This window comes from Equus caballus, chromosome 10, assembly GCF_041296265.1.
Source record: "Equus caballus isolate H_3958 breed thoroughbred chromosome 10, TB-T2T, whole genome shotgun sequence".
NCBI lineage: Eukaryota > Metazoa > Chordata > Mammalia > Perissodactyla > Equidae > Equus > Equus caballus.
The window spans coordinates 5,222,852-5,439,735 of NC_091693.1; the positions used below are offsets into that span (position 1 = coordinate 5,222,852).

General features: G+C 42.3%; 2 protein-coding genes and 2 long non-coding RNA genes across 13 annotated transcripts; 3 read left to right on the forward strand and 1 right to left on the reverse strand.

The window, feature by feature from the left end:
• Nucleotides 1-15,161: 15,161 nt before the first annotated feature.
• LOC111775180 (uncharacterized) lies at nucleotides 15,162-21,419 on the forward strand. Its single transcript, XR_002810671.2, has 2 exons — nucleotides 15,162-17,003; nucleotides 18,982-21,419. It is a non-coding gene; the product is annotated as an uncharacterized lncRNA (long non-coding RNA).
• A 25,151-nt stretch (nucleotides 21,420-46,570) lies between these two features.
• LOC138915877 (uncharacterized) lies at nucleotides 46,571-67,553 on the reverse strand. Its single transcript, XR_011422287.1, has 3 exons — nucleotides 67,324-67,553; nucleotides 53,531-53,690; nucleotides 46,571-47,964 (listed from the first exon to the last, which is right to left on the reverse strand). It is a non-coding gene; the product is annotated as an uncharacterized lncRNA (long non-coding RNA).
• LSM14A (LSM14A mRNA processing body assembly factor) lies at nucleotides 66,328-164,467 on the forward strand. Of its 7 annotated transcripts, XM_023649508.2 has the most exons (11): nucleotides 66,340-66,803; nucleotides 87,642-87,805; nucleotides 89,738-89,867; nucleotides 98,636-98,758; nucleotides 102,984-103,160; nucleotides 103,430-103,495; nucleotides 106,334-106,516; nucleotides 106,622-106,793; nucleotides 107,858-108,089; nucleotides 113,188-113,244; nucleotides 114,157-114,892. In XM_023649508.2, exons 1-10 carry the CDS (start codon nucleotides 66,683-66,685, stop codon nucleotides 113,209-113,211), a joined length of 1,392 nt encoding a protein of 463 aa, XP_023505276.1. In that variant the 5' UTR covers nucleotides 66,340-66,682; the 3' UTR covers nucleotides 113,212-113,244; nucleotides 114,157-114,892. The 7 variants fall into 7 exon arrangements, with proteins under 7 accessions (XP_023505275.1, XP_023505276.1, XP_070080113.1 ...); XM_023649507.2 differs by lacking the exon at nucleotides 113,188-113,244 and having other exon boundaries at nucleotides 66,328-66,803; XM_070224012.1 differs by lacking the exons at nucleotides 113,188-113,244; nucleotides 114,157-114,892 and adding an exon at nucleotides 164,340-164,467 and having other exon boundaries at nucleotides 66,465-66,803.
• On the forward strand, nucleotides 164,440-215,122 carry GARRE1 (granule associated Rac and RHOG effector 1). Of its 4 annotated transcripts, XM_023649503.2 has the most exons (14): nucleotides 164,440-164,577; nucleotides 165,039-165,636; nucleotides 189,303-189,512; nucleotides 193,420-193,560; nucleotides 193,775-193,870; nucleotides 193,980-194,141; nucleotides 195,593-195,751; nucleotides 196,893-196,990; nucleotides 202,717-202,842; nucleotides 203,989-205,022; nucleotides 208,521-208,686; nucleotides 209,469-209,606; nucleotides 211,941-212,019; nucleotides 212,495-215,122. In XM_023649503.2, exons 2-14 carry the CDS (start codon nucleotides 165,142-165,144, stop codon nucleotides 212,801-212,803), a joined length of 3,213 nt encoding a protein of 1,070 aa, XP_023505271.1. In that variant the 5' UTR covers nucleotides 164,440-164,577; nucleotides 165,039-165,141; the 3' UTR covers nucleotides 212,804-215,122. The 4 variants fall into 4 exon arrangements, 3 of the variants coding, with proteins under 3 accessions (XP_023505271.1, XP_023505273.1, XP_014589099.1); XR_011422286.1 differs by lacking the exon at nucleotides 164,440-164,577 and having other exon boundaries at nucleotides 164,690-165,636; nucleotides 211,207-212,019; nucleotides 212,495-213,358; XM_023649505.2 differs by lacking the exon at nucleotides 164,440-164,577 and having other exon boundaries at nucleotides 164,690-165,636.
• The last annotated feature ends 1,762 nt before the right edge of the window (nucleotides 215,123-216,884 follow it).

A 216,884-nucleotide genomic window follows, 5' to 3' on the forward strand; every position in this document is an offset into this window, starting at 1 on the left:
TGAGGAGTCCTAATTTGGTATTTTGTAGAGTGTCCTTCTGCTGGCATTTGTCTGATGTTTTTCTCATGAATTCACTGGGGTTCTGGAAGGAAGACAACAGGTAAAGTGCCATTTTCATCCCATCATATCAAGGGTACATACACAGCATCACTTTCGATGTTAACTTGATCACCAGGCTTGAGGTCGTGTGAAGTTTCTCTCGCCCCCTGCCTGCCACCTGCCTTTCTCCACCGTGGTCTTCGGAAGGCAGTCGTCCTGCGCAGCCCACACGTAAGGAGTGGGAAGTTATGCTCCACCTCGTTAAGGATGGAGTGGCTACATAAAATTATTTGGACTCCTGCTGGGAGATTGGTCTCTTCTCTTCCATTTGTTTATTCAACCATTTTATATGTATCAGTATGGACTCATGGATATTTATTGTATACTTTTGGTACAATCAAATGCAATTTATTTTATTGCTTCAATTGTTCCATTTTTGGCCATTGGGAGCTCTTTCCTTTGGCTCCTGTATCCCTTTGACATACCCCTATCATTTGAAGTTCTGGTTTGGTTTCTATCTTTTGTATTTATTTGTACTCCTTTCTTCATTTCTGGCTCCAGGTTCATTTTGCCTGTGTCCTACCCCATTCCTAGAATCTTGCATTTCTCTAGGGAGCCCTGGTTCCTTTTATTGGAGAGTGGTATTAGAAACCAAGATCTGGGCTCTAGGTGTTCCTGCTACTGGGGTCTTGTTGTTTCCAGGCCCTCTCAGCTGACGGAGCAAGGAAATATATGTGTGTATACTAACCTGTGTATGTACACATAGCTATAAATATTTCTATGTGTAACGTCTGTATTTTTATTAAGCTAAACATGAATTCATTCTGATGTCCCCAAATCCAACACATTGTCACATAGATCATTCTATCTTCCTCACCTTGCTTATTTATAAACTCTTACTCCAACAGTGAGAAATCTGATTCATACCATTTGCCATTCATTCAGTTAATTGTTTAATTACAGTGTCCATTCACAGTAGCATCAGTATTGTGAATCTGTCCCCGTGGGAAACAGCTTTATCAACTAGAGTGCAGTGCTTATGTGCAGATTCTTTCGCCTTTCGTTTTACAGACTCCACTCATTTCTGAGTTTACATTGGTCAACAACTTTCCCCCCAGCTCTCTCATTGAGATGTTTCATATATTTGTAATACAATTACTGTATATTGTTATGTCACATTCTGCATTCCATCTTGGGAGTCCCCTGACCTCCTAAATGATTTTTTTGTTGATTAGCATGCATTAAGATTCACTCTTTATGCTGTGAAGTTCATTGGGTTTGACAAATGCATAGTATCTCGTATCCATAATTGCAGCACCATACAGAGCAGTTTTACCACCATAAGTGTTGGCTGTGCTTCATCTACTCAACCCTTTCTCTCTCTCCAAACCTTTGGCAACCACTAATCTTTTTACTTTGTTTTTTTCAATTTTGCCTTTTTCAAAATGTCATATAATTGGAGTCATACAGTATGTAGCCTTTTCAGACTGGTTGCTTTTATTTAAAAATATGCATTTAAGCTTTATCTGTGTCTTTGTGGCTTAATAGCTCCTTTTAATTACTGAATAATGTTCCATTAGATGGATACACTACAGATTGTTTATCCATTCACCTGTTGAAGGACATGATTGCTTCCAGTTTTTAGAGATTCTAAATGAAGCTGCTATAAACATTTGTGTACAAGTTTTTGTGTGGACATAAATTTTCAAATCACTTGGGTATACACCTAGGAGAATGATTGCTAGATCACATGGTAAGACTATGATTAGATTTGTAAGAAATGCCAAACTGACTTCCAAAATGTCTGCACCGTTTTATATTCTCACCAGCAATGAATGACAGTTCCTGTTGCTCTGTGTCCCCAGCAGTAATTAAAATTTTCAGTTTGGGGATTTTTGCCTTTTTTTGCTGGGAAAGATTCACCCTTGCTAACATCTGTTGCCAATCTTCCTCCTACTTTTCTTTTTTTTCCTCCCCAAAGCCCCAGTACTTGATACAAAGCCCCAGTACAACAATCCTAGTTGTAAATCATTCTAGCTTCTTCTGTTAACCACCGCCACAGGATAGCAACTAACAGACGGGTGGTGTGGTTCCGCGACCGGGAAGCAAACCCGGGCCTCCGAAGCATTGAGCGCTGAACTTTAACCACTAGGCCATCAGGGCTGGCTTGATTTTTACTGTATTAATAGATGTATAATAGTAGCTCACTGTTTTCATTTGCAGTTACCTAAAGACAAATCATTTTGAGCGTGTCTTCATATGTTTATTTGCCATCCGTGGATCTTCTTTGCTGAGGTGGCTGCTCAGATCTTCTTCCCTTTTTCAGATTGAGAAGCTGTCTTACTGTTGAGTTTTAAGTATTCCTGGTATGTTTGGCGTAGAAGTTCTTTAACAGATAGGTGTTTCGCAAATATTTTCTCCCATTCTGTGGCTTGTCTTTTTATTCTCTTACTTGTGTCTTTTTCAGAGCAGAAGTTTTAAATTTTAATGTGAAATCCAACGCATCAATGTTTTCTTTCATGGTCGTACTTTTGGTGGTGTGTCTAAAACCTCATCACCAAACCGGAAGTCCCCTAGATTTTCTCCTCTGTGTTCTTCTAGAATGTTTATAGTCTTCTGTTTTACCTTTAGGTCTGTGATTCACTTTGAGTTGATTTTTGTGCAAGGTGTAAGATCTGTGTCTGGACTCCTTTTTTTTGCATATGGATGTCAGATTATTCCAGCACGTTTGCTGAAAAGCTTATCCTTCTACATTTAATTGTCTTTGTTCCTTCGTCAAAGCACGGTTGACTCTGTGCTCTCTATTATGTTCCATTGATCTATGTGTCTATATTTTCACCAACACCTAGCTGTATGGATAGCTTTGTAGCTTTGTAATATAAATCTTTGTAGCTTCATAATAAGTCTTGACATTGGGAAGTGTGAGTCCTCCAACTTTTTCTTCAGTGTTGTGTTGGCTGTTCCAGGTGTTCTGCCTTTCCACGTAAACTTCAGAGTCGTTATGTCGAGATCTACAATATAGCTTGCTGAGTATTCGGGAGTGTGCTGAATCTACAGATCAAATTGGAAACAATTAACATCTTAACAATCTTGTGACTTTCAATCTATTAACATAGAATATCTCTCCGTTTATTTAGATCTTCTTTGATTTATTTCATCAGAGGTTTGTAGTTTTCTTCATATGTATTTTCTACATATTTTGTTACATTAACCTGTATTTCATTTCTTTGGTACTATTGTAAGTGATACTGTGCTTTTCATTCCAAATTCCAATCGTTCTTTGCTGGCAGAGAGGAAAACAATTAACTTTTGTACCTTGTATTTGCTATTGTCACTCTCTCATTTTAGTTGTCCTAATAGGTTTGTAGTGATATCTTATTGTGGCATTAATTTGCATTTCTCTGATGGCTAATAATATGGAATATCTTCTCAAGTGTTTATTTTCTATCTATATATCCTTTTCAGTGAAATATCTGTTCATATCTTTTGCCTATTTTCTAATTAGATTGTTTGTTTTATTACTGTTGAGTTTTGATGTCTTCGTGTATATAGTAGATAAGAGTTCTGTATATCTGTGGTTTGCACATGTGTTCTCCCAGTCTTTCACTTTTCTTTCCATCCTTTTAGTGGTCTTTCACAGATGAAAAGTTTTTAATTTTGATGGAGTTCAATTTATTGATGTTTTTCTGTTAGGAATCTCATTCTATGCATTATCATTGATATGCTTCCATAGTTTCAAAAATCAAATATGTTTAGATGATAACAAAATCCCTGTAGCCCTGTCTGACAACTCCGTTGACTCCTCTTCCTCTCTCACACCCCACATTCAATCCAGCATAAACTGTCAAAGACACACCCACGCACACATATGTACACGTACACAAATATATACAAAACCAAACCATCTTTCACGCCCACCGCCCTGTCCAAGCCGCTGTGGACTCCCACCTGGACCTGCTGCCCTGCTCACTCTTGCGTTCTCTTCCCGTCCCGCAGCCAGGATGGTCCTGTTAAAACCCAAGTCAGATTAGGTCTCACTTTACTCTTTGCTCAGACTCCCCCAGTCCATGTTTAGCTCACTCACAGCAAAATTCGAAGCTCTTACCATGGCCTACGAGGCCTTCCACAACCTGTGCCCTCCTCTCCACTCTCTCCTCGTCTCCGGTGCTCCCCTTGCTGACTCCATTCCAGGGGCATTAGCTTAAGAGCTGTTCTCTGAAGACTCTGGACATCCTGCATCGCATGTAGCCGTTCCTTCTGTCCAGATGCTCTTCCCTCGGCTATCTGCATCGCTCTCTCCATCACCTCTTTCAGGCTTTTGCTCATACGCCACCTTCAGATGAGGCCCACCCTTCCCACCCAGGTAAATCGAACTCATGCTGCTTTCAAGCCCCATATCCTGCTTTTGTCTCCATAGCATTGTTACCTTCTAACATACTAGAAAATTTACTTATTATGTTTGTTGCTTATTTTCTTCCCCCACAAAAGAACATAGGTTCTGTATAGGTCTGAATCTTGCCTGATGTTTTCTCTTGGTTCTGGCACATAGAACAGTGCCTTAACAAGGCCTCAGTAAATACGGTCAGTGAAAAACTGACTGAATCAACTGCCTGTGACACAGGTGTCTCATAGTATTCGGAGTTGAACTTAATGTTTTTCCAAGATTTTTAAGAATTCATATCTTTAAGTCAGAAAGTTAGGATGGGCCTCATCGTGCTGCAGTTACGTCCTCGCCACCCCACGTTTAACTCCACTAGAGCAGAGCTCAGTGGGCAGTGTTTGCATGATCCTGCTGAGGCTCCTCCGTCTCTGGCTGGACCCCGTTCAGTTCTTTCTTTACACAACAGCCACGGAGACTAGAAATATCTCTATAGCTACATATCACTGTCACTTTTTTGCTTCGAATCTTCTCATGGCTCTCCGTTATTTTCAAGCTAATGTCTAAATGCCGCACGGTGTGTAGGTTGACATTCCTTGTTTACACTCCATCCACACCTTGGATGTCACTGTTCCACTGACTCACACCCTCTCCCTTGCCTGCCTGTCGCGTGCTATTTCTTTGGCCTAAAATAGTCCTTTGCCACCTGGTGCTTCTCCTCCTTCTTCAGGTCTCAGCTGCAGTCTCGTATCCCTAGCTGTAGCTAGATGCCCCTCTTACCTTCTCTGCAACCTTAACACTTACTCCTTAGGATGTAATTGTTCCGTCTTCATCTGTCTTTCCTACTGTATTGTAAACTCCTCCAGAAAGAATGTCTTTCACCTCCACATGCCCACGGCCTAGTGCGGGGTCCAGCGTGGAGTCGTCATTCACTAAATGTTTTAGTAAAATATTATGTGAAGAGCAGAGGTCAGTGCCTACTGCCGGCCTCTTTCCTCCATCTGTAAGATGACTCTCCTGGCTAGTGAAATGCTTTAAGAGGATTACATTTTCAGCGACTTGGGGGTGGGAGAGACACAGCATGGACTTTGGGGTCAGCTCAGCTTGAATGGAATTGGAACTCTTGTGGTTTGGTATCTGCAGTGGTGTAGACTAGAGCCATCTGTCTCCGGTATCTGGCATTGGTCACTAATTTGGTGACTTCAGGCAAATTAGTTGCGATCTTTGTGCCTATTTCCCGTCTGTAAATGTGAATATAATAAATATACATGCATCCTAGAGCAGTTGTCAGATTTTTAGTTTTCTTTATAGTTAACTAATTTTAGCTTTTTTCTCCCAAATAGTACCCCTCCATCCTTATTCTGAAAAAGGAAGACATGTACTCAGGGGTCCTTGTGCTTTTTTAAAACAGAATGACAAGAATTGCTCAGTCATATGTCACATCCTAGGTCTGTAATTGTCCTTGGTGTATGTGCAGATGTGTGCCCTCTTCCCTCACTTGCCCCGGCTCAGGAACCTGGATGCTGCTGGCTCCATACTCTCCAGTGAGTGTGAGTGTGAGTAAGTAATTTGCCTAGGTCTAAATTAAAAGAAAAAAGTCAAAGAAGAACTTGCCACATTAAAAAAGACTCAGCGTGTAGAGTCTGGATTCCTAGTGTGCACCAGGGATGAGCCAGCAACTCCGAGGTCAGAGAGGCGGGTGAGAAGCGGCAGCTCCACCAGGCAGGGCCGCGTCACCTGCCCTCCCTCCCCCCACCAGCCAACTGCATCCTGGGCCACCGTTCCCTACACTCAGGATGCAGTTTGAATGGTCGCTTGTGGCCATCAAGTTGAGCTACTTTCCAGACCCCATTAGGTGGCACACAGGACCTTTAAACAGTTAATTCTCTCTTCGCATGTTACCGTTCATACAAGTCAATATTTTCTCCACACATGATTTACAGAACAAAGACACATGAGAATTATGTAAAGAAACAATGACAAGGCTTTACTTATGAGACCGTGGAAGACAGACAAGGGTTTCAGGAGGAAAATGGGGAAGGGGAGGAGGCAAATGTAGGCAGCAGTGGGCATCGCAGCTGCTGTGACTGGTGGGAAATGGGCCGAGGGCCTCCTCCTCCTGGGGTGAGGCCTCTCTGACTGCGAGTCTGCCGGGCTAACAGCCTCCAGCCACCCAAGCGTGGGGGCAGGTCTTCTGGGAAGGGGATGGGAATAGAATGCTGTCCCTCTGGAGAGAGAGCTGACTGACTTGGTGGGGGGAGTGGGTCCCTGAGTGTATCCTCCCTCAGGGGCAGTTCCCCAGGGAAGGCTGGTTGCGCGATCTCCCACAGTCCTCAAAGGTACCAGTGAGGAACACGCGCCAAAACCTGAGGGCCCCAGGAATGCAACCTCCTCTTACAACCAGACCGGGCAAGACAAAGGATTAGGGAGGCTGATCCCCCAGCCCCTTGCAAAGATGCCAGGGGGAGAATGATGTCTTACCTGCCCTCCAGTAGGTCACCTCCAGGGAAAGGCACGAGGCAAGCTCTACCTGGGCTTGCACTGGAAACAGATCAGTGCAGGGTAGGCAGGTTGGCGATGTGTGCATGCCTCTCTCCAGGCCCCACAGTGGAACTCTTTCATGGCCGCGAGCGGACTTTCATCTGGTCTCATTCTGCCTTTTTGCCCCAGTGCTTAGAGGTCTTGGAGCTCCAGCTTGCTAGGGGAATGCAGAGATCCGGGACAGATTCGCATGACCAATCAGGTGGGCCTGGTGGACAAGTGGACGTGGCTGTTTCTAGAGGCAGCTGTTCTCTCAGACCAGCGTTCATTTCCCAGAGCCTGGGAACTTGGATCCTGATCCAGAGGAAAGTGGACTGGTTGACGGCCCAACAGTTCTGCCCCAACAAAGCCCTGATGAGGTGATGAGGGAACCCCAGAGGCAAGGCGGCTGCTTGCTTTGCCTGCGCCAGAGCCAGGGTTCTGGGCGTAAAGGCTGCCATGGATGCGCATCTAAGCACAGCCTCGCTCTCCGTGGTGCAGGGCCTTCCACTGGCAGCAAGAGGCTCCGCTGGATGGGCCCTGGGCTCTGACTGAAGGTAGGGACGTTAGTGCTTTCAGACACAGGATTCTCCTTGGGGGGCTGGGCTTCCTGATCAACATAGAGGGAGTCTGGCTTGGGCGCCCCAGGTGTTCAGGCCCAGACTTCCCCCATGATTGTGGCACTGGAGGCCTCTATCGTTTCCGCTCCAAAGCTGAGTGCTCCAGTGGTGGAGCTCAGACGTGGGGCAGCCTCTCTGCTCCCCAAGCCCATCGGTGCTGCTGAATCTCCCAGCCTGAGGGGTGGAACTGTGCTGCCAGATGCTGAGCAGTGCTGCCAAATGTTAGGCCTAACATTGCTCACACCACCAGGTGTGTAGGTGGCAGCTGTAAAGCCAGCGGCACTGTCCATCGTGTCAGAGGGGAAAACAGTTTGAGGGCCACTAAAGGCTAGCTGTCTGCTGGCATGGGTGCCCTAGGTGGAAGTTGCGGGGAATGAACCCTCAAAAGCTGACTGTGTGGTGCTGGCCAAACTGGCTGGCCTGGAGTAGAGGTGGAGGCTGGGACTAGAGCTGGAGCTGCAAGGTCTCCAAACTGGGAGGAGCTGTCCAAGGTGGTAGCTTGGTGCTACTGCCCATCAGGGGCTCCAACTGTGGGCTGAGTGGGGTGCGGCTCCAGAGCCCAGGGAAAGCTGAAATGTTGGGATGGGGCCTGAGACGCTCCATGCAGGGTGGTGGTTTCTGTGGCTGAGGCAGCATGGCCACTAGAGGGTGTCTGTCGGGCCTGGTCAGATGGAAAGAAGCTCACACTGGAGCCAGCGGGAAGCCCCAAGAGGAGAGTGTGGGAAGGTGGATGGATGGCCCTAGGTGTGGCCTGAAGGTCACAAGCAGGCTGGGAGCCGAGCCTGCAGATTTGCTCGCTGAGGGGCTGGAACTAACTTCAGAAACAGCAGCTAGCAGGCCGGTGGGGAGAGGAACACTAGGATCAGTAGCTGGAGAGGGAGGGGTCTGTGAGAAGGAGACAGGAGAATCCACGCACGTGCTTATAGAGGACTCTGCTCTGTGTAACAAGATTCACAGGAGGATTGAGGTGCCGGGGACAGGGGGAAGGTGGAACTGGAATCTGCTGCAGCTGTGCCTGAGGCGTTGGGGTACAAAGGGCCTCCTTCCTTCCCCTTCAGAGGGCACCCCCAGATGGGCTTGGACAGAAAGCGAGGAAGATACTCAGCAGCAGCTGTAGGAGTGGGCGACTCAGGAATTGAGCTGCTCATTTCACAGTTCATCAGTGGGATGGAGGAGGAATCAGGGACGGGAGGGTCTGGGGCCTAGCAGGCAGGCCAGCGAGATCGTGTCTGAATAATGCAGGAGGAGCAGGGGTCAGCAAGGGGAAAAGAGCTGAGGGCCTAAGTGTGAGGAGATGCCTGGAAGGGGCTCTGACAGTGAGGAGAAGACGGGGTCTGGTGAGCTCCAGTCTGAGACAGACGACCCATAGAGGTGGCTGCTCCAGCAGGTTCCAGGATGGCCACTGAGCCTCAGGAGTCCTGCTGCTGCTTGCGTCTCTTTAGCTGAGGGCTAGAGGGGAAGCTGACGGAGGAGCGGTCCTCCATCAACAGACAGGGAAAGAAAAAGCTGCGAGACACTGCAGTCCAGACGGCCTCAGTCTCGTCCCCAGGCCATTGCTGATGCGCTGGCACGCAGCTTCCTTCTCCATGTCCAGGTCCACCTAGCTGGGGCGGACGGGGAGGGGTCAGATTAGGAGGTTCCCCTCACCTTGGTGGCAGCAGAGGAATTTTGCATTTATTGGATATAGAACTGTCGGGTCTACAGCTCCTGGTGTTTGTTTCTGCCCTGAGGTGGCATCTGAAACCTTTACACTCTGGATCTCCTCTGTGATCCCACTGAATCTGAGGAGCTGGACCCATGGCCCTCCTTCCTGTGTGGACCCCTCAGGCAGCAGGGGGTGTGAGGTGGCTGGACCCTTCTCCTCTGCAGTGGCGGGAAACCGCGAGTGGAGCTGTATGAGTTCGTAATAGCCTTTCATTTGATGCATGAGGTCCTAAGAAAGATATGGGATTTCTTAATGGAAGTGTCTGCTGAGCTCCTGGAATAGAGGTGTCTCTTCAATGGCCTAGGCCTGGGCTCAAAGCCAGAGAGGCCTGCACTGACCACGGGGGGCCTAAATACGGACTGTAGACTCCCAGCGCTGTGGGGGGGCCCCTTCTCGGATTGTCCCGCTTCTCCCTGTCTGCGGGGTATTCCTCCTGTTTCACTATTCCTCTCCCACTCTCTCTGAGGTCCCTCAATATCGTCTCCTCTGCGCAAGGGTCTAGGGGATGACTGGATGTTCCAGGGGGCATCGAGGGGACTACCTCCTCCTATTCCAAACAGAGAGTCAGTTTGCCCCCTAGGTAACTGAGCTGCAGGACGTTGTGGAGTTTTGAGCAGACAGCACCCACTTCCTTTGATTTCTGTGTCAGGACACTGAAGCAAAGACCCCAGAAAGGAACACGGGGTCTGCAGCATCCAACGGGATGTAGTTACTGGATGCTGGCAGCACCGTCTGACAGTGTTCTGGGGCAGAGGCAGACAGATGAACTCAGTGGACAGGGGCAGAGCCCAGGCCCCTGTGTGGGACCTGTGTGTCCCAGGGGGTGGAGCGGTGGCAAGGACAGAAGCTTGCCCAGGTAAGGTCTCATGAGGAGCAGTTCTATAATGTCACAGGGCAGGAGAGTTCTTCCTGAGCTTCCCACTGGGCCAGAGGCAAAGCTTGCTCTGCTTGGCGTGTTGCTAAAGATGCATATTTGGAACGTGCGAGCAAAGACAGTAAGGGTGATCAAAGTGCATGAGGGGAAGGGTGCACATGCGCAGAATGCTCAGGGAAATACCCCCCAAAGCGGGGCTCAGCTTCCCTGTGCCCTCTGACTCTTCTGTGGCTCCTGCTGCTGAAGGGAGATGGGCTTATTGGGAGGGCCAGTGGCTCCTCCTCCACTCGGTCCCAGTGCCCCAGGGGGATTGTGCAGGACAGGGATTCTTGAGGCTGCAGAGCGGGGACCACTGGGGAGTCGGGCTCAGGATCTTTAGTGCTGGCCAGAGGTGGCAGCTCTGAGGTCAGCAATTGTGTGTCTATCTGTCCTTTCCCCTGGGGATACTGGAGGAGAGAGCTGCTCAGAACAGGAGTAAGGATGCCACTCATGCGTGGGGGCCATGGGGGCAGGCTGTGAAAGACATACTTAACACTGTGACCCAACAATCCTACTAGGTATTTACTCAGGAGAAATGAAAATCTGTGCTTGTACAAAATCTGCCTGTGAAAGATTTTAGCTGCTTTATTCATGTTTCTTAGATAAAAGACTATTCAGGTTATACATATTTTATTGAGTGAGTATATATGCGTGAGAGTATGTTTATTAGTGGTACCCCAAGGATAACAAATTGTTTATCAAACTTTTCAAAGTCCAATTAGAGTTAGTATTTTACCATTTCAGGTAAAACGTAGAAACCTTAAAACCATATAGATTGTTTACCCTTCCCTCTTTATATTATGGTTGTCTTATGTTTTACATCTATATGCATTGAACCCTCCCCCACACACAGTGGTATAATTTTTGCTTTCAAAGTCATATTAACATTCAAAGAATTTAAGAGGACAAAAATACGCTAACATATTTATGCAAATATTTACATTTCCATTGCTCTTCCTTTATTCTTGAAGTTTCAAGCTTTCTTCTCGCATCATTTGCCTTCAGTCTGAAAAAGTTCCTTTCTCATCTTTTTAGAGGTTGGCTGATAATGAATTCTCTTAGTTTTCCTTTATGTGCATCTGCGTTTATTTTTCTTTCATTCATTAAGGATATTTTTGCTGGATATAGAACTCTAAGGTTGATAATTCTTCTGTTTCAGGATTTTAATGATGTTGCCCCATTGCTGGCCTCTGTGGATTCTGACGAGTAATCCTAAATTGTTCAAATTGGCTGTCTGTGTATGTATGTATTTTTTTTCTCTGACTGCCTTCAAGAATTTTTCTTCATCTTTTTTTTCAGCAGTTTGAATATGATGTGTTAGAGTGAGGTTTTCTAAGCTTCTTGAATCTTTCACCAAATTTGGGAGGTTTTCAAATATTTTTCTCTACACTGAACATTTCCCCCTCTTTCTGGAACTCCAATGAGATGAATCCTAAAGCTTCTGATAACGTCCCACAGGTCTTGGACACTTTATTAAGTATGTGTATGTGAATAAACACTTTATTTTGGAACAGTTTTAGATCTAAAGAACTATTGTAAAGATTGTACAGAGAGTTCCCATATACCCCCAGCCTAGCTTCACCTGTTATAAATGTCTTACATTGGTGTGATACGTTTGTCACAATTAATGAATCAATATTGACATATTGTTATTAACTAAAGCCAAGACTTTATTCAGATTTCTTCATTTTTCCCCTGACGTCCTTTTTGTGTTCCAGACTCCCACCCACAATGCCACATTACATTTAAGAGTCTTGTGTCCTTACGCTCCTCTTGGTATGACACTTGTCTCGTTTGTAGTGACCTAGAAACTTGTGAGGATTACTGTCAGACATTTTGTGGAATGTCTCTATTGGAATTTCTCTGAGGCCTTTCTCATAAGACTTGAATAATATGTTTTTGGGAGGAAGACCACAGAGGTAAAATGCCATTATCATCACACTGTGTCAGGAGTACACTATTAACATGACATCACTGTTGACATTGACCTTAATCGCCTCGCTCGAGGTAGATTTTATAAATATCCTCCACTGGAAAGTTACACCTTTTTTGACTATTTCCTTACTGTACTCTTTAAAAGAATGTCTTTATGCACAATTAAAGAGTGGGGAAATATGCTCCACCTCTCTAAGGGCATGGTATTTACATTCATCTGCATGGTAGGTTTGTCTTTTTTCCTCATTTATTTGTTCAATCATTCATGTCAGTATGGGCTCATGGATATTTATTTTATACTTTGGGTTATAGTCCAATAATACTTTATTAATTTTGTTACTAAAATTGTTGCACCTTTGGCAACTGGGAGGTCTTTTAGTTTGCTCTGTATCTCTTTGATATATCCCCATCATTGAAAGTTGTTTGTTTTGAGTCCTTCTCAGACCTAAAAGTTGCTCCAGCCTCCTCTTGTGTATTTCCTGCCCCATTCCTGGAATCAGCCACTTATCCAAGGAGCCCTGGTTCCTTTCATTGGAAAGCACTATTAGGAACCAAAGTCTGGTTGCTGGGGTGCTCACTGTGCCGTGTTGCTTCCAGACCCACTCAGTGGACAGAGCAAGGAGATATATATGTGTATACTAACACATGTATATACACATAACTATACATATTTTTATATCTAACCATCTCTATCTATATTAAGATAAACGTGAGTTCACAATTATGTGGTTCTGTTCACTTTTGTTGAATATATTTTTCTATCTGTTCTTCAAATTGTATCATTTATATTGATCTATCTTCAAGTTCAGTGACTTCTCCCTTCTCCATCCTGTTATTGAGCTCATCAGTGAATATTTCAAGTATTGTATTTTTATTTATAAAGTTTCCATTTGCTTCTTTTTCACAATTTCTATTTCTCTGCTGAGAACCTCCATCTTTCCATTCATTTCAAGAATATTTACCTTTACTGCATTGAGCATGGTCTTAATAGCTGCTTTGCTTGATAATTCCGTATCTGGGTCATTTTGAACTTGGATCTGTTGATTGTCTTGTCCTTTGAGAATTGATTAGACTTCCCTAGTTCCTGGTATGTTATTTTGAGTAGTTTGGGGTGGTATCCTAGACATTTTGCGTGTAATGTTGTGAAACTGTGCAGAATGATATTTTATTTGATTGTTTTAGGAAGCAGTCGACGCCGTTATGCTTAGACTGTGTGTTTTGCTTGCCTTCTGTTGGCGGTTGCTCCAGTCTCGGTGCAGTTTTCAAGACTTGGCTCTGCTGTTTGTGTCCACATCTTGCGCACATCACTCAGGGGTTAATCTGGGGCTCGAGTGGAGGTTTATGTTGTGGTTCACTTCTCAGAGACTTGGCTCTGCTTGTGTGGATCTCTTCTGTGCATGTGCTGCTCCCCGTGAGCCTGGGACTCTGGTTAGTTCATACGCAGGTGTAAGTGATGCCCTTTTCCAGTTCTCGCCTCTTCAGGATTTATCTCCATTCTCAAACTTGCAAGGGCCTCTTTCACATGTTCCTCTCAGTATTTAACCCTTTGTGCTGTCATGCGGTTGTGACCAGGTCAGCCTTTGAGGTGACAGAGCTAGCCAGAGCAGAGAGGCAAAATCACTGGGGATTTCCCCCACACTCTTCAGACAGCGAGAGGCCCTTCACCTCTTCCTTGGCCAGAGACCCACGTAATCACTCAGGTGCCTGTGCCCCTGCTGAAACTGCAGTCCCCGTCATAACCGGCATGGTCTTTGGGGTGGGCCAAGAGAGTAAAACAAAACGAAATGAAACAGGGGTAGGCCCCACTCCCCAACACACAGAGGCACCCCCTCCCTGCCGTCTGGCTAGAAATGGGGGGGTTCTCCCAGTGGTTTGCTTCCAGTGCCTGCTGTGCAGTCGCAGGATTCCACCTGCCCTCGGGTGACAGCAAGGAGATGAAGGCGGAAAAGCAGCCACTGTAATCGCCCCTTACAGGTAGTTATTCACATTTTTACTTCGGTCCCCATTTGTCTAGTATTATTTGCTTTTTCACTTCTCTGCAGTGTTTTATTTGTAATCTGCAAGAGAAATCATTCGTAAGGATCTTGCTCTACTTTGGCTGGAAACAGATGTTTGTAATCGCTTCAAAAATAAAATTTTTTATAAATACACATGTAAGAAATGTTCTACAGTTATATGTAAATATTTTAAATGCTACCATTGTACACCAAAATGTTATTAGTGCTTGCCTATAAATAAGTCATTCATTTTGTAATTTTCTGTATTTTTCTGTATTTTTGTGATTATCTGTTTTAATTGTATCATTAAAAAAAAACCTCAAAGCAATTTTGACTTCAGATCTCCAACAATTCCTATGTAACCACAATTTAAGTGTTTTGACCTGAGCAAATAGAATACTTGAAAAAGGGAAAATGTGGATTTCAGATGGTGGCAGGGATTAAGTCCAGCAAGAGATGTCCTTGCAAAAGTTAGCAGTAGCTCAAGACTCTCCAGGGCATTCATGGCAGGAAATCAAAGAGAATCAGCACATTCAACTCTAGAAAAATACAGCAGGCTCACCCCAATATGGATAGTTGAAACCAGGACAACTAGATATACTTAAGAGAAAATAGTGCTTTACAAGGTTGAGAAAGGCAGAAATGTAAAAAAATATTGAATTATGTGCAGTATGCACAATGCACCCTCCTACTCTTAATACAGGAAGAAATAGAATGAAGATGTGTCCTCAAGGCTAGTGCTTGTGTGCCAATATTTATCAAAATAAGGTCTTTAACTCCACACGTAGTTCATTTTAGGCATTTTCCATTCTTCTCAAAATAGTTGGAGATAGTTATTCTAAGGGTGTTTCAACTTCTAGAAATAGAGATCATTGAAAAAGTGAAAAGAAAGATAAAATAATTTTTTCCTGTCTTGACAAATAGTCTCCAATATAAGATATACCCATAAAGATAGGACTGGGAACTTCAAGATATGGGTACTAACACGACCATAAACGGAACATCTTGTGTTGAAACACAGCACGTTGGATGAATAGGAGCACTTTATTTAGAATATAGGTTATGTGAGCACCTACAAACCCCGTCTGTAGTAGGAATTTCCTTCGTTGCTTTTGGATTCAGAAAGCGAAGGTGCTGATGTACCCTCCACAGGAGGAGATAAGTTGCCAGTGCTCTAAAGGAAACACTGTGAAGTTCAGAGACGTGGGCGTGTCGGGGCCTGGAGGGCAAAGGTCTATCTCTCTAGACACCTGCAGGGGCTTGACTTTCTCAACTTGTGTTTCCTAGCTCATTCTTTGTTGATAGCACCTTCCTAATCTTTGATTTCTGCTTTTAAGGATCTTTTAAAGCTGTATGTCCTTCCTTTTCAGCTTCACATTTGGCAGCCATTTTTACCTCCAGGTAAAGCTTGATTTACTTAAGTTAATGTTATATTATTCTCATTCTAGCAGAATGAAAAAATCTAGAGTTATTGTTAAGACACTTTTCATTTAGCATGACATCTTGAAAGTTGAATTACAAGTTGTATTTTCCCAGGAGAAACCATGGTATAAATAGGTGTTGAATTCCAATGTCAATCCTTAAAACCCATTTAGCCCATAAACTCCCCTCTGCTTTTACATAATCGCCAGGTAGTTTTAAACATAACCAGTAAATGCCATTTTAGAAGAAAAATGTAGGAGAATATCTTTATCACTTTGGAGGTAAAGAACTACTTATTAAACCAGATACAAAAAGCACAATTAGTACAAAGACCTGCTATTCATGTTCCACCAGACTTCTTGGGACTCAGAGAGCCAGATCCCAAATGATGACAATGACTATTTATCCCCCAATAGCAAGTTTTAAAGAGGAGTCTGGGGCTTAGAGAGTTGAAGCACCGCTTTGCCAAAGTTTCACATCCGCAAAGGGACATCCCCAGAGGATGCCCTGGGTCCCCGAGTGCTCACCTGCAGCACCTTCAGCACCCTAACTTCTTGGTCCAAAACCTGCTCATCACGGAAGCGCTGACCCTCCATGAGCTGGGGAATGCTCTGCCCGGTGTCCTCACTTCCCCCTTCCAGTCCCCCTGGGGCTGAAGGCTCTGCTCCAGGAGGGTGTCCAGCCTCTATGCAGGGGTCTCATCCAGGTCCTGGGAAGCTCCATCTCTGCAGGACCAAGCTGCCCTTAGAATAAACCTTCTTTTTTTGGAAGAGGGCACCTTCTAACCTTTCTCCAGAAAACTAACAGTCTAGAGAGGGGGAAGGAGAGGGAGAGAGGGATTTATCGTCCTCCCCACGGGATGAAGGGCTGGGGCGTCTTCCCTGCAGCACGTAGCTCCCTTGCCTGGGCTGCCTGCACTCAGTAGCCAGCCTCCTTACTGGTGCTCCCTGCTCTCTTGACATTTGGAGATTGAAATTGAATTTGTAGAGTTGGAATTTTCTCTTTCTATTCAAGGCTGCCAAGAAAAAAGCCCAGGAGTTGGAGGCCTCCCGCGGGCTTGCCCACAGGCTCTCAGCCCGGGGATTTTCAAGTGTCCTGGAGCTGGCCTCTCCCCTCTCCCCATTTCCTACTGCGTGAGGAGGAGACTTTGACCCCTAAGGCAGCTCTGGCAGCTGGAGAGCATCTGCTCCTGGGGTGGGAGCCGCTGGCTGCCTGGAGTGAGGGATGCGGAGGCTCCGCCTGAGCCTGGGGCCTGGGGCCTGAGACTGAATGATTTCTTTATATTTGAAAACAAGGCATCTACAACTATTATTGCTTGTTTTGTTCCTTATTATATGAGTAATCCATGTTCATGGTGGAAAAATTAGAAAGTGCACATGTACAGAATGGAGAAAATAAGAACCATCGGTATAATGCCTTCACCAAGGACCCTGACCATTTACATTTGGGCATGTTCTTCCATTCTTATTTCTAGGTGAGTCCTTCCCCTCCCCCCCAGCACTATCCCACAGTAAAGAGGGGGGAGCCTTACATGTGATCCTTAAAGGGTCTCTCATGGGGGGGCGGGGAGGGTGCAGTTATCTGAAGGAGTTCATTTTGAAGAACAAAGGACAGTTTGGAGAAGATTTGCTTGCTTTAAAGGGTCTCCATTAATTTAGCTTTGGAGGCCTAACGAGATCACCCTATGAAATCAGTCAAACAAATGGCAGAAAAGCTTAACTCAGATTTAGCAGTTATTCCCTGGAAGACGGCTACGCACTTGCGTGGAGTGGATGGTATTGCAAAAAAGTATTTTAACAGTTACTTAAAAGAGAAATCCTATATCGGTATTGTGGTAGTAAAAATTGTATACAAGACTGAATTTAGAAATACAGTAATGTCACATGAATTCATCATTGTAGTTTGTCAACAACATCCAGATTCCATGCCTCACTCTACTTAGAAGATGACAGGCCCTGGGAAACTGGCTTAGAAGCCTCAAAAATTGCTTTGGGGAGAATTTGTGTAAAAAAGTTTTTTCAAAACATGAAATTGGAAAAGATCAAAACATATATTAATCATATAACTTAAATATATCTGGGGCCAGCCCCGTGGCCGAGGGGTTAAGTTCGGGCGCTCAGCTTCGGTGGCCCAGGGTTTTGCCAGTTCGGATCCTGGGAGCAGACATGGCACCACTCATCAGGCCACACTGAGTCAGCGTCCCACATGCCACAACTAGAAGGACCCACAACTAAAAATACACAACTATGTAACGGGGCACTTTGGGGAGAAAAAGGAAAAGTAAAACCTTTAAAAAAAATTAAATATACAATTGCATCTAAACTAATAAATATTATAAGTACACATTTCATTTCCCTGAAAGTTCATATCAGGACAACCCAACAAAACTTTACTGGCTTCCTGTGAAATATTTTTTATTGTTGCATGGAAAAACTGCCTTAGATTTGGAGTCGGCTGGTATTTGGGCATTTGTGATGCACATATTCATACCTTTAAATTGTAATATCTTGTACATAACCTTCAGAAACCTACTTTTTAAAAATAAATATACTGTAGACATATTGCCACATCAATGTATATGCCCACCTGAGGCATCCTTTTTAAGACTTGCATAGTATAGTATTGTTTGTACTAAAAATTAGTGAACACTTGCCTTTTTCTTTTCCCTTTTTTTTTTTTTGCTCTTATAAACCACACACCTTGGGAAGCATTGACAGAGCCTACCAGACTAGAGTTTCAGCCGTTCCTCAGCTCTGCAGCGTCATCTCTCAAACCCACCCTTTTGTGTTAGGAGCCTTTCTACGTGGGTAGCCCCCACCTCCTCACTGGCTGATGCCTGTCCTGCTCTGTGTGACTGTCTCTTCTGCAGGGACACTCTCTGGCCCTCCAGACAGCTGTACCTGCACATCCCCTTTTCTGACTCTCCTGCTGTCTCTGCTTCCCCTGCAGGCTAGGGGATCCGAGGGGCAGGGAGCACGTCTGTCTTGTTCGTCACATTAGAAAGTGCACATGTACAGATGGAGAATTCCCAGCAACTGCAGCAGGGCCTGGCACCCAGTAGGTGCTCATTAAGTGTTCGTTGAGTGAATGTGTGTCAATGATGAGGCCTGAGAAAGAAAATCCCCTAACATTTGGAAACAGGTCTGATGTTCACTGCTGGGCCGTGTTCTCCTGTTGGACATAAACAATCTCACAAAACATCACATCAGCCGAGGTTACTCTGAGACCGCGGTAACGTAAAATAAAACAAGGGCCTTGTGCAGCCCACTGAACACCAAATATCCCTCTCTCTCAGGTGACAAATGGACTTATTTTTGTTTGTACTTTAGTAAAAATAGAGAAATAAAATTCACATTTGACACCAATACTGTAATGTTTTATGTCTTTAGAATTGACCATAAATAATAAGTATAACAATAGGATTTCTATAAATATACGATTTCTTTTTGCAGGAAAAGTGGGCTTTTTGCTTTTCCCGTTGACAATGATGGTATAATGCTTCCATTTCTTGGGCACTTACTGTGTGCCCGTTCCTGTGCTTCACGCTCTCCACGACTTCTCTCAGTCACCCCTCACAACTCCGTGACGTGGATCCTACTGGAATCTCCACTGCAGACAAGGACATGGGAGAAGACGGGTTTATTCTGAATTATTTTGGCAGAAGAGTGCTTTTGCTCAGGGGCGTGAGGAAAGGCAGAGGAGTGTGGAGAAGAGCAGAGGGAGGGCATGCTGTGTGTCCCTGCTGAGCCACATGCTCGGGAACTAGCCTCAGAGCAGAGGGTCAGACCTAGAAGTGCAAGGACTTGACGTCACAGAGACATGTGGGCCAAGCCCCTGCTGTGCGGCTCAGAGCTGGGGAGAGCGCCTTGTCTGTACCTGGCACCGAGCCCTCTACTGCCCTGGCATCCTGAGCACGGGTGGCTTGAGGGCAATGGGGGGCAGTGCTCTTAGCTGGACACAGAGACAGAAGGAGCAGAACATGGGAGATGTGCCTCCAAGTCCACAGGACCCAAAGATCACTAAGCACCTAGGGAGGCCTGGGGAGACGGAGGTGGTCATCCTCCATTAGCTGATAGGGATGTGGGCTCTTGGGTTTCTGGGTTCTTGTTAAGGGGACTTCAGCTGACCTCACCTGCTGGGAAGACCTAGCACATGTGCGTCATGTTCCTGGCCTCTCTCCCAACCTTTCTACAGCTTTTTAATACTGTCTTTTCCAAACTTCTCTGTGCTATTTTGTCAATTTACCCCTCTCTCTGCTAAGGGTTATTCTACATCCACCGGAAAAAAAAAAAAAAAAAAAAAAAAAAAGGAGAAGGAAGAAAAAACCCATTTCTAATTCCTCGAATTGTAGTATGGAAGAGATGCAGAGATGATCTGGTCAATCGTCTCCATTTCGCAGAAGGTGGAAACAGGAGGGTTTAGCGGGGTTACTTAGCATGTTGATAATAATCTGAATTCCAGTAGCTGTAACTTGTTGAGCACTCAACATGTGCCAGGCTCTTTTCATGGATTAGCTTCTTTAATCCTCGCAAGACCCAATGATGTAAATGTAAGTTCTCATCCTACATATGAGGAATGAGTCTCAGAGAGATGATGTGACCTACTCAGACTCACACAACACATAAGTGGCCTCACCGCTATTGACCCAGGATTTTTTTATTCCAAACGTCAGAGACCTAACCACTACACTGTCCCACTGCCCATAGTTGTTGCTGTTTCTTGAGTTCCTACTACATGCTAGTCACTGGGAAAAGCCCACAGAGACGAATAAGACAGACTCATTGGTGGAATTTATTTGTTCAATTAATAGATTCTTAATGAATTCCTACTGTGTGCCGTGAACTCTGCTAAGAGCTGAAGATACGAGAGAGAACAATTGCCGGCATCAGGAGACATTTCCAGGGGGCTCTGGGGCAGCAGAGTCTGCTCAGCTGCCACCCAGCTGTCAGACCACACTTGCTGCCTAGGCTCAGGTGGTTCACACCTCCCCAGTGAGCCTGCATTTTTTTCTCCCTCTGAACCTTTCTCTTTAAAGCCCTATGTAGGTTTTTCCAAGGGAAAGGTGGATAATCCTGAGTAGTTTTGACATGTAGCCACACTCTTTAGCACTTATGTTTCCCAGGAGTATCCCAAGGATGTGCAAAATAACAATGAAATCCCACTTCACACCCAGTAGGATGGCTGTCATTAAAAAAATAACAAATGTTGGGGAGGCTGTGAAGAAATGAGAGCCTTCGTGCACTAATGGTGCGGATGGAAAGTGGGGCAGCTGCTGTGGAGGAGTTTGGTGGTTCCCCAAAAAGTTAAACATAGAATTACCACATGATAAAATAATCTCACTCCTAGGTATGTACCCAAAAGAACCGAAAACAAGGACTCAAACAGATACTCATACCCCAATGTTCATAGCAGCATTATTCACAAGAGCCAAAAGGTGAAAACAACCCAAGTGTCCATCAAGAGACAAATGGATGAACAAAATGCAGTACATACATACAATGGCATGCTATTTGGCTGTAAAAGAGAATGAAATTCTGATCCATGCTACAACATGAATGAACCTTGAAAACATTATGCTAAGTGAAATAAGACAGACACAAAACAACAGATATTGTATGATTCCACTTATCCGAATGATCTAGGGAAATTTTGCAGAGATAGAAAGTAGAATAGCAATTACCAGGGGCTGCAGGGAGGAGGAAAAGGAAAGTTAATGTTTACTGGGTCAGAGTTTCTGTTTGGGATGATGAAAAAGTCCTGGAAATGGATAGTGGTGATGGTTGCACAACATTGTGAATGTACTTAATGCCTCTGAACTGTACACTAAAAATGGCTAAAGTGGTAAATTCTATGTATGTTTTACCACAATTAAAAAATAATTTAAGAAAAATAAGATTTTTCCATTTATTGGCACATATGTGTTGGGCACTGGAAATATGGGATGAACGAAGTTGTGTATCTGGAAACAGGAATGGATGAGGTGTGGTGAGAGGGCAGGATAAGATTATAGCTGGTTGCAAAGGTGAATACATGTTTTGTGTGGTCTAAAGCTAGTACAATTAAGGAAAAGAATATAAGATTGTGAAAATAAATTTTAATGCAAAAGTAAATATTTATTTACAATGAGAAAAAAACACAACAAACTACTAACTTAAGAAAGCTGCAAAATATCAATGACATCACCAAATCCAGAAATTAACATGATTTTATTAACTACATGACACCATTCTGTAATATTTTCTTTTTGTTTTGTGGGAGGAGGGCAGGGGGCTGCTGCATACTCATGGATCAGAGCTACATATGACAGCAATTTTATAATATCACTTTCTATAGAAAGAGTAAAAAACATAGCAATCCTTACTCCAACACGAAGGATAAACATTTTTTCTTTACTAATGATAGCATCATATATCATTATGGGTAACGCCATGTAAATATTTGGGATTGTTGTCAAATTTAGGAAAGTATCAAGTTTTCTTTCATCTTAGAGGTTGTCAAATTTCTGGACATTTTGAGTTTTCTTTGTGCAGTACTAAACTTAAATACTGACTAATGACATTCATTAATTTTGTTATCTTCATTTTGTGTCAAATCAGTAAAAACTTCAAACATTATTCTATATGTTCACCTGATTTACTCCTCTCCATTAATTTTATTATCAAACAATCCAAGAGTCCATTCTTTGAGCCTATTTGAAATTTATCTCTTCCTCTTAAGCAATTACTGCTTTTGGTATGAAATGACAAATTTTGGTTATCATTTTTATTGTTTGATGCATTTGTAATTACATATGCTGCATTATCAAGCATATTCAGTGAAGAGAGCTTCCATTTTGATGCAACATCAGTGAGATTGAAACCTGTGTCTTATGATTTTATATATCATATGATGGGAACAAAAACAGACGCTCTGCCACTGTATGTTTCAAACTTCATTTCTCCTCCACTTTCTACTTACTTCTGGTACTGGGAACCACAGGATATGTTCATGTCGTGACACAGCCTCTGGCCCTGTACCTTCATGTCACAATATCATGAATCAGCTCAAGGAGTGGAAGCAGTATTCCTGGAAGCCATTCCTGCGTCAGGATAATGAGCAATAATTTAACTGTACATAGAAGTGAGTATTAACCACATTAACATAGCCCATCAAACCCTAGTGAACCGTAATCTTAATTCAGCTTCCTCTTAGTCACGTAACATGGAGGGGCATATCCCAGGGGAAAGTCAGAGTGGAAGAAAAGAAAGCTGAATCCAGTTAAAATATGTTACATTTTTTAAAATGTTTTTAAATCATTTGGCCATGCTTTTCATTAAATGCTACTAGATCAAGTATCCATTTTGGAAAAAGATCTTTAATCCAACCTCACACTCCTATATAAAATTCAGTTCCAGGGGCCAGTCTGGTAGCATAGTGGTTAAGTTTGTGTGTTCCACTTCAGCAGCCCAGGGCTCACAGGTTCAGATCCTGGGCACAGACCTATGTACCACTCATCAAGCCATGCTGTGGTGGCATCCCACATACAAAACAGAGGAAGATTGGCACAGATGTTAACTCAGCAACAATCTTCCTCAAGCAAAAAGAGGAAGATTTGCCACAGATGTTAGTTCAGAGCCAATCTTCCTCACACACACACACACACACACAAAAACTCAATTCCAGATAGTTGTGAACCTAAATATGCAAAGTAAAGCAACAAAGCTTTTAGAAGAAAAACAACATTTTCATCACCTTGGGGATAGGCAAAACACTAATTTAAATTGAAGAACTTCTGTTTACCAAAAGACACTCTTGAGAGAGGGAAAAAATAAGCCATAGAATGGAAAGTCTTTCTATAATACATATATACAACCAAGAACTTATACCTAGAATATATAGCAACAAAACTCAATAGAAATATAGGGAAAAGATATGAATAAGCAATACAAAAAAGTGTGTATCCAAGACAACTAAGCAAAAATCAGGAAAATGATATATGAACAAAATGAGACTATCAACAAAGAGATAGAAGTTATATATATATATATATATATATAAAACAAATTCTGGAGCTGAAAAACACAATAAATGAATTGAAAAATTCATTAGAGGTGTTCAACAACAGACTTGAACAGGGAGAAGAAAGAATCAGTGAACTTGGTGATAGGTCATTTGAAATTATTGTGTCTCAGGAAAACAAAAGTGAATGAAGAAAAGTACACACAGGTGAAGGGATTTATGGGACACCATCATGCTGATCAATATATGCATTGTGGAGATACCAGAAGAAGAGAGAGAGAGAAAGGCAGAGAGATTATTTGAATAAATAATGGATGAAACTTCCCAAATTTGAGGAAAGATATGGATCTACAAATCCAAGACCCCAAGTAGGATAAACTCAAAGAGAGCCACACTGAGACACGTTTGACTCAAACTATCAAAGCCAAAGATAAAGAGAGAATCTTGAGAAAGGCAAAAGTGACTCATCACACACAAGGGATCCTCAATAAGGTTATCAGAGGATTTCTCAGCATAAATCTTAGAGGCTAGTAGGCATTGGGACAATATGTTTAAAGTGCTGAAAGATAAAAATAAAAAAAATTTTTTTAAAATACCCTCAACCAAAAATATTTTATCTGGTAAAATTGTCCTTCAGAAATGAGGGAGAAATTAAGACATTCTCAGGTAAATAAAAGCTGTGGGATTTCATTACTGCTAGACCTGCCCTACAAGCACTGCTAAAGGGAGTTCTTCAAGTTGAAATGAAAGGACACTAGACAGTAACTTGGGCCATACAAAAAAATAAAGTTCTCCAGTAAAGGTAAATATACAGATGAATATAAAAAACAAATATTATTGTAATTTTGGTTTATAACTCCCATTTTTTATTCTTTAATAGGATTTAAAAGACAAAAGCATAAAGATAGTTATAAATTTATGTTGACAGGTGAATAATATGTAAAAATTTAATTTGTGACATGAATAACATAAAGCTCTGGGAAACAGAGCTGTAAAGAAGTAGATTTTGAATGTGGTTTAAGTTCACTTGTTATCAATTTAAAATAGATTGTCATAACTGTAGGGTGTTTTGTGTAATCCCCATGGTACCTATAAAGAAAATATCTATAAAATATACACAAAAGGAAATTAGGATGGGAATCAAAACATGTCAGTAAAAAATTCAACTAAACTCAAAGGAAGGAAGGAACGGAGGCAATGTGAGATTAAAAAAAAAATTAAAGACATATAGAAAACAAATAACAAAGTGGCAAAACAAGTCCTGCCCTGTCAATAATTACTTTAAATATAAATGGTTTAAACTCCCAATCAAAATACATAGATCGACAGAATGGATTAAAAAAATCAAAATTCAACTATATGCTCTCTAAAAGAAACTCACTTAAGATCTAAAGACATCCATAGATTGAAAGTAAAAGTATGGAAAAAGATATTCCATTCAAATGGTAGCCAAAAGAGAGCAGGAGTGGCTATACTAATATGACAAGAAATAGACTTTAAGGCAAAAACTGTTACAAGAGACAAAGAAGGATGTTATACAATGATTAAAAAAGGGTCAATTAGGGGCTGGCCCCGTGGCTGAGTGGTTAAGTGCACATATTCTGCTTCGGTGGCCCAGGGTTTCACTGGTTTGGATCCTGGGCGTGGACATGGCACCACTCATCAGGCCACATTGAGGAGGCATCCCACATACCACAAGTAGAAGGACCCACAACTAAAATATACAGCTACGTACTGGGGGGATTTGGGCAGAAAAATCAGGAAGAAAAAAAAAGAAGATTGGCAACAGTTGTTAGCTCAGCTGCCAATCTTTTAAAAAAAGGGTCAATTAAGCAAGAATACATACAGTTATGAACATATATGTAACAAACATCAGAGGTCCTAAATAAAGCAAACGTTGATAGAACTGAAGAAATCGACACCTATACAATGATAGCAGGAGACTTCAACACCTCACTTCCAATAATGATAGAATAACCAGACATAAGATCAAGAAGAAAATAGAGGACTTGAACAACACTATAGACCAATTGTACCTAAGAGACATATACAGAACACTCCACCCGACAACAGAATACACATTCTTCTCAAGTGCACAAGAAGCATTCTCCAAGATAGACCGTATTTTAGATCACAAAACAAATAATAAATTTAAGAAGATTGAAATCATACAAGCCATCTTTTCCAATTACAGTGTAATGAAACTACTATAGAAATAAATGGCAAGAGGAAAATCAGAAAATCCACAAATATGTAGAAATTAAACAACATACTCTTAAATAATCAATAGGTCAAAAAGAAATCACAGGGGAAATTAGAAAATATCCTGAGGCAAATGAAAATGAAAACACAAGAGATCAAAACTTGTGGCATGCAGTGAAAGCAGGGCTAAGAGGGACATTTAAAGCTGTGAAAATCCTTACATTAAGAAAGAGGAGGGCCAGCCCCAGTGGCCTACTAGCTAGGTTCAGTGTACTCCACTTCAGCCGGCTGAGTTCGCTTCCCAGGCACAGACCTACACCACTTGTCCGTCAGTGGCCATGCTACGACAGCAGCTCGCATACAAAAAAGAGGAAGATTGGCAGCGGATGTCAGGTCAGGGCAAATCTTCCCCCAGCAAGACTAAAAAAATAATAAAAATCTCAAATTGACAACAGAACTTTGCATTTTAAGGTACTAGAAAAAGAACAAACTAAACCCAAGGCTAACAGAAGGAAGGAAATAATAAAGATTAGAGCAGAGATAAACAAGACAACAGAAAAACAACAGAGAAAATCAACAAAGCCAAGAGTTGGTTCTTCAAAAAGATCAACAATAATGGTAAACCTATTAAGAAAAAAAGAGAAGCGACTCAACTAAGATCAGAAATGAAAATGGGGACATTACTACTGATTTTGTAGAAATAAAAATGATTGTAAGAAAATACTTTGAACAATTGTAAACCAACTAATTAAATAACTTAGATTAAATGGATACATTCTTAGAGAAACACACCACTTACCAAGACTGAAACACACAGATATAGAAAATCTGAACAGATCTATAACTACTAAGGAGGTTGAATAAGTAATCAGAACCCTCCCAACAATAAAAAGCCCAGGACCATATGGCTTTACTGGTGATTTCTACAAAATATTTAAAGAAAAACGAGAAGCAATCCTCCTCAAACTCTTCCAAAAAATTGAAGAGGAGGGAACACTTGCAAACTCATTCTATGGGCCAGCATTACCCTGATACTAAGGCCAGATGAACACACTACAGGAAAAGAAAACTATAGACCAACATCCCTGATGAACACTTATGCTAAAATCCCCAACAAAATACTAGCAAACACAATTCAAGAGCACATTAAAAGGATTATATACCATGACCTAGTGAGATTCTTTCTGAAATGTAAGGATGTTTCAACATACCAAAAACAGCAATGCAATACACCACATTAACAGAATGAAGGTAAAAAACAGACACGATCATCTCAATTGATGGAAAAAAAAAAAGGGCACTTGATAAAATTCAATACCCTTTCATGGTAAAAAAAAAAAAAACCTCAATAATTAGGAATAGAAGGAAACTACCTCAACATAATAAAGGCTATATATGAAAAGTCCACAGCTAGCATCATGCTCAATGGTGAAAGTTTGAAAGCTTTTCCTCTAAGATCAGGAACAAGACAAGGACACCCGTTACCAAACCTGAAGTGAGTTCGCTCACCCGTTGCACAGCAAGCCAATCTCTGACACCGGGTATGGTGGAAGAAAGTAGGAATTTTATTTTTGCACAGCGCTGAGCAAGGAGAGAGGGCAGCTAACGCTCAAATCCCAAACTCCCTGAAAAGCTAAAAGGAAGGGTTTTTATTTGGGGCTTTAGGTAGGGGAGGGGGAGCATATGGCCTTGCTGGCTGGAGCTTTCTCACCAGCCTGTCTTTGGCCCTGAGACTACTTGCAGACAGGAGGGAGCCCATGACCTTGCTGGTCAGCAGCTTTCCCACCAGCCTGTATCTCTTTGCGGGAGGATATAGTCCAGGTGCTTGTCCTTCACGGTGTCTGTCTCCATGGAGGATAGTGGATTCTGGAGCCAGGAAGCCAGAGACTAAGCAGGGAATGAGTGTTTTGGTTTTAACCCCATATATGCTGGGTTTAATGTGGGGAATCTGATATCAGGGTCGATATCACACCTGCTTTTGCCGCTTCTATTCACCATAGTACTAGAAGTCCTAGCCAGAGCTATTAGCAAGAAAAAGAAATAAAAAACATTTATGTTGGAAAGGAAGAAGCAAAATTATTTCTGTTCACAGATGGAAGAAGCAAAATTATTTCTGTTCACAGATGATACGATCTTATATGTAGAAAATGTTAAAGATTCCACAAAAAACCTGATAGAATTAATAAACAAATTCAGCAAAGTTGCAAGATACAAAAATTGACAGAGAAAAATCAGTTGCATTTCTATAGGCTCACAAAGAACAATTCAAAAAGGAATTTAAGAAAACAATTTCATTTACAATATCATCAAAAAAGAATAAAGTACTTAGGAATAAACTTAACCTAGGAGGAGACAGACTTGTACACTGAAAACTGCAAAACATTGCTGGAGGAAGTTAAAAAGGCACACATAAAGGGAATGACATTCTGTATACACGGATTTGAAGATTTAATATTGCTAAGGTATCAATACCACCAAAAGCCATCTACAGATTCAATGCAATCACTATCAAAATCCCAATGACATTTTTTTGTAGAAATAGCAAACTCTATCCTAAAATCCATATAGGAATCTCAAGGAACACTGAATGGTCAAGACAAACTTGAAAAAGAAAAGCAAAGCTGGAGGTCTCACACTTCCTGCTTTCAAAACTCACTGCAAAGCTACAGTAATCAAAACAGTGTGGTACTGGCATAAGACAGACATATAGACCAGAGACAGAATAGAAAGCACGGAAATTAACCCCCATCTACATGGTTAATTGATTTTTGCCAAGCCCATTCCATGGGGAAAGGACAATCTTTTCAACAAACGATATTGGGAAAATTAAATATCCACACATAAAAGAATGAAGTTAGAGTCTTACCTTATATATCTAAGAGCTAAAACTACAAAATTCTTAGAAGACAACATAGGGGGAAAGTTCATAACATTGAATTTGGCAATAATTTCTTGGATATGACACCAAAAGCACAGACGAGAAAGGAAGAAATATATTAGACTATATTAAAATTAAAAACTTTTGTGCACTAAAGAATACAATCAGAGTGAAAAGGCAGCCCACAAAAAGGGAAAAAATATTTGCAAATCATATACCTGATAAGAGGTTAATATCCAGAATATAAAAAGAACTACCACTCAACAACAAAAAACTCCAACAATCCAATTTAAAAATAAGTAAAGGACTTGAATAGACATTTCTCTAAAGAAGATATACAAATGGCCAATAAGCACATGAAAATACGTTCAACATCACTGATCATTAGGGAAATGCAAATCAAAATAACAATGAAATACTACCTTACACCTATTAGGATGGCTACTATCAAAAAGAGAAAAGGAAAAGAAAAACAGAAAAGAAGAGGGCCAGTCTTCCTTAGCAAAAAAAATAAGGAGGAAGATTGGAGGCGGATGTTAGCTCAGGGCCAATATTCCTCAAAAAAATAAATAAATAAAAATTTTAAAAAAGAATAATTTAAAAAAAAAACAGAAAAGAACAATTGTTGGTGAGGATGTGGATTGGGAGCCCTTGTGCACTGTTGGGAATGTAAAGTGGTACAGCTACTATGGAAAACAGTACGGTGGTTCCTCAAAAAATCAAAAATAGAATTACCATATGATCCAGCAATTCCACATCTGGGTATATATTCAAAATAATTGAAGACAGGGTCTCAAAGAAATTTTTGAACACCCATTTTCATAGCAGCATTATTAACAATAGCCAAAAGTGGAAGCAGCCCAAGTGTCCATCACAGGGTGAATGGATAAACACAATGTGGTATATACTTGCAATGGAATATTATTCACCCTTAAAAAGGGAGAACATTCTAACACATGCTACAACATGGAGGAAACTTAAGTACCTTATGCTATGTGAAATAAGACAGTCAAAAAAAAGACAAATATTGTATGATTCCACTTACATGAGGTACCTATAGGGTCAGATTTATAGAGACAGAAAGTAGAATGATGGTTGCCAGAGCCTAGAGGGAGGGAAGCATGAGAAGCTGCTGGTTAACGGGTACAGAATTTCAGTTTTGCAAGATAAAAGGAGTTCTGCAGATTGGTTGCACAACATGAATGTATTTAATACTATTGAACCACACATAAAAAATGGCTAAGATGGGGCCAGCCCCATGACCTAATGGTTAAGTTTGGCACGCTCCACTTAGACAGCCTGGGTTCAGTTCCCAGACACAGACCCACACCACTCATCAGTGGTCGTCATGCTGTGGCAGCGACTCACAAAGTGGAGGAAGATTGGCACAGATGTTAGCTCAGGGCAAATCTTCCTCAAGCAAAAAGGGGAGGATTGGCAACAGATGTTAGCTCAAGGCAAATCTTCCTCAGGAAAAAAAAAAGGTTAAGATGGTAAATTTTATGTTATGTGTATTTTACCATAATTTAAGATATATATAGCAACAGAATTTTTGGTAAGAAAAAAAAGGTGAAATAAAAAACATGTTCAGACTTTTTTAAAAGTAGGTCTTCAAGTCACTAATAAACAAATGAAAACGTACTCATTAGTCGTAAGCAAAATTCAATCTCACAGCATAATTTGATACCACTGCACACCCACCAGCGTGGCTAAAATAAAAAAAAATATGTAGTGTTACTGAGGATTCCAGTCGGACTCCATTCATTGCCTAAGGTAGCACAAGTCAGTACAACCTCTCTAGAACACTAGGTGTTAATATCTACTAAAGCTGAACATTCATACCCTGTGACCCAGCCGTTTCCCCAGGAATATTCCCAACAGGAATGTGTAAATATGTTCACCAAAACGCATCTACTGGAATGTTCATAGCGGTGCTATTCAGAACAGCTGTAGATTGGAAAACACCTAAACGCCCCATTAATAGAATGGATGCATGCAGTGTGGTATATTCACACAGTGGAGTACTACACAGCAGTGACAATGAGCAAACCACAACTGCATGCAGTAATGTGCACAACTCTCACAAGCAGCGAGGGAAGTCAGACTCAAGAGCATTGACTGTGTGCCAGATACCGTGCAAAGCAAGTTACACACGTTATCTCATTCAGTTCAACAACACCCTGAGGTACTGTAATTATCCCCATCTGACTGATGAAGAAACTAAGGAACAGAGAGGTTAAGCCCCTTGTCTGTATTCACAGCTAGTATGTAGTAGACACACTCAGTTGCATGTCCCTGAGACCCAGATGCAACTAATTCCCACCAAAAGGGAGAAGTGGTGCCCAGCGCCTTCCCACTGAGGTCCTCAGCCCAGGGCTGGGAGACATCAGCAGCCTGTTGGCTCCACATTTCCTCCTGTCTAAAGCAGAGGGACTCCACTCTCCCAGGGACCAGAACAGAAACGGGATTATCTGTGGGAAAGGGCACATTTGTTTTTGACAAAAGAACAGCATACTTCCCACCAAGCTGGAGAGAAAATTCTGTCTGCTTTCTCCTTGACTTCTACCACTCTAAGAAACTCGGACTTGGACGTGGTGTGGTGTGACGTCTGATGAGAGGGATCTCGTTCGGAACGGGCGGGTGCAGCTGCAGTCCACACTTGCAGTTTTCCATCAGTGCATTGTTGATACTGAAGGCTCGCAGGTTCCGGAGGAGAGTTCAAAGAGTCACAGTCCATCTCGCTCTCTTACTTGTCTCTTCTCGTGCTTTGGCCCCCATCTCCCCATCTTCATCGTCTCTTCTTGTCCTTTGGCCTCCAAACCCCTACTACAGCATCGTCCAATGGAAAAACGTGAGCAATTGCAAAGTACAAATCATATGTAATTTAAAATTTTCTAATAGCCATATTTTAAAAACCAGGTGAAATTAATTTTAATAATATATCTTATTTTACTTTACATATTCGAAATACTAAGTGTATATTCAATATAAAATTAAAAAGGAAATTTTTTTTCTTACTGAATTTTCCAAGCGTATTTCACACTTACGGTGCCTCTCATTTCAGACTTGCCACATTTCAAGTGCTCATTAACCACATGCGGCTGGTGGTTCCTGGACAGTGCAGCTCGAGTATAATCGATTCCATGCAATTGGCTCTTTAAGATGCCTAAACCCATAACTAAAGCTGTTTATTGGGTACTTACTGTATGCCACATGAAGTACCCAGCACTTGGCATGCTTTCTCTCACCACAACCTTAAGAGTAAATGTTGTTATCTCTAGGTTATATACAAGGAAACTGAGGCACAGAGAAGGCAAGAAATAAGCCAGAGGACACAGAGCTTATAGACATAGGGCCAGAATTTGAACTCAGATTGTATGGCATTCCAGCTCAAGCATGTGACCACAGGCTTTGCCTAGTATGATTTCTTTCCATATAAGTGCTTTTTTACATTAAAATTTAAGATTCCATATATAAGCATGACGTAAATATTAATCAGAATAACATTCCAATTCCTCAGTTTAGAGAAAAGCCAATTGGTAATATAAATTAACTTGATTATAAAACTTCTTAGCCCAGACACTACACTGTGAATGTAGTTTAATCACTACTACAGGGCATGGTAAAGGCTACATCTCAAGTTAAGCTCGTTAAGGTTGCCTGGTACATTTTAATAAAATGACAAACAGAGCAAAATGCAGGTGTGCCCTGATTTACACATCAGACACGGTGGTGAAATTACGGTGACTACCTCAGTTTGCCACCAAGGGAGGAGTCTCTTGGAACATGAGACTTTCAAGTGCTATAATTAAGAATTTTCCAGACCGACTAGGACATCGGGTCGGCTCCTCTACCTGAAATATTGTGGTGGGTCAGGTCTTTGAAAACTGCACCGTCTCGCTCACCTGCCTACCTGAGTCCTGCACAGTAAGAGCTGATTCTTTCCCATTCTGGATGATCTTCCTCCGGCCAGGGCCCTAATTCATTTGCCTTCTCTTCCACCGTTGGTCCTAGTCCATGTGACTCTCAGGTGGGTACCATCCAGTGGACTCCCAATGCGTCTCCCCTCTGGCCTCTTCTCCATACTGCAGCCAAGGGGATCTTCAAAAATGCAAATCTGATCAAATGACTCTCTTCTCCAGTGCCTGGGGTTTACAACCCTTCAATGACTCCCCAGAGATCTTGGAATGAAAAGTAAAACCCTTCACAAGCCCCACAAGGCAAGGCTTGGCCCCGTCTGCTTCTTACACTCATGTGAACGCCATGTCCCCTCCACTCACCTCTCCTCCAGCCCCACCGGCTTTCTCTCTGCCCTCAGACTCATCGATCTCCTTGATGCGAAAGGGCCTTTGCCCATGCTCTTCCCTCCACCTGGAATGTTCTTCCTGCCCCTGTCCCACCAAGCTGACACTATTTTATCCTTTAGATCTTACCTCATGAGTGATGAAACCGGTAAACAGTTAGCCATTGATGGATTAGGTAGCTAGTCACAAATAAAAATGGCAAGCAATAGGATATATCAGAGTATATGAGGAAGCTGTTTGGCGTAAACCTACTTTGGCCTGACTTTATTTTTCCAAAAGGGCCTGAAGTGGCCATTGAACTTGCATTGTATATCTGTTTAAGCATATGCTATGTCCCAAAGACAAGAACAAATGGCCTTAAGATAAAGGTGCAACTTCTCCTACATTGGAATTTCCTTAAGGATAAGCCTCTCTCCCTAGGCCAGGAACTGATTGCTGTGACCACCCAGCTTGAGACAACAGACCTGCCACCATGCTGTGTCCACTGAGACAGCAGACCTGCTACCTGCTGTGTCCATCAATCGCTGTGCCAACACAGCAATCTCGTGACTATTGTAAAAGGGACATTTCAATCATATGTGAAACATGCCCTTTGAGGGGATATAACCACTCTGTACCCCCCACTTCTTTGGTGCCCTTCCTTCCTTGGGGAGGGAAGGCCCCAGGCTATACGGTCCTCACATTTGGCTCAGAATAAGCTCATCCCATTTTCAGTTACAGATTGGTTATGGATTATTTGCATCGACACTAATAACTAAAGTTTTTTTTCTTTTTCACAATTACTGATTATAGTTTTTAGTTGTTCATCCGTCCATTGTTAACTGTGCTGTTTAGGCAATATGCTATCAGACTCCCACTAGGTTCCTATAGGTAACATCTCCCTAGAGCCTGGGTCACCATGGTAATGCGTGTTCAAGCTGTTTGTCAGAAATTAGGACCCTCTTGTCCAATTCAGGCCGGTTGAGACCACCAACCCATCAAGTGGGCCCAGGAAGATGCCCAATAAGTGACTTTTGACATCAAGAGGCTGAAAACTCTATCCTCAGATCATGCTAATGCCGCCATTTTGTAAACATGGGTCCTATGAAGAGGCATGGAGCTTGGCTACGCTTGCGCAGACCATCAATTACCTCACCTCTCCTCACCTCCCATCATCTATCTCCGCACTTCAGACCACATTGCCCTCTGTGCCATAAATAACTCTGAGCCCTCCCTTTTTTTTTAAGATTGGCACCTGAGCTAAGGTCAGTTGCCAATCTTCTTTTTTTCTTCTTCTTCTCCCCAAAGCTCCCCAGTACATAGTTGTATATTCTAGTTGCAGGTCCTTCTAGTTGTGCTGTGTGGGACGCCACCTCAGCATGGCCTGATGAGCGGCGCCCAGGATCCGAACTGGTGAAACCCCGGGCTGCTGAAGCGGAGCGCACAAACTGAACCACTCGGCCACAGGGCCAGCCCCCTCTGAGCCCCCATTTTGGAGGAGGCAGATTTGAGACTCATTCTCCCCCTTTCTCGCTTGGCTGCCTTTTGATAAAAACCCTCTGTCTGCTGCAATCTTGTCATCTCGGTGATTGGCTTTCTAGGTGATGGGCAAAAACCAATCAGGCTCAATAACGACGACTTCTTGGAGAAGCCTTCCCTGAAGCCCCAGTGCAGATCACAGCCCCTGAAGCCGTCCCTGCGTCTCCTCCAGAGCTCACAACTCCACATTTGCATGTGTGTGTCTGTGACTCATTCCTGGCTCCCCCAGTATACAGTTTGAGGGGGCAACTCTGTTTTGCTTTGATGCTTTATTCCCAGCACCCAGCACTGTTCCTGGCATAAAGCAGATGCTGAATAAATATTTATTATTGGAATGAATGAATGAATGAGTGAATGAATGAGTATAAAATGTTCGATAAAATTTGGGATTTTTTTTAAATGGGCAAACCTTTGTAGTCAAGATTACCAGCACAATTTTTGTTGGCTCAGTAGGAATGTGAATTCCTCCTAACATTGCTTGGTAATTAGGAGAAGAGGTCCCAGATTTTGAATTTCATGGATCAGAAAATTGGGGGGGAAAAGGAAAAGGGGCAATTAATATAGGATAGCACTTTTAAATTTTTGCTAATTGAGGGCAAAGAAAAAAATACACCTTCTATGTGCTGGCTTCATCATTTCATAAAAGAAAGTCCGCTTTAACACCTAAAGAGTAGGAAAGACCTAACTTCAGAATTCACTATGTCCCTTCGCAGGCAGGGAGAATTCACCCCTGTCCATCATGGGAGATATGCCTTGAAACAAAAAAAGAGAAAACAAAAACTCAACTAGATTTGTAGAAAGCATGAAAACAGGAGGCAATAGCTTGTGGTGGTCACATACCCAGGCATTGAAGCCAGAGCGACCTGGCTTTGATTCAGGCTCTGACACGTGCGAGATGGATGTCCCTGCACCAGTCACAGCCCAAATTTCTTCACCTGCTCCATGGGGGTAATAACTACATCCACTTCAGAGAGTCAGGGGGGAGATGAAAGAAGACAATGTTTATAAAACACTTAGCATAGTGCCCAGCACGTGAAAATGTTAACGGCATTGGATCCTTGCTGTCCCCCAGGATGGAAATCAAGAGAGACAACAAACGGGAGTAGAAAGCAAAAGTTTATTAGCTTGTGCACTGCAGAGGCACAAAGGAGCCAGTGTAGAAAGGAAAGGGGCAGGTGACCAGCTCATTAGACAGTGGGATTGTGGGGCTTTTATTAGGCAGAGGCTGGAAGAGGGCCTTGTCGTGGCATGTAGAGGTGGGGTTTTCCTGGCACTTGCGCTGTTGTTCATCATGCCACCACATGCGATGCATGTATCAACAGCATGCTAGCTCTCCACCCTGAGTGTGATTTTTACCATGGTGATGGGGTTAGGGTCGCCTTCAGACAATTCCTGGGTGCTTGGGTGCATGCATAAGCCCAGGAAAGTCCCGAAGCTGCAGAACTGGATCTTGTTGGTCTCTATCTGATTCTCTTAGCTTGCTAATTGGTTAGGGACCTTATCTTGTTAGGCCAGGGGCCTGCTGGATGACCCTGTCTCCTTAGGCTGGTTCCTGTCTCAAAAAGGCATTCAGTGATGAGTGGCTTTGTTATCGGTTCCATTACCCAAATTTTTATCATCAGGATCTCTAACAAATGAGCAACTCAAAGACAGGGAATACCTGACCAAGGGGAGGAAATCAGGAAGTGCTTCAGAGAAGAGGTGATGTTTGAATGGAGTCTTTAAAAACATCACACCAGTAATATAATCCTTTCCACAAAAATCACAGAATAGAGAGCAGCATCAAGGAGAAAATAGCAATCTCTTAAGTATCAGCGAGAGCCCATTCAGGAGACAGCAAAGGCAGGACGTTTTAAGCAGGGGACATTTACTGCAAAGAATTACTAAGCTATGACACGGCCTAGGACTCAGAATGCCCAAGAGAGAAAACACCTGAAGGAGCCTCCCCCCAACACTTTGCTCTTTTCTCTCCTCAGGCCACACCCTCCGAAGCCCTCATCTCCTTCCTGCCGGAGGCCCCGGGGGCCCAGCTGAGGTTGCAGACTTGCCCCTGCACTTACCCAGGCTGCACCCTGTCTGAGGCCCCAGGGAGTCTGCTCACCGGTTTCTCCTGTGTTCCCGAGTTCTCGGCCTGTCCTCTCCCAGAGTCTAGAGTTTGGTGGCATCGCCCTTCTTTCCTCCTTGCCCACTTTCTCTGCCCTGGGCTGGATGGCATCATAACATTAGTAATAACTGCTGACGACTTTGTGCCACACTGGACAAGGTGGGCATTTTTCTCACCATTTTTCAGATAAAGAGACAGAGAGAAGGCAAATGCCTTGCCCAGGTGCCCAGACAGAAGGAAGACAGAATTCCAGAGCCACTCCTTCCAGGAAGCCTTCCTTGACATCTTCTCCAAACCCCAAATCTAGAATTGATGGCTATTTACTCTGAGCACCTCATGGGCAGGCCCATGACTTTCAGCTTCCTAAGGGCGGGGCCAGGTCAGGTTTGTTGTGGGACATCCTGAGCCTGATGTAGCAGGTACTCAATAAGTATTTGTTGAGTGAATAAAAGAATGAATGATGGAGCTGATCTCCTTCCCCGTCTTGGGCCACAAAAGTTTTGAGGGAGGCAGGCAGATCTGTCTGAATGTTTCTTTGCCCACTTACCGGCTCTGTGACCTTGGGCCAGTTACCTAAAATTTCTGAGACCCAGTTTCCCTCATATAAAGTAGAGGTGTGGTCTGTGGGGAGGATGAGAGATGACCTACAACGTCTGGCACACAGTTGGCGCTCCATGAACAGCACTACGGAGACAGGTGAGCCTCCAGAGCCAGGCTTCCTGGGTGAAATCTCAGTCCCCCTGACTAGCTATATAACCCTGGGAACTCACTTTGCTCTCTGGAGCTCATTTTACAGACACGTCATGTGGGACCAGTTACTTGGTTGTGGTAAGGCCTAAATCAACTCGGAGAGGGCCCGTTCAATGAAGGCTGGGAAGGAGGGAGAGAGAGCTGAGAAAGAGTAATGGAAATTCCTTTAAAGTTGGCCCAGTGCCCCTAGGGGACCAAACTCCTCAGACAGGAGAGCCCAACTGCTGGGTTTCATGACTACTTCTAGCTGTGTGACTGTGGACATGTCACTCTGCCTCTCTGAGCCTTGCTTTCTGTACAAGGGGGACGTTGGTAACACGAGTGGCTTCCTGGGGTTGTTGGGAAGCAGGTAAAGCATGGAGCATACAATAAGCGCTCCATAAATGTACTGTCATTGCTGGCCATCAGAGTTTTTGCAGTTACAGCATCTGACTTCCGCAGATGGGTAACTGATGCAGAGAGGAGCAGTAACCTGTTCAAGGTCATGGAGCCTGTATCTTGATAGTTCCTGCAGTAGCTTTAGCCATTCCCTCTGCTGAACCCCAAAGCAACCTGCAGGCTGGGCTTCTGGGTAGACCAGGCAGGTAGTCCCCCTGGGCAGGTGGGGTGAGGGCATCAACAGTAACAACCCCTTTGCAGAGGGCCTACTGTGTGCTAACCACTTGCTTTTTCATTAAATCCTAAAAACACTGCAAAAGTGGCATTATTATTATCCCTGTTTTTTTTTTAAATTGGCACCTGAGTTAACAACTGTTGCTAATCTTTTTTTTTATTCTTCTCCCCAAAGCCCCCCAGTACATAGTTGTACTGAACCTCAGCCCCAGCTCTGTTTATTAAATGAAAAAGGAAACAGTGCTCAGTCCAGACATATCCAGTGAGTTTGGGGTAGGGTGTGGGGCTCAGTCTACCTCCCTCCACCCTGGAACGTGGGCCCTGGCTTGAGGCTCTTTAGAAGCTTCTAAAGCATGGGAGAGAGGACAGCTCTGTCCCCTCAACGCATCCCATGCCATCCTCTGGGTTTCAGAAGCCTCACTGGTTCCCTCTCAGACCCTAGGGCAGCAGATGGGTCTCCAGAGGGCAGAAGGCCCAGGGGGCAGGGTGGGGCAGGCCAAATGTGGAGGCAGGGTGTGGGGGACTGGAATTGGCCACCCCAAGACATCTCTCTTTGGCATGAGGATTATTTTGGGCTGGTTACTTAAAAAAAACTGCAGACAGGAAAGCAACTCTGAAAAGCAGAGTTTACTTACCCTTTGTCAAGAAACATTTACATTGTAAAGGAAATCTCCATCTGTAAAGGTGTCTCCCTCTCTGTACCAGGAAGGAGGGGGATGACCTTATCTCTAGAAACTTTTATCAATGCAGAAGGCAAGGACTTAAATCTGCATAATAATCTTACTCTTGTTTACTGTACTTGTCTGGTAACCTCCTGTGACTGACTCCCCCACCCCCAACATCCTCCTTTGAGTTTAGCTGAAGATGATATTTAAGGTGGTAGCTTTGGCCATTTTGGCGAGTTGCTCAGGTTGCCTGAGCCTCTGCCATGTACACATGTTATAAAGCTTTGTTTAATTTTCTCCTGTTATTCTGTCTCATGTGAATTTAATTCATTCTCTGGCCAGAAGAACCCAGAGAGGGTAGAGGAAATGTCTTCCTCCCCTACAAGGGCATGGCCTCCCTCAGCTGCTCCCCAGGGCACCTGCCTGCCTTCCCTTCATGCTTTTACTTGCTCTGTTTTCTATCTTTTCTCTTTCATACCTTATTGTGGAGTTCATGTCCTAGGTTCCAGTTGGATAACTTTTTCTTCAGCTGTGTCTATCTGTTCTTCAACCAATCCGTTGATTCTTTCTCTCAGTTATTTTAAAGTGATGAAAATACAGTAACCTTGTGCCCTCCAGGACCAGTTCAACTGACCTCATCTCTTATCAACAGAGTGATTAAGAATTGCCTTTCAGAAAATTTGCAAAGTCACATAGCCAGAGCCTGCGCAGAAGAGGAAATCTTGACCTGAAAGGACCTCAGAACCAAAGATTCTCCTCCACATGGAACCAAAGGACTGCAAAACAGCCAGAACTTAAAAGCTGGACTCTTATCAGAAGTGAAGGGTCCCTCATTCAGGAAGATCTGGTGTTAAAATTCCTTCCCCACCTCCTCGTAAATGTTTAGAGCTCCATCATAGAAGTTTAGAACCTCACTGTAAATGTCTAGAACCCTGTCATAAATGTTTAGAAGCCCACCAATCCAAACCTGCCCCCCAGTGTTTCCACATGCCAGCCTTTTCTCCCTAACCTCTTAAATTTTGCCCCAAATCCTGAATCTGGGAGACAGATCTGAGGGTGCATGCCTCCTGTCTCCCTGCAGATCAATCTTGCAGAATAAAGCTGATTTCCCCGCCAAAAGCTGCAGCTGTAATTAATTGGGGTTTTTTTATGTGCATTCGGCAAGAGAACCTCAATTTTGTGTGGTAACAATTTGGCAACCACAAAAGGACAAGGTCCTGTGACCTCCCGCCTGAGGTTCTGGAACCCCTGGCAGGGTGTGGGGTCTTTTCATTGACCCTAAGTGGCCACCTAGACAGTTTTGTCTAGAGACTCAACTGATCAGATTCCTGTTTCCCCACTTCAGTGCTCCAGGCCCCAAGGCATGTTTTTCTTTGGGGAGAAGAAAAGCTTCTGGATCAAGACATCTCTGGGCTCTGGGTAACTTTAAGAAATCGACTATCCCTTACCTCATCTCTCTAGTTTGATTTCCTGGAAATTTAAGTTTGGCTTGTATCCTGGGGAATCCTGGTGGGCTGAGTCCTGAACCTTGGGCCTGAACCACCCAAGGTAAATAGAGGCAGGATAAAAGTTTCAGTCGTGTACTTGCTTCTGGATCTGGGCAACTCCTGGCGCCGGTTTCAAGTTGCCCCTGGCAATCTGGTTTTGGGTAGCTCCTAGCACTCATTCTGAGCTACTCCTGGAAAACTAGCTGGTATTCTGGTCTGTGTTATATGTCATATTGTATTGTGTGTTAATATTTGTGTGAATTGAATTGGCTGTTTTGGAGACTGAGTTTCTCAGTAACTGTAATAAACTCTTTTTAGAAATTACCCTGTTTGTTTCAGCCACCTTGGGAAAATCCTCCTAAAGTGGGGATAACTGTAAACAGCTGGCTAGATAAGCAGGATAATTTAAAATTACAGTGGCCATTTTGGGCTCTTTTTGAGCCTCCAAACCAAGGAACAAGTGATCAACATTTTGACCTAAAGTTTCCAGAAGCTATAAATATTTACAAAGAACTGCAGAATCCTACCAAGCTTGTTTTATGTCCTGAGGGCTGGACTTGATGATTGTCAGGTTGTGTGGGGGGGGGGGGTCCCAAAAAACAGTTAGACAAATATGTGGTTGCACCTCATTTTTCGGTCAGAGATGGGTAGACAGAAATGTGGGTTGCACTCTCTTTTGAGTTAAGGATCCTACCAAGCTGCCACTCACCTCAGGGGAATTACTTTGGTCATTTGAAGGAATGTTCTGATTACATAAGATCATTTAAAAGTGCGCTTAAAAGTAAAGACTTCAAAATTGCAAAATAACCTTATTGAAAGTTTTGTTGCAAAAAGCTAATAGAAAATTAAGTTATGAAAGGTATGTAAAAGAAAAGCCTATTGGGTCATGGCTTTACAGACACCCCATAATCTACCTTCAAAGGAGGACCCAAAATGAGCCCCTCCCAGGGTTAACGAGACTCAGAGATTTTCTGGGAAACTGCTGTTCAATACAGTCAGGTATAGTTACTGCTCATCCCAACTGAAACCTGACGAGATATTTGAAAGGAGTTAGCAACTAATGATCAGAAATTTGGCCACGCTGGAAGCTGATACTCAGAGCCTGATAGGAATTTTCTTTCCAAGCCTTCTTTGCTAAGTTAAAATAAAACTAAGCACCCAGAGGGAAAGAAGCAAATTAGAGATGATGTAATTGGACAAGTAGATCAACCTATGATGTCATTTAAGTTACAACCCAATTTCTGAGGTATTAAGAGAAATTCTCCTCAGAAAAAAATCCTTGCAAGACTGGAAATGCAGCTCTAGAGGGAGTTCAAATTCCACCCATTTCCCTTATCTGAAAAAGCTTGCAAAACTCACCAGGAACTATCTAGCACATCACCAGTTCCTAAAAATAAAGAAAAAAAGGAAAAAAAGGAAAGAAAAACAGCCATAAGAGCACCCTTACCCAAATCTAGCATCTTAAGTGTCTTGTCCAAAAATATTAGTAGAAAAAGTTTTTTAAAAAATTTGGATTCATAACTAGGGAACCTTTCATTACTATACCTGATTCATGGCAGTAATTTTAAAACAATAGCTGTGGAGTCTGTGTGTGTGTGTGTGTGTGTGTGTGTGTGTGTGTGTGAAATCTTACCTCTGAATGGTATAATTTCTTCAGAGCTCTATTCAATTTGCTTAAAGCAAGCAATTATATAAATTATTTCTAAATGTAATAGTAACTAACCCAAATACCTTTCAAGTTAACATGATATAAATTAATCTTTGGTAAATGAAAGCTTATTTAAGATTGTTGGTTTGACTAAAATGAACATGTCCTTAAAGTTATCAGCATTGGATATGATGCAGATATGTGGCCTTTATTCTACATTATTGGTCAAATGAGCTTGTGTTATCTCTCTTACAAAACTGGTTAGCAAAAATAACTTAAACTGATGGCTAATTTTGCCTAATGTTTATGAAGTTTTGTAGGCAATTATTGGGAATGAGTAAACTAAATAGATGTGAAAAAGATAAAAATTTGGTGGTAAACTTTTTAACAATAATTGTGTGCTACAAAGTATGTACTGTAAATAACTTCAAAACTTTTGGTAACCTAAAACCTTAGAGTTTTTCTAAATTTAGTTAAATGATTAAAAATTCATTGAATATCTGGGTTGTTTTCAAATAAGATAAAACACTGAAGCATTATCACTAACCCTAAGTTTATCTACTTTTGGCTTCCTATTACAGAGAAAACAAAAGATATTTGAGTCTATTAGTAAAGATGTTTTGTATTTTATTAAAAATTGTACTATGGAGGCTGGCCCTGTGGCATAATGATTAAAGTCCAGTGTGCTCTGCTTCAGTGGCCCAGGTTCACAGGTTTGGATCCCGAGTGCAGACCTACATCATTCATCAGCCATGCTGTGGCAGTGACCCACATATAAAGTGGAGGATTTTTGGCCCAGATGTTAGCTCAGGGCTAATCTGCCTCGAGCAAAATAAGAGGAAGATTGGCAACAGATGTTAGCTCAGAGTGAATCTTCCTCATCAAAAAAAATTGTACTATGAAGTAGCATGTTTCTAGAAATTATGAAAAGTATTTATAAATTTGTGAAGTCACAGAATAGCAATGTAAAAGACAGTTCATAATTGCTTACTTCTTAGTTTTCACTAAAAATAAAGGTCTGTAAGCATTAATAATTCTAATTAATATATGTGATTGAAGCTACTGAAAATTAATAAGGAAAGTATCTTTGTATTCAAGGAAAGTCAGACACATGTCTTCAGTAAAGGAGGTATAAGGTATGAAATATTTTTGTTTGTTTTGTTAAGAAGGCTAAGTTTGTCCTAAAGGACTAGAAGGGAAGAAAGAAGGCATGGGACAAATTCTGAATGTAAAAAGAAAGTGATAGAAGGTTTGTGGAAGAGGAACCCTGAAGAAAGAATTTTGTGCATGGTCAAGTTGGTTAAGATTAAAATGAATTCAGTTAAACAAATGAATTTTAATATAAAATGTAAGCTGTTGCAAAAGTTAAATGTTGGTTTTCTCTCTTAAAAGGATAATTTTCTTAAACTTTTAGTCTGCTCTTGACAAAGAGATTACGAAAGGTTTTTTTCTTTGTGTAGCCTACCAGAAGGGTGGGGATTTAATGTTTTATCAAAATTAATTCCTTTTATTGTTTTTACCAGGTCTTTAATCACAGGTACTAAGGTTTTTCTTACAGCTATTTAATTTTATGCATTTACCTGAAAATCTTTAATTGTCACCATGTTTAAATGGATAACTAAGCATTGTTTCATAGGGACCTACGACATTGTGTGGGTCAATGTCATTAATATAAGTGTTTTAAAAATCATATAACATTCCTAAAATTCTGATCTGTGCTGGTTGTCAGCCATAATTCTAGTTATTATCTTGAAGTGTTATATGTCACAGAAGTAGCCAAGTTTCTTTGTCAATTGCCCCTTTTGAGTCTTTTGTCATTTGCAGACAGTTGTTGTTTTACTCTGATGTTTTTACAGATGTATTTCATCTTCAGAGAGATTCATGGAAAGGACTCTGACACTTGCTCTAGAATGCAGCTTTCTAGTAAAATTTCAGATTATAAAATTGAGCTGGGTAAGAAATTACACAGCTCTAATGGAGAAACTGATGACCTCATCAAACTGCTAACAGAAGATTAAGATCAAGAATCAGTGGCTGGCTCTGTGATGTAGTGGTTAAAATTTGGTGTGCTCCACTTCAGCAGTCCAGGTTCATGGGTCTGGATCCTGGGTGTGGACCTACACCACTCATCAGCTATGCTGTGGCAGCAACCCACATATAAAGTGGAGGAAGACTGGCACAGATGTTAGCTCAGGGCTAATCTTCCTCACACACACACTCAAAAAGATCAAGAATCAGTTACATGGGACTGAATGAACTGATGAGGATGATCATAATTTTTATGACTTTTCATTTGAGATATTGCTGATTTTTAATGTTTTGTTTTTTCCAGATTTAAGGAGACCTTTTTCTCTGTTCTCCTGAGCTAAATATAACTTATAGCAATTTGGTAAATTGCACCTTTGTAAGTAGAATTGAAACATTTATCTTTTTTCTCCCTACCTGATCCTTCCAGAATTTGGAAACTCTTAGTGAGTGGCATTGTTTTCACGGCAATACAGTTATTTGCATAAGTTCAATAAGAATCTGTTCTCCTCATAACAGGACACAAGGGAAAACATTAGTTATATTGCTAGAGCTTTGACTGGAATGTCATACTTGAGAGAAACCAGCAGACTCAGATATAACAAGACAGCTAAGGGACAAAGATTGACTTCATGGAATAAAGTCACTTGGAAATATTGGCCTTGTACCTGGCTTACAGGTTCCCCTAAGTCTTACCAGGTGAGTAAAGAAGGTCACTTCATTGATAGGTGCACAGAATCTCAGGATATTTTGGAGAACCTCAAGAGAAGAAAGGAATTCACCCAAATCTATAGGTATTGCAGGCAGAGTCTGATAACAAGTCCTTGGCTTGGTTTTTCCTGGTCTCAAGAGGCCTTTAAAGTTCAATCTGAGATTCCTTGTGAAAAGTTCTAGCAAAGCAGATTTAAAAGAGCCTATATGATCAACTGCTATTTTTGCTGTACTTATGTGAATAATTGGGCCAAGTTTATTGAAACTAGACTTATTTTGGCAACCAATTAGTTCTAATTTGGCTATGTTTGGTAAAAATGATTTTGGAGAGAAAAATTATGTTTCAACAGAAACTATAGTACACATTCATGGATATTAAGTTCTAGTTCTGGTAATTGTCTTTGAGGTTTTTGTTTTCTATCTATAAACTGGACTGGATCCTGAATTCTAGTCTCTTGAAATATCTGGCTACAAATCTCCAAACTGATGTTTTCAAATTTTTCCATCACTTTCATTTGGAATCATTGAGAACTGAAACTACCCTTTTTCCTGAAGCCCTGAAAACTGAATCTGGACAACTTGACATAAACTTAAGAGCAATTCATGCCTGTTGCTGTGTAAGCCACTCAGAAAGATACCTGAACACTTGGTGACATCATCAAAGACATTTCAAACTGCAAAAGATGCTATGACCTTGACATTTGGAAACCTTTTGATTGGCTGGTCCCTGGGCTCAGAAACTGGTTTATAATTTGCTCCCACCATTAACTTTGTTTTCCTTTTTGTTTCTCTAGAAATACTCCTCATTAAATACCTGATTACTTTTTTACATGATATACGCCTAACTTTGGAAGCCCACCTGCATCACCATCTTACTAAGAGACTGGTTCAATGAGATGGAACAACCTATGCTCCTTGTTAGGAGAAAGAAGCTAGAGCAATCATCACCCTATATCCCTCAAGATTGAGAAATGAACACTAAAATGGGGGGACTTGTAACCACGGGCCCTCCAGGACCAGTTCAACAGGCCCCATCTCTTATCAACAGAGTGATTAAGAACTGCTTTTCAGAAAATTTGCAAAGTCATGTAGCCAGAGCATGCACAGAAGAAGAAATCTTGACCTGAAATAGCCTCGGAACCAAAGATTCTCCTCCACATGGAACCAAAGGACCAGGACATGACTGGTACTTAAAAGTCAGGCTCAGGGCTGGCCCGGTGGCATAGCAGTTAAGTTCACACGGTCTGCTTCTCAGTGGCCTGGGGTATGCCAGTTCGGATCCTGGGTGCAGACATGGCACCGCTTGGCAAAAGCCATGCTGTGGTAGGCACCCCACGTATAAAGTAGAGGAAGATGGGCATGGATGTTAGTTCAGGGCCAGTCTTCCTCAGCAAAAAGAGGAGGATTGGCAGCAGTTAGCTCAGGGTTAATCTTCCTCAAAAAAAAAAAAAAGTCCGGCTCTTATCAGAAGTGATGGGTCCCTCATTCAAGAAGACCCAGTGTTAATATTCCCTCCCCACCTCATCATAAGTGTATAGAACCCTATCATAAAAGTTTAGAACCTCATTGTAAATGTTTAGAACCCTGTCACAAACATTTAGAAGCCCACCTATCAAAACCTGCCCCACCAGTGTTTCCACATGCCAGCCTTTTCTCCCTAACCTCTTAAATTTTGCCCCAAATCCTGAATCTGGGAGACAGATCTGAGGGCACACACCCACCCCCCCCCCCATCTCCCTGCAGATCAACCTCGCAGAATAAAGCTGACTTATCCTCTAAAAGCTGATGCCATAATTAATTGGTTTTTAATAGGCTTCAGGCAAGAGAACCCTGATTTTTAGTAGTAACAATACCATTTGGATCTTTTTCCTTTTATAAGAGTTCCCATTCTTTGCCAAAACTGAAATCTCTTTGATGTCTTTCAATGTAATAATTGTAGTTATTTTTGTATCCATCCTGTATCTCTTAAATCAACTTTAGTGTGGTATAACTTACACAAAATAATGTGCACTGCTTTTAAGTATGAAGTTTCATGAGTTTTGACAAATGGAAGTGGGGTGCTGCCATAAAAACAAGAGAGTGGGCAAACCTGGAAAGCCTTTGAGGAAACTGTTAGTGAAAGCCAGAAGAGCCTCAGAGAAACTGATTATTCTTTATTCTGACAAATTATTGAATAGTTATACCAATTCCATTAATAGTTTAATGCAAAATTAGCTAACTGCCAGGTTAGGAACAGCTCACAAGAGTACCCTCACTTCTAATTTATTACGATGGCTGATGGTTGGCTAAATCCAGTTCTTCTTCTAAGTTAGAGGGTCCCCAAGACCACCCTTAGGTTCGATAATTTTCTAGAAGGACACAGAACTAAGTGAAAGTTTTTATACTCATGGTTATAGATTATTACAGCTAAAGGACACAAATTAAAATCAGCCAGGGGAAGAATTACATAGAGCAAAGACCAGGAAAGTTCCAAATGCAGAGCTTCGAGTTGTCCTCTCCTCATGGAATCAGGCTCAGTATTACTTTCCCGGCATTGCTGTGCAACAATATGCACTGAGTATTGTCAGGGAAACACCCATGCATTAGTGTCCAGAGTCTTTCCTGGGACTCCATGGTTGACTGTCCACATGGCTGACCTCAGGCTCCATCCCCTCCAGAGTTCAAATGATATGAAATCACCAAAAGTTCCCAAGTCCCCAGCCTAAATTACAGTTGGTCTAGCTCAAAACTCCCACCTTCAAACACTTGGTTACTCTCTGGATGGCCCCACACCTCCAGATAGACAAAGATGCTTTTATAGGGTAGGACATTCCAAAGGCTTAAAGATACTTTCCAGGAGCCAAGGGCAAATGCCAGACGTTCTTTTGGGTAAGGTTAAATTCTTTACTACACAGGCCACCTCCTGGCTTTTGGCTAAGACTCTCATAGCAAAACAATCATCTTTTGTCTTATATTCTGAGGAGCTAGTGTGAGGTAGGGATAGATTTAAGGAAATAACTAATCCATTCTATAAAGCCATTTTACATTTTCATATTTTTGTACTAATTTGATTACTCTTTTTCCCCCTTGATCAACCACTATTTGTACCTTATAATTAATTTATGCTGAACTGTTTAGCATAGAAATTAGTTGATGGTTGGCTAAATCCAGTTCTTCTTCAGGTCATTTTCCATCAGTAGTACATCCTAAGGAGGCTTTAGCTCAAGCTCCCAATACATTTGATCATCAACACCAGTCCCATCATAAGGCTTGTTTACATAAGGTAGTTTACTTTTATCAACAAGGCCAGTGTTATACCACATCACAGCAGATGCAATATGAAAAACAAAAGTCAAAAGATACTGGCAAATTATTAGAGTCCCATTTGGTCATTAACAATGTATCCAGTCCATCATCATATTGTATGACCAAAACATCTTCCAGAGTAATGTCACTGAGGTTTTCAGGCTTCAATTTGACTTTTCAGGTTCCAAAAGCATGAGTGGTCGTGGCAACATATGGCTTCACCCTTTCATGCATCTATTATAATTGACCTAAGAGACAATACCCTCTATTACTCTGAGTGTTTCTTGAGACACCAGTGTAATATTGAATTCACTCACTGCATAATCCACTTAGTCATTCTTTCCTTTACCCTCAGTTATTATTCCCCCTTCTCTCCCTCTATCATTTTACTAAAACTCTTCTACCTTTGTAAGAGATGTTAGGGTCAGGCATTGGGCTGGTCCAGATTTTTAGCAACAATACCAGTTATGCCCCTTAAAATTCATGTGTTGAAACTCTAACCTCCAACATGACTGTATTTTGAGATACAGCCTTTAAAGAGGTAATTAAGGTAAAATGAGGTCATAAGTGTGGGGACCTAATCCAAGACAACCACTGTCCTTATAAAAATAGGAAAAGACATCAGGGATATGCACACAAAGAGAAAAGGCCAGGTGAGGACACACTGAGAAGACACTGTCTGCAAAAGCAAGGAGAGAGGCCTCAGGAGAAACCAAACCTGATGACACCTTGATCTTGGACTTCCAGCCTCCAGAACTGTGAGAAAATGCATTTCTATCGTTTAAGCAACCTAGTCTGATATTTTGTTATGGCAGCCCTAGCAAACTAATACACTAGTCTAGAAAGTGCCTCCCCTTCAGTCCGCTCCTGTTATATGGGGAAAGCTTATATTGATACAGAGCTAATGGGATATCTGGATCACTAGGCAATACAGACACATTCCCCATCAAGCCCAGTTTTGCCAGATGGAGTGAAGGTACAACCCACTCTATCAGGCCCTTGGGAATTCTGACATAAAGGTTTAAAGGCCTAGTTACAGTTATTTGCTTAAGGATCATCCCTGCTTCCAGCACCCAGATTTGCACCCTGGTCCTGGACTGCTACATCAGGTAGGAAAAAAGAAAGTTGAGGTGATGTGGGGAAGGATTGTATAATCGTACCAGCATCCTCCCCCACACCCTGTTCCCCAGATTCCCCAGAAGAGCAGAGGAATCCATCCATTGGGGACCCTCCACTGGCCCTCCTAATTTTGAGTGTGAGCACACACTTCTGAAGGAATGTAAGCCAACCCTTCATGCCTTTATTCCCCACCCCCTGCTTTAGACAACAAGTGTTTCAATGGCCTGTCCCCATTCTCTATCAAACCATTGCTATTCATGATATGAAACATGATATGTCCACTTGATGTGATATCTCTTTTGGACATTATGGACTGAAAATGTATCCCTTGGTCTGAAGAAATGTAACTCAGTAGTCTAAATTGGTACAATATCTTCTGTTTCAGTCCTTTTATTGGATTTTAGGCATTTGCATCTACTCTCAGATATGAAAGGCCCAGTCCCAAGTAAGCATCTATTCCTGTCAGAACCCATTTGTAGCCTCCATGGACTACCAGCCTCAGTCCAATTTGCCAGCTATGTATGAGGTCTTCACTGCAGAGAGGCTGCCCACCAGCCCTCTACAGTCTCTTTCTTGCTGGCTGACAGAATAGTTGTTGTTAGCATTTTATGCCTCAGGTGGTGCAGGAGGAATATGTCCAGACTCAGCCCATCTCTGGATTGCTGGAGCACCCCATGTCCACTCATTCTATAGACTCAGTCGGCCACTTCGAGTGAGCACACCAGTATATCCACTTGCCAATCAACTTCCAATCCTAGAAGGAGGGTCTTCTGATGGGTACTCATATGTCCTACTTTAATGTACCCCTAAATTCCTACAGTGATTTTCATAGGGTCATGCCCCATTAGGGATCTTTTTAATAAGCCAGTTTTCCATTTGTCATCTACCTGACCATATGGGCACCTCACTGGCCACTGCCCATGTGTAAAAACCCAAACGCAGGGCAAATAGCATGTAATTCAGCCCACTGAGTTAGTTTGTTTTCAGCTTCTTCAATCAGAGTGGTGACCTTCCAAACAGGATGCTGTTGGTTCATCTTGGAACCAACATTCATAAACCAAGCAGCTCTGTGTTGATCAATACAAAGCTGTTCATAGGGCATTGCCCATGTGATCATAGGATCTGGCAGCTCCTCGCATATTTCCAAAGTCAGCCCGAGGGGAAAAGAAGCCCTGCTTATGAATACAGGAAGTATCTCTTAAGTGCATTGCCCCAGTGGCATGTTCCTGCACAAACCATTTCCATTTTACTATGAAATTCTTCTAGTCGCCACCTTCCTTGTTAAGAGTGTTTCTCCAACGTCACCCAAGACATTATGGGTATTTAAGGTTTCAGGATTCTTTTATGTCCTTCAGTCATAGGGGCAATCTCAAGGCACAACAGTCAGCTAGTTATCTCCTATATGGAAGTTTTCTGTTCCAAAATCCCAGTGGTCATCACTGGGTGGCACTCATTGGCTTTTATTGAAGCCCCAGTCTGTGATCCACACAGCACTATTGCACAGAATTTGTCAGTACCAACACTCCAACTCCTAACAGGGCATTCATTAAAGAGAATCTCTTTTTATCCACCAGACATTCTATACTGTTTCAAAATAATAACCTGGGTGGGCGTGGGCAATCTTACTGCTTACATGTTATGCTAACATGTGCAATCAACACTAGCAGAAGGGCAGATTTATATGCCTTCCGTTTTACAATACTAGGTAGAGGAAGCACTCCTGGTAAGACAACTACAAAATCACTATCTTAAAGATGACAAAAAAATTCCAAAAAGAGTTTAAGTAAATGGCCCAGGTGCCCACAGGTGGTAAATGACTGAGCTAGAATTAAGACCCAGGTGAGATCAAATTCCAGAATCAGACTATTAACCACCAAGGACTACTAAGGCTTGTAGAGTTTCACCTGACACAAAGTCACACAGGCAAATTCCAAGCCAACGCGGTTCTTACTACTGTATTCTCTTAATCTAAAACTCGCTGTTATAAAAATAGTCAATACCTAAGCCTGATATTCTCTTAATGGAAGTTCTCCTCACTTAGTCACCAGAACAAATAGCTTCTACTTTGCCTTTGTCAAAATTGACTTTAGCGGAGCCATTTTAAAATGGATTTGGAGGCCTTTCCAGAGAAACTGCTTCGCTCTCTTGAACCTTGGACTGGGCCAAAATGGCAATTGTTTTATAGGCAATTGTTTGAGAAGTCCACAGGAGAACAGACATCCTGATCATAAAGACTGAGGATTGTGGACTTTCTGAAGATAGAATCAATAGTCAATCAACGTTATCCAAGACTAGCTCCCTGCCTCCAACTCCAATTAAAATTCTTTATACAACCTCCCTTGTTTACCTTTAAAAGCGCCGGACTTTTACTCCCTAGTGGGACACTATTTAGGTTTCTACCCGAATCTGTGCTCCCCAAATTGCAATTCTTTGATTCCAAATAAATGCTTTGCCTCTTAAACTGGTTTCTGTTTTTGAAGGTTGACACCTTGTATTAAAAGTACATCTTTCAAGATCAGATATATATATATGGAATCTAATTCTATCAAGGCCTAATTCTTCTGTAGAAGATAATATGTAAAATAAAAGTCTTAATATTTCCTACAGAGAAAGAAACTCCACTAAACACACACTCTTAAGACTTGCCGAATGAATATGTAAGCAGTAGGTAGGAGAGAAACAGGCAGTGGGCAGGGTCTGGCATCACCAATCCCCCTTCACTGCCATCCACCCCTACAAATTAGTGAAATGAAAGGCATATGAACTCTACTAGGCAGCATGTGCATGGAAAAGGAAAGCACATGTCAGCGAGAAAAACAAGAAAGTCAGAGAAAACCAACAAGCATGTAGAATTTCCTTCATTTCAGGAGGAAATTCCAGCACCCTGGAATGTGCCCTTTATGTAGGTGGTACCCATTCTTTTTGACGCCAAGGGCATTTCTCATGGAGAAATTCTGAACAGCTAAGAGAGGGGTTGGGAGACTAGAGAGGTTGTAAGAACCATTAAGAGAAAGTCAGAACCTAGTCAACCCGTGATGTAAATACATGCAGGGAACAGGGACGTTAGTAACATCTGTCTTTTCTCCTTTTTAAAACAACACCCAGGGTTACAGCTACCTGAAGATAGACTCTAACAACAGCCAGTAATAGAAAAAGAGCCCTGGCTACGGAAGATTCTGGGAGGTAGAAGAGACCCTGAAAAATAAAGAAAGTGCCTGCCCAAACTGCTGCCCCTACTTAGGCAGCACCCCCCATGGCCAGGCTCAACTTGGTCAGGCCTACAGACATAAAGAGGAACTTCTAATGTTTCCAGAGAAGCACAGGAAGGGACAGACTCCCCTAAACTGTGCAGCCAGGAAGTGGCCTCCTCTACACACGTCAAAGGGAGGTATTCCATGGCCCTCTCCCCAAGGACACAGATGAAGGACAGAGAGGAGAATCATATGATTTGCCTGCTTTGTCAAAGGGAGTCTAGCAGTCCCCGCTAACTGGAGCAAGAACCTGTCAGGGGGACAACTATGGAGAAAAGAGCCCTGGAACGTGGCCTCTAGGAAATATCATCACTCCTGTCCAAGAAGGAGGGTGCCAGGTAACTGGTGTGCCCTACTTGGGAAGTAGTGCCCTTCACGGCCATGCCCAGGTACCCTAAGGATGGTAGGGGTGGTGGTGGGAGGAGTGAGGGGGACAAAGGTGGGGAAAGGGATGGAGGAGGAAGGGGTTTGCAACAGTTTCCTGGAAGGCCTTGGGAGAGGCAGGGTCCCCTGGAGTGTGGCACCAGGGCATGGGCCTCCTCTGCCCCTGTCTAGAGGAGGCACTGGTCTCATGGACATGGATTTTCAGTTGACATGACACTCACTACCAGCAAGTCTCAGGGATCTTTATGGACCCTGCTTCACCAGATTTTATCCCCCTCAATCTGACCCAATCCCCCAATCCCACCCCCCCAGGTCAGGATTCGGGTCTACAGAGGTGCCCAATGTATCTGCTTCTCGCCATCAAGTCCAGCCACCACCACAGGAACTGTGAGGGCGGCATCGAACCAGAGGTCAGGGATCTCAGGGAAACTCAGGAGAAGGCAGGCGAGCTCTCCCACCTGAACCCTCTCCCATCCTTCCTCCTCTCCCCATCCTCTGAGAGCCTAGCTTCCTGGAGTTGAAGCCTGCCCCCAACTACTCAGGCACGGGCAACCACTGCCTCTGGCCTCACAATGACCACCACTGTTGCTAAGCGATGTGTCCCCAGGTTCTGAGGGAGCAGGAGCGCCATCTGGTGGCGGGCAGGCACACATTGTGGTCTGTGCTCCAGGGGGGCTGTGGCCTGTGTCCTCCAGTGGGTGCTGCAGATGCATGGATAGATGGAAAGAAGGAGAGATGAAAAGACAGATGGCTGTGTGCTTGGGGCTCCCAAGAGTGAAGCAAGGCTGGGCAGGACCTGGCTGACTAAGCAGGGTCAGGAGCCTAGCAGGGGTCTCCTTTCCTCAAGTTGGCCTTGACGCTGTGCCTGGGACTGTCTCGAAAGAGCTCTGCCCTGTGAGCCCAAGAGGAGACTGCCTGTGTGCTTTTGGGTGGCTTTGCTCACCAGGGCCTTCAGCACCTGGAGCCACAGGCCGAGCCCAGGGAGCCACCCCTCCCGGAGGAGGGACGAGGCTTGCCTGCTGGGCCTGGGCACCCTGCCGTCCCCATTCCTCACAGTCACCTCGTGGCTATGTTGCTCTCTTTCAGTTGTGTGGCTGAGTGTGAACTGTTTTGTCCTTCCTCATTGAAGTCTCTCCTGGGTTTTCTTAAGGCGCGCCCCGCTTGGCGATGGTTTCGGACCGGCCATTGTCAAGGAAGCCCCTCTCCATCCTGAGACATACCTATCCAAACACAAGAACACGAGAAGAGCTGATCAGGAACTAACTTTACACTTGGAGGAAAAATGGCCAAAGAGCTCAGAGAAGGTGCTCAGGACTCCAGCGCCACCCTTCCACCTCCTTCCCCCAATCGCCAAAGTAACACGATCAAGAAGAGGAGAGTCACTTTGGGATGGCTAGGTGGACTCAACTGCTCACTTGATGGTGAAGACACAACTGACCCACCGCCGGTTGAGCTGTCTCTTTTGGCCGGCCAGCACCTCATCTCCTGGCAACCACTATTTCCTGAGAAGTCAGTCCCCAGAGGGTAGGGGTGGGGGTTCTTTAGGGCAAGGGTTGTTCCTTGGAAATGGCTCTTTCTCTCTCTCTCTGTATTTTCCCTTTTCTTTTTCTTTTTCACTTTGTCTGAAATCTTCTCAGACCTTGAGTTGGCACTCAGCACATTTCCTCTTGCGGTCCTGGATAGGATATTCTTGATTGCGACCCTGCAGGGTTCTTCCTGCAGTCCAAAGCATGGCTGGAGGTCATGGTCAGTCCGGGAATCTCCAAATATGGCCTGAGAAACAGGCTTTCTCTTCATCATTCCTTGCCGGGTCCCAAATCCACACATGTCTGACTTGATCTTTCTGTTGTCTGTGCTTGTGTTTTCTCTGTCTTTTCCACGATCCTCTCCTCCTAGCCTACAGCGCATGTGTTATATGGCACTGGGTTCACTTTACCTTCAGCTGTGCCTCACCTCCTCTTAATCCCTTCTGCTCAGGTCATTGCTTCTGCTCTTTGTAAGTCATGGTCTGGCCCCGTTCGCCACCTCTGGTCTGAGGAGGAGATCAAGGCTATCCCTCTGCCTGCTGGATCCACCCAGGTCTCATTTATTCCTCGACAAAACACAGTCTCACATCAAGACTTTCTCTTTCCTCCAGGAGGAAGAGAAACTTTGTCAAGACAGAAGGCCTAGAAAGACTCACCAAAGGAGTGTAGCCACAGTAGGCGGGCCACCTGGGGAACATGGAACCCACAGGGCATGCTCTTCCACCAGCAGGTCCCATCCTCTTCTCTGGAGTCAGTAAAGCCATGCTTTCCTGCTTCCTAGGGCACTTGTTTTGGGAGAAATATACATCTAATGGCCAAGAAAGGCCTGAATGCACAGATGCGGGGCAGAGAGAGAGGAACACCATTGGACTTGCCTGCTTTGTCAAAAGGGAGCTGGCCGTCCAAGCCTCCTGGGCCAAGACTCTTTCAAGGGGATAACTACTGAGTAAAGAGCCCTTAGTCCTAGAAGGCTTCTGGGAAGTGTTATTGTCCCTGTCAGAGGAGGAAGGTGCCGGGCAACTGGTGTGCCTGACCAGGGAGGTAGCACCCTCCCTGACCAGGTCCTTGAGGGTCATGTCCAGGTAGTATAGACAAGTAAATAGATAATTGCACTACAGTGTGATTGGTGGAAAGGCAGAGTTAGTACAGGTTAGATAGGATCATGTGGGAGGAGCAACTCTCTCAGATGACAGCTCTCAGGACAGCAGTGAGAAGGCTCCTGGACTGAAGTGACATCTAGACGGAGAGCTGCGGTGGGAAGGCTCAGAGGGAGAATCTGAGAGGAGGTTAATGTGGCTCCTGGAATGTAGATCAGAGGCTGAGGAGTGGAGAGAATGGGGGACAATACAGGGGAATGGCAAGAGGTGAGACGGAAGAGTTAAGCAGGAGCCAATTCACACAGGGTCTTGTGAACAACAGACCCAAGGTTATTCTAAGAACAGAGAGAGATGAGAGCCATTGAGGACTTTGAGGGGTGGGCTTAAGGGCCAGGTCTGGCATCATCAGATTAGCATTTTAGACATATTTTTCCACAAATAAATACATTATACATTAATTTCCATGATTTTTCTTACTTTCCAATCACATACACTTCTTACCTATTTCTATTGACAAATATTTGAGTTATGATAAGAATAATATAACTAATTATATAGTGCTATTTAGTTTACAAAGCACTTTACCATATGTACTCTCACTGCATTTACCAGGAGGCAGATGGTATAGATAGAGATTTGGAACTGGTTTCACCTCTCTTCCACCCTGTGTCCATTGAAGATGCTGATAATTGATCATTTTCACAAGGTCCTGATGGTCTCAGACTCAACATCAGAATTTTCAACACAAATCTCCAGGCAAGCAGTGCCATCTACTTGAATTGTCACTTGATGAAAAATTCTCTTTGCCATTCTAGAATAGTGTATAGCACATATATAATGAAATCATACAGACTTGGTTGAAATCCATGATTCTCATCTTAATCCTGGATCTAAGTTACTTGACTTCTCTAAGCCGCAGTTTCCTCATTTTAAATTTAGGAATGAAAACATGTAACTCAGAGGGCTACTGTTAATTAAAAGGCAGCAAACAATGACAGTGTATCATTTGTGCATTTAATAACGTAAATTCAATGATCATGCTCTGAAAAGAGCAAGCGGGAGAGAGAGAAGTCAGTAACAGTTCCACTCAATGTGCATGCACCCCCGAGCAAATATGATACAGGAGACATCCTCCAAAGCATCATTAATTTGTCTCAGTTTCAGTGTGTCTCTCATAAAATGAGTAAATAAAAATCTCACTGTACTGAGAGTGGTTCTGGCGTTTGAAGGGACATATTTTCCAAAAAACGTAATCCTTAAATGCAAGCCAACAATGTCATATGTCATTGAACTGAAGCACTAGCAGTCTATCCCAACTTTGGAGGAAAAACTGCCTGTGAGGTCCTCCCTAAGGGTATAATGGACATATCCCCAGTGGATATAAATATGGCCAAAAAATCTGCCAAATTCCACTTCCAGTTAGGCTGTAAAAGGTCATAACAGACCACCACTTCCACTGTAAAGACAGGGAAAAATGGATAAAGTAAAATATCCTATTTGTTTTTACAGATATCACAAATTAGTGTAAAGGAACCAAACTCTAGAGAAGGGAGACAAGACTTCAAAAGTGAGAAAAGATTAGTGGCTACTAGGGGCATTTGCCAAGTCTGGACATGGGCAGGTAGATAATAGGGCCTGCCCCAGTCAGAGGGCTCTGCTTGGCTAGAAACTACCAATACTTTAAACATCTCTGTGGGCTAGAGCAACAGGTGAGAATATATAATAACCCAAAACACAGAGCTAGTCCTCCTCCTCTTTGGTTAAATGAGTGGCAGTACAGGAGGCTAGGGCCTGGACTGAAAGGCAGAGAGCGCTCACCATCAACTCCTGATGTTTGAGTCCTCGTCCCCCTGGAAGGAGGGGCCCCTAAGACATGCAGATCATATCTTGCCCTTAAGACATTTGAAGCCCAGGTGAACTGAAACTAGCTAAAGCCGCAATCCAGCCCTAATTCAGCTCAAGTCTTAATTGGATCTGAATGATCAGCCACTCATCCTAGCACACTGACCAAGGAAAAGATTTGCTCTCTCTGTAGAAATATATTTGCTCCAGTCACTTTGGTTCTTTTAAATACAATGTTCAAATATACAATAAAAAATTTTGAGATGCAAAGAAGCAGAGAAATGTGACTCATAACCAAGAGAAAAACAATCAATACATGCAAATCCTCATATGACCCAGATTCTGGAATTAGCAGAAAAGGACTTTAAGATAACTCTTATAAATATGTTAAAGAAATCAGAGGATAAGATGGACAAAGTGGATGGGAAGATGCAGATTTTCAGCAGAAAAATAGATGGTCTTTAGAAATCCAAATGGACATTGCAGAACTAAAGAAAAACAATACTGGACAGGATGAGTCGCTGATTGGGAATAGCAGAAGAAATGAGCCATGAACTACAAAAAGTTCAATAGAAATTACTCAAAATGGGGGCTGGCCCCGTGGCCGAGTGGTTAAGTTCTTGCGCTCCACCGCAGGCAGCCCAGTGTTTTGTTGGTTCGAATCCTGGGCGCAATCATGGCACTGCTCATCAAACCAGGCTGAGGCAGCGTCCCACATGCCACAACAAGAAGGACCCACAACGAAGAATATACAACTATATACTGGGGTGCTTTGGGGAGAAAAAGAAAAAAAAAATAAAATCTTTAAAAAAAAAAAGAAATTACCCAAAATGAAGCAAAGAGAGGAAAAAAAAGAAAAGAAAAAGAACAGATCAAGAGAGACATATAGGACAACATCAAAAGGTCTAACATATGTGTAATTAGAGACCCAGAAGGGAAAAAGAGAGAGAGAGAGTGGGGCAGAAGAAATACAACAAGAAGAGTTAATTATTGAAATCTTTCCAAAATTGTTGAAAAATATCAATCCATGGATCCAATAAGTGCAGCAAATCTCAAGCCAGCAAGAAAAACATGAAGACCATACCTAAAGACATCACAGGCAAACTTCTGAAAACCACAGATAAAGAGAAAAACCCTAATTCAGCCAGAGAAAAAGACTCATCACATTCAGGAGAATGATAAAATGACTGAGTAGTCATTGAAAGAATAACTACGTGGGTAAACATAACAGGTTATTTTAAAAATTATATTAAAAATATATTGGGGACCAGCCCCGTGGCTGAATGGTTAAGTTTGCATGCTCTGCTTCGGCGGCCCAGGGTTTCCCCGGTTCGGAACCTGGGTGCAGACATGGCATGTTGAGGCAGTGTCCCACATAGCACAACCAGAGGCACTCACAACTAGAATATACAACTATGTACTGGGGGCCTGTGGGGAGAAGAAGAAGAAAAAAAAGAAGAAGATTGGCAACAGATGCTAGCTCAAGCGCCAATCTTTAAAAAAAATACATATATATATATATGCTCTTTAAAACAGAAAGCAGCAATGTCTTGTGGGGGCTTATAATATATGCAGAAGTAAAATACATGATAACACAGAGGGAGAATATAAACAGTACTATATTGTATTAAGTACTATATTGTATTAAGGTTCCTACTTGTTTGCAAAGTAGTAAAAAGCTAATTCTGTCTAGACTACTGTAAATTACAAATGCATTTTATAATCTCTAGGGCAACCACTAATATAATTGCAAAAAGTTAAAGCTAAAAATCCAATAGAGGAGGAAAAAAGAAATAAAAAATATTTGATTAATACAAAAGAAAGCAGAAAAGAAGGAATAAAGAAACAAAAAGAAGATAGAAGAAAGAAAACATATAGCAAGATGTTAAACTTAAACCTAACCATATCAGTGATTATATTAAATGTAAATGGACTAAATGCTGCAAGTAAAAGTTAGCACCTACCAAACTGAATAAAAACATTTAATTAGGGGCTGGCCCCGTGGCCGAGTGGTTAAGTTCGCGCACTCCGCTGCAGGCGGCCCAGGGTTTCGTTGGTTCGAATCCTGGGCGCGGACATGGCGCTGCTCATCAAACCACGCTGAGGCAGCGTCCCACATGCCACAACTAGAAGGATCCACAACGAAGAATATACAACTATGTACTGGGGGGCTTTGGGGAGAAAAAGGAAAAAAATAAAATCTTTTAAAAAAACATTTAATTATATGCTATTACAAAGCACATATTATAAAAAAACGATACAGATAGATGAAATTAAAAGAATTAAAAAGATATACCAAGCAGAAACTAGTCATAAGAGAGCAGTTATGGCTCTGTTAGTATCAGGCAAGGTAGACTTCAAGACAAGGACCAGCTAGAAAGACATTTCATAACTATAAGAGGGTTGATTCAACAGGAGAGAGTAACAGTCCAAACTACATGCACCTAATAACATAAATGAAGAAAAGTTGATATAAAAAACACATAAATCCACAATCATAGAGATTTTTAACATACCTCATTGAGTAACTGAAAGAATGAACACACAAAACAATTCAGAAGATTTGAAGAACACTATCAACCAACTTGACTTACCATTTAAAGAACTTTACACCCAATAAGTACAGAATACACATTCTTTTCGAGTGCACATGGAACATTCATCAAGATATTGAGCTATAAAGCAAGTCTCAATAAATTCAAAGGATTGCACGCAGAGCATACTTTCTGATCATGATGGAAATAAATGAGAAATTATTAACAAAAGAAAATTCCCCCAAATTTGGGAATTATGCCACAGACTTTGAAATAACTTATGAGTCAAAGAAGCAATTACAATAGGACATTAGGAAATATTTCTACCTGAACAATAATGGAAACAATACATAATAAATTGTGTGGGATGCAGCTAAAATAGTGCTTAGAAGGAAATAGATAGGTTTAAATGTTCATACTATAAAAGAAGAATGGTTTAATAACTATAATTTAAGCTTCCACCTTAAGAAGTTGGGGAAAGAAGAGCAAATTAAACCTAAAATAAGTAGAAGGAGGGAAATGAAGATAACAGAGGAAGTCAATGAAATGGAAAACAAACAATAGATAAAATTAACTAAACTAAATCTGGTTCTTTGAAAAGATAATAAAGTTGATAAATTCCTGGCAAGACTGATAAAGGGAAAAAAGAAAGAAGACCCAAATTACAGGGGAAGTGTCACTAGAGAGCCTACAGATGTTAAAAGGACATTAACAGGATATTATGAACAAGTTTATGCCAATACATTTCACAACTTAGATCAAGTGGACAAATTCCTTGAAAAACACAACTTAATGAAACTGATTTAAGAAGAAATAGAAAATCTCAAAAGCTCTCTAAGAATGTAAAGTCTCATAAAAGAGAAACTAATCTAGTGACCAAGTGCGCCAACTCTTGGTAAAGCAAGATGTGATCGCAGTCTAAGACTTTAGGGTACTGTTGACCCACTTCAAGAGAGAACTTCCTATGCTGCTGGAGTGCAATTAGCTGACAGCTTTCAATCCAAATCAACCCTCTTTCTGGGCAGTCCCAGCCAATGACAGAGCATAGCAGGTGTGCTAGGGCCTGACCATTTCTGCCTGATGTGGGTCTATTCTAGAGAGTAATTTTTGCTCCAGGACTCCCTGTTAGGTTGTCAGATCTGCAGTACAGTCTGGGGGTCTCCTTGCTCAATCCTGCTTCTTTTCTCTTTTCTCTTTCACAGGCATTACCTGCAATGGACCTCTTTCACTCCTGTCTCTGCATTTACTACTGAGAAGAACCAACTAATACACATGCAGGGTTTAGAACTCAACCCTATGTAAGATGTGGATCCTCTGATGTATGTAACATGACTGATCCAATAGCTGGCACAAAGTAGGCCTCCAGTAGATGTTAGTTGCTTCTCCTTTTGCATCATTTAGAACATGCATCTGGCTGCTAGTTAAGAGAGACTCAACACAAATAAGAGAACATTCGCACAAATAAGATAATTGACAGTTTAAAGTGGTAAGATGGCTTCACAGTGTCGTAGAAGTCCCAGCCTTCTAGCTGTTCCTGCCAAATAGTCATGTGCGCAAAGCCATCTTGTACCCTCTAGACCAGGTAAGCTGCCACCTAATGATCCCAGTTGACACTACGTGGAACAGAATTGCTCAGTCAAGCCTTGCTCAACTTCCTGATTCATAAAGTTGTGAGATATAATAAAATAATAGTTTTAAATTATTGAATTTTAGGGCAGTTTGTTACGCAGCAATAGATAACCAAACAAATCTAACGAACACAAAGAGAAAAAATTACCATAAAATCTTTTATCTAATACTTTGATACAACAGCAATTTGAAGTTATTACTTTCTTGCTTTATTTTCACATGCTGCCCATTTTTTTCTTTTAAAAAAGTCTCGGGGCCTGCCCGGTGGTGCAGCGGTTAAGTTCGCACATTCCGTGTCGGTGGCCCAGGGTTCGCCAGTTCAGATCCCAGGTGCAGACACGGCACCGCTTGGCACACCATGCTGTCTCAGGTGTCCCACATATAAAAAGTAGAGGAAGAACTACACTAAGATACCACCTTACACCCGTTAGATTGGCAAAAACATCCAAAACCAAGAGCAACAAATGTTGGAGAGGTTGTGGAGAAAAAGGAACCCTCATACACTGTTGGTGGGAATGCAAACTGGTACAGCCACTATGGAAAACAGTATGGAGATTTCTCAAAAAGTTAAAAATAGAAATACCCTATGACCCAGCCATCCCATTACTGGGTATCTATCCTAAGAACCTGAAATCAGAAATCCCAAGAGTCCCTTGCACCCCTATGTTCATTGCAGCATTATTTATAATAGCCAAGACGTGGAACCAGTCTACATGCCCAGAAACTGATGATTGGATAAAGAAGATATGGCATATATACACAATGGAATACTACTCAGCCATAAAAAAAGACAAAATTGGCCCATTCGCAGCAACGTGGATGGACCTCGAGGGTATTATGTTAAGCGAAATAAGCCAGTCAGAGAAAGACGAACTCTATATGACTCCACTCATAGTCGTGGAAGTTAACATATTGACAAGGAGATCTGATCGGTGGTTACCAGGGAAAAGGGGGGGTGGGGGGAGGGCACAAAGGGGGAAGAGGTGTACCCACAACATGACTAACAATAATGTACAACTGAAATCTCACAAGGTTGTAATCTATCATAACATTAATAAAAAAAAAAAGTAGAGGAAGATGGGCACGGATGTTAGCTCAGGGCCAGTCTTCCTCAGAAAAGAGAGGAGGATTGGTGGCAGATGTTAGTTCAGGGCTAATCTTCCTCAAAAAAATAAATAAAAAAGCAAAAAAAATAAAGAAAATAAAGAAAAAAAAAGTCTTTATGCTCACACAATTTTGTATTCAGCTTTTTAATTTAAACATCATCTTACAAACATGTGCCCATGTTGCCACATAACCTTAGTTTAATAGGGTCATATAGGATGAGACTGAATATTTTTTATTATGATACAACTCACATACCATAAAATTCATCCTTTTAAAGTGTATAATTTAGTGGGTTTTAACATATTTATAATGTAGTACAACCATCACTTCTATCTAATTCTAGACATTTTCATCACCCCAAAAAGAAACTCTGCACCCATTAGCAGTCACTCCCCATCCCTACCCCACACTTCTACCCTGCAGCCCCTGGTGACCCCTAATCTGCTAATCTATTTTATGTCTCTGTGGATTTTCCCATTCTGGATATTTCATATCAATGGAATCATACAATATGTGGCCTTTTATGTCCGATTTCTTTCACTAAGCACGACATTTTTAAGGTTCATCCATGTCGTAGCATGCATCAGTACCTCTTTTCTTCCTATGGCTAGATAACATCCCACTGAATGGATATGCCAGATTTTGTTTATCCATCCATCACTTAATAGCTATTGGGGTTGTTTCCACTCTGGTTATTATAAATAATGCTGCTATAAACATCTGTGAACAAGATTTTTTGTGAGGACGTGTTTTCAATTATCTTAAGTAAGTACCTAAGAATGGGACAGTTGTGTCATATGGTAATTCTATGTTTGACTTTTTGAGGAACTGTCAAACTATTTTCCAAAGAGGCTGCACTATTTCACATCCCCACCAGCAATATTTGAGGACTCCAATTTCTCCACATCCTCATTAACACTTATTATTGTCCGTATTTTTAATTACAGCCATCCAAGTAAGTATGAAGTAATATTTCATTGTGGTTTTGATTTGCATTTCCTGAATGATTAATGATGTTAAGCATCTTTTTCTGAGCTTATTTAGCCATTTGTATATCTTCTTTGGAGAAATGTCTATACAAATCCTTAGCTGATTTTTAAATTGGGCAATTTAATTTGTGTTTTTATTGTTGGTTGTAAGAGTTCTTTATATATTCTGGACACAAGTCTCTTATCATATCCTTGATTTGCAAATATTTCCTCCCATTCTGTGGGTTGTCTTTTTACTTTCTTGATAACGTCTTTGAAGTATAAAAGTTTTTAAATTTTTGTGAAGTCCAATTTATCTATTTTTTCTTTGGTTGCTTGAGCTTTTGGTGTCATATCTAAGAAACTAGTGCCTAATCCAGGTCACAAAGATTTACCCTAATGTTTTCTTCTAAGAGTTTTATAATTTTAGCTCTTACATTTAGGTCTTTGATCTATTCTGAGCTCATTTTTATCTATCATGTGAGGGTGACTTTGCATCTTGCCTGTCAGGTGGAGATGAGATTGAGAGCCTTAGATATCAATCAGGAGATGAAGGAATGATTAGAGGAGGGAGAGCTCGAAACACATGTTTTGGGAAGCAATTAATTCAGTGTGGCCAGAGCCTAAGACATGCAAAGTATGTTGGGAGTTGCAGTGAGTAACAGCAGCCACGCCAAAACACAGTGAGGGGCAGGAGACCTGTTCTTACACATTCTCCACCGCCATCTACCACTCCCCAGCTTCACTAAGCAAAGACAAATGTAAGTGAAACTAGCTAGAAACACAGCTTTGCATAAGCCTCCAATCTTCCCCATTTCTCCTTTCAACTAGATTCCCTGTCCTTAACCCCTCCAATGTAGAAATTCTAGAGCTTCTATTGCTGAAAATGTTCAGTGGAGCGTAAGTTTTTGGGTTTTTTTGTTTGTTTGTTTGTGAGGAAGATTGACCCTGAGCTAACATCTGTGCCAATCTTCCTCTATTTTATGTGGGATGCCACCTCAGCATGGCCTGAGGAGCAGTAATATGTTCAGGCCTGGAATCCGAACCTGTGAAGCCCAGCCGCCAAAGAATGCGAGAACTTAAGCACTACGCCACCAGGCTGGCCCAAGGGGAAGTAATTTTTTTCTGTAGGCTACCAGAAATCATCAATGGCTCTTAAGCAGGGGAGCAACATGGGATTTGGGTTTTTGGAAGCTATGGTAGTGATATATGTCACAGTTCTCAACTTTTTTCCAGAACATAAGTTGGAGATTCCCATGTATAATACACTCTGGGCTACCACACTGGTCAGGGGCATTTATGCATAGTTCTGGTGCCCTAGCGTACAGGAAACCATGAACCGCAAAACAGAAAGCAGAATCAGCAAGATTGGTGATTGATTGGGTGTAACTAGATATGGATTCTTGTTTTGAGGATTGGACACCTGGGTGAGTCCTGGGGCTGGTGATGGGGGCTGGAAGCATAGAGAAAGGGCAGGTTTATTTGGGGGGGAAGAGAGGAGTAGACGCAGATAGTTTCGAACATGTTGAGTTGGAAGTGCCTGTGGGACACCCAAATGATTGCATCTAGTAAGTATGTAGTTTGTGTGACCTGGAAGTTGGGAGACCTCGAAGGAAGATGCACATTTGGAAATTGTCAGTGTACAGATGGAAAAGGAAGCATGAGAAGATAAGCTGGGTTCCAGGCCTGGAACCGAGAGGAAAGAACAGAAATAAAAGCTCAACTCTCTGGCAGGAACCTTGCACTGAAGCAGGTATTTCCTAGCCTTCCTTTGAAGCCATTGTGCACCAGGCCCAACACAGCCTCTAGTCTTCTCCCCTGCTTTCCCCTCACTGTGTGGCCAGGCTTCTCCCCATTTGTTCACTCAGCTCACCAGACATCTTGCCTGTGCTCTGCCTTCATCCAGCTGTTCATTTATAGAGCAATTTACTGAGAAGTTGCCCTGGGCCAGCGCTGTACGAGGTTCTGACCATACAGCATACCAAAATGACATCCCTGCCTCAAAACGTTTACATTCTAGTGAGACAGACACATGCAAATAATTAGACAATTTGGGGAGAGATAAATAGTATGAAGAAGCAGCAAGCAGAGTAAGCATATGTAGTGTGATGCGGGTGATATTATTTTAAACAGGACAGTAAGGAAAGTCATCTCTGGTGACACTGGAGTGGAGATTTGAATGAAATGCAACAGTTCTGGGTGAAGAAGAGTGGCTAGAACAGAATGGTGAAGCCCCAACAAGGGGCTAAATCATGCATGTCTTTATAAGCCAAAGTAAGGAGTCTGGCTTTTCCTCTGTGTGACATGAGATCATTGGGGAGAGGGGTACTGAGTAGAGGAGGTACATGATCTGACTTAGATTTTAAAAGATCCCTCTGGCTGCTGTGTTGGGGGCAAGGGCATAGGTATGGGGACTTTTTAGGAGGCTATCGCAATAATCTTGGCCAGAGCAAGGGTGGCTTGTTGTGGAGTAGGGATGGAGATGGTGAGAAGCGATCAGATTCAGGGTACATTCTATAGGTGGAATGGACAGGGTTTGCAGTCCAAACACATGTGGGAGTGAGAGAGAAGTCAAGGATGACGCCATTGATGAGAAGTTGAGTAAACAGTACCAGTTTCCTCAATGGTGAACAGTGGGGAAAGGTTAGGTTTAGAGGGGAAACTGGGAGTACGGCTTTGGACAAAGTTGCCAGTTACACATACAACTAGAGAGGTTGAGGATGCAATGGCTTATGTGAATCCGGAGCTCACAGAACTGATCAAAGGTGCAGACAAATATTTGGGATTGGTTTGTGTACAATGGCATTGAAAATCAAGAACCCGGATGAGACCCTTTGAAAGTACTGGACTGAGTCCCAGCTCCAGGAGCCGCAAAGGGGAGTAGAAGGGGTACTCTGGGCGTTAGATGCTGTAATGCGGCCATGAGGGCCCCAGGAGAGGCGCAGATGCCTCAGAGGGGAAAGGACCGTGTCTTAAAGGGGCTCGCCAGGAGCTGGGGGGCGGGTGGGCAACTCTCCAGGCAGAGGGATTCCCATTTGCGAAGACAGGGGACTCAGGACAAGATACAACGGGTCTGGAAATGGCCGAGGCCGCAGCTGAGATCCAGAGAGCCGCGCGCGCCTCCAGGCCAGCCCACGGCGTCCTGGCGCCACGAGGCGCACGTCTCAGGCCGCGCGAGCACAGCTGTGCTACACCAGGCCAAGCGGCGCTGCGCGGCTCCGGGAGACCGCGGACCGGCGCGGAGCCGCCCGCAGCCGGCCGAGTCTCGCGAGAACGCAGCCTCGCCGGCCCAGCATACCCCGCGCCGCCGCCGCTGCAGCCGCCGCCGCCGCCGCGCCGCGGCTTGAGGGCGGGAGGCTGGGGGAGGGTAGCGGAGCCGGCGCCGCCGCCATGTTGGGTCTGAGGCGGCTGCTGTAGGCGCCGACGGAGCGAGCGGGCGTGCGGAGCGGCGACAGCGGCGCGGGATCTGCCTCTCTGCGAGCGGCCGGAGCGGCGGCGGCGGCGGCGCCATGAGCGGGGGCACCCCTTACATCGGCAGCAAGATCAGCCTTATCTCCAAGGCGGAGATCCGCTACGAGGGCATCCTCTACACCATCGACACCGAGAACTCCACCGTAGCCCTCGCCAAAGGTACGTCGGGGCGGGCTCGGGGCCGGGCCGGGCCGGGCGGCCGCTCGGGGCTGCGCCGTGCTCGCGGCCTTCTCGCCCCCCGCCCCCTCCGGCGTCCTCCGGAGGCCGCTCCCTTCCCTCCCTCCGGGCCCCGGCGTCGCGGGCCGGGCCGCGGCCTCCTCGCCGAAGGTCCGCGCCTCCACCCGGGCACGACGGGACCGAGAGCGGGGCGGGCGGGGCGGCCCGAAGCCCGAGGAGGGTCCGGAGAACACGGAGCCCCGTGTCTTCCAACTCCGAAATTCGGTGGTTCTGTCGTCCTCCCACGAAACAAAGCCTGAGTATCCAAAGAATTTTTCCGCCCAGCTTGAGTCCCTGCTGAGTTGCTGATTGTGCAGCACCCCTGGGAGAAATCCCGTCCTTAATTCCGGTTCGCGGCGGCGTTCCTCAGGTGAACCGTAAGTAAGGAGCCCAAACTTGGGGTTGGCGGTGGCCGCGGGCGCCGTCGAGCCGGGCCCATCCCCTCGGCGTCCGCGCTGTTTACCTGCTCAGCCGGAACCCTGCTCGGAGCTGTTGTGCAACCCCCGCTCTCAGAATGCTCGCTGCTCTCGCGTCCACCCCGCTTCTGGAAACCCGCCGGAGAGGGGGGTTCAAGCTGGATCCCGGATCCTTGTTCACAAGGCGGATGCGAGTGGTGGGCGGGCGCCCCGGGACGGGGGTGCGGGGCGTGGGGGCGAGGTCCCCCTGCCCGGGGTGTTCAGCTTCGCCACCGTCGCTGTGGGTTTTGTTTCCGTTCGCACGTGCTGAGCCTTCGCTCCGCCAGGAAGCCGGGAAGAAAATAAACTTTAGCTCCTCATCTTAAAGGAAATCTTACAAGTTTGGAGTACTTAGGAGAGGGAAGCGAGAGAACTAAGGGAATCTTCCCAGCACATCTGGTGGAGGTGTGGAAGGAGCGACATGGTGGGGACGGAGGTCCAGCGGTAGGAAGAAAATTTTCTGCATCTGCGAAAACGGTTTTAATCTTTAGCTGATAGGAGAGTCATTTCATAGTATCAAACGAGTATAGAATGACATTTTTTGGGTGCTCTGGTAGATCCTTTTTAATATCGCTCATGTTGGGACGAATCTTACGCGAGTAGGGAGTCTTAAGTTATTTTATCTTAGTTTCCTTCCTTTTTGTTTTTTCCCCCCCCAGGTGGATGTTTAACTGTATAATGTTTTAATTTTTATGGCTTTATGAAATTATGGAAAAGGCTCTCTTAAGGTTCTTGGTGAGAGCCGTATACAGGTTGAAAACAGCATTTCTCCTTAAAGAGGTTTAACCATTTTTTAAAAAGTATTGTTTTACCTAATCTGAGTTTTAAGGTGTCTTCCTAGCTTAGTGACTTATCAGTGAGTTGGTTGTGTTACCTATGCTCCTCACAAAGAAGATCCACACATTTTTAAGATTTCTAATGTAGTAAGTCTTTTAAAAAATGCATGAATATACTTTTTTATGGAAGAACCTAAAAATGTTTATATTTGTTAATGACCCACATTTTTGAAAAATTTGTCTTTTCAACAGCTTCTGGAGCCAATCAACCTATTATTAGTCTGTAATAGTTAAATTCATATGTCAAACATAACTTTGTTTCTTGTATCATGACTTGATAAGAATGTGAGTACAACAGTGAGAAGACTTTTTTAATCATTGAGTTTGTGTGTGTACTTACTGGCTTTGATATTTAATCCCACATGCATAATATATGCTTTTTCTTAAGCAATATGAGTTATTTAATGTTTAACAGAGGTTTGGGAATTTAATTGTGTTTTCAAAAACTGGACTTGCCAAATCTTGGTATTATTCTACTTATCAGTATCTAATCTAAACCTATTTTATAACTGTCCAGTCAACACTGGGCACTTATTTCAAATTTCAGAGCTAAAAGTTGGGTGTTTGGTCTTTGACTTGTTGAGTTATTTGATATCTGAAATTCTGCCTTTTTCAAAATTTGGATGAAGAGTGGCAGTCTAACAGATTAAAGTGAAAGTTTATTCATGAAGTTTAAAATACAGTATGTTTATTTTTTTAATTTTAATTTTAATTTTTTTGTTTCCGTAACATTGGTTTATAACATTATATAAATTTCAGGTATACCTAGTTATATATTTCATTTTTTGTGTGTAAAATACAGTATGTTTAGAATACCGTATATATTTAGATTTAGAGATCCCTGTTACTCTTTTTAAACTATGGATTAAGTTAATCTCTTTGAGTAACATTCTTGGAATTCTCTTTAGGATGTTAATTCCTCCTCGCGCACCCCCCCCCCCCCAGTTTCTTCCCTTTTTTTCTTGTGAAGTATAACACATGTTGAAAAGATACATAGATAAAAATGAAATATTTTGAAACAGACATCCTGTAACTACCACCCAGAGCAAGACAGACAACGCCAGCATCCCAGAAGCCTCCCACCCCCTGCATCTTCCCATCACAACTACTACCCTCTTAAACTAGATATATAAACGTTATTCTGGCGTTTATAGTTTTGTCACTTAAGTTTACATCTCTAAATAATAGAGTTTAGTTTTGTCCGTTTTTTAACTTTATCTAAATGGAATCATCTTGTATATATTTTATTTTGGCTTTTGTTGTGACATAGTATCATGAATATAACACAAGTTTATCCATTCTGCAGTTTTGGATAGTCTGCAGTTGATGTTTAAATTGTTTACAGTTTTTGGCTGTTATGAACAGTGCCTTTATGAACATTTATGTTCAAGTGCGCTGATGCATGTTTATGTAATTTTCTTGAGGGTATATACTTTGAATTACAGGATCATGGGGAATATGGGTCTTTATCTTTATTAGGTAATGCCAAGCAGTTTTCCAAAGTAGTTAACTAGTTTTTCTTTCAGTTAATGGTATATGTGAGTTCTAGTTGTTCCACATCCCTCACCAACAGTGGTACTTAGTATCAGATATTTTAATTCTATCTAATCTGGTAGGTATGTGGTTGTACCTCGTTTTAACCTGCCTGATAACTGAGACGAACACCTTTCCATATCTTGGTTGTTTGGATTTCATCTTTCATGAAGTGCCTTTGAAATCTTTTGCCCATTTTTTCTACTAAATGTGTATCTTTTTCTAGAGTTCAGTATTCTGAATATGAATCCTTTGCTGGATCTATCTGTTGCAAATATCTTTTCCCATTTAATGCTTTCTTTTGGTGAACAGAAGTTCTTCGTTTTAATGTGGACATGTTTTTGTTGTTTTTTTAAAGATTGACACCTGAGCTAACAACTGTTGGCAATCTTTTTTTTTCTTGCCCAAATCCCCCCAGTACATAGTTGTATATTTTAGTTGTGGGTCCTTCTAGTTGTGGCATGTGGGACGCCGCCTCAGCATGGCCTGATGAGCGGTGCCGTGTCTGTGCCCAGGATCTGAACCAGTGAAACCCTGGGCCATGAAAGCAGAGCGGGTGAACTTAACCACTCGGCCGCGGAGCCGGCCCCTAATGTAGACATGTCTATCACTCTTTTCCTTTATGGCTACTGTTTCTTTTCTTTTAAGGAATTTTTCCCTACCCTGAGGTCATGGAGATACTTTGATTATCTTTTCAAAACATTTTATTTTGCCTTTTCATATTTAGGTCTATAATACACTGAAATTGATTTTTTATATGATGTGACGTATTTAAATCTTTTTGTTTGTTTGTTTTGTGAGGAAGATTGGCCCTGAGCTAACATCTGTGCCAGTCTTCCTCTATTTTATGTGGGACATTGCCACAGCATGGCTTGATGAGTGGTGCTAGGTCTGCATCTGGGATCTGAACCTCCCAACCCCAAGCCACCAAAGCGGAGTGTACAAACTTAACCACTACATCATCGGGCCGACCCTTAAATCTTTAAATTTAGTGAGGGATTCACTTGGTTGTTATGGTCCAGATTATAATTTAGATCCTTTACTTGGATATTACCTATACTTTAAATCCATCTGGAACTATAAAATACTCTTGAAATTTTGGACTAGTTATGTTTGATGTGGTATGTAATTAGGGTGACCATATAACCTGGTTTGCCCTAGTGGAAAGTCCCTGTTTGTGCCTGTTGTTTGGGCATAATTAGGAAAACATCCCTTTTCTCTCTTGAAAATGTTCCAGTTTAGATAATAAATTACATAGTCACACTGTATACAATCAAAACCCAATCCCAGAGGTACTGCTAAATGGATGATGTCCTTTATTTTCTGCTAGAGACTTCACAGACTAGCTCTAGTTCTCTGAAAGTGAAATTGAGGTAAGTTTGATGGGATTTGATACCCAGAATCTTGTAAATGAATGTCAAGAAATCTTAAAGACAACCTAGAAAGACTTTTGGGTCAGTCTGTTAAGTATTTAAGTATGTTAATAGCTAATGTGGGGTGTTTGTTTCTTGTGGCCTTTGTCACAGCTGTTTGTTTTCTTCCTAGCACTGATTATGGCCTATGCATAATCTTCTTTGCTTATTTGCATGTGTTTATTGTCTGTCTTCACCTTTGCCACCGCCCCGCCACCCCAGCTCCTGGGATGAACGAATGTTTATTTAATGAATGAGTAAATGGAAATGATTTAGCATTTTAGTTTATTAATCTCGTAGAAATCTTTTGGGGATATCTCCAAATAATATTTTCCCATGTTCACAATTGTATTTCTCTTTAAAATTAAAATACCTAAGATCTGTTGCCTTCCCTAACAGTGAGAGATTTTTGGAGACTAGGGATACAGAGGATAAAGTCTTGTGACAAAATTGGCATTGTTGGGGAGACAGAGTTTTACCTTATGACTCAACCTCAATTATAATTTTCATTTAAAATTTAAGGGAAGAATCATTTCAGGATGTTTGAGGGAACTGCAAAGTGGTGATATGAACTAATAGTTTGTAGGATATTTCCAGCTGTATTTGCACCTTGTCTGAATGTGATGCCCAAGCACATGCTAGATCCTGGATACCAAGAGATTCCCCACGTAATGGAAGCACCATAAAGGCGTGCTTTTTTCCTCACTGGTTGCTCTATCCTCAGTGCCTAGAACAGGGCATGGCACATAGCAGACCCTCAGGAAATCTGTGGTAGAAGATGCCCTCTGGGAACGATTTACCTTTTGTTTTCTCTGTGATGCTTTAAAGTAATACTTCAGTTAACCATTTTAAAAACTGGATATCATTGAAGTAAATTTTTTTTTTAAGATTTTATTTTTCCTTTTTCTCCCCAAAGCCCCCCTGTACATAGTTGTATATTTTTAGTTATGTGTCCTTGTAGTTGTGGCATGCGGGATGCCACCCAGGATCTGAGCTGGCAAAACCCTGGGCCGCCGAAGCGGAGCATGCGACTTAACCGCTCGGCCACGGGGCCGGCCCCTGAAGTAAATTTTTTAATAGGTAAAGTGTTAATCTGTAAAATATTTTATTCACAAAAGTCTTATTCTAGTTTTATGGGATTTTTGTTTGTTTGTGGAAGAAAATGTGACCCAAAGGGCCAATTGGAATATTTAGTAGCTCTTTGACCTTGGACAAGTCATTTAACCTTAGCTTTAACTTTGTCTTTTAAATAAGGATAATAATGCCCATCTTTCAGAGTCTTTCTGGAAATTAAAAGAGGTAGTATCAAAAGTAACTAGTTTATTGTAGGTGCTTGATAGAGAGTAGGTATCTCATTGTTATTTCCAGCCACCATCTCTATCTCTGTCTAGGTACTCAGTCTCTAGTACCCCAACTCCATCAGTCGTTGAGGCCTGCTATAGTCTATACTCTGTGGATCTTACTACCTTTCATTGTCCCATGAAACTTTACTTCCCTCTTTATCCTGCTTAAATTCTACAAGCACTTGTTACAATCAGTACCAGCATATACTCTCAACCCTTCTTCCTCTCCTGCTTTCTTGCACAAGCTTGGAGAAACCACAACCCTGATTCTGTTAGCACAGACATGCTGACCAGTTTCACTTTAGATTTATGTTCTCTAACCCTTGCAGTCATGGTTACTTCCCAGTAGTCATACTATTTTCCCATAGTCCATTCATTTTGTTTTTCTGCATGACTATATTTCATTCCTTCTGTTTTCCTCAGACCTCCAGCCCCTACTCCCTGATCTTCACTTTCAGCCTGTGAACCTTTCTTCTTATTTAATTAAGAAAAGAGTAGCGAACAGAAGATAATTTTTGATCAACTCATCCCACATGTACCCAGTTACCTGCATCTGTGCCCCAAACCTCTACCCTTTCTCCGGTCAATATAGATAAACTGTTCTACTCTCTAAGGCCATCTTCCACTTGTGTAATAGGTTTCATTCCCCTCTCGATGATTCAAGGACAGTGCTCCAGCAATTCTCTACTCTCTCTCCTGTGTATTCAGTTTTTCCTTATCTACCAAATCCTCCTTGTCTCCTTACAGATATGCTGTTGCTTCACCCATCTTAACAACATCAGCAACAACAACAAAAGCTCTGCTACTCTTAACTGCATTTCCTCTTTTCTCTCTACTGCCCCATATTTATCCTTCCTTTTGCACTAAAAGTCCTTGAAGGAGTTGTCTGTACTACTTGTTTTTGTTATTTTTTGAACCCACTTTATTTAGGTTTTTCTTCCCACAGATGAGAAACTGTACTTATCTAGGTTACCAAAGACTTCCATGTTGTTAAATCTAGTGGTTGATTCTTATCCTCAGTCTGCTTGACTGATCAGCAGTACATGGCGCAATTGGTCTGTTCGTAAAACACATCACTTGACATTACCTTGGTTTTCTCATACCTCACTGGTTACATCTCAGTCTCCTTTATTCTTTCTTCAACTCCTAAACTTCCAAATGTTGGAGAGCTCCAGGGCTTAGTTCTCTCTTTTTTTCCCCTTTTAAAAATTATTTACTTATTTATTTTATCATCTGCACTCTTCTCTTGATGATATCATCCAGTTCATAGCTTCAAATACTGTTTATACATTACTGACTGCTATCTCCAGCCTGGACCTCTCCTGTGAACTCATAACTTGTATATCCAACTGCCCCTTTAACATCTCATCCTGGAGGGATATCTGCTAGGCGTCTCCCATTCAATATGCCCCAATCCTCTTTCTTAACAGCCTTCTCCATCTAATCAAATGACAACTCATTATTTTAGTTGGTAAGACCAAAAACCTTTGAGTTATCCTTAATTCCTCAGTTCCTCTCACACCTCATATGTGTTTCTGATCCTATCAACTCTACTTTCAAAATATATCTAGAATTTGACCTCTTACCACCTCTGCTGCTCTACTCTGGTCCATTAACTCTCACCAGTCTATGCAGAGGGGTTCCTGCTTCTTGCTTACGATGTTGATCTCTTACTTGCTTCTCTTTTTCCCCCAATATTGTTCAAGTGTATCTTTGTCATTTTAAAAGAAACTTGAATTTGTGGGTGGCAAATTTTCTTAGTGAACTTTTGTTTTTCTTGATTACTTGATTGATTGGTCAGTTATGTCACTCTAAATTCAGAATCTTTTTTCTGTAGAACTTTGAAGTTATTAATTTGTTGTCTTCTCACATTCTGGTGTTGCTGATGCCAATCTGATTCTCAGTCACTTTTTTCTCTGGAAGCTTTTATCCTTGGAGTTCAGAAATGTTACCCCACTGGTGTGTTTTTTTCCTTAGTGATTCTCTGTGGACCTTGTAAATCTGAAGACTCAAGTCTCTTTTACCTAATGAATTTACTCTCTCTGTCTCTCATATTAGTTTCTGTTCCTCCCCACCCCTGTTTGTTTTGTTTTGTTTCTGAATTCCTATTGGATGCATTTATCTTTTTTTTCTTCTGGTTTTATATTTTTATATCTCTGTCTCTTGTTTTTATAGTTTGAGAGATTAAAATATAAAACCAACCACAAGGAAGAATGCTCAACTGAAAGCAGCTTCAAGAGTCAAGATTAAATTTAGACTGCAGATTGGACATGCGTTTACTTTTCCTTCCTGTTGATAAATCATACTAAAACTACATGAGAGGGACTTTTTAGAAAAGACATAAACCAATAGAGAACAGAGTAGACTTGGAAAGGAGACAACAGCAACAAAATTTTGGAGGCTGAAAAGCAAATGGATGAGTTTAAATGACTTCTTAGCAGAATTGAGAAAGCTGCTACCTAAGTAGGGTCAGTGAGTAAAGCCAAGTAGTAACCGGATTTGCACCCAAACTCCTAAAAGGCTCAGGAATTGGCATCATCAGGCGCAATGGAAACTAGAAGACTATGAAGTAATTAGAGGTGAAGATAGAGCTAAATACTGGAAGATGAACGCAAAATTTATTTCAATAGTTGTCAGATTTCCAAGTCCCCTTTTCACGCAACTGGATAACTACTCTTCTCCAACCCTGGTATTCTATGGAGGAGTAGAGGTTCTGGAGAAACCTAAGCACAGTTGAAAGCAAAGGGACTTGCCACACTAAAGATGGCATGGAACAAATGGGGCATAGGGGAAGCTTGCATCTGCCTGGTGCTTATTATTTAATAAGCTGTTCATTTATGAGAATTACTGAGCGCTTAGTATGACAACATGCTAGACACTGTGCTAGATGCTAGGAATCAAAAGCGAACAATACAGATAACGTTCTTGAGGACACGACATCTAAGCTAGGGCCTGACAGATAAGTCGCGATTAGCCACATGAGGAGGATATCTAGGAAGAAGTATCTGGTCTCAGGCCTCAGGAAGTTTGCAGTCTAACAGGGAAGCAAACACAGAAACAACTACAAAGTCCAAAACTCTTATCCTGGCCCACAACACCTTGCAGCTCACTTAAGCTGGGACCACACTGGCTGTCATATTTAGGTCTTCAGGTCAATTGGGTTCCTTCAGATTTGGGGGCTTTTTACAAGATTCCCTTGAATTGGATGTTCTTCCCCCACTCTTCACGTGGCTGTTGAAGAAATGAACAGTGCAACAGATTGAGAAAGAAGTCACAAAGGAAAGAGAAGAACTAACAGCTCTGGAGGGCTCGAGTACCAATAAAAATGTGTCAAATAATAAACTCAGAGGCCCCCTCCCCTTTTATTTTGCTTCCACTGCTAAATTTATCTTAATTTATTCAGTTTGTCGTTTGAATGGTAGGCTGATAAGTCTGGGTTTTCTTGGTGGATTGTAGGGAGCCATTGAAAGTTTTTAGCCAATAAAGTGATATGTTAAAGTCTAGCTTTCGGAAGTTTATACTGACAGCATTGTGCAAAAATTGGTTGGGGGCGAGGGGAGACTCTGACAATGGTGAGGTCAGTTGGAATATTTTAAGAGTTTGGGAAAGAGGAACTATAAGCCTAAACTAGTAATACAGAGAGGAAGGAACGGATACATGAGAAATCAGGAGAGTGGATTGGACTTTAAAAAATTGACTAGACAAGGAACAGGGGGAAATTGAATGATGGTACCTATAGTGGTTCCTGTCAACCAGAATTGGGAATGAATCATGAGGGAATCAAGTCTATCTTTCTAGATTCTGCTTGAGCATCATCACCCCTGCAAAGCCTTGCCAGAGTCTCCTAATCAGGAAGTGTTAGGTATACCTTCTGTGTTCTCATTTTACTTTCTGTTTTCTTTTTGTGCTTATGAAGCTTTTCTTATATGTTTCACTAGTATCCATCAGCATCTTTTCCCCCTTGTGTCCTTTGTCCATGGCAAATTAACCACTTGTTGACCACATGAAGGGTTATTGTTTCTAAAGTTTTTTCCTTGGTCAGGTAATGTGTAGTTGAACAACTTGATATTTAATAGAAAAAGACTGTGATAAGTGAAGACAGTGTTGAGGATATATTATTTTCTCAGATTAGTGATAATGAGTATAGATCAATTTTCTTTTGCCATCCTGCGCTTTATAGAAATGTTTCGGGATCTCTTATCTACAATTTCAAAGAGATCCTTGTAAATGTGTTTTGCATTATTGCTCTTGTTTTGTTAGTGCATCACCATCTGAATTTTCAGATTGGTCTTTTGGTTTTACAATTCTCTCATCATGCCACTCTCTCTAAATTCTTATTCTCACTAGTCATTATTTCCTTAAACTCAGTCTGAAATTCTCATGGTCAGAGAAAGATATATCTGAGTAGATCTGCATATATTAGTAATCCAAGGGGAAGAATCTTGCATGGAGGAAGCAAGTGAAGTTGCAAATGAGAGGAGCTAATTAGGTCTCAAACCTAAGGTCTCAAACCCATAATTGTGGGCAGTGACTTTGGATTAAAAGAAATGTAAGGGTCTTACTTCCCGCCAAGATTGCAAGGAAGAGGGAGGAACATGAGTGAAGACAATGAAGTGTATTAATGAAAAGGACAAGATGGCTTTGGGTCTTTAAGTCAAACAGGAGGTTACTTTATCTTTTAGAGTTAAATCGTAAGGAGTTAGTTTTAAGAATATTTTGGAAAGGTGAGGGGAAAGTCATCTGGGTCATGAACTCTGGAGGTGGCAGTAGTTTTTTACCTTCCAGTCACCAGTGATTGGCATGTAATAAGCACTGAAGAGATTGAAAATATTGCAGAGAGGAGGTCAGTAGTAATGTGTCTATTAGGGGTGACTAGTCTGTAGTGGGTACAGGAAGAGATGATAAAGGCCGAGGACAGATGTTTCGCTCAGTGCAGTAACATTCCCTGACAGAAAGAAAGTAGTGTGGGTAAGGGTGAAGAGGGAGCTGAAGAAAAGAATGCAGGTGTGCAGAAAGTGGAGGTTTCTGGAGGCAGGCTGTGATCTGTTTCAAAGAGCAGGCCTGTGGAATCTTATTTCTTAAATCTTCCCTCCTGGGGCTGGCCCCGTGTTTGAGTGGTTAAGTTCACACACTCTGCTTTAGCCAGGGTTTCGCCGGTTCGGACCCTGGCAGACATGGCACCACTCATCAAAGCCATGCTGAGGCGGCGTCCCACATGCCGCAACTGGAAGGACCCACAACTAAACATACACAACTATGTACCCTGGGGCTTTGGGAGAAAAAAGGAAAAATAAAACCTTTAAATCTTCCCCCCAAGTAAAAGATCCAGAGCCTGCTTACTACCACCCTGCCATCAGGCTCTGTGCAAGGGTTCTACATCGTAGAAGAGAGAGCTTTAAAAATGGTGCTCTTTCAGTACTTAATTAAACCTTGTATTAAACCCATATATAACAGCTTCTTCCAAATGTGCAGTCTCTCAGATGGTTTCAGCAGGAGTTAGTGTATGTTACTGGATGTACAACCAGTACTGTGCTGATGGATAAATATCAGAAAGATGAAAAATACCAAGTTCGACTTTTTTTTCTTTTTGAGGAAGATTAGCCCTGAGCTAACATCTGCTGCCAATCCTCCTCTTTTTGCTGAGGAAGACTGGCCCTGAGCTAACATCCCATGCCCATCTTCCTCTACTTTATCTGTGGGACGCCTACCACAGCATGGCTTGTCAAGCGGTGCCATGTCTTCACCCGGGATCTGAACCAACAAACCCCGGGCCACCGAAGCGGAACGTGTGCACTTAACCGCTGCACCACCGGGCCGGCCCCCAAGTTCAACTTTTAACCACATTTTTTCCCCTGGTTTGATGCTTTTGCATATATACTGTTTTTTAAACATGCTGTTTTTTCTGTTTTTGTGTCCTGTTGATGTTCAGTTATTTCTTTTTGCTGTAAATAGTCATTCTCCCATTTTATTCTAAGTAGTTTTATTGTATAATAACTTTAAGACTGTATCATAAATCTTATTTTAGATTTCCATTTGAACTTAGCCTTAGTTTCCTAACTTACATTTGGGCATTTCTTGAATAATTCAACCTTTTGTTTATTGCTCTCACACTGTGGTATTCAACAGACTTATTTTTCTCGTCAATCAATATTAGAGCCTAATGTATAATTTTTAGCTTGTGTCAAAAAGTTTAGGCTTTTGGAAAATATTAGTGATGTCATTTTGGAGGTACAGACTATACTTAACTGTGATATGATATGATTATCATATTTGAACTTAGAAAGCTTTGGTATTTTATAATAAGATATTATGTTGGGGAGTTGGTGATTACAGCTCTTGCCTCTAGCCAGGTACAAGTTTTAATTAATACACTGGTAACCAAGTTTGGCATTAGTATGATGCTTGAACTTGTCTTGATTTAGACATAGAAATTTTTTTAGATAAATGATGTTTAGTCAGAACTCTGTTTCCATTAAAAAAAAAAAAAAGGACAATCATGGGATGGGATGCATTTCTACTAATAAATCTTTGCTATTGTTTATATCCAGAAATAGGGTCTTGATTGTACTCTTTAAGAATAACAGAGAAAACTGTTTTCCCTGTTTCCCACTCTCTTTTGTTAAACAACGGGCTAAAACTTAGGCTTTTCTAGTTTGAGGAATAAGAAAAACTAGAATATTTATTAAAGCAACGTAGCAACATAATGAAGTTTAGAATGTACAGGACAACCATTCATAGATTCAGCATTCTAATCCAACTATTGTTATCATTTGTGTATTCTCTTCCAGGCTATATTTGTAGGTGTGTATGTGTGTTTTATTGAGGTGAAATTCATGTAACATACAATTAACCATTATAAAGTGTATGATTCAGTGGCATTTAGTCTGGTCACAATGTTGTGCAAATACTGCCTCTTCTTATTTTCAGACATTTTTCATCGCCTTAGAAGAATACCGCTGCTCATTAAGTAATCCCTCCCCATTTGCCCTTTCCCCCAGTAACCACTAATCTGCTTTCTGTTGCTACGGCTTTTCCTATTCTGAATATATTGTAACAAGGGGGTCAGTATGTGATGTTTTGTGTCGGGCTTCTTCCATTTAGCATAATTGCTTTGGGGCTTCATTCTAGCTGTAACGTGTGTCAACGTTTCGTTCTTCTTTATGGCTGAATAATATCCATGTGTATGTGTATATGTAAATATAAAAAACAGAATTTGTTTATCCATTCATCTGTTGATGGGCATTTGGGTTGTTTCCACCCTTTGACTATTATGAATAATACTGGTTTAAACATTTGTGTACAAGTTTCTGTGTGGACATAGATTTTTACCCTTATGAGAGAAATTGCCGAGTCATATGGTAATTCTGTGTTTAATTTTTTGAGGAACCACCAAGCTGTTCTCCACAACATTCCCATTTTACATTTCCACCAGCATTGCACAGGGATTCCTATTTCTCCACATCCTCACAAATCTTTATTATTTTCTGCTTTTAGTATTAAAGCCCCATCCTAGGAGTTGTGAAGTGGTATTTCACGATGGTTTTGATTTGCATTTTCATAATGACCAATGATATTAAACATCTTTTCCTAAGCTTGTTGGCTGTTTGTATGTCTTTTTTTGAGAAGTACCTGTTCAAGTTTTTGCCCATTTTTAATTGGATTGTTTTTCTTTTTGTTGTTGAGTTGTTGAGTTCTTTATATATCCTACATATTAAACCCTTAGATATGATGTGCAAATATTTCTCCAATTCCAGAGCTTATCTTTTAATATTCTCAATATTGTTCTTTAATACATAGGTTTTAATTTTTGTGAAGTTCAATTTGTCTGTTTTCTCATTTGTTGCTTGTGCTTTTAGTGTCAAATCTAAGAATCCATTGTCAAATTCAAGGTCATAAGATTTACTCCTATGTTCTCTCTTAATGGTTTTATAGTTTTGGCTCTTAGATTTAGGTTGTTGACTCAGTAAAAGAAAAACTCTATTTCTCTTTTACTCTCAATACTTCTGGCCACCAAATGCTTGGGGTTTTTTCCCCCCACATCTACCAATTCTCCAACTCCTTGGACACCCATTGGGTGTCCTACAATTTAATTCAATTTTGACACTATCTGAGGGTAGTGTCATATCCCAAAGGTTAGGAGATCAGTCCCACAAGACTACCACACACACACTTCATCCGCCAGTCTCAAGTCCCAGGTTGTGACCTGTACTTCTGACTAACTGGCTATAAATTGGGGGTTCCCATGACCCCCTCCTTGCTTTGATCATTTGCTAAAATGGCTTGCGGAACTCAGAAAAACAATTTACGTATTAGATTACTGGTTTATTATAAAAGGATAAAACTCAGAACAGCCAGATGGGAGATATACATAGGGCAAGATGTGTGGGAGGGGAGTGCAGAGCTTCTGTGCCTTCTCCAGGCATGTCACTCTCCTGGCACCTGCACATGTTCACCAACCCAAAAGGTCTCCAGACCCTGTCGTTCAGGGATTCTTAGGCTTAATCATGTAGACATGATCAATTATCAACTCAGTCTCCAATCCTTCTCCCCACCCCAGTGGATAGGGGGTGAGGCTGAAAGTTCCAAGCTAAGAATCATAGCTTGGTCTTTCTGGTGACCAGCCCCTTTCCTGAATCTATCCAGGAGCCCACCAAGAGTCTCCTCATTAGAACAAAAGGTATATTCTTATCACCCAGGAAATTCCAGGAGATTTAGGAACTCTGTCAGGAATCAGGGCCAAAGACGAAATATTAGAACAAAAAATGCTCTTACTAGATTTATCTCTTAGGAAATTACAGAGTGTCAGGGAGCTCTGCCCAAAAGCTGCAAACAAAGACCAAAATATATATTTCTTATTATGGCAAAGTATCATACCCACTTTGAGTTAATTTTTGTATATGGAGTAAGGTAGGGTTCCAACCTCATTCTTTTGTATGTAGTTATCCAGTTGTCCCAGAACAATTTTTTGAAGAGACTGTTCTTTCCTCATTGAATGATCTTGGACCCTTGTCTAAAATCAGTTGGCCATGGATGTTTGGATTTATTTCTGGACTTTCTGTTTTGTTCCATAAATCTATATGTCTGTCCTTAGGCCAGTACCACGCTGTTATGACTGCTATAGCTTTGTAGTAAATTTTGAAATCAGAAAGTGCCCGGCTCAAGGCCCTAACCCCTCTAATCACATGACTGTTTTTTCTAGTGACCATTTATTTATTATATGAAAATATTCTCCCATAATTTACTAAAGTGTTTTCGTGGTTTTGTTTCTTAATCCATCTGGAGTTTCCTCTGGTGTAAGGTGTATCCCAAGACCATTGATTGAAGAGCCCTTTATTAGATACGGCACCTTGTCATCAGGTCCTGAGGCCACTTTGTGAAAAGCTCCCTCTGGGGTCAAACGCAGAACACCCGGATGGTCTGAGGGGCACAGGCACACCAGTCAGGACAGACTGACTGACTTGCTGTGTGGCAAGGAGGATGCAGCTTGGGGAAGGTGGTGGTGGTGGAGATGGAGAGAAGTAGAACATTCCAGAAATATTTAGGAGCCAAAATCAAGAGGATTGATAACGAATTAGGTTGGGGGCCTTAGGGAGAGGCAGGTGCTAGGGCTGACCTCCCGGTTTCCAGGTTGTGTAACAAGTGGTGATGGGCTTGCAGACATAAGACAGCTGGATGGTTATTAGGGATCCAGAGACCCCATAGCTGAGAAGGAAAGCAAGGTTGCATGGGGTCTGGAAGGCTCTGACCCACCCCTCTGTGGCTCCTTTGCTCTCACTGAGGTTATGTGGGACCCCACCCCACGGCTCCATTCTCTCTTCCTGCTGGCTCCTCATCAAGGCCCTTGGGTCTCACTCCCAACAACTGCATTGGCCCAGCCCAGCTTACTGACTGGTTCCTCTGAAATTGTGTCCCCTTCATTCCAGTCAGCTCGGCCAAGGGACTGGGCTCCGTGAGGTCACCACTTTTGCACTGTGGACTCAGTAGACACTAGTGGGAGGGGGAAATTATTACCGCTCTGCTTTTTCAGTTAGGAATTTCATTCAGCTTCTAGTAATACACACTAACAATAACAGTGGCTTAAACCTGGTGGAAATTGATTTTTCTCTTATAATAAAAGAAGGCCAAAAGTCGACAGTTCCACGCTGGTGTGGAAGCTCCATGAAGGTACCAGGATCTGGACTCCTGGGTTCTTGCTCAGCATCTGCTCTGTGCAGTTTTGTAATCTGCCTCATATACATAACATGTTTAATGTTATTGTATATTTACTTTTTGATGTTACAAATTGTATAGCAGTCTATTTTGAAAAAAAGTGGTCAGTTGTAGAATTCTAAGTAAAAATTGCATTTGATAAATCATGTTATTTTGGTGAGCTTAAGTGTTTTTAAGACTAACCCCTTTCTTTAAGTACCTTTTCACCATCGCTTGCCCAGTAACTTCCACACTGGTCATCTGCTTCCATTTTCATTTTATTTTCCGCAGTTGCAGAAGGACGAATACTGTAGAATGATGGTTGCCAGGTGCTAGGGGTAGGGAGAAATGGAGAGTTGTGGTTCAACAGGTATAAGGTTTCAGTTAAGCAAGATGATAAAGTTCTGGAGCTCTGCTATATAACGTTTTGCTTATAGTTAGCAATATTGTACTGTATACTTAAAAATTTAAGAGGGTTGGGGCTGGCCCTGTGGCCGAGTGGTTAACTTTGCGCGCTCCGCTGCAGGCGGCCCAGTGTTTCATTGGTTCGAATCCTGGGCGCGGACATGGCACTGCTCATCAAACTGCGGTGAGGCAGCATCCCACATGCCACAACTAGAAGGACCCACAATGAAGGATATACAACTATGTACCAGGGGTTTTGGGGAGAAAAAGGGAAAAAATAAAATCTTTAAAAAAGAAAAATTTAAGAGGGTAGATCTTATATGTTCTTACCACGGTTAAAAAAAAGAATTGAAATGATAACATTAACAAAAATGGTGGCGAAGTATACCCAACAATTAAGTTGTTTGTCAGCTTAAAAGAGAAGATTGAACCTAGCTTGATGGAAGAAGGTATAAAGAAGAGAGTTGAGGAGACAAGAAGACAGGGAAAGAGTTCCTAGAGTTCAGAGAGAATCTTGGCAATAAGCACTTCTAAGACTGAGTATGTAGCTGATAGCCAAGAACAAACTTGGGAAGGGTGGGCATCATATACTATTTTTCCATGGCTTGCTGTGTTTAGCTGCTGTTATCTACAAGTGCAAAAAATAAAAAGTTAGGAAAAATTGGAGATGTGCCATTGTGATTTCCGACTGTACTGACGTAATTCCCTTACCAATTGTACATGAACTACTTCATGTGTTGAAATGTGTTGTAGCAGAACAGTACTGGTAATTTTCTACCTTTTCTGTGCTTGTCATGCCCTCTTTCTCCTCTCAGTGCCCTGGTTTCAACCTTCACCACCTCTCATTTGTTCTGTTTCAGCCATATCTGCCCTTCTGATCTCTTCTAATTAATTTGTTCTTTATAAAGTTACAAGCCTTGTCTGTTGGAAACATTGAATCTGTTCAAACCAGCCTCTGTCATTAGAACATGTTTTTCAAATTCCTTGTATGTACAAATTATTCTTCATAGTCTCTACTTTCATACTTTTTCATTTTATCCTTTCTGCTGTATGGTAGAGGTTTTTTTCACACCATGTTTTGGAAAGTATGTTCTTAGTTTTAAACTGTTTTTGGTTACCTTTAGGACCTCAAATAACAAATTTTTAAGCCTACATATTTTAATTTATCAACATCCCCCAAAATTTTATCAAATGACTCTGTACTATAAAAGATGAGAGTATTAGGGCTGGTGGTGTAGTGGTTAAGTTCACGTGCTCCGCTTCAGCAGCCTGGCATTCACAGTTTTGGATCCTGTGTGTGGACCTATACACCGCTCTTCAGGTCATGCTGTGGCAGTGTCCTACCTACAAAAAAATAGAGGAATACTGGCACAGATGTTAGCTCAGTGACAATCTTCCTCACCCAAAAAAAGAGAAAAAAGATGAGAGTATTAATTTGTGTATTTCCTTTGTATTTTCCTCTTTTTCCAGCCATCTTTGTCTCCCAGTTTTTGTTAGAATACTTTGTGGTATAGATACTGTCTTGACTTATTTTGTTACACTTTGTAACTTTGTAGCCTTTTTCAGAACTATTAAATTTACATTCTATTCTAGGTCCATAGCAAATTGTCACATACATTTCTGTCCTTAAATGAATTTATTGTCCATCTCTTATGTCTTGATACCGCTGTTTCTGTGAGTTCTTTATTTTGATATAGCAAAGGATAAGTCTGTGTATGGCTTATAGTGCAGTAATTTATTTTCTGGAAATACAATGAATCCTTTTTGATCAAATTTGGGTCTTCATGTCAGGAAATTTATCTTTAATTATGTTTTTTTCTTATTTATTCTGTTTTTCTCGGAGACAGTCATTAACTAAATGATAGATCTACGTAATCATCATCTTCTCTCTAACCATTTTATTGCCATACTTTTCCTTTACATCTTATTTGCTTTTTCTCAAAATTGTTTTCTATTAATGACTCGGTTTTACTGCTTTGACTGTTCTGTCTGTTATTGATGTATTTATTAGTTCTGCTGTTATATTTGTCTTTTCTATTTTTCTTTTTTTAACTCTGTATGCTACCTTTCCTTTCAGTGTAATTTTGATCATATGAGTTTTATTTTTCTTGAGAATGTAAAGCAGTTTTTTCTGAATGGATTTTTCGTCTGTCTTTTGAATACATGGTCTAGTTTGAATGGTTTCCATTAGGCCTAGGGAAGCCTAATGCAGCTTTTCTGGTTTTGTAGAAGGAGGGCCTTTGACTTTCCCTGGTCTCTGCTTCAGGATGAACTTATCTGTTACTTTGGAGGCCTAGGGCTTCATGTGTTGTATGGTGGTGGTGGTGGTGGTGCTGAGGTTAGGAGTGAGATTGATTTATTTGTGATTTTCTTAGTCCTGCTTTTTCTAACTCTTCTTTAGCCTTCCTTTTGGATAAAGGACAAAATGTAGAACCTTGACACTTTTGCCCTGGTAAAGTACCATTTGACCACCAGGGGAAGGGGAGTTTCAGCTAGTGCATTCCACATCTTTTCCCTTATCGCATCTGTGCCTCTGTGTCTGCATCTGCCAAGTTGGCAATGCCAGTGCAAATTTCTCAGGGCATGCTACATAGGGATTCTGAGAGTGGTCTTTTAGTTTGAACTAACTTGTTTAGTATCTGAATTGATGCTTTTTAATAAAATTTCCTGGTATGAGTTTGAGGTCTTTTTCTGGTTTAGAGATATTTTAATTTTTTTATTTTCTTTAGTTTTGAGGAGGGATATTCTTCTGCAAACCTGTACCTATGCCACTATCTTTCCTGGAAGTCTCATAAGTACTAGAAAGAATTTTTAGGATTAAAAAAGACCATTATTTAAACTGAAATAACATTCATCTTCAATCTAGCTCTGAATCACTTCTGAGAGAAACGCCTACATTCAAAAGTTTGCACAGTGGAACAGTAAGGGGTTTACTTCCTCTGGGACACTCTTTAATTAACTTCTTATTTGGGACTTCTATATGGATGCAGACATTTTCAGCAGTTTCCTGAGACAGTGAACCTGAAACTTCAGTATTCAAAAGAAACTCTTCTGGGATTGGTTTAAAATGCAGATTTCTGGACCCTCTCCCCAGAAAGTCAAATCACTGGATTTGAATGGAATCCCAGAAATCTTTTTAGCTAGCTTACCCTGATGCAGGTGGTCCACAGTTTAATTTTCAATAATTCTATCTTAATGTTAAAATCTGATTTAAAGCCAGTCCTGATGGCCTGTTGGTTAAAGTTAGTCGCTCTCACTGCTTTGGCAGCCCAGATTTGGTTCCCCATGCGCAGAACCACACCACTCGTCTGTCAGTAGCCATGCTGTGGTGGCAGCTCACATAGAAGAACTAGAAGGACTTAGAACTAGAATATACCACTATGTACTGGGGCTTTGGGGAGGGGGAAAAAAGAGGAAAATTGGCAGCAAATGTTAGCTCAGGATGAATCTTTCCCAGCAAAAAGTAAAAAATACATTTTTAGAAAATCAGATTTAATTATGAGATAGATGTCTTAGTTAACTAAAGTGTTTCAGGCTGTCCCATGGGGCAGGATAGCTGACAGCTGCTTGGCTCGGCTTCTAGAAGACCTACTGTGTACTCACCAAGATAGATATTTTCTTAACCCTAAAGCTTAAGTTCCAAAACTTGGGGATTTTGTGAACTGGGAAAATCTTCACTCACTACCCCCCCCCCCAACAAGAAATATCACATAGGTTGCCAGTTTTTTATTCTGCTGAATGAGGGCATTAAAAATAAATCAACAGGGGCCGGCCAAGTGGTTAAGTTTGCACACTGCGCTTTGGTGGCTCAGGGTTTCGTGGGTTCGGATCCTGGGTGCGGACGTAGCACTGCTCATCAAGCCATGCTGAGGCGGCGTCCCACATAGCACAACCAGAAGGACCCAGCACTAGAATATATAACTATGTACTGGGAGGCTTTGGGGAGAAGAAGAAAAAATATTAAAAAAGAAGATTGGCAACAGATGATAGCTCAGGTGCCAAGCTTTAAAAAAATAAAATAAAATAAAAAAATCAACAATGAAAGAAAGGACGTTTTTAACACCTCCTCGCCACAACCACCAAAGATATAAATTTTTTTTTTAAATGTAAGAAGAACATAGCTTTATAATACAGATAGTCTTTTATTTTTATTTATTTTTTAGATTTGTTTTTCAATTTTTTCCTTTTTCTCCCCAAAGCCCCCCAGTACATAGTTGTATATTCTTCGTTGTGGGTCCTTCTAGTTGTGGCATGTGGGACGCTGCCTCAGTGTGGTTTGATGAGCAGTGCCATGTCCGCACCCAGAATTCGAACCAACGAAACAGTGGGCTGCCTGCAGCAGAGCGCGCAACCTTAACCACTTGGCCACGGGGCCAGCCCCATACAGATAGTCTTTTAAATTAACAACATTTAGCTCTAAGCAAACCCACTCTATTTTCCCCTTTTTAAAAAAAAAAAAAAATTTTTATTTAGTTATGTATTAATGAATACCTTCTCATGGACAATATTTAAGACCTGCTGCTTGGTATTTGGAACAGTACACTTATAAGAGGCACTACCTAAATGTGATGAGTAGATACATACCTCATATCCTCTGTTTTCTTCCCAGTTCGGTCCTTTGGTACAGAAGACAGACCAACAGATCGTCCAATACCACCTCGAGATGAAGTCTTTGAATACATTATATTCCGTGGAAGTGATATTAAAGACCTCACTGTTTGTGAGCCTCCAAAACCACAATGTTCTTTGCCTCAGGACCCAGCTATCGTTCAGGTAAATGGTAGTAACTTTGTCTTGGAGTGTAAGTAAACTTCATGTACGTGACTAGCCTTAGCTTTTGCCTCTTCTGGGTTTTTGGTGTTTTTAAATTTTCTCAATTGAATGGTCATGTAGCTCTAACTGTATGAGAAGCACTATCCAAAGCACTGCACGTAGAATGAGTCAATTCTCACAACACCTTCTGAGCTTGGCACTATAGTTATTCTCATTTAGACAAGTGAGGAATATGTATATATGATATTTATTTTTACTCAAGGGCATAGCTGATTAAACGCTTGTGGCCCTCATAGTTTTCTTCCTGAATGCATTTTCTTCTCAATCTTTTTTCTTGCCAGAGTCTTTGGTCATTTGCACTGAAATAATGCTTTTTGATTTTTTTTAGTAGTGTAATACTTTTAGATTCTTTTAAATTAACTTTCCCTTTTTTGTGCTGTGAGTGATAAATTCTTAGTTTTCCACAAAATAGATTCTTAAAATGTATGTTATCTTGCATAGGATTTGTTTTACTTCCAGCTATTAAAATACCTGGGGGGCTAGCCTGGTGACGTAGTGGTTGGGTTCATGTGCTTCACTTTGTCAGTTTGTAGGTTTGGATCCTGGGCGTGGACCTTCCACCACTCCTCAGGCCACACTGTGGTGGCATCTCATGTAAAATAGAGGAAGATTGGCAACCGATGTTAGCTCAGGGCCAATCTTCCTCATCAAAAAAACATACTTAAAAATAAAATTCCTAATAAACTCTTCTAAAGAAAATATAAATGGTATATAAAATTAGAATGGAAAAAAAGAAAGTGCCTTTTAACATTTATTTACTATTTATTTTTCCTGAATAGAATATAAGATAAGCTTTTTAATAAGAAATGGTAAATATGATTTCTTGCAATATAAACTGGAGAAATTCTCTGCTTTCATCTCTACCCTCGCTTTTTAGTCTTATTTTTGAGGAAGGAATCCTGAGAGAATTTAAACTGCTTAAATGGAGGGAGAGAAAACACATTCTAATAGAGATAGCTGCCTACACCAAAGAATAGTGTTATCTGACTGTCTCATATATATCTTTTGATAATTCTCCGGGGAACCAATTAATAAGTAATTAGCTTTATGAAATGAGAAAAGCCAAGAGAGCACAAATCAAAATGGTGTTGAATAACTTCTTCCACCCCCCGTAAATTTTGGCTTCTGATCTTTGGATTCATTAATTCAAGTGGTATTTGTTGAGCACCTGCCATGAGCCTAACACTAGCAGTGAATACACAGACAGGGTTGTGCCATCAGTGAGCTTATGTCCTGGTGGCTGTATACTTCATATTTATATTATGAAATATTTTATATTAAGATAAATTAGTGTATAAAGTGTGCATGTATACATATTAAAATATATTTTATGTTTTGTAAGTTAAGGATTTTATAAAATGTTCTTTAACTTGATAACCATATTTAAAAATGTAAATGGGTTTGTGTACAGGGTTTGTTTCTGCATCTCTTTCCTATAAATTTAATAGTACACCTTAAATTATTGAAAATAAGAGTAAAATCAAAGGTAGATGTCTTATGTTAGCACCAGACTAAAACTCAGAATAACCAAATGTGATTTTTCTCATGTTTTTTAAGCAAAGTTATTTCACTTACTCAAGTAACTTTTCCTCAGTTCTTCTATAAATCTGCTATAAAACTCTTAACTCAAGAGTTTATTGTAGAAAAAGTATTTATAAATCACATTGAGTGTAATTGACGTATATACAAATATGGAATTCAGAAGGTTATTCGACTTTTAATTTTAAATGCACGTCGTAAGTTTAAAATAATTTCTTTTGTGTCTAGTAGTTGTACTTTAATGGTTTTCTAAGAGATGTAAATATCCAGATTTCTTTCTGTTATGTCCATGTTGTTTAGAGCCTGGAAGAATAACCCATGATCTTTCTTCAGTCTTCGCTAGGCTCATCTACTTCTTCATTCCAGTCAGTGGGTTCCTATGGACCTTTTGGCAGGATGCCAACGTACAGTCAGTTCAGTCCAAGTTCATTAGTCGGGCAGCAGTTTGGCGCTGTTGGTGTTGGTATGTTATGCTTTTTTTTTCTTTTCTTTTCTTTCTTTTTTTTTGGTAATTTCCGTCTTTACCACAAAGATACATAAAACTTACCACCTTTTGTAACCTGTTATTTTAAAGACTTTATTTAATATTCTTAATGATTAATGGTTCTTTAAAGGTCATCTCTCAGAATAGTCACATTTTTTTAAAACCTGGATATATCCAATTACAAATTTCATTGAATGTTGTTTTAAAGTTACATAAGATATCCATTTTAAAATAAGCATTTTTCCCCAACAGATAGGTTTTCAAAAAAGGATTGAAAATAATGCTATTATTACTAGGGAATAATAATACCATTAAGGAGTATTTACGTTATGTAGAATGTGGATGGTTGTCTCATTTAACACCACCTATGATAGATACATAGAGCGTGTTTGAGAGCATGGTGTTTTGTTTCTGTCGTAAGGTTTTAGAAACATAACGCTATAAAGAGAATATATGGGAGGGCTGAGCTGATGGTAGTCCTACTTGTGATTGGAAGACAGAGGCACACCTTTTTGTGTGCAAAAGCTAGATGTAATCAGATCAGCTCAGTGTTGTTTTCGTAGTTGCATTTTTTGCTCTTAAGTACATCTTTATTGAAATTCCCACAGTAAAGAATAACTTTTTAAATCTCAGACTTTAACCCTTAATCTTTTTTAGTTGCACTGAAGTAATCATTTATCAGTTTACTTTGTTTCACTGAATCACAAATCCAGTTTCAAGTGAATCTTGAAACTCGTTAATGTACTAGCAAATTGTTAAAATTAATTCCTTTCTATGAATATACTTTTTAATATAGTTGTGACTTTTCACATATGTAAATTGTTTTACTTATTCACAAAATAAAAAAGGATGAGAAAAGTTAAGTCCTAAAATTGAATGAATACAAATAGAAACAACTGCTGCTGGTTTGATAACTGGTTATAAAATTGATAACATAACCACACAGAGAAAGTAATTCAAGTAACTTTTACACTCTTAGCAGGATATATTATAAGAACAAATAGAACTGTAAAAAACTTGACTTAGTGTTTGTAATTGGTAGTGGTATTGGTGGGGTTTTTTTGGTGAGGAAGATTCCCTCTCAGCTAACATCTGTTGCCAATCTTCCTCCTCTTTTTGCTTGAGGAAGATGATTAGCCCTGAGCTAACATCTGTACCAGTCTTTCTCTATTTTGTGTGTGGGTCACCACCACAACATGGCTTGACAAGTGATGTAGGCCCACACCTGGGATCCGAACTCACGAACCCAGGCTACCGAATTGGAGTGCCCCAACTTAACCACTACACCATGGGGCAGGCCCCTGGTGTTGTTTTGTTTTTTGTTTTTTGTGAGGAAGATTGGCTCTCAGCTAACATCTGGTGCCAGTCTTCCTCTGTTTTGTATGTGGGCACCATGGCTTGGTAAGCAGTGTTTACATCCATGCCCAGGATCTGAACCCGTGAACCCCGGGCTGCCAAAGAGGAGCATGCAAACTTAACCACTGTGCCACTGGGCTTGTTCATTTTGAAACTGTTTTGTCTATATCACTGGCTAGGGCAAATGAGTAATATATTGATGTTATTGGGAAATGGTGTTCTTACTGTGGAGAAGGGCGATACAAATATAGAATGGGGAAAGGTAGGGAAGAACCCTGCACTGCTGAGTGTGAATTGGAGGTATGAGTATGAACTCAGTTTTTTAAAACTGGTTGTTTCCTGACTCTCTTCATGGAAAGGGCCTAGAAGCAATGATACCCAGTAGCAAAGAACATGTGTAGACCCAATTCTTGGTTTCTAAATACTATTCTCCACTGAAAGGAACCTAGGCCCCTTGAAAAAAAGAAGAAAAGAGGAAACAATGTTCTTTTTTAACAGAAAAATACCAGCTAATAAATAGAAGGAATGGTAGATAGAGAAAATCACCATTTTGTGATCGCCTGTTTAATAGCTAGGATTATCTAAAAGCGTTGGGTGGACAGTATTGGAACAGGATATTAAAATAGTTTCAGAGTATCATTCCACAGTTTACTTATTATTTACAAAGGGGATAAAATGTGTCTTTGTAATGGAGAGATCTGATGGTCACCATCTTAATCAAGTCGTCAGGTTTAACTGTGGCCTTGCCATAGTGAAATGGTTACATGTCTTCTGATGTGATGATATAGGGATAGAGGGGGTTATACAACTTCGTCTTTGTGGCGTTCTTGCTGAAAATGCAGATTCTAATCGTGAGGAAATGGATATATCTCTAGAAGGCCAACCTCTTTGAAGGAGTCACTGTTGTGAAGAGCAGAGAGGCAGCGGGACACCTTTAGACTTGGGAAGACTGAAGAGACATCGCATCCAAATATAATGTGTGGTTGGAACCCTGGTTAAAGAAAAAGTTGGTAAATGGGCCAGCCTGGTGGCATAGTGGTTGGATGTACATGCTCCACTTTGGCGGCCTGGAGTTTGCAGGTTTGGATCCCAGGCACAGATCTGTACACCACTCATCAAGCTATGCTATGGCAGCATCCCACATAGAAAATAGAGGAAGATTGGCACAGATGTTAGCTCGGGGACAATCTTCCTCGAGCAAAAAAAAAAAAGTTTGTATAGATAATGTTTTAGGAACTACTAAGGGACTGTGTATGGACTAAATGTTGGATGGTGTTATTATTGTTGATTTTCTTAGATGTGGTAATAGTACTGTGGTTAGCTATATAGGAGAATGTCTTTGTTTTGGGGAGATGGGTTTGAAGTATTTAAGGATAAAAGGTCAAATTGTCTGTAGCCTATCTAGGCAAAAGAGAAGTGTGTATATCACAATATAAAGAAATGAAGAAATGCAATAGATGTGGCAAGATGTTAGCAGTTGGTGAGTCTAGATGAGAAATATATTGGTCTTCAGTGTACTCTTCTTTCCATTTTGATGTAGGTTCGATATTTTTCAAAATTAAAAAATTTAAATATTTAATTCATTTTAGACTTACTCTTGGCTATGAGACTTATTCTGGAATAGTGTAGTTTTGGTCCATGTACCTCCTAATGCTATTCAAGTAGTAAGACCAATGTTAATTATAGATATTAAATCAAGATACACCCTGTGTTAGCTATAACTGTTAGAACCCTATTCTGAGGATTCAAGTAAGGGATGATTGCAAATTATGTTATCCTTTTGAGACTCTTCACTAAATTGAATAGTTGGCTAACTTTGGGATTATTATTGTACTTACCTCCTACATTACTGCTAAGTTTGCATGACTTCTTGTGTATAAAGCATTTGAACAGGGTCTAGCACATAGTGTCTGCATAGTAAATACTGCTTCTGTTATTCACAGTCTGCTCCTCTAATGAAAGTATTTCATGGTGGGGAAATATTTATTCCTTATAAATGCTTTTATCTAATTTTAATATTATTGGGGGTTGCTGGTTTAGTGTTCTTTCGGTGTCACGAAGGTAGAGGGTTTATTGATGTTTTCCATGTTGGTAGAATAATTTTTCTAGTGGCAAATTGTGTTTGATTGTTTGATTTCCATGTTGGTAGGATAATTTGTGGAGTGGCTAATTAGAAAACTATTATTTAGAAGTTGTTAAATGAGGAGGAGGAAAACTGTAGCATTGATTAAGCTGCAGATGTTTTTTAGAAAAGGAATTAACTCAGCTGTAGTTTGTGTTGGCATAGCTTAAGCCAGATTTTAATCTAACCCTCTTGTTTTCATTTCCAGTCCCTAATATTCTGATTGAAAAAGGAAGTTTAAAATCAGGATTACACTGTTGCTATTTGATTGGGAAAAGAATTTTGCATTTTAATTTTCATATATTATTATAGTCATTTTACAGTTTTGTTTGCAATTTATATTGTGAAAGATGAATATTATTAATAGTTATAGAGCTTCTAAAAATAAAGATCTACAACCCAACAGAAAATAGACAAAGGTTAGGAACTAACTTTGCCTTTTTCAGAAAAAAAATATAAATGGACCTTAAACATGGAAAGATGCTTAAATTTTGCTTGTAATAGATATATAAACTAAATCTGCACCAAGACACCATTTCTCATTATCAATTTGGCAAAAACCCAAAGATTTGAATATCTACGCTTTTGGCAAGATTGTGGGGAAACAGATACTCTAATACATTGAAAGGAATGATGCACAAGATAGAATTAAGGCACTATTTTTTTTAAGCTGATGCTAAAATAATTCTCATGTGTAAAGATTAGGTCATTATTGGCTTTAATTTCTGGACCCTTAGGAAAAATTACCTCACAGTAAATGAAGCAGCAAAACAGTCATGGCATGCTGTGGAAGCCTCATCATACTCTTGTGGGCAAGGTAGAGAATATTGGCTGAACAGACAGACAAATGGGTACATTTCAGCTGGCTGAATAATCAAACCATATTGGACGATGATTCTCTTAGGTCTCCAGTGTTTTGTACAGATTAATTTTTAGTCACTGAGTTTGATGAACACTTAAAAGGCATGTTTATGAACTTTACAGTTAGCATAAAGCCAGGAGGGTATTCATGCATTAGTGATGACAGACTAAGGATTGTTAAAGATCTACTTTGGTAAAGTGTAAAGGAATTAAACCTTCCAGTTAAAAGGCAGAGGTCATCAAACTGAATTTTAAAAAAAACAAGACACAACTTAGAGATGCAGTGAAAGACGGAAAGTAAAAGAAGAGAAAAAGGCATGACATACCATGCAAACAATAATAAAAAAACTATTTTAGAGAAATTAACATCAAACAAAGCAACTTAAAGATCAGGAATATGACTGAGAGAAAGAGAGAGTCTTCATAATGGCACAGAACTTAAAGATCAGGAATATGACTGAGAGAAAGAGAGGTTCTTCATAATGGCACAGAACTTAAAGATCAGGAATATGACTGAGAGAAAGAGAGGTTCTTCATAATGGCACAGAACTTAAAGATCAGGAATATGACTGAGAGAAAGAGAGGTTCTTCATAATGGCACAGAACTTAAAGATCAGGAATATGACTGAGAGAAAGAGAGGTTCTTCATAATGGCACAGAACTTAAAGATCAGGAATATGACTGAGAGAAAGAGAGGTTCTTCATAATGGCACAGAACTTAAAGATCAGGAATATGACTGAGAGAAAGAGAGGTTCTTCATAATGGCACAGAACTTAAAGATCAGGAATGTGACTGAGAGAAAGAGAGTCTTCGTAATGGCACAGAAAGCCGTTCGTCGGGAAGCTTTAACGACCCTAAATGCATGTGTAACTTCCACCCAACAAGTGCAGAATATAGATTCTTTTCAAGTAAACATGGACTGCTCAGTGGGATAGAGCAAATCCTGGGCCAGGAAACAAGTTACATTAAATTCAAAAGGATAGAAATCATGCAGGGTATCTTCTCAAACCACAAAGAAATTAAATTTGGAATTAAATAATAAAGATAAATTGAAAAATATCCAAATAATTGGAAATTGAGCCAACTTGTAAATCCTAATGAATCAAAGACGACATCATAAGGGAAATTAGAAAATATTTTTTCATTTAATGATCATAAAACACAACATATCAAAATTTGTGATTGGAGCTTAAGCATTGCTATGGGGAAATTTCATACCTCTAAACACATATATTAAAAAACCAGAATGTTTTAAAATCAATGCTCTAAGCTGCCAGCTTAAGAAGTTAGAAAAAAAGGAAAGAAAGTTAGCTCAAAAGTAGTAGAAGAAAATTTAAAAAGCAGAAATCAACAAAGTAGAAAAAACAAAACAGCAAAGCCAAGAGTTGGTTCTTTGAAAAATTTGATAAAAGTACAAGTCCCTAGCAAGACTGATCAAGGGGAAAAAAAGACCCAACTCACCAATATCAGGAATGAAAGAGTAGACATCACTATAGATCCTAAAAGGATAAAATGAAGATACTATAAATAACTTTATTTCAACAAATTTGACGTCTTCAATGAAATGGACAAATTCCTTGAAAAATACAACTTTCCTAAACCAACACAAGAGGATATAAAACCTCAATATCCCTGTATCTGTTAAAGAAGTTGAAACTATAATCTCCCACAAAGAAAATTCTAGACTGTTTGCTTTAGTGATATTCTGTCAGTTAGGGAAGAAATAATTTTACCAATCTTACACAAACTCTTTGAGATAATAGAGGAAGAACACTTCCTAACCAAATAACCAAGGCAAGCTAAGATACCAAAATCTAATGAGTTCATTACCAAAAAACTTACAGCTCACCGTCTCCTAGGAACATGTATGTAACAGTTCTTAACAGAGCATTAGCAGTGGCAGGCAGCAATTCATGAAAAGGATAATACGTAATGACAGAGTGAGGTTTATCTCAGGAATGGAAAGATGTTTTAACATTTGAAAATCATTAGTAATTTACCACATTAGCAGAATAAAGGAGAAAAACTGCAGTCCCAAGAGATACAGTACAGGCATTTGATAAAACTCAATACCCATTTATCAACACCTAAGGGATGGGAGGCAATTTCCTAAATGTGATCAGTGAAATGAAAAGCTTACATACATAATGATGAAATAATGAATGCTCTTCCCTTGAGGTAAGGAATAAAGCAAAGGCAAAATTGTCTATTATTTAGTGTTGTTCTGGAGGTCCTATTCAGTTCAATAAGGCAAGAAAAACACAAAAGATTAAAGGACAGAAAGGAAAAGCTAAAAATAGCTGTATTTGAAGGTGATGTGGTTGTGTGCGTAGAAAATGCAAAGGAATATTCAAACCACTAGAATGAATAGATAAATTTAGCACAGTAAGGGGATACATGGTAAATATATAAAAATCACCTGTATTTTTGCATTCTAGAACGAGACGGGCTGGCAAACTATGGCCTGTGTACCAAATCCAGTTACCCTCCTGTTTTTGTAAATAATGTTTGATTGGACGGCTACACCCATTTATTTACATAACATCAGTGGCTGCTTTTACACTACAAGGCAGAGTTGAGTAGTCATAACAGATCATATGGCCTTAAAAGCCTAAAATATTTTTTGCCATCTGGCTACTTAAAGGTAAAGTTTGATGGCACCTGATCTAGAACAGGTTATTGGGAAGTGAAATGTAAGGTGCAACACAGCTTATAATAGCATTAATAACATCAGATACCCAGGAATGAATATAACCAAAGATATTTTAAAAGCTCTACAACAGACGTTCTTTACTTTAATGGTTAAAGCACGTGTACAATGTCCGTTTCATAGGCTATAAGTCAGGCTTCTTTAGTTCAAGCCAAATCGGTTTTGAACCCAAATAGTTACCCCAAATATCTCAATATATGAAAATCTCTTGTCAAATTGAAGAAAAACCTCATCTTTTATCAGAGTAATATGCACTTGGGTTCCATTTAGTAGGTGTTTATTGAGTTCCTGCTAAGTGCCGGACATTGCACCAGGAGGAAGAGATATAGAGACAAACAAAACACGGGCCAGGGCCTGGCCCCGTGGCCGAGTGGTTAAGTTCATGCGCTCCGCTGCAGGCAGCCCAGTGTTTCGTTGGTTCGAATCCTGGGCGCGGACATGGCACTGCTCATCATACCATGCTGAGGCAGCATCCCACATGCCACAACTAGAAGGACCCACAATGAAGAATATACAACTATGTACTGGGGGGCTTTGGGGAGAAAAAGGAAAAAAATTAAATCTTTAAAAAAGAAAAAAAACACGGGCCACCTGTTAGTAAGCCCTCAGTCTAACATGGAAAAGACATTTTTGCCAGTGGGACAGAGATGGGAGTGGGAGGTGATGGTTATGTGGAAATCTTAAGGAATGAACAGGAATTTGTCCTATCTAAGGTGGTGAAAGGAAGATATTCCAGGCAAACTTTACAGCCTGAGCACAGAGGCGTAACATAACAGGGTGACAAGGAGACCACAAGAGATTTATGCAAGATAAACACATAGATGATATCTTTATTTAAAATATAAACACAAGTAAACATACATGTGTATTTATTAAAATAAATGCATGCATCTTATAATAAATAAAGACTAATAAAAAAAAAAAGAACCTCTACAACAGTGAGAACAGTGGTTCTCATTGGAGAGGGGTTAATTTTACCCCCCTCTTGCAGGGGACGTTTGGTAATGTATGGAGACATTTTTAGTTGTCACAACTAGGGGATACTGCTTGGATCTAGTAGGTAGAGGCCATGGATGCCACTTACCATCCTGCAATGCATAGGGCAACCCCTCACAACAAAGAATTCTCGGGCCCAAAATGTCAGTACTACTAAACTTGAGAAAACTCAGCTCTACAATGAAAACCGCAAAACATTGCTGAGAGAAATTAGAGATCTAAATAAAATGGGGAGTGCCATCCTGAGGGGAAGCATTAAAATGGACTGGAGTCCATTGTCTGTTGCCTTGGAAATGCTAGGAAAGCTCTTCATAGACCCGTCTGCTCATTTGGCTGTTTGTGCAGATACTTGGTATTAAAATAAGTGAACCTTACTGTTGGTGTGGAATGTATCATTTCTGCTACTCCATCTGATGTGGGTCCTTGCTCTCCCATCTGTATAACTGCCTAGGACACTGTTGCATATGTTACAAAAATTGTTTGCATTCAAGGATGCTGGAGTGTATATTGGCTTGCTTTATCCTATATTGTCAAAGATTTCTCACACTATTTTTTGATGTACTTTGATGAATTTCTGGGATTATTGAATCTGCGCAAGTGTTATGTGGGAGTGACAGTTATCATTATCATTAAAATGGTACATTACTTTATATAATTGAAAAGTTAAAATTTTTTTTGTCATTAAAAAAAATCTCTTAAAGCTGGAAGCTCTTTGACATCCTTTGGAACAGAGGCATCAAACAGCGGTACCCTATCCCAAAGTAGTGCAGTTGGTTCTGCCTTTACACAGGATACAAGATCTCTAAAAACACAGTTATCTCAAGGTAAGCTGCTTTTTCTTGCAAATATTTCCATGCTAAACTTCTGTAATGTTGTCTTTCTCTGAATGTAAGAGCTTTTGCAGTTTGTAAATGACGTGTAATTTCTATTTGATTCTTTTAAAATTTGTCTACTAATTGCTGTTGCAATAAGTATATTGTTGAACGACTTCCACTGTTTAGACTTTTTACAATTCTTAGATCGTAAAACTGACACAATGAACATTCTCTAAGTTTCACAATTTTTTGCAAAGCAATTATATAACTTGTATATAACACTTAACTATATCAGATCAGTCCCAGACTCACCCCTGAAGATGAACTATCCTTGATGAGTTTGAAATAGCATCTGAAAAAACAAACTATTCATTATGCTGTTGTGTCTTTCCTAGCGTTCTCACAGGATCTAGAACAGTGATTCTCAATGTAGACCACCCACAACCAAATCATCTGGAGTGCGTCCTAAAGATGTAGATCCTGAGAACTGCCACATCAGAGTCTCTGGAGCTTTAAGAGCTCCATTTTAATAAGCTTCTTAAAGGATCTTGTTTCATTTTTTAAAATTCTTTTTTTACACCAGCCAGTCTTATAACCTTCAGTGATCCCAAGATTCCATATTTATTTTTATCTTCTGCTAAAGTGGATGTTATCGGCTCATTGCTTTATATGGATGTTTACTTTTAAATAAAACAATGTGAAGTCCTCAAAAAGATAGTATAATCGTAGGACAATATTTTTAAAAGTTATTGAGGGTAAAATCAGACCAGTGCTAACGTAATCCTATGTATCTCTCCTTAGCTATTTTGAAATAGTTGTAGTTGCTATTATTCATACTGATTTTAAATAACTTTTTAATTTTTTAATAGTCTAAAGATTTGTTGCAGATGAATTAGAAAACGCAGTAAGCTTAGGGAAGAACATTAAAATACCCATTATCTCACTACCCAGAAATAGCAGATATTTACATTTGGTCCTATATACTTCCAGGCTTTTTTCTAGGTTAATATAAGTGTATGTTTGTATGTATGTTGGTTTGTTATTTTTTTTAAGATTTATTTCCTGGAGAAAATACTTAATCTTTTTAAGCGTTAGTTTTCTAAACTGAGGAACTTTACTGGTAACAGACTTACTGTGAGGATTGAATTTTTTTAAATTTATGCAGTGCCTTTAGCATACTGCTTAACACATAGAATGTGCTCAGTAGATGTTAGCTATCTTAATCAATAGCCAACATTAACCTTAACATTGAAGCACCAGAAGAGTTTTTATCAACATCATAAATAAGGATGCCTGTTTTCATTGCTACTCAGCATTGTTCTGGAATTTTTAGCTAAATCAGGAACACATGAAAAAAGCAAGAGGCGTAAGTATTAGGATTAGTATTATTTGCCAGTGCCTTTGGAATTGAGAATTCACTGAAAAACCTAGAACTAATAAGAGACTTAAATTAATAGAGGTAAAATGTAAAGTAAATGTACAAAAATCAATAGTTATCCTCAAACCTAACCCATTGATTACGTAATGAGGATAAAAGAAGATGCTTGCAATAATGAGAAATAAAATTGTGTATCAAATACAAGATTTAACATTAGGAAGACTTTACTTCTCATATTAATTAAATTTACTGTACCTTGAGTAAATCCAAATGCAATAGTAGAACTTAATAAAACAGATACACAGACTACCTTAAAAGTAAACATGGAAGTATAGCTGGACATATTTAAACAATAAAAGTAGTGAGATAGGGCTTCCCTACTTGATAACAAAGCATACATAAAATAAAGCAGTACAGGAATAAATTTCGAGATAAATGGAACAAATGTGGGAAACAGATCCAAGTATAAATAAGTAAGAAGTATGTGATAAAGATACTATTTTTAAATTAGTAGAGAAAGGCTTGCTATCCAATAAGTGATGTTGGGACAGACAAGTGCCTGATCATTTGGGGAAAATAACTCTAAATTCCTTCCCTCATACTTAGAACTAAAATAAATTTTAAATACATTGAAATGTTAAATATGAACTTGAAAAAGTTTTTTTTATTAGAAGAAAGAGGTGTATTTATATAAAACAATGGCAGAGAAGGCCTGGAAATCTGCGTTTAAATTTCACTGACTAAAATTTCTGAATTTTACAAAATTAAAACACCTAGAATTTTCTTTTAACTATGATAAGAATGTAAAGATAGCTCAAGGGGTATGTTTTTATTATGCTGAAATAGCTTCTGGGTTTATTCCTAATGATACGTCCAGTATCGCCTATATTTCCTTGTTTATAAGAAAATTGCCACCCTGACTGTTAGGCTTTAATTATAAAAGTTTTTAAAGTATGCAACAAATAAGTTCTTACTTGCTGTGATTGTCCTGTCACTTGTAGTTCTGTAATACTTGTGAATCACAGGATCTTTTCTCAGAGAAAAGCCTTGGTGGGGTCGGCCCCATCACCGAGTGGTTGAGTTCGTGCACTCTACTTCCGCGGCCTGGGGTTTCACCAGTTCAGATCCTGGGCTCAGACCTGGCACCACTCATCAGGCCGTGCTGAGGCGGCATCCCACATGCCACAACTAGAAGGACCCACAAGTAAAAATATACAACACGTACCGGGGGGCTTTGGGGAGAAAAAGGAAAAATAAAATCTTTAAAAAAAGAAAAGAAAAGCCTTGTTGAAGTAAGTTTTGTGTACTTATAAGATCATTAATGTAGTATTGTAAATTAGCTAAACAATAGGTTTCTCAAAAAACTTACCACTTATTTTGTAAATCCTTTATAAGGTGATAAGTGATTACAAAATGATTTATCATAGGCCAAAACTTACATAAACCGCCATTAGAATCAATGGGGAAATTATACATTGTTTCTATAACTATATACATGTCAGAGTAAACCTTGGCATCTTTAAATGCCTGGATACGTGTTTGTAGTTGCATACTTTCGATAACCATAAACTTGGGGAATATCACTAATAAACAGTCCCTGAAGCATCTGGTGCACAACCATCAGTGTATTGTCAGCACTCACCAGCTGACCAGTTGTTTGGTGCATGTGCAGATATTCACAGGTAGGTAGTAACATTTGACGCATATTTGGGATTTTTTTTAATGTAAAATTAGCATAATGATTTAAGCAAAACATATTTTGGTGCAATATCCTGGGATATGAGAGCACCTTGAGCAGAGATTTATTGCGAACATTATAGGGACAACAGAAATGATAGGAACACCAGTGTTACATTCTTCTGTTCATACTGTGACCAGGTTCTAACCTCATAAAAGGAAATATGAGATTTGTAAGTACAAAACCCATATTAAGCAAAACCTTGCCAAGAGATTTTTCAAATGGCAAGGAGTGAGTATGGCTACTGTGTAATTATCTGAAGGGTTTATTTGTTGCTGGCCTTTTAGTATTGATGTTTAATTACCGAAACCCCTAAGGTATTGAAGAACTTCACCTAGCTTTCTAATTCTTTACTTCCTTTGTAATAGAAATTTAATATAGATAATACATATAGTTATAAAGGTATCAGTTGAGACATATCTTCAGAAAGTATTAGAAAAGTTAAAGCCTCTGAGATTGATGGCTAAAGTGTCAGTATGATCTTGTGGTTGTGGTTATTGGGGAAAGCCTGCATCTGACCTGCCTTTACCATGATCTTCGATAATATTCCTGGAGAATCTTGTACCAGGCAGCAGTTTTTGAAAAACTTACTTAACCCTTATTCCATCAGGTAGAAATACAGATAAAGTTTCAGAATTTTTTGTTTATTTGTTTGTTTGGGGGTTTTGTGGTTTTAGAAATTTTTTTTTTTTTAAGATTTTATTTTTCCTTTTTCTCCCCAAAGCCCCCGGGTACATAGTTGTATATTTCTAGTTGTGGGTCCTTCTAGTTGTGGCATGTGGAATGCCGCCTCAGCGTGGCTTGACGAGCGGTGTCGTGTTTGCTCCCAGGATCCGAACCAGCGAAACCCTGGGCTGCTGAAGCTGAGCACGCGAACTTAACCACTCGGCCACTGGGCCAGCCCCTGTTGTTGTTGTTTTAATGTTTCTTTACCAACCTGATGACCAGCCCACTAAAGGTAACCAGTTTTAAACTCTGGTCTAATAAGTACATGAATTCAAATTTGTGCTAAGGATTTGAAGTGGTAGAAATAAAACTGTAGACGATTTTTTAGGGTCTAGATTATTTTGAAATCCCCAAAGGATAGGGTAGTTTCTTATCTTTTGGTTGTGTTTTAGGTCGTTCAAGTCCTCAGTTAGACCCTATGAGAAAAAGCCCAACCATGGAACAAGCAGTCCAGACCGCCTCGGCCCACTTACCTGCTCCGGCACCTGTTGGGAGAAGGAGCCCCATATCAAACAGGCCTTTACCATCTTCCAGCCAAAAAGCAATAGAGAATCAAGAGCACAGGCGAGGTAGAGCTTTAGCTATTTACTGTTCCTTAATTGACTAATCCATGTTTCATTCACCTTATTTTCATTAAAAAGATATGAATGATCCTAGAAGGTTTAAACTGAACTTGATTAAATGTTCAGTCTTTCAAATTTGACTCAAAGTAGTGATGGTGGTAGGGGTATAGATTTTTTGGTTTTGTTTTGGGGTGTTTTCCCCCCCATTTCTAACTTTACTGAAGTTTTTGATTATGAGTGCTGAGTTGATTTGTCCATTTGTGTGTCTTTTATAGCTGAAGTACACAAAGTTGCAAGACCAGAAAATGAGCAACTCAGAAATGATAGCAAGAGACAAATAGGTAAGTTACTTGGATCTGAAACCCATATCCTTTGGCTCTTGATAGAATATTTAAAATGTATGATGCATAATTAGTGTAGAAAAATGAACGATGAGGGTTGGTCACTGTAAAGGAGTAGTACAGGGGAATTTCATTGTGGTAAGCGAACATTGTGTTCTGTTCTTTATGTTAATTATGGTGGTGGTTGTGTGGATCTATATATGTGGCAAAATGTCATAGAACTATGTGTAAAGACATACCCAAAAATGAGTACATGCAAAAACTGTTGAAATCTGAATGAGATCTGTAGTGTAGTTAATTATATGTTGTATCAGTGTCAATTTCCTGGTTTTGATAATGTTCAGTGGTTAAATAAGATGTTACTGTTGGAGAGCAAGCTGAGTAATGGGCACATAGAACCACCTCTGTACTATTTTTTCAATTTTTGTGTGTCTATTTTAGAATAAAAGCTTTTTTAAAATCATCATTACATTTCTGGAATAAACCCTACTTGATGGTAAGGCAATTGTCTTTTAATATATTCTTGAATGTTATCTGCTAGTAGGGTTAGTACACTTAATATATACATCATTGTATGGCTTCCTCTTCTCTACTGTCTTTTGTATTTTTTATGTTTTTGTGTCAGTTTCATGTTAGCATTATTAAATTGCTTTTGTTGTTCTCTATGCTTTTAGGAATGGAATTATCTCTACCTTAAAAGTTTGGAAAATTTTCTCATCAAAATTATTTAAGCCCTGAGTCCTCTTTTTGAAGTAATTGTTCAAGAACTTTAACTTTCTTTCATGATTATTGATTTAGTAAGATTGTATACTTACTTTATATGTTTTGTAATCTGTAACATTTACCCCAAATTCATCCGTTTTATTAATATTTTAAAATTTATTAGAGAATAAATTATAATTTAAAACTCTTCCAAATTAAAAAATAGAGGCAATGTGTAATCACCATACATAGGTAATAATTGGAAAGTGATTTTAGCAAGCTATATATGATATTTTTAAATGTATAAACACTTTATTTTTCCTGTACATTTTTGTATGGTTTTGTGTATGCTATGTGCCATAAAGTACAGTTTTTGGTTTGGTTTACTGTATTTCACTTTTTTTTTATTTGGACCCCTCTTTCAAAATAAAGTAATTGCCATACTTCCATCATGTAAAAATTACATAAAATAATAAATAACAGTATATAGTTCACTGCCCTTCAAAATTCATCCCCCAGAGGTTCATTAACAGAACAGTGAATATTGTTTCAGATTTTCTTTTCTTAGGATTTTACAAACATGGACTATACTTAAATAGTTTTTAAGACAGAAAGATTGTGCTTCCAGGCTTGTGGCCAAGGCATTTTTAATAGTAGAGTTGAATGTTTTAAACATCCTGCTTGTCTAGATTTAGGTGTCTGGATACGCTGCTGTGGGGTTTTGTGGTTTGGTTTCTCAAACTAGGGCAGTTTTGCCAAACTTCCACCTGTTACTCTGTAGTCCCTTCTGATCTTTGTCAGTGTATATTAAACATTTCACATAATTATGATCACTGAATTTATACTGCTTTTGTCCTCTGTATTTTTCTGTTAACTCACATCAAATACTATTTCATATTCTCTTTTATTTTTTTTTAATCTTAACTATTTAAGTTAAATAAATCTTGTGTTGGATATTTGGGTTCTCAGGTTTTCACTATAATGTATGCTGCTTTGGTATTGCTATATCATACCTCATAAATGCTGTTATTGTATTATATTGTAGAGAGAATAAATACACGAGGACTTGAATAATACGGAGCCATTTAAAGGGAGACAGTAAGGGTGAAGTAGGAAGTGGTTGAAGTGGTTCAGACCTGGTGCTTCTTTTGTCTTACCTGTGATGTGGAAATAACACCTCCTACCTTGCAGTTTGTGCTGATTAGTATTCATTTATTTTTCTTACTATAAATCTTGGTTCCTGTGATCTTTACCATAAAAGGCTTCCTAAATTTTGAGAATCCACTATGTGTGTGGTACTTGGAAGACATTAGGGATAAAAGCAGAACAAAGCTCCTGCCCTCAAGGAGTATATGGTAATTCAGTACAGAAGGCTCCCGGAGGCCGGTCCTGTGGCTGAGTGGTTAAGTTCAAGGGGTCCACTTAGGTGGCCCAGGGTTTTGCCACTTTGGATCCTGGGCACAGACATGGCACTGCTCATCAAGCCATGCTGAAGCAGCATCTCACATAGCACAGCTAGAAGGACCTACAAGTAGAATGTACAACTATGTACTGAGGGGCTTTGGGGAGAAAAAGAAGATTGGCAACAGATGTTAGCTCAGGTGCCAATCTTTTGAGAAAAAAAAAAAGGAGGAGGTTCCCAGGTTGACTGGTTGTGCACTCTGTCAGTAACATCTATGAGTGTGGGCCCCATGAATATAAATTTCATGTGTGCTATTCTCAGCCCATTGTATATTAAACGTTAGTGAAACTTTTTTTTTCTTTTTTAAGATTTTTTCTTTTTTTCCTTTTTCTCCCCAAAGCCCCCCGGTACATAGTTGTATATTCTTCACTCTGGTCCTTCTAGTTGTGGCATGTGGGACGCTGTCTCAGCGTGGGTTGATGAGCAGTGCCATGTCCACGCCCAGGATTCGAACCAACGAAACACTGGGCCGCCTACAGCGGAGCGCGCGAATTTAAGCACTCGGCCACGGGGCCAGCCCCTTTTATTTCTTTTTTATATAAAGAAATACAAATATAGTACTATGAAACTTGTAAGTAGAAACTTACAAGCATTTCTGTTGTTGACCATTTAATATAAAGATCATAATAATAGCTTCTGTCCTAAACCAGCTTATTCTTTCTTTATTAACATAGTTCCAGGTGCTCCTTCAGCTCCAAGGAGAGGGCGTGGGGGTCATCGAGGTGGCAGGGGAAGATTTGGTATTCGACGAGATGGTCCAATGAAATTTGAGAAAGACTTTGACTTTGAAAGTGCAAATGCACAATTTAACAAGGAGGAAATCGACAGAGAGTTTCATAATAAACTTAAATTGAAAGGTGAGTTTTCATTTTTCTACTCAGAAAATACTCTTAGTTGACTTGTGAATTATGGATGTTTAGTACAAACCTTGACTTTTATGGTATGTGCTTGTTTTTCATTAGAAGATAAACTTGAGAAACAGGAGAAGCCTGTAAATGGTGAAGATAAAGGAGACTCAGGAGTCGATACCCAAAACAGTGAAGGAAATGCAGATGAAGAAGACCCACTTGGACCTAATTGCTATTATGACAAAACTAAATCCTTCTTTGATAATATTTCTTGTGACGATAATAGGTACAGTCTTTTAAGCTGCTCGTAATGCTCTTAGGAGGCTGAAGTGTGAAATGATTTCTTATAAATTCACAAAGTTTAATGAATACTTAAAAATATCTAATGACTATAGTTTTTTAATGTTTTATTTTGCAAAAGAGAATAACCTATACTAAAATTTTAAATGATATTACCCCTTAAAAAAAAGAAATAACCATAAACTATTGTTTAAGGATGTGTTCACATTTGAAAATTAATAATTAAAGCAGAAGCATTTATCTCATATCTAAATAACATTTTTTACTTTATCCCTCTACAGTGTAGTTCAAATCAACCCAGGGCCAAAAGTGCTAATGTTACTTTGAAGTTTGCTGATATAGTAAAACTCTGCTGTGTTGCAGTATATGTGGGTCTAGAAAATTGTCAGGTTAATTAAAGGACCTGGCATAACAAGCTGAGAGTCTCAGTTTCTGCTACCCAATCCAAATTGTCCTTCTCCTGGCTGCAGTTTGGTGCCACCTGGTGGCAGTTGTCTACTTCAGTTTAAACGTGGATGGGGATGATTCTAAGTCTTGTGATTATCTAAGCTCTAGGGCAGCAACAGCAGCAGCAATTCAAACACTTACTTCAGGCATCAGGTTCAGAGGTTTGGCCAGGAGCATACTGGGAATTCGGGGACCTACCCTCCATCTCCTGGTTTCCTGAGACAATTTCCTTTCCTGGTTTTGCCCTCTCTTCCATTGGGGCTGAGTGGGGAGGGCAGCCAATTAATTGCCAATCCCATTATATCTGAATTCCCGTTATATTGGGGCTGTTGTCATGTTTCTTTGTTTTATCAACTGTGTTTGCAAGAAATAATACCAGTCATATTTTCACATCAAGTTTAACAGAATATTATCAGAACATACTGCCATGAATTGCTTGTGATGACTTAGATAAGCTGCTTACTTTTATTTGATCTTTACGAGTTACTTGGCCTTTCTTTGGGAGTTAGTGCTACATAGTTTTGCTAAAAAATGTTCTTTAGTTTTGCTAAAAAATGTTCTTTTAAAACCTGACATACTAAAGATTATTTGTTCTAATGATAGAGAACGGAGACCAACCTGGGCTGAAGAAAGGAGATTAAATGCCGAAACATTTGGAATCCCACTTCGTCCAAACCGTGGCCGTGGAGGGTACAGAGGCAGAGGAGGTCTTGGTTTCCGTGGTGGCCGAGGGCGTGGTGGTGGCAGAGGTGGTACTTTCACCACCCCTCGAGGATTTCGTGGTGGATTCAGAGGAGGTCGTGGAGGCAGGGAGTTTGCAGATTTTGAATATAGGGTAAGTATTATTATATGCTTTGGGGTTTGGTGCTGTCTGATGAAACTAAAAATGTTTCTACTTTTGTCTGTTTTAGGGGAATATTTTTGGGGCATTTGTATAACTTCCATTTTGACTTTTCAGGGGAGGATATACCTGATTAGAATGTTTATATAATTTTAAGGAATAGTAACTTCTTGGCTAGTGAGTCCAAATTTTTTTTTAACTATTTTCAGTCCAAGGAAATAAGAGATTAAAATATGATATTCTTTGTCTTTTTATTATAGAACCATGGTTTTAGATTTCATGGACTGGTAAAATTTCCAAAAAAAAGCTATTAGAGACTGAGTTAGGGCTGTTTCTTTCCTTCTCCTTTTAAAATTATTTTTTGTTGGGGCTGAACCTGTGGCTGAGTGGTTAAGTTTGCGCCCTCCACTTTGGCAGCCCAAGGTTTCGTTGGTTCGGATCCTGGGTGCAGACATGGCACCGCTCATCAGGTTGTGCTGAGGCAACGTCCCACGTGCCACAACTAGAAGGACCCACAACTGAAAATATGCAGCTATGTACCAGGGGTTTTGGGGAGAAAAATGAAAAATAAAAAATAAAAATTATTTTTTGTTGTTGGAGGCACAGGGCATCACTAAAGACATTATACAAAAAAGGACTATTTAGTATCACCTTTATTTCATATTACAAAGTATGCTTTAACACCAAAAGAGGCTAGGAAGGATGTATAATTGGCCCTCAGTGTCTGGGGGGATTGGTTCCAGGGCCCCTCTCAGATACCAAAATCTGCGGATGATCAAGTCCCTTAGTGAGCCCTCCTCATCCGCAGGTCCCACATCGTAAACATAGTGCACCGTCCTCGCTTGGTTGAATCCGTGGATGCGGAACCTGGGGATACGGAGGGCTGCAGTCGGCCTTCCGGTACAGTCACTCTGGAGGGAAAGGCAAACTATGCTTTTAATGGCTGTTAATATTTGTATAGTATTTTGTGTGTACCAGGCATAGTTCTGAATGTTTTTCACATATTAACTCACTTAAACCTCACATCAACTCTGTGAGGTAGGTTCTATTTTTATCTCCATTTTACAAGTGAGGAAATAGGTATAGAGATATTAAATAACTTGTCCAAGTTCAGCTAGTAAGTGATGATGCTGGGTCTTGAACTTAGTAAGTTTGTTCCTGAGTCAGTGCTCTTAATTTAGTTTTGTGGAAAACTCATCTATGTTTTCCTATTTTACCATGGTCTTGAAAGTACCATGATATATTGGCATTTGGAAACTGCTGCTAGAAAATGCTATAGCTCTGTATAGTATGTTTATATGCCTGATTTATTTAAAGGAGTCTGTAAATTGAGTCAATGTCACTATCCTAGTTTCTGACTATAGAGATAGTGGAGAGGAAGGTATATCATCACAGAAAGGATCAAAATTCCCTTGTCAAGAGGTCTCTTGGAATTGCAGAGGGCAGCTGCAGACAGAAAGGCCTGCTGGCAGGAATTTCATTGTCCAATGTTTAAAACTGACCATCGTTGATATTGCTCTTGAAGGATCAGTGTTAGTAGCTTTTGGGTCTGGTCTGTTAATTTTGATGCCTTTGATATTGTGTCATCACAGCCAAGACTGCTGAAAACTAGCCTCAAGTCATTAGCTCAGGCTATCCAGTCATAGTGGCTTGATGCCACTGGAGGACTTCTCACTCTTGCCATTCCAGCTGGGAGACTATGTCTTAGGGACTACAGAACGCCCTTGCTTTCACTATTACTGTTCTTGAGGTTGCCAGTGACCTTTTGCTTAGAAAATTCAGTAGACTTTTCACAAATATTTGCTTTTAATTTCACTGCGATATTTGACACTGATGACCACTCACCCAACTTAGAGTCTTTCTTCCTAATTTTTGTATATTCTTGGTAGTTTTTTCTTTATAAAAACAACATATGTTCCTCAGCACAGCCTATAATGTGCTTCATGATCTATCTACTTCTCTGGGTCAGAAGTCTAGTACTTTCTCTAATCCTTGTTGCCAGTGGGATTGTCCTTCTTTCATTCACTCGGCTGCAGATCAGTGGGCCTTCTTGCTCTTGTTTAGTACCAAGCTTATTCCTATCTCAGGATCTTTTTACCCATCCCTTCAGCCTAGAATGTTCAGTTTTCTCCTTGCAAGCACTCACACTTAATGTTACACTATCTCATATGCTTGAGCACTATTCCTCCCTCCCTCCTTCCCTCCCCATCTCTCTCTCTGCCTTCCCCCTTCCCTTTTCTGAACTTGTCGATTTATATAGCTTCTAATTAATTTTTCATCTTGGACTTGGTATGCTTTCACTTCCATTTCTCTTGTCTTCACCTGCTTGTGTCTTTATGATTTACTTAAACTTAACCTTCCTCAAAATCATCATCTTGCTTTCCCATCATCTAGCTTGGCCTCCTCCCAGTGTTTGCATTGGCTAATGGTATACCATTCTTTTACTCTCCTGGGCATGGAGGTGTCCATGATCATGGCCCATTTCTGTATCACCACATTCATTCCTTTGAGATGTCCCTGCCAACTAGATTGGTCTGAAGACCTTTAGTTTCTCTTTATCTCACTTCAGGCATATCAGCTGCCTGTTGAGAAACCTATGACAACTCCTTGTTGAAGACCACATTGAGTCAGCTTGGTTTGAGAAAAAGTACCTTTGAATTAGACTTGGATCCCAATGGGAATTTTAGTAATTATTTCTAGTATGACCTCAACACTTTTTTTTTTTCTTCACATTGGCCCTGAGCTAACATCTGTTGCCAATCTTTTTTTCTTCTTCTCCCCAAAGCCCCCCAGTATATGGTTGTATCTTCTAGTAATAGATCCTTCTGGCTCTGCTATGGGGGACGCTGCCTTAGCATGGCTTGATGAGTGGTGCTGGGTCTGCGCCCAGGATCCAAACCCTGGGCTGCTGAAGCAGAGCATGCAGACTTAACCACTTAGCCATGGGGCCCGCCCCTCAAATGCACATTTTAAAGATCATTGAAGTCGCAGAATTGGAAAGCATCTCAGAGGTCTGACCTCCTGGCCAAACCATAAACCTCTTCTGTAGTATCCCTTATAGGGACTGTGCACTTACTTTTCGTAAGACTGTCTGTTCCACCCCAGGGCTGTACTTATTATTGGGATTTCACAGATATATGCACAATTTGAGTGAAAATCTTTTTCCCTCTATCTTCAACCAATTAGTTGAACTCTACCCTTGTAAACACCCAAAAAATAGATAGTCTTCTTCATGATAATTTTTCAGGTATTTGAAAAAACAGCTGTCATGTTGTCTGTGTAAGACTGGACTGTTTATCTGAACAATCAGCAGTAAACCTTTGAGTAACCCCTATGTGCATGGTACATGCACTTATTAATGCAAACATTTGTTTTGGAGCTGTCTCTCACTGTTCAGTCATTTTGAACCCTTAGTTAAAATTCCTCTCACATATATTGCACAATTAGAATGCATTGTAGAGGTTGTCTGTATGAGTCTTTATCCACGCTAGTGTATCCCTGGCAGATAGTCCAACCTCTGCTTGGGTGTTTCAAGGAGTGATAGATTCACTAGATCCTTAGGTGTTGCCCTGATGGTTAGAAGGTTCTAAAGTGACATTGCACTGCCTGCTCTTCTTACTCTCTTGAGGGTCCCACTTGATATATCCAGCCCTATTTCTTATTACCCTTTATCCTGTCTGATTCAAGCAGGTTGACTCATGGTCATCTCTTATACACAGTGTGAACTCTAACCTAATTCATTGACCAGATATGTTGAAGTTTTCATATATACCAAGCTTTATACTGGACATTGGTGGTAAGCAAAACAGATACAGTCCCAGCCTTCTTGGTGTTAATAGTCCGGTGGAGAGACAGGCACAGCTAAAAGTCAGGTGCTCACTTTCACTTACCCTTCGTAGTCTTGCCCAAGGTTTGCTCTAACCTTAGAAACTTCTCTTCCTTCCTCCACTGATTTCTTCCTTTCCTGACCTCCTATGGTATCTGCTTTCATTGACACACATTTTAAATACACTCTATGTTCTATGTTTCATGTATTTTGTTTTGTTCCGCATCACCAGCTACATGGGAGCCTGTTGGTGTTAGTAAATATATATTCTACTTTTCTTTCCACCAAAACACCTTGCTCAGCATGGAGCCATAGTGGGCTTGAAGTAAGTGCTTATCAGGTTGATTAACAATACTCTCCTTCAGCCATCAGTGAGGATGAAGGTCCATCGGTGTGGCTAGCCCTTGATTATCCATTTCAAAGTTGAATGACATTTCTGTCTGCCACTAGAGCCCTAATCTCAGCAGCCTACGCTTTCTGAATCCTATCCTCTGGCACTTCTAAAGGTAGAAATAGTGAGCGCACACTGTTACATAAAGGAGATTTACCTTCAAGGGTTTAACTCATTTGTACAGCGTCTCATACCTCTTCTCAAAAGTGGGTGTCATTGCCGTTTGCAGCAGCCTTCATGTCATGGGTTGGCTTTGTTCTTTGTGCTCTGTTTGCATGAGTCATTACACTTTTGGGGTGAACATAAGCAGTCCTGGTTGTTTAATGAAAACGTAGGTAAAGATAGGATCATAGATTTTTAGAACTCCTTAAAAATACCAGCTAAACTGGAACCTCTCTTCCACCCTGCCCCCAGTGGATAGTTTGGAAAACAAGGACCTGTAGAGGTTAACTCCCTTGATCTAGGTATAGGCTAATAGAGCCAAAACTCAGTCTCTGACTTTGGGCCCAATTTTCCTTAAGGATAATGTTAGAAACATAAACTTGTGGTGAGTTTGGTCTTATGGTGCCTTTCTTTTTTCGGTGGGAGGAGATCAGGTTGGGGATCGTAAGCATGTAGCCAGCTCCTATTTTATATGCTGCTGCTAAGGAGGTTAAGCCACCATTGTGGGGGTGAGACAAATTGCTTTCCATTTGAGTGTTTGTTTCTTCAGAGAGGGTCCAGAGACCATGAGATATCCAAAATGACTCAGCATGGCTCTCTCTCTCTCCTTCCCCCTTTTGTTTTCACCTGTCTTTCCTTCTGCCTGTCTCCCCCTCCTCCCTTCTCTCTCTTTCCCTCTTTCTCTTTCTTGCTTGCTTTTTTTTACCTTTCAGAAAACCACAGCTTTTGAACCCTAAAATGTCTGGATTGATCATACATCTTTCTGAAAGGTAAAAAAAAAAAAAAAGTCGGGGCATGTGAAGATTGGCTTTGGTGGGGGACTGCGGGATCATCTTCACCTTATTTCTTTCTGCATCAGCTTACACCGTGCCAAATGTGTTCCAATTTAATAACATTGTACAAATGGTTTGGTGTTATATACACAGATAACGTTAAGTCTTTAACATAGGAAATGTATATTTCTAATAGTTGGGGCTAGTCCTGAGGAAAATAGAAGCCCCTGGCTCTGGGGCTGTGTACAGGCCCTCAGTTTAGGATTAATCTCACTGCAAAGCTAGAGGCTCCTTAAGATGTTTATTGCTTTCTCCCTGGTTATTTTTTTTTAATTTCCCAGTCAACTCTCTGATTTTCAGACCTTATTTCAAATTTAAAAGTTATCCTTTTAAAATGAATTTTTAAATCATTGCTTTCGCCTGGCTTGAAACTTTGGGGAGAAATGTTATTTTACCGTCTGAATATTTTATTGCTCTGTAAGAACATCAAAGACTTAGGGATTTTATTAATCTTCTTCCAAAGTGTGTTGTCAGTTGTATTTGATGAATTTGACTACTGTGTTGAAGGTTTGATTAAGTTCTATCATTGTTTTTAAAAATTTTTATGACAACAACCAGTGAGAGTGGGGTGTGCCTGTATCTTAGGGAGCCCTTCTTGCTGGGAACAGCCCACAACACCACTGCTTTAATGTCTCCTAACTGGAAAATGCAGTTAACAAATAGTGAGCTACTCCTGGGTGTGAAAGTTACAAAGAGTGTTTCCTAGAAATCAGTGAAATGGACTTGTACTTGAAAGTAAAAGGAGGGTATATTTAAAGGTAATGGAAAATATACTTAAGCAAATTAGAAAGAAATACTTATTAATAAACCAATAATTGAAACATGAGCTAATTTTTTTTTCCTTTTTAGAAAGACAACAAAGTTGCTGCATAGTCTACAAACAAGTCTTTGAAAATAGTTGAATTTCTAGCTCTTCATGGTCCTGAGAATTGGTTTCAGTCTTTGCGAAGAATGAAGAAGTGAATTTGCTGTATATTTGTCACCAGCACTGGGTTTTTGTTTGTTTGTTTGTTTTTCTGCTTACTTTCAAAGATACAATGCAGTTACTTTTCGGGGGGGGGGGGAGGCTCATCTTAAAAAATGAGCATTAAATATATTTGGAATAGCAGAAGGTTAAGTAATTTCTTATGTATAGTTAAGCAGTACTTCGATGGGACTTATAAGTATTTTTTCATCACTGAAAAGATTTTTCTTATCACTAAATTGTATTTGGCAATTAATGAAAGTTGCCTGCGGATAGGGCCGTGATACTGTGTTTTGAGCCACAGAAGGGTGTGTGTGTGTGTCTGTCTGTCTATCTATCTATATCTATATATTTCTCTCTTTCTTTATTTCTTTTTGGAAATCCTGTAATATCCCTTTTTGAGGTAGTTTATTTCGTCAATAAATTAGGGTGCTGGATGGTAGAGAATTTTGTCAGTCAACTATGTACACACAGTAAATACTGTTTCTTAGGCAAAGGTAACTTTTTTATATAGTTGTAAAATTCCATTATATTCCATTGCCAAAGAAACATTAAGAACTTTGTATAGCTGTATAAAAAGCAACTAATTTTTTAAAGAATAAACATTTTAAAGTCAGCAAATATACTGTGTCCTTGCAGAAGTTGATGTGGAGCAGAGCTATGGGTGGGTCTTTCTTCATAGCTTTCCAGGCTTTAAGAGTTTTGATTTTTTTTTTTTTTTTAATGTTTGGAACATAAATGAAGATTTGATACTTTGTTCCATTATCTAAAAAGGATAAATTACTCATGCTCATTGTAAGAACTTCATTTTGTAGCAAATGGCGTATCACAGGATTTGTCCAAATAATAGATATTTTCAGTATACGAATGTAAATAATCATAGATAAGAGTGTACTTAGCTGTATTTTCAAGTAAGTACCCCCCCTTTTTTAAGACAATAAAACTAGGCATCAAGTAACCTGTTTTTCCTGATATGCCTGGAATTTTGTCTTGATACCTTGACTCATTCATTCCGTATATTTCAAGAAGATTCAGAATGTTAGAAATTATTTTGGCAACCTTTAAGATTGAACACTGGTCCTTGGGCCTGTGACCCACAGATGACTCAGTATAGAGTTCATTGCTAGTTATAAATTACTAGTAAATCTTTTTGATATTTTAACCTATGGTGGGGAAAAAAAATCTGGCCACTTTTGTGTTTTTATGAAGGCCATGGAATAAAGGGATCCAAAGATTTAAATATTTTTATCTATTTTGATTTTTGTTAACTTTCTCCTTAAAATATTCAGTAGTGACAAAGATGTGGAAAACTGCACTGTAGGAGAATTGGAATATTTAAAGATGGTTGATATTTTTAATTTTAATTTTATATCTTTTGTATAGCTCTACAAGATGTTTTGTAATTTGGTTTCATTATTAAGGTCCAGTACCTGGCAGCCATAGTTTAGATGATATTGTTTTAATACTGTTTGCTTGCATGTTAACAACAAAACCTTTTGGAGGACCCGCAAATCATGATATTGAACACATTGCTGAGGCATTCTGAACATCAAAGCAAGTGCTATGGCAATACCTGTGTAGACTGCTTGAGATGTCCCAGGCCAATTTGAAGAAGAAAAACTGTAAATACTGGTTATATGCTCTGAAAGTATGAATTAACGCATTTTCCAAGCCCTCTGGGTCACTGACTAGGGCATTTGGTGCCCTAATAACAACTGGCAGCATGGCATACCTGCAGTGCACCTTACAATATTAAAGCAAGGTTTTTATGCTAAGACAGAATAAAACTGTACAATAAAAAATGTTCGTCAAAGTTCTTTCTCTTTAAACAGTAATATTCTCTTACAATAGAAAGAAACGTAACGAAAGGCATCTTTAAAATGTAAGAGCAGAATTATGGTCATGTTTATATTCCCTAAAATAACTAAATTAATTTCTAACTTTTTCCCTAAGATTTATCTTTGTAGATGTTTAGGTAAAACTAGAAGCCCTTTCTCCCCATCCAGAGTGCAGACTGCTCCTGAGTGACAGCCCATGACATGAGGAGACTAAGCCAACGAGGCACAGGCCAAGCTGGAAGCCTCAGGCTGGACTGCACCCTCTGTGGGCAGGCGGGTGCAGAATAGGAGAGAGGGAAGGGCTGAACTCCTTAACTTGCCTACCGAATCGTTTCTCCCTCCAAAAGCAGGACTTAACGTGGGGGACAGGGAGAGAGGTCAGGAATGTTAATCCAGCTCAGTGGCTCTTAATGAGGGTTGAACTGACATCCTGGGATCGTTGAGGAATGTGAGGGGATGTGTTTTGGTTGTCACAATGACTAGGAACCACCACTGGCATTTAAGAGTAAGGGCCAGGGATGGTAAATGTCCACTGCACCATGCTGGACAGTGCCACATAATCAGTTACCCAGCCTGAAGTACCCTTGCACTTTGAGAATACTTGCTGAAGTCCCTCCACGTGGAAAGACAAGGGGGGAATTAGTTTTAACCCAAAATTTTTGAAAACATTTACTAAAGAATCTTTATATAGGATATGAAAGGACAAGGCTTAAAAGAACCTTCCAGTAACACTGTCAATATTCTAGAAATCTGTTATCACATAGGCGTTACCACTCATCCTGTTCTCGGTCAGTGATTCACAAATCTCTAATTCAGAATCAGCTGGGGCGAGTCTTTAACATACAAATTCCCATGCCCCACCTGGAGAATCCAATTCTGAAATTCTGTCCTGGAGCCTGGGAATCAGTCTAAGTCCCATAGGTAGTTCTCATCAGCCGGGTTTAGAAAGACCGTTTTTAAACCCTCACAGCTGGCTCATCTAATTTAGCCCCCTCCTTTAAGGGCTTTAGTAGTGTTTCCAAAGTAGATTTAGTCTGTCATTTCCCCATCCTTCCAAATCCAGTATATCTAGGTTATGACTGAGGCATGAAGAGAGGGAAAGGACTAAGTGGAAGAGGGGGGTGTTTCTGCAGGGTAGAATCTTGGGGGAAACAGGTAGATTGAGACTCAGGTTTCCTCCAAGGTTTGGCTGCGTTGAGTACTGAGACTCACTTTTGTATTCCTAGCATGTAGGGGATGAGTGTGTATTGTTTCCGTGTCTCAGTTTTACATGGCTGTTGTCCCTCTCTCTGGGTTATCTGCCTGAAAGAGAAGCTGTGCCTGCAAGGCCCTGTGTTCATAGCTCAGATCTAATCATGTCTGGGTTCAGCGTTAGAGGATCCTCCTGCTCTATGAGTTCAGGACTATAAGCTGGTTTAACATGTGACGGTGGGGAAGGTGTCATGCTATAAAGTAATCAAGAGGAATCATCTGTTATAGGAGCTGAGATGTCACCAATTGGCTTAGTTTACCTGTTTTTCAGTGTTTTGTGCTTCTTTGGATTTTTTTGCTGAGGAAGATTAGCCCTGAGCTAACATCTGTGCCAGTCTTCCTCCACTTTATATGTGGGTTGCCACCACAGCTTGGCTGACGAGTGGTGTAGGTCTGCTCCCGGGATCCCAACCTGCAAATCCGGGCCACTGAAGGCAGAATATGCCAAACTTAACTACTACACCACAAGCCCCTTCACTGTGTTTAAAAGATGACAAGTATTAGTACAATTGGGATCAAACTTAGAGAAATAGAGTAGTACCATTAATCTCTGAATCTGAAAATGCTAAGTGGGGATTTACTCAGAGCAGGCTGCCATAGTGTCCCCAAAAATAGAGAACAGGAACAACTTCCTGGAAGAGGCATCCCCTGAATAGGAGTTGGCCAAATGAGGGAAATGATGTTTGAGCAACGGAGGCCTGGAGGCCAGTGGCAGCTACTCAGCCAGCTAGTGTGTGCACTGGGAAGCGAAAGATGCAGGTCCAGGCACTGCTCTTGTGGGGGTAGTTCCAGCCTTCTGAGGAGGAGGGATGCAAAGATTCTTATCCTGTGTTTCAGAGCCAGTGTTAGTAAACACAGGCTTGTGGTTTTGAGACATTTATAAATCTGCCTCCGCGAGCATGTGGCTTCTGTTCTAAGTGATGGTGCAGATCTGTGAACCAGAGGTATGGGTGTCCTTTAAATTCCAGCTTGGTTCATACTTAACAAATTTGGCTGACTGATAAAAATGTTTTCAGGTTTAGCTCATGAACATATCAAAATCTAGCTGAATCTGATTCCACTTCATAACGAATGTTGATTTTAAGCAAATGCTTTAAAATGCACTGGTGTTTATGTTGTGGTTTATAAAGAAACAAAGCAGCTCTGTGAGGCCAAAGCATATTTCAGTTCAGTAATAAGGCTTTCTTAAAGGGACTCATAGTTTAGGTGTACAGAAACAACTGAGAGCCCCAGCAAGTCTTGTCTTAACCTGCAGACTTGAAGATCAGTCTGAAAGTGAAAGGAGAGAGCGCAAAGAATACCAGTCTTGAGGGGGGGTGAGAAGCCTGGGCGCAGGGGAGATTGCAGTGAAGTCAGGTGAATGGTTTACAGTCACCCCAGTACAGAGGACAGGCACATGTTTACTAGATGTCTGGAGTGTGCCTCTGTAATCCTGGTACTCAACCTAATCCTGATAATCCTCTGGTGCTAGCCTCACACAGGATTGTTGATGAGAACGCAAATCCCAACATTGCAATTCAGGATTTTGCTTGTGCTGAAATTGTTTTGTAAATTTTTTTTATGGTTAGTTGGGTGATGGTTATCCCTTGCTCCATTACCCAGCGTTTAATAGCATTTCCTTGTCCCAGAGTGGGTTTCTGAAGCCTTGCAGCTTGCAGTTGATAAAATGGAACTAGGTATGGTTTGATTCTGTTTTTAAGACATTGTCAAAAGAATGTGAGTGGTATGGAAGAAGGTTTTTAAAAATAGATTAAAAAAGGGAAAGGAGAACGAAAAAAATCATCTACAATCCCACCATCCAGAGCTAATCATTGTTAACACCATTTAGGTTTCATTCTGCCTGGCGTTCTGTATAGGCATGTGCTTTTCAGCAAAAATAGGTTTGTAGTGTATGTACTATTGTGAAACTTGCTTTTTTCTTAATATATTGAGTAGCACTGTTTTAGTACACATATCATAATTACCCTTGTAACCAGCACCCAGACTGGGAATCAGAATATTAAAAGTACCCCAGAAGTCCCCCTGTAACTCCCTTCCATTACCCCCTTAAGGGTAGCAGCTGTCTTGACTTCTAAGTGCATAGATGGGCTTTTGCTTGTCTTTGTTCTTTATATAAATGGAATTACATAGTATATACTCTTGTGCTTCTTTGCTCAGTGTTGTTTGTGGAATTCATCTAGCATTTGGCTGTGGTCTCTTCATTTTCATTGCAGTATAATATTCCATTGTGTTAATAGACCACAGTTGATCCATTCTACTGTTGAATGCCACATTTGGGCAATTTCTACTTTTGGCAGTTAAAATAATGCTGGCACTGTTTTATCCTTTGCAAGAGAAGCCAGAGCTTGTGTGGTTGGGAGGAATACTGACACCTCTTGAGGACTTAGAGTATGATGAAAGATAGTAGTACCCAGTTATGGTGTCATTCCACACCAGTGTGCTACTGCAAGTCATTTGTTACTAACCATAAAGTACCAGAAAACCCTGATGTATTATAGATGTAGACATAGATAGGTACATATATTAGAGCACATGCAGAGTTAATCCTCTGTGTAGCTAGCCTTTGTCCCTTAAGGACACTGCCCCATCTGTCACCCTTCCCAGTGGCGGCACTGGAGCATTTCTTGCCCTGCAAACCTATGTTGAAGATAGGGGTTTGATGTCCTTGCTCCCTCCCCTCCTGGTAGAGTGCTTTCTTCTGTTGAGGCTCATGTGATCCTCTCACCCTTCCTCATTATCATCATCTGATTACTACGTGCCATCTTGAAAAATCTATTAACCTACCTTCCTCTTCCTCTACACTCTGCATCTGAATGACTTCAGCTTCTGTATGGTTCACCCATCTGTTTTCGGAGTCCCCAAGATAATCATACTCATGGCTGTGATTTCTTACAGCAGAAGGGTACAAAGCAAAATTAGCAAAGGGAAAAGATGCATGGCCAAGTCTGGAGGAAACCAGCTCAGACTTTCAGAGGGGACTTTGAAAGTGAAGTCACACAGGATGTACTGCATTCCCCCAGCAACGAGTTGTTAGAACGTGTGTGGAATGTTGTCTACCAGGGAAGCTCATTAGAGATGCAGTGCCCAGGTTTTGATCGGGGACTGGTTATGTAGGCACCTTCCGCTTGGTACATACCAAAATCCTAGACTCCCAGAAGTAAAGCCAAGTAAACCACATTGTTTGTACAAATAGCTTAGGCACAGTGAGCCACTCTTAAATGGTGGGAACCCTCCTGAAATCCAGGTTTCCGGATGTCAGCCAAGGGCCAAACTTGTCAGCAGGCTTATAGAGGATGCCAGTCAGACCTGCTGTGTTAACTCTTCTGGACCCATCCCACACCCTGGTTCCTGTGTTGTTCTGTCATCTTTTCCTCTCATCCCCTCCCATCCAAAGCTGTGGACATACATGGACCTTGTCCGTCGGCCTCAACTGCATCACCTCTGAATCGTGGATTTAGACACCCCACACTTTAATCTTCCAACTGGCTTACTCAAGAAATAACTTGAAAAAGAGAGAGAGACCGACCTAACCATTCCCTTGCTCAGTAACTGTTTTTGACCTGGTGCGGATCTCCAGGTCGGAGATCTTTCTCCTTTGGATTCATTACTCCCTCCTGATTCATCACCATCTCCAACCAGCCTAGACTCCAAGATCCATCATTGTCTTGCAAATACCCTGAACTCTCTTGCTCTTTCTTTGTTCTTCTTGTGCTCCTGCCTAGAGAAACTTCAACTCTGAAAGCATCCATCCCAGAGGGTTGAGTCCTGTGGAAGAGAATCACAATTGAGTAAGTTAGTACCACTGTAAATCTGATTACTGCTCTCTGCTGGGCCTTTAGCATTGCCAGCAAAACTTACTACTTTTCTGTAATCGCCTTTCTGCAGTCAGCAAGTGGTCTTCCCATCTATTTCAAAGAGAACTAGAGGACGTTGGATAGCAACTGCCTCCAGCCTTACAACACTCTCTAAACCTCATCTGCATGCATCCTTTGTCTTGTGGCCCTGTAAAAACAGAGAAAAAAACACCCCTTAACCAACTGCCTATGTTCTGGCTCCCTAACTCTTGTCATTCCCAGACTTACCATATTGATTTACCTCTTTTCTCTGCTTACATCTTCAACTTCTTCCCTCGTAAGGGATCCTTTCCATTCACATTTGATTACTATGCTGGCATACTATATAGCATATTAATGTATTGATACTCATATATATTAGTATATAATTGTAATTACGTACATATTCAATTATGTTACAAACTTCTTTTTAAAGAAAGTTATGCTTGAATCCTACACCCTAGGAGCTCCTGCTTAGCTCTTTAACTATCAAGATGCCTAATCTCCCTTTCAGTTCTTAACCTACTTGATCTACTCCACTGAAACAACTTTTGGTAAGGTCGCCAGTGATCTCCATTGAGACTTTCTAGTTTTCCCCTCCTGTTGACTTTACAGAAGCATTCCGTACAGTTGACCTCTTCCTTCCTAAAAGACTCTTACCTTCCTGGCTGCCGTATTCATGTTTTTCCTCCTGCCCCCTCTCGCTGCTACTCGTCAGTTTGCTTACGTGATTCTTCCACCGCCCCATTTTGGAGTAATGGTGTTCCGCAGAGTTCTACTTCAGCTTTTTTCTCTTTTTTAAGGTACATACTGTCTCTGGCATCAGCCCCGTGGCCTTAGCTATATGGAGTTATTCTCAAATTCACATGTTGCACAGATCTCTCTTCTGAGTCTAGATCTGACTTATTGATACGTGTACCTCTCAATTTTTTTTTTTTTTTTTTGAGGAAGATTGGGCCTGAGCTAACTACTGCCAATCCTCCTCTTTTTGCTGAGGAAGACTGGCTAACATCCATGCCCGTCTTCCTCTACTTTATATGTGGGATGCCTACCACAGCATGGCTTTTGCCAAGCGATGCCATGGCCGCACCCGGGATCTGAACTGGTGAACCCGGGGCCGCCGAGAAGCGGAACGTGAGCACTTAACTGCTGTGCCACTGGGCGAGCCCCAAAATAAAATCTTTAAAAAAAGATTCCCCAGAAAGGCTTATAATGAAAGACAGCAGTCATGCTAACAATTTTATCCCTTCCTGTAGTCTTCTGTTTTTAGTTTTGCTGATTTTCTATGGAAAAGGGAAAACAGTTTATTTATTCAACAAATACTGAGCTCTTACTGTGGAAGAGGTAGTTCCAGTTGCATGGGAAGCAGCAGTGAACAACAAACCCAGCCCTTAGTGGAGCTTGTGTTCTACTAAGAGAAGACAAAATAAATGAGCAAAATATGTAATGTGTTAAGATGCTTAAGTGTTGTGGAAAAAAAGCCAGGAAGGGGGACAAGAAAAGATCTATGGGCTGGAGGGGGCATTGCTGTTGCCATTTTAGGTTAGGGAAGCTGACATTTGAGAAATGGCTCAAGAAGGTGACTGGATATTCAAGCAGAAGAAATTGTAGCTGCAGAGACTCTGAAGCTCACGGGTGTGACCCTAGTGTGGCTGGAGTGGAGTGAGGGAGGAGAGGGTAGTAGCGTACGAGGTCAGAGTAAGTGGAGGCCGGTTTTGAACAGAAGAGCGGCAGTCTGACTTCTGTTTGAAAAGAATCTCTGGCTGCTGTGTTGAGAATCAACTAGTAGGACAAGAAGCAGGGACGCCTGTTCAGAGGCCAGTACAGTAATCCAGGTGGTTGTCCCTGCTCCCTGGCACTTCGGACATGAGGCCTGCCTTTCAGTACTGAGTCTGCTGCAGAGGCCTTTGTGGCACAGTCCTGTGGTGGGGGGGGCCAGTGTGGCATCCTCAGCGGATTGCTCCTCTGGCCAAGGCTTGGAGGTACGCATTCACACAGCTCAAAAAGAAAGAATTTAATACGCTTATGGTCAAGAGTCTCCCTCCTCTCTGTCCCTCAGGCTTACAGCTACCCTCTCCACATGGGGCCGGGTTGTTTCCAACATTTGCTAGTACGAACAGTGCTGAAATGAAGAACCTTTATGAATCATTTCACAAATAGGTGAATTTATCTGTAAGATAAATCTACTAACTGGAAATTCTACATAACTGGAGACATAGCTTTGTAATTCTAATAAATATTCCTGTGTCTCCCTCAATAGAATTTATAGCAATTCACACTTCAGCCAGTTTTTGAGTGTGCCTGTTACCCCATATGGTCACTAGTATGGTGTTACCAGACTTCTGAAAATCTTTGCCAGTCTGACAAATAAAAAATATCTCACTACCCCATGCATTTCACTTTGTGAGATTGAACATTTTTTCGTAAGTTTAAGTTATTAGTACTTCCTTTTCTGTGAACTGTGTATATTCTTTCATTATTTTTCTCCTCAGATGTTAGTCAGTCTTAGTTATTTACAGGAGCTCTTTTTACATTAGGGAAAAACCTGATTTTTTTTTTAATTGAATAATGCCTGTACATAGTTACTACAAATGAAACAAAATAGTATCCAGCAAGTCTGCTTCTCTTCCTTAAAAGGCAGATACTGTTAACCCTTTATCTGTATTCTTCTAGAAATTGTCCCTCTCCAAATTGTGTGTGTGTGTTTGTGTGTCCTTTTATTATCAGGAGGAGGAGCCTGTGTAAACTGGTCTTTACCTATTTATCAACTACAGACCTCCTGATGTGAAGATTTACCCTCTTAACCCCCCCCCCAGAGATTCACATAGCCTTCCTCTGTATCCTCGTAGTATCCTTAGCATAATACTTGATTACGGCTGACACGTGATACTGACTACAACGAAGTGAATATCATTTATAGATGAGCCAAGTAGTATAAACCTCGTTATATTTCCTTTCATATAAAATGTCTTATTCTTCCTGCCGTTAAAAATTGCCTATTTTCGCATGTTGGTTGACTTTACAAGCTGAAAACTAATAAACAGTATTCCGCTAATGATTGTTTAAGAATTCTTCAGCACAGAGCCAAGTGGCGTGCTTTCCTGTAGTGCTAGTATCAAATACTACACCTTTCCCCAAAAAATATTATTGGGATCACGATTCAAGATTCAACCATCATTTCTTTCTTAAAAGCATCCACATTTTAATTTGCTTCATGATTGGACCTTGCCTTTCTTCTCCAATTGTTGAATTGTTTTACTTTAGCCTTCCTCTTGCACATTTACTATGTACAGAACAATATGTGACCCACAATATGAGCAACTGTGAACCTGTCCCTTAAGCCCAGAACTAGAGCATTACTGACAACCTGCTGTTAGGGCTCCGCTATTCCATTTCTCCTTCACCTGACAGGAAACCACTAGCCTGAATTTTGTATGTGTTATCATCTTAGTTTTGCTTTTGTTTACATTGTTTTTCCCTAGAATTTTTGATTCGCTCTTTCATGTGTTTTCTCTCTCTCTCTCTGTCTCTCTTACTTGGAATCTGTTTCATTCTTCTTGGGCTCACTGATTTTCTAGTCTAATTTAGACAACTTTTTCTTTGGAACATTATTTTCTCTACAGCTTTTTGTTTTTCCTGGAGTTTCTGGATGCCCTTCTCTGTTGCTTGTATTTCCTGCCTTTATCATATAATGCAGTTTTTTCAAGCCCTCAACCATACTACCTATTCGATTTGGACTATGAAGTCTCCTTTATTCTCAGAGACTGTTGTTTCATAACCTTCCACCATTCTGCTAAAATCCAAACATGTTGCTTTTGAGATCTTCAGCAAAGTTATGATCCTGGAATTTCTCCTCATTGCTCTCCTCGGTTAGTCACGGTTTCTTGGATGCCATGCTTTCCGTTCCCTTCTTGGCTAGAATTCCTCCTTAGGGAGCTTTCTAAGAAAGTATATATAAAGGGCCGGATAGTAAGGTGTCCGTCACATCTTCCTCTTCTTTCTATTTAACAACCCTTTAAAAATATAAAAACCATCCTTATCTCAATTGCTGACCCTTGATCTAACATGCAGTGACGTCGAGTCCAGTGCCAGTCTGATTCTTTTTCATTGTAGATGGTGTTTTTTCTCTCTGGAACCTTAGCATTGTCCTTTATGTTAAGAAATTTTATGATCACTTCTCTGGGTATGTTTTTTTTTGTTTTATCCCAGTGTTAGGCTGGGCAGTTGATGGACCCTTTTGATGTAAAGATTCGTGCCTTTCCTTTAGCTCTTTCTCTTGTTACGTGGATGATTCTTGGATGCTGTCCAACCTGTTCTTTCACTCGATCTTTCTCTTAGTCAGATATAAGAGCTGGGAAATTGATCCTTTGTGTGTGAGTGTTTTCCTCATTATTTTCTTTACTTATTCTGATTGTTAATCTTGGTCTCCTTCCTGTCGTAGACTTTACTCAAATATCTGAGGAGGCTTGGTTGTCTCCCATTAGAAGAAGGCAGAAGAGTTGCCTTGGGGCTCTGTGCGTGGCCAGGATTTGTCATCTGGCAGGGTTTGCTTTAAGATGGTGATCTTTATCCTTGAGCTCTGAATTCCAGGGAGCTTTGTTCAGAGGCGCCAGTATTTCCAGATCCCACAGATCCCTGTGGAGAAGAATCTTCCTTTTACTTGTTTGTTTTGCCCAGGAGTATGTTGCCTAATTATAGGTATTCTAGTTGCAGCAGAAAACAGGATTGTTCACTGCTTGTTGTGCAGACAGTCCTTAGATTAGTTTTCCTGTTTTCAGGCCACTCTCTCCCGCCCTCTGTTGTACCTGCTGCCTCAGAGTCTGAAGCATTTCAGAGTTCCAGGCAGGTAGCTCCTCCTGCACAGAAGCATCCCCGAAGTATGGTCCAGGTGACAGCACCCTCTGCTCTGCCCTGGGTCACCATACTTCTTTCATCTGCTCTAATCAGTCTAGAAGTTTGTTGAAAAATACCTCACAGGGGTCAGCCCGGTGGTGTAATGGTTAAGTTTGCGCACTCTGCTTTGGTGGCCCGGGGTTCATGGGTTCGGACCTCGGGCAGACATACACACCACTCATCACGCCATGCTGTGGTGGTGACCCACGTACGAAATAGAGGAAGATTGGCACAGGTGTTAGCTCAGGGACAGTCTCCCTCACACACACCAAAAAAAGGTGAGAAAAATAACACCACAACTTCTCCCTGCCCAAATCTGTTTATCTATTTGAAATGTAAATATCATTTTACACATTTATTGACATTGTAATGTAGTCTTAAAACAAGGTGAACATTTGTGACTGGTTTACTGTCTGGAACTGGAAATCTGTTTGCCTGTCCTCTGGTGTGAAGCACCTTCAACTCTTGGCTATTGTCCTGCACTTGCCTCTTCATCGGTCACCATCCATACTGCACATGCTGTACTCCTCCAGTTCATTTTCTATGCAGTAGCTGGAATGAAGTTTTCGGAACACACGTCTGTCAAATTATATCACATCTTAGAGAAGGCATCTGAGCTGTAGCCCTTGAGAGATTGTGTTCTCCTGGAAACTGTCACTGCAACTATGGTCTGATATGGATGTGATCACAGTGTCAGACAACCAGAGCCAGGCTGCTTGCAAGAGCCAGCCCCTGAGCAGGGCCTCTTCTCTCCGCAAGGCTTCAGGCCTGGTCTAGGCCTCTGAGTCACGGATCTAAAAATAAGTCACAGTGCTGTGAGCTAGCGGGGCCTCTGTGCACCTCTGGCTCTGGGGCTGGCCAGTGTTGAGCAGCAGTGAGTCCCCGTTCCAACACTGCGCCTGCTCCAGATGGCCCGGAGAGCCGGCTCGGCTCCCAGAGGGACGAGGCTTCCGAGCTGCTCACAACCTGGCGCTGGGCTTATCTCTAGGTTGTGAACGATCAGAATCCTCAGGCCTATTCTCTGCAAGTGTCTAAAGGGCTTCTTGACAAAGCAAGAAATGCCAGGCCACCCCATACTTACCATGACCTCTCCCTGGATGTGTCCCTGGGTCGGATGCCTCTGTGTCTGGTTTCCAGACTCGGGATTTGCTCTACAGCTTTCATCAACCCAGGTCACGATTTATGCTCAAAACATACCTAATGTCTGGGCCCGCTTAATTTTCTCTTCCAGTCGCTTCATGGTTTAAATCTGGGAATCCTGGAGTCTTCAGACTTCTATTAGACTGAGAGGGGCCACTCTCCTAGTGTGTGTCCCCGGCACAGTCAGAAGATAGCTGCTTTTTCTTTTCCCAGGAATGGAAAGAAGGTGTCAGCATGCTCATTTTTGCATTAGCCCAACTTGAACTTACCTTGTTCTCACTTAAGGAGGCAAAGAAGTATAGAACCAAATAGCACAAGTAATGTCTGTCACAGCCCACTACAAGAAAAGGACAGCCAGCTACAGATGACCTGGCAATGGTGAGCCCGCAGAGACTGTTGATGGAAAGGCTGGCGATACCCCAACAATTACTGGCATGAGCCCCAGGGTGCCCTCTGGAGCAGGCTGACATCTTTTTACATTTGATCCCCTCCTCCCAGTGAACAAACTGGGTGTGTACACAGTCTTTAACCTTTCAAAAAGAAAGAGGAGATTAAAAAAACAGCAAATTAGGAATAGGTGGGAATTTCCTTTAATAAAAGATATTTACAAAAAATGTACAGCCAACATTACATGCAATGGTGAAGTAGTGAACTCTTTCCTCTTGGGACTGGTATGAACTGTCACCACTTACATTCAGCATTGTATGGGCCATCCTAGCTAGTGCAGTAAGGTATGAAAAAGAAATAAAAGTATAAAGATTGGGAAAAAGAAAACTATCATTTTTGACATGACGGGATATGTATAAAATCCAAACCTATCTACAAACTACTACAATCACTAAGTGAATTATCAACATATATAAAAATCACTTGTTTCTATATACAGGCAACAGTTAGAAAATGAAAAGTTGGGGGCTGGCCCCGTGGCCAAGTGGTTAAGTTAGTGCACTCCGCTGCAGGCTGCCCAGTGTTTCGTTGGTTCGAATCCTGGGCGCGGACATGGCGCTGCTCATCAGACCACGCTGAGGCAGCATCCCACATGCCGCAACTAGAAGGACCCACAGTGGAAAATATACAACTATGTACCGGGGTCTTTGGGGAGAAAAAGGAAAAAAAAGAAAATGAAAAGTTAGGGGCCAGCCTGGTCATGCAGCGGTTGAGTTCACGTGTTCTGCCTTGGCAGCCCAGGGTTCGCCGGTTCAGATCCCTACACACCTCTTGTCAAGCCATGCTGTGGTAGGTATCCACATACATAGAGGAAGATGGGCATGGATGTTAGCTCAGGGACAGTCTTCCTCAGCAAAAAGAGGAGGATTGGTGGCAGATATTAGCTCAGGGCTAATCTTCCTCAAAAAAAAAAGAAAAAACACTACCATTTATAATAGTACCCCACCAAAAAATTAAATACCTAGCAATCTTGTAAAAGATTTGCAAGACATCTACACTAAAAGCTACAGAATATTTCTGAGGAAAAAATAAGCATATCTTGAAGATCTTGGACTAGGCAAAGAGAACACAAAAAGTGATAACCGTAAAAGAAAAGGAAATATTGATAAACTGGCCTTCATTGAGATTAAAAGTTTGTTGGGGCCAGCCTGCTGGCATAGTTAGGTTCGTGCGCTCTACTTCAGCGGCCCAGGGTGCACAGGTTTGGATCCCAGGTGCAGACCCACACACCACTCACCCAGCCACACTGTGATGGTGTCCCACATACAAAATAGAGAAAAATTGGCACAGATGTTAGCTCAGGGCCCATCTTCCTTTAAAAAATTTTTAAAAATTCGTTTATCAAAAGACATCAGGGAATGAAAATTGGAGCCACAACCTGGGAGAAGATATTTGCATTATGTATGTCAAAGGGCTCATAATCCAGAGTATATAAAGAACTACAAATCAGTTTAAAAAAAAAAATTTTAGATCTTGAACAGAGATAAGTGAGAGTATTCAAATATCTAGTAAACATATGAAAAACTTCTTGACACTTTGTCATCCAAAAAATGCAATTTAAAACCACAAGGAGATACCATTCTGAGTGTGTTGACATGACAGTAAATCGACTCCTGTGACCTTATGAATGAGTGATGTCCACAGCTTCCTGCCCTCAACATCTCTACTCATCTCCTATAGACTCATGCTATGCTTTCCTTCATGGAGTCAATGCATCTCATGTTCGTTCTTCCTCTTTTCTTGCTGCTGTCTGCTTTTCCCAGCATTTTTGTCTTTTCCAAAGAATCCTGCCTTCTCATGATGTGCCCAAAGTAGGACAGCCTCAGTTTTACTATTTTTGCCTCCAGAAATAGTTCAGGCTTAATTTGCTCTAGGACCCACTTGTTCCTCTCTCTGGCAGTGCAGGGTATCCGCAGAGCTCTCCTCCAACACCATATTTCTAATGAATCACTTGTTTTCCTGTTAGCCTTCTTCACTGTCCAGCTTTTGCACCCCTACCTTGTAATTGGGAATACGAGGGTCTGGATAATCTTGGCCTTGGTCTCTAATGACACTTCCTTACACTTCATGATCTTTCCTAATTATTTCATTGCTGCCCTTCCAAGTCTTAGTCTTCTCTTGATTTCTCGACTGCAGTCTCCATTTAAATTTTGACTGAACCAAGGTAAACAAAATCTTTAGCAATTTCAGCATCTTCATTATCTACATTAAAGTGTTATTTTTTTTTTTTTTGAGGAAGATTAGCCCTGAGCCAACTGCTGCCAATCCTCCTCTTTTTGCTGAGGAAGACTGGCCCAGAGCTAACATCCGTGACCATCTTCCTCTACTGTATATGTGGGACGCCTACCACAGCATGGCATGCCAAGCGGTGCCATGTCCACACCGGGGATCCGAACCTGCAAACCTCGGGCCGCTGAAGCGGAACGTGAGCACTTAACTGCTGTGCCACAGGGCCGGCCCCAAAAGTGTGATTCTTCTGTAGTCATGATTTTTGTCTGCTTGTTCAAATGCAGCCCCACTTTGCACTTTCTTCTTTTGCTTTCATCAGAAGTTGTTTCAAGTCATTGGTGCTTTCTGCCAGTGAGATGGTGTCATCTACATATCTTAGGTTGTTGATATTTCTTCCACCAATTTTCACTCTTTCATCTGAGTCTTGCCCAGTTTTTCGTATGATATCTTCTACTTACAGATTAAACAGAGGGGGAGACAGAATGCACCCTTGTCTTACACCTTGGCCTGTAGGAAACCATTCTGTCCTGACAGGGGCTTCTTGTCCACAATACGGTTTACACATCAGGACAATAAAGTGCCAAGCCATGCCCATTTCTTTCAGAGCTGCCCATGGCTTTCCATGATCCACGCAGTCAGAGGCTTTACTGTCGTCTAAAACATAGACTAACCTGAAATTTTTTGGAGCACTCCAGTAGCTGAAGAATAATTGCAGTTAGATCTCGTGTGCTTCTCCCTTTTTGAAATCCAGCTTGGCCATCAGGCATTTCTTGCTCCGTATAAAGTAAAAGCCTTTGTTGCAGCACCTTGAGTATCACTTTACTTGCATGGGAAATTAGAGATACCATTCCAGCCCCACAAAAGTTACCGGAGCCTTTTAAAAAAGACCATAACATCAAGTGTCAGTGAGGAAAGGAAGAACTGGGACTTCTACGCTTGAATGGTGGAGGGTAACTTGGTACAACCACTTTGGAAAACGAATGGGCCATATCTACGAAAGCTAAATATGTGTATTTATGCCCCAGCAGTTTCACTGTTGCGTATATACCCAATAGAAGTGATTGGTTATGTTCGCCAAAAGATACGTGCAAGAACGTTCATACTAGTCATAATAGCCAAAACCTGGAAAGAACTCAAATGTCCAACAGTAGAATGAACAAATGGTGGTATATTTATCAATGAAATACAGTGAAAACAATAAAAACTTACTCTCCACCACATGAATGAATCTCACAGACATCAGGATGAAGGGAAGAAGCCAGACACAAAAGAGTTCATATTATATGATGCCATTTACATGAAACAAACTTAGGCAAAACTAATCGATGGTGATAGAGTGAAACAGCACAGTCATCCCTTGTCCCTTCGTGTGTGGAGGGGCTTGGTTCCAGGACTCCCTGCAGATACTCAAGTCCCTTAACTGGCCCTCCTTCTCCTCAGGTTCCACATTCGCAGATACAGAGAGCTGACTGGAGTTATCTTTGGGGGAGGCAGGGCCTGCTAAAGTATTTTATATCTTAATTGGAGTGGTGCGTACAGTATGTATACATAAGTGAAAACTTGAAGTGTGCACTTAAGATTTGTGCACTTTATGTAAATTAAACGTCAATGTAAAAGACACATGGAAGGGGACCTTGAACTCTCTCCAGTGCTCTGCCTGTCTGATACCACACAGACCCCTGGAGGCCTTGCTAACTCACTCCGCTTCTGCTCTCCCCACCCCAGTGCTATGGAAACACATTTTTGTAGCAAACTCTCCAGTGACTTCCTGTTTCTCTTAAGGAGTTCCATCCGTCCCAGCCTGCCTCGTATGATCTAGTCCCTGGGGAAGTACCCTAGCCTTCCCTAAGTTCCTAAAATGAACCAAAGTCCCTCTTGCCTCAGGGCCTTTGCACAGGCAGTTCTTTTCACCTGGAAATCTCTTCCCCAACTAATTGCTTCTCACTCTTTAAATGTCAGTGTAAACATTACATTTTCAGGGATGCCTTCCACGACCTTCCAGAATGTGTTCAAGCCTCCTTGCCGTAGTCTTCTGGAACTCTACTCCACTCCACGGCGACATGTCCTCATTGTGCTTGCGTGTTTATGTTACCTTATCTTTGTCATTTTTGTTTATTCAATTCTGTCTTCCCCACCAAGCAAGTGTAAGGATCACTTTTGTCTTGTTTGCCACTCCATCCCCAGTACCTGGCACAGTGCCTGGCCCATAGTAGGTGCTCAGAAATTTGTTGACTAAATGAGGAAGTCACTTAGTGAACGCCTGCTGTTTGCTATATGCAGCACCAGTGCTGGAGATACAGTCAAGGGTGAGATGAATATCGTCCAAACTCACAGTCCAGAAGGAGCAAAACTTACAGTTTTGTGAGGGAAATACCATGACTGGGAAAGAACAGAGTTGCAGATTTCAGAGAAGGCTTCCTGGAGGAGGAGGCCTATGAGATCATGCTTTCGAACAACTTAAAGAACCCCACAACCAGAGGTGCGTTCTTGGAGGGGGGCAAACTTCTGACAGCTTCTGGACTCATGGTTGTTTTGGATTTGCCTGTGACTGTGCCTGTGCAGATGTGGAATTTTGGGGGATCACAGGATTTCTGAGAAGTGATTTCATTTCTACTTACTGATCTGACAGAGTTTGTGTGAGGCGATGTTTTACTTTCAGGATTTCTCCATATATGTTTAAGGCTACCTGGCTCCCTTTCAATAAGCCCAATCCTCTTGGTGATTCTTGTAAGTGTTGGCTGGTAGGAAGCTCAAAGCTAAGGCAAGCCAAAGGTGGCTTTTAGTTTCATGAGCTCCCTCTTAGATTCTCATTGTTATGTCGGAACTGGATGGCGTAGCACAGACTCATTTGTTGCAGTGTAGAGTGATCATGGTTCATTATTTTGCACTTTAATAGCAATATTTCATGGTAGTGAAATCATTGTAGGTTAAGAGCCAAATTTTAGTTTATAAACTCAGCCTTTCTCCAAATATTTCTAGTAACTAGGCTTAAAAATGTTATCTGATTCTGCCCAGCTTTGCCCCTAAATGGAAGGCATGAGTATTTGGCAGCCGTAAGGGTAAGGGTTAAGGTTAGGTATGACATTATTGGGGCAGTGAGAAGGCTAGGGGTCTGGGCCCTGAGCCCGTCTCTCACTCTGGAGCGAGTGGGGGAGAAACTACTCACACATACTGCCCTCTGACCCTGGTCGGAACACCTGCTTCCCCGAATTCCACAGAGGAGGCAGCCAGCTGTCTGACGAAGGGGAGTCTGTTGCATATGGTCCTGCCATCCAACACCAACATCAAACATGCGTTGAGTATTCCAGATCTCTTTGGGAGGGAGTCCAGGCTCTGTGACCAGTTCCCAAGGTTACACAAGTCACCACTGCCACCAGAAACTCAGCCAGTGGCAGGGTTACCGTTCCTGCTTACTAGCAATTGAAGACCCAATTGAGATGCCCCAACGGGACTGTAACTAGGGGCAACCACGTGTAAAAATCTCGGATTGGAGCCATATGGCAACTGCAGAGTTGCTGGGTTGGACTCTGACACTATGTGTTGAAGACATGAAGACTCAGTCCCTGCGGCCCTCCTTCCCGCTGTGCCCAGAGGGGGCAGACAGGCTGCGGGGTGGCAGTCTGTGAGTTACTCCCAGGCATCAGGACTGCTGCCAAGGACAGCCATTCCCATGGCCACAGTGCTCCTTTTGTTAGGGCTAATCAATCCTCTCTTGTTTCAGTGACAAGGAGTTGGGGTTATTACATTTTGATAACCAAAAGGAGAGTCTGCCCACACTCAGGAAAGGGGACAGAGTTCTGGTTTCTTCAACCAGACGGACCTGAGAAGGTCTCATGCCCCTCAATCTTGGCCCCCTGGTGGGTTTACAAATCTGAGGGGATGCTCATAAATTTAATTGTTCAGAACTCCAAGTGTTCAACTCCATACTCTTTACAAGTGTGTGATTGCAGACTCAGCTCTACAAACTGTCTTCTCACAATACTTGGAAGATGCATCTTGCCAGACCAAGACCACAGCATAAACCTTGTAAGTTAGGGTGGCACCTGTGGCCAGGTCCACATACCAGAACCTGAGGAGAGCAAGGTCTTGGCTCTCTGCCAGCTCTGGAAGGGACTGGAGCTGCCCCTGGCTTTCAGGACATCTTGACCTCAAGGCCGAAGCCCCTGTGGCTCCACCCACACCAGGACCTTGCCTCGTCCCCTCCCCAGCACACCCACCCTTCCTTTCCCGGTCATAAGCCCTTGGACCCCTCACAGTCTGTGGGGCCTGGAAAATATGCCGTCCACAGTGCAGACGTTTGCAGCTAATAACTGATGGGCATAGACTCCAGGGTGGGCCCTAGCCCATCCAGCGCCTCCCCCTCCTCTCCTCCATCCCGCACATGCGTCCCGACACCTCTGCTTCACCAAGCCCTGCAGAGCCCTCAGGGAGTCTCCCGGCAGCTCCTTCTGCCTGGACCTTACTTGTTTCCTAAGGTCGTACCAGGCATCTTGTCCTGGCTGCAGGGGAAAGGGCCTGGACTCCTGGGGTCCAGCCCACCCATCGGGGATCTCCCAGGCCCCTGGCCAGCCCCAGACCCTCAGAACAATCAAAGACAACCTGGGATCTTAGATGTGGAGGTGAGACAGAAGCAGATGGCTCTGCTTGGCAAAGCCCTCTTGGCCACAGCACAGCCATTTCCAGCAGGTGGAGGGTAGAGTGGAGAAAGGACAACGGGATGCTTAAATGGTTACACACAGGGGAAAAGGAGGGGTAATAAACAACTGCCTCAGGGAAGCAATGTGGAGAGTGGGGGAGAAGTTTCCCCTTCAGCACATGACCCACGCCACCCTTACTCTCTCTCCTGCCTGGGCCACTCCACCCAAGCTAGACTGGACTGGCCTCGCCCCAGCCTCTCTCTCTACCCAGCAGACAGCCAGTTGCTCTGTGCCCAGAGCGTCTGGCCAGCCCTTTCCAGACTGGCTCCCAAATCCTGTGGATTCTGGAATGCAGCTGCCCTTCCTGGGGCTCACAGCCCATCGTGCAGCTTTCACACCCTGCCCAAGGGAGACCAGTAAGGCAAAGTAGAAAAGTTACTCTCTCCAGACTCAACTCCCCTGCCCCTGCCCACCCCCCCAAGCAAGAACATTTGGCTGTGGAAACCGCTTCCCTGAGGCTCTTCTTTCAGACAAACCCACTAAAGCTAATATGTAAAAGGCCAGCCTGGCTCTTACTGCCATGAAGAGTGCAGAGGCCAACAGTAATAACTTTGGCTGCTTAAGAAAATCAGTTCTTTAATCTCTTAGGAGCCCCTCTATGTGGGATGTTCATATTTTGTGGCCTTTCTGACATTAGGAATGGGAAACCCTCATAAAAGCTGGCTGTAGCAAATCTTTTTTTTTCTCAGCCAGGGAAGACAGTTCATGCCAAGGTCAAGGTGCACCTCTGGCCCATCTCACCTATAGAGGGCTTTTCAGTCTCTGAGGAGCTCCCGAAACATCATTCTGCTCACTTCTCGTGGGCAACAACCTCCGAGGCTCTTATCCATCCCGCGGGATCTGGCTCCAACTCTACTTCCAGCCAGATACACGAGGGGCCCAGTGGATTCAGGCAGAGGCCCTGTGCCCTGGCCTGGGCCTTCTTGGCCTCCTAAGTGGCAAATTGAAGTACTGTCTGGAGGTCCCTGGGGCACCATCCCATCCCTGTGTGCTCCAATCATAGACCTCTCTGCAGAGCTGGAGGATCGCAGCTGAAGATGGGGGCTCCAGCAGGGCCCAGCCCCCAGTCTCTAGACCCTGTGGGCTCCATCCTCTTTTCTTGGTACTCTGATGTGAGGGAGCTTGGAATAAAGAGGTGAATGAAGTAACAAATGTCTCAGACCTGTGTGGTGGGTACATGGGTGTTTTTCCCCTCCTTCTCCATTCTGTGTGTTTGATGAATGAAAACAAATAGTTCAAACCTCTAGGAGGAGGTAAGTATGATAGCTGTGGATGTACTCACAGAGCAGGCTTGATATGTCCACCATACAAAATGTCCTCAGGTAAGCTTGAGAGGTCCAAGATAGCCTGGTGCTCAGAGCGCCACAGAGGCCACCAAAGGGGCCCCAATGTTGGCAGTATTCACACTGAGCTCAAATAAGAACTACGCATGTGGCTGAATGGGTCTTGGAAACCTCCTGGCCCTGGACTGAAGTTTATAGAAGGGGCCCAGATGGTGCCAGGCACGAGTGGTTTCCAGCACATTTCTCTGGGGCCATGAGGTTTGGAGTGAAATGAGCAGCAGTGGTTGAGCACATGGTTCAGAGCCTGCCACATGGGGAGGGGGACCTCTTTAAGTTCCCATTCTGTATTTACCAGGTGCGTCCAGGCATGGCCACTGGAGGCTTCTGGGGGCTGTAGTAGGAACTAAAAGGACCTCCAAAGTAGAGATGGGCTTGTCCTGAGACTGCAGGAGCCATAGTCGGCCCACTCAGAAGCCAGCTACTATGATCTCTGGTCCCTTTTCCAGCCTACATAGGTAAAATGACACCAGCACCCAGAGACACTTGCTCCAACCGAGCTGTCCTCTTCCACCTCACATCCCTTCTCCCATAGCTTGGGTTCCACAGCCCATCCTGTTAGTAACACTCTTGCCCTTCTCTCTGTTATTCAACTCCCAAGCAAATCCTGGCTCTACCTTCTTCTCTTACTGAAAGCTGCTGGGGCTAGTCACTCAAGGGGAAAGAGCGTTCTATCTGGATGAATGGTTATCAACCTGAAATAGGAACCTCAGCACAATTTGGAAATTCTACCACATTTCTCGTCAACTCACCTTTCTGCTTTCAGACCTTTTCCGCTTTCCTCACGCCTCTGTCCCAAACCTCTCCTCACTCTTTGCTGCAGCCTGAAGTTAACCCATTGCCAAGCATTTTAGACCCCCTCCAGTCCTTTTCAGAACCTCTCAAGATGAACCACATTGTCTCTGTCCTGTATACCTACCCTCTTTTTGTCAACCGGATCCTCCTCTCGGACACTGAAACATGTTAAAGTCTCTTCCACCTTAAAAAACCAACCACCAAAAACGACCCCCTTCGATCTATACCCATCTTCAGCTCCTACCCACGGTTTCAATAATGACCTAAGCCCCAGTGACATCTCCAGCCCTCTCCTAAGCTCCAGACCCCCATCCCCAACTGCCTACTTGGTGCTTCCTCTTTGATGTCAAGTTGACAATGGCACTCATGGCCTTCTTCCTATCTTCCACCCTTCCAAATGTGGTCTTCTTCAGAGGCTTCCCAACACTGTGTCACTACAACGGTGGCTCATCCCCAAGGCCCAGGAGAGTTAGGATTCCCTCCTCTTCTTGACCCTCCATATCTATTTCATCACTGACTTTATTCCCCATTGCCACTACCGTAGTCCGTGAGCGGCTTTCAAAGTGTGTGTCACATACCCACTGGTGTAGGAAGGTAACCTATTGGGGGAAAATATGAGAACTTCTATATATACTGTTTTTTAATCTTCTAAAATTCTTTTTGGGTATGTTTTATAATATAAATAGTATATTAGTAGTGTAGTGCATATATAAATTAGGTGATAGTCAATTTATAAATAAACTAGGTGATAGTCAAAACCTTTTTTTTTTTTCCGAGAAAGATTAGCCCTGAGCTAACTACTGCCAGTCCTCCTCTTTTTGCTGAGGAAGCCTGGCCCTGAGCTAACATCGTGCCCATCTTCCTCTACTTTATATGTGGGATGCCTACCACAGCATGGCGTGCCAAGCGGTGCCATGTCCACATCCGGGATCCGAACCGGCGAACCCTGGGCCGCCAAGAAGCGAACGTGTGAACTTAACCGCTGCGCCACCGGGCCGGTCCCAAAAAGTTTTTTTCTGATAGATGTTAAAGAACAGAAAATTTTAGAGGTCTATGTCAGAATCACCTTTTGCTTGGACAACCAAAATAGTCTTCTAACTGATTTCTACATCTATTCTCTTTTTAAACGTATTTGTTTATTTATTGTGGTAAAATATACATAAAATTTACCATTTCAACCATTTTTAAGTGTACAGTTTTGTGGCATTAAGTATATTCACGTTGTTGCACAACCATCACTTTTTCATCTTCCCAAACTGAAACTCTCTTCCTATTGAATACAAACCTCTCATGTTCCCTTCTCACCAGTCTCTGGTAACCACGATTCTACTTTCTGTCTCTGTGAATGTGAATACTCTAGGTCCTCATATAAGTAGAATTGTAGAATATTTGTCCTTTTGTGACTGGCTTAGTTCACTTAGCATAATGCCTTCACTGTTCACCCATTTGTAGCAGGTGTCAGAATTTCCTTCCTTTGTGAGGCTGAATAATATTCCATTGTATGGACATACCACATTTCGTTTATCCATTCATCCATGGATGGACACTTGGGTTGCTTTCTCCTTTTTAACTATTATGAATAATGTTATGAACATGCGCGTACCAACCTACATCCGCTCTTGCCTCCCCTCTGCAGTCTTTCTCCACAATGTATCCCAAGTAATTCCTTTAAACATACAAGGATGGTAAAAATCACCCCTGCTTAAGTCTCATTAGTTTCCCAACGCTCTCGCATTAAGATCTTCTCACCACCCTGGGTTCTTGAACAACACAGAGCCATTGAAGACACCTGCTGTTTCTTCTGCCTTAACGTCCTTTCCTCCCTGCTTCTCCAAATTTTTTTTCTCCTCCTCCCCTTTAGGACCTCAACTCCCGCTCATTTCCTAGGCGTGAATTCCCTGATCACCCTCCTCACCATGTCGGGGGACTTGCCCTCCCTCTTCCACTTTCTCCTCCTACCACTTGTCATAATTGGCACTATATCATCATGCATAGTTATGACATTTTATTGTGTTTCCACCACTAGAGAATAAACTCATGTGGGAGGGCATTACCGGCTCCCACAGTGCCTGTCAGGGCCTGGCATCCAGTAAGCACTCAATATTTCCATAATCAATTTTAATAATAAATCCACGAAGACGCAGCTGACCCCTCCCACCCGGGGGCCAAGCCGTAGTAGAGGAACGGGGTAGCCCTGCGGGCTCTGGCCGCCTGTCCTCAGCTCCCCGCGCAGCTGTCCCCTACGGAGGTCCTCGAGCCCTAACAAGGCAGCTTCAGGCTTCCCCCCGCCTCGCGCAGCTCGACTCCCGCTCCGAGCCGGTCGCTCCGAGGCCACCCCGGCGTCCGCCTGGGGCGGGGGCGGGGCCGGCCAGGCGACGTCACTTCCGGTGTACACAGCCGGTCCCGGCGGTGCACTGGGGGCCGGGGTGCGTCGCAGGTGAGGAGCGGGCGCGAGCGGGCGCTGCCTGGCCCGGGCGGGCGGGCTCGGCGGGTGGGCGGTGGGCGGTGGGCCGCGGCCGGGCCAAGCGGCTGGACGAGCTCGCCGGCGCCGCTGCGCTCGGGGCCGCAGGGCGCGGGGCCGTGGGCTCCCGCCCCTTGCCCGTCCGCTGTGGAGGACGCCGGGCTCTGGGGGCGCTGGCCGGGCGGACGGAAGCCCGGAGGGGCCTCCTCCTCGTGCCCGGGACCCGGGGCGCGGAGGGGACCCTGCGGACGCGGACGCGGACGGGAGGGGCGGGGGCCGCTCCCTCCGGCCGCCGGGGCCGTGGAGGTCGGGCTGGCGCCGGCACCCGCTCCCGGAAGCCCGCGGAGCCGTCCGTGGTGGCACGGCGGCCTGTGGGCGGCCGGGGTCCGCCTGGGGACGCGGCCCTCACGCCGCCCCGCGGCTGCCCGCCGGCCCCGCCGTGCCGGGCCGCCGGGGGACGCGGGTTTGCGGCCCTGCGGAGCTCGCTGGCGCAGAGGGGCCGGGGGAGGCTCCGCGGGGACCCTCCGGATGGAGGACCCACGCCCGTGGGGCGAGCGCGGGGCCAGGGGTGTGTCTTCCTGCTCCCTGTGGTGCGAGGAAAGGAGCATGCCTGTTTGGCATGATAAGAATTTTGTTTATACTCCTTACAAAATTTCCCAGATAGACATTCAGCTTGGGGGGCCCGGATTTGAAAATAGCTTGTTCCCACCCCTCACCCCCATTGTAAAAGCAATTCATTCTCCTCTCCTCACATTCCAGACAGCACAAAAAGTATTGTGACGAGATACTTTTTAAAATGGCAATCATCTGCCAACCTACCACTCGGTGACAGCGGTTGCTGACATTTTGGTGATATCAATAAATACAGATTTGTATTATCACTTTTGTGGACTTCATAGTATGCCATTGTATACCATATTTAACCTAGCCCTGCAGATGAACTTGTAGATTGTTTCCAACTCGTCACAAGACAATTCTGCCAAAAGGATTTGTCAGATTGTTGTTTTAGGGTGAATTTACAAATGAGGTCAAAGGTAACATTTATTTTTAAAATACAGTAGTATTTTTTCCTTTGTTGACATGTTTGAAAATTTTTTCTCCATTCCAATGTTATAAAAAATTCCATCCATGTTGCTCATTTCATGGTTCTATTTTATTTTTTTACTTTTAGCTATTTAATCTACTTATAACTTAGTTTTGGTTTAAGATATGAAATATTTTCCAAATGGTTAGTTGTCCCAATTTTGTTGAATAAACTGTAACTGCCGTTTTATCGGATTTTAGACTTAAAGTTCTAAGTGTGTGTTTGTAAAGGACTACTTACAAATTTGATATTTAGATTTTTTGTATGCCGTTTTTAAATTCCATTCACAGTATCGTTTTTTTAAATCATTTTCCTTTACAAGTCCAGGAAATATTTTGTGTTTGAGATTTCTTTTTCTTCTTATCTTTTAAAGTAAAGAGTTTATTGCTGTTTCATTTGTTTCCTTGCTGACAAGATAACAAACTCCATATGAAGAGTTCAGGTTTGTTGTGGCAACTTTTCAGTCTGGCATTTGAGATTCTAATCTTCCTCTATTTTTGCACACGAATACGTAGGTTAGCATTGGAGACCAAGATAGAAAAGTTCTCAGATTCCCTTGGCAAGCTTGGATTTTTCAATCTAAAATTATCTCTGGATTTTTGGAAGACAACGTGTTTTCAGCATCCTTTAAAAAAAATTTTAAACGAGTTGCACATGATTCTGCTGAAAATTTTACTAGGTGTTTAATCTGTTGAAAACCTGCAGCCTAATACAATACACCAGAAGCTTTATGTCAAGTGGGCCTTGCAAGTCTATAGGAAAATAATTTGTACCTGAGAGTAGGCCGGGGCATCATATGGGTTGAATGTCCACGCTCTCTGTTTTCCTTCTGTGACCTTGTCCTTAGTGAAAAATGATGACCTTCCTAGATGAACAAAGGATGTTGGTTTGAATAAGGAATTGCTTTATTTTGGAGTCAAAGTGGGATGCCATTTTCTCTTAATGTAAGTGCACAGAGAGCCTGAATGTATCAAGGGTTGTGCTCCAAATGTGTTTGTCTCTACTGAAACTGTCCTCTCTAGGGTCCCCTGATTGATAGCTGCAGTGGCTGCTGCTTACTCATTGACCTTGACCGTAAATATTTGGCCTGGTGAGCCACACTTTCTTGCTGTTGTGAATCTCCTCTTGGTTCGCCTTCTTGGCTTGGAGTTATTGTGGTCATTTTCTTAGCTTTGTGACTGTACTTTTTCATTGTCTTTGCTGCTTCTCTTCTTCCCACGTCTGCCTGGGAGCGTTTTCTAAGTCCTAGCTTCGTGTCTCTACCCCTTTCCCCCAATACATGCTCCTTCTCACTCATCCAGTATGTGACTTCCAGGCAGAGGACCACTTCACCCCTTCATTCTGCCTCCACTCAGTGACCCCAATGCAGACTTTGCCGCAAGTCATTTTTTTATCTCCCTCTAACTGACCTCTGGACATGTTCCTAAGGCCATACTTTCTCCAGGTGATGAATCCCTTCATTGCTTCCCAAGGTGGCTTGTCATTCATGCCTCTACAGTTCTTACCAGCTGACATATCACATCTTATCTTCCTTCTTGGTTCAAGCTGTATTTGCCATTTGCTTTCCATCTGTACAGCTTGATTTAAACTCTGTACCTTTCTCCGAGGGACTTCAGACATAGTCAGGTCCCACCCCAAATGAGAAAGATGGCACCCAATGAATTTAGTCAGCTTACATTTGTGGAGTACTCACAGTATGGGCCAGTTACTATACTGGAAAATTGGAATATAGAGCTGAAAGGCACAGCCTGGGGAAGACAGCCAAATAAGCATTTGCCGTAAAGTAGCGTAAATGCTTAGAAGAGGGAGACACATAATAAACTCTGCCAGGTTTCAGAGGTTCACTGCTGTTTTCTCCAGGGCCTGGATCACAGTGTTCTGGGAGCAGTTAAGTATTTGATGAATGAATGAATCAGGGATCATCTGAGAGTGAAATCAGAGTAAATGTTGTGCAAGTCAGCTATCTATAGAAGAGATATAAGCCAAGAGACATTTTATAAATGTAATTTGGAGAATTTCAGGGAAAACTTTTAAGTTCAATTGAACTGACCCAGCTATAACCCCAGGAAGGCATGATTGGAATGTGTTTGTAGCCAGAATGTTTAAACTTAATTTCGTATCATCAGGAGAAAGACTGCATTTCTAGAAGGAAAGGGTTGGAATGGTGTCTGTGGAAATTGGAGTGGTGGGTCCAAGAGAGGAATTGGAAGCAGTGGCTGTAGCGCTGTCTGGGGGCCCTGAGTGGAGGAGCTGTGTGCAGTCCTCCACTGGCCTCTGCCCTACCACACAGATGGCTGCATCTCTGTTGATGCCTCTAGCCGAGAGAATCTTTCTCTTCCTTGGCTTTCGTGCTCCTGATACCTTCTAATTAGAGCATGGCTTCACATGGAGATTTCCTGTCCAGGAAGGAATGTGAGTGGTTGAGATCTCTGCATCCAGATTGCTTTGGTCAGATCCCGGTCTTCGGATGCTGGCTAATCTCTCCATTTCCCCATCTGTAGATTGGGGATAATGGTAGCACCTTCCTCTCTGCTGCCTGGCCCCTGGCTCAGTAAGTGTTTGCTTTCATCAGGAGAGCTATAAACTTAGTAACTGGCCTTCTGGTTAATCCATCAATCATCTTTGAGCTTAGGTAGCTTGAATCAGTCCCCCTGAACCTGCTTGCTCCTGGGTGCACTGACAAAACTGCGAACCAGAAGGTGAGAAGTCATGACAGATGGGCTCTTCCCAAACTGCGTGTCCAGAGAATCCAGTTGCGGTTATCAGGGAAGACTTCCTGGAGAATGCCATGCCTGAGCTGCTTACTGTGTGAAAAAGTGAGTCCAGCACCACATAAGGGGGAGAAGACTTTTTTTTTTTTGAGGAAGATTAGCCCTGAGTTAACTGCTGCCGATCCTCCTCTTTTTACTGAGGAAGACTGGCCCTAAGCTAACATCCATGCCTGTCTTCCTCTACTTTATATGTGGGACGCCTACCACAGCATGGCTTGCCAAGCGGTGCCATGTCCCCACCCGGGATCCGAACCGGCAAACCCCAGGCTGCCAAAGCAGAATGTGTGCACTTAACCACTGCGCCACCCGGCCGGCCCCCCGCAGGGAGAGGACTTTTAAGCAGGGCAATGACAAGTACAGAGGTATAGAGATAAGCAAGCATGAGGTGTATGAGCTGCAGGGGATTTAGGGTAAAGGATGGACAGGTATGAATGAGGGAGTAGAGAGAAATGAGATGGGAGAGGAAAGTGGGGCCAGCTCTTCAAGAGATAATAATATCTGATGGGCACTAATAGTGTGTTAGGTGTTATGTCAGTCCCTTAGACTCACTGGGCTAGCAGGGTTTGGTGCTAAGTGCTGTATGCATATTACCTGGTTTGGTCCTCACGACAACCCTATGATGTAGGTACTTAGTGTTACAGGAGAAGTGACATGTCACATGTCACCTCGAAGGTCTCTCTGCCTCTTGGTTCAGCCTGCAGACTGCTGCAAGGCCACCCCTCCATGTGTTTTGTACATTTAAAAGCCTTTTGTGACTCCGATTTCCTGATGAAATCCAAGCCCACCAGGATCCTCTGACTTCATGAAACCATCCAGGGTTAAAATGTGAAAATATATGTATCTTAGAATTGAATAAAAACAGCATGGTGCAGATATGCATCAGGCTCAGAGAAATATCGTTCAGTGAAAAAGGCGAAATGCAGAACAACGTGTATATGTGCCCGTTTGTGTAAGAAAGAAACAGAGAGAGAGACACGTGAAATAGGTTTCTAAGTGCAGAAAAAAATTTCTGGAATGACAGAAAAGAAACAATGGTTGCCTTTGGGATGAGACCTCAGAAATCTAGGCTGTTAGAGTGACCTACCTTTTTCTTGCATGCTCTTTTGTACGGTATGAATTTTTTTCACTGTATGTGTATTTTCAACTAAAAATTAATAAAGCTAGGGTCCGGCTCCATGGCTGAGTGGTTGAGTTCATGCGCTGCACCTTGGCAGCTCAGCGTTTCCCTGGTTCAGATCCTGGGCATGGACCTAGCACTGCTCATCAAGCCATGCTGAGGCTGCATCCCACAAAGCAGAGCCAGAAGGACGTATGACTAGAATATACAACTATGTACTGGGGGCTTTTGGGAGAAGAAGAAGGAAAAAAAAGGTTAGCAATAGATATTAGCTCAGGGCCAATCTTTAAAAATAAAAAAAATTTAAATGTCTGCTGTGTCCAAAGCAGTCATTTATAGAGAGGGAGTGTCCTATAGAGGTCAGTAGCAAGGGCTGTATCCACACTGCTTGGGTTCAAGTCCTGCCTCTGCCACTTACTAGTCACTAGCCTATAAGTCACATAACCTCTCTTTCCCACAGTTTACCCTTTCTGAGGATGGGAGCCCTCCTGGGGTTATAGTGAGGCTTAAATGAGTTACTGTTTGTGAAGTGCTCAGAACAGTTCCTGACAGGTGTGGTTTCTTCATGGTGATGGTGGTGTTGTGGCCCTGTACTGTGCCCTGTGGTGAATGTGAAGATAGGTCCAGCCTCTGCTTACTACTCACATGGAAAGGGAAAGCATACAAAGCTGGTGACGAGCAATGACAGCGGAGGCTGCAGGAGCTCAGGAAAGGCTCCTTGGGAACTGAAGGGGCACAAGATGTTTTCATCAAAACAGTGGATCTTTCTTTTTTTTTTTGAGGAAAATTAGCCCTGAGCTAACATCTGCCGCCAGTCCTCCTCTTTTTGCTGAGGAAGACTGGCCCTGAGCTAACATCCATACCCATCTTCCTCTACTTTATATGTGGGACGCCTACCACAGCATGGCTTGCCAAGTGGTGCCACATCTGCACCTGGGATCCGAACTGGCGAACCCCAGGCCGCTGAAGCAGAATGTGCAAACTTAACCACTCTGCCACTGGGCTAGCCCCAGAAACAGTGGATCTTACATATGGGTAATTTCTAGAAAAAGTGAAAGGAGGGAAGGCACAAAGGGACTTGTTCCAAGGGTGTTTTGTGTCCCAGATGGATTGAGGCAGAGAAATGAGACAGGAAAGCCTTGAGGGAGCCTGAAATTGGGATATGTCATGTGATGGCAGGTCATCATTATATGGCAGAGTTTTTCTTAGCATATATAAAATAATAATGATATGATTTATAAATGATGACATCTTAGGTTTGATGAAATCTGGTAGCTCTGCCTTGATCTTGAAATGGCTGCAAGGTGTTCCTATATAATTGATTTAATGAACTCCTTAATGCAGGACATGTGGGTTACTTCCAGGTTGATGCTTGTAGACAGTGCTGCCAGCGAGTGTCCTTGTTACAGGCCTCTACATTTACTGAGTCTGTTTCCAGGATTCATTCCTAGATGGTATCACTTTGTTTTTTTAAGCCATTTTGACTATGTTCCTCATGTCTGGGCCACTGTCAGATGTGTGCTTTTTCAAATTGGTAGTTGCAAAGAATCATAATGGGAAAGTTTTTGTGGAATTAGAGCTGGATATTACCTGAAAAAAAATCTAATTTTCTTATTAAAAATGATTTTTGGGGGAGGCGGCCAACCCTGTGGCCTAGTAGTTAAGTTCAGGGCACTCCACTTCAGTGGCCCAGGTTTGGTTCCTGGGCTCAGACCTACACCACTCCTCTGTCAGTGGCCACGCTGTGGCAGTGACTCACATAGAAAAAGAGGAAGATTGGCAATGGATGTTAGCTCAGGCAGTCCTCCTCAGGAAAAAAAGAAAGATTTTGGGATTAGGTGCTAGCGAGATGGTAATTATGACTGGGAAATCTGGGAATACCTGAGTCTTCCCCCACCCCAGCCCCAGGTCCCAGGGGTGGATGCGTGTGCCTGAGAACAAGGCAGAGGAAAGCTGGCTGGGCTCTGAGGCTTGAGTGCTGCAGGCTCTGATAACCTAGGCAGGGAGAGACGAAAGTGGTCCCTCTCACCAGCTCACCAGGAAGGTCCTGCCCCTGGGTCTCAAGGTAAGAAGGAATGCGGCCACATCCTTTGCTTCAGTAACTTTGTAATGTGCTTTATAATGCGAAGTGGTCCCCCTCCTCAGCCTGGTCCTGGCTCCTCTTCTGGCTTGGGGCTGAAAGAAGAGGGAGTGGCGGGCAGGGAGTGGTGGGCGGGGAAGTGGGAGGAGCCCCACCGCCTTCCCCTCTGGAGGACGCAGGGCAGCACTCCTTTTACTTTGTTGCCAGGACTTTGGAAGTTGGGGCCAGAGCTGCAGGAAAGTAAGTAATATATTTGAAAGTTGTAACTGTGTGGTATTTGGGGGGGAGGGGGATTTTGGTTTTTTATTAATAGTAGGCCAGAATGAAGAATTTCAGTAGAAGATAGAATGCTGCCCTCTGGCTAGTCTCTGCTCTCTCTCAGAGCAGTAACTTCCATGTGCTGAGTGAGACTCAGGGCGTGCTGAGGGCTGTGCTTTGTGGATGTAATCCTCACCACAGTTCTGAGGAAACTGAGGCACAAGAGCTCAGGTAACTTGCCCAAGGTCAGAGAGTTAGTAAGGCCATTCGTTCAACTGATAATTACTGAGAGCAGCACTTCATATCTAGGTCAGTCTGATCCCAAACCCATGCCCATCACTGCTGCACTTTAGCAGTGCGTGTTTCCATGAAGTCTCTTCGAATTGGAACATCTTACCTACAAGGTTAAGAGCATGAACACTTTTTTCCTTTTTTGCTCATTAGGCTGTAAGCTTGAGAGCAGGAGTTGTGTCTGGCTCATTCACCGCTACATCCCCAGTGCCTGGAGCAATGCCATGAGCATAGTAGGACCTCAGCAAATGCTTGAGTTTGTTAAGGCTCTTGGCCTAGATAAGTGGCAAAGCCTGGAAACCAGTCTGGTAGGGAGCCACTGCTCTCTGGGCCTATCTTCCCTGCTGGGGAAGGAGGAGGGGAGTTTCCTTGAATGTCCTCATTGCTAAATATTTGACCTGCTGGAATGTTTATGGGGGAAAAAAGGGCTCCCCAGCTGAGTCTCCGACTTGCTGTTCTTTTTGGGAGATAGGAAGGCTTACTGGGTGTGGAAAATTGGAGTTAGCATTCCCAGCCTGGGGGAGGGAGCTGCTGTAATTATCCATTGATAAAATTTTTCATGGGTGCCTTAAATGTTCAGAAATGTTCCTGATCTGAAGTGTATGTATCAAAAGTTTATATAATTCTTCTTTGTAGTAAGAGAAATAATTTCCAAATTACAGTTCGATTTACCTATGTGTATATAAGCTTCTTGATAAATACTTGTTTTTCCCCGTTTGAAGTTAATTTTGGATAAGTTCCACAATGGAAGTTGTTATGAATGAGTAGCACTATAGAATTTTGTTTTCTTAAATAACTTTCTAGTGGATACATTAATTTTTAGTGGTTCAACTTGCTTTTAGAAGTTTGGAAACTTTGGATAACTGGGCCGAAACTAGGCTTAAACAGAGCTGAGCGTATCAAGGCCTTTTCACACTGTAACACTGTAATAAAAATAAACCGCAGGTTTTTAATAGATGTAAGTTTTTTTGAAAATTTTTAACAAATTGGATTTGAAAAAATTACATCAGTGTTTTGTGGTTTTAAAAAATGATCTGCTTTAAAGTAAGTTATTCCTATTCCTTGATTTACACTTGAAGACTATTTTATTTTTATTTTTATTTTTTGTGAGGAAGATCAGCCCTGAGCTAACATTCATTCCCAGTTTTCCACTATTTTGTATATGGGATGCCGCCACAGCATGGATTGATGAGTAGTACATAGGTTCCCGCCCAGGATCCAAACCCATGGACCCCAGGCCTCCAAAGAGAACACGTGAACTTAACCACCACCAGGCCACCGGGCCAGCCCCATAAGACCATTTTAATTTATAGGTAAAAACTTTATTTTACCTGAGGAAACTTTCAGAAGTTTAAGAACCAACTTTATTCACCCTTTGGTGATGTGTGGTGGTAGTTTGGAGATAAACCTTTTCTTGGCAAAGCTTGCCCTCTTTTTTATTTTTCTTCCTTTGAAGATTTCTGTTTAACGCAGATTTTTTTTGGCTCAGAGTGTTCCTCTGTTAAAATTCTTTCAAAAGTTCTAATACTTGTTTTAATGGCAGCAGGATTTGAGAGTCTTTTGACTTCTTAAGAAGACTAAATATGAGTCTCAGAATATAGTAAGTTGAATTATTTCTAGAAAATCAGACAGATAGGTAGGCCTGTCCTCACCAGGACGAAGTAATAGTAGATTTTTTTTCATTAAATGTTCACCATTTTTCTTCGGTGAAACTGAATATATGGTGATTACCATTCATTTCATTTACCTTTTTCTTTATTTATGTAGTGACTATTTAAGAAATAAACTACTCTTGATCTTCCTCTTTCTCCCCCCCCCCAGATTACCCTCAGTTTAAACAAAATTAAACCTTGGCCTTCTTTTATTTGGCTGTTTAACATTTTTGGCCTATTTTTTTTTTTAACCTGTTATTTTGAAAAACTTTCAACTCTGTTGACTTTGTGGTGAGAAAACTTTTTTCTTCTACTTAAATAAAATTATTAGTTTGTAGATTATCAAATATAAAAGCTCTCCAGATGTGCTAATGATAACTTGCTTTCTTTTTGTAGAAGAATGTCCTGTTTTGTGGCAATGACTTGCAGAGCAGGTGTCAGCACAAGAGGCCTCAGGAGTAACATGTGGAGGCGGTTTCTTCTCCCATTAGACCAGAAGCTCCTTGACAGCAGGCACTGTTAGCTTCTCCTCCCTGGGTGTCTAGAGCATTCAGGCACAGCTCACAGGTTGACCCGTGTTGGTGGGGTAGGGGTGCAGAAGCATCTTTATTTTAACTACGATAGATTCTAGTGTTGGTTAGAATTTTTATTTAGTAGGCTTTTTTTTTTTTTTTATGAAAACTTGAGTTTTCATAGCTTGGTGTAGGATAACATGGGCTTCAGATTTTGCTAACTGATCAGCTATTTAGTAACTTTTTGTTTTAACAGCAGTTTTAGTAGCCACTTACTGTCTAGAAGAAAAATAGTTTAATCTTGGCCTTCTGAAAACTTTTTCATTGACATTTTTTACTCTGATAAGACTTTAATGTTTCGGAAGTTTTTGCATGATTCTTAAAATTAACATGCTTTAGTATTAACTTCTTGGAGGCTAGAGTCCAGTTTTGCACATATTTTTTGGAGGGGCCAGTCTCCCGGGCACAGAAATACTCTGGGCTTGGTGGACCCAGAAGTGTCACTTCCTTTCTTCTGGCTTTGGCTCTCCATGAGTGCCTTTCCGTTTTGATGTTTTAATGATACCCTCCCTGCTCAGTGATTTGTGTTCAGGAAGCTAGGCAGTGATTACTTTTGTTTCTGCTTTGTGAACTTCCTCCTCCACTTCCTATTTTTACCAAGCAACTACAGGAAATGAGGCTGCTTCTGGCTGGCTGCTGCTCAGCTCTGATTTTAGGTGGTAGAGGACAAGGCCTTAGGGCCTGAGCCATTTAAGGCATTTTCCACCTTTGTCTTTTCACTGCCGCCTTCCTGTAGGAGTCATAGGAGCACAGTTTTGTGATTGGGTTGAGATGACGACAAGTCCTCCTCAGCCTAGAGGTGGGGGGTGCTGCTCAGCTCGAAGGCAATGGTTTTGTGAAGTAGGTGAGGAGTTTTCAACAATAACAGTAGGGTTGAGGCGTCACGGCCCTGGGGCCCAGTGGCTGTCATGGGTGAACAGTTTGGCAGGAGCACAAGGTGTGTTGAAGGGACCTGTTGCAAGTAAGGCTGGCAAAGTGGATTCTGGTTACTTTGTGGGGCCTTAACTGGCAGGCCCAGAGTGAACTGAGGGGTCCCTGCTGCTCTCCCAGATCTTTGACCAGGGCCTTAGCCTCTGTGGCACTCCTTCCTCAGAACTCATGGCATTGTTTTCTAAACCACTTATTTAGCCTTTACCCACCTCTTTTCCTGGGATACCTCTTACTGTCTTATGGACGGTAGCTTAATTTGTGGGGCAAGTTTGTATCTTCTTCCTAGAAAGAAGTAACTTTTTATATATTAGGTAACTTGAATGTGCAAGGAGGCAAAGCATTTGTTTAGCAGTTTCTTAATAGCAGCACTCTTGACCTTTTGGGTGGCTAATTCTTTGTCTTTGTGTGAACAGGCGGGCTGTCCTGTGCATTGTAGGATATTTAGCAGCATTTCTGGCCTCTGCCTGATAGCACTCCCCCAGTTGTGACAACCCAGAAATGTTTCCAGACATTGCCAAATGTCCGCTCTGTGTGTGTGTGTGTAGCATTTGTGTTAAAGGATTGAAACCTGAGTTACTAATTTTATGAAATGGAATAAAATAGAATGTTTGGTTCTTTGGGATTGGAGCCATTTGTTAGTTTCTGTTCCAGTATTTGACATTCTCATACATTTTTAGTTTGCTACTTGGATTTGCTATTGTAAAACAGCCAACTTTGAAGTATACTTTCTATGTGCTTTCATTGAAAGAGCTGGGGCCTGGGCGTCCGGCAACTTGGCTCTGCTCCTCATAGAAGGCATTCTCTCAGCCTTGATCTTACTTGCTCCAGAAGGCTAGTTTCTTGGAAGCTGAACAGTGTGGGTATAAAGGAGAGAATGAGAGGCATTTAGTAATAGTAATACTAGCTAACATTTATGGAGCAGTTGCTGTAGACAAGGGAAATAGGACTGGTGGGATTGAGTGTTTAGGTAGAAAGGTAAGGGAACAGGACAGGGACCGTCTGGGATAACACCTTAGGTTTAGGCTCAGAGTTGGTAGTGCCTTTAACCAAGGTAGTAAATACAGCAGGAGGAGCAGGGAATGGAAGGATGACTAGGTAAAATGTGAAGGACTCGAAGACATGAGTCTAGTCCTGGGAGAGAGGGGTCTTGATTGGAAAGTTAAATTTGGGTGTCATCAGCAAGGGATATGGGTCTGATCTCCTAAAGAGAGATCACTTTACTTTTCTTCTCATTGCTGCAGCTCAATTCCTATAATTTCCAAGAAGCCTACAGCTTCAAACCATCTCCTCAGAGTGACAAACAGAATGGCATGGTCTGGATGTTTGACAGAGGTAGAGTAGTGCAGTGATGGAGAGCTCAGCCTCTGGCGGCTGACTACCAGGCCCCAACCCAGCTCTGCCTTAGCCAAGTGGCGAGAACTTGAAGAACTCCCTTAACCTCTTTAGATATCTCAACCACCTCACAGGGTCACTGTGAGAATTAAATCAGATAGCGTATGTAAAGTGAATTGCACAGTGCCTGGCACTTACTGCTCCTTCAGTTAATGTCAGCTCTTTTATTTTAGGGTTCTGGTGAGGATTAAATGAGATTACGTATCGAAAGCTCCAGATATAATGCCTGACACATTGTAGGCACTTAATGAACGGTCCATTTTGTTGAGTACTTGTGTGAACATGGCATGTCAGCAGCAGCTTTTTTTTTTTTCAAGCAAAACCTAATTTCTAGCACTTAACTACTGCCTTTGTGGATGGCAAGGCTGACTGTATGAATGCTGTATAGAAATAACCATTAAATAAATACTGAGGGTGAACTGATCGTTCAACGAATACCTGTAGAGTGTTCACAGTGTGCTTAGCACTCTTGAATGTCTTGAAGGAGGGCAGTGATCTGGGGCTTGGAGGTGGCAGGGAACACGGGAACTGGCAGTTGTGATGTGGTATGTTACAATACAGCAAAAATAATGCTAAGATGGGGCTAAAAACAGGGTGTTATGGTAGCACACAGAGGGGCTCCCAGCTCAGTCTTTGTCAAGCTGGCTTCCCAGAGGAGGTGACGTCTATGTTAGACATCCAGGAGTGGGAGTAAGCCGGGGAGCTTTCCAGGCGGAGGGAACTTAACATGTAGATGGTGAGAGGGAAGATGGCACAAGCAAGAATTGGGCAATTTCAGGCAGAGTTTTGGGGCAAGAAACTTGGGAAGAGTAGTGGAGAGCCATGACATATTTTAAACAGGAGCATGGTGTGATTAAATTCCCTCTAGAACAATCACATGGCTACCAGAGGGGAGCAGTCCAGGTATTTGGAAGATCACTGAGGAGGCTCGTCAGTAATTCAGGCAAGAGGTAAAGATGGTCTAGCTTTGGATTGGCAGTGAAGATAGAGAGAAGGGAAAAGACTTGAGAGATTAAGGAGGTAAGAAGGATATGACTAAACGATTAATTGGATGTAAAAGAGTGAGTAGTAGAGGATAACTCCCAGGTTTCTGGCCTGTTCAAGTAGGTGGATGGTGATGCCATTCACCAAGACAGGAAAGGAACACTGAAGGACTGAAGAAAGTTGGTTTTGGACTTTTGATTTGGGGACCTGTCCAGTAGGCAGTTGAATATTTGGACTCTGGAGCACAGGAGAAAGATCTGGACTAGAGAGATGGATTTAGGATTCCTCCCAAGGATATCATGTTGATCATAGAAACAGACAGGGCACAGCTTAGAGCTCTGTGGAACCACAGCACTTCAGGTCTGTCAGAGGAGGAGTGGCTCAAATAGGCAACTAAGAGTAGCCGGAGGGGCAGGAGGGGAGCTGGGAGAGCCAGCGTCTTTTCATAGCAGCATCTATGGAGTTGCGCTTCACTCTTTTTCTTCTTCTTCTTCTCCCTCAAACCCCCCCAGTACATAGTTGTATATTCTAGCTGTGAGTGCCTCCGGTCGTGCTATGTGGGACGCTGACGCAGTCTGGCTTGATGAGTAGTGCCATGTCTGTGCCCGGGATCAGAATCGGCAAAACCCTGGGCCACCGAAGCGGAGCGTGCGGACCCAACCACTGGACCACGGGGCCAGCCCCTGCTTCGCTCTTTTTAATATGATAACATATAAGGGGAGACAAAAAAGTAGAGTCATAAAAAGGGAGGGAACAAAGAACTGAATCTTTCTGGCATTTTCTCTTGCCTGGATAGATATTTTGAATTCATGATTGTTGAGAATAAAATTCTTCAAAGCATTTTTCTGGAGTGCATTTCTAAATATGGCTTGTGTCATTCTGAACTGACAAAAAACATAGAAATGGTTGGGCTTTGAACTTCATAGACAATAACTTCACTAATCTCCCTAAAGAATTTCCTGTGGTGTCTCCACATTATCAAGAGTAGATATTTAGATTTACATGGTTGTAGACTGGAGAAGAGAGAAAATTTTCTGTATTTTTTCTCTGAGGAGGGAATTGTTTGTGGAATGGTTCATCTTTTTTTTTTTATGACAGCTTTATTGAAATATAACTTACATACCTTACAACTTTACCCATTTAAAGTGTATAATTCAATGATTTTTAGTATATTCACAGAGTTATACAATCACCACCAGCACAGTCAATTTTAGAATATTTTCATCCCTCTGAAGAGAAACCTTGTACCCATTAGCAGTCACTCCTCGTTCTTCCCATCCACCCCAGCCCTCAGCAACCATTAATCTACTTTCTGTTTCAATGGATTTGCCTGTTCTGGACATTTCATATTAATGGAATCCTACAATAAGTGGCCTTTTGTGTCTGGCTTCTTTCACTTAGCATAATGCTTTCAAGGCTCATCCATGTTGTAGCATGTGTCAGTACTTCATTCCTTTTTATGCCTGAATAATACTATGCAATTGTATGGCCGTACTGCATTTTGTTTATCCATTCATCAGTTGATAGACATTTGGGTTGTCTCCACGTTTTTACTATTATGTAGAATATTCTTGTAAGCTTTCATATACAGGTTTTTGTGTAGACATATGTTTTTCATTTCTCATTTCTCTTGGGTATACATAGTTGTGGAATTGCTCAGTTATATGGTAATTCGAGGTTTAACCGTTTGAGGTACTGCCAGACTGTTTTCCAAAATATCTGCACCATTTTACACTCCCACTGACAGTATGTGAGGATTCCAATTTCTCCACATCCTTGCCAATGCTTGTTATCCTCCGTCTTTTTGATTATAGCCATCATAGAGGTTGTGAAGTGATATCTTGTGGTTTTATTTACCATTTCCCTGATAGCTAATGATGTTGAGCATCTTTTTATGTCTTATTGGCCATTTGTCTGTTTCTTTGGGCAAATATCTGTTCAAGTCCTTTGCCCATTTTAAAATTGAATTTTTTTTAATGTTTGAGTTGTAGGAGTTCTTTATATATTCTGGATATTAATCCTTTTCAGATATATAATTTACAAATATTTTCTCCCGCTCTGTGAGTTGCCTTTTCACTTTGTTGATAGTGTGTTTTGATGTACAAAAATTTTAATTTGTCTATTTTTTCTTTTGTTATCTAGCTATTGCTGTCGTATCTAAGAAATCATTGCCAAGTCCAAACTCTGGTTTTTTTTGTTGTGCTTTTTTCTCCCCAAATCCCTCCAGTGCATAGTTGTATATTTTAGTTGTGGGTCCTTCTAGTTGTGGCATGTGGGATGCCGCCTCAGCATGGCCTGACAAGCGGTGCCGTGTCCGTGCCCAGGATCCGAACCAGTGAAACCGTGGGCCGCTGAAGCAGAGAGCACGAACTTAACCACTTGGCCACGGGGCCGGCCCCATCTTTTCTGGTATTTTTATAGAACCTAAAATACGTGTTTCTTCTGGGGTTTGATCTGCTTTTTATCTTAGTTGTCCTTTTTTGTCCTCTTGGTTGTCTTTCACTTATCAATCCTTATCAATGAAGAACTGAGTTGATTATATAGGTAATTGACAAGAGGTTCTTGTTTTTCCAACAGTCCTCTTGCCTTAGTAGGAGTTGACTGATTCAGTGACCAGGAGGGAGAAGTATGCAGGAGATCAGGTTAATGAACCTATTTCCACTCCTGATTTCTGTACCTGCTGGCTCAAAGCTGGGCATTTATCCAGCTCCTCCAGGAAAAAGGGCTCTACTTCTCTGCCCGCCTTTGGCTCTGCAAGTACTGGGAAGTGTCCAGCTCTGCTCTGGTCTATCTTGTCCTATAATTTCCTCTGCTTTCTCTCCATCTTCTAGAAAGTGCCCAGCATTTAAATAGACTCTGTCCCTCAGCCCTGCCATTGCTGTTGTGCTGTGGTTCCCATGTGAACGTCTTTACTGTTATGTTGGGATTTGAGGACAATGGGGAACTAAGTACATATGTGTGTTTATTTAGCCTACCGTATTGAAATGAAGCTACTTGGTGCCATACCGTCGCTGACAACGGGACTGCCTTTCACTCCATTTTCTCTGTTGGCTTAATGACTGAAATGAATTTAAAATTATTCTCTGTGTTCACAAATTATAGCTATCACATCTCTGAAACATGTGATGTTGCTGGCCCAAGTTAGGTAGATGTCTACTCACTTCAGGGAGTGGGTGACTTTACCAGACCTTTTTTGTTTATCAGTAACTTTTTTCCAGACAAGCAGAGATAACAAGGCCTGCTTACTTTCACTTATTGTCTGGGAGTGATAATAATAAGATCATCAAACATTTAGTTCTTAATATGTGCCAGACACTATTCTATGTGCTTTATATGTATAACTCATTTAACTCAATAACAGTAGTTACTGTTACTATCCCTATTTTACAGATGATGAAACTGAGCACAGAGAGGTTACAGAACTTGCCCAAGGTCACATAGCTGGTAAGTGGCAGAGCCAGGATCTCACCCAGTTAGTTGGCCCCCAAGGCCACTCTCTTATCTGCTGGACTCTCTAAAGGGAAGTTCTTCAGGTTTTGTGAGTTATCAGTTATGGGTATAAGAAAACCCTTTTATCCTTATCTTTTGTCTAGTTTCAAGCATATTCTTTGTTATTGTTCGAAATAGAAATTGCCCATGAGTTTGAGTGCAGAAATATTTTACATGATGTAATGAGGTCTGAATTCAATTTTAATCTATTGAAAACTTTTGCAAATTATTGTGGTGTTGAAAAGATGTAACTTACCCATTAAAATGTCTTTTTCTCCTATGTGTTTGAGAATCTTAGGCAGCATTAAAACTTATGAATACAGTACATAAATCTTACAAGTCTTGGCTACACACTAACTTCTGAGGTCTTTCACAATGCATATTTATTTCCATGTAGTGTGAATAATGGATTCATAAATGGTGAATATTTTCCTAGTGAAAATTCTTTTTAAGACAGTACAGAAATGTCCTTAAATGGATTGAACATATTTTAGCCCTTCAGGCAGATAAATATGGGGGGAAAGCATTCAAAAAATAGTAAGACAAGCATTGAGAAGAATTTTATTTTTTTAAAAAAAGGGATATATCCAAGTGTTTGTATACATGCTGGTGTGCATTTTAAACTTTTTATGAAAGAAATGTTCAGTCAAATACAATAGAACAAACGATCTGGTGAACCTCTTGTGCCCATCACTCAGCTTCCAGCAGTATTTTGTCAGGGGTATCATGATCGCTGCCATGAAGAGGATCCTTAGGTGGATGTTGCCACCTTCACTGCATGTTGTTTCTTGGCAAAATCCCATTTGAAAATGATAGAACTTGAGTGGTATTTCAATTCCATGAATCCTTGAATTCAACACTCTCTAGTTTTGATTCCGGTGAAGAACAGCACAGGAACACCAGATCTATTAAGACTAAGTGAAAAAAACAGTTTTATTTTCTTAAGGGGCTTGGTTGTTCTCTCTGCCTGGGGAACAATCCCAGGTTTGACTGTGAGACTTAGGTGGTCTTGTTAGAAACAATTATGATACGAACAGAAGTTTTCATTGCATTGTCCCACCAGACCCTTGGTCCTCGAAAATAGTCATTTATCACATTGCGGGTGGGTGGGGCCCTGTCTGGATTCTTGAATGGATAGGAGTATTGGTGAAATACCTGAGTTGTGTTAAGTGGTGTTTAGACAGTCAGCGTCTTCAGGTGTCCCTGATCAGGTATACTCATCCTTGTGGCTTTGAGCAGGTTTTCAGCTGGCCCATTCAGTTCTCAAATTATAGCATGCGTCAGAATCACCTGGGGATCTTGTGAAATATGCGTATTCTCTGCTCTTACCCCCAAAGGTTGATTCGTTAGATTTGGATTGTACCCCAGGATTCAGCATTTTAGTAGTCACTCAATTAAGAGTGGTGTTCTTTTTCTAATGTCAGGGAAGAATGTCCTTAGGCCACGATTGGTTTTCATTGGCGGCTTCTTTCTTTTCACCCTAGTCTTAATAAAGTTAATGTTAGTAGGCATCTTGTGAAAAAAATTGCTTAAAAAATGCCCATTCTGTTTTTGGCTAACATCTGCCGCCAATCCTCCTCTTTTTGCTGAGGAAGACTGGCCCTGAGTTAACATCCATGCCCATCTTCCTCTACTTTATATGTGGGACACCTACCACAGCCTGGCTTCCCAAGTGGTGCCATGTCCGCACCCGGGATCTGAACTGGTGAACCCTGGGCTGCCGAAGCGGAACGTGCGCACTTACTGGCTGCACCACCAGGCCAGCCCTTCCATTGACATTTTAATAAAAATTTTCACTGTGAGCTTAGCACTAAAATAAAAAGTTTAATGACTAATAATGTAACTCCTCAATTTGTTTAACTTTCAGAAAATTTATTTTTTATTTTCAAAATAATGCATTCTTAAAAGGGGGGAGGAGTAAATGATCCACCAGACATAACTGTTCTTTTAAAGCATAAATTTGTCTTTATAAATTATATACTTCTAAATTATCAATTAGACTGTACCTTAAATATATAGGCTTGAGCCTTTAAAAATTATAATGAAATCCTGAAAGTTTATGTGTAATGGAATTGTTGAAATATTAGATTAAATATATTCAGTCTTCACTATTTAAAGGCACGCCCATGTATCTTTGAAGATGTTCAGTAATCCTCTGATTATTTGTTTCATAGGTTGATATTTTTGTATATTAGATTTTTAAGAAGAGTACCCAATTATGTTGGGAATACAGGTATTTCAAGTAGTGTTATCTATGGTTGGCCCTCATGATTCTCAGATTCTGTATTTGTGGATTGGCTTACTGGCTAAAATTTATTTATAACAAAATCAATACTGTGGAGCTCTTGTGGTCATTTGTGGACACGTGCAGCGTGGCAAAAAATTTGAATTGCCCGATGTGCACACCCCCATTGGAGGTCAAACAAGGTGATGCTCTCCCTTCTTACTTCAGCTCTGAGACTGTGAACAAAGGTCCTTTCATAGTCTATTTAGTGCCATGTTTTTTGCAGTTTTATACTTTTTGTTGGCAATTTCACTGTTTAAAATGCCCCCTAAGTGTAGTGCTGAAGTGCTGTTTAGTGTTGCTGAGCCCAAGAAGGCTGTGATGTGCCTTACAGAGAAAATACATGCGTTAGATGAGCTTCATTCTGGCATGAGTTATAGTGCTGTTGACTGTGAGTTCAATGTCAGTGAATCAACAGTCTATGTTAAATAAGATATCTTTAAACAGAAACACACATGAAACAAGGTTATGTTTGATTGGTCGATGAAAATGTTTTGACCAGAGGCTCACAGGAATTTACCTCCGTATGTCTTCCAGGAGTACTGATTCGGTATTTGCTAATTCAGTGTTTGTGGCGATTTTATATAACTACCTGTAAACGATAAGAATCAACTGTGCATGATGAATTGCTTCTTTCTGTCTTGCTACTTTCAAGATTCTCTCTTTTTCTTTTGCTTGAGGCAATTTGATTATTCTGTGTCTACGTGGATTTCTTTGAGTTTATCTTACTTGGAGTTTGTTGAGCTTCATGGATGTGTAGATTCATGTTTTTCATCAAATTTGAGAAGTTTTTGGCTATTATTTCTTCAAATATCCTTTCTGTGCCGTTCTCTCTCCTTTCTTTCTGGGCATCCTGTTATATGATGCCAGTATGCTTGATGGTGTGCCACAGGTCTCTGGGGCTCTTCTCTTTTTGCTTCATTCTTTTTTCTTTCTGTTCCTCAGACTGGATTATCTCAATTGATGTATCTTCAGATTCACTGATTCCTACTCAAATCTGCTGTTGAGCCACTTAGTATATTTTTTTATGTCAGGTATATTTTTCAACTCCAGAATTTCTATTGTTTCTTTTTTTAATATAATTTCTAACTTTTATTAGTATTCTGTATTTACTCAGACATCATTCTCATACTTTCCTTTAGTTCTTTAGATATGGTTTCCTTTAGTTCTTTAAACGTATTTAAAATAGTTGATTTTAAGTCTTTGTCTAGTAAATCTAACATCTGGGTTTACTCAGGAATTGTTTCTGTTTGGGTTTTTTTTCCCTGTGTATGGGCATTACTTTCTTGTTTCTTTACATGTCTTGTAAATTTTAATTGAAAATTGAACATTTTAACTGATATAATGCGACAACTGTGAAAGTCAGTTTCTTTCCCCTCTCCAATTGAGTTCCAAGTCAGGTGAAACAGAGACTCTTGCAATGGAAACTTCTAGGTACCTGACTTCCAGGTAGGTCAAATAATGATCATTTCCTGCAGCTGAAACTCTGAAGGAGCTCTAACTGAGTTCTGTTCCCTCCAGTGGCTACCTGCCTTTTGGTTTTCTCTTCAAATGCAGCTGCTAGTTTTCAAGGCTACCGTAGAGTTAGAGAGCAGAGACTGGAACTAGGTCAAGTTAAGATGCTACAAAGCTCATTCTTCTTATTGATTCAGCTGTTTTTCTTGAATAAACACACCCCACTTTGCTGCAAGCCTGTTAATTTCTAGAGTTTTGAAAAAGTTGATTCTGAGCATTTTTGCCAGCTTTCTCATTGTTTTTATGGAGGAGAGAATTTTTAGAGGTCCTTACTCTGCCATTTTTGATGATGTCAGTCCTCTCCCCATTCGTTTTGGGTTTTTATTTTGATGAATCTGTTCTTTTCTTAATCGTGAAATTGTAGTTTGGATTAGGTCTGAATCTTCTTTTTTCCTCCCCAAAGCCCCAACACATAGTTGTATATCCCTCTAGTTCTTCTGTGTGGAATGCTGCCACAGCATGGCTTGGTGAGCAGTGTAGGTCTGCACCCAGGATCTGAACCTGCAAACCCCAGGCCACCAAGTGGAGTGCACAAATTTAACCACTGTGCCAACCCCTGGGTCTGAATCTTAAAGCTTGTAAAGGCTTTTCATTTAGGACGTTTTCTTCACCCTAAGTTAGTTATGAAAGCACATACATTTCAGAGTAGTGCAGCGCCCATATTCTTGGCCCCACTGGTTTGTTGTAATGGAGGAGGGAGATTTGATTGAGACCAGCCATTTGGTAGTCTCTGTGGACTGCCTTCTAGGTTTCACCTCCCCAAGACTGTTCCACCTGGAATAAGCTTCCTTACCCAAGCCTCCCTCCTTTCTGTGCCGGTTAACTCTTTGTTTCTTCCTTTAATTTTTTCCTGAAGAATAACACATAGGAAAGTCCACAAGTTACAGTAACAGTGCTTGTTTTATTATCTCCAAGTAAGTACCCAGATAATTACCACACTGGTTAGTCACCAGCCACACACACCAGCTGAAGATCCACCCAGTTACCAATGGATCATTTTTCGTATGTCGCATATCAGACCTTTGTTCATCTGTTCTAAACAGACATTTCTGGAGGTCAGTAGTATATATTTTTCCCTATTTCCTTCTTTCTTTTTATTGATATATAATTTATATACCATAAAATTCACTGGTTTAAGGTGTGAAATTCAGTGGGTTTTAGTATATTAGTAAAGTTGTGTGCCCATCACCACCATCTAATTCCAGAACATTTTCATCACTCCAAAAAGAAACTCTGTATTAATGAGCAGTCATTCCCTATTCCCTTCCTCTCAGCTCCTGGCAACCACTAATCTACTTTTTTCTCTCTCTACAGATTTGCCTTATCTGGATGTTTCATGTCAATGGACTCTCACGTTATAGGACCTTCTGTGTCTGGCTTCTTTCACTTACCATAATGTTTTCAAAGTTCATCCATGTTGTAGTATTTATCAGTTCTTACTCCTTTTTTATGGCTGAATAATATTCCATTGTATGGCTATACCATACAATTTAGTTTATTCATTCATCAGTTGATAGACATTGGGTTGTTTCTATTTTTTGGCTATTATTAATAATGCTGCTATGGACATTCATGTGCAAGTTTTTATATTAACTTATGTTTTCAGTTTTCTTGAGTATATACTTAAGAGTGGAATTACTTGGTCATGTGGCAACTCTCTAACATTTTAAGGAACTGCCAAACTGCTTTTTACAGTGGCAGTATCATCTTGCATTCCTACCAGCAATGTATGAGGGTTCTAGTTTCTCCACATTCTCACCCACACTTATTCTCTGTTTGTTTTTTTGTTTATTTTTATTGTAGCCAACCTAGTGTGTATGAAATTGTATCTTATTGTGGTTTTGATTTGTATTTTCCTAGTGACTAACCATGTTGAGCATCTTTTCGTTTGCTTATTGGCCAGTTTTGTATCTTTGGAGAAATATCTATTCAAATCCTTTGCCCATCTGCTAATAAATTGTCATTTTATTGTTGAATTTTAAGAGTTTTTGTAATATGTTCTGGATACTAAACCCTTCAGAGATACATGATTTTCAAATATTTATTCTCATACTATGGATTGTCTCTTCACCTTGATAGTAACCTTTCATGCGCAAGTGTTTTTAATTTTGATGAAGTCCAGTTTATCTTTTTTTTCCTTTGTTACTTGTGTTTTAGATGTCATGTCTAAGAAATCATATCCTAATCCAAGTTCACCAAGATTTACGCCTGTGTTTTCTTTAAGAGTTTTATCATTTTAGTTGTTACATTTAGGTCTTTGATCCATTTTGAATTAATTTTTGTGTATGATATAAGATAGGGGTCCATATTCATTCCTTTGCATATGGATACCTAGTTGGCCCAGCACCTCTTATTGAAAAAACTATTCTTTCCCAACTGAATGGTTTGGGCACCCTTGTCTAAAATCAGTTGACCACAGATGTATGGGTTTATTCTAAACTCTTAATTCTATTCCGTTAATGTATGTATCTTTCCTTGTGCCAATATTCCACTGTCTTGATTACTATAGCTTTATAGTGGGTTTTCCAATCGGAAAGTGTGAGTCCTCCAACATATTTTTTTGAATATTTGTTTTGGCCTTCTTGGGTCCCTTGCATTTCCATATGAATTTTAGGATCAGTTTGCCATTTCTATAAAAAAGGTAGTTTGAATTTTAATAGCGATTGCATTGAAATTGTAAATTAATTTGGCGAGGTAGTACATTTTTAAGCGTTTACAAGTGTCATTCACCTAAATATTGGAAGCATGTAAAGTGAAGAAAAGTTTAATGTTTATGATCCTTTTTGAAAAATTAGGTAAATAGGTCCAGCTCCATGGCCGAGTGGTTAAGTTCACGCACTCCGTTGCGGCAGCCCAGGGTTTCACCAGTTCGAATCCTGGGTGCGGACGTGGCACCGCTCATCAAGCCATGCTGAGACAGCATCCCACATGCCACAACTAGAAGGACCCACAACTAAAAATACACAACTGTGTACCGGGGGGGCTTTAGTGAGAAAAAGGAAAAATTAAAATCTTAAAAAATTAGGTAAATATGTGAGTCTTCCTTGGCCTTCTGGGACCATCTGGCAGAGGAATGGACTCTCAGAGCCAGAGGCACAGGTGTGCAACACAGAGCAAAGAAAGAGTGCCCGTCAGGGTTGCTCCAGACACTCACTGTGGCCAACTCAAGGGATGGTTTGCTTCTCAGACCACACAGTTTCTCTGTGAGCAGCCTTCCCTCCTTCCCCACTCCTGTTGAGTGCTTCTCTTGTACATCAGAATTTTAAAGCCATGTTGATAGTAATGGAGCACTTGGGTAGGGATAGATATGATTGCCTTCTTGTCATGAATTTGAAAAAAGAACATTTGGGAGCAGATTTCTGACAAGTAGCCACTTGATATGTTGTTTTTTGAAAAGCTTATGAGAATTTTTTTAAGAGTCAAGAGTCTCTTGAACGCAGAGCTACAGATGGTGGCCAGTTTAGTTGAACTTAACCTAGTTAGGAAATGCTAGCTAGGTTAAGGTTGCTACACTTTCAGAGTATGTGTTTGTATCTACAGCGCTTTTCTCATCTCTTGCTTTTGTGACCTACCTACCTTCCTGGTTTGCTTGTGCAAGCGTAGAACGATAAAGGAGGCATGGTAATTGGTCATGATGAGTGACAAAATATGACTTGTATTTATTTTTATCTAAAGAAAAAGGAAAATGGAAAGAAAGAAAAATCTAGTTATCAATGAGTAAACTATATTCAGACATCATATAGATTGAAGTTTAATATAGACTAAATACAACACTCTGTAAAATATATTTGAACTATTGTTAGGTTTGGGAGAACAGATAGTTCAGGCAAGTGTGAACCCTATTAGCTATGTGAGAAGAGTCACGACTCCACCATTGTAACTACAACCAGAGATTTGCAGTCATTGCTGTTTGAACCTATCTAGAGCCAGGGGCTCCACAGAAGCTACCCCAAGGGGTAAGAACTGGCACACCCTGCTGGGCTTCCCTTTGAACCTCCAGAGGGGAAACTGCTACCCAGGTGAGGATGAGAAAAATCTTGTCTGCAAACCTCCTGCCAGCCACTCCCCTCTCCAGGCTCTGTCTTTCTGTCTGCTCCTTCAGCCCATCTGGGTATCCAGAACAAACCCTATGCCATCCTTCTCAGGGCCTTTGTTGTGGTGATCTTTTTACCTGGTGAGCCCCACTCATCCCTTTTGCGTTTGTCAAAACCTATCCTACAATCAAGGCCTACCTCAGAGGAACATTTTCTTCATGACAACCATCTTGATTTCTCTCAGTCTTTGCTCATCACTCCCATTTCCAGTCTCCCTTAAAGTTTTGTGAGTTCTGTACTTGTCAGCAGCCCCCACCATAACCTGGGTTCTCTTCTGATCCTCTTGTGGATTTGTGAGCTCTTTGAGGAGGAAACAAGTGAATACCGAACACAAACACGTATCTAGGCCCTCCTCGAGGTGTTACTTGTTAGCCTCAGCTTGAAGTAGTTGGTGTGGAATCAAACTTCTTTTGTTGTGTTATTTTTGTGCTACAACTTGAGAAATTTCCAGCAGTCATCATGTCATAGTTCAACTCTCACTGTTGTACCTGCTTTTATAAGGTTATAATATGATTTCTTACTCATTTGTAGCCCACCTTTGTGGATAATAGCATTTCAGGAGTTAATGCTCCAGAATTACTCATTGTCCTGTAACTTTCCTAACTTTATCTTATTTTTTTCTCCCTTACAGGAAATGACTTAGAGGCCTTACAAATACGTCTGTACATTCTTGCTTCTGACTTTACAATTGAGGGCCAACCCAGTCTGGAAGCACCTCGTATTAATGTTACAAGGAAACCACTACCTCAACAAACAAAAGGAAAGGAGGAGAAGACTTAGAATAACAAATACCATTTTTTTAAAAGAATCCTGTTTTCAGAAAATATTAAAGGAAATTTGGAAATTTTTCACACTGAGAAGTTTTACAGGTAAATGGATTTGGCAGGCAGGCTCTGTCAAAATTCTACAGAGGTTTGATCTTCCTTCTTAAGGACTTAGTGTGAAGTAATTCTGTACTGCTTTTTAAATTGCTGTTGATCAGCTTGTGGGTTTTTGGGTTCTAACTTTTCTGGTATATTGAAGATACATTATATTACATTATATAACATTTTTTAAAGTTAAGTTATTTTTCTGCCATTGTAAATACAAGTATCAAAATATTCCTGCAAAGCAATTATAGGTAAACATTTTTCTTAGCAAGCATATCTTTTTATTAAGAGAGTGGAATGCTAAGAGTTCTTAAGTAGCATTTTGGACACACTTTTATTTTTTGTCAGAGGCCCCGCCTACAGTGAAAATATTAATTATATAAACCTGTTGTTGTCCTTCCCACGTCTGCGTTGGATCACATGGTCATCTGCCTCATGGAAATGCCTTTTTTAAAACTTAGGTTTGCAGAACTCCAGTATTTTTATACCTAGCTACAGTTTTAAGGAAAAGAAGAATCCGAACCCTGACCCTCTCACGGTCACTGGGACAGTTCCCCCTCCCGCATGTATTGCTGCAGTGCCCAGGACAGTAAAATGGACTATAAGCGGCGCTTCCTGCTTGGCGGGTCCAAGCAGAAGGTGCAGCAGCACCAGCAGTACCCGATGCCTGAGCTGGGCCGAGCACTGAGTGCTCCCCTGGCATCCACGGCCACCACTGCCCCCCTGGGCAGTCTGACTGCTGCAGGCAGCTGCCACCATGCCATGCCCCACTCCACTCCCATCGCTGACATCCAGCAGGGTATCTCCAAGTACCTGGATGCCCTCAACGTCTTCTGCCGTGCCAGTACTTTCCTCACAGATCTCTTCAGCACTGTGTTCAGGAACTCTCACTACTCCAAGGCAGCCATGCAGCTCAAAGATGTGCAGGAACATGTCATGGAAGCAGCCAGTCGGCTGACTTCAGCCATAAAGCCCGAGATCGCCAAGATGCTGATGGAGCTTAGTGCTGGGGCTGCAAACTTTACAGATCAGAAGGAATTCAGTCTCCAGGACATTGAGGTAGAGTATCTTCTATGTCATGCTTGGGTAAGAAAATATATGCCAGAGGTAAGTGAGAATGTTGTCTTAGTTTTTTCCCCAAATCACCGTAATGATGATCTTTGTACTCTTCCTATTGATACTCTATCCTTGTAAAAAATTTGTTTATGCTAGGTTCTGAATTTCTTTCATTTCAAATTATGTAGGTTAAAAGATTATTAAACAAACAAATCAACCTCTATTTTATATTTTTAAAATTTTCAAATTAGAACTTAATTTCCAGAGCCAGCCCTGATGGCCTAGTGGTTAGGTTGGTTGCTCTCACTGCTTCGGTGGCCCAGGTTTGTTTCCTGGTTGCAGAACCACACCATCTGTCTGTCAGTAGCTATGCTGTGGCGGTGGCTTACATAGAAGAACTAGAAGGACTTACAACTAGAATATACAACCGTGCACTGGGGCTCTGGAGAGAGAAAAAAAAAAACTTAATTTCCAAGTAACATACTGTTAAAAGTACATAGTAGGGGGGCTGGCCCTGTGGCCGAGTGGTTAAGTTCACACGCTCTGCTGCAGGCGGCCCAGGGTTTCGTTGGTTCAAATCCTGGGCGTGGACATGGCACTGCTCATCAAACCATGCCGAGGCAGCGTCCCACATGCCACAACTAGAAGGACCCACAACGAAGAATATACAACTATGTACCGGGGGGCTTTGGGGAGAAAAAGGAAAAAATAAAATCTTTAAAAAAAGAAAAAAGTACATAGTAGGGACCGAGAATTCTAAATGTGATGATGAGCTGTGTTTGTGCATTGTCATTAGATAGAACCAGTGGTTTAGTGCAGAAAGTTCCACACGTGTTTACAGGACAGATTTTTCCTTTTTTCCTTCTTCTCCCCAAAGCCCCCAGTACATAGTTGTACATTCTAGTTGTAGGTCCTTCTGCCATATGGGATGCTGCTCATATGTAGTTCTGCCATGTGGGACGCTGCCTTAGCGTGGCTTGATGAGCAGTGCTAGGTCTGCACCCAGGATCCGAACGAGTGAATCCTCAGGCTGCTGAAGCAGAGCACGTGAACCTAACTACTTGTCCATGGGGCCAGCCCCTACAAATTATTTTTCCAGTTCTAAACTCACCACCATTCACATTTAGGTGCGTTCAATTCTTACTCAGTACGTTTCTTAGGGTCTTGGACAGTCATAATGAAGTGTTCGCCCTCCTTCAGGGCTCTAGATTAGAATGTAAGACTAGAATACAAATTTCCTAAGAGTAAAGGTGAGCTTTCTCCTTCCTTTGTTTAGGAAATGACTTATTAAACTGTGATCTGTTATGTAGTGTCACCACTAGACTTTTTAAATTATTTTTAGCTGCACAGAGAGTTCTTCTGAGTTCGATTTTTCCGTATGTCCTTGTGCATTTTAGCCCCACACCAGAATTTAGGTTTCTGGATGTTAGGAGGGTGAATGTCCCCTTCCCCATTCTGGGGCTGTATTTGATTTTAGGAAGTCACCAGTCTTCTGAGCCAAATCTGATGATTGAAGTGGCTGAGTATGCTAACTTAGATTACTCTGGATTTAGGAGAAAAAAAAAACTAGGCTATTAAGTAATAAGACTAATTTTTATTGTGTTTAAAGGTGATTTTGAAGGCATTTCCAAGAGGAATTTAAAACTATTTTGGAAAAGACCCAGTATTCTTGGTGTAAATCAGGAATCATCAGACTTTTTCTTTAGAGGGCAAACAGTAAATTTTAGGCTTCATGGGCTACATGTGGTCTCTGTCACATATTCTTCGTCTTCTTTTTTTTAATAACCCTTTAAAAAATGTAAAAACCAGCTTTCCCTTGTGGACCTGTCTGTAGAACTGCATTTGGCCCATGAGCTATAGATTGCTGAACCTGCTAGTATAAAGAACCTGTATAATAACTCCTTGAGTCATTCTATTTTGAATCTATCTAAGTATCTTTATAATTGCTGATTTTTTCTATGATCATATTTTATATTCAGGGAAATTATCATTTTGAAGTGTTTTTAAAATGGCTTGTCAAGGTTTAAAGTTTTTTTTTTTTTAAGATTTTATTTTTCCTTTTTCTCCCCAAAGCCCCCAGTACATAGTTGTACATTCTTCGTTGTGGGTCCTTCTAGTTGTGGCATGTGGGACGCCGCCTCAGCGTGGTTTGATGAGCAGTGCCACGTCCACGCCCAGGATTCGAACCAACGAAACAGTGGGCCGCCTGCAGCGGAGCGTGTGAACTTAACCACTCAGCCACGGGGCCAGCCCCTAGGTTTAAAGTATTTTTTAAGTTACATGTAAAGTATACATAAAGCATATTTTTTAAAAATACACTTCTCAAAAGAAATTCAAGTGGTGAAACTTAAAACTGCTGCTTTACTCTGCCATCGCATTCCTTTCCCCAGACGGGACCACGGGAACTGACTGGTGTGTGCCACTCCAGACTGCCGTCTGTACATGCACAGATATGTATTTGTGCATTTACAAATGTACAGGTTTGGCTTTTGTTTGATTTACGTAAAGAACCATGTCATTCAGTCACCAGTGTGCGTGGCCACTGCTTTGCAGAGATGTGGCAAGAAAGCAGTTAGGGACTCTGCCCGCTCTCAGAAAGTGTTGAACAGTATTAGACCCAGACTGTTACAGCTATCATCCTGTAATGACGTAAGCGCTTGTAGCTTTATTAGAATTTCAGGCAAGAGAGGTTTGAAAAATAAGGCCAAAGGCTTTTATTTTAACCCGAACATTGTTGAGCTCTTCTTCAGGCCACGTCTTCACGTGCTGGCAGAGACAGAGCTAGACTTGCATGGCGTTTTGCCCTCCAACTCTGCAGGGCAAGTGCCCTTGTTCCCTAGGTCAGAACAACTAGAGAAGGATGAACCAACCCTGAAGAGTAGGGGTTTTTAGTAAGCCACTGGGATGCGGGAGCACCTACTTTGTCCCTTCTGCTTTCCTGGGACTAGCATGGACCACTTGAGCTGAGAAGAGGAAATATGTCTTATTGTGGTGGTTTGGAATTTTGACTTGGCTTTCCCCGTTGAAATGTGATTAGCATAGCTGGAATACTCTGTTTTTGTACATAATGGGCTAAACAGGCTTTCAGAGGGTAGACTGGAAACTAAGTGCTCTTGATGGGTTATTAGAATCTCTGGGTGTATTCTAAGTTTCAAACTGCTGACTCACAAGTAAATTCTAAAATGTGATTGCCAGATATAGGCCTGCAGTCTTAACGTTTTTTATTTTCCTCAAAATAATATTTGTTTCTGGAATTTGTGTACTTCCAAGGGCCAATAATGGTCTCTCAGGAGATTCACCATCTCAGATGGTATGGCTAGACATTTGGGTATTTTTCCTGTTAGTCTTTTTAGGGTTTTTTCAGCAATGCCCTGAGAGGTTCTTTAACATTCATCCCTGGGGAAAGAAGTCTGTGGCCTAACATTGCTGAACTTGACTGGAAAGCCCTGAATTCAGTATTTAAATGATTGACCACTTTAACTTAAAACAAAGTACCGATTCCACTGTCCCACCCCTGAACGAGGCCAAAGCATGCTTCTCATGCTGCCTTCCATACAGCCAGGTTTGGGATATGCTCATGTTAAACAGATCTGCTGCCTGTGCCTAGGAACTGCTGGTTGCTGGCTGTGTGCTCTGGGGCGGGCAGAGTGTACGTGAGTCCTGTCCTGTCTGTACTCATCAGTGACTCTACCCCTTACCCCCGGTGGGGGTGGTTCACCCTCACAGTCTCACTGTTAGAGAAATGAATTGTGACCAGTGTTTAAGTGGCTGTGACATTGTTTCTTTTGGGGCATAGAGTCAGAAGATCTGGGTTTAGAAAATGACTCTGCTTCTTACTGTCTGTATGGCCTTAGCAAATCTTCTAACAGCCCTGATCCTCAGTTTGCCCATCTATCACATTGAATTACCATCCGCCTTCTAGAGCTCTTACGAAGATCAGAGCAACTGGTGTGTGTGAAACAGTGTACCCAGTTAGTTGTCATCATCATCATTTATTACTATGGCTTCCAACATTGCTTGAAAGGTACTATTAGCCCTTGTCTGAAATGCAGAGCACAGTTATTGTCAAAACCAGCGTCAGCGTGAAGTGTGCAGCAAGTTATTCTTCTGACTGGAACCCTTCTGGGTGGAAAAAGTTGCCACTCCCAGAACATTTGCTCTGCTCCTTTCTTTCCTGGTTCCTAGATAGGCGCCTCCCTTTCCCCTCTGTGTTAGCCTCCCTTTTGGTGTGGTAAGGCAGCAGCGGTACTACCTGCCTGATGTAGGAACTGCCGGGACCTCTCAGCATAAGAGCCCGAGGGGACCTCTTCCACCAGTGGTCACTGCCCTCTTTGCCTTGCACCTGGAATGGGGCGTAGGGAAGGCGGTGGATGGGTTGGGGGCATGTCCACTGAATACACTTGGAGTAGCTTGGAACCTTTGGCTAAGCCAATTGACAGTTTGACTGGGATTCCCACCCCACCCCCCGATTTATAGAAAATGTATAGTTTACATTGTATATGAACTGGAATTTTGTCTAAAATGAGAAATATGATCTTAATCAAGTGCTTCATGGGAATTCCTTTGTGTAAGTCTCAAACTGTCAGTCCTGCCAAAATGTGAATTCAGGAAAAATATGGTTTCTCATACTGAATTTGTTCTTTGTACAAAGCTTTGACATCTCACCCAAACATTTTTTAGAGCTAGACCACACGGGACCTGCCATCTGTATCTTTTCTTTTTGAGTCTAGGAGCATCTCCACCAGTGGTTTTTATGAATGTGTTAATACCGATGTCCCTGTACAATGCCCTGCTAGCTGAATCGAGTGGCTCATTTCTCCTTGATTTTATCTACCTCAGTTTCATTTGTCCTAGAAATCTATTATCCTAACTAAGGGTTATGTGCAATTAAAATATGTAGTTCTGGGGCCAGCCAGGGGCCGAGTGGTTAAGCTGGCGGGCTCCACTTCGGCGGCCCAGGGTTTCACCGGTTTGGATCCTGGGCGTAGACATGGCACCACTCATCAGGCCATTCCGGGGTGGCATCCCATGTGCCACAAATAGAAGGACCAACAACTAGAATATGCAACTATCTACTGGGGGGATTTGGGGAGAAAAAGCGGAAAAGAAAAAACGATTGGCAACAGTTCTTGGCCCAGGTGCCCATCTTTAAAATATGTAGTTCGTGTTAAAGTATAGACAGCCCTGTAAATTGCTTCCTGTTTATTAGAAAGTCACAAATGCCCATCTTGTTTTACAAACGTCTTTCACTTGTCTTAAATAAAATTTGTTTTTCATTGCAAATGTAAATAAAAGAATCAAATTGCACAAATTTGATTCATTCCGCAAATATTTATTGCACACTTTCTTTGTGCCAGGTACTGTTTCAGGCACAGAGGATACAGTAGTGAACAAGAGAGAAACTCCTCCCTTCATATAAGTAGAAAAAGGCTGCAGTCTTAGACAGGATGGTTAGAAAAGGCACCACTGAGAAGGTGACATTTGAGTAAAGACCCAAAGGAGATGAAGGGATAAGCCCTGTTGATAACCAGGAAAAGAGGATTTCAGGCAGAGGGAACAGCTAGTGCAAAGTTCCTGAGGCAGGAGTGAATTCAGTGTTTGAAGAGCAGTGAGGACCTATTGTGGCTGAAACAGTAAGAGAAAGGGAGGGTACTAGGGGTGAGGTCAGACAGGTGAAGAGGTCAGCCTCTGAGGGGAAGGGGAAGGGAGAGCAGCAGGACAGAATCTGCCATCCTTGTGCAGTGAGCAGCAAGGCTACTTCTCCCCTTGCTTTCTTTATCCCTTGCCAGCTCCAGGCCTCTAGTTTCATCTTGGGGCCTCAGCACTGGGAGGGCTTGGCCTCTGGGCCAGGCGCTCTGCATAGGCATTCCAGAAGCCCAGGGCAGCTGCAGGGCTCCCAGGAGTTGTCATGTCTTCAAGGCGCTGTATTTTATATCTTCCCACATTCTTAGTGGCTTTCCAAGTCTCACCACCCCGTAAATGAGCAGCAGACTTTCAATCAGATCTTCAACCTTGACTTTCAATTTGATGCACTGGCAGCTGTCTGTTGTCTGCTTTGTGACTGCCTATGAATCTGTTTGAAGTAGTTTATTTGTGAGCACTGACTGACTCTTAAGGACCTTAATTAGGGCATATTAACATTTATTTTGGATAGATATATGCCAAAAATACTGTGGAGCAACAGTAATGGAAAATATTAGAAGCTGGTTGCAAAATAGGATTTTCATTAACCTTAATGGAATTAAATTTGCATACTGTTCCTTTTTTATTTATTTTTTTGCCTAAAGGTAAAATTCAGCATTGCTTCTTTCTTGTTTTGACTAGTAGATCTTCCAAAACAGATTATGGAGTAAATATTTCCTAACTGTATGCCAAATGAAAATCCAAATTGCCACTATTAATCAGAAACTAAAGTTCATTTCATAGAAAGCTTGTGTGAATCCAGTTTTCAGGGTATTGCTAATTTCTAGTCGCTCTTTTTGGCTTACTCTTTTATTGAAGTGAATCTTCTATTATCTAAATTGTCTTCAGAGTCTAGCCTCTAGAAGAAGCTATAATTAATTAAGCAGTTGGAATTTGGGTGAGTCTGTTAACTTCATTGTGAACAACAAACAAGATTTAGTGTCTGCCCAGCCCATTCTATGTGGGTGGAAGCCACTGGGGCCAGAGGGCATCTGCCACTCTGGAGGGAGTGGACTCTTTGACTTGGATTTGTCAAGACAGGCTGTGCAACAAACTTATTCTAAAAATTGCTAATTTAACAGGAGGAAAATGAAGAGTTAAGCAAATTTCCTGGTTCTTCAGTACAGACTGTTTTTCAGGGTAACCAAATAGCCCTAATGTATGAGATTCTATTTAGAAGAATTTTAGTATTCTTCCATGTAGAAAGGGTGATACAATTAGAAAAATCACCATTTTTCAGACCATAATGAATTAACTGACTCAGGCAGTGGTAGTGGTCAACAATGGTGGATAAAACCATTTGGAGAAAGGTTGTTCGGGAACTTCATAAGGGAGCAATCAGGCCTTTCCCATGCAAATCCATTGGTCAGCCTCAGCATCACTGGATATAAGACAACCAGATGATCGTGTGTCCTGATAATAACCACACAGCACCCCCAGAATATTTTCTTGCACTTCTCCCTCTCCTCTCCTGCCCCAAAGGAAAGAAAAAGAAAAAACAAACTAACAAAAACCCTGAAACAATCTAATCAAGCCTCTAGAACAGATTCCCAGTCTACAGGAAATTTGGGGTGTAGTGGAACAAGTTATACAACACCACAAGGAAGCAATCAGATAAATCCAGAATTCTACAGGCATATTGTCATATTCTACAGGCAGTTGACCTGATTTGTTCAGCAAGTCAAGTAGCATGAAAAAAAACTAGGTAGAAGGTGCCCAAATTAAAAGAGAATTAAGAGATATAACAACCAATAAAATGAGGTTTTTGGAGTTGAGATTCAAACCAAAAAAAAAGATATTTTTAAAGATAATTTGAGAAGTTTGAACATGTGTTACTGAACCGGGTTCATTTTTGCCTACCACCCAGAAAGCCAAACACCCAGACAAGGAGATCACAGCAGAGAGTTTACTCACAAGGCAGCCATGTGAGGAAGCGAGAGCATGAGCCTCAAATCCACTTCCCTGAAAATAAGGACGCAGGGATATTTATGGGATGGGGGCAAGATGGTCTGAAGTGTGGAGAGAGATGATTGGAGGTGAGGAGAGGTGAGGTGACTGATGGTCTGCGCAAGCGTAGTCAGACTCCATGCCTCTTCAGAGGACGCATGTTCACAAAATGGTGGCGTTAGCATGATCAGAGGGTGGAGTTTTTAGCCTCTTGACGTCAAAAGGTCGCCTATCAGACATCTGCGCCCTGGCCTGGTTGATGGGTTGGTGGTCTCAACCGGCCTGAAGTGAACATGGAGTTGTAATTCCTGAAAAAAACAACTCAGAAACCCAAGCTCCGGGGAGATGTTCTCTATAGGAGCCGAGTGGGAGTCAGACAGCGTATTACCTAAGCAGCACAGATAACAGTGGGTGAGTTAAACAGCTAAAAGCCATAATCAGTCATTGCAAAAAGGAAAAAAAAACTTTAGTTCCCAGCTACTTAATCATCAATGGCTAACTCTCTGCCGATTTCACATGTACTAGGTCTTGGTTGGGATTTGCTTCAAAACATTCCATCAGGGGCTGGCCTGGTGGCACAGCGGTTAAGTTCATACATTCCGCTTCCGTTGCCTGGGGTTCGCTGTTTCGGATCCTGGGTGCGGACATGGCACCGCTTGGCAAGCCATGCTGTGGTAGGCGTCCCACATATAAAGTAGAGGAAGATGGGCACAGATGTTAGCTCAGGACCAGTCTTCCTCAGCAAAAAGAGGAGGATTGGCAGCAGTTAGCTCAGGGCTAATCTTCCTGAAAACAACAACAACAACAACAAAACATTCCATCAAGAAAAGGTGGCATTGGGAGAAGGATGAAAAAAACTTGGCAACATGTTGATAGTTATTGAAGCTTTTTCATGGCGACGTGGGAGTTTGTTATACTCTGCTTTTGTGTATGTTTGGACGTTTTCCAATTTTAAAAGAGAGAGAGAGAAACTTAGGACCACATGATGTAAGTAATGGATCAGGAATACTCGGTAAATGATGCCATTTCATGGAGGGATTTGTGCATGTGAAGTGGTGTGCTCACAGACAGAGGAGTGTGCGGGAAAACTCTGTTTTCTGTCTACTCACAGAATACTGTACTTCACTTCTAGCACTTTTCATCACCAAATGTATTGTAGGGGGTTTTCCCCACACCAAGCAATTCCGAGTCAGTTCTGACACTCTACCTGGAGTTGGCATCAGATCACACAGGTTAAGGGTTCAGTCCCAGAAGACTGCTCCCCGCCCTTACACACCAAGCACAAGTCCAGGTTGTTACCCATGCTTCAGACTGACTGGCTATAAGTGAGAGGTTCCCGTAACAACCTCGCAGTTTCTATTAATTTCCTAGAGCAGCTCACAGAACTCAGAAAAACATTTTACTTACTAGATTATAAAAGGATCTAACTCAGGAATGGCCAGATGGAAGAGATGCGTAGGGCAAGGGATGTGGGAAGGGATGTGGTGGAGCTGCTGGTGCCCTCCAGGCGGGCCACCTCCAAGCACCGCTGCGTGTTCACCAACCTAGAAGCCCCATCCTTTGGGCTTTTTGAGGGTATTACATAAGTGGGATGGATTAAATCATTGGCCATTGGTGACTGGTTCTACTTTCAAACCTCCCCCCCCCCCCAAAGTTCCAAACCTCTAACCAGCTGGTTGGTTCCCCTGGCAACCAGCCCCCATCCTTAGGGGCTTTCCAAAAGTCACCTCATTAACTGAAACTCAGGTGTGGTTGAAAGAGACTTGTTATGAATAACAAAAGAGTTTCTCTCTCTTATCACTTAGAAAATTCCAAGGGTTTTAGGAGCTGTGTGCCAGGAACCTTGGAAGGAAACCAAAATATATATTTCTTACTATAAATCACAGGGAGTACTATTGAGTAAGATGTATCCATGAGAAGAAAAGCAGGTGCTCTTCAGAAAAACAAAGAAAAGCGAGTCAAGGAAGAAAACGAGAACAGAGAAAAGACACCTCTAAAGGCAGGACCCCAGCACCAAGTAGGAGTCAAGGAAAGAATGATGTGCTCCTAATTTTGGTGACTAGTGATTGAATGGCAGTGTTGCTTTGTTTTAGGAGAACATGATGTAAAATTTTGTAGTTGCTAAAAAGGGTTGAGTGAATGTAAGAGAAAAATTAGGTTGGTGGGCAAATTAGAAGGAAACAAAAATTAGAGAGTTCATGGAATATAACTTTACGTAGAACGAGCTTTCCTTAATTATGTTCTATTCCAAACTTTTATGGTTGCTAGTCAGCTTGTGAGATTTCACAGGATTGGATATAGCCTGTTTGGGCAGCCTCCTTCATTTTTACGCATCAGGAATCTGTCTGTAAACTGCCATTGGCCTATAAAATCCTCCTGGCACCAGCATATACATGTCCTGTGGCTCTCTGCTGCCTCAGGCCAGGGCGGTCTCCGTGCCGAGGGGCTTGTTTGCAGTGTCCATCCCTCCATTAGATTGGCCTTTCTGACCCGCTAGCTAATGCTGAAGTGATGAGAGCCAGGGAAGTGGAAGTCGCCTGATGTGGAGGAACCACTGTGAGTCCTTACTCCTCCGGGACCCCTCCTGAGGCCCCACCAGCCCCTGGAGTAGGCCCCCATCATCTGGCCTGCCTTCCTCTTCACTGAGCTGCTACCACCCACCCTCCTGGATAACATACAGGTGAGCTGGCTGCAGGCTGGCAAAGATGGGTGAGGACAATCAAAAGTGCTCCAGGCCTGGTGGGTGAGACAGATAAATAAGCAGACTGTGACACTATGTGTGATGAGTGCTCTGATGCGGATGGAAAATATCCTTGTGCCTGACTGTTGATTGGTTCAGTGGTCCCCCACCCAGCTCACTGTGATGGGGCAAGTCCCTGTACCAGAACCTCCTACCTAGCCTGGAAGAGGTTAGGGCAGAGCAGAGAACTTTATAGGCCCTGGTAAAAGGTTAGATTTTATTCAGAATGAGATGGGATTTTTTAAGGGGGATTTTGAGCCAGAGACTGATATGATTTGATTTGCTTAAAAAAATCATTGTGACTGCAAATGACAGAAACCAAAACTCACAATGGCTTCAACAATAATAATAAAAGCAAAAAGAAAAGGATAGTTATACAGCACTTAGACCAAGCTCTGTTCTGAGACTCTACACGTTAATTCACTGAATTCTGTTAATAACCTTATGAGTTAGATACTATTCATATTCCCATTTTATTGGTAAGGAGACAGGTATGGAGAGGTTAAGCAACTTAGCAAAAAATCTCACGGCAGATCCAGACTTGAGACCCAGGCAGTCTGACTCTACAGTACAGACTCTTGCCTAGCACGATACTGCCTCTCAGCAAAACAGTGTATTCACCTGTGAAATGGAGGAAAGTAAGCTCTTTGTAGCTGGATTCAGGGGCTCACACAGTGCTGTTCAGCCTTTGTTTCTTCTCTCTGTCTTCATGAGTGTTCCCTCCATTTCCAAGCTGACTGTCTCCATGACAGAGTCCCCAACAACTCAGCAGAAAGAGCATCTCTGTTTTCCCTGAGGGTTCTGACAAAAGTTCTAGAACCGAGTCTGGTTGGCTTGGGTTGGGTCACTTCCTCATTCCTGGACCCTGTGGCCAGAAAGGTTAAACTAACATACCGATTGACCAGGCCTGACTTGTATGCCCACTCCTGGGGTGGGGTGCAGGCAGAGTCAACCTCACCTGTACCACTGGGCAGAGAGTGCAGAGGAGTGGTTGCCTGAGGGGCCGCATCCAAAATAGCGCAGATTGGATGTTGAGGAGGCCGCACGGCAAATGGCAGCTGGAGAGGGGCAGAAGAGAAACATCGTTATGACCCTGGATACATGTTGCTAAATTGTTTTGTTTTTCAGGATTTTAGCAGTTTATTGTCTTTCTATGAAGCCTTCTGCAATGTCTCTTAGTAAAGTTCTATGGTTCCCTTTCTTGTGGCTGTGTATATTTCTTCTTAAAATTCTTAAGTAATTTATATTTTAGTTGCTATAATGAATGAAATAATATTTCAAAGTTTTTTTCTGTAATATAGAAACACTATTGATTTTTATATTTTTCTTGTCTCCTGCCATGTGACTGAACTCAGTAATTCTAATGTTTCAATTGGCTTATTTGGAGTTTTTGGGTATATGTGGTCGTGTTGTCTGCACGTGTCTCCTCCCATCCAGTAGTTACATATCTTATTGTGTTGACCATAAGTTTTGGTGTATAAAACAATCAGCTTTAAGAGTGAGCATCCTTGTTTTGGTCCTCATTTTAATGAGAATGCTTTGGATATATTACTGTTGACTATTAATTTTAAATAATTAGTTTTTCTTATATGTGATGTATGCTTATGGTAAAAACTTAAGCATTGCTGAACGGCATAAGCCCTCTTCTCCAAAACTAGTGATTCTCCCTCCAACTCCGTCCCAGTGCCAGATATAACCACTATTAATTGTCTTATGTATCTAGGTAAATAGCACCAAATAGATATGCATACACAAGTATATATCAAAAATACATCTTTTTATTCCCTTACACATACCTTTTATTCCCTTAACAGCATACCCATTTATTGTAATGTTAGTTCTTGGTTTGAAAGAATAAGCGTACAATTCTAAGGCGTGACAAAAGTTATACCTGATTCTTCATTCGTGGATGAGTGTGTCACTTGCAGGAGAGCTTTGCACAGTTTAAGAAGAGTTGTGATCTCCCCCATGCCCGTGGGTGATAGCACCCTCGTTGTAAACTCACAGCTTGCAGCTGGTCTCTGTGGGTTGGCTGCAGAAGAGCTGTCCAGGGAAAGAAAGCAGAAAGAGCTTTAGGGGGAAGAATCAGTTGGCATTTGCACAAAGATGCTGGCATCATGATCTTCTGCCCTCAACCCTGAAACCACCATGCTGCTCTTGGCCTAGCTTGGTGCTTCTATGTGGAAGATAGCAACTGCTTTCTTTCCTTCTTTCAACAAATATGTATGGAAGGATTGTCTGCTCTGTGCAAGGCACGGAGAATGCAACAGAGAGCAAAGCAAAGTGCCTGCCCTCATCCAGCTCAGCTCCTATGTGGGGAAACAGACAAATAATAAATAGCACATAGAAATGTAATGATAAGGGGAGGGAGAGACGTAGAGGAAAGGCCTCTTTGAGGATGGGGCATCTGAGCAATGACTATCAGAGTGATAGCCGTATGAATTCCAGAGGGATGGATACTCCAGGTAGAGCAGTGGTTTGCAAATGGGGTCAGGGTGTGCCCTCCCCCAGAGGACACTTGGCAATGTCTATGAAGTACTTTTGATTGTCACAAAAATGACATCCTCCTTTTTTTTTTCCCCCTCATGCTAGGGCTAGAGAGAAATCTTGCTCATTTTTTTTTTCTCCCCAAATCCCCCCAGTACATAGTTGTATAGTTTTTAGTTGTGGTTCCTTCTAGTTGTGGCATGTGGGGGACTGCCTCAATGTGGCCAGATGAGCTGTGCCATGTCTGCGCCCAGGATCCGAACCGGCAAACCCTGGGCTGCCGAAGTGGAGCACATGAACTTAACCACTCAGCCACGGAGCCGGCCCAGCAATCTTACTCATTTAAAAGGGCTTGATGGGGCCGGCCCAGTGGCATAGTGGCTAAGTTCACGCACTCAGCTTTGGCAGCCTGGGGGTTTGCAAGTCTGGATCCTGGGCATGGACCTACACACTGCTCCTCAAGCCATGCTCTGGCAGTGTCCCATATACAAAATAGAGGAAGATTGGCACAGATGTTAGCTCAGCGACAGTCTTCCTCAAGCAAAAAGAGGAAGATTGGCAAGAGATGTTAGCCCAGGGCCCATCTTCCTTACCAAAAATTAAATAAAAAAAAAAAGGACTTAACTGTTAGACCAGAGGACCCAGAATGGTTTGTAGGGGGAGGTACGATAGAGTAAAAGATACTGGACTTGCATGTTAGGGAATCAGAATTTCACTAACTCATTTTGTGTTTTACGGATAATTTTTGTCATATTTTAGGATCTCAGTTTCCCTCTGTGCTTCTGACCAATACCCCATGTCCCTACCCCACACATATACACCCATGGTCGGATGGTGTTTCTTCATGAAGTATGGAACATTAGGTGATCAGATTCAGGCCCCAGATCATGAAAGACATAAGTTCACAGGAGCACAAAGCTCTTAGATTTATCTGATTTTCAATTCAAATTTATTTGGATAAGGTAGGGTCTTGATATTTCTGTTCCTTGTAGCCCTTCAGGTTGTATTTCAGTTCCTGCAGCAAAACAGATGCCTGCATGCTCAAAAGCTCCCCTCTGCTGTCACATTTGAGTTTCTGTTGCAGTTATTGGTGTCTCAGAAGTCACCGTAGAAGGAAGGGATTTCTCTCTGCTCTTTTTTTTTTTTTTTTTAGCAGTAAGGATTTGAAAATTTAATCAGAACAGTATGATCTGAGGGGTTGTGGTGGCTGCATCTCCCAACCAGTGCTCTGGCATCTAGTAAGTAGAAGCTGGTGATGCTGCTAATAACATCCCACAGTGCATAGGACAGCCCCTCACAAAAGGGTTTTCTCCAGCCCCAAATGTCAGTAGTGCTGATGCTGAGAAACCCTGAAGTAGTGGGAACTGCTTGTGCAAGAGACTTGAGACAGGAGTTGTGCTTAAAATTTTTGAGGAACAGCAGAAAGGCCAGTGGGACAAGAGCAGAGAGAGGAGGGATAGGAAAGAAGTTCAGAGAATAGTCAGGGGGCCAGATCATGTAGGGTCCTGTAGGATGGAATGAGGAGCTGGGATTTTATTCTGATGGTAATGGAAAGCCATTGGAAGATTTTGAGCGGTGAAATAATCTGATTGTTTTATAAGGTTTCCTGTGTGGAAAGTGGCCTCTAGGGGAGAGAAGAGACTCTGCTGGTTGCCTCCTAATATCCAGTCTCCCCTTCTTCCTTAGTAACAAATCTCTGTCGGTTTTTTTTTTAATTTTCAGGAATAGTGTCCTTAGGAAAAGGACTATACTTCCCATCCTCCAATACAGCTAGCAGTGGTCACTTGAATAAGTTCTGGTCCATGAAGATGTAACTAGAGGTTTTGGATGAGACTACAGGGAAGTTTCCTTAGAGGGGAGGAGGGTGCTCCCTCCTTCTCCCCCAATTTTCACCTAGAATGCAGGCAAGACGGCTGAAGGTGATTTATCCATTTAGAACTGCAGTAGTCCCTCCCTCATCCGTGGCTTCACTTCCTGTGGTTTCACTTACCCACGGTCAACCATGATCTAAAAACATTAAATGAAAAATTGCGTACGGTCACTTAGTAGCAGTTTCCCTTATCAAATCAACTGCTGCAGTGTCGCAGTGCTTGTATTCATGTAACCCTTCTTGTACTTAATAATGGTCCCAAAGCACAAGGAGTTGTGATACCAGCAATTTGGATATGCCAAGGAGAAGCCGTTAAGTGCTTCCTTTACATGAAAAGGTGACAGTTCTCAATAAGGTAAGAAAAAAATCATACGGTAAGGTTGCTAAGATCTACGGTAACTTTTATTACAGTATGTTGTGACAATTGTTCTATTTTATTATTAGTTATTGTTAATCTCTTACTGTGCTACTAAGCCTTATTGTGAGTATGTATGTACAGGAAAAAACATAGTGTATATAGGTTCGGTACTACCTGTGATTTCAGGCTTCCACTAGGGATCTTGGAACATATCCCCTGCAGATTCGGCGTTGGGCGGGTGGGGGAGGGGGATTCCTGTATGAGGAATTTAAGAATCTAAGTCTTGCCTGAGGATGCAGAGCAGAAATATGGCAACTGGGTTCCTTGTGGTACCCGGGAGTTTCCACCCCAGCTCCGGACTGCCTGCCCCTAGATTTATTTTTACCTTAGAAGGAAGTAACATCACTATTATTTAAGCCACTGCATTTGTTGTTGTTTTGTGTAGATAGACCTAATTCTAATTGAATGGAAGCAGGAAGATCAATTAAGAGGCTATTAGAGTAATCCAAGCAGAGGAGGGGACCAGGAGCAGTTGTACCTTTTTATTTATTGTGGTAAAGTACACATAACATAAAATTTGGCATTTTCACCATTTTTAAGTATACAGTTCAGTGGCATTAAGTACATTCAACTATTATGCAACCCTCACCACCATCCATCTCCAGAACTTTTTCATCTTCCCAAGCTGAAACTATGTACCCATTAAACGTTAGCTCCCATTCCTCCTTCCCCCGACCTCTGGAAACCACCATTCTACCATCTGTCTCTATGAATTTGACTATTCTAGGTACCTCATATAAGTGGAATCATACAACATTTATCTTTTTGTGACTGGCTTATTTCACTTGGCTTAATGTCTTTAGGGCTCATCCATGTCGTAGCATGTGTCAGAATTTCCTTCCTTTTTAAGGCTGATGAATTTTCTGGCAGTTGTACTTTGAATGTAGCACTCTGGGGAGCGTGTGCATGTGTGTGTGTGTGTGAGAGAGAGAGAGAGAGAGAGAGAGGACTCAAAGAGGAACTCCAGGGTTTATACGATATGAGCACTTGTATCACCTGATGGTGCTACTTAGGGAGATGGGGAGCAGTGGTGGAAGAGTAGACAAGAATCATAGGTCTGCGATGCCTATTAGACACCCAAGGGGTGATGGCAAGGAGATAGTTTGGATATACAAATCTGGAGTGCAGGGCTGAGGTCCAGACTGGAGATGTGAACCTGAGGACCATTGGGCAGTAGATGGTATTTAAAGCCATAAAACTGGATGAGGTCATCGAGGAAGTGAATGTAGCTAGAGAACCAAGAGAGGAATCCAAGGATGAGTGAGCCCTGGGGCACTCGAACATTTAGAGATCAGGAGATGAATAGGAAGCAGCCAAGGAGTCTGAAAAAAGTTGCAGCTGGAGAGAGGAAGAAAGTGGAAGGACTGTGGTGTCTTGGAAACCAAGGGAAGGAAGTGTTTCAGGGAGAGAGGGGCCCGCTGTCTCAAATGCTGCTCAGAGGACATGGGAAACTCCTTCCCCACCTCAGCCCAAGACTTGCCACAGTTATCACCGATTGGAATACCACGTGAATAAAAGTGGCTGGGAGTGTCCCCATCTGTCCAGGGGGGTTGGTGATCCCCATCTCAGAGGTAGCACATGTGCGGCATCTGGTACCAGGTCACCTAGAATGCAGAGGGCCTCTCTCCTAAGTGGCGTGTGAAGATAATATTTACGGTGTCAAATTTCCACTTGTGCATTCCCTGTTTGTCTTTTTAACTAGTTTATCAGTTGAGATAGTTTAGTATTTTCTTCTTGACTGAAGTGACAACTTTTAATAAGAAATACACCAACATCAACAAATTGAATTTCCTGAACTCTGAGTCCTAGACTGTCTGGGTGACTTAAATGTATTTTTATCTCTGCATTATATAAATCCACAATATTAATTTGCTTGTTTATGGAGGAAATTTGCTGGAAGAGCAGAGTCCTTTGTCTACCACAATTAATGTGGATTCAGTTACCTTGAGTGGCCTTCCACTTTTTCATGTCCTGGATGGTATTTTATAACTATCTTTATTAGTTATGTTAAGATTTATAGCAATATAGCTGAAATATAAAACTTCCTATATGTGTTGGCATGGTAATAAATTTTTGATAGATTTTATTTTGGAAAGCAGCCTATAAAATAACATATAACATGGTCTAGTTTTTGCAAAAGAAAAACCATCTACAGGTACAAAGGTAGGCTGTACGGGAAACATGTAATCAGTGGTTATATCTATTTAATAATGTGTGGTACTATTTGTTTCTTTGTTTAGCTGATCTTTTTTCCCCTAATTTATTTGCAGTGACTGTGTGGTACTGATGTAAAAGGTTTTGCGCACAGCCTTGCTTGGCCCATTCAATAGGAGTTCAGAAACGGTCTCTGTTGGTGTTTTCACCAGCCATAGGCAGCAAGTCCAGGGGCAGAATCTATGTCATCTTGTCTGAATGATTAGTGCTGGGTGTTGGCTTGGCCACCTTGGGCATGTGGTACTTTCTTTCCTCCCTTAGTTCTTTCTCCCATACAGAGCATGGCAGCTTCTCTAGGCTCTAGGTTAATACTGACTGCAAAGAGATTTTTGTTGTTTTGTCAGTTGCTTTTTTATTCTTAAGTGTTTAAGTACTCACTGTAATCAGTTTTTAGGTCGGACTATACATGTTAGTTTCAGTAAGCTTGTTTTTTACATTTTTACACTGTAATCTCATCTTCATACATTACTTTCCATAGTCCAGGCATGGTCCACTGCATTCTCTATTTCTCTGGAGACACATTTAGGTCTTTGTATCACATTCTGTTTCTTCTGGTCTGTTGGTTACATCATTATGTAATGACTCTGGAATTATCATAAGAACTGAAGAGCAAGGTTGAGGACACTTGGAAGCAAATGTAATGTTTAACATATAAGTATTGAAGAGAAAAGAAATGATTGCATCGCTTTGGAATTTTTAATAAAAGCAGCCAGTCTGAATCGACTTCATTTCATTCACTCTAAACTTTCAAACTCATCAGAAATCCATGCTAGAAGCCCTGGAAATGTTTGACACTGTGGTCTGTGTGACAGTTTTACTTGTGCTTCACTCTGCAAGGATGTGAGAAAGAGGAATTGTTCAGTGAGGTTGAGCGCAAAATGAACTCAGTGAGACATTGTGTGTATTGATGTGATAATCACAGGCGTGTTTGGACTTGGGGTGGGCTTGCTGATGTCAGGGGCCAAGTCAGGCCAAGTCAGACCCTGGCCATAGAGGAGGAACAACTAAAACCAGCTTTTGAAATATTCTAGGAAGGTAGAGTTGAATTGATTCTCAACAACTATAGTGGTGTGGAAAGGCTGGTCTTTGGGGGCTCAAAATAGGGTGATCTTAAACTAAAATCTGTTTTAATGAATAAAATATAAAAATCACCTGAAAGAAAGGGTTTTCTGGTTCTATCAATGACCACAACACCCTTAGCAACAGATGTGGTTTGGATCCAGGGGAATGAGAAGGGGAACGCAGACCCTTTTCTCCACCATCAGAGATTCCCAGAAAGCAACCTTGTATTTCAGTAGGTCCTCGATGGTTGTTTACAATCCAGAATGCTCCATGGACATTTGGAGGCAGAAGTGGCAAGATCACCGATGGTCTATACTCAGAAATTGGGCCTTTATGAGGAATTTGTCACGCCAAAAGGTTTCTCTTAATGCAAAAATCTGGTAATGGCTTCTCATTGCTTGCAGTTCCACCGACATGGGATGTCTTAGGGTGAATGGATTTATTTTTTTAATGCAGAGGCAAAGGGTCAGATTAAATCAGATTGCTTTCTTCACTGTTCTTAAGTGAGACTGATGTGCTGAAGACTGAACAGATGTGTTTGGGTTTGGAATTCCTCAAGAGTAGGAAAAGGTGCTCTTTTTCCCCAGTGCCCCGTGTGCCCTCTCCCTGTTTAACATTGCTGTTTCCAGCCAGTCTAAGCAGCTGCTCTCTGCTCTGGAGATCATAAACTCTGAGGCTCATGCCACACAGGAGTGCCGCAGGCCACCCGACTTGTTACTCTTGTCCCAGTTCCTTTCCCACTGTCAGAGAAGACTGAGCCGTGCCCCTCGGCCTCCGTTCCCACCCAGGGCCTGATACTGCATGGGAGACATCAGGATTCCTGCACAGGGTTCCTCTCCCCTTAGTATCCACGCACCATTGTGGCTACATCCTGGATCTTGTCATAGGGGGACAGAGCAGCCTGGTGTTTAGAAACACAGCTTTTGGAGTCAAAACAGATCTGCACCGTTTATTACCTGTTTGACATTGGAGCAAGTTTTTTCTCTCTCTAAGCCTCAGTGTTGTCATCTGTAAAATGGATGAATTTCTGTCACCCAGAGAACTGCTTCACTGCATGTGAAGTGCTTGGTATGGGTGAAGCACTCAATAAATGGTAGCCATTGATAGAGCTGGAACTATAGCTCCGTTGACATTTTAAACTCAAGTGTCTTCTTTTGACCACTCCTCTCATCTGTTCCCAAGCTTGTCACATCTCTTCTGCAACCTCACTGGATCCCACGGTCCAGGAAACTTTCTCCATCTGAAGGAGAATAGCTGCCCATGGCCCTGGGGTCACATGCTTCCAAATTCATAACTTTAGAGTCTAGAATTCCTTCCAGGTTTCTCAGGAAAACCGCAAGGAGTGGCCCATCCCTGGGTTGAGGAGAGTGGGGTCTGTTACAGGAGGGGAGCTGGTGAGACAGGAGATAGTGTAGAGAAAAGGTAGACAGAAGCAGGCTAGAGAGTGAGCGCCATCCTTTCTAAAGAGGAGGTGGTGTTTCTGCATCTGTTACTTTAGGTAAATTTTTAGAGAAGATAATCTGTGAAATGGCTTTTCCAAGGTCCAGGCTAACCCCTGGTTTTAGTTAATTGTTTATAACACAGATATTTTGTCACAGCCATAATTTGGATTGATGCTGCACCCATCATGGGTAGGAGGAGGGAGTGCTGAGCTTTGTTCTCATGGTTCCTTATTTATAGGGAAGAAATTTAGATTAAATTGATCCAAGGTCAAACATGTAATAAGTGGTGGAGACAACATGCGGAATGTCCACCTTTTAAAAGTGTCCAGCATCTCTTTCCCCCACTTATTCCTGCAGCAGCCTCGTCTTCCTTCCACCATTCTGTCACTCAACAACAAGAGACCCCTCCCCATCCCCCATTCTACCATAGACCAGCATTGTCAGAAGAATGTCCTGTTCTGGGCCCGGGGGACCCTGCACCAGGCCTTCAGGCCACTTTCCCACAATTTTCCCTTCTAGCGGGTGGGGTGGTGGGTAGCTCTCTCTTCCCTTGGATCTCTCCGCAGAGAGTCTTTTCCTTCCTACCTCGCCCTGTAATGTTGCTTCTCCAGTAGCTTCCAACTTTGCATATCTACTTATTGGTTTGTTCCCCGCCATTAGGAGGTAACCCTCTGGGCTGGCCCCATGGCCGAGTGGTTAAGTTCTCGCACTCCGCTTCTGCAGCCCAGGGTTTCACCCGGTCGGGTCCTGGGTGTGGACGTGGCACCACTCATCAGGCCATGCTGAGGCAGTGTCCCACACGCCACAGCTAGAAGGACCCACAACTAAAATATACAACTATGTACTAGAGGGTTTTAGGGAGAAAAAGGATGGAGGGGGGAGAAGATTAGCAACAGTTGTTAGCTCAGGTGCCAATCTTTGAAAAAGAAAAAAAGGAGGTAAGCCTCATGAGGACAGGGACTTGCTCATTGTCTTTCTTATAATATCCTCTGGCTTTTTTTGTGCTTTGTATATATTAGGCATTCACATATTACATATTTGTCGAAAGAATGAAACACTCAGTTGTATTGGTCAGAAGCTGTAAGCATGGGACCCCAGAGCAAATGGCGTATGGCATCTCCACTTCCCCCTCCTCCTTCCTCTTGGCCATAGCCTGCCAAGAGGCTGAGGAAGGAGGAGGAGGAAATTTGTGTTCCTGGTGACCGAGTCCACTCCGCCTACTGTGTTTGCACTGTGTGGAGCTTCAGGACACCCTCATTCTGGCCTAAACCAATTAAGGTTGAGTTTCTGTCATGTGCCTCGTCTCAGTGCTGCCAGCACACAGCTGTATTCAGCTGTTTAGAGCCTGTTGAAGTCAGTGGGGCATACTGGCTAAGGGCATAGACACTTGATCAGGTGATTACTCTGCCACATCTAGTTTCTGTCCCCTTGACAAAATTTCATAACCTTTCTGTGCCTTGGTCTTACTGTCTGTAAAATGCAAAAGACCTCATCCTGTTCTTCCTGGGATTAAATGGGATCATCCATGTGAAATCTTCAGCATAGGTGAAGTTCGTGCTGAGTATTCAATTAAAATGGGCTGTTGGGCCGGCCCGGTGGCATAGTGGTTAAGTTTGCACACTCTGCTTCAGTGGCCCAGAGTTTGAGGGTTTGGATCCTGGGCACAGACCTACATACCGCACATCAAGCCATGCTGTGGCAGCATCCCACATACAAAGTAGAGGAAGATTGGCACGTGTTAGCTCAGTGAAAATCTTCCTCAAGCAAAAAGAGGAAGACTGGCAACAGATGTTAGCTTAGGGCCAATCTTCCTCACCAAAAAAAAAAAAAAAAAAAAAAACTGGCTGTTGTTACGTACAATTCTAAATAAATGCTGTTTGTTCTATTCATGTCACCTGTCTCTAGGTTGCTAGGTCTGCTTCCCCTATGTCGCTCACCCTGCCCCATCTGGCACAGATCTTTGATGGGGTGGAGCTTTGCGGGAGGTGTAGGTGGAAACCCAGGGGGTTTGGGTGGGAGTTCACCTGTAATTCTGATTGTTCACTAGAGGGGAAGGTTGCTTTGGTGTGAGATTTGTGTGAGTTTGTTTGTTTTAGTTTGGTCTTGGTGATTTCCACAGGGGAAAATAGTTCATAGGGAATAGTGTCACTGTTGGAAACTTGCCTGACTCTCTTTCTCCAGGAGGTAGGGTTCAAACCAGTGGGGATGGAAAAGGGCAGCATCTGAAATGTGTGCTGGGAGGTGAGAGGTCCAAAGTTGAGTCTTATTTTTGGCTGCTTCAAGAGACAGGCCTGGGCCAGAGGGTGGGCACTTGGGTTGGATTTTACTTCCTTATAAAAGACAATGGAAACAGTTCCCCAGTCTTCACCACCTCCCCAAGGCAGAGCCCTGAGTGCTGGCAGCAGTGGGCCTGCTCAGCTGTGCTCCTACCAGTTGGATAAATTACAAACTCAAGGTAATTTTTTTGTGAGAAGGTAATCTGTGTAAGCCAATGAAATATGAAATACTTTCCATGAAAAGAAAATTGAGTGTCATGGAACGTGATAAAAGAGTTGTAAAAAGTTTTTGTTGTCGTTGTCACATTTGGTATGGGCAAAGTAACTCTCAAAGATTAGGGGGAAGTGTCAATAATCGGGAACGCTTCTGCTCAAGTTGCTTTGCAAGTGGCAAGTTCTTGCTCTTCTTTAAAGAAAAAGAGAGAGGTGGGGCCAGCCCCATGGCCCAGTGGTTGGGTTCGCGCGCTCCGCTTCGGCGGCCGAGGGTTTTGCTGGTTCGGATCCTGGGTGCGGACATGGCACCGCTCACCAGGCCACATTGAGGCAATGTCCCACATGCCACAACTAGAGGGACCTACAACTATGTACTGGGGGGATTTGGGGAAAAAAAGCAGAAAAAAATAAAAAGAGATAGGAAATCACGGAGAACACATTGTATGTAGCCAGGGTTAATGCAAGAAAGCAAACAGAACAATGTCAGAACAGCCTTAGCTAATACCAGAGGTTGGCAGATAAATGCACGTCCATATCTTAAAATGTTTATCGTATATAGTGTTTTTTCAGTGTGTATAAATATTATAATTATATATTAATTGTATATATTAACATAATATTATATATATAGTATTTTTTAAATGAATTTCCTACTTTAATGGACTGCTCCATCAATCAGCCAACTATTAATATGTATCAGGTGAGTGGGTTTTTACTGTACTGACAGATGGAGTTGTCCAGTATGTTTTGTTGACTCTTACAGGACTGGTCTGTCAGCTTTGTTTCATAAGGCTGGAACTATGATATATAACTATGTTAATAACCACATTAATAACAGTGTTACCAAAATAACCTGTATCTTTGGATTCCATTTCCAATGGAGTGTCATCTTACAGTCAAACTGATCTTTTAGATTTTTAATCACACGGCTTTTACACTGCCTTCTGAATACTATGTGAAATTGGAATTGAGATAATTGGAATTGTGGGTTGCTCTGGTTCAGCAGGAGCTCAGAGACAACCAGGATTGGTGTGAGTCAGAGTCCAGATGAGGGGAGTGTTGAACAGGATGGGGGAAGGCCCATTTGAACATTGGGGCTTGCTATTTGGTTGACTATGTTTTGACTTCTAGGCATCAGGTACCCAGGTCCAAACATGGGAACAGAGGCAGATCCTTGTAAAGCATGGTGACTTTTTAACTTAGCATTATTTCAGGTTCCCAGTTGTTACCTTTTACACAAATTGATAGTTGAGAATTTACTGCACTAATGCAGTAGCATCTCACAACCTGAAAATGCGTGGCTTGCTTGTTTTCACAGGTTTTGGGACGATGTTTCTTGACAGTGGTGCAGGTCCATTTCCAGTTTCTGACACAGGCGTTACAGAAGGTCCAGCCAGTGGCTCACTCTTGCTTTGCCGAGGTTGTTGCGCCAGAAAAGAAGAACAGCAGCAGTGGCAGCAGCTTGTCCGGCATGGGCCACACACCCGAACTGGAGGAAGCTGTGCGATCCTGGCGGGGAGCTGCTGAGGTAACCCCGTCTTTAGGGAGGGGGTACCCTCTGTTCAAATAGAGGCTCCAGAAGGCCTTTGCCTGTTGGTTCTTAAAAGAGCCATTTTATTTAGAAATATCAGTTTTTAACTGTTAATTGTTAGCTTGTTCATTCATTTAACAGTGAATGTCGTTGTATGTGTCCACTTTGTGCTGGGCATACACCAGGCACGGGGGTGCCAGCCTCTACTCACAACCTTCTAGGAGAGAGGGCTTACAACAACAGGATGAAGGGGCTGTGATGGAGGTGTGTGGGAGCCCCGAGAAAGGGCGCTGCCTCCAGCTGGGAGCAGCGCAGCAAAGCTTCTGGGAAGAGGGACCAGGGAGAAACGCCTGGAGCCTAAGTCTGGAAAGACAGGCTAGAGCTGGCTGTGGAGAATAAGTGGTCAGCCAGGCAGCGAGGGGGGGCTGTAGTCAGTAACAACACGTTTCTTGCAGGCATTTTAATACTCCTTTGTTTCTAAGGACTGGGAGAAAGCCTTCCAAATCAAGACTTTATAACTAGGACTTCCCGTTCCATTTTACAGAGTACAGGATAATCTGTAGTTAAGGAGTAGTGTACTGATTTATTATATAATGTCTAGTTTGAATCATGCCAGAATTAAATTGACAAAGTATTTTACTTTATGTTTTAGAAATCTCCTTTAATCAAATTTTTAAACATGATTTTTCACATTTTAACATTGTACATTCTCTAATTTTGTTAGTATTTCAGTTTTATGCTGGTCTGCCGCATTGTTGTTATTTCTTTTGAATTTTCTGTCCCTTCGTTTTTCCTGTTAGCTTGTTTGTTTTGGTCTCTCTTTCATGTTAAGGGCTTTCCTTGGCTTTCTTGGTGTTTGTCAGAGCAGCACTGAAATGCTGTCATGGGGTCATGACCTTTGTCTTGTCATCCATGTCCTCCTGGCTGCTGGATTCCAGCCTCCTGGTCATGCAGTTCACATTCACACCCTTAATACCTGGCTCACTGTCTTCTCCACTCCACCTGCCGGCATCATTCATGCTGAGAACCACCCCCCTACACACGAGGCCTGCTGGTGGTCCCTTGACCTCCTCACCTTGACCTTTCCCTTCACCTGTTTCCTTCTGTCCAGGCCTTTCCACCCTCCTGACTTAGCTTCCAGCCAGTGATCCTACCCGACACTACACTGAGAAAACAGAATCACCCTGGCAGCTGCCCCTCTTCTTTGCAACACCAATGACGCCCCTCCCCCCACCCAGATCCTCTTCTCTTCCTTCCCCTTCATTACAGTGGAGGAGGGGCCCTCTCCTCCTGTCCAGGGCCTGCCGTGTCCCCGCCCTTCCCGCACCCTCAAGGCTTCTGTAGTGGGACCCTGTGTTCTCTCCCTCCTCCTCAGCGTACTCCCATCAGTATGTAAGCAAGCTTTACAAACACAGAAATCCTCCCTGCCTCACCTGGTGACTCTGCTCTTTTCATAGCCAACTTCTTGGAAGAATTGTCCACCTCACTTTTGATTCATCTAAAAAAGATTATGAAACATTTCAGGCAGATAAGAAATGTCACACATACCCATCTATCTTCCTTTTAGCTTTGTCAGATGAATCTTAACTTTCTGCTACATTTGCTTCACTCCTTTTATTTTTTAACAGAAAAATATTATTACAAATGCAGTTGAATTCCCTTTGTGCCACTCTGCTATCTTAGTCACATCCCTTCTTCTCTAGATGGAACCTCTTTTGAATTTGGAGTTTGTGACTCCTGTGCATAATTTTATATTTTTATTCTATATGCATGAATCCATAAGTAATGTAAGGTATTATTTTACACAGTGTGAAACTTTATATAAATGGCATCATTTAGCTTACCGAAATCTGGCTTCTACTCCTAGTCCAGAACATTTCTTCTCTTGGTCAAGGTCACTGGTGCCTTCTGTGTCGCCAAATCCAGGGAACCCTTTGACTCCATTCAGCAGCTCAAAGCCTCATGGGCCCTTGGAAATCCTCTCTTCTTGTGGCGTCCCTGAACCAGGCATTCTTAGTTACCCTCTTACCTCTGGGGCCATCCTCTCCATCTACTTTGCTAATTCCTCCTCTTCAACATAGTTTATGAATGTGAGTTTCTCAAGGCTCAGTTCTAGGTGCCCTTCTCCCTAGGAGATCTCCACTAGTCTTGGGACTTAAAAAACGGCCTGTGTGCTGGGCACTCTCAAATGTGTGTGACTAGTCCACTTCTCCAGTGGGCTCCAGGCCCCTGTATTCAGCTGCTGCTTGCCACAGGTATCCAGGTGGCTCAGGCTTAGCTTTCCCACACATGCCTGTTTCTCTCCTCATCTTCCCCATGCTAACAAGTGGTGCCATTCCACACTGGATCATTCATGTAAGAATCCTCCAGGCTTTGCGTCACATCTACGTTCAATCCATAAGAAAGCCCTGCAGGTCCCACCTCCAAAATATTATCCCAGATCTGTCCCTTTCCTTCCATGTCCACTGTCACTGTGCTAGTTCAGGGAATCATTACTCTCCCCTGACACTTGCAGTAGCTGGACTCCCTTCTCCCCTCCCTGTCTTGCTATCCTTCATCTCTCTCCACTTAAAATTGGATGATGTTGCTCCCCATTTCCTTAGGGTAAAGTATGGACCCATGACTATGACCTGCCTAGTCCTGCAAAGTCTGTCTCCTGCCTTGCTCACCAGCTTTATCTGAGGCGACTATCCCCCTCTCTCACTGGGTTCTAGTTTTTTTGCCAACCCATCTGCCTGTCCTACCCCTACCCCGTTGACTGCCTCCTCCTCCTCCTCATTAAATTCTCAGCCTGCATGCTGATTTCTGTGTCCAGCTGATTTCTGTGTCCATGCTGTTCTGTGTCCCTGTTATAGTTCTTTGTTTTCCTTGGTGTGTTTTTCTCCGTTTTTAATTTCTTTAATGTTTTACTTGTTTGCCTTTTCAGCCTGTGAAGCCATCAGCTCCACTGTCCAGTGACACCTAACACAAGACCTTTTGGGCTAAACATTTGACTGAATGAAAGATTCTTAGAAAGAGAGTCAAATGGTTTTTAAACTGAGAGACTGTTAGGGTTCAGGGAGTGGTTGGAATGGTATTCTTATATAATTTGTGAAGCTTTGGAACTTTATAGCATTATTACTGATAGTTACTTTCCTGTAGTCCTGCAATTTTTTTAAATATGACAACCCCTACACAGGCCTAGGAGAACAAAAATTAACTGTTAAAAAATGTTATTTGTTGCACAAATATTATTGCAACAAAAATAGACATTGAAAAATTGAAAGACAGTTCGTCTTGAATCTCTCCTCCCATCTAATAAATCAAATATGTATTTTTCTGTATTCTCTAGTCCTGACCTATATGTATAGATAATTCTTACATTTCATCACGAGATGCAGATTAGTTTCTTCTTGGTTTTCTGTCTTGCTTGTCTTATGTACTCTTCATAAACATAAGGACTGAAAAATAAGTATTTAATTTTTCTGTGCAGATTTTAAAAGTTCTGTTCTTCCTTTAATGTTCCAACGTATGTTTTTTTTTCTGTTCTGTATTGGTGTGGCCTTTTTTTTTTTCCTGGAAACTCCAGTGCTAATAGTCTAGGTTATCTCTTTTTAAAGCAGAGAGATTTAAAGTGTAAATGTTTTAGATACATAAAAAATAAAGAATAAGTAGGTAAGTCCTTTTTCCAGGGTTTCTTAAATACGGTAGTGCTATGTTAGGTTTACTTTCTCTTCAAGATGCTCAATGTAGTCTTTCAAAATTTCTTGCTGCTGCCTTCGTAATATGAACAATCCAGAATGTCTGGTTTGTATTTAATGCTTAGATGGCGTCTTGCTTTATTTTAGTTGTTTTTTTTTGTTTCTTAATTTTGCTAGTATCTGTAGGCTCCTCTTTCACCTGCCAGTTGCTATTTATGTTGTAGGCAACATCTAGACTAAGAGAAAGAGGCTGTGATGGCCGCCTGGCAGGGATTGAAGTTCAGCAGCTCTTCTGTTCTCAAAGTGCAGCAATTCCTGAGCACCAGCTAAAAGAACTGAACGTAAAAATCGACAGTGCTTTGCAAGTAAGTTTTTCAGAACTGGCACATTGGTATCAGAGGGATAGAAACAAGGAAGGGAGTTAAAGTTGTGATGTTGAACAGTTGGAAAGAGTAATAAGATAGTAGTTGGCCTGAAGTCTTTTAATAATGATAGAAATTTTAAATTTCTGTTTTCATTGGACTCTGTCATTTAAGATCTGCTGTATAATCTTGGTTCTTGAAAACAATTTCTTTGCAGGCATATAAAATAGCTCTGGAAAGCTTAGGCCACTGTGAATATGCAATGAAAGCTGGTTTCCACTTGAATCCGAAGGCGATTGAAGCCAGTTTGCAGGTAAGCTTTTCTTTCCGGTACCTCTGTGGTATAGCCACACCAGGTGAACCAAGTGTCTTGACAGATGAGCAGTGGGTCACCTCTCCTCTCCTCCCCAAACCTCTTCCAGGGCTGCTGCAGCGAGGCAGAAGCACAGCAGACAGGGCGGAGGCAGACTCCCCCGCAGCCCATGCAGTGTGAGCTTCCCACCGTCCCCGTGCAGATCGGATCGCACTTCCTGAAGGGTGTCTCCTTCAATGAGTCGGCCGCTGACAATCTGAAACTTAAGACGGTAGCTTTCCATGGGGTTCCAACAACCTGAGTGTGAAGCTGAAAATAGAGTTCTTCAGGAAACCTGAGGGCTTGTAAAGATAAAAAATTTAAAAAAAAAAGAACTGAAGTCAAGGCAGGAGGCATTGATCTTCCTCAGTAAAGTGGTGTCTAAAAGCAGGCTATGGGGGCTGGCCCCGTGGCCGAGTGGTTAAGTTCGCGCGCTCCGCTGCAGGCGGCCCAGTGTTTCGTTAGTTCGAATCCTGGGCGCGGACATGGCACTGCTCATCAGACCACGCTGAGGCGGCGTCCCACATGCCACAACTAGAAGAACCCACAACGAAGAATACACAACTATGTACCGGGGGGCTTTGGGGAGAAAAAGGAAAAAATAAAATCTTTAAAAAATAAAAAAATAAAAAAAATAAAAGCAGGCTATGGTTGGGGCCGGCCCGGTGGCGCAGCGGTTAAGTTCGCATGTTCCGCTTCTCGGCGGCCCGGGGTTCGCTGGTTCGGATCCCGGGTGCGGACATGGCACTGCTTGGCAGCCATGCTGTGGTAGGCGTCCCACGTATAAACTAGAGGAAGATGGGCACGGATGTTAGCTCAGAGCCAGGCTTCCTCAGCAAAAAGAGGAGGACTGGCAGTAGTTAGCTGAGGGCTAATCTTCCTCCAAAAAAAAAAAAACATGAAAGCAGGCTATGGTGACTTTTTTCAATGAGACATTTGCCAAGTCAGTTTTACTCATAATTTTGTTCAGATGTCTAACATAAAGAGTTTTGAAAGTACACTGTTTATGATTAATGTTTCAGTGGAGTTTTGTGAACTAAGTAAGAGGAGAAAACTTCTCATGATACTGCAGTGATTATGACCATTTGTGGAGCATCATGTGTGCCAGGCATTGCTCCCAGTGCTTGACTGGCGTTGTCTCATTTAATACTTACCCATGAAGTGGGTGCTGCTCTTTTCCCCATTTGACAGAGAGAGGAACAGAGACCAAGGTCACACAGCTAGAAAGTACTAGACTGGAATTTGAGCTTATGCAGTCTGTTTCCAGAGCCTGCATACCTGACCACTTGGTCATCCAAAATAAAGTTGAGGTTTTCATTGGTATTTACTTTTACCAGATGATTTTATTTCCTTATTTAGAGGGATTCAGGGTTTCGAAATTCCTCAGCCAATTTGCATCAGCAGATTGCTAAATAATGCTATATTTTGTGTTAGTGTAGAAATCACATGTGTGTTAATGCATGTGTCTTCAAATCTAGCCACTCCCTCTACAGGCTGAGAAAATCTCTTGAGTAGTATCTGATGATAATTACTTAAGAAATTAAAATGACATGATTTGGGGGTACTTAAACAAAACGCTTTTCTCTTGAGGACTGTTATTTACCTGTAAATGATTTTCTGTAAATTTTAGAACCTTGTATGGCTTTATCTTGAGGTGTGAACTCTCTGTTTATCCATCTGTAGCATACGATGTTACAGTTGATCAAGGAGGCCGGCTGCTATAATGGACTCACACCCAGGGATGATTTTCCTGTGACTGAAGTGCTGAACCAGGTGTGCCCGTCCACATGGCGAGGTGCCTGCAAGACTGCCGTGCAGCTGCTCTTTGGCCAAGCTGGACTGGTGAGTGAGCATGTGTGATGGATGGGAGAGAAGAGGGAGGGACGTTTCAAGCAAGTGAGGATGAGGTATAAGCACATGAGTGAAAATACTGAATAATTTTAAAAGTTCTTTGGTGCTCCAGAGTTTAGACCACATAGAAAAAGTAAAGAAAGAGCAGGATTAAAGAGTCTTTTTTTCCTTTATAGTATGTATTTGCAGGGAACACAGGTGCAGGATGATTCCCTACCCTGTGATCCCAGGGCACCTTTGCGTGTGACTGACAATGAACCTTTAGATTCTGGTTCTGGGGATGGGAGGAGAGAGGAAACACCTGCCTGGTCCAACAATGGCTGTTACTTGGACAGGAAGTCTTTTCCGAAGGATGTGGGAGAGCAGCTGTGGCAACTCGTTTACAGCAGTGGCAGTCCGCTCTGCTAGAGGCTGAATCTGGAATCACAATAAACAACTCTGCACAGCTTTACCCGTTCTCAAATGTTACCGATTTGGTTTTAAAGTGTTTTATGATTATTTTCCTAAATTCTTTTAGTTATTTGAAAATATATTCATCACTTTGTCCAGCTCTTTAAATTGTGTAGGATACAATATCTGTGTAATATCAAAGACTCTCCTCCAAATAAGAGGAAATAGTTGAAAGGAGGATTGGTTCTTCATCTTTCTGTTTTTGTAATTCTGTAATTCTGTTTTTATTGATGGTTGAGGATAAAATGATCTATAAAAAAGCTTCATCCACTTCTGGCTTGTATTCAGTCATTACAAATGAGGTTTTCTGAAACATTCGTTTGATTTTTAATGACATTTTTACTTCTTTCAAGTGCATAAAGTAAAAAAATACTAATATAAAGGAAACAATGTAATTCCTAATTAACATGTTTATAGTTTGGAGGAAGTGCTAAAAGTGCTTGCAAAGTTCAGTACATCCTGCATTCAGAATTTGGTTTCTGTTTATTGGCATTACTGTATTCAGTCATCTTTATTACTTGCTGCTGTCTCTGTGGGGCTCCTGACTGGCCTTTGCGTAACTGCCTTACAGGGAGAAGAGTTGTTGCCAGAGTCGCTCAGCATCAGTATGCTCATGTATTGGATTTGTTGGTGATCTGTTTTCCTCTCTGAAAGCTGATTATTGTTTTTGTTTCTCTTTTAGGTGGTAGTTGACACGGCACAGATTGAAAATAAAGAAGCCTATGCCCCCCAAATCAGTTTAGAAGGCTCCAGAATCGTGGTTCAAGTCCCATCCACATGGTAACATGATTCTTATATTAACACAAGCCTAAGCTCTGATTGAAGTGTGCACATCTATAAAAGTTGCTTTGTTTTTGACAAACCCCCTGCTAGCTGACACAACCGGTCTTCCTGCCAGTGCAGGTTTAGGGGCAGTGGTGGTGTGTTACTGCCAGGTGTCATGATGATTGGTCCGTGATGAGGGAGCCAGATGTCTGAAAGATCGTCTCATTCACCAGTAACTTAACTGAAATGTTATATATTCGTGGATCATGATGAGCATTATTATCTTTTCTTTGTTACTCAGTCCACAGCTTTTAAACAGAGCATATCATTTTCTCTTAAGTCACCCAGTGACTTAAGTTCCACTAAAGCTGAGTGGGGAACACAGAATTCCTCTCCTCCTTTGTCTGTTCCAATGACCCAGATAATCTTGAGCTCATGTCATTACACACATAGTGTCATCGCAAATCTGGGGACAGACTCAGCCATTTTTATTTTTAATTATTTAATTATATTTGTAAACTTGTAATAAATAAAGTATTCTTAATTTATTAAAACAAAACTCCTACAAATCAGTAAGAAAATGGGCAAGGTACATGAACAGGTAAATCAGAGAAGATGTATGGTCAACAAGCCGATGTGTAACCTCACCTTATAAAGAAAGGCAGCATTTGATAAATTGTTTTGGAGTCATAATACTAGGTTTGGACCAACTGTACCAAAAAAGGACACAGAAGTTGTTGAAAAAGTCACGCAGCCTTTCTGGAGGGCAGTTTAGTATGTCAGAAGCCTAAAATAAGGCCTATGACCTCAGCAGTTCTACACTTCCCCCTCAAGGGGTTTGTCCTTCTGATATCCAGAGAGATCAGCTGTGAGGATCAGCATCATGGCTTTGTTAATAAACAGCAAAAATTAAACATTTATTGGAAGACTTCTGCTATTAAAATTGTAATCTTAATGAATGTTTAACTATATAGAAAATATTTAAAGCATTTAAGTAGGAAGAGATGGAAATAGTAAGAAACAATGGTACTATTCGTGCCTGTGTGGACTAAAGTGGTAGCTAAGTAGTGCATTCGAATTGTATTTAAACCATTTCTCCTTGAAATGTGAGGGTCTGGTGGTACATTCTGCCAAAAGTTGCAGAGCTTGTTAATATATCAAATAAGGGTTGGCAGTTCACTTCACGTCCCAAAAGCTCCCTTTTATGAGTTTCCCCCCTAAAATTTTTAGTTTGATTATTGAGATGTTATACTGTTTTCTGAAATGAATGGTAATATATATATATCTTTATTCATATCAAACATTAAATTAAAAGCTCACTTTTCGGGGCCAGCTGCTCATTCCACTTTGGCAGCCCAGGGTTTCGCAGGTTCAGATCCCAGGCACAGATATGGCAGCACTCCTCAGGTCATGCCGAGGTGGCATCCCACATGCCACAACCAGAGACACTCACAACTAGAATATACAACTATGTACTGGGGGCTTTGGAGAAGAAGGGGAAACAAAAGAAGAAGAATACTGGCAACAGATGTTAGCTCAGGTGCCAATCTTAAAAAATAAAAGCTCACTTTTTCTGTAAGATTTTTGTCCTGAATTCTTAATTTGTTTTCCAATTCAAGCTCTTAGTGAAAAATGTTAAACTTAACCAGGATTCTCATTCTGCAGAAAACAGTTTGAACTTGTGGATTATTGGGTGAATATAAACAGCTAGTACTAAAATGGTGAACACTTCAGTTTACTTCCAAAACTCTCCCTGTATGATTGGTTTCCTTTCCAATTCATTGCACCTCCGTAAAAGCCCTTGCAGACTGGGATTCCTTGGAGAGGCTCCCTCTGCTGGCTGCTTTTAGTAAAAAGACAGAGTTTTCATTTTTTTGTTTCTTTCCAATTACAGAATATGTGCTTGTTGTTTGAAGATCTCAAACAGAACTGGTTGCTTTACTCCACCTTTGGAAAAATGAAATTGTTAGCACAGCCAGTCAAGAGTTTATTATATGCTTTGCTTTTAGTAAAATGAAGTGTACAGCTGGCAGATATGGTTTTTTCCCAAAGTAATACCTTACTTAGATTTTTTTAAAAAATTTTTTTTTTCCTTTTTCTCCCCAAAGCCCCCTGGTACATAGTTGTGTATTTTTAGTTGTGTGTCCTTCTAGTTGTGGTGTGTGGGATGCCGCCTCAGCACGGTTTGATGAGCGGGTGCTATGTCCGTGCCCAGGATCGGAACCCATGAAACCCTGGGCCACTGAAGCGGAGCACATGAACTTAACCACTTGGCCATGGGGCTGGCCCCAGATTTTTTAACTGTCATATTTAAGCTATCCATCCATTCTTTCTTACAACAAATACTTACTAAATACCTAGTATGTTACAGACACTGTTCTGGACTCTGGGAATTTAATCCCAGAGCAAGGCAGACGGGGTCCCTGCCCCTAATAGAGCTGACTTTGTAATGGGGAGGGGGCGGAGACAGCTAATAAGATAAGAGTTAAGTGTAACACTGGCAAGTGTATGGAGGGAATAAGAGTAGAATGACATCATATGATAGAGAATAACTAGGGTAGAGATGGGGAGGGGAGGCTATTTTGAAGGAGAAGGCCAGTCATGAAGGGCCTAGTTGAGGATGTGACATTTGAGAGGAGCTGGCCATGCAGAGAGCAGATGGGGAAAGCGTTCCAGACAGAAGGAACAGCAAATGCAAAGGCCTGGAGAGTGAACCGGCATGGCTGGAGATGTGGTAGGTGGTGATAAACAGGGGGTCCTAGAAGCTAGGACTGGCAGGGTCCCTGAGGGACTGGATTTTTATCTAAGAACAGGTAGAGGATTTTAAGCAACCCTGGGTGATTTATCAAAAGAATGGGTTTATGGGGCCGGCCCAGTGGTTAAGTTCGCATGTTCTGCTTTGGCAGTCCAGGGTTCTCCAGTTCAGATCCCAGGTGCGGACACAGCACCGCTTGGCAAACCACGCTGTGGTAGGCGTCCCACATATAAAGTAGAGGAAGATGGGCACGGATGTTAGCTCAGGGCCAGTCTTCCTCAGCAAAAAGGGGAGGATTGGCAGCAGATGTTAGCTCAGGGCTAATCTCCACCCCCCCCCCCAAAAAAAGAATGGGTTTAGTCTCTTAAGGGGATTTTATTGATCAACTCTCAAGACTAATGAGTAAAATGAAAATGCCAATTTGTTGATTTTCAGAAAGAGAAATTATTATCTCCAAGAATTGTGGTACTCCTCTCTGCATGGCCAGCAAATGCTCTCCCAGTGGGCAAACTTATGTGACCAGCCAGATCACAAACAGAAGTTGGCTGGGAAGTATACAGCAAGTGTGTCATGATCATCAGTGATGCCAGGCTGAGAGAATCGGCTGCATGAACCTTGGCCGGGTATACTGGCCAAGATTCTCTCCCAGGAGTCCGGGACTGGTTGGGCACTGGCAGAACTTTCCTTGTTGCTTGCCTTTTCCAGAGTTTCTGAGGCTCACCAGCTCTCATTCTCACAGATATATTTCTTCTCAAGCCAAAATCATCTTGGGGAGAGCTGCTGCTTCCTTAGGGGGGCTTCGCAAGGGTTGGTTTCAGCATTTAACTCCCAGAGTGCTCAGGAACAGACAGACAGTGTCTTCCTGCTTCTGCCTCTCAGAAGAGGCAAAAGGTGCCCTTGGTGGAGGTGCCCTGAATGGGCAGTGGGGACTGAGTGGTGGGAAGCAGCTCTCAAAGAGGAGAGCAGCTCGGGCAAAGGCAGCAGCACAAAGACAGTTCCTGAAATGTGAGCAAACCCAACATATTCAGGGAGTGAGAGAAGGCCTTGCGGCTGGGACGAGGTGAATGGAGGTAGCAGTGAGGAGAAGTGTGGCCAGAGAGGCAGGAGCAGCCAGGTCACAGAAAGCCTTGGGGGCTGTGGTAAGTGTTTAGATTTTATTTCAGTCATGACGGGATACCACTTGAGGGGTTTACACAGGAGAGTAATGTGTTCTGTTTTGTGCTATAGGAGGCTCACTCTGGCTGCAGTGTGGAGGATGGGCCTTGAAGGGACAGGAGTAGAGAACAGGAGACGAGATGGGAGGTTGGTCCTGATACACAGATAGTCATGGTTTCTTGGAGTAGAGTGGTAATAAGAGAGGAGGTGAGAAGAATACATTGTGGAAGAGAGCTGTCAGGATTTGCCGATAGATTAGATGTAGGATGTGATGGAGCTAGAAATGACTTGCAGGTTTCGGGTTAGATAGTTGTGTTGTTTACTTATTGAGCAAGTCCGTAGGAATCGGAGTGGTTTTTGGAAGAACAGCGGAATCGAGAGTTGTGCTGACCAGGCTCCCTTTGAGCTGCCTGTTAGGTGTGCAAGGAGAGATGGCAGTGTGAGTTAGATATGTGGGAGTGGAGCTCAGGAGAGAGGTCTAGGCTGGTGAAGGAAATTTGAGTCTTCAGTGTAGAGGTGGTTTAGAGCCCTAGGACCAGGTGCAGTACTTGAGGGAGAAGAGACAAAGCCTGGAATGCACCACCATGCAGAGCTAGGGGAAAGAGGAGCAGGAGGAATGGGCAGGGGAGGCCAAGAAGGAGCTGCCACCCAGGTAGGAGCGAAGTGGAGCACGTGTGGGGTCACCAAAGCTACAGAAGACAATGATCCAGGAGGAAAGACACATTGCACCATGTTGTTGAGAGATTGAGTAAGGCGGAGACAGGTAACCAACCCTTGAATTTGACAAGATCTAAGTGTTTGATAAAAGCTTTTTAGTGGAGTTGTGGGGATGAAAGCCTGATCAGAGTGGGGTGAGAGGAGAATAGGAGGGAAAGAAGACAAGGAGACAATGTCTTCTGCTAAAATGAGGAGCAGAGAAATTGGGCAGTATCTGGAGGAGAATGTGCAACTGAGAGGTGATTGGTGAGACTGGTTTGTTTGCCAGAGGGAATATCACAGGGGAGAAATAGGGTGATTCCGTGAATGAGGTCCGTGGGAAAGCAAGAGGGTATGGAGCAGGTGGTACTCAGGTTCAGCCTGTGGCAAGAGCAGGGCATGACTTCCGCTGTGACAGGAGGGGAGGCTGGGGGCGTGGGCACGGACACAGGTGAACTAGGGGCATTAGTGGTGGGGAGACGAAGTAGAGCTCATCTGCTTATGTGTTTTCTCAGGTAAGTCAGAGTTGAGGTAGGAGGGATTGGGAGAGGTGGCAAGGATAGCAGAGCTTTGAGGAGAGAGGAGGAGGGTGAAATAGTTATCTTGGAAAGGGGAGAAGTTAATTTACGGGAAGCCCATGCTTGGTGCTTACCTGAAATTTGTGACAGGTCCAAGGGCAAACTGTGAGGTTTTTTCCCTCTGTTGCCCTTTAGTTTCTTGGGTACAGGTGTGGAGTGCTGTAGAGGAAGGGAGGGGCAGGGGCATTATGGAAAGAGTTTGTAAAGGAGTAGATGCTGTGCCAGACCATGGAATCTCAGCAGGGTAGAGAGGAAAGTCAGGGCCAGAGCCAGTGTTGAGCAGTGAGAGGACACTAGGGTCCCTGGATGGCAGCCCCTCCGCCAGACTCTAGATAGTTAGAAATCCATGGAGTCCCCAGACTCTGTGGTCTCCTCCTCCTTTTTTGAAGCAGCAAGTTCTAATGTTAGCCCTGTCATTCTCTAAGTGTTCTTATAATTACTGAATTTTTATTCGGTGCCAGAAGTACACTGAAGTTGTAGCCTTTTTTGTGAGGCCTGCCTGAAACACCTTTGCAGAGCAGTGCAGCCCAGACTGATGCAGCCTGGTTCGTGTCTAGGTGCCTGAAAGAAGACCCCGCCACCATGTCCCTGCTGCAGAGGAGCCTTGACCCGGAGAAGACGCTGGGCCTGGTGGACGTGCTCTACACGGCTGTGCTGGACCTCAGCCGCTGGAGGGCGGGGAGGTGGGTGTCCCCGCCACCGCTTGAATTGGTTTGCATTCAGGGGCACAGCTAGTGACAGTGTGCAGTGTGAGCACATACAGTTTCATGTGTGCTCATATCACTCGGAGTATGTGAGTAAAAAAGGCAAGAAAGAGAACTTTCCAGTAACTTTTTAGTTTGGAATAATTTCAAACTTAGAGAAAAGTTGCAAGAATAGCACAAAGAATTGCTCTATACCCTTTACCCAGATTGCCCAGTTTGTTAACATTTTTGCCTCTGTTTGTTTTGTCATTTGAGAGTAAGTCCATCAAGAAGATTTTAACCGAACTCATTCTCTTTCTGAAGGGAGAGCAGAGAAATGTTTAGAAAATTTCTTATATCCTGCCTGAAATTTATTTATATCTGAAAGTAGCTGACAGCTGCAAGATCATCTCTTTGTGAATTACTAACTTTAGAACAGGTAGGGGTCTTAAACAGCTAGCAATGTGCCCTCCCCTTTGCTCATCTCATAGCACACACAGACCCACAACAGTGGGATGACATATCCAGGGCCACACCATCCATTACCTGCCCCAGCTCCTGCCCCTCCCCTTTCTATCTCTAGGGCTCTCTTTCAGTACTGGAAAAACGTGCTTGGAAAACTTTGGAAGTAGTAACCATCTGTTCTTAGCATTGTCTGTAAATTACTTCTAAGACAACAGTGCTTCATAGTGTCCCTGAATCCTGCCCATCCACCCCTTTCTGCTCTGTGGATTTGTCCATTGTCCCTCTGCTGGATCTGCCAGGCTTTCGGTCCCCATCCTCCAGGCACAAAGCTGGCCTCAGTCGATTGCATGCTCCACTCTGGCCATGGTTTGCTCTCTCGTGCTGCGGTTAGAGGGTTTCACTCAGACTCCTCAGGCTAGCATCCTAATGTGGTTTTCACAGTCCTGTGTGACACTGAAGATTTTTCATAATAAATGTAGATAGTAAGTGCTTAAATGCTGTGTGTTTAAAACTCTTGGGTGTTCATTTATTTATCTGTAAAATAAGTGAACCTGATACCAACCAGGGAGGTCTTTGTTCTTCTTAAAGTCTTTCTTCAATACAAAGAGATTCATTTCATTGTCCAATTTTTATATTTCTCTCTCTCTCTTTTTTTTTGGTAATACATTTCTGTTTAAATAGGGAACAAGCTTTACCCTGCATACAGATCCAGCTTCAAAGGGAGATCTGTGATTTTGGGAATCAGGCTGACTTGCCTTCTGGAAATGGAAACAAATCTTCAGGCGGCCTACAGAAGACCTTTTCTAAACTGACATCCCGGTTCACCAAGAAGGCTTCGTGTACCAGCTCTAGCAGCAGCGCAAATTATTCCATCCCAAGTACCCCTTCCAAAAACATCTTCATAGCTGGGTGTTCGGAAGAGAAGGCCAAAATGCCCAGTAATATTGATTCAAGGTTACAAAGCATTTTGAACATTGGTAATTTCCCTAGGACTACAGACCCTTCACAGCCAGCTCAGAATTCCAGTAACCAGATGGCCAATGGTTTCCTCATGGAGAGACGTGACAACTTCCTGCAAGGGGATGATGGCAAGGACGAGAAGGGTATGAACTTACCAACTGATCAGGAAATGCAGGAGGTGATAGATTTTCTCTCGGGCTTTAACATGGGCCAGTCACATCAGGGCTCACCACTGGTGACAAGGCGTAATTCTGCTGCCACACCCATGGTGACTGAGCAGAAGGCAGGAACCATGCAGCCACAGCAGACACCACTGCCAGTGCCCCCTCCGCCGCGGCCACCCCAGGCTGGGGCACATACACCTTTGACACCCCAGCCAGGCCTGGCACCTCAGCAGCAGTCCCCAAAGCAACAACAACCCCAGGTCCAGTACTACCAACATCTGCTCCAACCCATTGGACCGCAGCAGCCCCCACCCCAGCCTCGGGCCCCTGGGAAATGGTTACATGGCTCATCCCAGCAGCCAGTACAGCCCGTTGGAGCGGGTCTGTCTCCTCTTGGCCAATGGCCTGGCATGTCTGATCTCAGTTCTGACTTATACAGCTTGGGTCTGGTGAGCAGCTATATGGATAATGTGATGTCGGAGGTTTTGGGGCAGAAGCCACAGGGACCTAGAAATAACACCTGGCCAAACCGTGACCAAAGCGATGGAGTCTTTGGAATGTTGGGAGAGATTCTGCCTTTTGATCCTGCAGGTATGTGTGTACGCAACCCACCCCCCTACCCCCGAGCTTTTAACATAAATGTAATGACTGAGGACTTCATAAGGTCTGTCTGCCACAGCCTTATTTGTGGGGGGAAGTGACTTAATCCCCTTTTAAGGACCCTTGCTCACTGTCTGATGGCAAGTATGAGGCAGATCCAGCAAAGGTAGGAAGTAGTGGTAAGAATGAGGCTAAGAACGTAAGTGGAACTATTTTTCTCACTTTACAGAGGACATGTTTGAGGCTAGAGAAGTTACTTGAGTGGCTCAAAGTCTCATACTTCAAGTGGGCTCCAGTTTGGGCCCTCCCATTCGTGGGAGCCAAGACAGCTGGCCCTTTGTGAGCTGCCTTTTTCCTGATTGCATAACCTGTTCTGTGATTCTTTTTTGCCTAAACTCTAGGATCTATGAAAGGTGGTAGGGCACCATCCTGCCTTCATAGAATATAGCTTCTCTCGGCCTAGACAAAACAAAAATACAGTGGAAGGAGGAATTCATTAAGGATAAAAGCCAAAATTAAGTAAATTTAAAAGAAAAACATAGTAAGAATTGTAAATAAATCTAAAAGAAGCATCTTTGGAAGACCAATAAAATAGACAAACTAATTTATTGTAAATCTGATTAAGAGAGTGCAAAGAGAAACAAGATTAGGAAAGAGAAAGGAGTCATAACTACAGATATAGGAGAGATTAAAAGAACTTTACATTACTGCATACAACTCGATGACAATATATTTGAAAATTGAGTGGAAAGTACATTCTTTCCTAATAACATATACATTACCAAAATTGCACCAAGAGGTGGAAAACCTGCCTAGGTCTATTTCAGTAGAAGACATTGGAAAGGTAATTCTGAAGCCAAGATGATTTTACTAGAAAAACTGTATAAGGTTTATAAAAAAAAGCAAACTATAATGCATCTCACTTAAGAGTATGAATAGATGCAGGAAAATCTAGCAGTGTATCAAAAGAGTAATATCTGTTACTAAACCTGGTTCAGAGTTGTAAGGAGGTCCGGTATAAGGAACTCTTCTACTGTACAGTAACCTATCACATCAACTGATTAAATGAGAAAAACTCAGACAGCAACAGATACTGTAAAGACATTTGGTGAAAGACATCAGCAAGTCTTAGAAAATAAATAAATAAACCCCTCAAAATAAAACATGAATAGAAGGGAAGTTCTTGAATATAAAAAAGACTGTCTCCCAAAAGCCAGTAGCAAGTAGTACTTTGTATAGCGAAACAAAATCATTCCAGGTAAGATGAACAAACACACAGACGTTCAGTGGTTGCCGTGGGGAAGGGGGCTGGGGAGTGGGCACAAAGGGTGAAGGGGAGCACTTACATGGTGACAGACAAATAATAATATACAACTGAAATTTCACAATGTTGTAAACTATTATGACCTCAATAAAAAAAGGAAACATCATTCCAGTTAAAGTCAAGACCCAGACTAGGTGGCAACTATTAGTACCAACGCCAGCTTTGTGTTGGATTTTCTAGCAAGTACAGCAAGACAAAACCAAAGGAAATGAGTGGTGTAAATTTTAGAAAAGGATAAATTAAAAAACATATCTCTTTTCTGGCAATAGAATTGAAAAAAACAAGATTCCTCAATAAAAAACTTCTAGAATTAGTAAGCGACTCTGGTAAGGTGGGCAGATATAACACAAACATAGAGCAATTAATTACTTTTTTCTCTAGCAAAAGGTATACAGAAATGGAAAATATGTTTCTTTCACAAGGAGAGTACTGTGAAATACTTTAAATAGGTATAGCAAATATTTATATAAATAACCACCAGGAGAGGAGAGCCCTGCTAAACAACCCAGCATTAACTATTAGAGGAAAGAAATGTTTTCTTACGTCTTCTAAGAATTCCTCATACTGCTGTTCCTTCTTTCTTGTTCTTCCTCTCCTTGGGTGGGCGGCTGGGGAACCTTGTGCTGGGGACACCACAATGCAAACAGTTCCACCTGCTCTGGGCGAGTGAGCCCCCTGGCTGCCACCGACTGGGGTGAGCAGGGCACATTTTCTCAATCGGGGATAAACGGTCTGTACATTTTTTGACAGTCATGTGATTAAATCCAGAGTATAAATGGTGTTTGGCAGGATTTTACCATCTTTGATCTCCATTGAGGCCAACCAGGCTGTGTGTGTGTGTGTTAGCTGAGCTAACAGCTGTTGCCAATCTTCTTTTTTCCCTTCTTCTCCCCAAAGCCCCCCAGTACATAGTTGTATATTCTAATTGTAGGTCCTTCTGGCTCTGCTGTGCCTCAGCATGGCTTGATCAGCGGTGCTAGATCCATGCCCAGGATCCGAACTGGCGAAAACCTGGGCCGCGGAAGCGGAGCGTGTGAACTTAACCTCTTGGCCACCAGGCCAGCCCCAGCCTGTGTGTCTTTAGCCTAAGAATCCTTTTAGCTTTTCTTTGGGTGTTCCTTTGTGACCTTAAAGTCCTTAATGTAGCTTCCTGCAGCCCCTGCCCTGAGGGCATAGGGTCTAGCTAGCCCTCTTTGCAAATTAAGGAAGGGCATTCCTCGGGATAGGTGAATTACAGGAGGCACCCCTTGGGCAGGGCTGGTTAGACCTGAGCGCCCCCTGGCAGGCACACACAGCCCCTGGGAGCCCTTGATTTCAGCCCCTACTCTCCCCTCATGTTCATGCAGTGCACAAATGGCACAGTCTCATGCAGTGGTCTGTGGCGGTACCCAGAGCACAAGCTAATAATGGGATTTTACTCCGGCATCTTTCCCAGCTTGAAGCTAGGAAGTCTATGCTGCTGAGTCATATTCAGTTGTGACCCAATGATATTTTCCTGCCTTGTCTTTTTGACTCTTTCCCTCAGTGCTTTCTTTTCTGTTTTTTTCTCTCATTTGTACTGCCCTGCACATCCTTACTCAGCTCTGTTAAGTGTGTTTCCAGCCACCTATTAATGCATTCTGAAATTTTATCTTATTCGTTACCACTCTTATTATCTTCACACTAAATGAGCAGGTCTGCCATCCATATCCAGGCAAATACTGGATCAGAGTTGGGCCTAAGTGGGAATGGCATATAGTCTCTATCTGGCTGACCCTGATGCTTTGGTCACTTTCAGGTTATCAGTAGACTGAAGTCATCATCTGATTTTCTACGTTGTTAAGTACATAGCACCAGACATTGGACAATTTTAAAGAAATTAGTATTTGTCTTTAAAATTTAGTCACAGATAAAGCAAACCTTTCGTGTTCTCTGTTTCTGTCTTTGATTTACATTCAGCCTGCCTCTGTCCTAGGTGTAGTACCTCCTGACAGTCCCCATGTGCTGGAGCCCCATCTCACCATAGCGGGCTGCTAGGCCAATACTGCAGTCAGGTCGGGGCCGCAGGCCTGCCAGCTCCTCACCACTTTCATTGTGTGTGTGACCAGCATATCCTCAGAAGGTAGGAAAGGAAACAAGAGGCCACTTTGGCCCGAAACCCTGTTTGTCCCTTTGTCTTAACACAGTAGGTTCAGACCCCGAGTTTGCACGCTACGTGGCAGGAGTGAGCCAAGCAATGCAGCAGAAGCGTCAAGTCCAGCACGGTCGACGCCTAGGCAACCCCCGGGGCCACTGGCCTCCCATGGACGATGCCCATCGGACCTGGCCTTTCCCAGAGTTCTTCACAGAAGGGTGAGTGCTGGCTGTGGCAGGGAAGCTGAGTTTGGGACCGACCTGGGTTCCCCCGTGGGGCCTTTGTGCACTCTTTATCAGGCAGTTCACTCCCAAGCCGCCATGTGGGAGAGTGACATGGGGTTAAATCTTCACGGGGTCAGAGTTTTGTGACTGACTGTAGGATGCCAAGTGGCATGATATGTCCCTCTGAACACACCATTGGTATCAATTGATGATTTTCAAGACAAACTCTTCAGCCCTAAACAAGGATCTTATTTAATGGTGTTTGTGAAGTAACTGCACATTTGACATGGTCTTTATGCTGAAATGAGCATGGCTATGAAACCCATGTGATTAATGAATGTGATCCTTTAGACTACAAAAAGCAAAGGTGTACAGTTCAGGTTCCAATGTGTTGAGAGAACTGGATTTTCCTGATAAAGATAACTGCGGAGTGATTTTGCACATCTCTTAATTGCTGCCTGGTTAATACATCTGAACAGCTAAAGATCATCTCAACTTTTTTTGCTCTATGATTTTCATATACAAACCACAGTCTTCTGAGAGGAATAACGGGCAGTGATGCATATGTATTACTTTTGAAATAAGGGAAAGGAAGAAAAGCTTGAGTGTTTAGAAGGCGAGAGATAAGAGACCACTGTTTGGTTGTGAGATGAGTGCAGGGTAAAGACTGTTCTTTTTGGGCTTGGGTCTGGGGTGGGGCTGGCCTTGGGGCCGTGCAGCCAGTGTGCATGCTGGCTGCAGGCAGCCCGGGACCAGCTTTTCTCTTTGGCTTTCAGGGATGGACTACTCAGCAGCTGGGCAGGTGCTCAGGGAGACTCGGCCAGCTCAAGTGACGAGACGTCCTCCGCCAATGGGGACAGCTTGTTCTCCATGTTTTCAGGGCCTGACCTCGTTGCTGCTGTCAAGCAAAGAAGGTATGAAGAGATTTCTAAACCAAACAAAGGACAGAAGGGCACGTATATGTGATCCACAGCTCGTTCTTCTGGAAAGCTCAGGAGCAGCCCCATTGCTCCCCATCAGGCTTGTGGGAGAAAGGCAGAGGGCCTCTTCCAGCACTGTCTTCTGAGGCCTCTGTGGGGCCACCACACAGGCTTACAGCCCAAGTGACTTAATGTTGGGTTGAGTTTTTCCTGGCAGAACAGTCTCATGGAAGTGGTAGCGGAAGAGTCCCAGTATGACAGGCGAGGGAGGGTTCTGGAGACAGAGTCTGCTGATGCTGCCCTGTGCCTACCATGAGGCAGCCCTTCCTGTGGGAGCAGGACCAGGACAACCAAGTTCTCGTCAGGACTCACCCACAGGCTTTGCGACTCCAAACACGGGCCTGGCCCTCTCTGCCTCTCAGTGTCTTTGTCCAAGGTGGAAGTAGATAAAATGACCTTTGAATGGTATTTCAAAGTTGAAAAAAATGGTAATGTAGTATATTCAGATCTAAGAAGTTTTCAGAAGTAGTCACAAAAATTAAAACGGACCCTGAAATAGGAGAAGAATTTGGTTAGAAACAAGTGGAGAGACTGTTGTGGGAGTGAGGAGACAGAGGCCCAGAGGTGGCAGTCTAAAGGCCAGGGGCAGGACTGGGACCATGCAGGGTCCCGCGGTTGATGTCCAAGTTTTGTCTGGATGTCACAAGTCATGCTGTGGAGTGGAAAGGGAGGCCCTAACGGAACAGGGTCAGGCTTCACTGGATAAGCATTGGGGAGCAGGTCGACGAAGGTGGGAGGGTGGCGGAGTGGTGACGGTGGTAATGAGCGATTGTTAATACGGGCTAGGGGGCTTTCTATGTGCCAGGCCCTGGGCTGAGCGTTTACAGTCATTTTCTGACTTCATTCTCACAACCACTCTATTTGTTTGCTAGGGCCACCATAACAAAGGACTGCAGTCTGGGGGGCTTAAACAGCAAAAATTTATTTTCTCACAGTCTTGGAGGCTAGACGTCTGCGATCAAGGTCTCAGCAGGATTGGCTGCTTCTGAGGCCTTTTTCTTTTGCTTGCAGGTGGCCGTTTTCTCCCAGTATCTTCACATGGTCTTCCCTCTGTGTGCACCTGTGTCCTAATCTTCCCTTATAAGGACACTGGCCATTTTGCATTAGAGCCCACTCTAATGACTTTGTTTTAACTTAATTAGTTGTTCGAACACCTTATCTCTGAGGTCCTGGGAGTTAGGGTTTCAACATGTGAATTTGGGGTCAACATATGAAGTTGCGGAGGGACACAATTCAGCCCATGGCAACTACCATATGATGTAAGCACTGTTTTACCCTCAGCTCACAGGTGAGGAAACCGAGGCTCAGAGAAATTTCATTCATTCATTCATTCATTCATTCAGTGGCACCTGTCATGCACCGGTGATATAGCAGCAAACAAAACAAAGTCCACTTCCTTGTAGAATTTATGTTCTGGTGAGGGATGGCAGATAAAAAATCCAAACGTGTCAGGTTGGATTGGGTGCCATGAAGAAAACTTAAGCAGGGTGTAAGGGCAGAGAATGTAGAAGACGCGTGGATTTTTTGTTTTCAGAATGGGGGTCAGGGAGGCCGCTGATGAGCAGAAAGCTGAACAAAATGAGGGAGTGACTGGTAAGGAACTGGCAATGGGGGTGTGTGAGAGAGAAGAATCGAGGGTGATGTGCAAGTTTTTGGCCAGAGCATCTGTGAACGGGGCTGCCATGAACCAAGATGGGGGGCCTGCAGGAGGAGCAGGACTGAGCTGCGGGTAGAGTTGAAGCTTTTGCTTCAGATGTGGGACATGGGAGGCGCTGGGTAGCATCGGAGAAGCCACCTGTAGCACCACATCTGCACATAGGAGCGCCTGCCGGTAGGCTCGTCTGCCTGCTTCTAAGTCTGCTATGTCCTGCCTTTTTCATTCAGCATTAGAACTGAATTTTTCATGGTTAGTGGTAAAACTAACAGGCTTTTATTTTTAAATCACATATCCCCGGTGCATGGTAAACAGTCAGTCAGCAACTGTTGAGTAAATTAACAAAAGGCCAGAGCTGGTGCACTCAGCAGCTGAAACAGCCAGTGCCTGTCCTCATGCCTGCCACCCTCACCCCACCCGACCCCGCCCTGTGACAGCTTGCAGGGGTGCACCGTTCAGTGGTGACTCACCTTATCCCCCTGCATCAGCAGACTTGAGACCTCCCCACCTAGAACCAGTGCCTGGCGACACCGGCCAAGCGGCTAGGGTGTCCCCTGCAGGTAAGCTAGGCAGGAAGCCAGGCGACCACTGCACTGAACTCTTGATTCTTTCAGGAAACACAGCAGTGGAGAGCAGGAGACCAGCACGCTGCCCTCGCCGCCTCTTCTTAGCACAGTGGAGGATGTGAACCAGGTATGGCGTGCCCTGCTCTCTGTGGGGCCCAGACCATGAGCAAGTTTCCAAAGCTTAAGTTTTAAGAGGGCCTCAAGCAATGAGGGGTTCTTTGTGGTGAACAGCTTTTTCCCCATGTTTTTGTCTAAATGATTAGCCATCTCAGCTGACTCAGAGCTGTATATAGAGGAAGCTCTGGGGCTGTGCTGTCCAGTGTGATACCCAGTAGCCACATGTGGCTATCTAAATTGAAATTAACTACATATAAATAAAAATTGAGCTCCTCAGTTGTGCTAGCCATAGTGGCGAGTGGCTGCTATTGAACAGCACATACACAGAACATTTCTGTCATTGCAAGTTCTGTTGGACAGGGCTGTGGGAGGGGTGGTGCTCTCACCCTATCTCCTAGGTGGGAAGAAGGACAGGAGATCTGGGGAGTTGGGAAAGGATGATAAATTGTCAGAAACACCACTAAGAGCTCTCTTCTGTCTCTCAGGATAACAAAACCAAAACATGGCCACCCAAAGCACCATGGCAACACCCTTCCCCGCTGCCCAGCACACTGCCCAGCCCAAGCGCACCACTCTATGCAGTCACCAGCCCCAGCAGCCAGTGGAATGACACCATGCAGATGTTGCAGTCCCCGGTGTGGGCTGCGACCAGCGATTGCAGCGCCGCCTCCTTCACCTACGTGCAGACCCCGCCGCCGCCCCCACCTCCACCAGCACACAAGGCAGCGCCCAAGGGCTTCAAGGCCTTCCCTGGGAAGGCTGAGCGCAGGCCAGCCTACTTGCCCCAGTACTGACCCAGGGCCAGCCTGCTTGCCCGCCCAGAGCTGTTTGGGCCAGTGTCCCCACCCCAGGGCTGACAAGCTGGCACCAGCCCCCCAGAGGACCAGTGCACCCCTGTCCCAGGCAGGGATCCTTGGGAATGGGGGTAGTTGGCAGCTCCAAACCTTTAAGGCCTGGCTTCTCAAACTTTGGAGGCATCAGACCCCTGGAGGGTCAGCTGAAGAGGAAGGTTTCTCACCCTCCTCAGGGAGAGGCTGGGGATCTTCGAGCTTAATAAGCACCTCTGGTAATTCTGATGCAGGGGGGCCACAGGCCACACTATGAGAAACACAGCTCTCAAGTTTGTAGTCCCACTGTGTGTGTTGGGAAGGCATCAGGCCCTGAAGGCTGAGAGCAGAACTGACCATTCTTCTGAGACCCTCCCCTTCCCCCTCCTTAACATGTTGAGTGATGACCACACCAATCACTGTATTTTATAGCTATTTTTCATAGGTTTTTGGTTAAAACATCTGCCTAAAATGGATTCAGTATTTTAAGATAACAAATATAGTGGCTGGAGGTTTGTTCAACACTATCTTTATTTAAGCTTATACAAAATGGGCAAAATACAGAATATTTGTGATCAGAAGCAATCACCTGGGTTTTCTGTGGGTGGGCAGCCCCTTGCCACCCCAGCAGCACCCCGGGGGTGCAACCTTTACTGGATTTACAAAAGCAGGATCGTAAAATGGATGTCAGAGGCGTATTCCTGATGGTGCGTGGAGATGAGCCAGCTGTCTGCTGTCCCTGTGCAGGATGAAGTTCACCTGCTGCCCTCACATCTTCCACACCATGGCCGGAGGCTTCGACACAGTCTCAGAACATGGGGGTGTGCTCAAGGGGCTGCCTCAAGACACCTGCGCTTGAAATTGCAGTACCATTTGTGAGCTGGCTCAAGACAACCAATTCAGATGTAGATAGGAATTAACTTAAAGTCTTTTCTTTTAAGAAACAAAAGCTAAAACAAAAAAAACCTCATTTTCAGTTAACATGTGCCATTAAATAGATAACATCCTGTGGATTTAGGGATATTTTCCAGCCAGAATGGATCCAGAAGAATTGAATGGTGCTTAAATTGAGAAATAATAATAAATATATCTATATAGAATAGACATATCCCACTGTATATTAATTGAGGTTACAGAAGTTCTTTATATAAAACTTATTTAAATTTTTCATATGTCATCTTTGAAAAAGTCTAATTGAAAAAATCCATAATATTTTCTGGTATGAAAGTTTGACAGTATTAATATTTTTTTTATATTTTCTTAAATCATTAAACCATTTTAATATATGTTAACTACTAATAAATGGTTTATTCTTTCTAACTCCATATAAGCTTTTCCAGCAAAGATTGTAATAACACATTTCTGTTCTCATTTTTCTACAGATATAAGTAAATTTATATTTAAAAATACCAAAAAGAAAATATATATCCGTATGTATACACACTAATGATTGAGGGCCCTTCGGGTGTCTGAGCCCAGCCATCTGAATTCTTAGTACTGTGTGGCCAGGCTGTTTCTGGGCCTCGGGTGTTGTCTTTCGTGCTGTGTGGGGATGCCATTGCTGCCTGTGCTTGTGGTCCTCTCACCGTGGGTTCTGAACATTCACCTCACCATGTTTACAGAGAACTGTTTTGTACATAGACTTTTTTAGGCACGTGCTTTGCACCAACCCTGCGTGGCTCTTGTCTGTGTTAGCTGTCACGGTGTGTGCACTAATCTCTGTTAAAGTTGTTTGTGGCTGTTTTACTTGTAAGATAGTTTTCTATTTCCTTCAGTAACGTGTCCACAGTATCCTGTATTTCGAGTTCTATTATACTGAAGTACTCTTGTTTTAATAGTGCCTCCCCAAAGACCTCACCTTGGACAGAGGTCAGTCCTTGATGCCCCAGCACAGGTGACATTGACATTGCTAATCGTTACTTTCCAGTCTGTTTTTCTCAATGAAGACATTTTGTAATTGCATCTCCATGGGCTGTGAGACTGTGTGAAGCTGTTGGTGTGGTGTCCTTGTAGGTGCTGTGTTCTCAGCACCGCCTTGCTCTGAACACTGGTGATTCCAGGTGCTGCGCTTGGCGGAGGGGTCTCGCCAAAGCGAATGTGTGTGCGTGTGTGAGTGTGCGTGTCCTTTGCATGGCCGGGCATGGCTGCCTTGCTCGGGCATCTGCAGGACACCGTGTGAATAGTTACAACGCTTCCAAACTGGAACTCTACATTTTGTATCTTACTTTTAAAGCTCCTATAAGTAAAATAACTATTGGCTTTATTAAAAATATACATTTAATAATATTTTGTATCTCTGTTTAAAATGAACTGCAGCAGATACCATGTCAGAAGCCCTGCCTGATTCATTACTTGGAAAAGCTGCACCCGAGTTGGTTTTTAGGTCAGCCTGTCCTGATTCTGAGGCCTTGCAAGGGGAGAGGCCCCAGGGGGTATCAGGATGAGCTGGGGTGGGTGGGCAGGAAGCCCTGCTGTGCCTCTCCTATTGGCTTCCCTAAGGCCAAAGCTGGAGAGGCCTCTGTGTGGGTGGAGCCAGTGTTGTGGTGAAGGAGGCCACCTGGAAGGATGCAAGCTCGCTCCTTGGGTCGTGGTCTGCCAGCACCCACGCTCCACCATCATGGGTGCTGTGAGCTGTCCAGCCAGCCTTTCCAAGGAGTGGACCCAGAGATGAGGTCTCCCTCCACTCTGCCAGGCACTCATTATGTGGCACAGAGACCCTATCTCACAGAGATAAGAGAGACTAGTCTCTGACATCATCCAGCTAAGCAGAAGGAAAGATTGTACAATGAGAGGCACAAAGGGAGAGTGGGTTACAGGGGAATTTCAACTCAATTTACAGCAAGACAGCACTTCATCAAAACTTTTTTTTTTTTTTGAGGAATATTAGCCCTGAGCTATCTGCCACCAATCCTCTTTTTTGCTGAGGAAGACTGGCCCTGAGCTCACATCGGTGCCCATCATCGTCTACTTTATATGTGGGACGCCTGCCACAGCATCGCTTGACACGTGGTGTGTAGCTCTGCACCCAGGATCCCAACTGGCGAACACCGGGCCACTGAAGCAGAACATGTGAACTTAACCGCTGCGCCACCAGGCTGGCCCCTCAAAAATTTTTTTCATGATCTTAGGAGAAAAGGAGTGTGTGAGTGTTAATATATAACCTACCAGTGTAAGTACCACTCAGGCTTCTTTCTGCCGAGATACCCAGAAGCTGAGCGTGGGGACCAAGTCTCAGAGCCTTCTAAGTGCACCTCAGGACAAAGTTGCTTTGTAACAGCTATGTTGCATGAGTGTGCTAAGGAATACACTGGAAGTTCATACTAAAATGCTAGCCAGAAAAAACCAGTTTATTCAAGTGTGTTCCTATTTAACATGAGTACCTGTGCTGTTCACTGACTTCTGATCCACATTAGTGGTGGAGGCAGAAGAGGAGTCCCGTAGCCTTGGCTATGTGCTTGGTGGGGATGGAAGCAGAATATATGCTACACCTGAGCCCCACTGAGGCCTCAGCTCAACTGAGAAAAGGAGGACACGCAGGCAGGTGAGGTCTTTGTGAGGCTGGTGACCCTCCTTTCCCACCTGGGGGATCCTGAGAGAGTGGGGTGACCAGCTCTAGGAGTGAAATTGAAACGCCACATGCCAACCATGGCACTGTGAGGGGATGGCCCCCTATGTACTGTGCGGCCCCTGTTGTGATCTGCTGCGTGGTCTGGAGACAAAGAAGAAATAAACCCTTCCAATGGCCAGTTCCTCGACTGCCAAAAAGCCACACACGTGGAGAGCATGACTGGCCATATCTCAGCCATCTGTGCCCTGGAATCTGCGAAACCTCCATGGACAGGCTCCCGGAAGTAATACACATAGCTGGCCGTATGATTCCACATGGGCAGGCTGGCTGGGCCCAGGCCTCTGCCTGTGGTGAGGGGACTGGATGTGGGCCTGGGTGAGGAGGAAGGATTGTTTCAGGAATATCATGTTCATTTCAACATTTACTAATGTCACCGAGGGGCAAGGCCCTTGCTAGGAGCAGGGGTGCAAAGAAGATGCA

Excerpts from the sequence above, each read along its gene's own strand:
- LSM14A (XM_070224011.1), top strand. The coding sequence starts at position 66,683 with ATGAGCGGGGGCACCCCTTACATCGGCAGCAAGATCAGCCTTATCTCC. Across the intron at positions 89,868-98,635 it reads GTTTGGCGCTGTTGGTGTTG|CTGGAAGCTCTTTGACATCC; the intron begins GTATGTTATGCT and ends AATCTCTTAAAG. Across the intron at positions 106,794-107,857 it reads ATTTCTTGTGACGATAATAG|AGAACGGAGACCAACCTGGG; the intron begins GTACAGTCTTTT and ends TTCTAATGATAG.
- GARRE1 (XM_023649503.2), top strand. The coding sequence starts at position 165,142 with ATGTATTGCTGCAGTGCCCAGGACAGTAAAATGGACTATAAGCGGCGC. Across the intron at positions 193,871-193,979 it reads CGATTGAAGCCAGTTTGCAG|GGCTGCTGCAGCGAGGCAGA; the intron begins GTAAGCTTTTCT and ends AACCTCTTCCAG. Across the intron at positions 208,687-209,468 it reads CCAGAGTTCTTCACAGAAGG|GGATGGACTACTCAGCAGCT; the intron begins GTGAGTGCTGGC and ends TTTGGCTTTCAG.